At 40.4% G+C, this 288358-nt stretch overlaps 5 protein-coding genes across 8 annotated transcripts; 3 read left to right on the top strand and 2 right to left on the bottom strand.

Annotated features, from left to right (window-relative positions):
• Positions 1–255: 255 nt before the first annotated feature.
• Positions 256–40697, top strand: necab3 (N-terminal EF-hand calcium binding protein 3). Its single transcript, XM_056364639.1, has 13 exons — positions 256–586; positions 10376–10400; positions 19943–20051; positions 21727–21752; positions 23220–23317; positions 24941–25077; positions 28192–28313; positions 30112–30191; positions 33149–33202; positions 35669–35781; positions 36272–36349; positions 37003–37094; positions 39545–40697. Exons 1-13 carry the CDS (start codon positions 431–433, stop codon positions 39571–39573), a joined length of 1119 nt encoding a protein of 372 aa, XP_056220614.1. The 5' UTR covers positions 256–430; the 3' UTR covers positions 39574–40697.
• Positions 40698–48456: 7759 nt separating this feature from the next.
• Positions 48457–85307, bottom strand: cbfa2t2 (CBFA2/RUNX1 partner transcriptional co-repressor 2). 2 transcript variants are annotated; one of them, XM_056396848.1, is made up of 11 exons: positions 84965–85307; positions 58610–58768; positions 58124–58365; positions 57846–57935; positions 55548–55732; positions 55215–55468; positions 53397–53482; positions 52886–53078; positions 51495–51563; positions 51072–51262; positions 48457–50352 (listed from the first exon to the last, which is right to left on the bottom strand). In XM_056396848.1, the coding sequence occupies exons 1-11, from the start codon at positions 84990–84992 to the stop codon at positions 49996–49998; spliced, it is 1854 nt and encodes a 617-aa protein (XP_056252823.1). In that variant the 5' UTR covers positions 84993–85307; the 3' UTR covers positions 48457–49995. The 2 variants fall into 2 exon arrangements, with proteins under 2 accessions (XP_056252823.1, XP_056252832.1); XM_056396857.1 differs by lacking the exon at positions 84965–85307 and adding an exon at positions 70964–71419.
• An 11123-nt stretch (positions 85308–96430) lies between these two features.
• Positions 96431–126454, top strand: snta1 (syntrophin, alpha 1). Its single transcript, XM_056403781.1, has 8 exons — positions 96431–96887; positions 103260–103445; positions 120702–120894; positions 121210–121399; positions 121717–121847; positions 122353–122549; positions 124197–124384; positions 124831–126454. The coding sequence occupies exons 1-8, from the start codon at positions 96611–96613 to the stop codon at positions 124921–124923; spliced, it is 1455 nt and encodes a 484-aa protein (XP_056259756.1). The 5' UTR covers positions 96431–96610; the 3' UTR covers positions 124924–126454.
• Positions 126455–142255: 15801 nt separating this feature from the next.
• On the bottom strand, positions 142256–254422 carry tox2 (TOX high mobility group box family member 2). 3 transcript variants are annotated; one of them, XM_056387157.1, is made up of 10 exons: positions 254163–254422; positions 203188–203280; positions 186553–186612; positions 171401–171688; positions 154349–154615; positions 152698–152928; positions 147905–147985; positions 145433–145843; positions 145200–145348; positions 142256–144427 (listed from the first exon to the last, which is right to left on the bottom strand). In XM_056387157.1, exons 2-10 carry the CDS (start codon positions 203227–203229, stop codon positions 144385–144387), a joined length of 1572 nt encoding a protein of 523 aa, XP_056243132.1. In that variant the 5' UTR covers positions 203230–203280; positions 254163–254422; the 3' UTR covers positions 142256–144384. The 3 variants fall into 3 exon arrangements, with proteins under 3 accessions (XP_056243132.1, XP_056243124.1, XP_056243139.1); XM_056387149.1 differs by lacking the exon at positions 254163–254422 and adding an exon at positions 236259–236877; XM_056387164.1 differs by lacking the exons at positions 154349–154615; positions 254163–254422 and adding an exon at positions 236259–236875.
• A 15959-nt stretch (positions 254423–270381) lies between these two features.
• On the top strand, positions 270382–285905 carry st7l (suppression of tumorigenicity 7 like). The gene is made up of 15 exons (XM_056363164.1): positions 270382–270553; positions 270988–271070; positions 271635–271794; positions 271879–271933; positions 272113–272228; positions 272446–272524; positions 272848–272936; positions 273303–273403; positions 273502–273616; positions 273711–273783; positions 273940–274042; positions 280868–281018; positions 281509–281601; positions 281766–281905; positions 283750–285905. Exons 1-15 carry the CDS (start codon positions 270385–270387, stop codon positions 283843–283845), a joined length of 1623 nt encoding a protein of 540 aa, XP_056219139.1. The 5' UTR covers positions 270382–270384; the 3' UTR covers positions 283846–285905.
• The last annotated feature ends 2453 nt before the right edge of the window (positions 285906–288358 follow it).

The following is a 288358-nucleotide window of genomic DNA, read 5'->3' as shown; positions in this document are numbered from 1 at the left end:
ATAGATAATATTTTCAATAGTGAAAATTACTCACTCATGCTTTTGCGTAACAAAGTATTATAGTAGTATATTATTTGGATATAAGATTTCTGTGATTCATGTATAAACAAAAGTATATGATAAATAATAGAGGCTATAGGGAGCGTTTGTTACTGATCTAACCAACACTTTGATCCAGATGCACGGCGCAGATAAACGAGCCAATCACAGCGACTCCAGCAGGAGGGGCTGGCATCTCTGCTCGGCAGCAGGATTCGCACCACAAAGTTGCAGAGCGTCTCCGAGTCTCCGCCTGCTCCGCTATAGCTTTCACACCTGCCACCTGCCTGTCCTCCACCACACCTCAACCTCCACTTCACTTCACTTCACTTCAGCCGTCAACAGTTTGAGCGATCTGCACCAATCAAGGTGTGTCTCGACGCATTCAAAGATGCTGGCTTGTACGGAGATGATCACTATGTGCCTGCAGTCGGCCAAACAGAAGCATCTTCGGGCTCAGCAGCATCATCAGCAGCAGCATCAGCAGCAGCAGCAGCAGCAGCAGCCGCTCCACAGCACCGGGCAAGGGCTTACTATCTTTCATGATGTGAGTGGATCGACTCTCTTACTCATGCATCACCGTGAAAAAAGTGTTATTTGTCCACTGAATATTTTGTGTTTTTTGCAATTTATGTTAGTAGTCTTAAAAGCATCTTCAATGTCGTGTGATATTAACAGTTAAAGTCAGAATACATTAAAACTGCAAGATGAAAAAAAACATTTTAGTGTAATTTTGACACTTGTGCTTGTTTCTCTGTTGAAATTTCTATGAAAGTGTTGTTTTATCTAATTTTATTCATTACACATCTAAAGATGATAGGCTACTGTGTGTGTGTGTGTGTGTGTGTGTGTGTGTGTGTGTGTGTGTGTGTGTGTGTGTGTGTATGTGTGTGTGTGTCAGAGCAAAGTAGGAGGCACTGCAGCTGCTTCCTCTGCATGATAAATTAAGCTCTCACAGTCAGACAGTTTTAGGGGCTGCTGGGGGGGTCTCCTCTTTTTGTTGGGCACACACGCGCGCGCGCACACACACACAAACACACACAAGAGCACTTGAAACAAATACACATAAAAATCTTTTATCAAAATATTATCAAATCAATTGAAGGATATTTAGTTGCTTTAGGGTTGTGACATGTTTTAGTTTTTTTTTATTACAATGAATTTTGATTTTTTTAGTGCTGTGTTCGAGTGCTTGACTTCTCTCTTTATCTCTCAGACACACACACACATACATATAATTACACACAAACATGCATCTACCCCAATTGGATTAAACCACTAACACCCGCTGACTTATTAACCTACAACACTGCAGCAGAGCCCATCCATCAACAGGGTAATTATCCATCCATCACATACTGTCTTGTCTTGGGTTAGTAGGCCAATGATGTGTCCAAATCTGAGCTCTCACTAACTGACAGCTTTCCATCTACTGTGACACTAATGTAGTGCACAGACAGCCTCGTCTAAATAAGGACACATTACTCGCATTTTGCAGAAATGTCACTTTATTGGTGCACACGCTGTCCCTGAGCGGATTACAGCACCAGAGTGCCTCTGCAATTAGTCCTCAACCTTGAATTTTTGTGTTGTCAGAGCGGAGGCAGACTAACAGGAACACTCTGCTTGATGGTTCCCTGCTCAGAAACATGATCATGTTTGAATTGTCTAAAGCAGCCTGCGTAGGAGATAATGGTGTTGAGAAATAATAAATGCTCTTAGGCCAGTCAAGGGCATGCTGTCTTAGTTTTGATTACCACACTTGTCTGATCATTGTCTCATTTTACCACATTCATTCTCCTTTTTGTCTTTCCACTCGGGTTCGGTGATGACCAGACATTTTTCAGACATTGGAAATCACATTCTTGCCTGTAGGTTGCCCAATTATTCCACTGGGACCGCTGACAGATTTTGACTTGAGAAATCTAGTTCTGCATTTTAAGGCAGGTATAGAGAACTGTCTTGTGCTGCTATGGCATTTCCCACAGTGCTAAGTTGGCTGTATAAAGTCAGCTGGTCAGATGCTAAACCTAAAAACAAGCATGAATATTTTGTGTGCCTGGAGACAATGTTGTAAAGTAGATCAATGGTGATTGATTTTTCAGAGATAATGCCAGTGAATGAACTTTATTATTGCAGGGGTACACATTGATTTTCAATAGTGTTCTGGTGATAAAACACACACACACACACACACACACACACACACACACACACACACACACACACAACTAAGTAGAATGGAGATGTTAACTAATGTAAAAGCGTTTATTTGAAAGAATAAGACCAATTACCAGCTGTACATCGACACACAGATGTCCACTGTGACAGGAATATCAGTACATCAGTAGCAGGTCTATACTGAATCATTCTACATGGTGATGATTGAGTAAGATGTAGAGATTGTACATCTTACAACCCAGATTCCAAGGGTAAGAGACAAAGCCGTGCCTGAAAAAATGTCCTGTTCAAAGGCCAGGGACAATCAATGATGCCGGTGATGATTGTAAGAGGCGGTTTTATCATCCGCATTGTTGGCTGCTTTTTTATTGTCTTTGTTTTGTGTATCCAGTGGTTGGTTTCTGAGGCTTACTTGATCTTCAACACTTTCTGTTTTTTGTCCTTTCTCTCTCTCTCTCTCATCCCTGTCCTCCCTCTCCTGATCTTCATCTTTTGCTGATCTTGAACTGGAGAAAAAAAAGACATGTATGGAAACAAAGAAAAAAGATACATTAAGAAAAACAGGAAAAATTTCAGTCAATATCCAAGAAAACAAATGAAAAATATGACACGTAGAATATGCTCAACAAAATATGATCAGTAGCTCTGGTTTCCTCTTTGTTGGAAATCTAAAAAGCAAAACAAAACAGTGTGTCAGCAGAGCCTGAGAGAACCCACCGTCTTAACACCTGCCACCATGACATCAGAACAGCAGCGCTCTGGGAAGCAGGTATGACCTTTTCTGGGCTTGCTGTAAATGATGCATTATCGTCTACTGACACTGGTGAGCCCAAAGACAGAGCCAAACAAACAGGTTTAACAGTATTGTACCTGGATTCAACACTGCTTAGATGGGTAATGGTTCCAAAGGAGGGATAAGAAAAGACTACTGACTGAGAAGGAATTAAGGAGATTTACTGTACAATAAGCAGGCACTTAAAGTAGACAGAAAATTATTTTCAGATTCATGTATAAAACAATAAGGAGGGTTCATGATGTCCTGCCATCATGCTATTATTAAAAAAAATATTTTTTAATTTAACTGAATCACGCAGAGAGCAATTTGCAGCTTTACAGTCACCTCCAAGTCTAGACCGGTGAATCAGAAAAGCAGCAACGAGTGTGTTGTGAAGTGGTTTGAAATGACCTGGCTCTTGTTATTAGTCAGGATTGAAGTTGTAGAGAGACAGGGGTTGACAGGCAAAGGGTAGAAGTGCAGACTTTGAGCTTGTTGACCTAAGGAAAATGAAAGTGAGGGGCAGGTTTGGCTGCTATTATTAACCTGTAGGTCAAAAATGACGAGCATGTCAGTCCTGACCGCTGCCTGACAATGGAAACAACAGACTGGGGGGTGGGGGGGGGTGGGGTGGGGGGGGGGGGTAGAATCGATAAAAGATATCACATTTTTGTTTAAATTTTATTTTCATAGCACAGCATCTTTGTAAAAAAAAAAAAAAAAAAAAAAAAAGGTAGATTTATTCCTGTGGCACTGGTTGATAACTGTGCTGCATGCAGGAGATGTTTAAAACAAATTATAGTGTCACATGTGAACTGTTGAAAATTTGAATTTGTCGTGGTCCTATGAAACTGAAAATGCTGATTTAAGAAATACGGTGTTAAATTTGTAACTTCTGAAATTTAAATTGTAGGGCATAGGTTAAACCAAGTGATATATGCAGTTATTCTTGTTTCAGATTCAGTTTTCACCTTGCAAGTGTTAACTTCTTGGAACACCTTTGTGCATGGTGGTTTCCCCATTCTCTTATTTTGACAGTGATTTATAATGGAGCATACTTTCCCCAGTTTAGTCCAATTATCTGAACCACATGAGAACAAAGGTGATCATTAAAACTGTCACCCAAACTGTCCATTGTAAACACCTATTTGATTTACAAGAGCCACTTCAAACTACTTCAGCTTTGTCCACTGTACTTAAGTTGTGTGTGCATTAACAATTCAGTAGATGTTTACAGTGTAATAAGCATTGTGGGAGCTCTGATCTTTATTTTCACTGCAGATAAGTGTCATTATGGTTACACTGGGAACTATTTAAAACTTGTCAGATCATTTGTGCAGTTACCCTGTGTAGTCTGTTGTCCTCAGATCCTGCCTCATCCTTAGATCTCAGAATTTATGCAGTATGAAGCCAAGAACCGTTTCCATTTTGTGGACAATAAAGTTCCTTATAAACCGAGTAAAACCCAGGCTATGACAGACTGGAATTTTCCTCTGTTGACCAGAAGGCAGCTCCTGTTCTCATAGCTGCCAGCGCCTGACTCACACTCTGTACTATGGTCAACCATAAGCCATATTGTGGCCTTGTGTCTTATTCACATCAGGCAACAAATGGCTTTCCCAGGGATAGTCACTCATTTGCACAGTTGTCATTCTTTTACTGATTTCAGCTGATTCGTGTCAGACAAGTTTATTACCTTCTGCTTTGAAGCACCACCCTTTCATACAGTGACTGTCATTGGTAGCATAGGTGGAGTGGGGGGTGGGGGTTAGGGTGTCGTGGCTTATGGCAATTATGCTCATCGACACACATGACAAATCTATTGATAGAAACGTGCTATTGGATCAGTCAAGGTAACTTTCAGTGTGACAACCATCAGATTTGTCATGTGTGTCGATGGGCACAACTGCAGTATTACAGTCCTACACACCAGAAGAGATGGACAGAGGAAAGTCAGACTTCAGCAGAAAGGTCCAGCATGTTTCCTTATTTTTTCCTCACAGGAACAAATGCAGATGACTGGCAGTTAGCATTAGGAGAAATATGTGATATTTCAGTATGACAAGCATCAGTATAAGGCCAGTATATTGTTGTTCTACAGGTAACATTCATTTTTAATCTATCATTTTTGTCAGATGTAGGAGCGTTTTGTCAATATGCACCTTTAAGAAAAAGTTTGTAATTTGTGTAATTGCATTTCCACACAGATAGTTAAATGTTTAAAATTCAGATTCTGTTTATTAGATTTATTTTCTAAACTCCAGACTCCAGACGCTGTGGGACTCACATTCAGTACCAGGCAGTTGATTTCTGCAAGCAAAGAAGACATAACAGCCCGGGAAATTTTACTCACCGAGTATTTCACTTACTGATCGTGGACTGCTCACAGAGCCAGGTTTCAGTTGCTGCCACGTTGGTTTCTATATACAAAGAAATCATGGTGTATTGTCCACCCAGTCAGCATATGTTGGCAGTCTTTATGTTACGACACAGCTAGGGGAAAAGGGAAGCAACATAAAACCAGGTGTTATTCGTAAATCAAATTTATTGCATAACCCAGATGCTAAATAAGGAAACAAAAATACAAACAAGGTGAGAGGATAACTAAAGTAGGGGAACAGAAGCCAATAAAGAGCCCAACTGTGCGATTCTAACCAACCCCAAAACACAAGCAGCACCCCTGTTCCTAATGTGTCCAACAGTCTTTTTCTAAGGGTGTGATGCACAATCACAATTTTAAAACTAACCCAGTCCCCAACAATCACTACCAGCATCTCAAACCAAATCACAAATTACACACACGTTGACAAAGGCGATAAAGAGGCGCGCTGCCTATCATGTCAGCCGCCACTAATGATGTGCTGGCCGGGTTCTTAAGCTCTTTTCCTCTGAATGCTTGAATGACTACAGCTGTGGTGAGGACTCAGGATCATTGTCGGACCAATAGGAGAAACCGGCCGTGGAGTTGGAGGCTCTTCCTCTCTGCTTCGACCAATCCCGTCACGGAGTCCGCGCAGCCTGATCAGCATACAGACAAAACACACTGTAAGAAGCAGGTGACTGCGCTGCGCTCATTTGAACATATTTTTATGTCGTGCAGAAAGTTGAACAAGAAAGAGCTGAACTGATGACACAATTACGGACGATTGCCCCGGTAGAGCATAACATTAAAAGTATTGAAGTAATGGCTTGCAATGGCTTGTTACAGCAAGTAGCATCGCTGGAGTGTAGCTTCATCTTCCTCTTCTGTGTTATTACTGGAAGCTCATCAACCAGTGTTAAAGATGCAAGGCGCCACCTATTGGAGTGGGGTGTGTGTATCATGCTACAAATTGGTAAATAGAACATAGACTGTATATACAAATAAATAATTCATTAACAAGGAAATTCCTGTGCTTGGTGCGTGTACTTCACTCCTCACGTTTCACTCTGCACAAAGGACGTTACTTCCAGTTTCATTCATGCTGTTGAGACTCATCCTGACACTGACCTCAATCACTGCAGGTGTCCCTCAAAAAGCCTTTTGAAGCTGTCACAACTGGCCAAAATAACCTCACAGATTGTTTCAAACCCAGATTTCCCCACAACCATAGCAAGACATGTATGCACACATGTACATGTCCTAACAGAAGTTGATCTGCAATAAAGCTATACCACTATATCCCCATATAGACTAGAATAGCTTGTAAGAACCTTTATGATATACCTTACCTGTTACCTTTTTGAGACTTATTTTGAAAGCAATATGTGAGGCTACATGGGAAAGTGGTCTCAGACTTTTGGCCACCACTGTATATAAACTAACCCTATACTGAGAGGTGTTCCTAATTTTTTGTCCATCCCATTTATAGGAATTAGACTTGACAAACTATTAGGAACACTTCTCAGTACACTTAAACATTACCACAATTACAGCCTCTACACTGACCATTAAAATAAACCAACACTTTTCAAACACATTCAGGAAATACTGAACATTATAATTCTCATGAAGGAGGATTTACTGAAAGGCCTGTTCCATTATACTGCATTAGTTTCATCCAGGTTCACCTAATACATATATATGAATTCAAATTCAAGGAGACTTACAAATGCTAAAACAAATCAGCCCTTTATTTAAAGTTTACCCAATATACAGCAACGCTTAATAAAATGCATTCTTTTGAACAGAATGGTAATGGGGTTAATGGGGCAGAAATAAGTTACTGCAGATTGCCTTAAAAGGTCCACTGTGTAACTCAGGGGTGTCCAAACTTTTTGCAAAGAGGGCCAGATTTGGTAAGGTGAAAATGTGTGGGGGCCGACCATTCAGCCTGACATTCTTTGAACCATTAACATTTAATACAAATGAACTATTTTATGAAATTTGTTATTGCAAATGGCATACTTAATTTTTTTTTCATTTTCAAGTTTTTGCCAAAATCACTCTGCCTTTCATATTTGAAGACCACATAAAATGAAGAAAAGGTCTGTCTGGAAAAAAAACTTTTGGGAAGATGAAACATATCTAGGTTCATTTGAAACATTACGTATTATTCACTATTAAATGCTCACTGTAAACTTCTAAATTCAAAACAGTGGTCCGTGCATATTCAAAACTTTGGTTTTGATCATCACAAAAAAATCAATTCACTGAGATTTTACAATTTATTCACCTCAGAGGACTAAACACATATCTTGCCTGCACTAATGTGAAGGGTGATACTGAGATCTCGACTGCAGTATGTAGGCCTAGTCCAGGTCTGGCTCAAAAACAGTGGTTTTGATGCGCAAGACGTCACGCAGGTGAGAGTCACTTAGTCTCGTCCTCGCGCGGCTCTTGTTAATGTTCATAACCGAGAATGTCTTCTTGCACAAGTATGTCGAGCCAAACAAGCTCAGCATTTTCTTAGCAAATGTTCGAATCTCTTGGAACCTGCCTTCATCCAGCTGGCGGTAGAAGTTGACAAGAGGGAGCTGTTGGTGCCGACTGCTTCGTAATTCAGCGAAAAAATACTCCAATTTCCACTTGTCCTGGAAGCGGCGGCCCTCGCTGTCAACTTTTCTTTTTTTTAGTTACAGTCGCCATGTCAGAAATGGGCTGGGCTGAAAGGATCACACAAGGGTCACGGCGGCCACAGGTCTACTGCCATCTTCTGGTGAAATGTAAAATAGCTTTTTTTGTACGCGTGTATTTTATACTGTGGTCAACAGTGCTGGCGGGCCGCATATTATTGATTATATGACAGAGGCTGTAGGCCGGTGAAAATTTGAACACGGGCCGCAATTGGCCCCCGGGCCGGACTTTGAACATGCCTGCCATAAAGAAACGTTCAAAATTCATAAGCTACAGCGAAAACCCATGAACTGCAGCGGGAAGATAAGGTAAAAGTCCAACAGCAGCTGTGCATGAGGTCGAAGATACTAATGACAGCAGCAAATGCAGGTGCAGCAACAGGTCGGTGGCGACTTGTGGGGAAAAAATAACGCTATGACTAGTGTAAGGAGATATTTTGTGTTTGAGCGGATCAGAAGGGACAAGTTATAGACGAAAGGCCAATATGCAAATGGTGCCACAGGACGAAACGCCTCAAAATTATCTTACCAGCTTAAAGACAGACATCCGCTTCTGTACACAGAATTCAGCTCCACACAACGTTCACAAAGGCTAAGGTTAGCTTGTAGAGGCTAACGTAGCGATAGCTAATGAGGAGAGCTAGGTGCTCACAAAATTAGCAGGCTACAGTCATCACCGTTCAGTCTGTTAAAATATAACGCTGACTTTTAAAATGAATATTTTCAGACCATGGGTCTCTCACCTTGTTAGCCAGTTTAAACTACTGCTTCACATGTGCGTGTGTGGTAGCACACTGTGTGGGCAGTAGTCTCTGATGTCTGTCTTTTGCCATTTTATTGAATTTGGTATCGAAGAACTTCAGTATTATTGGTACCAAGTACCAAGATTCTGGTATGTCACATCTCTACACTATGCACAACTGCATATGTAAAATGTACCTGTTCCATGTGAAACAAGTTTGTGAGGCTATTTATTTGCATTTGTAGCAAGTGAGTGTTGTGATAGCTTTTGAGGTGATAGTTTTGTTTTTATTAAGTGACCATGTATCCCTCATTCATTCAGAAACATCCTCATCATAGTTGCTATTTTAACAAACAACTGACTTTGGCATCACAGTCTCTCATGCTAATCATAAACCAACATTGAGTAACAGAAATCCCAGTGGGAATAGAATGAAAGGAGCCAGAACGATATGATTGTTCAATGTTGCCTGTATACATGTGTCAAAGAACGACAGCAAAAGACTAAGTACATTAATATTATTATTATCTAACAGTTCATATATCAGCTTAAATCAAATACCATTTGGGTATTAAAGTAGCAATACAGCACTGTAGTTTGCAGCTGCTGAGATTTTGACTTGTCATAACAGTAAAAGCACATGTGTAATTAATAACACTAATGGTGTCTCTGTTTAATTTAAAATGTACCAATCAATTAGCTAGCACACATAAATGCATGACCCTAGAACTTTGATTCAATCATCCTTAATGTTATTAATTGCACCTGTGCTCATTCTTCTATGACACAATAAAATGTTTGCAGTGAAAATGGCCCACTAAATCACTTGTGGGTGAAACATGGACTAGATCTTTTTGTAGCCACTGGCCAGTCAATGCACTTAGCTGCATCAGATGCCGAGAGCAGCAGCAGCAGCATTAGTGACTGATGCTCGGAGCTGATCTTTTGAATACACCACCGCTCTGTTAGTGCCCTGGGAGATCTGCTGGCTCCACATTCCTTTGGGCACCACTGATGAGCCTCAGCTTGTGGCTATTGCTCTCCTGTTTGTTTGGATCCTCATTATTTGTTACCTGGGCAACAACTGCTCTTACGTATTAAACTATACAGTATAATCAACAAATGTTTAATTCATTTGCACATCCACGTCACACGCTGCACATTGTATTAGTGCAGTTTGTCTGTGCGAGCTGAATATGGTTTTAAAGACATTTTTCCACTTGAGCAGATATAGTGACTAAGGAACCTTTAAGATAATAACTGTTTGGCCTTAAACTGATTCTGAAATTACTATTTACCTCAGAAGGATAAACCTGTTTTCAAATTGACCTAACATGAGTCACACATTCAGAGTATAACAGCCTTTGTCAGTGTCCTTGTTCGTATGACTATTCTGTTCAGTGCAGCAGAACAAATGAACCTTGTAAAGCAGACGTCAAACATCCTATTGTATTTTTGACAAACTGCCATGATGCTTTATAATCTGCACCTGCTTATTGCAAGAATCCCTTTATTGATGCTTGGCTAGAGGTAATAACCATCTCCTCTGCCCTCTTTCTTTTGTTTTTGTTTTTTTTTTTCAGATTTTCCGCCGAGCAGACAAAAACGGTGAGTGAACAGTACATAACATGTCCTGTGATGAATAATTTGTCACAATGCATGCTTGTTGTTTCCCCACATTCTTTCACTTGTTATTATTCCTGAGACAATCTGGGCGGAGAAACGAGGGACTTGCATGAATGACTCTTAGAGTGAAGCTCCTTTCCTGTTCATGGTCCAACAAGTTTCTCCGCCCAATTAAAATGATGCTAAGATCCTGGCTTATAGCCATGAGTGGAAGAGCGTGTCACACAAAATGAAGCACCTCTCTGTCAGTGTCGAAACAGTTGACTGGGTGCTGTTTACAAATTAATGTGAGTCATATTGACACGGGCTGAGCCAAGTTATTTTTTTTTCTGGCAGTGGGTGGATTGGGGGGTGGGGTGTTACCTTAAAGTAGGTAAGTATTATAGGTAAGAGAGACCTCTATGGACTATGCAATTTTAGGCCGATGTAAGTTGTAATTTGTGAGAGACGGACAGTCCTACAGTCTCTTTCAAAGTTCTGACAGTAAAAATGAAATGTAGAAACAAATGCTGACAGTGTGACTACTGCATGTCTACAAACGAACCAATCAGAATACGGTATGCAATGACACAGAATACAGTGGCCAACAGCAACATGTAGTTTACCACTCTGCATACATTACATTGTGGATTGCATATACCTATGGTAGGTGCTACTTCTGAATAGAGCAGTTACGATATCCAGGCAATCCAGGCATTCATTGCAAAATCTAACGTCCTTCAAAAAGATTGAAAAAAAAGATTTTATTAAACTGTCTTGTGCAGTGAGCCTGTAAGATGACTGTTATTGCACAGTGTGTAAGGCCCTCATAGATACTACATGTTTGTAAGCTTTGGTGATCAAACCTTGGAAGCACATAGACTCAAACAGAATTTGTTGTAATTACCGTTTGTCTCAATAACCCCTTGATATCAGGCTTTTATATATCATAGTTCTGTAATATGAAATGCATTCTGGGAGTTGTACTGGGATGAAATTACTTTTTTTTTCTACCAACTTTCCTTCAAGCTGTCTCATCTAATTTTACTTAAGTGATTGTCTTGTCTTTTGCAACTTTGAACCAATCCCAGGAAATGCGGCAACACTTGTTCCACGCAGCTGTTGGTTTACAGTGTGTCCTGTTGGATTATGGTAAATCTGAAAACATTCTGAAAGTGAAGAGCCACCTCTTGTGTGTGTATGGATGTGTGATTTTGTTGCATCATGGACTAATACTATTCGTCCCTGATATACCTCCACACCTGCGACAGCCAGCGCCAGAGGCATTATGTTTTCCAGTTGTACGTCTGTCTGTCTCATTCATGGGCAAGGTATATCTCAGTAACACCTTGAGGGAATTTCTTCAAATTTGGCACTAACATTCACTTAAGACTAAGAAGAGAGGACTTAAGGATGAACTGATTAGAATTTTGGCAATAACTCACAAATTTATATGCTAACACAATTTAACACTACTGTCTAATAGGATAAAATAATGAAGTGATGACATCTTATATCCAAAAGGTCAATTTCACTATGACGACATAATGTTTTGCAAAACACTTCTGGCCGTTACACAACGTTGTAAATAAGGAAGGGGAGATTGTGATCATATTTCCTTCAACTTGGCTGGTTGGTGGAGGCATTCAACCGTGAGGCGGCAATTCTAGTTTCAGATGTTTTAGACTGTTTTTCTGCTTTTAAAATTATCATGCTGTAATGGCACAAAATAATCCCACGTTTGTCTGATTCATCTGTTGCATTACTTTTGTCAAAACAAACAAAAAATGAATGAAAATGAAATGAAGCGTGAAAACATGACACTGAAACTGGCTCACAGAAACGTTTATTTACCCCACAGAGATTTCCAGCTTTTATAACCTTTGGGGTCCAGACGAGCACAACTCCACCAACACAAACTAAACCAAGAGCAACCACGACAGCTGAGCAGAGAAAGAGGAAGTGGTCTCAGCAGACCAAGAGAAAAATCTCAAATCTCAAACAGATGCTTGTCAGTAAAGCAAACGTGAAAGCAAACACAGAACATTTGAATGGGGTTGGAGGAGAGAATTAATTTTACAACAATAATAACCGTCGGCTTAATTTTGTTGCTGGTTTGGTTTTAGTTTGTTGTTTATACCACAACAATTCACTTCAAAATACAACATATGTAGCCATCAGTATTGAATTGCACAGATTTTAAAAGTGGAAAAATAGTAATCTTGGGGGGGGGGGGGTAGTGTCTCACACAGACCCATTCCATTATCTTGTCATCGCCCTGTTGATTGTCCCATATGCAAAATCTGCCAGACTCATCACATATTTATGAAAGTAATATTTCTTTCCCACTACATATGAGATTTGAAAGATCTTTGCTGTAATAATACCCTCCTTTCTTCTGCTGGTACTATGACTAAGAATGTCCTGCCCAAAAAGATATTTATTTCTGTCTAATTAAGATGAAATAAGGTGCCAAAGCAAATCAGGAAAAATTACACATTACAGGGACATTGTCCCTTTTACAGGGGCTGTAATCAGTATATATCCATACAGCAATTACTTCTCAACAGCTCTTAACCTTCACTATGACAAGTCTTGTTTGTGATGAATAGTTCTACGGCTTCCAACCAAATATATTCACTGTTTTTATTATAATGAGCTCAGATGACTGTCATCACTGAACCAGCTGTGGAGAAGGAGGGGGTGCACACAAATAAAATATACTGTGCTCCATCCACTGCTCTTTAATTTTCAGTAATAAATGCCACAGGGATTAGATTGAATACATAATATCAACAAACTAAAGATGAGATCTTCCGCAGCAGAATGGGGTGAATAATAAACTAGTATTAAAATATATCTGAAACTAATAATAATAACTAATAATTTTCTAAGCATACGTTTCACTGAATAATGTAACATCTAGTATGAGTAGTGGGTTTGTTAACATGCAGACTAAGTAGCTTTTATTCATTTCCAGCAGCCATAGGACGTCTTACCTCTGCTGGCATAAGCTTCACTAATCAATATTTTTATATTAAAATGGGTCATATGACTACGTCTAAGTAGTGAGGAGCCTACAAATAACCATCACTCTACCCCATTCCCCTCTGCTCTGCCGAGCATTTCAGTGTCTTCCAGTGGACTACTCAGCAGCTATAGAGACAGATATTTTTGGGAGTTTGTAGAGGCCAGAGCAGAAAAGAAAGAGAATATTGGATTTACATTTGTCCACATTTGTTAGATGGCAAAAATACTGCTTCAAGCTGGATTTAAGTCCTACAGCAAAACAAGATTTATACACTAGCTTTTTCTATAGTTTTTAACTGTATTACATGGTCTTTGAGCTATTGTGTTTGCAAGTCAATGGACCCATCTCCATGAGAGCTGAGCAAACTTGCTCAAAAATATCATGTAATGTGTTGGAAAGCTTTGGAAAATGGTAGAAAAAAAGAACCTTGAGCTGATTAAAGAAAAGAAACAGCACATGTTCATGTCCCTGAAGTTTTTGTACTGCAAGCATATCCTTCTTTTAATGGTTTAAAACTCACTCTCACCAGTGTGCATGAAATCTTGCTGATAATTAGCCATCTTACAGAACCCCAACTGTGACACAACTTAATTGGCGGAATGGTCACAGATCAGCACTCTTGTTTGAAATTTCTATGTGCAGCAGCTTCAGGTTTAGGTACAAAACACAACTGCTGTCTTTATAAAAATCAATACGAGACAAAATTTCACATTTTGGTGGAAAGATGAAGTCTTCCTTATCCAAATGTTTTGATATAGATAATTTCCTCTTCGTCTCTTCAGCTTTTAATGAACCTTCTTGCCTGACATCCGCTCCAACATGCAGGAAAAGACCAGTCGGCTTCAGATCATTAGTGAGTTTGAAAATGGAGAAGCAGTAGTTGTATGTGGTCTAAATGCAGCATACAGGCTTAAATTGGGATGGAAGCAGAAAGACAGCTTATCTCACAGATGGTCTGGTGGAACACATCCCAAGTAGAGCATTGATACTAAGAATACCACAATCGGAAAAGGTTTGAGTATACAGTTTTGCATAGGAGTTTACTATGAAGAAACAAGACTCGACTCTCTTAGTATTGCGAGCTGTGATGCATTTATGGGAATTTATAAACCACTTAGGAGAGGCTGCAATGGGACTAACCTTTTGAGAGATAAGAATCCGGCCTACTTTGTGCCCTACTTTACAGGACTCCCCTCACTTGCTCATTTGGTTCTTGTTTACTCTGATACTCTCTTTGTTTAGGCTATTCTGACTTTTTACTGTAAAGGAGAAAAGGCTAGGTACAAGCTGTATTTTTCCTGGTGCGGGGGAGAATCGGCAACACTTCTCCAGCCTCACTCTTTCTTTGGAAACATTTTTCTCGCCTTGAAATTCCTGATTTTTCTGGCTCAGTATTAGAGAGCAATCTACGCATATTGCTTTTGACTCAACCTACAGTGTGATTTATAGCTTCTTTCTTGCTGTAATAATGGAAATATGCCATATGAATGGTTTAACTGTGTAGATTTTTGGTTCAATTTATGTTGGCAATATTAGACGGTTAGCTGGTCCCTTTTTACTCAGGTGTGCTGTGAATATTTTCTGCCACATCTGTTTTCAACATGCTGGTGATTTATTGTTTTCAAATGAAACAGCTGTACAGACAAATTGCAGTGATAAATGGGTCTAGTTTGGATATGTGTCTCATAATGTCCATACTTCTTATGACTTGTCACTAAAGTGTAATACTTTAGTTTTTTTTTTTCTTTTCTTGATCTTAGAAATCACCAGACATGTAGCATTTGAGCCTTTTGTAGCTTTGTGAACAGAAATATTTTCTTATAAAAACATCATTATAAAACGTGAAAAATATCAATGAAAAGTTATAAGAAAAGGAGAAGATTTTATGTCTAATTTTAAGTAATGTGGCAGGTATTTTGTTTGTTTCAAAGAGCTTCTGTTTCCTTTAAAACCAGGTCAACAACATTTTTTTTATGCAGAGTGTGATTCGTTTTTATGATCACGTTATTCACCAGGAAGCTTGTTGTTTTGTTGTCTGAAAATCTTCCAGAAAAAGCTGCTGTAAAATCACATTACATTGACATTAACTGGAAACATGAGAAGAGTGCCTCATAAGTCATGTTCATAATATAGGACTAAATGTGTATGTTATGTAAATGTGTTTTTGGAATGGATGATCTACTCAGAGACCTCAGTGTTCCTTATATGTCACTGGCCATGCATGAGTGATTTATTAATTTGAAGGCATCAGTTGGCGTTTGTGTTGGGAATCTGTTTAACAACTGGATACTGCAGCCAGTGGCATTTTAGTGCAACCAGTCTTTAATAAAACAACACAGAGGGACATGACAAGATAAGAAAATAAATGTAGTGACAAATTTTAGGGAAATGCAGTTGTAAGTAGTAACAGTATATCATGTTATTTGAGCATATGCAAACTGTAAGGGAAATAGGGAGTCTATGAACTGTTTAGATTATAACTCACAGCAAATTTGGGTCAGGAAATGCCAAAAGTTTTAGGTATAACAACACAGCAAAGTTGAGAAACTCTGCTGTAAGACGAGTTGTTGTCAGTGCAGAACAGTACAACCACTGTAATATATAAACGCAGTGATAAATAACACAGCTGTGTAACGCATCATAGATGATGAACGTCACTTCAGAATGACACTCGACTGAGCAGTGATGGCCCCTCAAGTCATAAAAACAGATCTAAATGATGGAAGTGAGGATGCATAAATTGGAGTTAAGAAGAAAACCAACAGGCACAAGTCTTAAGATAACAAACACATAATCCCCCTCATCTGACTTTGCATTTTCAATTTCCTGATGCCATCTGTCACCAACATCCCTGAAGGGCCTGTGGGAGATTAACAGCACGATTGATGTTTGGCATTTAAAGTGTGCATGACAAACATATACACTTGCAACTTTTGCCCTTTTTTCCACCAAATATAATGCTTAGTAGACGTGTTAGGTAAGTTTAAAAACTTCTACTGTAGTTAAAGTGATCTATTGTGGATTTGCATAAATGGAATCAGATATAAAATCACATGCAGTCACATATTTCCAAAGTTGTGTTAGGGCACATTCATATGTGGAAACAAACCCAATTCATATCTGCAAGGCTTTAATCTTAGTACATAGATCTGCATGTTCAAGATTTAGACTTTGGTGTCTCCTAACACAGGGCGAAAAGTGATAGTTCAGAGTAGTGCTGGACCATGGGACACAGGCATCTGTTCACCTCTACAACTCAACCCAAGCCGACCCTCCAACTTTTTTAACTTATGTCGTTTTTGCACTCACTGCAGATGGCAATTAAGCTGCTCCTAGACCGGGTTTGCATTTATTCATTCGTGAAAACAACTTGTTTTGTGTGTAAACAGTAATCAATCAAGGCTCACATTTGAAAGTGGATAAAAATGGGGAATCAGAAATTCAAAGGTCACTCAAAGTCAAAGAAAACGCAATCCTCAAAATGTACAGAGTAATAAAAACAACTTATTAGCCATCTAACAAGCAGCTTGAAATCTTTTGTCTTCATTATAAATCACTGTAATAATAGAAGAAGTAAATCAGGCCCAGGCTTGTGTGTGTTTGTTGCGGTCATCCCTCTTTCATGAAGAAGAAGACGTTTAACCCAGAACTGTCAAAGTGAATAGAAGAGACTGCCAGTGCTTATCATTAGTCCATCAAACACATTATCTAGAGTGTCACTTCTGAGTATAACTGCTGCTTGTCTGGTTTGGCACTCCAAATATAGGAAGATTTCCAAACACATTGATTCAACACAACACAGTGAGAAGGGACAAAGATGTGTGGAGGGATCTGAAGGCTTGGATGCACAACTACAGATGGCATCAAAATATAAGTAAAACTAATCATGAAAGGTTTAAAGATTATTGCTAAAGTGTGATAATGATGCATGAATGTGGTTTCCTGAAAAAGTCTTTCCCCGGGACAGATCAGTCTCGGCTCCAACATGCACATTTTTTGCTCTGAGGTATAGGAATAACACAGATTTGTCTCCTTTAACTATTTGTATGATGTTACAATTCTTTTGTATTTTAAAGAGAGGCAAAGACTGGAAACACATTTTTCTTTAATCAGAAAAGATGTTTTAAGTCTTGTTATCAGTTTGGTTTTGCTCTTTAAGCAGAGGAGGAAGAAGCATATAGAGAATGAGAAGAGGATTAGAAGACTGTCTGAGAAAGAAAGTAGGCCAAGGTAGTGAGGGCCAGGCATCGTCTCTGACCAGAATAGTCCTATTACACATTCTGGTCAGAGGTAACGACGAGCAGTGTCAAAGAGGCTCCAGCTGAACAGATGGTCTCCAAGCTCGCCCTTGAGTTTTCATGCTGAGTCAGCCAACTGGAACTCCATGGCATATATTAAACTGTTCTCATTTTTACCTTGTCATGTTGCAGACAGGGTCATTGTTTGGGCAGCTTGCTCGATGGGTTTATGAAGCCAAAAGTCATCCTGGACTCAAAAGGTTTAAAAGCCAGAGCCAAAAAAAAAAAAAAAAGAGGTGGTAGTTCCTGTATGGATGCAGTAATGACATGACTGGATTGTTTTTGTTCATTTCAGGAGCTGTCTGAGCCTCTATGACAAAACCAGTCTGTTGTTGTTTGCCTGATGCAACAAATACTGGACGGTCATTCTCATTTATCTCTAATCATTTGGTCTCTCCTTCGGTCACATAAACTGACTGAGTAACCAACTCCTTCCAATATACTGCTGACTGCCTGAGTGTCTGTTGTGGCTCAGAAAGGTTCTCCATAGATACCAATCTATCTGTTAGTCTGGATTCTGAGGAGGGTTAAAACATCTCACAGTTTCCCTCTGGCAGTCCCGCTGCTGACTGATCTGTGTGGTCTGTGCCAGTAGACGGACTGATGGTAGGCTCACGAAGGAGCACTTCTTCACAGATGACAACTGTGCTATTTATCTTCTTCTATTGATTTTTCTCTGTATTGTCTGTCACAACAAGCTGTGCTCGCAGTTAACCAGTCTGAGAAGTAGGAGAAAAATTTCTGAACTGCTGAAAGTATAGTTTTGTCCATTTTACAGTTGTATTTTGTAGACTATATTTGCTGCGGAGCTATTTTCTTCGAGGTTTTCATTGGCTTATACACACAGTAGCCTACAAATAACATTCAACATTAAAACATGACGTTTGTTTTTGAGTACCTGCCACCAATACTAAGTTTGTGCTGAAATAATTATTCAATTTGGCAGACAGTTAATTAGGAACAATGCTGATGATTAATTGTTTAAACTGATTCCAGTTCATCAAATTGAGAATTTGCTTCCTTTGCTATGTTTTATAGATCCCATATTTTACACTTTTCCAGTGTTTTATTTGAGGTGTTTATCTATAAGAAGATATATTTGTGGTTTTCAAATACCAAAAGCCATCTCAATGTAGTTTTACATCTCGTCTCTCAGGCTTCTCTCTGGGGCTCTAGTAAAAATAGGTCTGTGAGCCAATAAGAAGAGAGGCTCTGAGGTGGTTGCGGGTGGGCTTGGGTCATGGCTGAGAGCCGTGACTGCTTTGTTGTGACATCACAAAGTTACAGAAGTCCCGATGGCTCGTTTTAAGGCTCAGTTTCTGAATACGGGCTGTGTGCATTTCTCTGTGGACTGAGCGCTTAGATAGGTTCACAGTATTAGTACAGAAACTACACCTCCTTTATAATCGAAAATGACATGAAAATCTCACTATGTACAATATGGGACCTTGAAACCATTGTTAATTGGAAATATTTGGGTTTTGTACTGTTGGGTGGACAAAACAACTAATATAAATGTGTCGCCTGTTCTCCAGAGCAAGAGTAGAATGGAAAGAAGAACAAGGTAGAGAGGAAACAGATGAAACCAAAGAACTAATTTGCACCAAGATGGTTCCCATCGGCTTGTAAGATTAGTGTGCTGTCACACCAGAGATAGAAAAAAGGGGGTATAGACACAAGAAACTAATGATATGGTGGATTCAGATTACAGGGAATGGAGTTTCTAGAGTATCATTAGCTGAAGCATGTTGTTGATGGCTACATGTGTTGTGTAAGATGCTATTAAGCGGATAAATGGAATCTCAGATATTTTAGTCATTTGTATTTTTAGTCATTTAGTCATTTTCAAATTAATGTGCTTAAATTATGGCTAATACAATAATAATATAAAGATGTTAATTTGCTTAGCATGAAGCACATACAAGCGTCAGCAATATTCTGTATCCATAAGACTCAATTTGAGCCTGGTCTGGGACTTGTGCCATCAAAATAATGACCAATGAGGTTTAGGCAAAGAAGTGTGTCTGAAGATATTATTCATTAATACATGTTGTAATCTCATACAAGGGAATTCCTGAAAACAATCCTCATGAGATGCTTTCATTGTGCTCCTGGGATGATTATTGGGACTTTATGATCTCATAATTGGTGACACACACTAGGTTGTTATTGTTCCTCTGTAATAATGTAGGCCAAACACTTCCTCTGTGTTTCAGATGATGGCAAGCTGTCATTTGAAGAGTTCAATGCTTACTTTGCGGATGGGATCCTGACTACAGAGGAGCTACAGGAGCTTTTCTACTCCATAGATGGCCGACAAAATAAGTGAGTTTTATTATTTGAAATGAGCTCTTTAATCCATCAGGCTGCACAATGACTAATGGTTTGTTTGTTTTTGTTTTTCCACAAGTGCTTCACACCAGTGTTCAACCTGTGCTTTTTACACTCAGAAAGGCACACAAAAGAATCTGAACAAGTGTTTTGAGCTTAAAGGTCCAGTTAATGTGTTCCTCTCAACCAGGCTGAATTAATGTTTACCCCCTTCCTTTGGACATAAAGTACTGTGAATTACACACCAGACACTTCAGAATCTACTCCTCTAAAATTTCAGTCGAAGAAATCAGCCTCAGGGCAGCTGCTGAAATCACTGGTCTGCAGAGAAGGTTTAACTCACTGCAGCCACGCAGGAAAAGACTATTTCTTCACTGTTGCGTTTTTTAAAAATGGTTGTAATGGTTTCATCCTTTTTCTAAAGCCAGCTTACTTTATTGCCTTTGTAAGATTAGGGATTTGTATTCATAAGACAATTTGTATCCTTTTACCACACTTGTTTATGTTGTACCAACACTGGAGGCCAGACTTTATAATTTGGCATTCAAACCATATGTATCAGCTAAGATAATATAGTGAATACACTGTGATTCACCGTGACTGGTGGACCATACCAAAACCCATGTACACACACACACACACACGCACAGAGATGTACTGAAGTTTTTAAATTGACTTTGTACGTTGTTGCACCTAACCAATTAGAGTGAGAGTAGTGTTTGGCTGCAGGAACAACTCTGCATTTATTTTCTGATGTGTTGCCAGTTCTTCCATCACCGTGTGATAAATTGCTTTTGGACAGGCTGTTAGGCTTGGACTGGCACTCACGTGACACAGTAGCCCTCACAGACCTCTCTGACCACACTCCAAACCTTGAGGCAGTTGGCATGAACTGAGCTCTGATGTCTAATTAAAGGCCTTTATTGTTCTGTTAATTGTATGATAGCAGTGGTGGAAGAAAAGTATTTCCCAAACCTGCACGGGCTTTGTGGAATATGTTACATAGCACAGAGAATTTTCTCTCTCAACTGATAGTAAGAGGGAAAAGAATCATCTCTTTGGTCATTGTTGTGGTAAATGTCTCAACATATTGTCGCTATCAAAATGAACATTTACAACAGCAACTGAAAAAAGGACATTATTTGTTGTTGCCCACAGATGCTGTTTCTTCTCAACACAAGCCATTAACCAGCTTCGCATATGATCTGCACCTGACAGTGAAAATTATCTGTAAATGCCATTAGAGCAACAGGGAAACTTTTAATTTACTAATGGTTCTGCTTTCATCAAACTGTGGTACTCAGAACAGTTTAGCCTTCACTGTTATCATTTTTGCCATGACTTTTAAACAAAGAAGTATTGATTTCAATTTTTAGAGTAACTACATTAACATTCATGTTTTGCCAGAAATTTTCTTCAAGCAAGTGCACGAAAACACATTTTCTATGCAGAGAAAATGTGTCAGCTTTTTTTTTATTTGTAAGATTTAAACACTTGAATCTGTGTTTATGTTTGTTTCTTCCTTGGGCTAATGCTATAATATACACAGCTCAGAGTCACTACCAGCCTATCTCTCAAGCAGAAATTAGGAGCAGCACAACTTTGAATTTCTTTAATTAACTTTCTCAACATTTTGCCAATTAATCTCCTCTTGTGCTCTGCCCTGCAGTAATCTGGACACTGACAAGCTATCAGGTTGGTGGGAGAGTGCTTCCTCTGATTTAATGTGTCACGGTGCATTAATTTATATAAAATTCCTGTCTTAGAAATTCACCAACATCAGTGTTTGTTGTCTTTATCTGTGGGTCCATATTTTGTGTGATAAGTAGCATGGATAACATTAAAGCAATACACGTTTGCTTTCTTGCTGAGAGGTAGATGAGAAGATTGATATCACTCCCTTATCTGTCTGTCAAAGATGAAGTTATAGCCAGGTGGTGGTTATCTTAGCTCAGCATAAAGACTGGAAACAGTCTTTGTTTTGAGTAAATAAACAATGGACCAATATGATATCTTAGTGAGATTTAGAGGCACTGGTTGTCACCTTTGGACAGAGCTACGCAGCTGTTTCCTCATCTTTGTGCTAAGCTAAGCTAACCAGCTGCTGGTGGTAGCTTGATATTTTCTGCACAGGCATGAGAGTGGTATCAGTCTACTCATTAAACTCTCCATAGAAAGCAAGTGCTCCAACTATTCCATTCAATCATCTCTATTTTTTAGAATTTATTTGGCAAAAAAAGTGTTTACACTGTAACCTACACCATCACCCTCCACCTGCAGCACTGATTTTAATCTGTAAATATGAAAAGAAAAGAATCTGGCAGGATCTATTGACCCATATTTTTTTTTTATCATCTTAGAAATGCATGTGTGTGTCAGATGGCCTGAATAAAGTGAAGAGAAATAGGGCAGAGACCTGTAAATACCAGTAGTACCCAGAATGTAACTTCTACATAATTTATTGAATGGGAATGGCATCTTTTTCCATCTGACGTCAAGAGAAGTTGACTGTTCTCCACCACAGAATGTTGCTCTCATTTCAAACTTAGTTCATTGCTTTGTGATAGTGAGAGATTCACTCTGGTAACTTCAGTCTAATTTGAATAGAAGTAAGTATAGAAGGTGCTGCAGGTCCATTAACCTTGGATCATTGTTTCCCTACACAGTCTCTTCCTGTGATTTATTTAAAAAGTTACCTAAATCATTTTTCATGTTCCCAGGTTTGTGGATGCCATCATTTGCAACATAAAATATTAGTGTGTGGGAGTTCCTTTGTGTCATTTGGCTTTATCTGGTATCAAATTAATCTTTATGGTTACAGGTATGAATGGGCTAATGTTATAACACGAAGTGATTAAAACACTGTCAGTTTCATGACATGGTAAGCAGTGAGTGTTATTGATGCACAACCATGTGAAGATCCAACGCTTCCAACTCGACTTGTTTACAAAACTAAACATGGATATTTTTACCCATTGCTAAGATATCCTCACTGTCCTTGCTGTGGTCGTCTTTTAATTGGTATCTGTCATGGCAACATGTAAGAGTTTGTCTCCGGCTTTAAGGAGTCAAAATACACTAATGATGTGGCTGATCGGTGTAAACTTTTGATTGTTATGACATTGCAACGGTACTGACAGCTTGTTTCTTATTTCCTGTTAGATTACTTTTCTCAGCACCTGGGGGAGTATATCAATGTCCTTTCAGCTCTGGAGAGCCTGAATATTGCCATTTTAAAGGCAATGGATAAAACTAAAGAGGTACGATTTCAACAATATTCATAACAACTTCTATTTTTGCCTCTGAAAGTTCTGTTACGAACAGTTTATTTTTATGTGAATTTGCCTTCATTCAGTATTTTATGTTACAAAAACTCAAAAACGCTGATTGAAAACAACTAAGTGTTAAAATGCACCGACGCGTGAACACACACACACACACACACACACACACACACACACACACACACACACACACACAATGTCAGTGCTACAAATATGCTTTGTTTAGTGCTGATTCATGCCTATGAGAGGAAATACTGGCATGCACAGATGGAGCCAATGCTGCACCAAGTCTCCTGGAAGTGATGAGTAAACAAAAGAGGAATAAAAAACACTTCATCCACAGCCTTTTAAATGACTGACCCTTAGACTCGATTTTGAAGGAATAATCCAACATTGTGAGAAAATATGCTTAGTCACTTCCTAGCTGAGAGTTACATGAGGTTGATGCAACTCTCATCTGCACAGTCTATATGAAGCTGCAACCAGAACAGTTAGCCTAGTTTAGCACAAAGGCTGGGACAGGGTGGAACAGCAATCCTTGCTCTGTCCAAAGGTACCAAAATCTGTCTACCAACACCTCTAAAGCATATATCCATACAGATGTTTATCATACAGATATGACAGTCCTTTCGTCTTCTGTCACAGAGTAAGAGATATTTATTAAGATGTTTTTCTCTTTCATTTTTGCTAATGTAGCAATGTAACTTTGGATAAACTTGTCCATTCTCTAGTCTTGTCCATTTGTGAATTTGAGTAATGTAACTACTGCAGGAAACTACCCATGATTAAGATGCAAACATTTTGCACAGCCCAGCGTTCCTCTCCCAAGTCAATACATTATTTATTTGCAGTTGAAAAAATATTTTAAAATCACCTCAGGAGTTTTTGAGATAAGAACCTTCAGGCTATATGTAATATTGTTTAGAAAATTTTGATAGAGAATAAAGCAGCAACATTTGTTAAACGAAAAGAGGAGGGGAGATGTGTCCTGAATAATTATGCATCCTGTCTTAATTAGCTCACCTTGCTCCACTGTTCTGGGACTTTAGAGCCGTCAGTGTGATGAAATCCATAGAGGATTGTACAGTCGGTAGTTAGCAGCTGTGGTCTGTCACATAGTACTGTGGACTGCTAATCCCATGATGCATTTTCAGTAGAGGCTACTCGTCATTATAAGTTTTGACAAAGAGCCACTGCACTGTTACTTCATTAGCACATTGCGTGAACAAGACTCCTCGGAGAATGTGTAATCATGTTCGTGTTTGGGGACTCGAGCAGCAATTATGTCTCCTATTAAAGTTCTTCCACCTTGGAATTTGCGTTACTGAATAATGCATGTGTGCAGAGAATTAATTAGCCAATTTAACTGCTGCTGTCACACGTTTCTCAAGTGCCTGTAGTTGTTTTTGAGAAGTTATCAAATCATCTGGCTCTCCATCTCTTCGGGGCCTTGTCTTGTCTCTGAGATGCTTTTACTTTGTTGTTGCTTCTGTTTGGTCAGTATGTGCTTTGACCTTTGCTTCTCTCTCTCTCTCTCTCTCTCTCTCTCTCTCCCTCTCCATCTCCCTCCCCCTCCCCCTCCCCCTCCCCCTCCTCCAGGAGTACCATGGTTCCAGTGTGTTGGGCCAGTTTGTCACCAGGTTCATGCTAAGAGAGACATCCAGTCAGCTGCTGTCTCTACAGAGGTCACTGCAGTGTGCCATGGAGGCTGTGGAAGAGCAGAGCAGCCCTGCCCCGTGAGTACTGCAATATGACACTGTCTGTATTGTGTGTTACTTGTACAGATTGCTTTCACACCTTTTACACTACACTATGCTATTGCCTTGGGTAGTGCTCAGGCATGGGCCCACTGGCTGACAGGTCTCTGTTGCAATCATTTATCAGCACAAAATAGGACCTCTGTTCACATTCAGTGGTGTGATGGAAAAAAAAACAGTGAACTGTGGTTAACGATCTTAACGATCTCTCCACCTATTTAACATAACCAAGTGTTTAGCTGTTTCAATTAAAACACACCTCAACAATCATGACCACAAATTCTCTGTAATAATAAACCCAAACCTAACCTTACCTTAACCGTAGGGTCAGGTTAGGAAAACCACAAAAAGTGGTCATAGTGTTGTCATACTTGTTTTCTTTATACTCTGAAGAAGGAACAGTGTCAGCTCATGGAATAAAGACTGCACGTGCATAATTTTACTTAAATTTTATACTATTTTATTTTTTTTAGTTTTCTGCCTAAAGCTTATTAAAGGAGCTATTAGTAAGTTTTGCTTTTGCTACATAGCTAGCATTAGCATTAACATCTGTTTACTTACATTGCAAGTTCAACATCAAATTTCATTCCTTTACTCACGTCTTTTCTTCTACTGAAGTTAGCACATTAATTTTCGACAGCGACTCACTAGCCTTCAGTTTGCCCTGAAGACGTAGCGCTGCTCAGATGGCTTATTATAACCTCTTGTCTTGTAAACACAATGATGGCCAAAGCTCTTGTCAAGCGACACCACCACTACCTGCTCCTGGCAAGAAACCTCATTCAACAGAACAGAAAACCTACAAATAGCCCCTTTAAGCCTACTCGAGAAGTAGAGCACAGCTTGTCTGCAGTATTGACCTTGTAAGCTACACAATGAAACTACCCATTTTGTTTAGGCATGAGGACTTGTTGTACTCTGCAGGTTGAAGGTTGAAATTTTTGAGGCATAGATCAACGAACGCCAGGAAGTGGCATTGTTAAATCAGCTTTTGGGAAGATATGGTACCCTCAAAATTGCTAGAACAAAGCATTCCCATAATGCATTATTTAGTTATCAGGTAGGATTGGTCTAAGCAGAAAGGAAATTCAGCTAATCAGTGCTACTTCAGATGCCTTTCTTTCAAGGTATGCTGGTTGCTTCACCAATAGGCACACTGCTTTAAATTCAGTGTTTCTGTCAAAGATCCTGATACTTTTGTTAAATGTAAATGGATCTCATAGGATGAAAGATCTAAATTGCTGTTACCAATTTGGGATATGTTGAGCCACTGGGTATGAGTCACTCCATGAAATGGTACAACTGACTGCAAATTTTTGATATTCAAAACCGACACTTAATACATTTCTGTATACATTATGGTTCATCCGAGATCTCAGCACGGGGTCACACATTTCTTTCACTTACTAAAGGAATTCAGTGCGGAAGATGCTCTGAGAAGAAATCCATTAAAAGGCATTCAATGAGTAGAAATCCATCTCACCACAGGTCCATATCATGACAAGTGGCTTTCAAAACACAGATTGTTAGCATTTAAGGAGACTTTCCCCACTTTTCGTGGTTAAGTAATTCGGCAGCACGACTGGCTGCTGGGTCGTCTGTTGCACTGCATGTGTCATGGCTCAGCAGAGCTCTCTTCTCTCCCCTGTGGGTGCCACACTGGTATTATCGAAAATAATGGAGCGATTATAGCCAAGGTGAATTATTGAGAGGGGACTGGGGGAGGCAGGAGGGGGAGCAGAAGGAGCAAGGATGATAACGATGGCACTGAAAAACAGAGCAAGTGAGTCACAGGGAAAGAGGAAGATGAACACAAAAAGCAAGTGAGTGACAGAGTGGTGTAGAAAGTCTGAGATACTGTAGATGGAAAAACTGAGAGAGGGGCATACAAAGGGACTTGATGATGAGCTTTTTGGCCACAAATAACTCTTTTGAGACTGTTCAAACAGGTATAGATTTTGGAAAGAGAACGAGTGAGTGTTGGGCGGGGCTGAATTAGAGACATATTGAGTTGGCAACAAACAGCTATTTCTCCCTTCTTTGCTTCCCTGAAGTGGATTTATGGCTGTTGCAGTGGCCTTTGGGTTCCAGGCTGTTCTCAGCATGAGAACCTCCTAGCAATGCACTCCCTCTGTGCTGTCAGCGTGATGCTGCGCACACACACACACACACACACATACACAAAATAGCGTGCACACACAAAGACACGACAAAAGGAGAGAGAAAGAGGCACACACTAACAAGAACAAACAAATGTACAGGGGCATTTAGACACACAGAAACACACACGCACGCACACACACACACACACACACACACACACACACACACACACACACAGCGAAATCAAAGTATGCACTCACATATACACACACCTACTGTGTGTGTGTCTCAAGTGTCACACTCTCATAACTTGACGTCCTGGCCTTGACACTCTGCATTTACACATGGTAAACAGTTTTCCATCTACGACAGAGCTGTGTGCGTTTGTCTGTGTGTGTGTGTGTGTGTGTGTGTGTGTGTGTGTGTGTGTGTGTGTGTGTGTGTGTGTGTGTGTGTGTGTGTGTGTGTGTGTGTGTGTGTGTGTGTGTGTGTGTGTGTGTGTGTGTGTGTGTGTGTGTGTGTGCATATTCGAGTGTGTAAGTGGAGGGATTAGTCCTCTTTAACTTCCAGCCTGTGGGTTAATAAGCACTCGTGTGTATCCGGCCCTTCACTTCACAGTGTTTTCACCTCTATTCTGGACACTTGCTGTTTATCTATGGCTCCTGTGTCTCTGCACCATCGACTGCACTCTGCCTCTTGCATCAGACATTAACCTATCTCAGTTTCTGATTTAAATCAATTATTAATGCATCCTTCTTTTACCTCTTTTCCCGGTTTCTCTCCGTCTTTATCTTGCACCTTTTCCTCCAGTCCTAACTCATTCCTCCCTACTTTCATTCCATATCCTCTTCCTCATTCCCCATGTGACCACCTCTCTCTGCCATATCTTCAATTTCTGTTTTATTTTTTTTTTCTCCCCTGACTCCTTTGACAGTTGCTGTCTTTCTCTCTTATGTTTGTCTCCCTGGGTCTCCACTGCTGTCATGGCAGGAGAGAGGTAAAGGCACCTGAGCTGACAGCAGTACAGAGGAATGGCAGACGGTGTGGTCGGAGGGTCCATAATAACCTGTGCATGTCCCCATCAGATCCCTGCTCTGGCATCCTGACCACAGGTAACAGGAATATTGATTTATCGATATACTGTATCATCAACAAGTCAACCAATAAAACCAGCAGTTATTCCTCTGCACTATACAACTCCATTATATTGTATGTTAAAAGTGAGGGTTTGGAGGGTACTCCTGTAAAACATGACCCCACAGGTTGTCTGTGCAAGCAGCATAGTTAGAGAAGTTAGGTAATGTGGTAGAAAGAGCAAAAAAGTCAACATCAGGAGAAGCTCAGGATGGATGGATTGACAAAACACAAGACTTTCATACAGGAACTGTTCATGCTAAACCAATAGTCAACATTATTATTTTTATCCATGATTTAACTGTGTGTTTACTATTGTTACCATGATGACAAATGTCTGGTATGTCTGCTGCTGGTATGCTCCTACAGGTCATATGTGATCGTGGGGACAAACAATGATATGGCTGGTGATAATCTATATTTTTGTTATTGTCATGGAAAGACCAAAACTAACAATGTGTTCATCCATTGCGGTTTCTTTCCACTTTCTGATCAACCTGTCTGTGGCACACTGGTTCCTACTGAAGACATATCTTTAAAAAATATATACTTTTATTAACAAAAAAAAAGTTTTCTAAAAGAGCAGACATGCTGGTTTTAGGTGCAAGAGGAAATAGTAGTTGTAGATTTGTATATTTGTTTGTATTTACAGCTGGAGGACAGTGTATGTGGGATTGACTCAAAGTTAAACTACGTTATTTTCATCATAATGAAGGAACCCAGTGCAACAATGTGGCTCACTGATGTGTTTTTAATAGTTTTTGACAGAACTGAGGTCTATGGCACAGATGAATAGGATGTATCAGGCTGTGGCTACACAGTAGCATGTATTTATTGTCAGTTTTGGTATTTTCAAAGGATTTATTGACAATGAGAAAAATATCACCTTATCCTTTGATTAGCAGTTATATTGCTATATAATATCCTTTGATATGTAAATACGTGCAGAATCATGTCAAAGTCACACTATAAAGTAATATTTCTTATATTATGATCATTTGATTCATTTTACATTCCCACCAAAGCATATCAGTGATGAGAAGTATGTCTAATCATCAGACATTCAAGGGAATCGTGTTCAGTGATGTACACATGGATGCCTCCCATCACTGTCATTAGTACTGTGCATAATTTGAACAGGCAATAAGCTCTCCCTGAAGGTCTTTTTCATCTATACAGGTCCTATTGACATTTACTGGAGAAAATTATTTTATTATTGAGCCTCATTTATTTTCTTCTTCACTAGTATTGGTGGACTGAACAGCAGATATTGAGCCCACAATGAAGAAATTAACTGTGGCTTTAAAAAAAACTTTAAAAGAAATTCAGTCAATCAGGTGTTGAATTTCCTTTTATATACATAATAATAAGTCTGAACCTGATTTTCATTATAGAGTAACTGTATAGGTGCATTATTCTTTGACATTTTTTCCCTGAATCCCTCAAACTTTTTCAAAGTGAGATATTGATATATATAGATATTTATCAAATATTTTGTTTGCGATTTCGAAAAGGGAGCATTTTCACTTATGGTATAAAACATTTCTGTCGTCTCTATTTTTTGCCCTTGTCAGCTGATGGAAACCATATATATATATATATATATATATATATATATATAAATAAAAATGTATATCAGTACTCTAAAATGTACACCACAGTATGGATGCACTTCTACACTCAAATCCAGTTAGAATTATTAGTATGCACAATGAAGGTGGATCACACATTTACATTTTTTGGTCATTCCACTGATTTAGAATTGTGTTATCTCAGGTGTGAACATGGAAGATGGAGAGAACTGGTGCTCCCAAATCAACAGGCTGCAGCAACTACTGGATAAACTGGAGTGTCAGGTATGAAAAGTCTCTTTATGTACATCTTGAAGTGGACAACAGTGTATTTCTTGGACAGCCTTTTCTAGTAAAAACTCATTTCTATAATCTCACATTTCTGTATTATGTGGTTTTTCTGTGCCCTGCCTCTTTTTACTTTTGTAATGATCCTCTGCCCTCACTGTGTGTGTAGGTGCACAGCGATGCAGCAAGTTAAACACACTTCCAATTAAAGTTGAAGACAGGAGTTGGGTCTTTGAGGTTTTTACTGGAAACTTTGCACAACAAAATCAGTGAAGCGATTACAACACACAATGAGATCGCATAAGATACTGAGACAATAAGATACTGTCTACATTGATCATGAGAAACCTATTTATTCATATTTCTGTATACATGATCATAACAGTATCCATGTTTCTGATCAAAGAAAGGATAGATTAGCTGTCAAATTAGTGCTTCAAGTTAGGAAGAAACAAAGGCAAAACACAAGACGAAATCAGGTTTCAAAGATCAAAGTCTTCACTGAGGGAGATGGTTCAGTACATAGGCAGTCAAAAAATATCAAAAAGCTCAAGGCTGAGGCAAGGTCAGAAAACTAAGACATTGGTCAAAGACGAGAGGTAAAGACAAGGAAATGGCTGGTACGCTTGTTGCAGGGAACAAAGACAAACTGATACAGAAGAAAGGAGCACAGAGAATAAATAGCAATAGTGTGCCTAAGTATTCAGACTAATAAACTAGTAGAGGGGAGATAACGAGACACAGGTGCAACAAATTAGGGCTGAGCAGCTAATCACAGGAGCGGAAGACGCACAAGGGCAGGAAGTGAGGATCTGAAACGAGAGAAAACTCAGTAACACCAAAATAAAACAGGAAGTACTGCAACAAAGAGGAAGGAACAGAAAACAATAAAATCAATAATCACAAAACAGCTCTAATAAAATGACCACTTACAGATAATGCTCAGACAAGGGCATTTGGGCATTAGATTAAAGATCCCTGTCAATAGCTACTATAGATTGGCTAAAATTTCTGTTATTTTACTGTTTTGTCTTTTCTCCTGTGAACTGGCTTTAACCTTGTTTGGAAAGGTGCCATTGAAATAAAGCATTGTTTTTATTATTCATGAAAAAAAAGGTTAGGCAAACGTGAGCACAGAGCTATAATATTTTATATAATATAGATTTTTGAACAGGTTGAACTGAATCAGTCAGATGGGAAATAACAAAATAACTAAGGCAGTGTGAGGCCTGTTTGCCGGCCACCTCACTTTTAAATACATTTAGAATGTTTTTATTGCTTATGATAAATTATGCAGTGAATATATAAAACAGAAATAATGCATTATTTTTTTATTAATATTTTGTTTTGGGGCACAGTATTTTAACATATTAAGAATAATGAGAAGTACATATATGGATTTCACTGGGACTGGTTTCGTGTTGTGTTTTCATGATTATGTCTGTAACAAGGTGTCAGCTCAGGGCTTGAACAGTTTCAGCCATGATGAGAAAAATGACAGACTTCTTGAACAGGCCTATTGTGTATTTTCAGTCCTTAATGCAGCAGTTTATGTTATGTATTTAAAATTTTTACTCAGCTTTGTGCTGATTTGAAATTTTTGTGTTGTGATGATCAAAAAGAACAGTACGTGCACTCACATCATGTATAAAACACTGCTTCGAAGAGTGCTGAAGATCTGTGCTGCTGTCAAACACAAAGCATAGTCACCTCTCAGCGCTCATTCTGTATCCTATGACCCATTCTCGCTACCACATCTCGAAACCTCTTCTACACCCTCCTCCCCCATCTTCTGCTCCATCTCATTCTCTCTGTCTGTTCTTTTCTTTATTAACTCCTGTTATTCCCATTTTTTGATGTTCATTTTCCCCTCCTTTCAGTCTCTCTCTCAAAGCATATTTCTCTCTCCAGTCCTCGGTTTTGTCAACCCAGGGGGACTCAAGAGTGGAATATCAAAGCAATTCATAACCTGTAGGATATTCTGAGTGCAATATCCATCCCCACACCTCAATGCCACCACCGTCACACACACACTCACACACACACAGCTTGTGTGCATCTTGCTCCCTTTCTCAGCTCTCTCAAATGCAACAGAATGAGTTTTCTGCCTCAAAGGTTATGTTCACTATCTATACACACACACACACACACACACACACACACACACACACACACACACACACACACACACACACACATACTTACACATGAACCATAACCTTTAAGAATGAAAACTCTTTCTATGTTATTACATTTGCTATATTTAATTATTCCTAACATGATATTTATAGGCTACATACAGCCCCAGGATAAGAGGATAGATTACATGTTTTCTACTTGTTTCTCTGTAGTCCTACGTGACTCATCTCATCGTTCCGTAACACTTTTAGCTTTCAGAAACACAATGGCTTCTTTGAATGAATGGATGTAACTTTTATTCCCCGGTGAGGAATTTGTCTTGCACAATGGCGTTTGAAAAACATTAAATCAAGCACATAAAAACAGATATCATATTGGCAGGCCACACACACTGGTGCCATCTTACTACTATTACTACCTTTAAAAGGTAACTATAGGTGGTAATAAGCTGCTTGCACACATCTTATGGGGAGGATGGTCTTGTATCTACAAATGAAACTTCAGTTTAATGTGTTTCTAAAATGCTATTTAAAAACTAAATGTTCTATAGAATATATATATATATATATATATATATATATATATATATATAGAATATAGTGATTAATTCAAAATATATGAAATGCATTTTGCACACAAACTATATTTCAAACATCAGCAAATTGCGATTAACAACTGGCAGAATAAATAAAGTTTTCAGACATTGGTTCAGTCGTTTAATTACAGTAATTTATGTTCATATCTCTAGCAACACAAATTATTCTTAACCAAATGATCAGAAGCCTCTTCTCATGTGTGTTACCATCTCGTTTTAGAGTCCCAAGCTGGAGCCACTGAAAGAGGACACGCTGGCCAGCACGTACAAGTCTGTAAGTCACCGCTAATAGCAGGTTTTCACCTGTGAATACTGACCTGAGTGAATTACTGACTAAACATCTTGTTTTCGGGCAGTTAGCTTTAATTGAACAGGTACTGGGTCACCATTAGAGTGGTAGTAGAGTTTTTGCGTTTTGACAATCACTGTAAACAGCTTTACTTTAGTGATGCATGAAATGGATCATACCACAGGCTGCCACACACACAAGGTATTACTAAGCAAACTTTAAAGCTTGCTCTCTACAACAGACACTACGCACATACACACACACACACACACACACACACAACACACACACACACACACACACACACACACACACACACACACACACACAAACACACCAATCAGTTAAGGCTCATGTCAGGTTTTAAAGACAGCATTTCACAGCAATTAAACTATGGAGAGACCTTTGCTCTAATGTTGAAATGTGACAGTTCTCTGCCTGAGGCTACTGCTCAGCATAATTATTATATAGAATAACCTTCCCCTTGGCCAATCATACACTAGCTTGATTGCAGTAACTGCACTTTACTGTGCGAATCAAGTTAAAAATAACTTTAGTGGATAATTGCTGATTAAAACAGTATTTTCACACTTTGTTTTGCTTTCGTTCTTCTGTGTCCAAACGCAGCTCAGATCATTTAACTCTTATTGTGCATAAAATAAGTCATGGGCAAATATAGTTCAGGCAAAACAATATTCGAAATCGAAATCACAACAATTCTTAGTTTCAGGTGATAATAAACTATTGAAACCATAGTTAGGAAACCCCGGAAGTCGATTTAAAACTCCTTTTAGGATACTATGACCTGGACAAATGAGAATATGCACAGGCTCATAGTTAGGAAGATGATATAAGACTGCCCCCCCTATATCCTACACACTGGTCCTTGAACTTCTACTCCAGCACCATTCCCGGTTACTCCTCCTCCTGACTCTGTACACCTCCAGCAGATACAGTATGTTCCCAAAAGCTGACAAGATGTTACTTAAACTCTTTTTCGGCTGCACTCAGTAATCATGCTCTCATGAAATTGCATTTTAGTCATCCAATTTGTTCACTGTCCTCATTCAAAATGTCAAGCAGCAAGCAACGGAGGTTAGTTCATGCTCACTAGCCTTGCTTCAAAACAAGAGAAAATCGTGTCTGAATTGTCTGAGTTTGGGTCGGATTATATTTGACATGTCCATATACAGACAAAATAGATTACTGACAGGACTCAAAGTATTTATAGCAGTAATAGTAAAGTTAATGTCTGTTTTTACATGTTTCCAAACGGGTTGGTGAAAAAAGGTAAAATTATATAAAGAGTAATGTGCCTCTATTTTTGTGTTTCTTTTAAGCCCTTCAAAATAAAACCCAGTAAAAAGCAAATAATATTAAAAGAAATGTAGATCATCCTTGTGACAAAGGGCTGATACAAAAATACACACAATTTTAATAGTTAAATCTGATAAAGTACATACTTAATTACTCACCTTTTAATGCGGTTTGCTCAAGCCGATTGTTTTGAGGCAAACCTGTAAAACCACCACTGCAATACAACTGAGGAAAATGTAATTAGATTTTCTCCTATTTTCATAGCTACTATTTTTGGTTTGATGATGATTCTTCTAAGGTAGGTCTGTGGATTGTTCAGTTCTTAACTGGTATTTTTAAATGCTTTGAGCATCATGAATTAAATCCCATTTGCTTCCATCATATTGATGTGGAAACAAAAGTTTTTGTCATGTGAGTGAACTGACCCTTCAAGGAAGATTCAAGTCTGTGAAACAGGGTTTTAAGAAGAACACATAAGAGAGGTTGCAATAGTAACTCACTCTAGCACTGACTTGTTGTTAATGTGATGTGGGCAGGGGGTTGGTGTGGCACACTGGGAGACCACATGCCAGGTAGAGTTCAGTTCAGATCCATTTTGAAATATGAATTGCGACACGTGATAAATAACTTGCAACAACTGACTTACTGTGCGTTCACATTAAGTTGAGATGGAGAAAACCAGCATCCTGCTGTTGTCAGTATATTATATGAAGAAAGTGACAAGCTATTCTAAACGACAGTGATGAGGTATTATGGCAACACCGTTATTATAATGCAGGTCTAGCGTCAGTATGTAATCAGTTTGCTGTGTTTTTGATTCATTAGAGTTTAGAAAAAGCGCCTGATTTTCACTCTCCATCTTTCTTTGTGCAGCTGTTTCCACTCAGGCCTTGGATGACAAACAAAACTGAAAGTGCCTTAAGTGAGAGCATACAGTACAACATAAATACAAAGAGGCATCACATTTATTTATTTATATCTCATCTGTTGTCAGTGATGATGAGATATGTACCCTGAGGAAGGTACAACAAGTCCTCCATCAAACGGTTTCACAAGTATCCATCTTGACAATAGTTGTTTAATGTGTCATCTCATTTCATTCCTCTTCTCTGTCTCTCGTCTCGTCGTCAACAGAATATCTTGCTGGTTCAGAGGCAGATGACTGTGACCGATGAAGATCTGGACAACTTCCAGAAAGTTCTGAAAAGCTACATCGATTCCACCTCAGCCCACTCTGACAACCTGCAGTGAGTGTCTTGTTTGTTTTCAGGCAAAGTAATATATCTTTTAAACATTGTGCTGGCTCTGCTGCTGATACACCTTCATGAGCACTGAGGCAATGTTGAATCAGGGGTTTGGATTGTAAAAACTGATGTCTACGAGTAAAAAGGATTGAAAAAAAACATACTGTTGATGAAGAATTCCCATCAGCATGCTCTCATCAATTATCATGGGATATTATAACAGCAGCTTTAGCAGCCAAACTGTTAAAGTTTTTACGGTAATAAAAGCTTAGCATTTTCACATCTTCGAACTTAATGAAAATGAGTTCCTGTTTTATACTAATGCTTTGTTGTTGCCTTGCTTTTCTCCCTGGCTACTTCTAACAGACATCTCTTTATCTTTCTAAAGAGTCAAACTTTTTTTCATTTGATTTATCCTTGCAAAGTGAAAACTCTCTTAGACTTTGTATCCTCTTCTTGCCCCATTCTACTTTTGCTCTCTATCCGCTGTCAGTGTGTCCGTTCACAAGCTCCCGGGAAAGTCGTGTTACATAATGTATGAGTTCTGGCAAGACCGCATCTCCTGGATGAGGTCAGTATGGTGTGTGTGTCTGTGTGTCTGTGTCTGTGTCTGTGTGTGTGTGTGTGTGTGTGTGTGTGTGTGTGTGTGTGTGTGTGTGTGTGTGTGTCTGTGTGTTTGTGTGTGTTTGTCTGTCAGTGTGTGTGTCAGATATTGGCAGACTAGTTTGGCACTCTTAACTTTTTGATGGAAATGTTCCCCTCCAGTGAATATGAGCAGATGGCCTATCTCTCAGTTCGCGCACACACACACACACACACACACACAGGGACACACAAGGATGGTTTGAAATGGAATCTATGCCATATACATATCAATGAATACATTAATCTGTCATTCAGAACATTGTGCCCAGCATGTCTGCTAAAAATTTGATTAAAAACAACAGGAAAACATTCAGTACGAAGTAATGAGCATATAGCTTTTTGAAATACACTTTGTTTGGTAAAACAAAATTGTGTAACTCCCTGACACGCAAGTATCTACAGACAAAAATTCATTTTAAAATGCAGAATATCTCCAGTTACAAACTCTTTATTTCAACAGTGATTTATTATGCAACAGGTGATGGTCAAGTTAGTTTATTCTAACCTTTTCTTTATTTGTTTTTTGCTTTTTGCTGCATTTTTCTTCCCGTTTTGCTTCTTCGTTGTCCGTCTCCGTAGCTATCTGCAGTCCAACAGCAGTAAAGATTTCCAGCGCTGCATCATTGACATGTTGGAGGATGCTGAAGTAGTATCTACTATGTTGCTCCCAGGTTTGTGTACTGTATGTGTTTCAGCGAGTGCATTCATATGTGTATATAGTCATATAAAACCAAGTGCCTGCATACCCTGCTTAGTGTGAGATCAACACATGTAAGATACGACCTAATGTCTGTCGAGATTTTTTGATTTGGTGTTCATATAGTGTTGGTATGACTCATGAGTCCAGTTCTGGCACCTACGGCTCTCCAAACAGTCACTTCACACTGGGCCCAAACTTCTGCATGTGGAGCAGGTGCTAGCGATTATTACCTGTCTGCCTGCTCGTCTGACATTTTGTGAGGTCACACAAACAGAGCCCTGCTTCTCCTCCGTCAACAGAAATTCCTAGTCTTTTGAAGAACATCTTTAGAAAAATAGCCTGGGTAGAAAGCAGACTTGAAAATGACACACTGAGTTTGTTGCATCCATGTCAGCGATACGCACACATTCGCCACACTTTGAATAGCTCTGAAAAAGCATCGTTGACCTGCTATCCAGCTTTTCCCTGGGCATCTTAGGCCATGCAAAATGTTTATATCAGTGACCTACCTTTCACCCAGTGAAGCCCTGATAACAAATGCTCCATATTGATATGTCAGTTGTGTACAGACAGACATTTACTGTGGATGTGCAAATATTAGATGTTTCTGAAGAAATAAATATCCACTTGGAAGATGTTCTCCCGAAAACACTTGGGGGCTATTTTTACACTGCTTGTTGAAAGTTTCCAATTCTGCTGTTTCATTCACATGCACAGATCAGATGTTATACACGAGGCAAAAACACAGAATATAAAATATTTTCTTGCCTTGTTTCACATTTTCATATGGAGATAAGCACCGTATACTTGGCAACATGACTTACATCTGACGCACATAACTTGTTTTCTCGTCACCCCCGTCATTGACTCAGCGGGATCGATACATGGTGGCATGAATCACTGCCACTCCAGCCCAGGTTACAATCATGACTCTTCTTTCTCATCTTGACATTTGATTAAGTCGTTGCAAGCCTATAAAATGTGATGCAGAAAGCAGTAGCGTTAATTATTACTTGTGTCTGTTTACGTCCATTGCAGATGGTGCTTTGGCTGTGTGTGTGTAGGTTACTGTACACGGTTGTTTATTTCCACATCTGTGACTGTGTCAGACATAAACTGAAGAATTTTGGTGTAAACACAGGAATCTGATATGGGTCACTCTTGAAAGCAGATACAAACAGACGGTACAGAAAAATCAGATGTTTGAAAACAGTCAGAGTTGGGCATCAAGAAAAACAACCTCAACCTAATCTGTGTAAGTGTGAAGTACTTCACAAGGATAATTACAGGAAATCAGCTTGTAAGTGCATTTTAAAGATTTCTTTTTTACTCATCATTAGATGCAAACAGACTCTCGCCATTAGTGAAGGTCCTGGCTTGTGGGCGCTTCGTCTGCCTGCACGTTGATGAGTTTTGAGCTTTTTTCTTAGTCTAGTAAAACAGCTATTAAGTTGCTTCTCATGGAAACAACTACTTATCCGTCTGTCTTGAGATATTGCCTGTCTCAGTACAGACATTATTAGTGGGTAGCTTTGCCCTGAGCATCAGAGACGTTTGGCCGTTGAGAATACGAGTGCAGGCACAATGCACTGAGGAAGAAGGAGGATAGTTTATGAGGTATACGTCAAGCACAGGAAGGAGTCGACTCTGGAATCAATAATAGAAAAATAAATAAATCACAGCGTTCTGCTGCTCCTACCTGCGGCTGTTATTGTCTGTACCGCTGACTGTCACTGAACACTAGCTTCATTTTTTTCCTCAGTAGGAGCTTTGCACCAAACAGCCTTGTGTTTAATGACATGGTTGTCCTGTCCAACTTTGTTTGATTACCAACCAAGAAACTGTAGCACAGCTAAAGCGAGCGGTACTCTCTGAGTGAAAAGGTCAGGTTAAAAATAAGCACCAGGTTAAATACACTGTAACATCGTTTGCTTTGTATTTGCCCTGTGTTTGTGACGTTCGTGTAAAAAAACAAAAACAATACGCACACAGCCATATAACCTTAATGTATCTATAAAGGCTTATTTTCTCCAGTTACATTGTTTTAATTGCTGCCTTCCCTAAATTATGTAAATCATATTTGTTCTTTGGCTGATGTAAATGTTACGCTGATAAACTGGAAAAATTGGCGCTTAATAAAATGTAAATTAGATTAATGATTTTAAATTTACCCTGAGGTCCCCCTAAGGAGTCATGAATTTCCCTGAGTAAAACAGTAGGTTGTCGTGAGGTGACTTAACTTTCTCTCTCTCTGTGTGTGTGTGTGTGTGTGTGTGTGTGTGTGTGTGTGTGTGTGTGTGTGTGTGTGTGTGTGTGTGTGTGTGTGTGTGTGTGTGTGTGTGTGTGTGTGTGTGTGTGTGTGTGTGTGTGTGTGTGTGTGTGTGTGTGTGTGTGTGTGTGTGTGTGTGTGTCCGTCCTCAGCTTCCTGGTGGATTATGACTAACAACTAATGAGTGAATCCAGAATGTCACATCTACTGCCTACACTGTCACACGGACAAAGACACACTGGCGGAGCAACCCACCCACTCGCATGCACGCACGCACTCACTCACTCACACACACATGCATTCAAATACGCACGCATACACACATACAGAAGAATTCAAAAGGCATCCATGTGTTTGAAAGCAACAGGAGACAGAGACAATGGCGTCACCCAGCATTCTCCAGCAGCATCTTTTAATGTTCCTCTGTCTTTGACTGCTCATTATTGTGCCGCTTATATCAAAAGGGATAGTTGACACCCTATAGCCAATTTATAGACTTGAAAGTGACTGATTCTCTGCAATGCAAAAGCCAATTCTTTTTTTTCATTTATATTTTTATTCATAACCCTGCAGTGCTCGTTTGATATTATTCCAGTGGAGAAAAGCCAAGAAGACACTAGTATAGGTTACTACAGCGATCCTAAATTGGAATGAAAATTACAATGCCTGTAGTGTTTTTGGGCTTTTGATGAGTTGTTTACTGATGAATACAATTAAACTGGATGAAAAAGCAGACTGGATGAGGAGATGGAGAGTTCCTGCGGCCTAAACATGCATGCTGATGACTGTGGCCAAGAGCTTTCAGGAATAGTTCCTTTAAATCCTGGCTTGTATAATGTTGTATGATATTGTAGAACTGTATTTCCTTCATTTAGCTACCTTACTGTAATGTGCACAGAACGCCAAAAAAGAAGAAGCTATTATTATAAAAGCTACACCTGCCCTGACATCTATCTGCAGTACTGCTAGATATAGTGGTCAGTTATTTCTCTTAGTTTCCTCCCCTCATTCTTCAGCCTGAGACACCTTCTTTGTCTCAAATGTAAAAGTATCTCTAAAAATGTGCGTTAACACTCTGTGAGGAGATTTTATTGTATCACTACATTATAAAGAGAAAATATATTTAAAGTATCTTGTATTTATTTTGATCATGGTAGAGCTCATTCCGTCTGTACATTTGGACCTCGGATATATTCATATTTCTGTTGTGCTTTGATTTGGTAACGAACACCAATACCTGTAAACAAACTGAAAAGCAACTTTAATAAATCATTAAAGCTAATTGTTTGTTTTGACAAGTGAAAATGCCTCTGAATCTTCACTTTTGACACATAAATTCTTTTTTATCTTTTAATTTTATTATTTTAACAACACCAAAGACAGGATCGTGACGGGGAAAATAAAACTGAACGAACAAGACGGCAACAAAACAACAAAGGGCAACAGATTGTCTCGTGACGAGTGTCAGCTTGGTGTTGGTTTTTGCATGTGCAAGTGTGGGTGTGTGTTTATTTGTAGGTGCCTTCTTCAGTATATATAACTACTTCTACTACCACTACGACCAATACTACCGATAATAATAATAAAAACCCATGTCGTTCGCGCTGATGACCACGGCTCTGCAGCCTTCAGCTGAATGGAGGAAGTTTCAGTTCATTGTTTAGCTTGAAGTCTAAAGTCTCACTCACTAATACGGAACATAGAAACTTTTTCACTGCATCTGTATCAATAATTTTATTCGTCAGTGTTGTGTGAGCTATAAATCCCCCACAGTGCTGTGAAATAAAGGCAGCCCTTGAAATTTATTTGCAGTTTCTGTGAATCGAACAAGACACTTGTCTGACCAAGATTATCCAGCTATGTGAGTAGGATACACCAGTGGTTCCTCACCATGTGTGCTTACTGACAGGCTGCATATCTACAGGTTGTGAGCCTTTCGATCAAAATAGTGATTTTCGAGGCCAGAGGAGGTAAAACTAAAAAATATATATCTGTATTGGAGAATTGTGTCTTGCATTATTTCTGCTTGCCAGTACTCACCTTGCAATCCCAGATTCATCTCGCCTTTGAATCCCAGGTTGGAAGCCACCGCATGACACTACATTAGATTTCATCTCTCCAATGCCGTAACAGGGGGATTGCAACGCAAATGTAACAGGTGCACTGCAGAATACAAACTGGACTTGAGACGCTGCATGCATTTAATTTATTGTTATTTGACCTAAGGCTACACATAAAGCTCAACAGAAATCTATGTGTATGACAAGCTCTGAATAGAAATAAAAAAAGTTAAAAAAGAGCCAGTATCTTGTTATGACAGGAACGCATAATTGCTGGAATTGCTGAAATTCTTTGTGCCGGATTTGCGACTGCACACACAGGCGTGCACGGGCACAGGGGCTGGCACATCATTTCACTGATTGCTGGGCCTGTAATATTTGATTGCATGATTGATGCTGGCGAAATGAAACCCTCTCATCTTTAGCCTCCTGTCAGGCAGGCTGCTGGTAAGGCTGAATGAATATGTAGTGGCCATCGGGGCAGCCATGTAGATGAGGCTGTGGGGACGTGTACCCACACATCCTGTTCCACATCTGTTCTTCCAAACCTTGAGGGGCATGTGTCACCACTACATCTGTTACCAAGAGGAGAGTCTAATTCATGGTAAATCATAGGAAGCAAAAAAAAAAAAAAAAGCCTGTTGGTGTTTGAAGTAGCAGAAGTAGAAATACTTCCAGCACGCGGGACGCCACAGGCAGACGAGCAATGAAATGTAATTTTCTAAACATAAACAGATCATTGGAACATTTCACTTTTACAGAACATAGACTTTGTATCAACTGTTCCTCCAAAAAAAAAAAAAAAAAAAACTGATGAATGTAGCTTCTATGAAACTAATTGAAAGCCTGGTGTTTAAAATACAATTCATTCATATCAGTTCCTCTGATGTTGAGATAATAGTTTGATATTTTGATGAGGGCAGTGCCCTTATTTGCTTCCTGGTGGAGTGTTAGATGAGAGAATTGATTCCACGCTCACACCTGTCAGTTACAGCTCAGTGAGGCTTCCAGTGAAATCCCCTGTGCATAGGTAGGTAATTGAATCCAGTGCAGGGATGGCATACCCCGACGCTAATAATGAAAACCATAATATATAGAGGTATTGAATAAATGTATAAATACATTTAATGGCTATTGCTGGGGGGAAAATGATGACCAGTAGTATTAACCCAAAAATAGGGTTTGATTTCAGTTTATAACAAAATGAATCCAGCTCCTCTGAAACTCCTGCAACACACAAAAAATGAATTCATCTCCTGCTATAGCTGATGCTTTGTATACAGTATTATTATTATATACCTTGGAGATACAGCAGGGATTAATTCGCACAGCCTTTGTTACATTTTTGCACACACTGTAGGGTTCCTGTGCTGCTGCTGCTGCTGGATGAGAAATGTTTATATTGAACCCACTGTGGAATGCGTTTTTCTCTCAAAGTCTCAGGAGATTTCGTCATGTAGTTATACAATATATTCCAACGTGATACTGAAACAACATGCAGTGAGCACAAACCAGCTTCTTTGACTCTATTGGATTTTTACTGCATAAATGTGAGCCATTGTTCAATACTAAGTTAACAGCACTGGCCAATATCCATACCCTATTCAGTCTAACTATGTGATATTTTCCTATTATGTATTTCCTGATTGTGAAACAGGCTTTTCTGTGTTGTGAAGTATGTGGGATACCGATGAATAGCCAAAGTCAAGGTTCAGACCTTGTGCAGTTATTTCAAATCATACAGTTCTCTGAATAACACTGCCGCCTCTCTGTGCAACCCCTCCTTTAGCAGTGAAAAAAATATATATACAGGCCTTTTTATTCCCTTTCAGGCAGGTGCCCTTGGTTCTGATGAGTGAAAACACACCTCATCACTTCATAGTGCCAAGGGCCTGCGCTAAGGTGACCAAATGACATTTGTTGTCCTGTTTCATTCCTCTCTACTGCCATTTTCTCTGTCTTGGTTACCTTATTGTGCAGAAGGCAACACACAGAAGGCATTTAAAGTAAAATCTTGTGTTACCTCTCTGTAGGGGACAGCAGAAAAACCTTGGAAGAATGCCAACACGACAGTACAAGATGTCCGTATCAGACATTTTAAAACACAATATGTAAGCTCACACACAATTTTTGAAGCCTGTATGACGTCAGAGAAGCGCTTTACCATATGTGATATACGTAAAACCAATTATAACTTCAGAGTTAGTATTTAGCTCATGGGGAAGGTAAGTCACTATACAACAAATAAAAAGATAAGATACATGGAAATTAAAGAGGACACCAAATCATTTTTTTTTTTTTGTCGATGTTCATGAGCAACTCATCTCCACAGAGATCCAAAGACTGGAGGCCAAAGGTGACAAAGCAGTAGCTGTTGTCCTATTTCATACCTCACTTTCTCTGTTTCTTTTCACCCTGGAAACTTTATTGTGTAGGAGGTAACATGCTCACAGACTTGTCTCTGAAAGACAGGGTCACTCATTCTTGTTGACTGAGAGACTCGTCACACTGACTCGAGATTTGCTAAACAGCAGTTTATTATCCCAAGCTAATAGTGTTCATAAGAACTAACGGTTTAAACAAAAAAATAGTTTTTGCAAGTGCAGTTTCTTTGTGTGTGTGTGTTTTTTTTTTTTTTTATGCAGAAGATTGGAAAGCTACATTTTATGCTTGTCTTGTGTTGTGTTTTGATGTAGGTCCCTCGCAGCAGAAGTAGTGTCTCAAAATCAATTACTGTAAATCACTCCTGACCTTGAAGAACATTAAGTGTTCATAATAGCATGCTGTCAAAAAAGCTTTTGCAAATGTTACGGAGGGGCAGACAGAGTGAGAGGGGGTTGGGGGGGGGTGGAAAAGACGGATTAGGATGGAGAGATATATCATCAGAATGGGATTTCAGTGTCATGTGTTGTCCAGACTCCAGCATGGGACTAAGATATCACTCTAACGTCCTCATGTCTCTGTGATGATGATCTATTGCAGATCCTCCAACGCGATCGTATAATTTAAACATCACGTTGAGCGGAGGTGAAAGACACAATGAAAGCTCCCTATGCACAGCTAAATTCTGCTGAGTTTGTTTGCTCAGTGCACTGGATTTATGACTTTGTAATGTTGTGAACTTCTTGCTTTACCCTGCTCTCATCTCATGTCTGTGTGTGTGATCGACTCGCCATTTTATACGGTTTTATACTGCAAAACATATGTTAGCATGCCAGTATGCTATATTAAGATAGAGAGTATGGTATAGCTGCTTCACCATCATTGTCATTGAGAGCATTGTAGCATGATAATGTTAGCATTTAGGTCAAAGAACAATTATGCCTAAGTGTGTCCTCACAGAGCTAAAGTGGCTGCATTCTCTCAGTCTTGTTGCTACTGTTTATAGTTCTCATCTTATCTCCTCATGATACATAAAACCATCTCAGTTTTATATCTGTCTGTGAAACCCTTTGAACACTCAGCTATAGGACAAGTGCTGTACAGTAGGGGCCTACATTAGATGTATTATTAAGTAATCCACTGGGTACTACTCTTTACTGTGCAGCTACCATCTAGTTCACATTGGAGTACTGCAACCTATTTGTCATTAAGTAGCTCTCCAAATAATGTTGTTTTCTGAGAAATGTATTCAGATTACATCAGGACAATGGTTGCACATTTGATCACACTAGAGTGGTAGAGTGGTTCGACATTTTGGGGAATGTGCTTTTTTTCAATAAGTATGAAAGAGTTAACTTGTCAAAGGTTCAGTGTAATTGTGTTGTGACAAAACCTGCTATGTCTTTAAAGGTCATTGTAGTTAAATTGTTGGATGTAATTTCTTTACTGTGTGGGATATTTATGACTCATGAAATAAAACCAATTAAATGCTGTTACATAACATACAGATGCACATGTCAGGAAATATATCATCTTCGGTGTTTGTAACTGGAATGATTCTATCTTTGTGAGTTGTTATCAAAGCAGATGATATTAAAAACTACAGCCGTCAGAACAGTGGGAAAATCGGAGATGAAGGATGAAAAGAGGGGACGGGTAGGGAGTGAAAGGAGAAAAATATGTTTTCTGTATCTCCGCTTTGCTTTCTGTGGCTTGTATTTTAGGCATCATGAGAGGAGCTTTGGAAACGAGAATCTAAAGTGACATCCATTACTCCGCCTCCAGCTAGACGTTGGGACAGAAACCAGGCACATAATTAAACCAGTCTCTCCCACAATCATTACAACATTGTGTAGTAGCATTTTTTTTGCCAAGAAACCAGCGGAGGGAACTCGGCACACACTGCCCCTCTGTCCCCAATGAACACAGACCGACACATACACACAAACACAACTGTGTACGTTTGCTGACTCCACTTTTTCCTCTTTCCTCTGGGCAGATGCAATTAACTGCCAACTCATAAAAATAATAACCAACAGAACGTCTTTGATGCAGAACAGAACAAGATGACAAGATGGAACATACTGACAAAAGTCACTTGTAAACAGCACCGTGCCTAAACAGAAGAAGCTCTTGCATAGGCCTACGGTGTGCACTGTGTATACGGTATTCATATAGCGTGGAAGGGAATTGCATGTACAGGTCCATAATTATCAAATAGAAAACCAGCATCTGAGCCACAGCACGAAACCACTCAGTGTATTATCTTCAGCATAAAGTAAACGTCACGATCCTGTTACTAGACAGGCACAGAAATAAACAACAACAGTGATTCTGGCACACACGCTGACTCACAAAATTACATCTAGATAAAAGATGAGTCATATTCATTTTTAGATTAACTAATGATTAGTAAATGCACTTTGTAAGCATGGTCCTTGGTATATCTGTGCTTACAAAGACAACACTACATGGAAAGACAAACTACAGTAGCTGCTTTTGTTCAGATTTATTATCCACAACTGAGAGCTGAGAACTATGCCTTAGCTAACTGTACCTAGACATTTAGTCACACACTGTACTTTAGTACAAATGTGAGGTTTTCATTCTTTATTTGTTGTTTATCACTTTATGCAATACATACTTTTATTCCCCTATATTTCAGAGGGAAATATATTATCCACTACATGTAACTGGCAGCTGCAGTTACTTTGCAGATTTTATGATGATCTATGATGAGTTTATTAAATATGATGAATAGTTATAGATTAAACAAACCAACTATATATTGAATGGTTAAAATGAGTTCCAGCCTGATCAACTACAACAGCAAAATGCTGCATAGACAATAATGCATCACTTGTGGTAACCCAGTAATATGATAAGTAAAACACTCACAGGGGGAATTTAATTTTACTTTCAATACTTACATACTTTTACTTGAGTAATAGTTTCAGTGCAGGACTAAGTATTGCTTTTACTGGTACTTTAACATTTACATTTGGTATGAGTAGAATTTTAGTTTTTGGTCTGCTACATTAGTTTTTCAGCTTTAGATACTTTACTTAAGCTATAAATAGTTTAGATACAAAACATAATACTGAATTATGAACACATAAGGTGTACTGCATTGGTATAGATCAACAAACAATATTGTTATTATTGTTATCATTATTATTATTACTTTTATTTTTAGAAGAAGAAGAAGTAGGAGGAGGAGTAGTAGTAGTAGTATTAGTAGTAGTGGTGTCAGGGTGTTCAGCATTACTGGATGACTTTGTTTGGGTCCGGCTCAAGTTCTGTTGAAGAGACAGAAAACTCTGAAGACTACAAAAGTCATGTTTTTTGGTAGCGGTGTGGAATGAAGTATTTCCTATATCTGCAATCATGGACTGTGATCCAATATTCACTGGGCATCTCCTCCTCATTGCAGACTGGTGCAACAAGTCAGCAGCATGTAGACATCTTCTAACTTTGCAGTCACACTTCTCAAATTGTATCATCTACTGCCACCTCGTGGTTGCACGTGATGTTACACCTTTCCACTGCGTGTTGGCTTTTGAATTGAATTAATTTTTTGCTTCTTTGATGTAAAAAAAATGATGACTGATGACTAATGTAACTGTTGAAGTCAGTCATCTTCTACATCCACCGTTCTCTTGAATAATGATCTTCAATGTGAACTGACTTGAATATTAATTAACTGCAGAGATGGAAAAACATTATGCATTATACATGACAGAACTTCCACCCACTTTAGAATAATTCAATCCTGGCAAGAACCTCCTCATTACCTCATACCTGAATTCAAAGATGACTCTTGCATATTTCATCAGGAGTCACTGAATCATTCACAACATCAAGGAGACAAACAAGAGACGCAAAAATAAGACACACTCGTGGCTTTTGAGAAGAACCCCAACAACAAGTTTGTTGAAGAGGCATTTTTTTGTCTCGAGTTGATTTTTCTCAGAAAATCTTGAACACATTTAATGAAATTACATAGAGACAATCAATTAACTTGATATCTCCATATCTCCATATACTGCTGGTTTGTGATGGCAATTACTTTAATATCACAAATGGATATTTCTTCTTCTATACCCTCATTAAATTCAGCAGACCTTTAGAGACAAGCTGGACACCAATGACCCAAAACCAAATATCTGAAATACGAAGAGTCCTGGAGATATTACCACAAAGTACTGGTGCTTTTTATACTTTTATACTGTTCTCAGCTCAGAAATGATATAAGGCTAAAGCCAATTAATGCAGAATTAAGTACATAACCTAAAACAATAGAGTCAATGTTTTGGATTCAATATTTAATTTAACTGGATTAATACCATTTTGTGTCAAGGACTTAAGAAACAAGTTATGTAGCAGATTAATATTTGTTCATAGTGATCATGTAACCTTGAAATCTACTGGTTTGGTCATTTGTAGCTCCTCAATTACTCTTAACTTTTTTTACTTTTAATTCAATGAAAAAGATGAGGAAATGTAATTCTATATAAACGGACAGGTGTCGTATTTAACACTCAGCTCACACTGATGTATGATTTGATATGATCGGGTTCACCTTCATCTCAGCACATATTCAATCGCAGAACAGACATAAATAATGTTCTGAAGTAATTCTATTTCTTTATTTCATACTTCATGTCAAGATATCTTTTTTCATATGAAGTTGTTATGCCTCATAACAAAAGAACGTGTTTAAAGAAGGAAGGGAAAATCGTGGCTCACAAAATAAAGGCATTATCTCATAATATTCTTTACAAAGTCATCTTACAACCAACAAAAACAACAACAATGTCTCAGTTGTAACAGCAGAGTACGATATATCAAAGTTTAGCACTAAACGTTTGACTTAAATCTAACTGTGACAAAAGAAAAAAAAAAAAAAAAGAAAAATAGAGAATGAACTGTACATACAAATACAGTTTAACTCCTGAGATTCTCTGTGGGAGAGAGAGTCGCTGCTCTAAACCTGCGCCACAGCAACGTAACATCAAATGAGCATTTTAATGCTTAAAAAGCTGTACTACAAATTGGTCTTCTTCTCTGATGAAACCATTGCAGGGACGCAACATTCGGAGCAACATCTGACCCTGCCATATACACAACTGGTGATGTGAACAAGTGCCAGAATGAAACTGCAACCGGAATAAAAGTCATAACTGAATCTTGAATCCTGCGCTTACTCAATCCAGCCGCCATTCCCTTTACCTCTGTTCGTTCAAGATATCTGATGATCGCAAATGAAAAATAGAGACCAGAGTTCCTCGCTAAACTCATTATACAAGTAGATATGACGTGTGGGGGTTAGTGTATGAGTATCTCTTGTTCACAAGGACATTTACAGGCAATGACGACGACTCTCTCTTTAGTGACTGGAAACTTTGGTAATGCAAGAAACGGCTTGAGATACCTGACCACTTCATTTTAATATTGCTTTGACAAAAGTAATCATATGCTTTACAATAATCACTGACGGCACGACCATTTGACACACGCATTCACACATAAGAAAACCTGACAAAAAGTTGGCGAGCAAATATTTATGTATACAGGAGAGCTGCAGAGACGATCTTATGTGGTCTACTGTCAGATTTTTCCTACAGGGACGACGACAGATGCTTTATGGCTGGTACTATTACACTGTTTACATTTAACACCACCACCACCTCCTTATCTTAAATTTATACACAACAAAGTGAGAATTTCAGTTGAGGGGAGGCGTCTCTCATACCTCGCTGTCTTCTAATCTCCTCTGCCTTTTCTCATATGCCTTCCTTTCATAACTTCCTCCCCGCAGCCAGAGATAAACTGAGATCAATCGGCAGTTTTTTCCCCTCCCTTCCCCAGATCCAAGATTTGGGGTTTTTGGACGAAGACAAACACGTTTCCATCTGTTAGGGAGATCTGTTTTCCAATGGATGCATTTGAGACGAGTCCTTCTGTCCTTTGCCAAAGCCAAAGTCCCAGTTGACATATCACTCACACAGTCATCCATAATCTGTCCTTTTTTATCTGCCAAAGATTATGATGAAAAATCTGTTATCCTAACTTAACCCACAAACAGTTCCCTCATGGTGCTGATTCAATTCTTTCCCCGTTTAGGAAGAGGATGGGTGACCACTGAAGTCCTTCACTTTCTAGTGTCCGTTGGCCTCGGGGGCCGAGGCGGGGGTGGAGGGAGTGGAGGAGCGAGAAGCAACCGAAGCCTTCTCTCCACCAGGACTGGAGACTGAAGGCACGCTGTCGGAGGCCTTAACCCCGGCCAGGCCGACAGGGGACACCCCGGCCGCCGCTGCTGCGGCCGCCGCCGTGGCCATGGCGGCTACCCTGCTTGCGGTGATGGCAGAAACTGATTTGGGTTGCGCCTGAAGTCCTGGGCTGCAGATAAGGTGATGCCTCTCCCAGTCTTTGTGCTGGCAGAAAGAGCCACAGTAGCGAGCGGCGTTGCAGCCGCTGCACGTCTCGCTAGCTTTGCGGCCGCAATTCCAGCAACACTGAGGAGGGAAGGAGGAAGAACTGTGAGCTTTCACAAAAATGGAAGGTTTCACAGGCAGATATTTGTGTCATCATGAATTTGAGTGAGCCTCCTCTAAAATAAAATTCTTTCTGGCCACTTTGAAGCAGAGAAAACAAGCTCTAAACACAACAGCTTTTAAGTTGTTATGGCAAACAGCTGCCTATTTACCCACCCAGCAGATATGTAGTAAAATTAGCATTCATTTGGAGCCATGTCTCCATCCATCTAATGAATCTAAGTCCAATATTCACTCTCATATTAGTGAACTAACTCCTGGGGGAAATATCTGACTCTGAATGATCCTTTGTGCTCACCAGCTAGTCGCTTGCTACCCATATAGTTTGCTGCTTAGTGCCGGATAAATAGCATACAGAGGGTTTTAGTTTTTTAGTTTTTTTTTAATTGAAAACACCTCCTACATCTGGAAACGAGGTGAACAAACGGAGTGACAAAAGTGAGCCAAACATGTAAGGGTTGCAGGCCAGAAAAACCAAAGCAACGAGCTAAAAGACAGTGAAACACTTGGTAGTGATGGTGATAATTATCTGTGGGTTTATCACGACCACTGACCCTCTGCACTTAGAGTCATCACATGTAATTGTAAGATCCCTTTGCTCCTGCTTTAAAGTAGCATCCCTCATTCATGCAGGACTACAAACTTATTGCACTAGCTCCATAACCTCTATCTGTGCTCACCTCACTGGAATCCTCCTGTTCATTGATGACCATGATGGCATCCTCTTGAGCCTTCCTCTTTGCCTCAGCCAGAGTCTTTTCCATCTTTGCCCTCTCGGCAGCAATCATCTCAAAAGCCTTCTGCTCGGCCTCCGCTACTGCTTTCTGAACCTCGTCCATGGCCTGACGCTTCACCTCATTCACCGCCTCTTCTAAACATCGGGGAAGACAAGCGTTGAATGTTTAGCTCACCTAGTTTAAACTCTATCAGCAGCAGTAAAAAAACAGACCACAGATCAGCACACAGTCGTATTATATGTGTTCTACCTCAAAAGTGTAATTGTTCTCTGTAATCTCAATTATTGCTTCAGTCAAATTAATTGTGATTATCTTTCTTTGTCTAACAATTCGATAATTAAAATTCAGATTTTATGGTGTTCCTACCAGCTTTCCTCCAGATCTCATCTGTAACGTATGCTGAGCCTGGCCGCGGAGCAAAGTCTCGCTGGGAGTCTGTGGGAAAGCAGAGACAGAAGGGATTAGCACCTGCCAGGGCTTATAGAGATATTAAGATGATTAATTGTTGAAATAATGGTTCAGTTTGTGACTGACAGCTCAATCAAGGTAACAGGTGTTTACAAAGAAAGGCCACACAGGCAGGCAGTGATAATATCTTTGTAATGTCGATGCAAACAAGTCTGCATATCTAGGCCACAGAACCAATGTAATTGTTGTTTATCAGAGTCTTGGACTGATCTGAGATCTGACAACTTCAGAAAGGAATGTGTTTGGCTTGGAGGGAATATGCGAACCAACAAGCTGTGTCAACATTCTGTCTGTTCCCTCAAATCTCTCTCTCCCTGCATCTCAATTCATTTCTGTGTCCCTGGCTCTCACCCCTCCCCACCCCCCCCCATCCCCCACTCCCCCACCCCCCATCTCTTACATCCTCACCCCTGCTTTCCTCTCTTTTTCCTTCATTTACATCCTCTCACTTCAACCAAGCCTGCATGCACCCTCCCCACCGTCCTTCCCACCCCCACTTCAGTCTTTCTCCGCCCGAGCCCAGGCAGGCAGGCGGGCTTCCCGGCTGGGGGCCCAGATGGTGCTCTGGCGAGTCAGCCAGCTCTGGGTCTCTGAGCCTGCAGGACGGCAGGACGGCCCTTCTGTGGCCGATATGGCCGAGGCCAGTCCTGGCACTTGTCTGTGACTATGGACCAGCAGGGGGACGGCAAGGCTGGCAGTCAGAGAGAACACTGCCAGTACACAGCAGACTGGGGGACTAACTGTGGAGGGATGCACTAACACACTGACATGTGACTTGGGTGCAATTCTATTAATAACCACTAGATGGAGCATGAAATAGAAGTGAGGCTGTGCTGGTTTGTGCTCTGAGCTTGTAGAATCATGTATTTCAAAATCATTATATCTCATCATTGAGAGTAGACAAGACATTTGGATCTGGTTTCTTACGGACTTGAGTGTTAACAGGTCGCCTATCTCTAATATTTAACTACAATCAGTATCCCTGTGTGAATTTCTAATTGTTACACTTTCCTGCCAAAGTCATATCTGTTTTTCAGGACTTGGACTGATGCTCATCTATGATCATTAAAGATCGGTCCACCCTGTTAATACTATCAGGGTAAATACGTTCTTTTGGATTTTAGGTGAACTGAGCCTTCGGGTATTAACAGCTGACTAATTTCCAACGATTTGGCTTGAAGCAATTTTCTCAAGTGAAAAACACCAGGCCACACCACCAAAAAAACAAAAAAAACAAATCACTGGGTTCTGCATACCAACATAATTCATTTTAAATTAACTGTACCCACCTGACTCTGCAGAGTGAGGGCTGTGTGTCTTGGAGAAGGGAGCGGAGCCTGAGCCTCCTTTGCGTGGGTCCTCCTGCTCGCTTGAACGTCGTCTCCAGTAGTTGAGCTCCTCGCGATCCGACTCCTGGCATCGTCTGAGCACGCTCACTGACCTCCGTGTCTTTTCCACCATGTCCACAATGCAGTTCAACACCTGAGGAGCCCCCCCCCCAAAAAAAAAAATGATTGTCTGAGTTTGCTTTTTGCATTTAGCAAAGAATCGCAAACTAATCTTAATTTTGAAAGAAATACAGGATTGGCCGTAATTATGCTATTTAACAACTAGCATCATGTATTGATTCAATAACCGAGATTAGTAGCAAAACACTAATGTCCAAATGAGGTATAGATGTGAAGACTGTGAGAGAGTAAAGCACTGTTTTGCTGAGGATCACACTAAAACAAATTACATTTTACATTCTTGCTATATCACAACCCATTAGCAGCGCTGGTACTTGTCTGGGAGACTTACATGGTCCAGATGCCTCCATTCATCAGCCCACTCTCTGTCTGTCAGTCTGTGGTCCACCGGCTCCTCGCGGTAGCCCCCGTTAGTGCCTGATTAAAACACACACAAGACAGACCACAGGCCAATGAGATTAACATTCTTCCTAATATTAGAGAAGCCACAAGTGACAGTCAGTGAGTGAAAAGTGTGTGCTTGTGTTTAGGTGCGTGTATCATTGCCACATAGCTTTGTTGAGATGGCCAAAACACTGATTAACTTTACTTTAAAATTTGAGATTGCGTCATCATTTCACCACAAGATGAATTGTGACAGAAGAGACGTGACTTCAAAGTCAAAGTCAGCATCTTACATCCAATATTAAGAATGACAGGGATCGGGGAATGTTAAACGGGGGGGGGGGGGTCAAAAAATAAGACAGAAAGACGCAAGATGGACTGAGGGATTGTGAGCGAGAAAGGTGGGTGAAAGAGAAAAAGAGAAGCCTGTGATGCAAAACAGACTCCCAGCTCTCAGAGCCTGAACACATCTGGAAGTCAGCTGTCAACCACACACACATACACACATACACACGCTCCCCAAACTTCTCCCTTAGCACCTCCCCTCCTGGAGCTCACAGCATTCCAGTAGGGAGACACTCAGGCTGAGTGGAGTGGCTCCACTTCTAAACACAACCAGCCGGTCTGACACTCAGTGTGGACCATTACAACCACACACACACGCACGCACGCACACACACACACACACACGAAGCATAACTATCTGATTCCAATTCAGTTATTACACAAGGCTGTGACTTAAGCAATATTTAATTGTACATTTAAAAGTAATAATACAAGCTTGTGCTAATGCAGAGCCCCAAAACATTGATACATAGCCACACACACACACTGGTTACAAAGATGCAAACCACAACCTCTTAAAATTGAGAAAAAAACGGCCAACAAGAGGCCACATGCACACTAGGCCCTGTTGAAGAGACTAATGATTCCCTCAAACACACACACACACACACACACACACACACACACACACACACACACACACACACACGCACACACGCTAGCCTTCCCCTCAACCTCTTCTCCACTCCTGGTTCTCATCAGTGTTCATCAGTTCAAAGCCATGAGTGTGTGGACTGATGTGTTTATATGTGTGTGTGTGTGTGTGTGTGTGTGTGTGTGTGTGTGCCTATGAGTTAAGTGGCGGCAGGCGGGCGGGAGGCTGTCAGACAAGGGACTAAGGCCTCGTAAACACAGCACCTCTACCATGAACATATCAAGGTGTGCGTCTGTACGTACGTGTGTGTGTGTGTGCGCCTGAGTCTGTGAGCTACTGCTGTTTCCACTGTGTGCTGACAAGCCTCAAATGGAGGGCAGATATACACCAGAGTAGATCCAACCCTCCCTGCCTGGACAGTATGGCTCTGTTTATACACACATGTAGACTCCAGAGACGTACGGGAGCGGCTACACAAACACAGAGACCACCCGTTATCACACACAGAATATCATGTGTGTGTGTGTGTGTGTGTGTTTTTAAGCAACTTTTTAATTTCTAAATGTGTGTATCAGCCACTTGCATTCACACTATTGCGCAGAACCAGACTGAGGTAAAAGGTCTTAGTGTTCATGCGGTTTGCAGTATCATGATTCCTCCAATAATGAGCTTAAATGATTTAATGACTTGAAGGATGTATTGTAGTCGAGCAACTACTGAACCGAAGACTGAACTTCTCAACTTTTTATCATCACCAATAATGTGAAAGCATTAACATGAAAAGTCACTGACCATAAACCTGGACAGTAAATTTGCATCACGTACCAGGGAGTCTGGGCCTGTCCTTGAGCTCGCGTATCTCCAGCATACGCTGGCTGTGCTCACGGTGTAGGATGTGCGGCGCTGCGATGTCATCCAGGGCGTAGTGCTGCAAGGGTGGAGGAGTTGGGTGAAGCTGGGTGCTGAGGGGCACCGGGTGGGCAGGGCTGTGTCGAGGAGCGGGGCTGATGGTGCAAATTCGTTTCGCGGCGGGCTCCATGGCCACGGGAGGGCGTTCGTGGAAGCCGTTCTCTTTGGCCCTGAAAAGCAAACGCTGTTTACGCTTGTGTCTACCAGCATCACATCTTAATAGAAGCAGTTTCTGTGTTCTGATCTAACCTGCTGGGGCTGTGTCTCTTGGTCGCAGCATCAGGAGGCTCCATCAGCAGCTCAGAGGAGTCTGGAGAGGAGGCCAGAGTGGTGCTTAGCAGGAGGTGCTCATGCTGGGACAGGTACTGGGCTGGGGTCTGCTTGGCTGCCCGTGCACAGTGGAGCAGCTCCCTCTGCAGCAGGGGTAGGTTTGCCTAGCAAGAGAGAAAGAGATTTGTCAGGTTTTGTTCTAATTTGAGAAAATAGTTTAATGAGTAGGAAGAAGACCATTTTAAAAGACTTCCTGTTTTTGACAGAGCATTATTGTACCAGTCTAAATGCACTTAGCTGATCCCATAATGCTTTTTAGTCAGTCACATCAGCCACACATTCAGAGGCTGATAGAGACAGAAAAAGAGAAGCAACAGCCCGTTGTGAAAGAAGAGGATGGGAGATCTGGAGAAAACAGACCAGAACCATCCTGTAACAGAACTAAGAGACCTCCTGGGGAAGATGCCTGGCTGGGAGAGAGGGGGGGCTTTAAGGGGGGTGGGAGGTGGGGGGTGCTGACTCCTTGAGGTCTGGCTGTAGGGCTCAATATGGGTCTGGGTGTTGTTCTGTGGCTGCCTCCATGGTGGCTGTGGTTTCTGCTCTCTCAAATGAAAAAGGCTGATTTTTCTAAGCTGCTGCTGAAGCTCAGTTACTAACCTCCTGCACCCAGCGTGAGCGCAACACATTGGTCACAGCAAAGATATGCAGGAAGATACAGAGGCTTAAAAACATAGAAACATTTCAAAACAAATGATACACAGGCTCCACGTCTGCCTCATTCCTTGCCCTCTCTTGCTCTCTCTCTCTCTTTTTTTTTTTTTAATATTTATCTGTGGCTGTCTCCGTCGTATCTTTCCATCTCGCTTTTGTTCCCTGCATTTCCCTAATTAGGAACAGACTCCGGTGTGTTTGCAATTACACCACTTCCTCACTCCCTCTTCTCCGTTTCTTGAGAAACCAGCTAAATAACCATACCGTTCTAGTTTTGTGACTCTGACCTCCCCTTCTCACGTAGCGCTTTCGACCATCATCGAGCAGATTCTGTAAACTTTGACTTCTTTCTCCATCTAATCCGACCTTTTTTCTCTTGACTGATACTTGCAGCATCTCTCGTACTTCACCCTAAAGATGCTGATATTTCTAATTTGCGGTCGACCCTCTGTAACACCCCTGTGCTCTCTTTTGCCCGTCTCCCATGCTCCTCTGCCTCCCTTCTTTCCCTGGGGCCCCCAGCTAGCAGACACATGTGCTGTGTGTCAGTTCAGCAGAGGGCTCTTGAGGGGTTCAGCGGGGCGGATGCTAGATTGGCGGCGCCTTGGCAGCTGAATGCTCTTTTAACGGGACAGCGGCTCCATATGGCGCACTGGAACCCATAAAAAAGGGAAGGGAACACTTTATAGGCATGTTTCACACTTCCGAGTCCCCACTTCTCCCTCTCTCCTCCTCACCCACCTCTCTCTCCCTCTCTCTTTTCCACTTCCTCACCCCCTGACTTCTGTCCCATCTGTCCACTTCTCCCCCCTCACCCCTTTTCTCTCTCTTTCTTAAGAGAGACTACTCTCAAGGAGTTGGAATTAAGTTGTGGGGACCCCACCCCCTTGTAATAAATTAGTAGAAGGAGGGAAACAGAGGTTTCTTGTCTCAGCACCCTCAGACAGACAGCTGGAGGGGCTCCAAAGGTGAGTAAGAGGTAAGCGTGGAAAAAGAGCAGATTTTCAACTGCTTGAAGTTACAGCGGTGCAACTGACTGAAGATTTATGGGCTGCTTTACTGAGAGGAGCTCCTAAAAAGTATACTCTTGCAGACTCCCCTGGTTACAAAAGGACTCAAAAGGCTGTTTAACACACACATACACACACACTCATCTGTTGCTTGTCAAGTCAACATCAAGTCAATCTTGATAGCTACTTTGAACCACTGAGAAGCAGTTTATTCAATTAGAAACCCTAAACAGAGGCCTATTTATAGACCAGTGCATTGTATCCTGGAAACATTGTAATGAAGTGTAATGAATCTACTGCTTTTCTGTCACAAGCTGTGATGTGACTGCCCATAGATTATTCACATCTTCCTTAATGAGGGGTATATTAATGTCAAAGACCTTCTGTTCAACACTTGTTAGTCTGTGGTTAATAATGAATCAGAGTTGACACAGGCAAGACGCGAGGCTGATGGGAAGGTGATGGAAAATATTGCTGCAAAGAAAAAGGAAGTGATCCAACGGAATAATGCAAAGCAAATATAGGAAGATGGGAAGGAGGATGAAGATGTGTTTACCTTGAGAAACGGAATAACAAAAGGCCGTAAAGGGAAGTTGGTGGCCTCCTGAAGCCGTGAGTGAAACTCCTCAATGGTAACTGTTGAATTCTAGGAGACAGGAAAAAGTGATGTTTAAGTAAGACATCAAATCAGTTCTTAAAGCCAAATTCTGTGCAACAGCACCATGTGAAACCCACCGGAAGTCATGAGGGGAAGATGAAATGCTTTTTTTTTTTTTCTTTTACAAAGATACATCTTCATTTCTTCATCTTCAACAAGATAAGAAAAGGACTTACCACAAGGGCCAGAACTAGGCTTCGGACGCTGTCTCCAATCTCAGGAGAAATGTCGTTGCCAAACTGCTGCAGCGTGGTCAGGAAACGTTTCAGCTTGCTCAGCTGGCGAGCCCCACAGGTGGCCGGCAGCTGCTGGTTAGCTAGCGATGAGGAAGAGGAAGAGGACGGTCCGTTACTGTAACGCTGCGGTGGAGATGGCACTGCATTCAAGGTTGGTGGGGAATGATGATTCCCATTGGTCACTGGGGATCGAAGGTGAGAAAAAGAGGAGTGAAATTAAGTTTAGGATACTTTTTGTTTTTGTTTCCCTTATTATTACCAACAATTCCAATTCAAGATACATTAAGACTAGGATTTATTTTATCAAAATACATTTAAAAACAGCCATCCATAAGTAGTAAGTAACATCGGAGGCTTATTCAAGGAAGAATAGGGGAAGGAATCAGACAAACTGTAGACAAGAAAGAATTGAAGAATGACCCTCACATGCTGTGGTGGAAAAAGAGGCCGGTCGAGGGCCGCTGGGGTTGACAGAAGGCAGGGGTGGCATAGTGGAGCTGGTGCTGCTGCTGGGGGCTGATCTAGAATGAGTCTTAGCATCCACAGGCGAACCGGGCATGGCAGGGCTCTTCTTCTCTCTACTGTCTGCAGAAAACAAGAGGAAAGAGGTCAGCTGCAGGTCAGAAACCAGAAGGCCTTTAAAAATGTTGTTGTCCTGTGGACACAGCAGTGAATGAAAATCACAACCACATTTTTGTGACTCAAATCTCACCGTACATGTCTAAAAATGACTTGAAATGTGTTACTTGTGTGTTATTTAGCTAGTAAAGTAAAGTAAAGTGTTGTTTTGATACAGCTCTGCTTTTTTACATTGTACTATTCTCTGTGTGTCTCTGTTAAACAAACAGCCCACACACAAATGTACGAAATAAGTTCAACCGTTTTCTTGAAAACCATAAAAAGAAATGGAGGAATGTAACTCACTAAAGCGTCATCTTGACAAATAAATAAGTCAATAAATACCACCACTTTAACTTTCCCTATAAACTCAATGGTTAAAAGCTTCAGCTCTATAGTAACAAAAGAAAATGCCACCCCCCTCCTCCCAAAACCCACTTCACATCATACAACACCTACTGCCAGGGCACCAACCACCCTGCCCCCCCACCCCCACCCCCATCAATGAACCAGATGTCTAAAGTTTAGCCCCTCACTCCCAACCATTCAGATCAATAACAGAAGAAATGCTGAAGAAGCCTATTGTGAGGGAGAAGAATGCCCCCTCATTGAGCTCCCCAGAAAATCTGGGCGGGGACAGGGACAGAAAGGGACGGCGCTATTTCACGCTTTGCTAACAAGATCGGCAAAGCTTTTGAATGTTAAACGCAACTTTTCAATATGCTATTTGCCGCTGAATGAGACCACCAGATAAGAGGTTTTTGGAGAAAGTGTGGTGGAGGGGGTGTGTGTGGTGGTGGTGGTGGGGAGATGTGGGATCACAAGCCGTCTTTGTCTCCTGGAGACCCATGAAGGCTGGGTCCCGTCTCCATTTAGAGTGGATCAGACTTTTCTAAGAATCGACGATTAATAGACAAGCATGGTCTCACAGGTCATGGGTCAGCAGAGAGCAGCTTTTTAAATGTGGTTTCATGGTTTTAAGGCTTTGGCTTCAATGGCACCCTGTATATCTCTTTCACAGCTATGAACTCTGCGTGGCCTTGAGACACAGGGTCCCACTTTATAAAGGCTTAAGTTGGAAGGTTTAAGCCATTAGCACGTAACTCAGGATAACTCAAAAGAAGGAATCACGCCTATTAAATGAATAAAAAGCATTTTTAGATTTTGTTAGGGCAAAAATATGTAAAAACATGCAGAAATCAACACATTACGGAAGAGAAAAAATCAATTACAAAATAAATCACAAAAATATGTGAATATGCCTGCATGCACACATAAAAACAATAAACTTAGCTGAACTTTCACTTTGCTGCCGTCTTGACAACAAACCTCTTTCCTTTCCTAGAATCTGTCTATGCAACTCATCTGTCATGTCTGCAACTCATTATACAGCTTTGACTGTTCTTCCTTCTGTTTTGCAGTCCTCCTCTCCCTCTCTCTCCCTCTCTCTCTCTCTCTCTTTCCCCCTCTCTCTTTCTCAGCCCTGTGGCCTGCCTGCCATCGCTCCACCTGTTCACCAACATAGGGGGCAGGAAGGAGGGATCTATGCAGACATTTGGACTGTCATACCCACCACACACGCGGTCTGCCAGTGCACCGCAGGAAGCAGCCTGCAGCACGCACACACACCGGTTCCAAAGCTCTGCACACTCTGTCCATATGGCCAGGAAATTAGACTGACATCTCAATAACAGAATCAACGGGGCATATGGCCTTAGTGTCAACACTGTTACCATGTAAACAACTTTATATAGACACAAGACCCCGGATTTGGGCATTTAACTCGTGCTATATAGTAGTGTTATAGTAGTGTAAATGTATTCATAAGTTATTTGTTGACACATCATCAACAGTTTTCCACTGGCAGCAAAGAGGAGTTTTGTGTCCAAATAGCCTGTCATTCTCATAAAGCTTAAGAGGCCACGCTTGTAGGCCTATTGTGTTTGACAGACAGGCCATAGACTACAAACAAGCAAAAAAGACAGAAACATATGTCTGATAAAGCTTTCACACATGCACTGCAACCCTGAACATATCTGCGCTTTACCCGGAGGAGCTATATGAGAGAACGCAAATGTCTGAATCGGTTGGACCAGACATTAAACAGACTTTACCCTGCCAGCTCCCTGGTACAAAGTCTGTGTAATGTCCGATTGAGCCCATGTGTGAACAGAGCAGGAGATTGTCTGCAGAATTCACAGCAAGCAAGTGGACATATTTATGATGTTTCTGTCATGTGACTGGTGCAAAATGTTGTGCTGCAAACAAAAACACTATGATTTCTTCGGCTTACTTTTTGTGTGATATTCTGCCTCCTGCACTCTCTCACCCAGGTGCCCAACCTCACCTATTTCCAGTAGGTGAGAACACATCCGACAAGGACTGCTCTGTGCCACATGTGTGTCCAACTCTGGAAGACGTCCAGACCTGATTCTCCAAATGAGAAAATGGCTTTATTGTGCATCCATTTCAGCATGGGGCTGAGAAATGAGGTTGCAGCTGCTTTCACACAATCTTAAGATGTGGACTGGTCTGTCATTAGCCATGCCAGATGTATGACGGCCAAAACAGGAGACATCAGGTGTGTGTGCATGTAGTGCTGACAGCCCATAGAGAATTGCCTCTGCTTGTCAATTAGACAGCACACATAGCCGGATGACTTCATCTGGCTTGCGAGCACCTGAGTCCACTGTATGTAGTCACAGGGCTGTCAGGGGAGGCAGCTGTCACAGCAGCCACAGAACGAACACACACACACACACACACACACACACACACACACACACACACACACACACACACACACACACACACACACACACGGAGTGCACAAAGTGGTCTAATGTTAACTCAGGTGAATATTGGCTTAGAGGAGGATGTGGAGTGTTTGCCTGGTCTAAATGCCACCTGTCATCTTGGCTCTAATGGAACAAAGGGAAGGCACACAAAGCTCCTCACTACACATCAACAGGATTACATGGAAATGCCATAATGCATAGAGAACACTAACACTGTAAGCAGACCAGTGCATACTGAAGATAACACAGGCAAGCCAGGCTTCATCTACACTCTTGTAAAATACCTCTGACATTTTTGACTGATAAAGACAAAAATATTTACAAAGTCTGCTCATACGATTCTGGGCTGCTGCTCTTCCTTCTCAAACAGATGATATAGATATAAAGTTTTACAGTCTCGTACGTTACCTGGACTGACTTATTTGCTTTCTACAACAGTTGTTATTGCAGGGATGGAAAAGTAATGTGCATCTGTGGCGAGGCTGTTGTTGCTAGCCAGGTGTTCCTTGTTTGTTCAGCTTCAGGTGACGCTCGTCTGCATTAAAACATTCAATCGGCTTTAATTGCCTCTGCCTCGGCAGGTGAAGCAGAATGAGGCAGAGACAGACAGAGAGGAACAGAACAGGGGTATTCCCACTGAGCCGCCACTGAGACTGAAAGCAATTCATTAAATAATCAGAAACGACAAGGCAAATAAAGCGCAGAGGACGTTCATTTAGCTCCTTATGTAAAGTGTGGATGGATAACCTACTTTGACTTAGCTCAAATAAATTACACTTGATGTGATGTATAAATAAATATGTTCAGTGTTAGGGTTTATTAAGCTCATGGTTTAACTCTGAAGTTTAAACTCTGTGTGAAAGGTTGGCAGCTGTGAGTCATGAGGCATGTGTGTGCAAGTGTGTGCGGTGTTGTGAGATTGTGTGTGTACTCGTGCCGTGCCGCTATCGCTGCCCTGTCACTGCAGATGAGGTGAGAGAAGATGTAACACAGGCTTGACTAATTTATCAGTGAGCAAAAAAAGACAATGCACAGCATGTGCAATGCTACAACTATGCGGGTTCCTAACACAGACATGTTAGTGCACGCACACACACAAACAGGCGACACAGCTGACTGAATCAACTCTTGAAACAGCTTGACTGCAAAATTTTGTAGAGAAGAAGATAAAGATATTGAATGTTAAGCTGAGGAATTAGCCTAGCTGAGCATACTGGAAGAACAGGGAAACTAAGACAGTTAGCTAAAATGTCTTACAACAACTTCAAAGCTGTCAAGAATACGTGTTTTATCTTGTGTGTAATGACTTAAACAAAAAAAAAAAGGAATAGTTAGCTTTCTGCCCAACAACAGTGCAAATGTAGTAAGAGGCAAGAAGCCATGTCGTCACTTGACTGACACTGGATGAAACCTTGGGTGTTTTGGTGGCTAGCTTAGCAACTTATCATACACCTGACCGTGCGTGCACAGAAATGAAACCTAATTGACTTTCTAATGCTCGGTAAAACAGCAAAGAAGCATATTCCCGAACACGCTGGTGTAAAATCATTATCCTGTCTCCAATCACATCCAGCCATAAACACATCTGAAACAAATAGGCAATTTCTCAGTTTGAACAACTAACAGAGCTCCCAAATGATAAAATAAACACAAAACAGAGACCACAGCAATTTGACTTGAAAATTGACCGAGTGAGATAACATGACAGTGCAGGAAGTGAAAAAGTAATAGATGAAGAGAAAATGTGTAAAAACAGAGGACTTGTCGTGAAGCTCAGGGGAAAAAAGGGACAAGCTAACAGCCCTCTTAGCACCCATGCAACTGATGGGCACTTCTCTCTCCTCCTCCTCCTCCTCCTCCTCCTGTACCATATGGATCTAATCGGCCAAGAGCTGGCCAGCTGGGACCTCCAACAGTCACCTGTGAGGGAGGAGGAGGAGGAGGGAGGGGGGGTGTGCAGAAGGGACTGCTGGAGTCTCCTCCACTAAGCCAAGGCTGCCCCCTCCTCCACACATACACACACACACACACACATCTCTGTCTCCCCTCCAAGGAGAGGAGGAGGAAGGATGGGGGGAGGTGTGGAGGGGAAGGGAGGGGAGGGGAGGGGAGGCACGAGGCGGCTGAATGCAAGCGAGTGGACTTAAATGCCAGGGAGACAAAGGCTGCACCTGGTCCCCGTCCGTCCACGCACACCGCCACAATACAGCACACATCTGTTCCTCTGTCCTGCGCTCCCTCCTGACCTCCACCCACCCACACACACGCACACACACACACACACACACACACACATATAATACACTCTGCAAAGACAAGGGTGCATGCACCGACACTCACACAACCACGTCCACTTATAAAACAGATAATTCAACAGTGTATGGTCTCTCTCAGTGTCAGGTTGCTGTTATAACCTTACAGCTAGACAACAGGTTCAAGGACTTGAGTGTGCTTAGTGTCAAATTTCTGAAAATGAGGGAACACGTGTCCTCTCTGCTTATTTCAATCAACTTAATTAATATTATTGCTCTCCTGGGGGCTGACACCTCCTCAACTGCTGCCACGACACAGTGGCCTCACTTCCACTCAAAGCAGTCATCAAACACGTTTTACAGCACAGTTATTCTGGTTTATACTGGTTTACAGTATAACCACAAGCTTCATTTTACAAACCTGTTTTACACGGGTCATTTAAAATACATCCATATATGCATTACTTTCAAATTTAGTACATTTTGGGTCTAATTTTTGTCGTTCTCTTTTTATTTATTCCGCATTCCTACTCAGGCCCAAAAGTTGCCTATGTGTTATCATAGTAGCACCTTTACAGACACTATTAAACAAACACCCATAAGAATAAGATATTAGTCTTCAAATTAGAGGCGCCAGAGGTGGAGAAGGAGGGATGCAGAGAAGGATGGAGAATGGGAGGGAGGGAATAACAAGGATAGAAAATACTGTTTTCACTTGGTTTCATCAGGAAGACAAGGCGGGTTGTCAGACTCAGAGGCAGGCTGTTTTTCTTGGCTCTCATTACCACCTTCCAGCCCCGTAGACTACATATTTGGACAAAACCCAATGTCAACACTCTGCTCCTCACTCTGCGAGGGAGGGGAAGGACGGGGAGGTGGCAAGGTTGACAGTAAAGGAGGAAAGTGGGAGGAAGATGTAGAGAAAGGTAGGGAGAGAGGGAGACGAGCGTGGAAGAGGAGAAATTGGAAAAAGCAGAACTGTATATGACTTCCATGCACATGAAGAAGCACAGATGTGTTCGAGGAGTGAACTCGTCACATTTCCCCGAGACGGAGTGATGATGAGAGAAGCCCTCACATAACCTCGTCACTCAGTGAGATAATTACAAAAACACTGCTGTAATCCAGCATGCCACATAGTGAAAAAAAAAAGAAATCCAGGGATGGAAATGTACTTAGTGGCAACGGGAGAGAAAAAACGAAAGAGGGGACGGCAAGGCAGACAGACGTCGTCCATAAAAACTAAGAATGAGCAGTAAAAAGAGGCACAGTGATGTTATTGTGGAGGCGGAGGAGGGAGAGGAGGTTTGGCAGAGGTTGGACAGCGAGAACGAACAGTGTCCACGTGTACATGAGGTCAGACTGAAGGGAGAATAAAGAGATTGATGAGATTTGAAGTTTGCGACCTTACAAACATTTAAAAACACAACAGTCGGAGATAATTCATCCAGACAAGTTTAATTTCTGCTATGATTTTCAAGTTGGGATCTTCTTTAAACCTTATCGCTGTATCAGCTAGGACTACAACTTAAAGCGACACCAATGCCTATTATGGAGTAGCAAAGTGGGAAGAAAAGTTCTGTTAATTTTCCTGAATAAACAACTTTAAGTGTGAAGCATCTGAAGCACTTCCAAGACTTGGATGGGAATGAAACTTTCATGGTTGAATCAGTACGAAACATGAGCAACTGCACTGAAAAACATCTGGTTCTTTGATAAAGAACCATAACCATAAACCTAAATTATCCAACATACTCCCATGTTCCTGTGCTCCTGTGCTGAAGATATTATTAAAAGAAGACAACTTTCAAACAGAGCATGAACCATGAATATATGTCCCAGACATTTATAAGCAAACAAGAAGGCCCATGTCCGAGGACTCAACACATGCAGTGGTAAAATAGTAGGTGTTTGACATTGACTCACACACACATGCGTAGTTACATTCAGCCTCCGTTACAGGCTCTGTCACTGGGTCAGATGAATGTGTGTTATTCAGAGTTGCACAAATTTTAAACACAGAAACACTCCAGCGTCACACACAGCTGGGCCACGGGTGATAGAGGGGAAGTGGATGTGTGTCATCCTGTGTGTGTGTGTGTGTGTGTGTGTGTGTGTGTGTGTGTGTGTGTGTGTGTGTGTGTGTGTGTGTGTGTGTGTGTGTGTGTTGGCCCCATTTACCAGGTGGTGGGGCTGTCATCGGCTGAGCGGAGAGAGGACAGTTATCCCTGAAGTAACACACACACACACACACCTGTGAAATGGCCTGCCCAAGGCACATGTACACACACCCACACAAATAACAACTGTGACATAACCGGGACAATTCGAATCTGTCAATCATGACCTCCAGCCACAAAAGCTTTGACACTCACACACATATACACAGACACACAGACACACACAGACACACACAGAGTAGATTATCTGCCTATCTGGTTACAACCCTTCTCACCTCTCCGTAGCTAATTGGTTAGCCTGCCCATCAATCACCATAAGCCTCATAACTCTTTAAAGCCGAAACCACCAAGTGAGAAACAATCAGCTGGAGAATTTAAGGATTCATGACCATTAAAAAGTAATTTGTGTTGTCCGTATTTCATTTTTTCTATGTACATTTCATCTGAAAAAAAAAAAATGATGTCAGAACAGACTTATAGAGCTCCCCTGACAAACACTGAGGATGTATATCATTGTGTCAGTCTGGAGGATTAAGACTGGGTGGCTCCTACACATCATAAACCCAGACAATCAACTTAAACTGCAGCCAGACAAAATACTGTTTTTCCTCAACTCCGTACTTCGGGTGACATCCATATGCAGACACGTACTCTTAACTAGTGAGTTACAGTATTCCATAAAACAAAATACAAGCTTTAGACATGAGAAAACAAAGTAAAACGTTAAGACTGTCCTGTTTCAGACCAAGTGTCAATGGCCTTAACAGCCAAATGGCCTGGGCTCCGGTCCAACCAGATGTTGTTATCACCACGGGCCATGCAGGAGACATTTACATGGCCTTTCTTGACCCAGACTGGGAGAGTTGGACTCTCGTTATGTTTAGGTTCATCTCGAGACTTGCACGTTAGACATTTTACTGACATTTAGTAGAGTAATTAACAATGAATAGGCAGGTGGAAGAGAGTTTACTTGACAGTAAACACGACAGTTGATGGATGTACACAAGTTGTTTTAGATAACGTCCCTTTTCTTCAGTTTGTTTTTCGCTTATCCCGTCTGTCATACACAACTCTCAAAAACATACTGTCAGTCAAATCTGTTGTGAAGCACACTGAAAGAGACTCACATCACTGAGCCTGCCAGGAAAAAAACTAACATTTTTAATTCTAAGCACTGTATTGTAGTTAAATAAACACATTATCCACTCTTCAAGCATGCTATACAGAAGACTAATCTGTTACCCTGAGGTTTTCGGGGGATACAGTGAATTAAAGCAGAGCACTAGGATTGGTCCACAGAGTCCACAAACAGAGCTGTGGGCAAGCTTAGCCCAGCTGTATGAAAGACCAGAGCTCAACAGCCTTTGAGAGAGACAGATAAGTAAAACAAAGAGGCCAGCTGTGCTCAAAACAAAGAGGAGAATGAGACAGAGATAGCCGTGGAGGATGAGTGTATGGTTGTGAATGTGTGGGCAGAGGTGTGTTTTGATTAGAGCGTTATCATCGTGTATGTGCACTGCGTGGGTTTGATTGCACGTATGTTTAAGAACACAGTGTATTTATTTTATTTTTTTTGTATATGTACAAGGCTTTTTGATGGTGAGGTAACATTTTCTACTACAAACAATGTGCTGATGTGTGTGTGTGTGTGTGTGTGTAGCAAATGATAACAGGCAAGAAGATTTTTTTTCTCTTTTCTTTTCTTAGTGAGATATTTTTTGCCAGCACTTTCTCAGGAGGCGACAGGGGGAAAGGCAATGGAGAGGAAAGAGAAAATAATGACTAAGACAGACAATTCAGCGAGAGAGGCAGCACCACCCATTTCTTGTCCACCCACACACCTAACAACACAAGCACATACAATTTTTTTTTTCTCTTGCAACCTCACTTGGGTATCAACTCTTGTCTTTTGGGTTTTGTGTAGAACACTTCATTTCCAGGAAAGTTACACAAGCTTAATTGCATCCTGTTGCTTAGTGTTTTCACGTGGTCTCACAAAATCTCAATGTTCCTCCTTCCTTTCTGAGCATCCTCTATTAAGTAAAAAAATTTTGCTTAAAGGCTCCTATCTCAGAATAGTAGCGCTGAACGCACTGAGAATCAACACTGCAGCTCTGCACAGACTTTGTTGTTTTTTCTTTTTAATTGATTTTATTCTACATATGCTACATATACACTGTAGGTTATAATGTGTAGGTTATAATGTGTTGATAATGTGGATCTGTCTCTACTGGATAAGTACATAGCTGCTAACATGTTAACATGCTGTGTTTCTGTGTCTCACTTTAAACTTTTTAATTTTCCCATATGCCTCTCATTACTATCTAACGAATACCAATTAGATTTGATTGATCATTTCTCTAGTTAGATGGCCTATTAATATCAAGTCAGAACTTGTATTGATTCGTTTGAGGAATTAAGCTGTGGTCATTTTATAGCCTTTTAAGCATGTGCTGATACTGTTCCCTCTCAGACCTCACCAGCCCAGTAAATAAAGGTCTTGTCTTGGGTCACTGCACGGATCTCTCAGGCAAGCAAAGGGTCAGCAGACCCTGAAAGAGACCTCTGACTCATGCACTTAGCACAAGGAGAGGGGCTCCCATACAATGTCAATGAGGTTGCAATAGCGTGAGGGGGGCAGGTGGCTAGATGCTCATTGACACAGATCTGTGTCTGCACACTCACCAACACACACACACACACACAGAGCTATTTACACAGTCAGGAGACGTTCCCCGTGATGAAACAATCTTTCAGAGTGCTACTTGTAGTGACTGAACGGTTTTTGTTGAGTAAGTGACCTAACCCTTTCATGTCCAACACACACAAACACATAAGCGCACACATTCAAACACACAACCACTCGCTGAACCCCTGGGGCCAGATATCACAGTCCTCGCCACTGGAACTAATAGAGCACTTCCTGCATCAAACTCTTGAAGCAGCTGCTCTATTCTGTGTGTATGTGTGTTGAGAAAAAAAAAGGAGGAGGGGGGGGGGGGGGGTCCTCTGTGGATGAATTCTTCAGATAATAGCATGGTGAGCATGGGTCATGGTGGTCTGTTCCTCCATTTATTACTACACTTTCAGTAGAGAAACATGCAGCTGGGATTGAGGTCAGGAAGAAAAAAAAAGCTACAGAAAGCTATAAGACAAGTAACCTTGTACTTCAGCAGACACAATGTCTACAAGACACCTGGTGCACACATGCACATTCACACACACACATCCACACACACACACACTCACACATCCCCAGACACAACCACACACTTATCAAATGTGTGATTGAAAACCTCAAAGCGACATAAATGCAAATCAAAAGCAGCAACCGCCCATCGGGAATGAATGGAGGATAAATTTCTGAATAGAATGATCTGAAACATCACATCCTTGATCTCTGCACAAACACATACAAACACACAGACTCATACACACACAGATACAGAGCAGTGCCTGCTGTCAGTAGGATGACAGTGTCCAGCAGAGCAGACAGGGGTCTCTTGTTTGAGACTGTGCAGCCGACAGTTAGTTGCTCCTATCTCCCTGATGGACTGGGGCTGGCCTGGTGTGACATTAGCCAGGTCTCTCTGCCTTTTCTCTGTCTGATTCTCCTGCAGACCCCCACCCCATGTCCTCCCCATGCACAAAAACACAAACACGTTTTCACCTTCGACGCAGATGGGCAACTAAGAAAAAAAGCAACGAGTAACGGAAAAAGGTGTTCCAACATTGTAGCTCGAGCTTCGGTCCTTGTACGCAATATCCATAGTACAACAATGTGACATTTGCACTCTGCTGGGATCCAGATTCCCACTGATGTCAGTGTTGTGTAACATGTAGGCACAGCATGAAAGACAGACGCAGCAGTTTCCCTCCTCTTCCCATATGTCTGCGATACTGTACAACAGATGCATGCGTCTTCTTTACCTAGTTTCTTCTGCTCTGCTTGCCAAGTGGAAAAACTGATTACTATCTGAGTAAATGACAGCTGAGAGAGATAAGCACCTTTCACACATGGAGCCAATCACATTGCTGGGTTTATTTATCCGGTTATGGTAGCCAGGGTTTTTGATGTTTACATGTAGGTCTCACTTATGTGGGGGAAAAAAAGAAAGTCTGTTCCAACATATCATCACCATTCCAGGTAGATTAGACATTTTCTCCTACTTGTCATAAGTGCAAGCGAATGGGGGATCAGCTGCAAGCTGAAAAATAAAGAAGAGCAGAAGGCTCCATGTTTTGGATGCTGGACATGTTACCACTTTTGTTCTCACTGAAATTTTTGGATAAAGTGTTTTTGAAATCCAATTACACCCTGAGATGTTAAAGTGCCAAGCAGCATAAACAGAAAGTCAACTCTTGCTACTGATGTTCCCACATGAGACCAAACATGAAAAGTTTAAAAGGTTGTGGTGCATTTGGAAAAGAGACTATGGAGAGCGAGAGAGAAGGAAATAGAGAGATTTTGGAATACAGCTGACCTGAGAAATTCTTCCTCAAAACCAATCAACTTTTTAATAACACCCAAGAAATTTGCTATATACTTCTAAACTTCAACGACACACACACACACACACACACGCGCATACTGAACTTTCTATAACAATCAGCATTTTGTCCATATGGCAATTAAAGTTTTCAGTGCACAAATTCATCCCTCCTACCTCAGTAGACAAGGATGAAAAGATGAAGAGATGAAGAGGAAAGGATGAGGCACCATCTGTACAGTACAGAGCAGGTCCGGGAATTAGGATGGAACACGCACACACACGCGCGCACACACACACACCCACACACAGAAAATGCACTGTTTGCAGAAGTAGACTCACTCACTCACGAATAGAGATAAATAAATACTGGTCACTAAAAACACACTGAGAAAGACACAAACACAAAATCCAGACTGAAATCCTCACTCCTCTGTCCTACCTCCACTCTAGTAGAGTCCACTCTTGAGTCCGTTGAGAAAGTCAGCTGCAGTGCCGTGGTTTTGCTTTCTTATCCTTTCCTTTGTGTCTCTTTCTGTGAATCCACGCCTTCATATGTCAGGCATGTGTTTGCATTCCCACATATGTGAGCTCCAGTGTGGCGAAGGCCGGAGCCAGAGACACAGATGGCACCCAGATGGAGACAGATAACCGAGCAGACCAGCACAACGCTGCACTACACACACACACACTCTCTCTCTGTCTCTCTCTTACTTTCTTCCCGTCTTTGTCGTTTCTCTGCCTCTCGTGTGAAAGCTCTCTCTCTCTCGCAATAATAATCTCCTTCACTGAATCTGCCTCTGCTGCGCTGCTGTACTTATTTTATTTACCTCTCTCTCTTTCTCTCACTGAATTCACGTCCTCTCTCGCGCTCACTCTCTCGAGCTCTGAGCCTCCCACCCTCTCGATAGCTCTCTTTCGGCTTTAACTCCTCCCCTATTTTCCCACACACTGTCCTCTCCTCTGTTTGCATGGGCAACGTCACAACCCCCACACCTCCACCCCCACTCCTGAGCCCCCTCCACCCTCCCCTCCCCCTCCCTCTCCCCACCCATTCCCCCATGGATCCTGGCCAATCATCCACTGCTGACTTGCTCCATTCAACCTGCATTCACCGGCAATGGACCCTGCAATTAACATAACTAATTGCTTTGGCACCTAAAGGCTAAACAAGAGACTGTGCCAAAGGAGACAAAAGTGTGTGTGTGTGCATCTGCATGTGTGTGTGAAGTGAGGGGTTGGGGGGTTGGGGGGGGTCTTCTGCAACCCCGCTCCATACCACTCTCCCCACTGCCCCTTCAAGAGAAGTAGGGATCGCCCTTTAAAATGTTTTTATACTAACCCCCCCCCCCCACCCCCCACCCCTCCCAGGCTCTTTCATTGATGCCCTCTTTTGTCTCAGCTCCTTAATGCGGCCGGCTCAGCCCTGCCTCGCCAGCCAACCCATTGGGGGACACTTGAGGAGCATGAATGAGTTATTCTTCTCTCCTCTTCTACTCTCTTATCCTCTGCGCTCCATCTTCACTGAGTTAAACTTAAATCACTGTCTGATTTATGCCCGGCCTCGAGTAAACGGTGCTGTAGAGACACAATGCAGGTTAAGATAATGGAGCCTGGCTGGGACTGGGCAGCCTGCATGCTTTCATTCACTCCTGCCTATTATCCCCTTCACCGGTTTACTTCTAGAAAATACACAGGACTGCGCTATGTTCATTCTAAGTCTGCAGTAAATAAGACATTAATCTGGTTTTAATTAGACGACTGACAATTGAGAGAACATGATTAACGTGTGAGACTTGCCTGTGTACACAAACAAGCGAACGCTGTCAGATAAACACAAACAGTTGATTACCGTCAGCTCAATTCAGCTCTGCCTTTTTGAAACACAGGTGAAATCCGCACTAATGCGATAACGTAATCACAAAAAAGGTTGACAGTGGGTTGTTAGATTGCCATGGGTTGTCCAAAACTACATTTGACTGAATAATCACCCATAATAACCTCTATCTCCCCTCCTCTCTCCTTGTAGGCCTGCTCTATTCAGGGTGCATCTGGTCAGCCAGCAGGCTCAGAGGCAGGGCCAGGTGGCTGTGAGAGAGGGAGAGTGGGAGGGGGTGGAAAGATGGAGAAACGAGGAAGGCCTTGCATCTGAAGCCACATACTGTAATCCACATGCTATTGTAGCACATAGTAGGTGGCGGGTTGCAACTGACACGACTGATGGACAAAGGCTGGTAGTAAAACAGATTTAAACCCAGGTGTAATCACTGGCAGGTGGCCGATGAGTCAGCATGCTGCCGTGTTTCATCATAGGCTGAAAATGGATTTCACTCTGCCCCGACAGGCTAAATCATGTCGAATTTCACCTCTCCTTTCATTTCCAATAAAAGCTCTGAAAACTTTCAGGAAATAAAAGATTTCTCGACAACGGGGGGAATATATATATATATAATATGTACACATGGCATTACATTTCTTATTCAATATTTCTGTATGGTAGGCCATATAATTCTAGCAAACCAAGAAAGCAATTAATTGGTCAATGCAGGAACTAATGAATGAATACATCCATTTCCAGTAATTTTGTGTCATCATCTTAGAAGTAGTCGGCTGCAACTAATAATTACTTGCATTATCAATTAATCTACATCAAACAATCTTCTGAATAATTAGTTCATATTTAGTCTAAATAATGGCAAAAATGATGGCCCATCAAAAGCTTCCAACACTAAAACACCACACCCACAAGTGACAGTCAAAACAGAAGAGCAAGAAAATATTCACATTTGAGATGATGTAACAAATAGCTGGTTAATTTTCTGTTGAATGAGTCAGCCATTAATCAACGTGATTAATTGTTTCAGCACTCACTGTTTTTCTTACAAAGAAAACATCATTCCCATGAACAAAGCTGCACAATGCATCATCCAACATGTCAAAGCGCCAAATATGTGCCAGCTTTTTACAGAAGTTACCCTTGAAGAAAAGACATAAAAGTGCCCCTCATATTTCTGGGGGGATTATAAAGCAGAAGAGAGAGAGAGACAGAAAATAGAATATTGTACTGTAGCCACATTTCTTTTCCAATGTATGATCATGAAAGGTGCTTGTGGCTGCTTTCACAGGCTGCAAACAACCCATGAAGTGCTTTGAAGAACATATCAGCCTTAGGTCTATGCACTTTCAAAATGGTCCCCAAACAAGGAGAGGAATTCATGAAACTACACATATGATTTTTTGTCATGGAAAGTCAGCATGTACTGTATGTCTGCATACTGTATGGCTTCCTTGTAGCCGCTTAGGCCTCATGCAGCTGTTTGCCATTGTGTGCATGTGTGTGAGATAAAGAGTGAGAGAGAGCGACGGAACAAGAGAGTATGCAGCATCTGTTTCTGTTCACACGCTCCCTCACTAAACTTCCACTTTTAGAAAAAGTAAACAGCATTTTTTTTTAGAGAAGACAGAAAAAAAGAAAACGAGAGGAGGGAATAGGGGATCTTAAGACTTGATGACTGAATAAGCGAGATAGGAATCAGTAAAGTAAGAACATTGGTTTTCTATGTTTCTTTGCACATTTAAAATCACAGAAAGCTTTAAAAGAAGCAATAAGGCTTTAGGATATTGTGTGTATATGCCTCCACTTATATACCGTACGTTTGCATTGCTCTAGATCTAACTTAAAGAAAAAAAGTACTTCAGAACGAGCTCTGAATGGAGCTGAAGTTCAAATATCAACAGCAATATCTGTCTCTTGCATTGTTTATACCCTGCCTTTAACTCTTGATAACTGGGCTATCCCACCAACAATAGCAATACAGCAATCACAGCAGCAAGTTTGTCCTCTATCTTTAAGTGGCAACAAATTAGTACAATACAAAGTACACTCTTCAGGGATTCTGTTGTTGACAGCTTGCTAACATTTTAATGGTATAGCGCAATCCTGGATTACCCCAGAACTGTAGAATCGTGCGGTACACCCATTTGTCAATGGGTAAGTGAAAAAGGAAGGGTCGAGGACTTCCAATACGGACATCCAATCAGAGCTTGATATTTTCATCAACAGGCTTTTACTGTAGCTAGCGCCAAGAGGGAAATTGGGAAATGTGAAATATCCTCTCATGAAACCAGGTCCCTTGGGTGTTGAAGAAAACAAAGACTCTGCCTTCAACACACACTGTGCAACTGGAATCATTTTCATTTACGACAATACAAGACAATACAACTCATACACGGAGAGAGCGTTTTGTTCTCAGCACTCACAGAGGAGTTTTGTAGGGTAATCTGAGTGATGGGATTTCATTGGGAGAGTTGCTGCCAAATCAGCGTGAAACGATGACAGAGATTTTCATAAGCTGGAAAAAAAAATACTACGGCGCAGCTTTTCCCAGCCTTTTCCCTTCCTACAGTCAAAAGCTTTCCCACTTCACACTGCGTTAAGTCAATGTTTGTGGCTGTGTCGGTGACGTGAATGCGGCCTTATCAGTTATCAAGCTTCTCTATCGTCATGCAGTGTGGAAAATGAGCCAGAACAGCTCATTCTTTGGCCTGACTGCACAGACCTCGACATCACTGGCCAGGAGACCTCTGTAGGGCAAATAAATATAAAAACGTGCTTTGTATTGCCTCACGACAACTCGCATACATTTTGTTATATTTGAACACACCACAAAACCAAGCGACAGCAAGATGACTGCCGCTGTGTACATACGCTCTGCGCTCAGAAGTGAGGAATAAACTCTGAAAAAACAAAAGATAAACAAAACGAACAGACTATAATTTCCACGCCTCTGCGCATCTGTTGAAACAGTGCTGGTCTATGATCAAAATACAAAATGAGAATATGTATGACTAAAAGTTGAAACCTGGCACTGTAAAAATGATGCTTTGCATCACTCTTGGCACTGTCAGCCCATCATTTTTTGCGGAAGATTAAAAGAAAATGCAGAGAGAGACCACACCAATTGGGTTAAATCACTGGTTTGCTCGGCTAAACAACCTATCGCACTGCCAAAGGGGCTGCATGGCTGCCAATAAGAGCTGACTACAGTCACACAGCAAAAACTGCCACTACCGAAGACAATAAATGCTCAACAATGGCTGAAAAACATTGGTTTAATGTGTCTATAAATGTGTTAGTAAAAAAATGTTACATATCCAGATGTCTGTCTTTCGATCAGTCTCCCCTCCCTCCCTCTCTCCTTCTGATAAGTGCGTCTAAAAATGTGGAGTTATTCATGTTGTTGCTGTTTTTCCCACCAAACCTCATCATTGCTGCCCCCCCCCCTTCTAACCATCTTACCAGCATGCTTCCCCTCCTTCTCCTTCCCCTGTTTCCCCCCATCTCATCACTGTTCAGACTCCTGATGTTGGCTAATCTGATGCAGCCATAGATTTCCCTGTCTGATCTTGCATGGCCACATTTTCCATTACATCTTCTGCAGCACATTTATCTAATAGGGACACGTCATTTTCCAGGTCCATGTCTGTCTGGAGGACCGCTTACTGTAAGAAAAAAACAAAAAAAAAAAACAGCTAGAGATCACATAAGATGCTTCTCTCTAGTAATCAAGGCTAAAGTGAAGGCCATTTTCTCTCTGTCTGCAGGGTCAGATAAATGATAGGTCATATGCACACAAAAAAAAAAAAGATAGTGTGTAAAGCTCTGTTTTACTGTATGTGCTGGTTCTGGACAGTGAAATTACGAGAATATTGATAGGTGGCGAGAGGAAGGAAGAGGTTCCCAGAACATCACCATCCCGTGCACACACACACATACACTTGCAAACACACTTTAGCTTCTACTTCAATGTCCTCAAATACCAAAGAAAGACAAAAAAAAAACAAAAAACAGTTTGATCTATTCTTCTTCCTCCACTTTTAGTTAAATAGCAGTTGGCAAACCACAAAAATGGTCCTGGTAAGCAATGTGGCTGACTGGATAAACCATTTCACAAACATGTTCGATGACATTGGCTTAGTTTTCAGGGCTCTCAAAGCTCTGTCGTATTCTGAGCCTCTTTCTCTTGTGTTTCAAAACAGCCAAGCATAGGTGGTGTATTGAGATATCTGCCTCTGTGGTCAGATGCTTGCATAACTTTAAAAAGGTCTGCTCTTCCTTGGATAGAAAACAGTATTTATGGCACTGAATTAAACCACTTTTTACAGTCTTGTAATAATCTGATGTTAAAATTAACACAGATATGGCTGGAGACAGCAGAAAGCAAGCTTCTTAAGGGGCATTCACACCATGAGCATTTTTAAGGGTTTTGATTTGACATCCGTCTCAAGGGACAAGTATGCTTCCTACAGATGTATCCGTCTCCATTGACTCACACAAATGTGTCAAAGACAGATTTATTTTTCACTGGAGCACTTAGTGAAGTTTAATCACCATAAAAGGCCATTCACATCACATAGATCTCTTGTCTGTTTATTTGCTACTCTACAACAGCTGATCAATGATCGGTGGAGAATAAATCAAATATGTATACTTCCCATGGAGCTTATTCCAAAATTATTTTGGTCATTTGAATTTCTGTTAGGTCAGCTGAGGAAGTCAGTGAATTGAACAATGGACGCTTTAGTAGAGGTTACGTGCCGCCGAGGCCTCACATTATGTATATATCTTCTCTGCCTTTCTCTTGTACAGTGTGCGAGAGATAACATGTTCATCAAAGTGTTTCTCTGCAGCCAAAAACTTCACAAGGTTAAATGTACCATGTGAGGTAAACATACAAGTTGGGTCACACTCACACTTAATACAAAAATGACGTGTTGGTATTGTCAACTGTTTTGACTATGGAGTACATATTTGTCAAAAATGCTGATGTAGTTTTTAAAATTTATTTGTAGTAGTTTGGCCTCAGTTATAAAAAAAAACGGCACAGATTCTCTGAAGGCTCATTCACAAGTCATCCCGAAGACATTAAAAACAAATGTGTGGTTGGTCAGAGGAGTCCCATGGTGCTCTGACACAAAACAACCACTGACTGGTACTTTACCCCCTCCTGACATCCCACTAGCCCAAACACGCCTCCCCCCTCCCCTCTCTCCCCACAGTCCACCGTCCCACTCTTGCCCCCCTCTGTCCTTCCATTCCATGACTATTGTGCCTTCCTTTTCAGGCATCCTCATATCACCCATAACAAATGGGTCCCGTATTTTCCCCTCTCTTTCTCTCTCTCTCTCTCCTCCTCCCCCTCCTTTCTCTTATTTTCTCTCTCTCTCTCTCTCTCTCTGAGTCTCCCTCTTTCTCTCCTTCACTCGGTGCCGATGAAAGGCAGGCATTGAGCCGGCAGTGGCATTCCAAAACCTCAGGCCTCGGCTCCAGTGTGTCTGGCTATTCAACACTGCTGGGAGCCATTAGTTTAAGTAAGGCCTGACCCGCCTACTCACCCACGGAAAACCCTCAGATCTCCTATTACACTCGGCATACAGAGGGGAGACACACCGCTGCTCTTCGGGTGCAACGAGTGTGTGTATGTGTGTAAATACAAGACAGAGACAAAAAGAGATGAGTAAATATGCGAAGTGCGGGTAGGAGGGGAGGCAGAGAAATGTATGTATGAGTGTGTGTTTATGAGCGAGAGGGAAAGTGAGTGGGAAAGTGTCTGCGTTGGTATGAGACAGAATGAGAGAGTGGCTGCATGTGTGCTTAAAATTTATGAGCAGTGGGTCACACGCTCACTTGGCTGCATCTTCCTGAAGTTTCCACACAGGGAAGCCAAGTGCGTAGCCAGACGCCAAACCCTTCTCACCAATAACTCCCCTTAAACGATATTCAACAACCACGCACTTTTTCGAAGTCTCTCCAGCCGCTCTCTTGTCTAACTTATGTAGCAGATAGACTGTCAGGGATATCCATCTATGGCACTTACAATTAAATCCTTAAATGCACCAATTTTGCTAATTGGAAAATGATACCACAGATCACAACTCACTCCCTTTTTGCCAGCCTCACCCAATTGTCGGCACATAAACATGAATGGTTCTCATAAACAACCCCATGTTAGGGAGAAACTGCGTGTTAAAAGTGTGTGCGTTCGCATTGACAAGCCCACACACAGACAGTAACACATACAGTTAGGAACAGCGCAGTGGACATTCCTCTCAGTACAACAGGCTTTATCTTAGTGACAATACTGTGCATTGTTCACAGCTGTCCAGCGTTTTTATTTTTTCTAAATCAATTACATCATTTAAAGTTTAACACTCCGGTTGTCAACTAATTCAATTATATAAATGAATTATATATATAAAGAAAAAATCCTCCTGGAACCTCCACATGAAGTTGTATGAAAGCTATAAGCTACAGTTAGCCTAGCCTACCATTCCAGCACTAGCAACCTCAGGGCACATCTCGAAAATATGCACCCAAATGAGCATCTACTGTATACATGGAGTTATGTCTCCTGTTGTATTAGTTTGCCCTGTTAAAGACATAATGCACAAAAATAGGTATTAGAATGGTTCGAACCTATGTTTTGTTTTTCATTTTTCGAAGGACTATTCGAATGCCATTTTCAGCCAGTTTTGACTCACTATAACACAAGACTTTATAAAAAGTGTCACTTCAAGAAGACAAATTTATACCTTCGTAACTTGTTTCCACTACACACTAATACAAGATGTTTTAGAGGTTTTAATTATAAAAAGCATGACTACATTTTTATATAATATATATGTATATTTCCTTGGAGGCTTAATAAACCATTTTAAGTGTGAAAATAACTTAAATACCAAAGAAAGGACGACTTTAGTGGTGAAAAAGTTGGGAAATTGCTCAAAATGATTTGTTCTTCTTAAACATGTCTTACACTTGTGGACAGTAAGGTGTAAAGGAAACCAACCTAAACTGACAGACCTGAACATCTCCCTATTTATTTCATCTAAAAACAAAGAGAAAATGTGTAGTATCAGTAAAGTATTACTGGGAGCAATAAATTAAGCCTTGAAAGAGAGGAGCCACAAGAATAATAGAACAGAAAAGCACAAATATTGCTCTCTATTTTCAGTGCTGTTACAATAACTGGAGTCATAACAATTCCCACTCTCGTCAAAGCCATCACTTCTTCAATTAAAAGCACATCGCCAGAAGGCTGAGGGAGGAAAGGCAGGTGATGAAAACACCACATACAATATAATGTTACTTTACACTCTCTGTGTTCTTGCCTGATGTGTGTGAAGCCTCCTGCTACCAGCAGTTGATCTATATAAACCTTCCATCTCCCCTTTTCTCTCCCTGAGGCTGCAGGAGCAGCTGTGTTGTTCTCTTCCTTGGTGATGACCACACCTGTGATCTGCAGGTGGTTCATCTGGCAGCAGAGCCGGGAACACCTGGCCAGGCAGAGATAGAGCCTCCAGGCTTTCCTCTGTGTGTGTGTTTGTGTGTGCGTGTAATAGTTTTTGGGATTTCTGAAGGGCTCAATTAAAGCTGAGGGAAGATAACGGCTGGCTTTGCTCAGACACACACACACACACTCCCCCACCCACACACACACACATGTGCGTGCTCACACACGCACTCACTCACACAAACACACACACACGTGCACACACACACACACACACACACACACACACACACACATATTCAGAGGCATGTGTTGGCATTTCCCAAGGTTGAGCCTCAGGGATGTTTGGACTTGTCAATGTTGCAATACAGTTCTCAATATGTGTGTGTGCATGTCATGGAGGGGGGGTTGTATTTATAATTTAACTTGTTCTGTTTTTTTTTTTCTTCATTTCAAGACATAACAAACCAAACCAAACCTCCTCCTGCCTTCAAAGTTGTTCCTGCTTAGTTTTGCAGGGCGAAAAAAAATCATATAAATATCTCCCAACAGAACAACCGTGGACTGTGGCAGCACCTGCTTTGTTGCTGCTTTGCAGATCCACCGCGGGCATAACATCTCGCTACAGTGCTCTGCTAGGACAAACACGCAAAGACAACAAGCAGAGACACCGGCTGAGGACAAGACACATAAACAACAGCAGCCAGAACACATTCCACCCTGGGAGCAAGAGCAGACAGAGAGCAATACAAGTTTATGTGTGTGTAGCAGAAGTGCAGGCCCTGTTTTCTGACAGCATAAGGCCCAGCAGGAGTGAAATCAGAGATGGGACAGATGAGGTGAACTTGACAAAAGTCATAAAACTCACAACTGACACGTGGGCAGAAGAGAGCTCGCAAGTGATATTGGTTGAGGCTAAGATCCTGTGTCACATTCACTGCATGTGTGTGTGTATGTTTATCTGTAAGATAAAGTGAGACGAGGCCAAGGCCACACATCACTCTCATCATTATCTGTCAGGATGTGAAGCAGTGATTATCTGGGTCAGAGACTGCTAAATATACTTCTTTCAGCTCATAATTGATGATAAAACATATCTATTCCCTCAATAAACAGAAATGTTACTGACAAAAGAAGAGAGATAACTTATGAAACTTTCTATTAAAATGGGGGCAAAGGTGACAAATGGAAAGAGGATATAAAAGAAGAGGAGGCTTTAAAAAAAGTGTGATATTGCCTACATCTTGTCAAACCACGGCCTGAGATTTCTCATAGAGTCTTCAATGAGAACTCATACGCAGCTGGATGTCAGTTTTTCTCTGGGCGATGACAAGCCAGCTGCAGTTGGACTCTGCATGGTGGCCAAGACCGATGAGCGGGGCTGGAGAGAGGGATAAAGACAGATAAATGCAGACGGAAAAAGAGGGAATGTGCACAGAAAGACGGGGAGGGAAGGAAGAGGAGAGAACAAAGGGAGATGGAGGGAGGCCGAACGTGAGACAGAAACGGGAGGTGAGAAAGAAGTGCCGGAGTAACCCTGGAAGGCATGGAGAAAAGGGGGAACCAATGCTAACTCCTCTTTGTCTGAGCCAAGAGGGAAATGATGGAAGGGGGGTGGGAGGTGAAAGGCATGAGGAGTGGGAACGGAGAAACAGGGGCATTAAAAAAAGTATAATGTGGCGAGAAGTTCCCTTCACTCTGAAGTGACTGTGTCCTTTTGTTCCCATCCAATGTCCCTCCACTTAAAGCGGAATAAATGCCTGCACACAATCATGAAACCTACATCCCGCCATCCCGATGAAGGATACATGTTTTTTTTTTTTTTTCCATGATGATTTAAATGAAACACTTTAAACAGAAGAACACACAAAAGAAGCGTTAATCCCTTTTGGTTGAGTGTTTCTAAAGCCATATGACAAATATGCAAAACCACTCTCAAACCCTGTTAGCCACCATTTTGGAATGGTCAAATGTGTCAAAGCAATGTTTACGCTGCCTGGTGACACCTGAATACAGAGGTCATGGCGGTGGCTGGCGGTGTAACAAAATAACAGTGTTAACAACGCTCGGGAGCCGAGCTGAGACCTGCAATCAAAAGTGAAAAGCACAGAGCTGGGTTATCTTTCAGAGGCGGAGAAGTGATGTTTTGTCAGGGTGCGAGGCAAGCACGGACACTCTAATAGCTCTCGTCTCCTGTACGGCTGGTATTTTCTGAGGACTGTTGTTGGCGGGTGATCCTCGGCGCAAGATCACATCTGGATCCTGTCCTCCCAGCCGCTCCGTGCAGTGCTGCACAGCAACAAGAAACAGCTGTGCAAAACTGGCTTCAATTAGCTTCACATTCTCCCTGACAGTTAATCCCTTTCTACTCTCCTTCTCTCACTGCTTTCCCCCCCCCTTTAACTGTTCGGTCACTCCGCTCTTTCTCTCTCTCTTTTTCTTTTTTAAAGCTTTGCTTCAGGTTGCCACACTGTCTGAAATAATAGACAGGGGAACACAGTGTGCTGAATTGGAAACAGACAACGGGACAGAAAAGCTCAGAGGTCTCACGAAACACGGAACATGACAAATCCTATCTGTTTGAAAAGACTGATGATGCTGTTTGCAGTGGTTTGGGATTCAACACAAGAGGAATTGATAATAGGCTGCAAAGATGATATATTTTCATTTCCTGTCATTTGCTAGTAAACGCTTCATTACAATTACGGTTCATTTACATCTTAAGACTTCAATTGTCCCAGCATGTGGTCCTTAACAGTAGATATATGACACTTGCAATTAAAGTCTGTTTAAATTGTAATTTGGTCACATATTATTACTCAAACAGAAGATGCCAGATTCTTTGTTGTGGTTCTCACATGTGGAGCACTGGGCAACAAAAATGACCCCATAAATCCAGTGTTTAAACATCTCTTTACCCACTAAAACCACACTCAGCAAACACTTAAGTGTGATCCAGCAGTGCAGCACACTGAATAAAATGTTGTCGCTCATGAGTCATTAATCAAACTCAGCTCAACTCGAACCAGTTCAACTGCACACCATCTTGACTCAGCTAAACTGCACCGGGGAATCCAGCTCAGATTGGTCCTCTGATAGGAAATGGGAGCCAGATTTGAGGCAAGGGAGTCGATCTGATGGGCCTGATGAGCAAATCTGGAAGATTCTGCAGTCATTGTAGCCCTGAGGCCCGAGTAAAACACTAACAGGTGGTAGTGCTGGTGGAAAAGACCCACGCAGAGACCAGAGGGAGTGAGAAGGATACTGGGCTCACAGCCTGACACACACAAACACACACCATTTTTTTTTTTTTTTTTTACAAAAACACAGCCAAACGCATGCATGACACATAGCAACCGAAAGACACAAGCAGTTGCAGCACACAGAAAAATAACATCAATGCATTTGAAGCACCATTGTATGCAATTTCAACATGCATACCTACAAAGACACATCACGTGCATGCAAACACATTCTCAGAAACACACACACACACACACATGCACACACGTGCACACACTAACAGCCCACAAAGACAAGAAACTGTGTAGGGGTGACTCACAGAGAAGATCTGCAGGCACCCCTCTCTACCTCCAGCACAGGCAAATTCTCCCACATGGCAAAACACAAAGGGCCCACGTCTGGCAACGCTAACGGCCCACTCAAGCCAAAACCAATTAGGTCTCTAATGCAAACCTGCAGGGCCCCTTTGTCGTTTATTTCCCCTTTTAATGTCAGAGGATTGGAATCTGACTCCATAACCCACCCCAACGAAAAGGCAAAAGGGAAAATTATCAGGAGTTCCAAATGATCCACATGTTTTTGAGTAGAGCTAATTGAATCAAGGGAGAATGGAAATGATTGACTAGTGCGAGCGATGTTGAGGCTACATGATCTTTAACACATTTACTCCCAGTGTACACACAGCATCCCAGCTTCCCAGAGGGCTATTCAGCTTTCTGCATAACATCAAATTATTCCAGCTAAACAGCAATTATGGTAAGACAGAAAAATACACATATTTTATCTTTTTTTTTTTGTTGGAACCGAATTTTCCAAAATAGGAGTTGCTTTCAAACCAGAGCACCCATCATGTTTATAGTTTCATATTACAGTACACACTCTACTGCTCTCTGGTGGCCACTGTAGCACCACCACCATCATCATCATCATCATCATCATCATCATTATAATCATCAGCACAACATCACCATCAGAGTTTACAGTCATCTCTCTATCATGCGATCATTTGTCACTCTGTGGTGAAAAGGGGGTCAAGTGGAGACCTTGGGGGGGGAGTCACAGTGACACATGGGAGCATAGAGTCGAGCCCTCGGACGCCACTGACCCCACTTGCATTGCAGGACTGTACTATTGACCTCTGATGTAAAGCAGGAAGAAACCACAGGCAAAGGGGGGGGGGGGGGGGGGGGACCTCCTCCTGGCATCAAGCAGTAGCTCCAGCCTGGTTTCACACCGCCTGGTGTTTTTGTCTTGAAAAGCGGCAAACTCCAGATGGTGGAAAGACAGAAAAAAAAAAAAAAAACTTTGCCTGGTGGATTAAGGGCTCCAAATCCTCCACTGAAAAGACACATAGACCGAAAGCTGCTATTCAATCAAATAGAAGCATAATAGCTGTCTTGTGGGGGCTATATAAGGGATAATGCATTCAATAGAGTATGTGTTATGCATAGTTTATTCTCACTCTTTAATGGCCCCTAATGAGCGTAAGATCTCAGCAGACAAAGGGATGACTGAGTTTTTGTTTGGTCATTATGATGATTTCATATGATCTGAAGCAAAACAGTCTAAGGTCTTTTCTGAAGACTTAGCCCTCTCTGTGGGAGAAGACTCTGAAGATAATAGAGTGGAGAAGTTTTTTTGTTTGTTTGTTTTTCACATTATGGAGATACAGCCTAGATCTCCTATATTTTCATTAGCAAGCAAAGACAACCATTTTATATGACACCCTGGTCCTTTAATAGCTAAACATAAACATGAGGACATATGAGTCTTTTGAGTTGGTTTTTTGTTTTGTTTTGTTTGCAGGTGCAGCTAAACATACACCACACATTTGGATAAATCTGTCAGGTAAAGGTAATCCAGGTGTGATGATTCATTTTACACAGAATAATTTAAAGTCTACTTACAGTTGAAGACACTCGGCATTCCGACCATGCTCCTTGTATTTTGGGTTTTTCTCTCTCTCTCTCTCTCTCTCTCTTGACAGAATGATTAATACGACCAGTCTGTTAAAGTCCTTCAGTTTCTCCGCTGGATTAAAACACTTTTAAAACATATTTGAATCAAAGAAAAAATAGTGGAAACACAGGAGACGATATCGATCCAGTTCACCAGCAGGCATCAGGTATTTAGTCTCCGGCGTGGCACAGAGTACGTGCGTGGGCGGTACTAATTGTGAGCGTTTAATCAGAAAGACAATAACGGTCCGTTACACCAGGGAGACGGTGTTCTTCGGTAATGATTAACTCCGAGCGGCAGCGACAAGAAGACACCAGAGCTCAGCTCACATAATCCTCACGGCTGACTCACTCCATTGCCTTGAAGCAAAGCCGTGTCAAAAATCGACTTAGTGATGTGTTGAGTTTTATTTTTAATCTGGAATGCCACCACAGGCGGGAATTGAGACAAACAAGCCAGATTGTACTCGGTGATACCTGCAGAAAAAAAAAAAAAAAAAAATGTGGAACTACATAAACGTGCATGAGGTGTAAAACAAAAGTTGAACAATTCAGTATTCATTCAGTGTCATTTTGCTGAGCATCGTCACAGTGAGGGAGAGCTCTCCACATACAAAAAACCCCACACAGTCAGACTGGATCTGGACTCCATCCAGGGTCTCACGTGTTATTCTTCTTTACAAGCATAATATTTGGATGCTGGCTGAGAAGGCTGTGAGCTATACCACCTCCAACACACACACACACACACACACACACACACACACACACACACACACACACACCATTATCTTTCCATCCTCCCCCCCTACAGCCACCCACATATGCCACACGCTCCTGTCCTCCCCCCTCCCTCCCCATCACCTCCCCTCCAGCCCCCCATTCCCCACTCCTGCCAGGCTGCCACCTGCTCTCTGCAGCATGCTGCACAGCTGCTTTGCTACAATAACAAATTAAGGTCCACCATGGCAGACAGGAGTCATTACCTACTGCTCCTGCTATGGAAGAGGCTGAGGAGGCATCAGCTACCACCTCTGTGTGTGGGGAACACAGGTCCCCCCAACCCCACACACACACACATACACACACACACACACCCTTCATGTGTAAAGTGAGGGGGGCCAAGGGCCACTAATTGCTCTGATGTGGAGCAGAGGATCAGGGGGTGCTGCTGCAGTTTGAGGGGACCACAGAAGCCAAGAGTCACCACTTGCTGTTTCAGTGTCAGAAGCAAGTCACAAGCTGCCAACTGTGCTGTTTTCATAAACAATGAAAGGAGAAAAGACTTGATACTGACTTGATATCGACAACACATGATCACATCCCTGTTTATTAATATAATATTAATAATATTTTATTGATTTATTTTGATTTTGTATGGCTATTTAAGGTTTTTCAGTTTTTTCTTTTACATGAGTGCAAACATTATATAGTTTTCCAATAGAGAAGTTATTTTGTCATTCACAGAGGGTGACATTCTTACCATCTTCGTTAAAATAAATAATGCAGTTATCAACTGGGAAGCGGAAAGAATGAGCATCAAATCGTTGTGGTTGTATATGACCGGACAGTGTACGGAATATGTGACTTTTAAATGACTTCTGTCGTGCATGAACTACCAGAAATCTCCATTGTAGACACAATTTGTATTTCAAACAGTCGATGTATTTATTTGTTTTTTATCACAGCTTTTATTTCTTCATGTAAATCCATCAGTGTAATCTAAATCTAGTATGTATTCAATGACTTGCCCATTCAGTGATCAATCCAGACTAAACCTTTGATTGTGACAACAATGTCCTATCTAACTCAGCTTGTCAACCAGCTCTGTGACAGGTTAACAAAAAGCTGACTAGTCAGTTAGCAGGAGGCTGAAGTCAAAGAAGAAACAGGCTCAGACGGTGGCGGGATTTGCCGTGGCCATTATGGTCCCTGCGAGTGACAGCTGGCCATTGCCCCCCTCCCTTCATCGCCTTTCAGCGTCTTTGTCAGAGCGCCTTTAATCACACCAGCAGGACTGTTACTCAGCAAATCAGCTGACCTGACCTACTGACAAACAGAGTGATTGTCTGATCGAATGTATAACCTGCTGAGCAGTAGCAAAGTTTTTATAACACATAACCCTTTCTAATTAACCCATTAACATTAACTCAGGAAGATTTCTCACCATGCAAACTAATGTGTGAACTACACACTCAGATTAGTGCTGTTGACCACTTGCAAACTGTCTTGAGAGTGCTATCCTTTAATGAAACAAATGGCACTGGAGAGTCCATATTGGAGGTAGCTATAATATTATGCAATTAGTCTATATTGCCAATCTTCAAGCAGCACCTATTTTGAGAAGATGTACAAATTAATTTTGTTGCGCCATTTCCTGGTATGAGCGGACACAAAAAGACATTGTTTGGGAATATGATTAGTGCATACGAAAAAAAGAAAATTGTGCTTCAAAATCATCAGTGTGAAACCTTCCTGTGATTGTCTTCTTCATTTAGAATCACTGTGTTTCTCTTAAGCCCTGCTGCCCTGTGGAGAACCTTGCAGGTGGAGAACCATTCAGACGTCACACTTAGTCCTTAGCCTCAACAGTAACCCGGCTGCCCCTCCTCTTCGCTCAGTCTGCTCAGATAAGTGATCACTGCCTTGGAGTGATCTGACAGATCCAACAGCTCTATGAAAAAGATGCCACAAATTTAATCCCACACATTTACCCTCTGCAGGCACGCTCACTTACCCTCTCCACTGTACAGTGGTTGACCTGACAGATTCTTAATCCCCATGAGAGAATGTTTTTCTCCGGTTTGCTCTTTGGCTTCACTGTACTGAGTCATGAAGGGGCAAGGCACTAGCTGGGACCGTTTACCCTACTTTCTCAGCAGCTGTGCCATCTGCGTGAGCTCTGTAGGTTGCATAAGGCCTGGCAGATATGACACCTCCACAAAACCTGTTCCCGTTTATCCATTGTTTCAGTCTGCTCCTTCCTCTCTTGTGCGCCTTCCTTCTAATCCCCTCTGCTATCTTTATCACCATTTCTCTCTCCTCACCAATTGGCTTTTCATGATTTATTTCTCTTCACCTTTTGTACATCTCCCTCCTCCTCTTTCACCTACATCTCTCCTCTCCTCCTCTTCTCCTCTTTCCTCTCCTCCTGTCATAAGCCAACAGCTGACAGACCAGACCCTGCCTGGTGGTGACACTTCACCCACGCTGACCCACGCCAACCCGAGCCAGATCACTCGTCCATGTGGGAGCCAGAGCCAGGGCCAAGGCCAGGGTTTCTGCTGGGGTGGGGGAGGGGGTGGGGGGGCTGAAGCCAGCAAGATGGCCCTAGTCATCATAATCATTCATTGCCTGCTGGTCCTTCTGTCCTCAGCCTCCTCCCACTCCTCCTGCTTTTTTGTCTTCCTCATGTCAGGGCTGCACGGCACGTGTATCAGCTGAGCCCAGGATGGTCGGAGTCAACGGGGTCAGGTGGCAGACGCCTGGTTAATTCTCCTGAGGCTGCAAAGTGCTTGCGTCAGTTCCTACAAACAGAAATGCACAGAGAGAGATAAGCACGCTTGAATTCACTCTACATATGTGCAGTAATAGTTATTCCGTTTTATTCACAAACTTAGACAGTGCAGACTATAGTTAGAGAATGATACTATTAGAGAGAGCGTAAATGTTGATGGTCTGTCAGACACACAGATAGATTGGCATTAAAAAGGAGGAGGGGAAGATTATAAACACATGACCAGATGGAGCGAGAGATAGCCCTATTATGTAGATCCTTCCATCCCTCTGCCCTGTCTCCTCTCCTCCGCTTGGATCCCTCATGCATATATACCTTTACATTATTCAGTAGGTTATAATGAGAGTAACTGAATGTTGTGGGGGTTTAAAAAAAAAAAAAGGTCACTGGGTGGTTTAGATGGCAGAAGGTGGGCCACAGGTGTAGAAGCCTGAGACTTATTCTTCTGTTTGACCTCTCATTATCACCCCCAAGTTCTCATTCATTATTATCCCGTGTCCTCGGGTGTTTGGGGAGCAGTGTGGTGTGTCTGTCTACAGTCTGTTCACTGCAGTCTGTCATTTATATTTTGAGAATAAATTATTCCATATTTTTTAATCTATTATTGTCTGTTCATCCATTTGTCTGTCTTGTGGTCTGTCCATCTGTGTTTGTGTCCCCATTACCAATGTCTCTCTCTTCTCTCTGCTCATTTTGACCATTTGTCCAATGACTTTTTAAATGGCTTGGCAGGTGCTTGCTAATTACATGATTTACAGTTGCTCCAAAGGGTAAAACTCCACAATCATTACTTGCTACTCGCTGTCTGACTGTTGATTGGAATCTTTTCAAAGCCCAACTGTCACATCTGTACAGCTCTCCTCATCTTCCTCTTAATCCATTCATCTATTTGTCTGTGATCGGTTCATCTGTCTATCCACCAGCCTGTCCTGGACGGCCTGTAGAGGAGAGGTCTGGTCTGTTGTTACAGAGGAACAGGTGGGGCAGGCTAACAGTCAGCAGAGGCTTGAACCACACACACACACACACACACACACACACACACACACACACACACACACACACACACACACTCCTATCTTACCAACTGTGGACTGTTGAACTATGCCGTGCAGCATGATGTTGTGATGTCTCCACAAATCCCTTTCAGCAATAATTCCAAAATAATATGGGCAAAGCAAATGAGCCCTTTTTCAAGGTTGCTAGTTGTCTTCTTCCTTCTTCCAGGACATTGGTATTGAGTTTGAAAATCGCCTCCATTTCGTAAGTGTTTTCAAAGAACATCTTTCTTTCTTTCAATCCTAAAGGAAAGATGAAGGTATATAGCCTTGGCTGCCATGTGTTTTCTGTGCACATGCCTCGCCATCTTTAAGTTTGATTGAACGCAGTAGAGGCAATAACACCTTTAGTTACATGTTCCTTGGTTGTTTTTCACTTTTTGAACAAATTTTTACAGTCACAGATAAAATTCACTTCATATTTTTTGTTCCTCTTTAGTTCATAATTTTGTCTTTTGTTCTTGGATTCTTTTTGCATGGTGTGTACTTGCCTCTTTGCTGGCTCTTCATCTTCACTCAAATCTGTGTCTGGACCTTTGAGATCTTCACTGGACAATTTCTTGCATGATAAATCTTTGTCAGGGCTTTTCATATTTTCCTCATCACTGGATGATGATGTATTCAGAAGTGAATTGTACTCTGGGTCCAAACCTGTATGGCTGTATACTTCAGAACCAGAAGAATCACTCTCTGACTCCTGGCATAGTCCAACCGTAAGTAAAAATCATAATTATCATGAAAAAGTAATCAAATCCACTTATCAAGTCCAGTGAAACAGAGCCATTTTACCGTCATTACCTTGAAAATGAAGTTCCAAGTAGAATTTTGACCCTGTTTTGATTGGACAATGACAGTCCAATCAGAGGACGGATGGTTCCAATGCCTTTATCTCCACCGCAAATCCTGAAAGGTATAGCAGATTTTCAAGACAATGGCAAATCTACTAACCTTTCAGGATCTGCAACAGAGATGAAGGTAACTGCCACATGCCCTCTAATTGGACCCTGCTTTGTGATTGGACTATCATTGTCCATTCAGATTCAGGTGTAAAAACAAGGTCAAAATTCATACTTGTAACTTCAACGTCAAACACAGTGTGGGAACTTTGAGCCCTGAGTTCTACATGATGTTTTCTGTTCTGTGTGTGTATGTGAATATTCAGAAAAGCACTTCTTCTTTCACAGTGCCTTTGTGTAGCCTCATCACAGACCGGCCTAATTGTCCACTTTGTAAAAAAGAAGTCCTCACTGACATAGGTCCTCACAAAGATAGACATGCAAACACACACACACACACACACACACACACACACACACACACACACACACACACACACACACACGCACACACACACACACACACACATCATGCAAGCTGCATGGAGGCAGGCAGTCAGCCACTCAGACACTGGCCCATATGGTAGACCTCTGGAGCTGCTGCCCTTAGCAGAGTAGGGGAGGGATGGATGGAGGGACGGAGGATGGCGGGAGCAGGAGGGAGCAGAGGGAAGAGGGAATGGGGGGGGGGGGCTGAAATTAATCAGAAGGCCACCCCAACTGTCCAATGTCTTTGGGGAGTTGAGACATGCATATATGTGGCTGATTGAGCTGGGGTGTGGGGATGACAAGTGGGGGGGTTGTAGTGTGTTTAGTTGTGCGATTGTGTGTGTACATTACTGTTTGTAACCGAAATTCATAAACATTTTAAACTGGCACCCCGCGTTAAACCCATTGCATTTATGTGAGCCCATACTCTGTAACCTATGCATCTGCACAAATATATAAAAAGGTAATCATTTTTAAAATTGTAAAATAAAAATTAATTATTTATAAAAATGATTAATACAAATATTTTTTTCTGAGTCTCTGCTTATCCATTATTATTATATTCTGCTACATTTCATTTTAATTTTCATTGAATTCAATCTTGGTTTTTGTTACCATTGATTTTAACACACAATGAATACTACACTATGATTAAATTTAGCACCAAGTGGCAGATTTATATATGTGCAAATACCCTATGTTAGAATATACACTGCAAATTATAAACATTTGGACAGTGAAACATTCTTTTGTTGTTTTGGTTCTGTATGCCACAGCGCAAATGGATCTGATGTGACATAATGACTATGATGTTAAAATTTTGTATGGCAGTTTGATGTTGTCTACACCCACACGGACATTCGGGGACAATGAGTACTCAGGCCACGGTGTAAATACATTCAAACACATGTGAAGTCAAATGTGCTGGACTAGAGCCAGAACAATAGGAAATGTGTCACTGTCCCAATACTCTTTGACACCAATGTACATATGTTTCCATATGACGTGCAACTTTTCAGGAGTACACATGACTCAAAAATACAAATGTATTGTCAATGAGAAGACATCTATTCTTTTGTGTGTCAGAGATCCTGACAAACTCTATTGTTCTATTCTCTGAAGCTGTAAAAAAATATTAAGGCCGGGTACTGTGAAAGATAGGCTGGCCACCTGCCACTCACATCACAAAGAAATAGGCTGACAGATGTATACACAGGCGGTCAGATGGTCAAGTACTTTGTCATAATGCTAAACACGCACTGCATGCACTGCTTAAGCAGGGTTTTTCCTGGCCGAAATTTAGGCGGGGGTGGTACTAAGCCGTACGACCGGGGGGAGGGGGACTAGGCCTACTTTCAGTCCTGACAAATTAACCGTATCTCGTCAGTAACATGAATTAACTCTTTTTCCCATATTAGAAGAACTAATGATGTCTGCACTCAAGTAAGGTGGCTGCCTCCTTCCGCAGGCAGAAAATCTAGGGCGTTTGTATTCTTCTTCTTTTGGCAATTTCAGATGGCTCTGCCTGATGCACGGATTACGATACAGCGCCACTAGATTGCCGTAGTGGCATACAGCTGCAGTTGCAGTTACAAACGTCAAATCAAAGATCCTCTATAGAGATAGGTGGCACGAAATTTGACACAGGCGGCCGCCTCCCAATTCTGAGCCCTGTTAAGCCAAACACTGTATCTGCAGCCCCCTAGTCATTATTGCTGAGCTGTTTATATGTGTTGTTCAATACATGTGCTAAACAGGACATCCAAGTGTTTTTGTGGACAAAGAGTTGTACAACTCTGCTGTGAAAGAAGTTTATTGAGACAGGAACATTTGTAAATAAACACCATACAAAGTAATTGTTTCTTCAATTAACTGTAGTGAGTGTTGACTGCAATCATCTCAAACATTTAAGAGACATAAAGATCTTAAATTTGTATTTATGGCCACTAGGGGCACAAAACTCTACAAGATGGCCGGCATAGACCTGATTATCACCTCTTTAAGCTTTATTGTTAGTGAACAATTACCTACATACACATTCAGCAGACACATAGCATTTGAGGTTGAGGGTCATGTTTGTAGCCACCAAACAAAGGTAAGTCTAGTATTTATTCTTCATTTAGATTTTCTTTTGTTTTAGTTTTCTGCCAGCTCCTAAGATGTAGGTTCAGCAGACACATAGCAACATAGTTTGTTAGCTTGTCAAATGTCAGTCAGGTAAATGTTCCACTGTGATCAGTCACTGGTCACTAGGTTTGTCTGTTTGGTGCTACGGAGTTAAAGTAAAATGGGTTTATCAAAGTTGTTTCTTGTTGAAAACAGTTACCCGCAGGAGCAGAGAGAGTTTGCACAGAGTTGTAAAACTGATCCATTCTGAACCAAAATGAGCTAAAAGAGACTAAAAAGCTCTGTAGAGAAAAAAGAGTTAGGTAATTCTGTGGGTTTGTCGCGTTGGGTGACACATTTGGTTCTTTGTTAATATAAAAGAATATTGTAAAGCATTAAGGATATTGTCTCCTGTGTAAAAATGATTTCACATTACATTGTGTTTTAACTACTAGATTATGTTCATCACCACATGTATGTCCAAAGCAATTATGAATATTTATTTATTCATGGAATTATACCTTTTCAATAACTTAAACCAGCTATTAACCAATCTCATAAGCATGAGTGACCAAAAGGTTACATAGACTGTGTGATATATTACACATGTGAATAATATCCATTTATAAACATGCGGCTCATAATGGTAAACACAATTATTGTAGTGGCTTTAGCAGTTCCCAGCAGTTGTCTTCTTTTAATTTTAAATGAAAATTTGATCCTCATTTACAACTGGGATCTATCTTTGACTGCAAATAAATACAAGGCCTCTTATGTCACTGTCAAAAAGCTTTCAGCAGCAGAGTAAAAATGTTGAAAATCAATATTTCTTTAAAACCTACATGGCTTAACTACTATGCCACGTTGTGTGCTTAAACAATGCATGCATTTTGTTGAACATATGGTTGGATATGAACTTAATAACTGTGGATAATCCTGGGACAGATTGTGGTGATATGACATTAGCTGATGACACAGTAATAGTATCTTTAATCTTATGCTCAAGAGATTAATATATATATATATATATATATATATATAGACATAAAGACATAAATGTATGGAAAATATATGTGTGCCTTCACAAGGCCAGAAAGACAATATTCAGTTAGTCTGGTCTTATTTTATAGGAAAAGAAACAAATGATGCTGATAGATAGATAGATAGATAGATAGATAGATAGATAGATAGATAGACAGACAGATAGATAGATAGATAGATAGATAGATAGATAGATAGATAGATAGATAGATAGATAGATAGATAGATAGATAGATAGATAGATAGATAGATAGATAGATAGATAGATAGATATTGGTAATAATAATAATAATAATAATAATGATAATAACAGTTCATAATAAATAATAACAATAACATATAACATTAGTCCACTTAATCACTTTAAAAACAAATAAAGGTAGAATATATTGAATATCCATCAGCTCTCTGTGTCATAATCAAAAAGGTGCCTTGGCCTGTGGCACCAAGGTATTTAAATTTCTCTCTGTCTTGATGTAATGGAGCCATTTAATCACTAGGGGGAGACAGAAGATTAAGAACCAGCTTTAACAGAGTCTGTGTTGAGCAGAATATTCAGTTTGTAGTCTGTGCATTATGTACAATCGTTGAATGAAACTTGGTTAGAGGAAATAAAGATAGAGCTCACCCAGGAAACGTTAACCATATAAGTGAACGCAGCCATTTAGGTAGGGATAATGTATCTGCTTAGCTGCTTTAATTTTACAAGGTTTTATTAACAGATGAGCATCTTCAAAGCATCTGTATGGGTTGAGAGAAATTTTCAGTCAATGTTTCAAACTTGTTTTCATTAAGGGAGCAATTGCCCCTCACCAGCCCACCCAGAAGAGTGTTTTCTAAAATTGGGTGCTGTAACTTATTTGCTATTTCACCTGCTGTGAAGCAGATGCAACACAGGCTGCCACACACATTGCTGAAGGGCTGGCAGATTACTTGCAGATGCGCATAGAGTATAGGAAATGTGGAGTGCTTCATCAGCTTGTTTCAGTGACTCACGCGTGTTCTTAATGTCTACTCTGCGCAATTAAGCGCAGTTCTGCTGAGTCACCAAGACAGCGCCATGCTTATCCATGTTGAGTTGGAGTCAAGACAAAGACCAAATGGCTTAGTCATGGCTTACAACTGCTGAAATCATAGCTCATCATTGCAAATCACATGCAATTGCTTGACTGACCAGACTGATGAAAGGTAGAGGAAAATAAAGGAAACACATCAGAGATACAATAGAGTTGGTTCAGAGAGGAAGTTATTCAAAATGTTGTCTTGTTGCGTGAAAATAATGGGGAAAATAATTCAAATTGAGGCAGATAGAAACTACCAAACTGAGATCCTGCTGGTTGGCACAGATCCTTATCAAACTTTACATGTGGAGGACATTTTTTCTCCAAAGCACCATACCATTAGTGGTATAGAATGGGTAGGCCTGTTGTGAATCGGACTACTGACCTAAACAGTGATGCTGTTCAAATTGTTACAGAGAATTAACAGATAACGTCTTAGCCAATATTTATATGTTCTTTCTCTTAAAGTCTTTCTTTTATGAAACTCCCAGTATGGTGCATCAAGTATTTTGGTTTTGCTGTCTATGGCCAATAATGATTTAGCTTTATCAGAGCCTACTGTGCTGCCACCTCATTTAGTGCCTGCTGGAGGGAAACTTTGGGCTAGCCACTTCTTCAGAGAACATCATGCATCATGCCACAACCCAGAACTGTCATGGAGTTGGAATCATTTTCATCTGCGCAAAACCAGCCTCAATGTTTTTTTTTATTTTTTATTGTGCGTTTAATTTTCTTTGATGATAATATTTTGGCTAGAACTAAGAGTCTAAATAATTCTCTTTGTTTTAAGGTGAGATGTTCCACAGAAACTTGTTAAGAACATTAGGTTTCTTTACTCTGTTAACATCACATCTATTGTAAAGCATGTTTTCTGTCAGCAGAGTGCACCCTGAAGACGATTTGTGGATTTCACGCCTGATATGAACTCTATCCACTGGAAAGGCAGCTCAGTATTACCAGCCTTGGAAGCATTATTGATTCTATTTTCTTCATGCCATAACGTCTGTATATCAGTGCAGTGATTTTGTGTCTGTTGGGCACCCTGCAAATTAGATCTGTGATCTGAGGCCGGGCGGTTCAATGCACTTGAAATAAATAAATAAATAAATGTATCAAAACTTAATTATGTGTGACTCAACCGCACACAGTTCATTAATGGAGGGACTTAACAAGAAGCTCTTTGAACTTTAAGTGTGTGTGTCAACACCGTTGCTAATCGTATCACCCTCAATTAACTTTACTTCTACTGGATAAACCTCTTTGGAGGGGGACAAAGTAGAGGGAGAGGGAGAGAGCGAGAGCGCGTGTGTGTGTGTGAGTGTGTGAGTGTGTGTGTGAGTGAGTGTGTGTGTGTGTGTGTGAGTGAGTGAGTGAGTGAGTTGAGTGAGTGAGTGAGTGTGAGTGTGAGTCCCCTACTCAGCCCTCCACCCCCTATCTCTCTACAGGACTGCCAGCCCGTCTAGAGTTATTCCAGGAATGCGTTGAACATGGCTGCCGCGATGAAGGAGCAGAAAACGGGACTGCTAGAACTTCGTGTGACCGTGGACCGCTGGATCCGGGTGTTGGCCACGCTTACCGAGGACACGCTCACGGTTAATCCTGGCGAGGTTCCCGAGGAGCCCACGAAGCCCAGTCCTGCCGGTGCTATCAACGGAGACCCCCCGAACCTCAGCTCGTCCCCGGTCCCGGAAACCATCACCAACGTGAAACGCACTGTGCGAGTTACCAAGCAAGATGTTGGAGGACTCGGAATCAGTATCAAAGGTAAGGCAGAATTAAAGAAGTAATATCATCAATGGCGAGTTACTGTCAGTTAACATAAGTTTCGGCGAGGAGTATGAGTGCACTCTCTGTCAAGGACGCTGAAAAAACAATCGTCGACTTGTCAGTTAACTTAGCTAACTTATAACTGACCGTTAGTCAAAACCTTACAAACACGAGGCAACTTAAACTTTTCTAGTACGTTTTGTCAATACAAGTCATTCGTCGTATTTTAACTCATATTTAATACATTTAGGAGTCTTGTTTGTACGGGGAAAAAATGACAGCTCAAGCTGTGCTTTATCTCAGTGGGGAGCCATTTCGGTGTCCCAGAGTCACAGGAGATGGTTATTAGCTACTGTCGTGTAACTTCAGGCTAGGTGTTTGACAGTGTAGCCTCGCGCACACGATCCTAATAAAAGGTGACACACAATCTAACGTAGTTAAGTTAATGACAGGGGTAAAATACTTGCTACTTTATAATACAAAGTACTTGTTTTAGGGGAGAACATTTTCTACAATATCCTTGATAGGTTACTTATAGCTTATTTTATAAACACCTGTTTTAACAAATGGAGGTCTCTATAGAACTTCTAATAATTGTCAATAATGGGCTAAACTACGATATACCTCATTTTGATTTCTTCCCTTAGATCTATTTATGAGTCATACTGACACTTAAAAACAGAAGTTAACATGTTAAATTGATAACACCTCAAATTTAATTTTATTTTGAGTCATATATGTGAAGGGTGCTCATACTTGCAGTAAAAGCAGAATTGATGTGTGAGGTGTGAGGTTTGATTAAGTGCTACATAGCTGAAAAGAGAGGCAAAGAAGAAAAGTAAATCCATCACTGTTTCTTCATACAATAAGCTAGATTGGCTGACTATAAAATCCTTTTTGCTGATTCACTTTGTCTCTCTGAGCAAAAACAAGCAGCTCAAATGCATATGCAGCTGCACATCAAGGTTACACCAGCATTGCTCTTATAACCTCTCAATAGGAAAAAGGTTGTAACCTCACCATATCTTACAAGCCAGGCTTACATACCTGTGTTGTGTACTGTGCAGCTGATAAAAGCATTTTCCTTGTCCTGTTTCCTCGACCTGCAGCAACAGGCTTTTATCTCATTTGCGATCTCAGTGTGAAGAGGACTAGGAGGTTTGAGCATTGGGAAACTACATAAATACAAAGGATAGTGATATGCAGGGATAATGCAGTCTAAACAAAGTTTTGATTTTATTTTCTTTGAGACCAACATTGTTCACAATTTTTTTTTTTCTCAGATTTGCTTGAACCAAATATATTGAAGACCGCAGATATTACACATCAATTTTTACACTGCTTGCTATCTTTATGATGTCTTTTGCATCTTTATATATCACGAATGATTCATGGTCATTTTAATCTTCCAGTGTCCCATATTAGGGTTTCATCTCCTTGTCTTAAACTAGACTTGTTTAGGATTATTATGATGGTGAAGTTGTGATTTGTCTGCAACACTCACTTTGGGTTGTGATTTGTGCACCATCACAACGAACATCAAGGCAGTTAATGGTGCGGTGAATCGCAGACCATGTATTCTGATGTGTCTGTTGCGTTGTGTTTGAACTAACATTCTCTGTGAATTAAATCCTCCACCTCCTGACAGGTTTGCAGTGTACATGTATTGACAGGTTATCACTTGGCCGCTCAGCAATGCACAGGCTCAACTTGATGGACAGCTGTAGACTTGCTCCGTTGTCATGTTGCAAAGATGGTTCATCATTATAACCACCGGTGACATGTTAATTTTAGTTCCTCCATAGTTGCCATCACCAACAACAACAAAGCCAGCCCCTAATGACATAAATGTAATGCCCATCTCTGTGGAAATGGGTGGCTTTGAAAATCAGACAGCATGTTATTAAAACAAAATCATAGCTGGCACCCCAGTGGCTTGACACTGTTGTGATGCTGGTTGTTCAAAGGCTGCGACGAAGCGAGGGAGGAAGAAGGGTGTAGCAGAGGGATAGAAAGAGCAAGGCAAAAGCACAATGAGTAAGCCATAAATGAAGCGGGACACAGCACAAGCCAAAGGGGTCAATAAGAAATAAGAAAAAAAGAAAGAAAGAAAGAAAGAAGGACAGAAGAAAGGAAAAAGTGTAATGCAAATGAAAGAACATGGCAAAAGTTGTTGTGGGCTAGCTGACACCACATTATGAACAGCTGAGAGGAGCAGTCCACAGCAGGCAGTTGTCATTGGCCAAAGATGAAAGCTATGTGGCTGGGAGTGGAGTACTCCACTAGTGTTAATTTTAGGGAGCCCACCCTGGCCTGCAGAAAAGCATGGAGGCAGTCAACCTTTACTCTCACATGTCTAAATTTAAGAGGAGAGCCTAGGAAATGAGGCTCCAGGTCTGTAGACAGGCCCACTGGTCAGAGGAGAGAGGAGCAATATGCTTATGCAGGACAGGATTTTTTTCCTGAGCCACTTGGGTGTGAGCTTGCTGGGTTTTGCCACAATGATTTTGAGTTTGCAGCTGTTGAAAAGGATCACAGAGACTTTTTTTTTTAATTTAAAAGCTTCACTAACACTATTTTAAGTGTCTCAGTGTGTTTTGTCTCACTTCTGTAACACTTGATGCAAGTTGGAAATCAATGCTCTAAGTTTTAGGACATATATTATGAAACCATTCTTCGGTGCCTCAAGCTCTTTTGTCACAGACCAGCTCAGATGCTCACCTAGACAATATTTTTCTCAGTTAACAAAGCTCAGGTGCAGTGTTATGTAACAAACCCATTATTAAAAACATATTCTCTCCTTACATGGCTCTGCACATTCATCAGGAATGTGTTACCACATTATTTTGTTTTGTGTTAAATCATTTTTTTTTTGTGTTGTTTGTTGCAGTGTTCATTAGCAGTGCATGCAACTCAGCTGAGGAAGTTTGATGAAGTCAAGTGCTGATCATGCTGAAACCTTTGAAAGGAGCATTATCACCACAAACACATTGTTGGCACAAAACTACCTAATTAGGTACATGTCAGTGTTGTATAACCCAGTACCATTCATTTACCTGTCATCGGTAGCTCCAGTGGTTCCACCCCACCTCCGCCACCACCACCCTCCTGTCAAATGAGTGACAGGCTGCCAGCTGGAGGGTGTTGAATTGTGTTTGACAGGAAAAGTTGGAGGAAGAAAGGCAGGGATGGGAAGGGAATATGGGAGGATTAAGGGTTGTGTAAGAGTGGCAGACATATTGACGGTGTTTCTCCTACAATATGCCAACGATGTTTGCTCAGCAGACATGTGAATAAGAGGTATTTGAGATTAGAAGTGAACCTAAAAGTATGGGAAGAAAGGAGGAGAAATTGAAAGGAGATATAAAGGTTAATGTATGTGTAGAAGTAGACAATGAAAAAAATCTTCTTCATTTACATCAAGTCTTCAACTTTGTCTCCTTATCGATTCAACATCTGCTATCTCAACGTACCTACATACTTTTGGTGCTGATGCCATGTCATTTTGACACATGTGTCACTATCAGTCTCTGGCTAACTAAAAAGAAACAAGGCTGTCCTTTTCCTTCTTGTCCAACCATTTACTTTTAATAGTCTGGACATTCTTCGCATAGATTACCACCATTCATCAAGTAAAAGGACATAGAACTGCAGTTGGTGAAGTGGGGAGTGCTGTGGTGATCACTCCGGTGATCACTCCATTAGCACGGGTTTGGTACATGATGATGTCAGTTTTAATGTGGCTGAGAGGTCTCTGACCATATCATGCTCTGGCATGTCATTGTTGAAGTCTGCAAGATTCTACATCTACTCTGCTTATGAGTTTTCATTCCAGCAATTTTGTTTTGGCCATTTTTAAATGTTCAGTCTTCAATTTAGTGCAAATCATTTACTTATTTTACAGTAAATTCTAAAAAATACTTGAATTCAGCTGAAGCTGTCCTGCCCAATAGACCCAGTAGTGAATAATTGCTGTTGGCGATACAGTTAATAAGTCTGAGGTTTGTGTATTGGTAGTAGTACAGTGAATAGAGGTCACAGTAATTCACTGCAGTTTCTATGGTGGTGCAAATTGGGGGCAAAGGTAACCTAAAGGATAGAGTGGCAACTTGTGACTGCCTGGAAGGTATTCAAATTTAATCCTCAGCTGGGAAAGTTTGGATGGGGGTGAGTCAGCAGGACACAGACTATTTGAATTGACATTCAGAAACACATATTAATATGTTTCCATGTTAATTGTGTTAGATACTGAACAATTATTTGTCAACAAATACAACATCTATCAGCTATGGTTGTAAGCCTAATCTGTGACATGATTTTTGTGGCAGCTCTTCTTTGGCAATGTGGTGGGCTGTGTTGAGTTTTAATGTTTTTCTGTTTCTTATACTGGTAGATGAATGGCTACAAAAAGCTGCCAGAATTGGCGTGGCATGTAATCACTGCATATGTCCTTGAATTATCTTTTTTTTTATCCTTGATACTGTTATTGTTCCCGAGGGTGCTTCATGTGTACAGTGTGTGGCCAGAGCAGCAAACCTAGTTTTCCACACAGCTATCTAGAATAACCTTCATGTATATGCATGGCATTCCTGTCACTGAATGTCATCCATGTAAAATGTGTGATTTATCTATGTTGGTGAACAAAAACATTTAGACTTTACTTTTGCACAAATGATACCAACAAGTCCTCCAACCCAAACACCCATATACTATACTATACTACTCTCCTGAAATAGTGCCTACATCACAGATATACCGGATCTTTGTCATCATGGTTACTATGATAAACACATGGTTAAGGTTATAGAATGGTCACGGTTTGGTTACATTTAGGCATAAAAACTACTTGGTTAGGTTTAGGAAAGAATTGTGGTTTGGGCTAAAGTGATCGCTTTATTAAAGTTAGAGAGACCTTCGTTGTCATGGTTATAATAATAAACACACAGTTACGTTAGGGGAAAAGTCATGGTTAAAAGAAACAGTGATGAGAATTGGTTTCCAATGGGAAATGAACACTAAAAACTGAAACTATTGGCAGTCCACTGTGACTGAATGAATGTAACAAATAGCAGAAATGCTGACATTTGTAATTACACTGACAAAGAAAGTGTATTTAATGTGTATTATATAGAACTTTGCTGTTTTTGTTAATTCACCTCATCTGACAGTCATAGTATCTACAGCTGTATGCACACTATAGACGCTTTATTCGGTCCAGTATTAGTGCACTTCGATTGCATGAGGCGTGCTTTTTCAGTTCTTTTTATGGGTGTCCACAATCATTATCAATCATGGGAAAATATGCAAATTTTGTTTATGTCCCTGTGCCTATTTCCAGTGCAATTATTAAAGATTCAAAGAAGTGATTCAAGTTCATGATTTTGACAGATATTCGGAGTAATTAAAATTTTGATGCCATATATTGATGACATCACCACCAGCATTTATGAAGGTTTCTCTTCATCTCATCTCCACTTTGAATATTTTATCAGCACATCATGATCCAGAGACTTAGTGCGGTGCAGTAAACAACTATCTGATGCCATGGAGCGGTCAAGTAGCTGCTAAATCCCTCTATCTAAAATGTGATCAACATGCATAATATGAGCATGTAAGCTCAAACCTGGTGTTTTTTTATTAAGAGCACTACACTGTTGCCTCCAAAGTAAGATACATGAGTTAAATCCCAAGGAATCACCCAGAGGAAGCAACCTGTGGAAGATGTATTTAGAATTAATTAAATGCAATCCTCTTTTGGATAATTTCTCACAAGCCTGAAGGCCAGAGTCCAAGTGCCAGCTGATATTAATGACGATATTTCTCATGAAGAGTGGAAGCCCACAGCAAGAGGCAGATCCATCAGCTTTTGAGCTGACCTTCACTTAACGAGCGAGAAAGGGAGGGAGAGGAAGAGATGGGAAACTGCAGAAGTTAGTACATGAGGGTAATCGCTGCTGTTTGCGTCTGTCCTCGTATGCTCTTTTAACTTCGCTAAGCAGTTTAAGTGACTAAAGTTTAGTTAAATGCTGAAATATGAGGAGTGCAGTGGTTGGTATCAAAATAGGTTTAACATCAAGGCTGTTTTACTAGTACCCAGCCTCTCAGTTTCCCAACTGTGTTGCTAAATTATGTACATGTGGTATTTTCTTAGCATAGCTACTTGCACCTTGTATATATGCAGTAAGTAGTTAAGAACTTAATTCCAAGCTGTTTGTAAAGCTGATCAGGGGTCAAAAGTTTGAGTGTCATGTTTGCACTGTGTAAGTGTGAATGTATATTGTTGCCAGACACATGCAACAATATGAAACAGCAGGTTCCTAAGACAATTATAAGATGAAACAACATCATTTGTTCCTCTTTGTAATGCAGGAGGGAGGGAGAACAAGATGCCAATCCTCATCTCCAAGATTTTTAAGGGTCTGGCTGCTGACCAGACTGAGGCGCTTTATGTTGGTGACGCCATACTGTCTGTCAATGGCTATGACTTACGGGAGGCCACACACGATGAAGCTGTGCAAGCGCTGAAGAAAACTGGCAAAGAAGTCATCCTTGAAGGTAAGATATTTTTCATTCAGAAAAAAAAGGAATCCAGAGTAAATGTTTCTACTTTGTAAGGTGCAGTGTTTCTTTCTATTTTGTCTCTGCTTTGCTGACAAGATTTTCTGCAGAGTGACAGGAGACTGGGAGTTAACTACAAGATGCGCTTTTAAAATATGCCCCATCCATCTCTGTTGCATGATAAAGAACCACTTCATACACGTCTTTTTAACAATATAATACTTATCTGTCATGAAAAAGATAAAACTCTTCATCTACTCTGTCTACACTCCACAGCTCCGAATAGACACATAGATGGAAACAATGGGAACTTTTGATACCTTGATATGTTTTGATACATTTCTCAAACACTTTGGTTGATATTTTTCCTTAAGGGGTCACGTGTGATGAGCTGAGAGAGACAATCCATTAAATCATACTTTGATCAGACTTCCATGGAAACATCCAAATAATGAGTTGAACTGAAAGAGCAAAAGAAATCCAGAGACTCAAGAATTCAAGAATATTGTTGTGGCTCACACCTCTGAGCACCCCAGCATGCTAATAAGCAGTCTTCCTGAACATCAAACACTCATAGACAGTACTTTAAGTTCACGTTGGAACTGAGAACAATGGAGAATATATGGGGTAAGACCTGCTGTGCATAGGAAGGTTTGCAGGGGAGTCAGCAGGTGTTTGCAGGTGTTTTTCTTCCCTCAGAGCTAATGTACTGTGTATCTCTGTGTGCTTTTCTGTCTCAGCCGTACAGTTTAGTCAGTTGCTGGGTGTGTTTGTGCGTGCATATCAGTGATTGTGTGCACACATTTGCCTAAAAGTATCAGTCTGTGTGCATGTGTGAAACAGCATGGCGATTCTGAGATTTGATCTTCAGTTATAAAGACGGGGAAAAGGGATTAAAAACGGTCTTTCCTCTTGCCAACTGATTGCATCACAAAAATTCTGCTTCTATCTTCAAGCTGACTTTGAGTCACTGGGTGTAAATCTACTTGTTACTAAAAAGACAAAGGCTGAGTGATGATTTATACAGGATGTTACCACTCAAAGAGAATATGTTTTATATTATCAGGAACCATAAAGCTTGACACATTTTATGTTTTACTTTTATCATTCCTTCTGTTGCTCTATATGTTCTCTGTGAGTCGAAGAGAGTGTGTTTTGAGAAAGAGAGATTCCGCTCATAGTCTAACAGTCGGGTTCAGTGATATGTGTCGAACGGAGGCTTCAAATTATAGATGCTATCAACGCTTGCTTCCAGATGAAAACCTAGTATGTCCAAAACTTTCCTCAGAAACTAGGATAAAGAGACACTGGCAGTTATTTATTTTAAAAACTAATAATTATTTGGCTTTAAACAGGTTCAATAAGTTGTATGAAATAATAATTGCTCAGTGCATGAAAAATTACATGAACTTTCCATTTGAGAAAATTAATGTAAAAAATAGGGAACACTAAAACCAGAGTTACCAGTTTTCCGTGTGGCAGCATTTTTGTGGGAGAGCTAGCACAGTGGGCTAGCGTCAGTAACTTCAGTCAGCGGAGCAGATACAGCTGGAGCTACAGCTAGGGGAAATCATTGCAAATCCCCCTGCCTTACTTGTCCACAGTCAGGCAGAAAAGTGTTGATATCAGACGGCTCAACCAGCGCGGCTCTGTGATCCGTCATGTCAGGAATCATTTCATGGGTTTCCTTCCTCCCACCCCTGAGGACCTGATAGAGGAGTGAAGAGAGGAAAGAGGCTTGAAGGCTCGCTGATGGGAGAGCGTTGGATGTGTGTGTGTGCACGTGCATGCGTGTGTGTGCATTTTTTGATGCTCTGTGATTCCTGTGCTTGTGTTTGTGTGCGAATCTCTGTCTGACCTGGAGATGGGAGGACCACGGGACGCACTTGTGCTGCGAGACGCTTTAGAGTATTTTTAGGGAACAGAGGAAATAAAGAATGAAAGTTTTTGGTCAACACTTCAGGGCTATGAGCTTTCCAGCTGCAGTTTTTAAGATTCAAATTTTATTTCAAGGCTGTTTGTACATCGTAAAAAATCATGTGAATACATATGACATGAAGTTCAAGTGCAATGCTTATTTTCGTTTTGGCATTTTATCAAGAGCCTGAGAAACACAGTCAGAAACAAACTCCTTCTTGGCATCACTACAGTGTTAAAGGTCAGAGTAACAGTCTTTTCTTACATGTGCACAGCAACAAATAAGCCACCACTGCTGTGCTCAAGGCAGTTTTCACCGCTCTGTGAAATTCATAACAAAGACAGAGATCAAGGGGAAACTGCCTCCATCACATTAAAACATCTTGAATATATGAACAGTATACTTGAATCTGTCAGATAAGTACTTTCACAATATTTTAAGGGAGTTACAATAGAACCCTGGTTGTGCTAGTGGCAGATTTTTTTCCTTTTTGACTTTATTGGAAGTCAAGTGAATAGATTTTTGCTCACCTTAGATTAATGCAATTTTTATTGTTGCAGCGGCACATGCAAGGTATTAATGTCGAGCTCTGCAGTGTAATCAAAGTGAATAATGCTTTCCAGGATACGACAGATTTCTTTCAGTGTGTGTTTGCACTGGCTAAAAGGTCAAAATTATCTTCATACATAAGATGAAAACATTAGAAATCGCTTATTAGATGGTTTTCATAAGGGTCAAGAGTTTCCAGCCTTGCGTATAAGGCACCAAATTGTTTTTCCATTGTTCACTTTATAGATTATTAATAAATCATATGAATTTAATGTCCCACACAGTTGCTTAGCAGCCAACAGCAGAAGAAAAGGGGCAGCAATGGTCATCTCCTAGGTGTGAGTGTGGATGTGTGTAAAACCTTCATTCTCCTGCAAACCTCAAACCATAAATAAGAATTTAAACAAAGTCAATCTGTCTGCTTAAAAAAAAAAAAAAAAATTAGGGCCATTGTGTATGCTCCCAATAGGATACTCTTCCTCTGTTCTTCTTCCTCTGTTGTACCGTACATGAAAATGGTGATGGAATAATCAATGTGTGTGTATGTGTGAGAGGAACAGTAAACACATGAGAGGGTCAGATAAATATAAGAGACCAGATGAAACCATAAAACCCCTGCCTTCATTTCCTCCCAGCGACATTTACAGCCTCACTGTGTGTGTGTGTGTGTGTGTGTGTGTGCATGTGTGGGTGTGTGTATGTGTTGATAGAGTGAAATCTACTCCACCTATATGTGTGTGTGAGGATAAAGGGAGAAGGATGGAGAAGAGAGGTTCATACACACCTTATTATCACTCCTGAATGTGCCTTTATTATAGAGTCATGGAGTTTCTGCCACAATAAATGGGAGATTTATGTATCAATTTTGTAAAATGTTGAGTGTGAGAACATCATGAAATACTTAGACAGGGCTTTATGGGGCAAAAATGAACGAATGTGAAATGAGGACAGAATTAAAAGACTGCAGTCATGTATGAAGCAGCTCTAAAGAGACTGGATGAGGAACGTAGCGCTGGTCTCTGAACTGTCCCACTGCCTTCTACCCTATTTTAATTTGGATTCTACTCTCACTGAAAACACATCCATCATTGCCACCTGCTTGCCTGCCAAGACAGGGCTCATTCCACTACTGTATGAAGAAACCATGGAGCTAAGAAACTGTGTGTGTAAGTTTGTGTGTGTGTCTGTGCACGCATGCGTGCATGCTTGAAAGAAAATGGTGGGGGGTAGGGATAGTTCAGTGGTAAAGCTGTTCCCTGGGCAACCAAGGTCTGACAGAAAAGCACACACACAAAGTAAGTATACAACCACATACTACACATACTTACATCCATGAAAACGTACACACACGCACAACATGTGACGCAGGGAGGAAGGATAAATGGGCTGCAGAGTACAGGTCAAGACACTGAGTTAAGTGTGAATGTGGGGGCAGTTAGAGTGTGTCTGCATGTGAACTCACTCATAATGAGCAGCTGGATGTCAGTGTGCGTATGTGTGAGTGCTGTCCATGTATCTCAGGAGTAGAAGTGTTGGTACACCATGTTTCGTAGTGCAGCAGAAGAATGTAATGCTCTCTCATCAAAAGTGATGGACAAGGAAAAGGGCACTTACTGACTGAACAGATGCTGCTGCAATAAATGGTGAACTCCTGAAAACAAAGAGCAAAAAAATCCCCAAAGTTATTTCTGACTTTCTGTAGTAGTTCATCCATACCAACTCCCAGCCATGTCCATGTTTCATGTGGCCCTTATATAGGACAGTCACTGATGGACAGGACAATTTAACCAGCACAAACGAATAAATAATCATGACAATCCAGGGGATTGAGCCGGTGAAGCTGATTTTGAGATCCATGATCTTGATGAGATGCAATGCTGTGTTTCATAATTGAATACCAGAGTGAGAAAAATAATGTGATCACCCAGATGTGCATTAATGAAGGCACAAGCAATTGATCTGCAATTAGCATGAATAAGATTCTATAGTACTGATTCTGTAATCTTAAAAGACTGAAATTGTTTAAGAATATTTCATATTAGCCCATGTGAGGAGGTTTTCCCACTTGGCTCCTAAAAACACCATTTAAAAAGTACATTTTGACCCAGGTCTCACAAGAAAGTTTGACGGTCTTGTTCCATGAGTTTAGGTCAATTTTTATACTTGATGAGGGTATTAGCTTAATGTCAGCCTAAAGTTAATCAGAATTTACTTGCATATCCACAGGCACACAATTTTCTGTGCCTCTGTACGAATGTGTGTTTGCACAAGAGAGAATGAGGGGACAGAGTGAAGCTAGTTCACTCTGCCAAGACATTTCTGGACACTGCTGGTTCTTTCTACCCTGTCCCTTTCATTAAGGTAGTTGTGCTCAGGCTCAGCGCACACACACACGGATTAAGTAGGCTTAGTTATGGAAGCTGTACGGTTGCATGCTTTCCCTTGTCTAGAGCTTCCTTTAGGAGGGAGAAGTGTTTTGGACATATGTTGTTAGCTGTATCAAGTCTCCTGATTTGTGTCATCCCTGTTGGCTGTAGTCCAGTGTGTAAGCATGAACTATTGATTGACTTTGTACAAAGTCTAGTGCGCTTGGAAAGAGCCTGTCATGTTTGAAGCCAAAATAGAATTAAAAAGACTGTTAAAGTGTTATTCTCTCTGGCAGTTTAGTTTAAGACAAAACTTATAGACATGTATTTAACTGCGGCTGACGAGTACATGTATTTTAGTAACAGAAGTAGAATTTCACAGGAATGTATAGCAGTTTGAACAACAGTGAAGTAGGTCTTCAACATTCAGTCTGTGAGCATATTCAATGTTTTAATCACTCTTACTGTCCCATATGTTTAGAATTTGCTGCTTGAGCAAAACCTTTGTTTCAAGGTGTGTCTTAAGTAAATTTATTTTCAGTTTATCTTTAACCGCTGCACTAATGGCCAGTGATAGTGGAAGGATATGGGCTCAAATTAGGGTCAATAAGATTTTGATTTAAAGTAATGTCCACAAATATGTCCAAAGTTTGTAGCTGTAAATCAACCTTTGTAAACCTGTGAAATAAATCTGCATGAGAAATTCAAGTTTGTGTATGTGTAGAAAAGATTTGTATTTGAAAAAAAAAAAAAAAAAGAGAGATGAGAGAGACCAGTCCCAAAGCAGCATCAGGTGGTTCTGTTACCTTCATCTGCACTGCAGATCCTGAAAGGTGTAGTACATTTTCAAGATGGACGACAGCACCACCTAATTGGACTGTGCTTTGTGATTGGACACCTGTCTTCAACATTATGAAAGACTTGCACATGTACATCACGGGAGAATTTCATGTTAATCGGAGTGTGAACGACTGCATGTAAAGAGGAATATTAATGCAATATTAATTTTAGCCATGGAAACAGCTAAGTGGGAATATTGTCTTTTTTGGAACAAGATGAAAAACTGTAATATTTTGTGCATTTAAACATACTGCTTGATGCACAAACACCAACACCTTGTAGAAATAAGTGTTCACTGCGGTTCTTTATTTGTTGTCACATTGGCTTCATAGTATCACATGTTCCAATGACCAAAACATAACCATTAGAGACAGGCTTTGTTGAGCCATGTGTTGCCACGCTGTTCAGATCATGGCTGTTATGCAGGCTATTCTTTGAATGAGTTTCATTTCATCTTGTAATATGAAATCCCAGTGGCCACTGACACAATGGTTGCACTTTTGATTGTATTTAATAAATGTGACTACATTGACTATATCATCTCCTCTAGACCTAAGTGCATTAATACGTACTTTAAAACTGTCAGAATGTGAAAATTCAATATGAACAAGCAGGAATGTCTTTCAGGAGTGCCTGAGGTGAGATTGAATTTGAAGAGGTTCATTTGTGTCTGTGATGAGTGGAAGGATGCTTTGTCAGCGTTCTCTACAAGAGCTCACTCCAAACCTAATCTCTCTCTCTGTCTCTTTCTCTCTGACACACACACATGCACACGGCTCATGCTCCTCCCTGCATCACGTCCGTTTACTGACTGCATTTGTATTACTTACATGCAACAGATACAAGTTGCGTGTTGATTTGCAACTACATCATGGCGCCGCATGTTAAACAGTATCACCCACTTGTAGTTTTGGTTATGTAGGAAGTCACTGAAGATGATGATCATAATATTAAAGTTGTATTGTGTGGGCTATTAATACAAGGATGAACACTGCATCAGAAGGCTGAAGACTGCAGGCTAGCAGTTAGTGACATTTTGCTTTGAAGGCTGAAATCGCATTTCCTATCTACAAATGAAGCTCTTCAAGGACACGTGTGGATATAGCCCCTCATAAGAAGATACATACCAAATTGTGTCTTTAAGCAAGGCCAGCACAGATGTATACTCCTGCCCTATCTTCCTGTACCGTTTCAAGTCTGATTAAATGAGTGAATTATGGAATATAATGACTTTGGGGTGTAAGGTTTAAAGCTCCTTATTTTGACACAGCAGTCCTGCTGGCTATTGACACATAATGTAATTTGAAAATAGACTGAGCTCATGTATACATATTATACATACTTCTTACTTCTGTTGATCCATAGGATGGCCTGTGTCCCCTGCCTGACAAGTAGTCAGGGAGGCAAGTGACATTTTCATAATCCACAGTTGGCAACTGCAAATTCTCAGGTGGGTGTATTTTGCCCAAAGCTGCATCAGCCCAGTCAGAGATGTGAGAGTTGATGTTTCAATGTTTTAGTTAACATGTATTCATCTGGTGGGTGGAGGCGGCAGCAGCAGCAGCAGAATGGCCCTCTGGTTTGGAGTGTTCTTTCCAGTAGCCCTTTTGTTTGTCCATCCTGTGTCCCTTGCTTCTCAAGGAATGCCTGTACCAGTCTGAGAATTTTAGGAAAAAAATGTCTTTTGCTGAGAGACAGGAGGGGTCTGATTTTTCAAACATCCTAAGATCTGCTGTTATTCTTGTTTCTTCTCAATCAGTTGCTCTGTTGTAGGATGCTGTTGTCTGCAGCATGAGAATCCTCTCTTTTTGTTCCTCTCCTCTGAGTCAGGATTAATGAATTTCTCATACTGTTGGTGTCCCAAACAATGGCTGGATAGCTTGTCATACTGGACTGGTACAATCAGTGCTGCGTCCTCTGCCACACAGCCTCAGTCTGCTGTCTTTGCCACATTTCTTGCTGTGCTGACACCATTCACTGCCACCTCTCTTAACACGTGCAAAAGTAGAGTCAATTAAACAATGTTGCAGTGTTATCTGTTGTAAATAAAACTACTTTTATCATAACTATAAGACCAATTTACAGTCCTTGGTTGGACATAGCCTTTTATTATTTTTCATCTTTTTCTCAATTTGACTTGCCTGTCAAATTTAATAGCCAGTTGAAAAGCACGTGTCAATGCTCCAGTGTGGACCATGTGAAATCAAACAGGGTTGGTTCACTCATGAGCCTGAGCAGAATTAATACACACATGTTTGACTATGTGATCTGATTCTCAACTAGATTTTTCTGTCTGCTCAAAATTCATGGTTTTCAGATCGAAGTCAGTGAGACCCAGTGGTCTCAGACTTTTGAACCTCACTGTATGTCTATGAAGGTCTAAAAACATGAACCCACCCAATGTTGATACTGGAACTGCATGTATGATTTGAGATATGTTTCAGTAGTGTGGTGATATTTTAGCTCTGCTTTATGGAAGCTGAGTGATGTCATAACTGCCTAAACTTCCGAACAGTTACATGCATGTACTAATTAAAACTTTCTGGCTCTTGCTCCTGTGACAGAATAATTATAACTTTGAAAATAAACCTTTCCCGTGTAGCCTGACTGAATCCCTCAGCCACATCTCTCCGGTTTCTTACTACCTATTGGATCTTTGTTCTCAATGCTCTCTTCTCCTCTGCTCTGATAGGCTTTATTAAAAAAATCTTTTCAAGTGACTTGTTTAACAGTAAAGCGATAAAGGTCTCTCTCAATTTCAGATGTACCATTATCTAGATGTGGAATTGTTTTGTAGAGTGGTGTAGTGCAAAGTCCATGTAGTCTGAGTTAATTGGTAACAAAATGAAATTCAGTTCAGTTTGGTGTTTTAGTTAACCTTCACTGATCCAGGGTAACCTCATTTGGAGATAAAATTTCTTTTAGCTGTTATTTATTTATGCCACTTACATTTCACCACTGCACATTTGATGTGCCTTTATATTATAAGATATTGAGTATATTTGTTTCATTTAAGAATAATACTGACTTGGAGAAAGAATACATTTCTGATGAGACCACCATTGGAGCATGTGGTCCCTTGTACTTTTCTTTACACTGTCATAGATAAGTTGATGTTGCCTCCTCATTTTGCCTGCACTGGAAAATTTTCACTTTAAGATTCCTACATATACCCCAGATCTGGGCAAAGTCATACTTGGAAGTACTTTTTTGTTTTAGCTCATTTAGGTGTAAGTTTTCCCAGGACACAGGAAGGTATGTGTCGTTACTGACAAAGTATCTGGCACTTTCTGAGGAATATATCCCACCCATCTGGTGCTCCAGTTCTTTAAGATAAACACTCAAAAATGCAGCTATCTCTCAGAAAAGCCTAACTTTTTTATTTTTTGCTGCAGACTTAATGTGCTCCTTTCTAACCCAAGTTATTTGGAATAATCCACAGTAATGGAACATATATTAAATAGTGTGGTATCATGTCAGCATAGTCTTGCTCCCCTCTACACAGTGCACAGTGCTGTTTATGTATGGAAAAAATAACTAAGAGTATTTGCACATTAATAGCAATGCTGAATTGCAGGCTTAATTTTCATGAAAAGTAAATAAACATAAATATTTTTTGCAATGTTGCAAAATCACTGCCACTATGCAGTACTTATAGAAAAAGATAAGAATGAGAAACAAAGTCAATTTACAGTGTGTATTTTTAAATCAAAGCTTGTTATTGGATGTAATCAGAGAATAATTACTGTCCACACCATTCATCTCCTGCTTTAGTCCGGTGTACTGTAGCTGTTTCTGTGCTGAGTCTCTGAGTGTAACCCTGCTCTAGAACCTCTAACCCTCTGCACACAAAGTTTGGTTCCTTCTCCTTCAGAGCTGCTGGCCCGTAAGGACATTGTGCTTAGACTCAGTGAGGGAATGGATTAACCCGCAAAATAACATAGCTTTATTAAATCACAACTCTGCCTCAGACCTTTCTCCCTCTGTGGCGTCAAGTTTGCTTAACAGGCCCCCTCTGAACCCCACTGCCCTGATCTGGGGCCCATGATAAATTGGTGGCCCAGTCTTTGTGCCACTCTTTCACTTCATTACAGGCTTAGACTCCACTGAACCATCTCACAGTATTGTGCAGAATGTGCATATTGAGGATGGAGGGAGTAGGGTAATGGCATCGGACAGTATGCAGCCTTTATTCAGAATGAATTACTTAATATGTAGCATACACATAAATACATATATGCACAAAACCACAACTAAATAAAAAATGAATGACTCTTCTATAAAAACTGATGATGCACCACCTTACCTAAATGTGTTATTTGCTGTTAATGTTTACCACTGAATTTTTGACATGTCTACTAAGGATTCCATAGATACATTTGCACACAGTACTGGTGAGTTGTTTTCTTTGAAAGCCCATTGCCGTTTGAAATTGAGAAGCAGATGTTTACATCACTTCCATTTGTCTCATTACGAATGAAAATGAATTGCAAATTAGGCTTATAAGTCACACAGCAAGCGACTGCTTTGAATCACACTGTGTGTATATACTTGTACCTATAAATAGGAAATTAAGTTTCTTTGCATTTCAGGCAGGAAACTGATCTCCAGACAGAAGATAGAAAAAAAAAAAATTGGAAAGTAAAGTGATAATGTCTGTAGCCGAACCTCCCTTTCACTCTGTTCTTGTTCTCTGCCAGATCCTGTTCAAGTTTCCTTCACTTTCACTTTGTTGAATTAGGATAATTAACTCTCCTGACACACTATGCAGAGTAATCAAATCTGTGCTTTGGCAGTATGTGAATTAGTTTAAAAGTTTGATTTAGTAAGCTCTGCCCTCTCTCTCTCGGCCTCTCTCATACCACACATTACACCCCACGATGTTGGCATGTATCCATGATTTTAATGAGATGGGCTATAGGAACGATGAACCTATCTAAATCATTCAGTACAGGCGAAATCTTCTCTGGCTGACTGACGCTGCCAGAAAGAGACAAACATTAATCAGCAAAACACTGGGGCAAACATGAACCCAACATTTATTAATAAACTTGCAGAGGTAGCTAAAATGAGGCAAGGGCATGCACTTCTTTTTTTTAAATTTGTTTTCACACAATTTTGGTACTACATTTTTGAGGATTAATAGTGATATTAATCAATCTGAATTTTTATAAGAATCCCTGCTGTAATCAGTAGATTAAAAATCGATAAAATTACTTATGTGTAATGTGTAAGGTAATTGAATTACCACCTGACTCGATGAAGCTTTTTAGCTTCTTACAGCTCAGTGTTTTGGTTTTACAGCCCACAACGTTACTGTTTTGGTTCATAAGTGTCATTTCCACACATAGAAAAGAAAAAGCTCTAATGAACCAAATCTACACCACCTGCTAAATATCAGACAGAAAAAAGACAAAGCTAGCAACTAGCTGGCTAAACATTTTCTCACCGTTTGGTGGAGACCAAAAGCAGAGCTACATGGAGCGTGGATATTGGACTGCCCCAAAGTGGCCAAAAAATGTGGTCATATCTATTGAGCGGGACATTTTATGCAAAGTAAACTTGTCCATGTTCTCTGGTGGTGATCATTTCTAAATTAGTCTGAACATCAAGTATATGGTGGATGACACTGCCCATGCTTGTACTTTCCATGTGTTCCTGTTTGAATGCTTAATTTTGTTGCTAAATCTGTAAAATATAAGCAACATCTTATGTTTATTATATGTTTTTGCATCCTCTTTTGCACAATCCACATCCTAACTGCTCGAAAACATAAAATTCCCTTTTCCTACATCATCTGATTTGATTGGCAGGCTTATTAAGTGGGCTCAGTAATGACATTTTTTTCCCCTTTTACCTCGATTGACCTAATGCATTGAATGGAAACAGCAAGTGTTCCTCGTATTTTGCAGTTATTTATGACACTGTTTTGCCCTAAGATATCTTTCCTCGTTGGTGGTGTAACATTGGGACATTGTTTGCCTGACATGGTTTACAGAGCCAACAGCATGCTTCTGAGGTCGCTGACTGGCCAATGACATTCCAGCTGCTCCCACGGTAACCAGTGCCGGGGTGGGGGGTTTAGTCTCTGACAAGCCAATGCCACTTTTTTACCACCCAAGTCAAGAGGCATGTTAATGACTGCCAAACTTGTCAATCTGCTGTTTTTCTGATTGGATACCTGATGGTTTGAGGATTTTGAGAATTGTTTCTACAGTGTGTGTGTGTGAGAGAGAGAGAAGCAGAGGGGATAGATTAATATTGCATAGGTAATCAGTGAGTATTGACTGAGCACAGTTTGAAAATTTAAAGTTGTGCTTTAGAAATTTGGACTTTCCAGGGAACTGGAAGAGAAAAAGCTTTTCAAACAACCAGTTAAGTGAATTGTGTCAAAACTGAATTGGCTGAAAATGTCTGGTCAGGATTTGTGAGGTTCAATGTAAAGACTTTAGCAGGAAAAGCTTAGCGGCGGATTCTGCAGAAGAAGCAAAGAAACTCCTCATACACACACACACACACACACACACACACACGCACACACACAGTACAAAAGTAGTTTCACTGGCTGCCAGATAAGCTAAAGTAATAACAGTGCCATCTCAGCTAATTTTAGCTCTGTATTGAATGTGCCGCCACTGGTACTCATGGCAACATTTCTGGCTTAGCTCAGCTGCATGTTCGGTATCTCTGTGTTGCCTGCCTGTCTCACTCTCTTATTCTTTTTTCTTACTCTCAATCTTCTTTTTCTTCCACTCTCTCTTTTCCATGTTGTTCATTCTTTTCCTCCTCCCTCTTCAATTCCCAGTTCCTCTCCCCCTTCTCCTTTTCATTCATCACCCTGTTTGAAAGCTATCTCGTCTGATTTGTTATGTGGGGCTACAGCCAATGCCTGACATTTCTAATCTGGGAAACACTAATACGATCATTTCCACATTGCTTTTTCGAAAATAGTAAAGCCTCTTTACCAAAATATACATCTCCTTATACCTGCTATAATTAGTGTTTTCTCCCAGCCTGTTCTGTTCTGCAGTTTGTGCAGTATGAAACACAGACATAAACTCAGGCTTACATAATAAAGATTAATGACCACTGAGAATAGAACTGTTTATGTGCCAGATTTTAGCACCTACAGCCATGCTTGCGCTCTGACTTTCTTCAACAAAGTTTGAGAAGCTTTTATTATAAGAAGTGTAGTGCTAGTTGCATGATTGAGACATCCTTAACACATACAGATAACTTTTCACTGAAGGGGCAGTCTTTACCTGTCTGGCTGACCTACGCTGCCGCCCACAAGTGGACGTGTTTGAGAAATCCTGCAGCTCCTTCATCTTCAGTATAGTTGCAGGGTTTGGGAGATCTTTTATGATGGCTTCCACTTGAAACAATAATTTAGGCAATCCCATTTCCGTTCCCGGTCTTGCGGCCTAGCCTGCCATGTTGACATTGACCACATCAATTTTGAATGGCCTTGGTCCAGCAACAAGGAAGCAGTTGGCTACCCCATGGTACAAACATCAATGGGTTGGCACATGAACAAATGGACAGAAGCTCATTTCCATGAAACATTACGTATGCAAGTTGACAGCTACTTCAAAGCTGTAGCTGGTATACATTAGTTTCTCACTGCTTGATACGTGTTCCCAGTCTACACATACCCAGTATGTCTGGTTTTGTCTACAGATGCACATTTTTCTTGGTTCATTGAGGTGATTTGCATAGTGCAAATGAGGCGAGGTATACAAGTGAAAGTCTCTACAACAAATATGAGAAATAAACTTTTATACTTCAGTTGCATTAGTGAGTCGGTTGTGAGTTTGTATGCTGACAACCTCACAGAGACACACAAAACATAACATGATGAGCATAGATCCAAAAAACTGGTAACTCTGATTTTACACTCAGGTCTAATACCCTACAGGGATGCCTGTAGGGCAGCTTAAAATGTTGGAAACTGGTGCAAATATGAAACAGTTTTGCTCGAGTACGAAACAAACTTTATTTTCCCTGGCTCTTAAAAATATAGAAATATAAACATGCCATTCTATACAACCCTTGTCTTTGTCCAAACTTTCCAAATTCACAAATGTTGAATGTTGTTGAAACACAAGCAGCCATCATAGAATTTTACCTAATTAAATTGGCAGAACTAAAAAGTAAACTAAAAGGAGAGTACAAATCTGAGCCAGCTTTCAGTACTCTGTGCTGCAAACACAAAGTCAGTACCATACCATTGCCCACTCGTTTCGATATGCATTACCCTGTGTGCTCGTGTGTGTACTTGCATGTGTACTTAATCATGCGAGTGTTTGAGCAAGCATTTGCATTAAACCCGTACTGTTTGTGTGTCGTAAATGTGTGTCCCAGGAAACAATGCTGGTAGACCAGACATGAAAAGGATGCAGTTAAACCAGCAATGAGTGTATGTGAGTGAATGTCTGTGTGTGAGAGAGAGAGAGAGAGAGAGAGAGAGAGAGAGAGAGAGAGAGAGAGAGAGAGAGAGAGAGAGAGAGAGAGAGAGAGAGAGAGAGAGAGAGAGAGAGAGAGAGAGAGAGAGAGAGAGAGAGAGAGAGAGAGAGAGAGAGAGAGAGAGAGAGAGAGAGACTATGTGAGGCAGACATTATCAATGCCTTTAATCCAAAGTGGGGAAAAAAGTCAATCTCTTTTGTGATTTTTTTTTTTTTTTTAATATAGATCTGAGAGAAGAACCTTAAATGGTGAGAGAGTTGTAGCTTTGACCTAATATGTGAGGGGAAAAAAGAGGGGGGGGGATTATAGACGGACAGATTAGAGATCCTGGACAATATTATTGAGAAAGAATAAGAGTTTTGAAAAGACAAATAGATGCAGAGAGGAAGACAACGAAGATTGCGCTGACTCAGAGAGTCGCTGTATGTTTATAGTTTTCAGCATTTAGGTCATGCCCTTTTCCACAGCAACTTAAGCCCCCTTCAGACATGTACTGTAATCCCTAAATGCTCTGCCAGTTTTAAATGTCGGAATCATGTTTGGAAAAAGAACCTGAGTCATTTTCTCCATAAACATTTCTCTCTGGCATCTTTCTCTGGCAATTTGCTCACTTAAGACCCACGTAACATTTCTTCAACATTTTGAACATTTCTCTCTTAAATGCAGTTTGCCATTAAAAGCACACAGTTCTATGATGTTCTCACATTTTACATTTCTGCATATTGCCTTGGAACCAATCGTTCCAAATTAGTGGGAAAAGTCACACTAACTTTGTGTTTTTGACAACAGAAAGGATTCTGAAGTGGGACACTTTTGCTTCCAAATGTGATGCATTACCTTTATAAGAATGGCTGGAGATGGTGTGGTATGGCAATGAAATTTGACAGCTGTTGTCCCCCCCGTGTCAATAATGAGATAACAAGTGAACAATCTCTCGCCTTGCTCATAATACATAACTTCCTGGGATGCCTCTTTCCAGTTGTGTGAACATTGCATCTGTAGCGGTCAGGGCCTTTTTAACAGGGTCAACATGAACTTTTTCAGCAACAGAGACGTATGTATGAGTGAAAGCTAAAAGCCATCACTTAAACTGGCAAATGACTCAAGCAGCCTTACAGATTAAATGTCTGAAAGCAGCTTTACAGTGAGTGAGGAGCTGTATTAGAGTTGCTCAGTATTCCTGCTAAAAAAACGGACCCTTCCATAACTTTTGACCCCCTCTCAGTGAGTCACTCTGCCACTTCCCGATAGAAGAGAAGAATTAAAATCTGAATTACAGGGGACGCCATTTGTGGTGAAATAAAATATGAGGACTGACCACATCAATGTCCTGCTTGATGTTTAACAAAATTACTGGCTGACTTGCTGGAGCAATATTTTGGGAATGGTGGAAGCCCCCCCCTTGCTCCTGTTGTCCCTCTGGCTACATGCCTCTTGTACTGTGCAAGAAGAGCACTTCACACTTCCCCAGTGAAACCAGAGCTCTACCTTCAGCCTTCAGCCTTCAGCCTCATGCCTCATGCCTCGCCATGTCCTCTGGGTTATTTTTACTTCAGCAGTGGCTACTTCTGCCAAACCCATACCACAGCCTACTGGACTAGAGCTGAGGCCATGGGGTTTTTGTGTGTGTGTGTGTGTGTGTGTGTGTGTGTGTGTGTGTGTGTGTGTGTGTGTGTGTGTGTGTGTGTGTGTGTGTGTGTGTGTGTGTGTGTGTGTGTGTGAGGGGGGGTCGGTCGGTCGGTCGGTCTGTCTGTCTGTCTGTCTGTCTGTCTGTCTGTCTGTCGGTCGGTCTGTCTGTCGGTCGGTCTGTCTGTCGGTCGGTATGTCGGTATGTATGTATGTATGTATGTATGTATGTATGTTCGTAGGTGTGACTGGAAAGAACTGTGCATTTAAAAAACAAATGTACAGAGATTAGACTATAATCATAATTAATTTTGAAACACTTCAATTACAATAGATTATTGCCCACAAAAAAATGTGTAATTATGGGAGGCCCATGGCTGAGGGGTTGGAATACCAACCATGGGCCACAGCTTCGGTTTGAATCTGCCTCCCTCCCATATTTCCTATCATCTCTGTCTAATGTTGCTATCTAATAAAAATCGTCTATTTTTTAAATTATGGGAAACTTGGATACTGGATATGGTACAATAATGTCATTTTGATGGAACAAAATATTATGTATACATTTCTTTTTTCTTTTATAAAAAGTTATTGGGTAATGTTACACACAAGTCATGAAATAGTATAGGTCCATTGTATTTATGTGGAAAGAAAATAAGAACAGAAATAATCTGTTGACGATTATTTTTTATAAATTACAAGGACTTTATATAATAAATATTGAATACAATAATATAACCATGGGGTACAGAAAGTATTACATAGGAAAATGGTGTAATGGATGTACAGACACCTCTTTTTCAGTCATACACTACAGAACAGTCAATACTGAGTTGTATCACCGAATTGACTCATAGTGGATAGATGGTTGTTATTGGAGGAAAAACAGATTCAATCAAGAGTACACAAGTCAAAACAATTTGAAAACTATTTAGTTAGATTATAAATAAGACTATGAAATCTTCAGTTTGTGAATTCTCACAGCTGGAGGAAATCACATCCACTCTGTGCTTCCAGCTGCTGCTCAAGATATGCTCACTCATTCCAGAATCACCCACATGCAACAAATATAAAATCATCAAGAAAGAAAAAACTCTTTTGTGTTCACCAAATCACAATAAATTAGCTACAGATGTGTAAATCATACAATCATATCCATTCTATCTTTTTGATAGGAATATAATACAAAATACACCTGGTTATATATGCTATGTAAGGAAATGTTTTTTTTGTTTATAAAAGAGTATGATGTGCTTTGTATAACTGCTGAGAAATCACCTAAGTGACAGAAAATTCATCACAGATGAATTTCTGCTCCTTTTTGAAGCTGTTCTAAAGTGCTGCTGCAGTTTTCAACTCATTTCTGAAGCCTGAGGCTCCATATTCATATCCCATAATTCCTTTCCTCTCCCTCCTCTGTCCTCTTGTCTGCCTTTCCTCCTTATCTAATTCTTTCTCTCACACGCTCTCACTCTGCCTCTGCTTCAGTGAAGTACATCAAGGAGATGTCGGCCTTCTTTAAAAGCTCGGGGTCCTCTGGGGCCACCCTCCCATGGGACTCTCCCCCCTCCACACCTCAGAGGGGCACTGAGCTCTCCCCTGAGGTGAAGGAGCCTCGCAGCATCCCGCTGAAGATGTGTCAGGTGTCACGAAAACAGTGCCCTCCGGACACAGAAAACAGGTACTACATGTGAGAAGTCAGCTGCTTTACATAATACTTGGTTCAGTTCATACATTTATGAAAAAAAAAAATCTGATAGACCTCAACCTGAAAATGACATAATGGTTTAGAGAGAATATTGTAAAAGGGACCTCTACTTCTTGAGGGACATCTTGCTCACAAGTTCTCTTTAATATCTGAAACTTCCTCTTCACCCTCAAGCTTTTCTCTGTTTGCCATGTGTCTTTTACCTCTCTAACTTGCCCCTTTTTTTCCACCTCCTTTTTGTCTCCCCCGTTTCTCTGCTCTCTTTCTTTCTCTCATCTCATGTGCCAGGTATTTCGAGGTAATTTCATCCAACAGAAAGAACTCTGTGTTCCTGCGGGCAAGAGACCCGGCCATGGCCCAGTCCTGGTACAACGGAATCCAGGCTGGCGCTGCCAACCTTTTACCACGAGTGAAGGAGGAGATGAAGAGTATGCAGCCTGGCATGGAGGTGAAACATCTGGGCTGGATTACAGAGCAGGTATGCGAGAATACTGCCATACAGCTTGTATACAGCAAGACTTTGTACAGTATTTTATGTTTTGAGTTTTTAAATCTTATTTTTAGTGTTTTGATGGTGCTCTGCCTGTTTTAGGTCTTGCTGAGCTATAGACAGTTTTTCTTGAGTGCATACACAGAAATACAAAAAGCACATGTCCATATATGGTCATGTCAACTGCCTGATTTTAGATTCTTGACTGGGACCAGCTGATATCCAGTAGCACTTATTGACTGCCATGTGCCATGTATGAAAATCATGAATGAATTTTCATTTGCTCCAAATATCCATGTGTGCAGGTGGCTCATGGTCCAGAAAGACCAGTACTGGCTATGTTGACCGACAAAGACCTGCTCCTGTATCCCTCCTTGCCTGAAAGCAAAGAGAGCCTCAGCAGCCCCACCAAGAGTCACCCGCTCATCACTACCAGGTTCACATGCATACGTGTCTTTATATACGCACATACACCATATAGAGTAGCAGATACTAACACAGTTGTGCTCTCTCTGCTTGTCTCTGTTTTGGAAAAACACATTCACATTACAACATTGGTATTTCAGAAGCTCCGTAGATCTGTCCTCCACCCTGAACAGCCCAGTTTTGATTTAATAGTCCTCCCAATCCCCATGGCTTATTTTGGCCCAATGAAAAAACACATGCTTCCTCTTTCCATAACCAGACTATTGGAGATTTTGCCATATATCGTCATATCCAGTTGGAAGACATTGGTGGAAACAGAACCTATGAGTCATGGGTTTTTCCTCTCTTCTTTCTCTCTTATGAACTCCACATCTCACTTTTCACCTCTGCAACACTTTTTTTGTAACACACCAACATACATACTCTTTCATTCGCTCTTCTGGCCCCATTCTTTTCTATAAATTTGAATTACCTGCCGTCATCCATGTTTTTCTCATACTTCCTCTCTCCTTTAGACTGGTCCACTCTGGCCCTGGAAAAAGTTCTCCTCTCTTGGACTCAGAGCTGTCATTTGGCCTGCGTTCAGGCACCAAGCAAGGTGTGGAGACCCACGTGTTCAGAGTGGATTCTGCCAAGGAGCTGTCCACCTGGACTCATCTGCTGGTGGAGGGCTGCCACAATGCTGCTGAGCTCATTAAAGAGGTCACCACAGGTACAGATATAGATTCTTTGACTTCCAGTTCTCTCTCTATGCCTGTGGCCCAGTCCCTCCACGTACAATTCAAATTTTGTTCGGAACTGTCGTAGGGCTAGAAATAATGCCAAACCAAATAATTGGTTGCCTTTGAGTGTTGCAGATGTCGAAGATGGCACAACCAGGATTCAGGGTTTCACTAGCATCCAGGGTCAGCCCTGGAAAATATGTATCCGCTCTTGGTACTGCAAGATGCTTTTGATGAATGTTTTATGCGACATAATGACCATTCACTCGTTATCGTACACAAGAGAGGATTCTGTTGAGATGACAGCAATGCAGTTGCAGTAGCTATCTCTAATTGGAGGTCAGAGTAAGGTCCTGTGAATTTATGATGAGAATATGAAAAAAAGCACATAATGTTCTAAACATTATTAATCTGTAATAACTATAAAAAAAAATACAATACCTGCAACAGCAGCACATTTTAACTAAGTAAATGTTATGTAAGGAGAATATTATTTCTTTATATTTCTTTACACAACTCCTCCAAAAGAGAATGGTTAGAATAATCACTTTTAATCACCAAAGATTGCTCTGTTAAGATAAAAGCCATGATCTAAATATGGATAGTGTAGTCCCAAAAGGCTGACTTGTGTCTGCTGCCACTCTCAAATTGATTGACAGGTCTTTTAAAGTGACTAATCCTGTTTTATTGCACTGATAAATGTTTTTCTTTTTTTCAAAGGTCATGTAATACAAAGTGCCTGATGAGAATTACAAGACCCTGATTTCTCCATCTATAATGCTAACTCTCTAACTCTCAGTTATATATATATAAATAATATATAATAAAAGTGTTCTCATCTGAACAATTACAGCTTGTGCTCTTGGTTTCTATTCAGCAGACACATACAAACACTTCAATACATAATAGGGGCCTGTCTCACAACGCAGATTTAGAAGTTATGATTTATTGTTCTTTACACAATGATTTTGTAACTGTACTGTTTTGCAAAATGTTTCTTCTGGCTGTGTGTTTATAAAAGATTTCAAGTGGGTTTTAGAAGCTTTTTGAATTAGATTTTTATGAAGAGCTTGAGAGAAAACAACATTTTTTTCTTTCAAGCACAGCCATATCATGTCTTATAAGCCAATGTCTGCACTGAGTAAAACACACAACAGCTCTTTTTACTTCCATGTTCTGCATTTTATTCTGTAAGGTTAGTTCTAGAAATGTAATAATCTTGCTGTGTGAGACAGGCACCAGTTCACATGCAGTAGAGTGTAGTAATACAATGCCCTCTGCTGGTAGCATGAGTTGGTGCAGAAACTTTTTTCAATAATATGAAATGGTTTCATTTCAGTATCAGGATTAACTAAGATTTAGATCTATTCTGTTTTCTTGACAGTATTATTGTTTGATTCATTATTTAAATCAAACTTTTTTTCCCTCTCAGTGCATTAATATCCCACATTCACAGAATACAGCCAAGAAGTCTGGGCTCTGTATCAGTACTGTAACACAGAGCTCACACAAGAAATATGCAGTGTAAATCTGGATTCATTTGTGAACGACCTCAGCTGGGCACTGTCGATTCATGACAGTGCCCTTCTTTGTGCTGCCTCTATGTAACCCCTGTGTTTTTTTTTTTACGCTGGCAGCCTGTAGTTGGAATGGAAAGGAGTGTACCCTGGGAGTGCACATCGATGATGGCTTCACGTTATTCACAGAAGAGATGGGTGTCAGGAAAAGTATTCTCCTCCAGCAGCCCTTCGAGCGCCTAAGAATGTCCTCAGATGATGGAGTTCGCATGATGTTCCTTGACTTTGGAGGCCCTGAGGCTGAGATTGTAAGTAACTTTTTTTCCCATTGGACTTTCTCATTATCTAGAGTTTTTAATATTGTTAAGTTATCACCACCATAAATTTGAGCTGTTACACTGAATATGTTAAAATGAGCTTAAAACCAGAAAATTGAGTTTGCTCAGTTGTCATGAAAATGGGCAACTCTGAGTAATCTCCACCTGAGGCAACAACTGAGCCATCTTTGTGACAAATGAGCAAATTCCATTTGCTGATAAAGTCCATAAGATGCAGTTGAATTTACTACAAACATGCAGTAAGTGGACCTTGTGTTAAGATTATTTTCTCAAACTATATTCCTAAAGTCATAAAACAAACTTTCTGCTTACATACAGATTTGAGCAGTTTTAATTTGTCATCCGTCTGTATATGTATTCATATTTGGAAATTATAATCAGTATTATATCTGCTCCCTATGTCTCTCTTCTTTCAGCAACTGGACCTCCACTGTTGCCCTAAGACCATAGTCTTCATCATCCACTCTTTCCTATCTGCAAAAGTCAAGCGACTTGGCCTCCTGGCATGATAATGGCCAACCTTTCGTAACATCAACAATAGGAATATTCAATAAAACACACAGCCCAGAGGACTGAAACACACCAGACGATGGGGCCCAGGAAAAGATTCTAACTAACCACTTCTTTACAGATTTCCTGGGCCTCTAAATGTATCATCTCTGGTCAGGCGTCTCCTGGTTTAGTGGAATGAAGAGAAAACTGCAGCATTGATGGACCTTTGTTGACCTTGTAGTTGTATGGTAAGAGAGGCTTTACAGATGGCATAAATCAGCAGCCACTTAAGGGATCTGACATCTGTTGAATCTGTCATGGTAGGTCATGACACTTTGTGATGGCAAACTGTATGATTATGACAGCTTGCATCTTAATGTTTTTTCAACCATTTGATTTTATTTTTTGTCCCATTGTTCAGTTTTGTTTTGTTAGATGAGTCACAGTGGGCCTTTGTCATGAGCATTCTTTCATCTTTCAATCTTTGCTTTATGTGCCATGAACAGTCATAAAAAAGTTATTACACAAATGTCCTGATTGATGTTGGACAAGCATTTCTTTCTGAAGGCAGCTTCAGCGGAGTGACAGGATGACATGACTGATCACTACATGATCAACAGTCTGTACTGAACAATGTACAGAATACGACTGCAACAATATGCTGTTTATGTGGATGCTTGAGTTGCCTTTACCCTGAATGTTCATGAAAGAAGCTTCATGCTTTTTATTAAGACAATTTGCAAATATAAAATATATTTTTCATTGTAGCTGAACAACTCCTTATTTTATATTCCTCTCTGTTTCTCTCCTTCCCCTGTTTTAAGCATGCTTATAATCCATGGCCTAACAAAGAAAAAGGACTAACAGATTTGATATTATAAGTCTTTTTTTTTTATTGTGTTTTAGCTTAACCAATAAATTAGATAAAACCTTGTATCTGGATGGCCTTAGTCAGACAGTGTGACTCTGCAGTTTAATTCGATTTCAGCCAATGTAAAGTAGAAAACAAGAGCTCTTGAGTTTATGGATTCTTATCAACAAAGGTTGTCACATCATCATTTATTGATTGATGGCAAACAGTTGGCTGAAAGAGTGCCAGTCCAGCTAAGCATCTTCTGTATGGATAAGCTTTCAAGTAAAATACTGAGTTTAGCTCCTAAATAAACCTATTTTATGGTGCTATGTGTTTTTCTTTGTAACTTAGTCACCAGAGAGGACAAACACGCTTCATCCTAGACCACTGAGGGTGCATTTTACACAATGTGTCCAACATTTAATTAAGTTAATATAAATACCATATGAAAGATGTTAAGCTGTTTACATCATGAAGTGTTTGATCTTTTTTCTTTATTATTTGTGTCAGCTGAATATCCACAACTTGGGGCCTTCTCTCTCTGTCCAACACTAAACAGACTTGTATTAATATATATTTCAAAACTAAAACATGTTTGCTTTCAAGAATAAAATGTATTGTATATTCTTATTTAAACAAAGGTGTGCCTTGCAGGGTTGTTTGTATATAAACGTAATAAACTTTGTTAACTTTTATTGTTTATGTTGAATGTGTTTTATTGCATAAATATCACCTTAGTTTGCGTTACTGAAGATTGAGGCTTGACTGAAAATACAGATCATATTTACACTTTGGTTGCAAACTTAGTTTAGATATTAAATTATATATCATACATATTAAAGAATTGAATTAACACATTGAATTTCAAATTGTTTTATGTCCTCTTTACTGGTACCTTAAAGAGGACATATTATGGCCATTTTTAGCGTTAATAATTTTATTCTTGGTGTCTACAAAAATACATTTACATGCTTACAGAAAGACATTATAGTTTACATCTTGTACTGTATTTTATTCAACTTCTGTCTGAAAGGCTTTGTTAGACCTCAGGGCTCTTCAAGGCCTCTCTCCCTGACCAATCAGAGCCCAGTGTGCTCTGATTGGTCAGCTTCCCGGAAACTACATGTTGCGCCCATGTCTTGCTCCCTCATGCAGGTGTAAATAAGCGGTTGTAGCTAATGGCATCGGCTCTGCCTCATTAGTTTGAGTCCGATCTTGAACACGAAGATGATAGATTCGAGCCACCTTCGCAAGCTGTTCGCTGTACCGGAGCAGGAAAACAAGCATAGCTGTCAGGCAGTCGGAAGGAGGGAAATGGCTGAAGATGGAAATAAACGCAATTAATCTTAACAATAATCCGCAGGGGACTTCACATTACACAATTCATAACTTGGAATACTTTTATGAAAAAACTTTTATTTACATTTTTTTTTAAATCTGTGGACACATACGGACAAAAGAGATATGAATGATCGTGGAATGGACAGAATCGGACTTCATGAACAAGGTAGGGAGTCACCATGCTTTGCCATCTTGGTGGTTTATGATGCTGTTAAATCCGAATTAATTTTTACTTTTGTGCTCATAGTTAGTGAAACATGAACAGAATGGTAAAATTGTGGCTAATTTATCCGAGCTAACTAGGTATAACTTGTCCATATTGACAAGGGCATTTAAATCTTTGTGCATGTCCCTAAGCTGCTTTGCACTAACATCAGGTCAGTGGCGACCCGGTTAAACATCACAAATCCACAAATAAAAATGCAGACGTAAAGGTTGTGAGTCCCCCTTTCCGCGACAAAAAGTGGGCACTTCACGGTCCTTCGGAAATAGCCACCGCGTGTGTCCGCGCCGAACTGTGCACGGTTTTTGAAGCAGTCCTCCTTGGCACAGTGAAATGTTGGAAAACAGTGGAGGGAACCTGGTAAAAAATGAATTCCAGCCTCTGAGTTCTTTGTGGTACAGAGTAGATTTTTACAGGCAATTGAAAACACTGTCTTTCTGAGGGCTATACTGATGTTAATCCGTATAGGAAGTAAGGCTGTGACCCCAACAAGGGGTGCCATAGGAATGAGAAAAGTGGTTTTTGCCCTGACACCCCTTTGGCATTTACTTTGAGCCTTGCGACTTTGTAGACCATTGACACATACAAAAATCTATATAACACACTATAGCAAAGGGAAAACATAGAAAAGCATGATAAGTCCTCTTAAATGTTTAAAGCTGTAATAATATGCTTTGTATATTTATATATTATGTAAAGGTATATATGAATGAATTAATGGTAATAATCTGTATTTGCTGGGTGTAAATAGCCTACTGTTTGCTACCATGTTTGATGAGTGTTGCGTTTTGAGGTTGGATCACTGCCCCAAGTGGCCAAGGAAAATCAATTCATGCTGTTTTTAGGGTCCTTGGTGTGAAACTATGTACTGTAGAGAAACATGGACATATAGTGTTGGTGACTTCGTGCACTGGCTCCTGAAGTATTGTTTTGAAGCTTGATTTGGATTTACGGAGCGACAGCATCTCTTTCATCTGGAGAGAGAAAATCAAAACTGGGTCAAGGGAAGAGGAGGTCTAGGTGGAGATGACAACTGTCAATCAAACACACTTTCAAATCAAATTTGATTTCTGCTGGAATATTCTCAAAATGGAAACCAAGACATGCATTAGAAGGAGTAGAATTGGCTATTGTGTATCTATCTATCTATCTGTCTGTCTGTCTGTCTGTCTGTCTGTCTATCTATCTATCTATCTATCTATCTATCTATCTATCTATCTATCTGCTGTAATAGGTCTTAAACCCCAACAGCCTTGTAAAGTCCTTTTTCAGTCAGTCCTAATGCACTTCACATCCAGCTGCAAGTTTTAATGTCATATCTTATGGTCTTTAACGAGCCGTTCCACTGAGCTGCCTCAGACGGCAGATCTAGCCCTCATGCAGTCTTTATTTAACAGTCCCAGTTGGTGGTCTGACAGTTTTATTAAGTCCAGACAGATCTGTAGAATGGGCAGAGCAAAGATGATGATGAGATGCTTAAGTCAGTGGGGTGTGTGATGGAGACAGTTAGGCTTGCTGCTAGCCATTGTAAAAGGAGCAAGCAAACATTCCCTCTTATATGCTCTTACAGCTATGAGGCAGTGTTATCAGCGAGGCACAGATGCTGTTTGTTACTGTGCAAAGTGTGAGTCTGTGTGTTTACATATGCTTTTTGCGCACACACGCGCGTTTGCATGTGTGCGCCTGGACAACAAATAGAAGTGGGAGAGTTGAGTAATAACAAACTGAGAGTTGTATATCAGCCTTTCAAATCAGAATAGAGTGTTCACATTTGATCATATCTTCCTCCCTCAGTCTCCCCTCCCTCCACTTTCAGCTCTCGGTCCTCTTGTTGAGATGTTGCCATGGCAACGGCAGCGAGCTCTCAGATTGGCTGTGTCCATCTCTTCCTCTGAACTATGGTTTTGCTGCTGAAATTGCCAATCAGCCTCTCAGATCCGCTGGAGAGGAGGAGGAGATTGTGTGAATATATTTTGATTAACAAAAATGGAAGGGCACTTAGGAGGGGGAGAAAATATGATGCTAGTAAGGAAAGGGGCCAAGAGAAAATGTTGCACTGGGTAGAATACACTCTGCAATTCCTCTCTTCTGTGTTGAAGGCAGGAAAACAAACATTATGACAGACAAAGAGAAGGAACATTGACTCTAAATAAGATCGGATAGGCACTGTTAGATTTTACCAATCGGGCATTACTGTCTCTGTTTGAATTTCCATTACCAGGAATATTGTGTGAATGACATGAGAGAGTGAAAAGAACAGAGACTAGAGATCATGTCCAGCCTGTTCAAAAAGGACCATACTGCTCTTTTCACATGTTTCAGCACATATACAAAGGGTATTTCACTTGACAAGCAACGTTTTTTTTCAAAGTAGTAGTCAAGAATATTAGGCTTTTCATTTGTTTTTCCCCGTCCACACAGCTATCAGTTTCCATAAAATTTTTCCATTCCATTTTTTTTTGTCTATTTCTGTTACTTGCAGTGCAGATGTTTCATATCATTTTGCAGCTACATTATGAAACACCCATAAGGCAAATTTGACAAAAATTGGCTATGTTTAGTGTTGACAAAATTCATTTTTATACCACTATGAAAACCAGAGCTTATTGTTCTTGGAAGATAGCAAAAACACCAACAAATGACCAACACCAAACAACATGCTTTGGGAGATGGTTGGCATAACAGGGCTTTAAATACGGCGTATAAATGTTCGAAATGCACCAAAACAGTGATATGGTCCAAGAAATTTCTGGAGTTTTGTCCATTAGGTAAACAAAACATAAATAGATAGAATAAATGAATTAATGGTGTTGTGCACTTTGCTGCACTACTAGCAAATAAACCTGATTATTGTTTGAAAGGTCAGTAACCATGAACTCCAGCTCCTGCATGTAGTCAACAAAATGTTTCCACAACTGTGGCTTTACTCTGTTTCTCTCTCTCTGTCTCCCATCCTGTGGACTTTCCCAACTCCAGTCTTATGACAGGTTTTATGTCCTAAATACTTTATTGCCCCAGTAAAAACATAAAGTCCTATATGTGGTTCTACACTCGGTATTTAAAAGTTTAGCTGATTATAATCAACATGTTCCGCTTTCTTTTATGATAATTTATACCGTGTCAAATTCTTTGTTAAACTAATAAATCACACAATGATGAATAGTTTTATTTTAGTGAAGCACCATTACAGTGTATATGTAATTTTTAAATGACAAAATTAAAATATCTTCTTAAAGAACTGCTCAGAAAAACACCCTGGGATGGCGTAGGTCCAGCATGTCCATTAGGCTTCATTTTCACACTTGGTTGCTCCATTAGAGCTTCAAGTGAGCATCACATTTGTAAATTGGCCAACAACTACTGGTAAAGGTGATGATCAAAGCCACTAGCACAACTTACTTGTTGTGTTTAGTGTCTCTATCAATTCCTGTGTAAAGCAGTCAGTATAATCACTATTGCCATTTTCATTATGAAAGCAGGGAATCTTGTCCTCAGCTCTGACTGAATCCCGCTGTTTACAGATCAGCAGGCTTTCTTCAAAATGATGTGCATGATCAAGGGATCGGGTACTGTATTGTTGTGAATGCAAATGATCTCATAAAACTGAAATATCTACAATACCTTTCGCTAGACTGCTGTGTGTGCACCTGCGATCAGTGGTGGAAAGTAATTAGGTACATTTACTCAAGTACACATTTGAAATAGTTGTATTTTTTAAACATTTCCATCACATTTATCTGGCAGCTATAACTACTTAGCTGTTACAGATTTTACAACACTTATGAATATATTAATTTTTATTGATTGAACTGACCGACAGCTACTCTGTAAACTGTCCAGCAGTATAAAATGTGATATCATGACACTGACAGGGGATGTCCTGTCCAATACATGTTGCTGATAATACTTCGGTAAACCTTTTAGTAAAGTTTTGGATGCAGGACTTTGACTTGTAATAGAGTATTTTTTTCCAGTGCTGCTTTTATTCTTAAACAATAGTGTTACTTTACATCAACAGTCACAGTCAGATTAGGGCTGCACAATTAATCGAAATATAATCCAAATCGCAATATGGCCAAGTGCAATATCCAAATCGCGGGAGCTGCAATTTTTTTTTTGATAAAGGTAAAATGTGTCACAACATTGTTGTGCATTGTTAGCACCATAAATAAGCATTGTGGTGCTACAGAGATGCCCCGGCCTACAAATCATATTCTCCAGACATACAAAGCATGTAATCATGTTTTTTTGGTAAAGACCAACAAAAATCCCATGATCCTCATTCTTACATTTTGTTTCAGTGAAAATGAAAAGCAAAAACAACCATTCCAACTGAAATCGCAATATCTGCCAAAATAATCGCAGTATCATTTCTTTTGCATATCGTGCAGCCCTAATTCAGATACATTTTACATATAGGGTTTAACTACATCAGTGTACATATGGGATTTAATTAGATCAGCAGATGTCAGACGCAGTCAGCTTTTCTAAAATGAAAAGATTGTAATAAGAGGAGAACGGATCTGCTTTTGATGACTTGGCAGATTACCTGCAAGTGTCTCATTTTCACACACAAGGAATTACTGCAGAAAGATGTGCAGCCTGGGCTATATATCACACGTACATGCATCATTACCAGTTCTTTCAGTCCTTGTTTGCATCATCTCCTGCTGAGTGTTTCACAGCAGACAGATGGCAGTAGAGTACTGAGGGAGGAGAGAAAGGTTGAGGTCTGGCAGGTTTTAATGTACCGTCAGAGACAGTAGGGGTCTCTGTCTCTCCATACAGAAAAATCACAAAGAGTGCATGAGTGCTCAGTGGGGGAAAGAGAGAGAGAGGGAGAGAGAGAGAGAGAGAGAGAGAGAGAGAGCATTTAAGCTTTGATCGGTTCTGACCTAATTCAGAACAGGACATCCCACAATATTCAGTACTCTATTTCTTGTTTTCTCTCTCTCCCCCTATCTTTTTCTCCCTCTTAACACAAAAGGACTAGAGAGAGGAAAGGGGCCAAGAGATTAATACTAAGGCTCAAGCAGAGCAATTCATATTCCAATTGGAAGAGCATGTTATCTATTTTCTCACACTCATTCATTGTGCTCTTCTTCATGACGCATTCGAATCAAAGGAGGATTCAACAGGAATCAAACAGGACTTTCAAGGAACTGAACAATGGCGACAACGTTTAGTCTAGGTAGAACATTTCAACAGAATCCAAAGGAAACTGCGCAATCACTTTTCACATCAACTCCTCAATAACCACGTCAAATATGTACAGAGGGAAGGGGTGAGGCTAAAGCTGAATCCTGTGTCATTGGAAAGTCATTCATCCGAGCTTAATCAATGTAGGTTGTTTGATTCAATTCAAACTGCCTCCCAGGCAGAAGAAGAGAGGAAAAAGAAAAGCAGAAAATGAGAGTTGAGCTGAGCTGACTCTTTCTAACTTTGACAAGGCTCCTCTCCATCTCTTGTGTCCTTCATTCCCCCCCTTTTTTCCCTGTCTTTCTCTCTATCATTCTCTCATCCTCTTCCTAGAGGCACGAATTATAGGTACTCATTTCATGCTATGGCATAGCTTGGATTTTTTTTTTTTTTCAGTCCCCAGTATTTTTTTAATATTGTTATTACTACTGTATGTCTTAAAGACCAGGTTAGGGTTATTAAATATGCCAAAGCGAATTGTATTTTCGCTCAAGTAAGCTCCTTGGAAATATTCCATCAGGGCACCCTTTTATTCTTTCCAAATGTAGTTATGAATTTTAAAGTAGACTTGTATTACTAGAGGAGAGGGGAGTGTGATCAGAATATTGAGCAAAGCCCAGATTGGAATTCCTTGTTCGGACCACTGAAAGGGAGACCATAGCTGTCAACAGCATAGGGAATAAATAAATAAATAAACAAATAAACAAATAAATAAATATGGGGAAATGGGGGCTAATATTGGCTGCTGGTGATGACAAGCATGCTTAAGTTTTTTTTTCTGTATTTGAGGCAATGGGAATTGGCCAAATTGCTTTCAGAAAGGTGTAAAAACATGACAATACTATAGCTGATAAGGAAATTACTATAAAATATGTTTGATTTGTCAAAGCAAAGCTGAATATTTTCATTGTTAATCATGCTTTTTAGGGTAAAAACAACACCATTATATAGACATTCTGATCCAACACCTCCAACCACCCCACCCCATCCTGTCTTCATTTTTTGGTATTCATGAGCATATGCTCCTGTGTGAAGTCCCCTGTCAATAAATATGCACAGTCTTAATTGTTCCCATCGTAATTAGACTACAGTTCTGTTCTTTTTGGCTCAGGTGTATGTTAAAGCTCTTTCTTTTGTCTGTGGTTTGGCGCCTCTGATGATTTCCATGACAATGATTTGAGTGAGCGAGGAAGTGAGAAAATGGGAGAGAGAGAGAGAGGGAGAGAGAGAGAGGAGGTGAGAAACAGTTGCTGGAATAAAGCCCCATCTCAATCTGAATAGCTTATTAATAGAGCTGGTCCCAGGCAAACAGATGGCAGCTGCCAAAAACAAACACAGAAATCACAGAAATGAAAACCCTAATTCAATTAGGTGGGAAGCATTCCTCACTGCAGCAGTTATTGAGCAGTTTCCATTAATTTGATAATCCATTTTTTAAAAGAAATGTATTAAAAAGTGCCTTTTCCAGAATGTTCTCATGTGTTCATTATCTGAGGCTGACAAGCACAGAAAGAAGAGGCCTGGAGCTGCATGTATGTGGGTGTGAGAAGAAAACAGGATTTAAGTCAATGCAAATTAAAGTTACTAATGAAATTATTCAATTGCAATGTTTCTAATATGAATTTATGGCTCAAATTAAAGTGGCCCACTAGATTAGTCAGTCGGGTTGTGATCTGTTCACATATTGGCATCTTACCTTATTCATTTCTTTGAGATAATGCAGGGCTGTCCACATTAGGGTTTTAGTTGTGGGACTAAACCGTGTAGAAAACTGTAGACTGTCTACTTTTTAGCCAAGCTGGCGGCATGGCTTGGCAAATAGGCGTGGCAATGTTGGCCTGTTGGTCAGTCAGTCCACCACTTTAGATGGAGCGGCGCCAATGTTAACCGTTGTTGTTTTGCTTCTGTTTCTATCACTTCTTTTCTTCTACTGAAGTTAGCATGCTAACCAGTTAGCCCCGGCCCGTTCCGTCACGTAATAACACTTTTTTGACTGTGAGCCATTGTAGCGTCCAGTCTGCGCTCAGTGCAGCATGAGAATTAGCCAGCGCAAGGGTGTGTTCTAATGTCTGGTCTTGTAAATGCAACTATGGTTGACGCGCTCTGTGCCACCACTGCAAACCACCTTCTCCTGGCAAGAAACCACGTTCGGCAGCAGAGAAAACGTACATATAACACCTTTAAAGGCCTCCAGAGGCTGAATCCTTATGAATTGTTGATCCCTTGCTTATTAGAATTTCTTTTTATCCAATACCTTGTTTTATGAGAACAACTATTGACATTCCCAACAACCTAATTTATGTTTGATGATGATTAGCAAATGTTTGCATGCTTAAATGCTAAACATGCCAAAGATATTATATTTGCTTAACCTCACCATTGACAGTTAGCATTGACATTGTGAGCAATCTAGCGTACAAACGTTAACGTTAACTCTGCGTCAAAGAGACGCTAGCATGTGTGATACTGATCCATCTGGTACTGATACATCACACAGTTTAGGACAAACATTGTTTCGTATTGAGTTTTCAAATTTAATTCTTGACCTTTGGAAACAGCAGTTGAAGCAACAATCATTCTCTTAAGATCATGCAACATAGAACTCTAATAAAGAGACCTTGAGCAGATGTTATGACAAGTGTTTTTTCCAATGTCAAGAATAAACTTTGAAACTCAATTTTCAAGCCAAAATGAAAAATAAGCACTTATTTATTTATGCTCAGGAAAAATATTTTCAAGGCTACTGGAAAACTGATGTTGATGAAAATCATGTGATGTGATTGAAAGATCCAGAACGGCTATAGTGAGACTGGCAATTGTTAAACTTTAATCAGGGATCCTCACCTGGCACGAAGATGAAAGTATCATATCAATAATACTGATGATGTTTTGCTCAATAGTTTTGCATGTAACTGCTGCCTGGATTACATTTACTGGCAGTGTTTTTTTACAGTGAAGGAAGCTTTATATTCCTTTACTGCACTGATGTCATAGGATGGTGGTCGGGGTGGATGGTGGGCCAATTAAAACACTTAGATAAGGTCAGAGGAAGATGGAGGTTTCGGTTAAATATTAACAAAGTAAACACACACTGTTTTGTGTTATCGCAATCTTTCCCCAGCCTTAACCTGAAGTCAAGTGGATATTGTATTGCATGAGCAGATGTTGTTTTCTATTTGTGTGAAACACACGAACATTTTATGGCTTGGCAGATAAGTTCATTCACAAGTTTCCTCATTATGTTGATAAAGAGGAAACGATTCAAGTGCCATTACGTCTCTCTCAAAATGTTTTTGCTGTTTCAGATGAGTCATATACAGTATAAACGTCATTTCTGGGACACAGGGACGCATTCTAGGTATTATTAAAAATTCTCAAAAATAAGTTCAAACTATCAGTGGCCAAGCTCAAAAAGTCAGTAGAAAATCAGCTCCAGTGTTTCTCTTGCATACTTGAAAACTTGTGAAAACTTCTCCAATCGGAGCCACACTGCACACGAACTCCTTACCTGTCTCACACTCAGGTTGAGCACTGCAGCCTCAACAGCTGCTGCCCATCGCCATGGCAAGTCAGCTCATCACTGAAAAAAGATATTCTGGTACAACTTTTACCTACTTTACTGACAATTTCAGGAATGGATTGGGAACAGTGAGAAAACAAGTGAAATGCTTTTAACTGAGAACAAATATTTATTTGTAAAAACACACACGTTGTCACCATGTGGCCTTCATCAGGATTTTTTGTGGCAGCACCTGGAGCTCTCTGTGGAATGATTTAGCCCAGGATGTTCCTTTTGAATTGAATCCCAAGTTAAAATTCAATCCACATTTTTCACCTGCTCCAAGTCTTTTAAGTCTATTTCTTTAAAACTAGGGAGACTGATTGAAAACACTTTAGAGTGATAGAAAGTATGATTACTTGGAAGAGAGGCAGAAAGGGAGAAAAAAGGAGGAAATTCTTGTGTATTTGATTCTAATGAAATGCAGATGCACCTGACAAAAAATAAATGTCCCTTGGGAAGAAATAAAAAAGTTTGTCAGGCAGACATAAATAGAGAGGGTTTACAGTAAATTAGATTTGAAATAACAATAAAAATGGCAATCATGCATTCTGGATTCTACAGGTACATACAGGAGAAAACTCAAACCTCCTTCGACTTAATATTGACAGGATTCCCTTTTTGTTATGTTTAAAAATTTTTCAATGTCAAGTTTATCTTGGAGTAGCGAATATAAATGAAACAGTTGTGTTGGTCAGGTATTTGTAGCTACTAACCAGAGCTAGCATTTTTCTGTTTTATAAAATTCCCCGATTTAGAGGAAGAATAGAAATGAATGATATCTTGCTAACAGCCTGTACGCAGCCCTCATGTCTCCCTGTATACATGGCAAAATGCTGTTTCATTTTCAGAGCTGGCATATCTCAGCCTGAATGTTTGTGGAAAGAAGGATGTTCTCTACCAAGGGACCAACATGCATCATTGCTTTACCATATACGGCACACTGCATGGGAGAAACTGATTGTTTTCCCTGCACAAATAAGCTAGCTGCACAAGCTCATTGTTTTATACACTAGAAGTCATTGTAGTTGTCTGTTGCTATCTGTGAATCTCACAATGCAATTTCAAATAACCATTTAATGAATATTTTGTGTTTGCATGAGTAAACGTCAGTAAAATGTATTGTGAAGTTACATTTACTGTACATTGGCAAAGTATGCGCCACAGCTTGGTTGCTATGGTGCTGCTTTTAAGAACACTGACCTTTTTTTTCATCAACCAAATGCTAGGACTATGTATTATACAACATGCCAACATGTTGCACTATTGAATCCCTTCCCAATCTCATCCTCAAGCCTGCTTAAATAGTGTTACATGCCATGTGCATGACGGAGCTGAATAACTAACTTCCTGAGTAACTATATTGTATTTTCATAACAAGCCTTTAATCCTGAACATCTGGACCAGAACCTTATTACACTAACACAACCATTTCTCTCTAACACTCTCTCCAACATGCAATTATTGGGGGATCTAAGGTGCAGCATGTGTGGGCGATATTGCACAAATAGAGCAGCTGCTGTGTTTAACAAACATCTGAAATGACTGTGTATGGCTGGTCCCGTTTTTTTTTTTTTTTTTTTTTTTGTGGTTCCAGTGTGAGGTGATCCAGGCCATAAAGAGACCTGACTTTCACAGACGACTGCACGGGTGATGAGAAAATAGTTACGTGTGCGGCTCTCAATCTGACTCATCTCCACTTCAAGTCAAGACTTAAGAACTGCTGAGATGGAGAAATGTGAGGTACTATTATTTTACCTCTTAGTCAGTGAGCACCACAGTTTCTCTACAGGGATGTAGGCTCCTGCCCCGTACAGCCCACAGCCAATTGAGAGAGAGAGACAGAGAGAGAGAGAGACAGAGAGAGAGAGGGAGACTTCACTTCCTATCAAACAAGTCTCTCTTCTGGCCACCATTTGCTTCAGGCTCTCAACCACAGTTTCCATGTATCCATAAAGATCAGAAGTGCAGTATCAGCCTGTTCACATCGCTTTCCTTTCCTGTGCAAAGAATCTGCTGCGGCTATACTACAACCCCTGAAATATCACATTCATCTAACACAATTGGCTATAAAGAAAACCCTAAAATGTACAGTATGTATGCCATCACTAATTATTATCAAATTCTCTTAGAGACAGCTCAGGAAAAAAAAATTAATTTGTAATTAGCTTTTTATGTGACATAGCTTTCCTTTATGTTCCTCTGAAGGTACTAAGACTATGGTATCAAACCTACAGCTGTCCCATTCAACAATGATTATCATTATGATTGATAATATGACGGGGATATGACGACCATCATTTGATAATTATGGGATGGACTGGTGATTTATAGTTTGAATATTAGGCTAATCATTTCAACATTTTGTGACTTATTTATTTTGGGACTCATCTGTGACTTATCTTTAAATGGTGATAGCTTTTGTTTACAAGTACTCCATCAATTGTATTATTTTTTTTATAATTACAGTATTATTGTATCTAAACCTGCAATATATATAACCAGGCCTGTGTATTTTTTTGGCCACTCTGGAGCAGAGGAAGAGAACACAAGTCTGTCATGTTATCACCTTTCTAAGCTAACTTAACAGTTGCCTACTTACAAATCTAGCACATCACATATGGCAACATTGTCGTTTTATCCAACGTCAGGTTTCTCTCAATTTAATCAATACTCGCTCTCTTTTAGCTCTGTTTTTGGTCTCCCAACTCCTGAGAGAAATATCCGTCTCTATAGCAGCACCATGTTCACCAGCTCGTCATTAACGTTGTCCGTCTGCTGTTTGAGGCAAGGTGCAAGATGGTTTTTAGACACTTCTCAGTGAAAACAGATGCATGCTGAAAACAACAGCAGAGTGAGATTGGTGAGAGTGTGATACAGGTGATAATTCTCTGTAATTCCTTTCACATACAAGTGTTTGTGTGACCCACTTACTAAAATAGTTATATCGATTATAGACGCTTTAAGGTTTGGTAACTAATATTATTCTGTGAGGAAAATACCATGGTGTTGAGTAAATTTTAAAATTCGTTCAGAAAGTGAATAACGGGTCGTCATATTTCTGATTTTGTGCAGACATGCATAGAGAGTGAGAGAAGCACAAATGTTTTAAAAAAAAAAGGTATTAGAAATAGAAAAAGAATCACTGGGCAAAGGGGATTCTCTTGAACTGCGAAACCACTCAAGCAAATCTAAAACCAAGAGAGCTGTACAGAAGATGATCGAGGTGTCTCATCCTGCAGCGCTCCTCAGATTGTTTAGTTGCCATCCAAAAACTTGTATGCAAGTTTTTAAAAAGATGTTGTGTAATTATAAACAAAAGATGTCATGAGTGATGCTATTTTTCTTATGACACTGCAGTTTGTGAGGAAATGTAACCAACCTGATATTGGGATATTCAAATTTGGTATAACCTAGTCATAGAGAGAAATTCTTCATCACCTGATGTTTCACAATGAGTCCAAGGGAAATTTTACATGTAAAAAAAAATTGCTCCCCTGATTCCTTCAAAGAAAATGCCGACACTAAACATGAAATAATTTGTTGTGTCAGAAAAACAGGAAATGGACTTAATTTGGACTGCAGACTGGTTGGCCACAGTATGATAGTTTTCAAAGGTGACAAAACTTGTATATGCTGGATTATATAAATATGCGCTGGTGTGAAACCACAAGTGTGCTTTGTGTCTCACCTGTTAGGTCCTATCTGTTACACTGTCTCACCCTTTGTTTGCTCATGAGTATGTAAGCTGCAACTGCCATGTCAAAGTTTTGTGGCCGAAAAGACGTATCACCCTAAACTTTGTGATAAAATGATGAATAACTCACAACTTTTGCTAAATTGCTCAATACGTTAAATCAAAAGTATTGCAGAATAAAATCTGTAAAATAATATAAAATATTCACTGCTGGCTTATTTTTCATATTCTGCAGGGCAATATTGTCTTTTGTTACTGTATTATTTTGTGCAGTACAGTCAGCATAAAAAAGAAACCTTAACTGATTCTGAACACAAAGCGAAACCCATTTCTTGTCAAAACCACCCACATTTCCTGCTGTTTGTTGCTCCACCGCAGCACCAAAGTTGCAACTGAAACGCTTTGCCTGTATGCTAGAGTACCTCTGTGTGTTTGGTGTGTGTCAGTGAGTGCACAAACCTTTAGTTCAACCATAGCACTGACCTTCTCGCGAGCATCAGTTTAAATTCAAAAGACAGAGAGGCCCCAGCTCCCTAGTTGTGTCATGTGGCCAGATTAATCATATTTATATTCACGCTCACACGAGCGTTGGTGATGGTGCGCTGTTCCACCACAACAACGAACAAATAAAGTTTTTTTTTTTTTAAGAAAATAAAAAGCTTTTGACAGGTTGAATCTTTCAAGCTTGTTGCTGATAGAAATTTTCCACTCTTGGTTGAGCGAGTCCACAAATAAACATTCACACACACTGATGTTGACCTCATATTCATCATCTACACACATGCTCCACCTGTTGTACATGAAAGCTTGTAATTTTAATAATCACTTGCATTCACAAATAAATAACTAAATAACCAACAACCTACATAAATAAGCTATAAACTGTTTAGCAGAGCAGTGATGTTTTGTCATTGGGTCCAACAAAGTCTTTCAAAGTATTTAATTCTAAAGGGCACTGGACAAGTTTTGATTGTTAATTAAATTTAAATTAAATAATTTGGTTATAACCTCTAAACCTCAGTTAAAGATCCAAATGAAAAAAAGGAAAATTTAGGGTTTTACTTGTTAAATGTAAAACCTAATGTCCATATAAAAAATAGGACCGAGGTGAATTTGAATTGTTAACTTCCATTTAGATTTGGTAAAGATATAATGAACTAACTAGCTGAACAAATTAATAAAACTGGAACTAATGTAAAAACTCATTAAATATAAGCTAAAATAAATCTTTAATTAAATGATTACACTTTTGATTCTGTATTAAACAGTGAGTTTATTGCAGGTTTGCGTCACTCTTATTTCGCTGTCTCTTAGATGGACACCACATTGACCTCGTCTTTGTCAGCCAGCCTGCTGTTATTGATGTCATCCATTTTGTTGCTGCAGTGGTCTTTTTCAAATCTATGGAAACCAACAAGACCAATGCATTCACCTCTCCTCCACCATAAATTGTAGCTTTTCATTCTCCATTGAACTCATGACTTTGACTCTGAGACGAGGGATGGGATTAAAGGCGCTGACAGAAGGTGTCAAATTGATACTGTCTCCTTGCAGTATTTACTATACTATCACTATAGACAATGACTGCCACACTACGGTGGATGACAGAGAGAATGTGTAGGAAAGGAGAAGCTCTTTTGTCTAAAATAAGAAAAGAAGTGAAGGTATTGTCCCCATGTATGCACAAATAAGGAGGACTGGCAACACCCAAACACAGAAAAGAAGAAAACGCATAATATTCATATAAACACATGACTGTATGTACACAAAAGGCACAGAGACCGAGCTGTGTGACTGCACCCAAAACCTCTTTTATCTGGCACTGCATTAAGAATGTATGACTGTGATTTTCATATAATGTGTGTCATATCACAAAGTGGCAGGTTTTCCAATTGTCCAATAATGATCTATTTGCCAATTCAATACTATTGAAGAAGAGACAGCAGGCAGACGTAAAATGAATAAAACATTGAATGGAGGGATCGTGACAGTTCCATTTCAATCTCTCTCTCTCTCTCTCAGAAAAGTCTCTAAGAAGACTTGTGTGCAATTGGGGTAAAATCAGTACTTGGACGGTTGCCTGAGTTTGTGTGCACATTGCATTCCTCTGTTCTCTTTATCTCACACTAGACGCCTACGATGCACCACTTTCACAAGCAAAGCAAACGTCTTCTCGCATCTGCTCTCTTGTTTGTTAAGATAGTTTACTGGCAATATCCACGCTGGCTGATGTAGACTGTATCCATGGCTAATTAGCTAATGCCATTGGAGCCCTGAGCTAAATATAAATACAGGATACAAATGCAACCCTCTTAAGTGCAAATACACTGTAAGGTACAGAAAGTTGAGGGTGTTAGTGGATCTTTAAAACAACGATTACCATGTCTTTTTTTTTTTTTTTTTTTTTAAGTATGATCGTCTCATTAGAGAAGAGGACAAAAAGAAAAATCTGCAGGGGAATTGAAAGACATCAGGCGTTTTCACTTTTTAACTTTTTTTTTTATTATGCAGGTTTGAAATAAAAGAAGCATTGTGACACAAACCGATGCTGCTGGCAAGGAAAGAAAGGAGCAGCATCCAAAATGTATAAAATAAAGAAATAATCATTGCTGTGGTCATCATCATTTTTATCAAACCAAAGGAAAAAAAAAACAAACAATAAAATAAGAATAAAAATACACCTCCATTGTAAGAAGCAAAACGTGATCTAATTTCTTTCATAAATAAGAAAACCGGTCAAATGACTTATGGGCAACTAGCGAAAACAATATATTGATAACCATTTAAAATATTTATTATTACTGGCTTTACAAATAAAATAACTACAATTGGCAGGGTTTTTTTCTTTTTTTTTTTTACACAACTTAAAATTTTATAGTTCTGTAACAACTAAAACTGAAATGATGCTACAGTAAAGAGATAAAAACAGATGTCTTCGTCAGCAAAATGCATTGTTAATCACACGAAAGTTAAAAAGATGAGATCAATACAACCAAACACCGACTAGAAACTTATAAAAATCACTGTAATGTGGATGTGATGGCTCCATTCACATATTTCATTACTTCATTTCTGCATGTCGAGGAGACAAAATTGACATTATGGTCAGACAAAGTAAGAACAGGGGGGGAGGGGAAGGGGGGGCATTTTGAGGCAATATCTTTTTCTTCTTTTTTTTTTTCACCTGCAACATTATATCTCATTTTTATCTCCCAGCGTTTCTTTCTTTCTCTCTTTCTATGTCCTTCCTCTCCATCTCTCACCTGGCTCTTTCCATTTAATGATCTGCAGGACACATATTGTGTATTCAGTTTTAGATTGAACTTTATTGGAAAAAACACACCAGTGAGCACAGATTTAATGCAAGAACGAGAGTGTGAAATACTCCTCTGAAATCCAGCTGCACAAGGCTGTTAAAATTCACGAGAAAGACTCGACACTCGAATACTGAGACACTCTTGCACGCGAAGTGTGTGTCCGTGCACATACACACATACACACTCAGCTGCACACCGTTATGAATGGGGTACATTCTAACGTCCAGACATACGCACACACACACACACACACACACATACACACACACACACACACACACACCCAAACACACGCACAAACACACAAAATGACTTACATGTAATATTAAAGAAGAAACAAATCTATCTGGACTTCCAATTCCCAATTTGATCCCATAAAAGTGATATTTACAATCACACTGTGACAGCTCAGTAGACCTAAACAGGTCTTTAATATTAAAAAAAGATTCTTTTTGTTTTGTTTCTCTTCCCCACCCAAGCTTTTTGTATTAATTTGCAGGCCCTTAAGCAAAGCTACCATAACATCAAGGCCTGTGCTGAACCTACTAGAAGTTAATATTTCTCTACAGTACAGGGCCCAACGCTTATTGGCAAAAAAAAAAAAAAAAAAGAAAAGAAAAAAAAGAACAATTTTGCAAGCCAGAAATAAATAAAACAGCAACAACAACAACAACAACAACAAAAAGAAAAAAAAACACAAAAGTAAAATTAAAATGATTAAAGAAGAGGAAGAGTAGTTTTTTTTTTCTTCTCATTCTAATTAAAGCTGGATGGGGTCCCTGAGGGGACTTCGATGGTGACATAGAAGAGGAGTGCTCAACGGCCCAGCCTGTATCGGAGAGGGCACAGACACACAACTCAAGAGAGAGGAGGGAAGGGTGGGGGGGGATTGGGTGGGCAGCAGTAGGGAAGAGCAGAAGGGGGGGGGGCTTTATAAGTGCTTGGCAAATTTAAACAGCAAGAGGACTGCTAATACATTAAGTGGTACAGACAGTAGTCATCTAGTCAAAAAACTCTGGTCACAAATTCTTCTAGAAACTGAGAGAAATGATAGTTACATTGACAAAAAAAGGTGGTGGTAATGGTGTTTGGGAGGCAGAATAAGTGTGTGTGTGTGTGGGTGTGTGGGTGTGTGCATGTATGTAATAGTATGTAATTGTATGTTGAGTGTGCACTGTATGTATGTGTGTGCATCAGAAGAGGGTTGGGGTGGGAGAGGGGGAAGGGGAAGGGGTGGTGAGAGTAGACTCCTCGGTGTCGTATTTGTCGACAGAGTATGATCTTCAGTTTCAGGTGAGGTAGAGTGGCTTGTCCCTGCCTATCATGCTGCCACTGGAGGAAAAAAAAGAAAAAAAGAAGAGGCACAGGTTAGATTACAAACAGAAATACACCAGTAAAGAAAAAAGATTCAATTACAAAAGAACAGCAAAATAGCAGGTATATTTTCCTCTGAATGCAAAAACAATTTAAAGCAAAAACACCATTATTTTAGCTTCAACCTTGCTCTAAACCAAAGCCTGTTAATAAATGAAACATTTCATATAGTGCTTAAGCATGCCGAGCACCGTCGACTTCGAATATCCTCCAGTGCTGCAGGACTGCACAGACTGCCAAACCATTTAGTACAATAACAGTGAAAACTTGTGTTAGGAACATCTGTTTTTTACTGCTGTCTGACAAACACATGACAAGCTCTATTATCTCACCATTACCTCTCCAGCTGTCTCCCCTGTCTCACTGGAGCAGAGCTGACAATTTTCAACACTTATATTGTGAAAGCAGTGGGAGAGCCGTCCGCCACAACAATATATGCTTATTTCTAATGGAGTCCTGGTTTAAGGTTCAGATCTGTAGTAAAATTCAAAAGGTGACATTGTAGTCCCATGATCTTTACGTAATTTATGTTTGGTTTTTTTGGGGGTTTTTTTACGATGTATTTAGCCTTTTACTGAGAGTAAATGAGCCACGGTTGTGCTCAGTTCATTTGTCTCCTTTCCAAGTGTTATTCAAGCCCATGTGATTTGATGAGGTGCAGTAACAAAGGTTATTGTGGAAAAACAGACTGTGGGAAGCAAATAAAACCGTCTCCTCTGTTTCCACTGACCTGCAGTGGTTGCCACACTCCCGATTGCAGTATTCACTGTCCCAGTCATGGCTCTGAGCCACTCCAGGGCCTGGACCAGGGCCAGGGGCTCCTGGAGACTGGGAACCCCCAATGCTCTTCTGATACTCTGACTGGAGGTGAGAAAAACCCTGGAGAAAGAAAGAAAATTAAGCTAACGTTTTAACGCACAAACTGTTCCACAGCAGCAGGTGTGTCTCTGTTTGTTACTTTACCTGCTGCCCAGGAGGTGGGGAGTGAAGAGAGGCCTGCAGCCCCATCTGGTGAGGGATGATTGGCTGGGACTGGACCTGCTGCATGCGGATAGGCTGGTTGAGGAGCGAGCTCTGGTGCAGGGAGAGCTGCTGGTGGGGGTGAAGGGGAGGGCTGATCTGGAAGGAGGAAGGGGGAGAGGCACTAATGCTGGGCAGCATCTGCGATTGGCTGAGCGTCTGCGACAGGGTGTGGCGAGGGGCGTGTCCTGCGTAGCTCTGCAGGTCGGTGAGAGGGAAGGCCCCGGGCCCCAGGTAGGGCGACGACGGCTGGGGAGGAGGTGGCACACTGTACAGGGGTGGGTTGGCTGGCATCATATGTGGAGAAGCCTGGCTTGTTTGGGCACTTTTTGTCTCCACTGGGTCATTATATGTCTAGACAGGAGAGAGGAGAAGGAAAGTGCTCATGCTGATTGTAACAATACCTTCAGCCTTACACTGCACTGTATATGCTGAACAGCATGCACTCTATACTATTCATTACCTTAACACATTAACTCATTCATTAACTATAACTCATGTTTAGCCATTGCGGCTAATGCTTCCCTTGGTCACTACTCTGTTCTTCTCTTTCTATTCCACACAAAGCCCTGTTGACGCTGTGAGACTTAACACACACCCACACACTTATTCTGCAGGTCTTTTTGTCTAGCTTTTTTTTTTTTTTTTTTTTTCTTTCATGAGGTGGTGTATGTATGAAATACATCCAGCGTTTCTCATTAACTGTCAGACTGGCTGGAGTGATGTGTGGTGGTCTGCTATTTAGTAATGGCTCACATCCATCCCTCCGTACCCCAGAAATAATCAATGGAACGGGATGGAGGGATGGATAAAGCAGAGGGACAGACACGTTTGCAGGGTCAAGTGGGAAATAAAAACTAAAGAAATGGGGGGCAAAGGGAGAAGGAAAGGGTGAAGACGATGGGTGTGATTTGTTGCACCTTATTTAATTTCAATGCATTGTAATAAAAGGGTATTATATGAACTATATGAGCAGTATGTATGTTAAAAGACAGTTCATGAGGACTGACTTTTTTCATTTAAGACTTTAAAAAAAAAAAAAAAAAATCACATTCTGTACTTTTGGATTCAGATGAAGGCAAGAGAAGTGCCATGACTTACAGAAGGGAGCAATCAAACTTTTTTTCTTCCTCTTCTTCGTCTTCTTCTCCCAAACAAACCGACATGCGTCACAAAACAAAAAGGCAACAGGTGCACGCTGAAGATGTGAATCCTTCAAATGAGGCTCCAATTACCTCTAATTCCACCCACCCCAATTCACTTTGAAAAGACTCCTTCATTGGTAATTAAAAAAAAAAAAAAAAAAAGAGAGAGAGAGAGTCGGGTTGAATCATGAGATTCAGGCCTGTATTCGGATTGGCTGGTACTGAATGAGTGGGGGGGGGGGGGTTTGCAGGTTCATTTTTGTCAGTCAGTTTTTTGACTGGCAATCTACCAACATATAGTATCAATCAAACCTCTGTATAGGAGCTCTGACATGAATGTCTAATTGCACCAAAGACAAGAGATGAGAATGGTCTTTTTAGTTGAAAGTATGCCACAGTGAAGAGGCTGATGAATTAACTATTCATGCTTTAATCAAGGTGCTTGTTTTCGGCCCATGAGCATGAGAGGAAGTGTGGCGCTGTGCGGAGGGGGAGGAAGGAGGACGGGGTGAGGGAAGGAGGGAGGGGGGAAAGAGGAGGAGCTTGGCATATGCTAATGCAATTTAGAGTTGTGTTTCGAAAACAATGCAGACACTGAGGAATTAAATGCTGCGCACCAAGTGAACAGAAACACCCCTATACTGTGATAATGTTGGTAGAAGCCTTGCAGATGTAAGAATAAGTGTGTGTGTGTGTGTGTGTGTGTGTGTGTGTGTGTGTGTGTGTGTGTGTGTGTGGGCGGGTGGGGGGTGGGGTGGATTGGGGCTTTTATAATGTGGATATGGTTTTCACACAAGCTGATAGAAATGTATTAATGTTCGGGGCTAAACTGGAGTAACCCTGCAGCAAAGAGAGAGCAGTAGGTGTGAGTAAACCTCAGCCAACACATTAGCGGCCCATCAGGGAGGACAGCAAATGATAGGTAATGTCCACTTCTGCTCTTACATGTGTGTGTGCGCGCACACACACACACACACACACACACACACACATTTATTGCTACTTTTTATTTCTCCCCAGGTTGCAAATCGGGTTGTGTTTGAGGCCTAATTTTCACTGTTCGCCTCTGAGCACACACACACACACACACACACACACACACACACACACACACACACACACACACACACACACACACACATACTAACCCTTTAGTGCAGCAAGTGGACCCTTTCCTTGGAATAAAAGTGAGAGGAATTCTCTGTCTAATTTATCATCCCTTATATCGCTGCTGACCCATGTATATCAAAGACGTGACCCCCGCGGTTACCTTGGAAACCAGGCTGGCTCTGTAGGCGGCCAGGGCTTTCAGGTACTCCTTCTTAGCAGCCTCTGTTTTCCTCTTGTAGCTCTGCAGGAGCAAACACAACAACAACAACAACGATTGATTACAAGGTGATGCCAAAGGCTAAAATGACCCTGTGATCCACACTGACTGATGTGGAAGAGGTTTTGGGAGCCATGGTGTGATTGTTGTGACCCGGCAGCGCACTCTGCGATGAAAAACATATCAGATGCATTCACTGCACAGTTATCAAGTCAAGGAGCTTTGACCGTCTGCGTGATGCTGCTGCATTTGAATCATTTATTTCTCCAAAATGTCCAGAACGAGAAGCTTGTGCGCAATAATGTCAGGAATGGAGTTTGAAATATTACGGAGCTAAATGGGGAGTGAGAAGCTGTTTGTCATTTTGTGTACTGCTTTTCAGTCTTCTCCTCTGTCAAGGCTGTTGCTCATCTCTTAATCAGAGCTGATGTTCCAGCAAATCATTCAGACGAGGGAGGAAAAAAAAAAGAAGAATTCAAAACAGCATTAGCAAAGAGGCAATCTCAAGCCTTCTGAATGAACCTCAAATGATGCGTGTAGACAGGGAATTCGAGTTAATGTCATCACATGTCACTCACGGCCTCTTTATAGCTGCCATTGCCTTTCTGATGCAGGGAAAACAAGTTGCAAAAAGTCCACCCTTAAATCGATGAGGAAGACTCAGATCTCAGTTCCTCTCTGGAGCATTTTAATATGAAGGAGAGTGTGTGTGTGTGTGTGTGTCTGTGTGTGTGTGTGTGTGTGTGTGTGTGTGTGCGTGTGCGTGCATGTATGTGTGAATGCAGTGGGTAATTACTGATCCTCAGTGAGAGACTGTCTGTGGATCCATGGATGGGGTCATTTCTTTCAAAGAGGTGGGGTAGAATAACCATTAAGCATTCATGTGCTGCTGAATGCACATAGGCAGAGGCAGCCGCTAACACATACAGTCAATAAACAAACAGACATACGCATAGAACAGCAAACAAACCGGGATGAAGACGGATACAATCTCTTGCTCAAACAGCTGATGTTTATCCCCTCACTCATCCCTATTTACATTATTATTATTATTATTATTATTAGCTCCCCTTCCATGATATACATTCAGATATTTTGGAAGAAGAGTGGCTTGAATTAGGAACTCTAAGCTACAGATTTCAGACATACAGATCATAACAAAAACAGATAATATCTATTAAGAAATGAATTAGAGTTGTTGTGGAAAAAAAAACGTACACAAAAAGTGACAACCTTAGCCCTCACCCCTTAAATATTGATAGAGCCATGGCTGCCTCTTTAATGAACCCCAAACTACTCCCAGCAGCTTTAATTTCAAATTAATTTAACACAGCTAATGATTCGCGCAACGACGGATACTTTTAAATAAATTACCATGCCTAAGGATGTCTAATTATTCCAAAGTGAGTGGATTCATTAGCAATTGAAGCCGTCAGAGGCTGCAGGTCAGTATGAATTAAAAATAACAAAGCTGCAAGGAGAGAGCATATGCCTCCATCGTAATCCTGACACAGAGGTGTCCCGCCTGAATTAGCCCCTAATTGTACCTTAATGAAATGTTCTTGTTTGATAACCAGTTAATTACAGGAGACAATAACTCCGCACCCTGCTGACACTGAAGGGAGTGATTACCCCTACGACCGATAGACCGAGCAACCGGTGAGAGGAGGAGGAGGAGGAGGAGGAGGAGGAGGAGGAGGAGTAGGAGGAGGAGAGGAAACAAACGGGAAGTATAGAGATAGAGGAGAGTGGAGAGAGGTGAAAAGGAAGGGAGGAGAGGGGAGGAAAGGAAAGGAGAGGATAGGAGGTTTGTAAGAGGAACAGGGGACAATTACAAATTAAAAAGAAGGAAAAAAAACAAAGAAGTGTATGTTTAAGGAAGATAAAGAAGCTGAGAGAAGATACAGATGGATACTGTTGAACAGCTACTAAAGCTTAGCCTGGATGAAGAGTTTACACCGGTTAAACAAAGTGACAGTATTTGTTTTCTTCTATCTCCGACCTTTCACCAAAACACAACTCCAACACAGCAGACACATCAGTTTAATACAGCTAAGGTCTCTCCTCCCTCCTCCCCAACTGCATTATCATTGTTCCTCCCTTCTCCTGGTAAAAACTGAAAATTGATCTTAATCTTAAATAACACAAAACAAGAAAAATGTTCTTTTGTGTTTCTGGGGCAGCTTTAACATGTAGTCACCTTGAGGAATAACACAGCCCAAATAATACATTGATCTTGCACAGTAAAGCAAAGGCCTTTGGGGATTTAAAAAAAAAAAAACGTTGTATAGCGTGTGTAAGCTACGAAAACATCTTAATAAAAAAGAAAATATGAACATAAACATGAATAATAAAAAAAAACTTTGTTCTCTGAAACTCAAGGACGGCACTGGAGAATACACAACAACACAGGCAGAGGAGGGGGGGAAATGCATGACAAAAAGAATCACAAAAAAGAACAGAATTCACAGCAATGAAACTTCTGATCATTATTTAAATAAAATACAGCAATAACACACATCGCCTTCGCTGCGTTTTTATTTTTTTTTGTGAGTTCGGCTGCGCGGTGTGTTTGAGGGGCGCTACAGGTAATTGGAAACAGGGGCCACGTTCTAGTTATAACAAAGATGTGTGTTGGGGGAAGGGTTATGTTTACATTCTGGTGCTCCTGCGTGGCTCCACAGGGTCTGACTGTGACATTATAGAACACACCTCATTGGTCCTGTGGAGATGACGTGACAGTCAGTGTTGGGGAAAAAAAAATAGAAAAGACATAACAGCACATTCATCAACTGATCAAGGGAAGGGGGCGATAGAAGCACGTGAGCTATGAGACCTCACCATGGACAGTTTTTACATATATACTATACATATATAAATGCATTTCACCTGAACTTTACTGGTCAGCAGTTGGGTATACAGTATGGTATAATAAAATACGTTCTTATATTAAACCAAGGACGTTAGATTTATCATTTAATGTGCATCATATCATATTAACACGCAATTGCTAAATTGGTTACACTCTCCAAATACACGGTTATCAAGTTTATCCATTTGTTGTGCTGGAATAAGTGACAGTGTTAGTCACTGAGAATAATTAGAGCAATCGCAGTGTTATTGCCCAGAGAGGGTACTACATTTCAGTCCATAATGACATCATTACCTCCAGTTAATTATGTGTCTTGCGAGGTGACACGTTTGATTAAACACATGAATGCACAAACAAATCAAAAAATTAGCTGTGGAATGGCACAACAAATGGATGGATTTTTAATGGTGGAATTGCCCTTTTGTTAGTTTCGTCTCTGTTCCCAGGTAAAACTGTGAAGGACAAATGCATTTAGGGGAAGAGAGAGAGAGAGAGGCAGAGAGAGAGAGCGAGAGAGAGAGAGAGAGAGAGAGAGAGAGATAGAGAGAGAGAGCATTGCATCTACAGTGCAAAATCTAAGGTGAAAAAGGAGCCAGGACACACAGGGTTAAGAAGCACAAACAATAACATTTCAGGAGCAGATGTCCTTGAGGCGAAACCAAGGACAAGGCAATTGCTAATCTTGTATTCCCAGCATGATCAAATCACCAGGCAACAGATATAAATAAAAGGACAGGAAATGAGGAATTCACATTCAAGGGTGTCAGCGGCGAAATGAAGATTCATGGTGAAGAGCCCCGGTGAAGGCGGCAAAAATTAACTGCAAATAAAAGGGACAGACGGCCTCCAAAGTCCAGCGTATAAAGTAGGTTTGGTGGGAGAAAAACACACACATGCTAGATAGGGTCTAGTCGACAGTGGCTGGGGCTGAGGAGAATGGGCTGCACTTTGTCATCGAGACAGGTGCTTTTATTTGACACCCAATAGGCTGCACCCTGACTGGATATTCTAAAAATATGAGTCTGCGCATGATCATCAGACTGTCTCGTTTTCCATTCATTTCACACCATCATTTGTTACCACAAACACATAGAAACCTCTTTGACTTTGTCTGTTGGTCTGGAATGCTAAAATGAAATAGAAAATGTGCCGATGGAAATGCTTTCCACAAATGTTGCTGCAGTTCCTTATGCACAGTTGAGGCTTTAACAAAATGAAATTGACTCCTGGAAATATGCTGTCAAATATATCTGCAGCTGATTAAACCAAACTTTTCACTTCTGTCAGTACTATATGATTTTTTTATGGCATTCACACAGGAGAGTGACACAATTTTATTGTGTACTGGTAGCGCATGTGTAATTCATTAATAAATGCTTTTACAGCTGAGACAATAAGTGGATTAATTGGTTAGTCAATCAGCAGTCAATGAATCAGTAACTATTTTGATAATTGAATCATTAATTTAGAAATTTTTGAAGCAAAATTTCTAAACATTCACTGATTTTAGCTTCTCAAATGTGATGATTTGATCCCGTTCATTGTCATACATGAAAATAAACTTGAGCTTTTGTCTGTAGTTCGGATAAAACAAAACCTTTTAAGATACTACAGGGCTCTGCGAATATATAATGGGCAATTTTTACTGTTTTCTGACATTTTATAGACCAAATGATTAATCAACTAATCGAGAAAAGAATCTGCAAATCCATTGATAATGAAAATAGTATAGTAGCGGCTGTAAATGCATCACAACATGATTTCAAGGCAGTTTTTACCCCTGTAATACACCCAATAAATCAATCTGACGTCATCAATCAGTGGCAATTAGAGGATGATGTAAAATGCTAAAACGTGAATCTACCTGTTTCTGCTCCTCTCCGAGTCCGTCCCACATGGAGGCTACTATCTTGGATACGTCACCAAAGGTGGCATTGGGGTTCTGTCCCTTAATGGCTGCCTGGGTGTCTCTGAAGAACAAGGCGTAGGCTGACACGGGCTTTGTAGGCTCATTGGGATCCTTCTTCTTCTTCTTTTTTTGGGGTTTGGGCTTGGGCTTCATCATCTCTGAAGACGGCCGCTTCTCGCCTGTGATCTGGAAGACCATCAGAGGGACACACAAAAAACAAAACAACTTATTGATGCTGCAGAAAGAAGGTCTAACAATTCTATCTAACTGCCTTTGGAGGGAATAATTGCATCTCTGATAAATGCTTATAACATTAGGTCCAGGTGAAGCATGTAAACTTCATTAAATCCATAATTCAATCTCTCCGTTCGACACCCGTGTCGTCAGCGTTTGAATATTGCGGCGATGTTTCACTGACAGTCACACTCTGACACAGGCGCTGGTTGACAGCAGTTTTTCTTTTCTGCCTTACTTTGTCAAAAATAACATCTGTTAGTTGAATTTATCAAACCTTTTCAAATCTTTATTTTTGAGTTGTTCAGCAAGTCATAAATTCTGACTTTTCATGCTAGGGGTGAAAGGAATTTTAAATCGCCTGCTGTATCTGCTCTGGCTTTGATGTGGTCTCAGAATGAATTGGAGAGAGCAAATGGAATTACTTACTGATAGGAGAGATGGTAATCATTTTTATTCACACACACAGTGAGAAGCACAGCAGAGATGTATAGGCCTGGAAATATATTTTTTAAACTACAGGATCCCCCTTCTTGTTATACTGTATCACTGCGACCTAGCATTTAAATACACAGATGAATCTGAAACACTGGTGGACCAGGCAGATTAAATTATACACTCATTCACATTTCCCTGATAGAAACGAAGCAAATCCGTGGAGACATTGGTTGGTGGGCAATTTCGTGAAAGCAGTTTTTATAGATTTACATAAACCAAATGAATCTAAACAAGTATCCTTCTCGTTTAAATGAATGAGTGATTTAAATGGAGGAGAGGTTGGTTTCAAATAGGGCTGTATATAACAAAATTAAATGGGACTGCCAAAACCTTGTATCTGTGTTGATGATCAACCCATTAAAATATCCCTCACATCTGTAAATAACATTCCAACAACTACATATTTAAACAACTGCATCATGTGAAGATTTCACGTCATGTCACGTGTGTGTGAGGCATGCCAAATGTCGCAAATGTGTCGTTGGAAACGAAATTTGTCTGAAGATGAATTATTTTTACACAAAGAGAAGATTGTGTCTGAATCATATTTTTTCACTCAGAATATAGAAAAAGACATAAAACGGTTAAATTCAATCAGGAACTAAATATCTCAAAGCAATTTTCTTTTCAAATGTGAGACCACACTACACCACACCATTATAAATACAAAAGAAAACAAAAAAATCATAGCTATAAATCCGACTCCAGCAAAACTGTTCGACCAAGTCTGAATCTTCCAGGCGACCAAATAAAAGAAGCACAAGCATATCTATGCCTGTGTTCCTGCAGCTAGCATGCAAAAACTCTCAGAGAAGCGCTGCCAAGCCCGCGCCTGCTACTCCACAACTACAAGCCAGACAAGCCACATCAGTACCTTCGAATGAGGATCAGTCTCCTCTTCCTGATTGGAGCTTGAGGGGGAGGGTGTGGCCGATTTACTTCCGGGAGGTGAGGGGGAGCCATGAGGCAGTGCACTCCGGCTGACCTGAGAGTTTAGCTGGGACAGTGCACTCATGGGGTTGGGCAGTATCGGAGGTGAGCTGTTTATCAGGGGGTGGTTACGGGCGGGATCATAATGAGTGCCGTCTGGGTGCTGGTGATGGTGTTGCTGTTGGTGGTGGTGCAAAGCCATCTCCTGCATCTGGGGTGAGAGAAGAACACCAGCTTTACTATCTTCTCCTACTCAAAGGGATAAAAGGTTGCCAATCAGCCAAATATGCAATTACTTAAAAGTGGAGATGACATTATCAAATTTGAGAAAATGTGTCAAGAGCTAAAAAAACAAAACAAAAAAAAAAGACAAAAAAACTTACAAAAATTTAGATGTAAAGAGGGACATACGTCTGTTGAAAACTAAACAGACAAAAAACAACCCTCTTACAGGTCTCACAGTTGAACTTAGGCTGGTGGTTGGAAAGCTTCTCTTTCCTTTTCTGTCTTTTCTTAGGGCGGTAACATACACTATACGGCAGCTTTGTGGCCAAGTTTATCTGCTGCTTGTTTGGTACCTGCCTTCAGCACTGACCTGACTGCTATGAAAATCCAAGGTTATTAGTGAGCTAAACCAACTAAATATCTCACAAAAATAAGACGATATCATCTCTCCAGCTCAAGCCAAAAAAAAAAAAACTCACTGCAACTTCACTTTAGACACTAAACAAGACACCGAACAGTATTCGCTCCCTGAGGACTCATACCATCTAGAAAAACATGAATGTAGCACCTGTGACATCCCACTTAGTCTCATTTTGAAACCTGGAAGCATTCAGGCTTGTTGCCTGCCACAAAATTTGTCAGTCAGAAGACACAGAAAAACTACATTTTCCATGAGGTGGAGCTGGGTGGAGCAATCACTATGACTCACTGTGATAGGGTGGCTGTCAATCAAGCAGATGTGACCCTCATATAATGTTATTAAATAATCGATTTTATAAATGAGAAATAATCTTTGAAATCGCTGTCGCGTCATATGTCACACATCACATGACTACATGCATGAAAAAGCTGTCGCTCATGGTAATGAGCCCGCAGGGACAGGTCACGTGACTCTGCGGTTCCCCTCAGCTCTACAGGGAGAATTTTACCGTCTTTCAGCTCATTGTTTTGGTTTTCCAGGTCACTCACACTGATTTGTTATTTAAGACAAAAGCAAAACACAGCTTCACAACTTCCTGTTCAGCACCAAGTGACAGATAGAAGCACTTAATAACTAGGACATAGTGGAGCAGTTAAAGAGCCAGATATTTGTCTTTGTGGTTAGTGGACGCCAAAAACAGAGGTAAAATGAGAGTGAATATAATTCATCAGGTGGCCAGAGACACAACTCTGAATCAATGCTAATGTTGCTGTATCTGGTAGATGTGAAAAACGAGCAACCGTTTGCTAACAGGTTCGCCACATTAATTTAAAGGGTGATAATATGTCAGTGTTGCGCTCCGTTGCTCAAGTGGCTAAAAAAAAGAAAATCAATTATTGCAAGTTTATCTAAGAAAATAAAACTACTTTGCATTTTAATGAAGATGTTTTTTACTGTACAATTCAAGTTTTCCACCGCTATGAGACTTTAGGGGAGCTGTGTCTCAAGGCAGTTTTGCATTTGCTTCAACATTCACCCACGTAACACACAGGCCCATTACCACTTAGCTCAAAATGATTTAATTTTTCAAGGGAGCTCTCTATTACAGTTAAAAGTACAATCCACAATTTCTGTTGACTTCTGATGACCTCCATAGTCAGTCACTATGCAGTGTAACAACTGCAGCACCCTCCATGGTCCTTGAGGCACAGCGGCCTGGTTGGTCTCTTCAGTTCCTGCTTCTGAAAGTTGAAGTTTTGAAAAGCCAGAGATCTCAGCAGCTGTTAAAGCGATCGTTGAGTCAATGGCATTGATCAAAATCCCCTATCAACCCCCTGCAGATATATTATTGCAACCATCTTCCATGAAGGAGAAAAAATATTATTTACTGCCATGTTAAAGAACACCTTTTGCAACACTTGGGTCCACGAATAGAAACAAAAATGGGCGCTCACAGCTGGAGAATGACCCTCACACAGAGAACACCCTTCAGAGAGATTAAAGAATCAGACTCTCACAAAGTTCTGCTCTTAGCAGTCTTAAAAGATCTTCAATAATAACTACATCAAAAGCTTTTCTTCAAGATTCATCAGGATACAACACGAGCACAGACCAAAGGATGCTTTTAATGCGGGCATAAATGGGAATGTTTGGCAATTTACAGATCAGAAAGTGATGAACTAGCATTTGTTAGCTCTTTTAAACATTTATGAGTTAAATAATACATTACACATTAGTGCAGCGCAAAAAAGATCAAATTGAAAGGGCCCGAGCATATGAGGTCTTGATAAACACAAGTTAGAGGTTCAGAGATGAAGGCTCAGCTCTCTAATCATAATTGGTCCCAGTAGATTGCCAGAATAAAAATGCACAACAAAGTAATGTTGTACGAGGCCCTGGCCTGCTTTGAAAACTCATAATATTCACACGACATTAGATTCTGTGTTTGCCTCAGCAGCTGCTCACAAAAGGCAGCCATGAACAAAGACATTCCTTTTGCATTTCAAATAACCAAGCTCTAACCTCCCCCCATCCACAGCAATCTCCAACTTCCAATCATAATTCAAAACACCATCACTATACTTCTTAAAACATGAGGAAATAGCTTCAGCAAAATAAGTAAGACAGAAAAAATAGTGGAGGAAAAGAAGAGGAAAGAGAAGGAAATAGAAATCCATTAATTTTCCATTTTCCATGGACTTGCTCTTTAAGGGTCCTCTCCTCACAAACCAAGAAGCATTGAAAAACCAATTAATCAAACATGAATGGCCTATCATAGATATAGCAGACGCATTTCCATAGCAACAGCCTCCAGGCAAAATTGTCACCTTTTAATCTGAGCCACACCATGTTTAATATAAACAAGAGGGAGACATGCAGAAAAGCGGGAGTTCATCGGGGGGGGGGGGTCACCATGGCATCGTGGGTGCTGGGTGTCACCCTCATGAGAGTATGACCAGCAAAACCCTGGGATCACAAAGGCTTTAAATCATTTAGGTTCCCGTTTGAAGTAACTGATTTCAGACATGTATTGTAAATTGTGACAATATGTTCTGTACCATCTCATCTTAGTCTTTGGTTAGTCAGCAGTTAGACATTACAAAATATAGAAACATAAAAACTGTTGTATTCTAGTGGAAGTCTGAAGTCAATAGTGTAAGTTGCATTATATAACCACTATAAAAAGTAGATATGTAAGTGTGCATTACCTTATTACAGTTACTAAAAGCAGCAAAGTGCAGTATAAAACCTAAAGGACTAGTACTCATTACTCAAAACGCTCCTACTGTTATAATTTACTTCTAACAGTAATTCCTATGTCCCTATTAAAAAAAAAAAAAAAAAAACCCATCTCAGAGTGCTTTTAGTTGTTGCTTTCACCTGTGCGAGACAGAAAGAGCAAAAAGTTATCACATAGTGCCATCAACCCCGAGCTAAATAAAGCGAGCGGCAGACGGCTGTACAAATATTATGAAAGAATCTGACAAAGGTTGCTGGTTGCCATAGGTACTGTATGCTAATTCCTAATGGTATCATCCAAATGGCTGGCCAAAAGAGAGAGGGGGGGGGGCATTGTGAGTAACAGGATTTAGTTGGTCAGTGCTCTCTGCCTTTAGCATGTAACACATACTGACTTTTCCAGGACTCTCAACATGGACAATGTGCTTTTGCTGTGTTTTCATAGTACAACTACCAACTTGAGCAATGTAGTGGCCTAAATTTATATATTTAGATTATTTATAAAGTTGAATTCTGAGTTCTCTTGGGTATTGTCTTGGCTATGCTCAACCTCCAGGCAATTTAGCTGTTTGCTGTAAAGCCCAGGAGATTAAAGTCCCTCATAAACAGAGGAGGAAGAGGAAAGGAAAGAGGACACAGGAACCGAGCGAGAGACAGGGAGAAAAAGAGAAAACGGAGGGAAAAGTACAGAAACTACAAAAGAAAAAGAAGCAAAAAAGAGACCCCACATGACCTAAAGACTAAAATTCATCTCCAAAGTTAGCAAGGGGACAGTTAGATATTGCTTTTTGGCGATGAGCAGCCAGGCGGACCTAAACTGTGATGTAAAGCCAGGAAACTCGGTGTGAACGTGTTCTCCTGCCATCGTTACGCCTGTCGTGTTTGTATTCACATCTTGTACATCATAGTCAAATGGGAGTCAAATAACAAAGGCTTTCCAATTATGTGTAGCACATTGTGTGCGAGATGGAATATCACAAAGCCATTGTTCCCCTGCTCCTGCTGACCTTACCTTTGAAATGGTTTCACGGCCGCTCCAATTGCCTGCACCATTTGATTTAGCTAAGGGGATTTGACCACCAGCACAGAGATGAGAGAAGGGGAGAGGAGAGCTCTGTGCAGCCACAAGGAGAAAGAGGAGAGATTCACACCAGAGGAGAGTAAAGCAGCTAACCTTGCTTCATCCTTATGATGATTATACCAGAGTGGCATCTGTTTCATCAGTTAAATAAGCGGGCTGATTGCTATGCAAGGTTTTATTGCGCTGGCTTCATAATAAAGCAGCCTCTCCATGCTAAAGAATCAATAAATGTTGTGGTCATGTTTCAGCTTATTAGCACCGTCTAAAATAAATCTGTCAGTTTTTCATTATGAGCCGTCTGTGGAGCTGGAGTCCATTCACTTCTAGTTTACTTGCTTCAAAAATATAAATGCAAACTGAAATTTACTTGACAGTGAGCATTATTTCCCCCAGATGCAGCATGGTATCATCCAGTATTTAACATCACCTGCTGATGCCTTTTAATCTGACATTCAGACCCTGTCTCTATCCCGTCCTGCCCTCTTTCAGTAGGCAGTGATCAATGCTCCTGTGAGTCCTGAGACTTTTCTCTCCTCACTCCCTGCTTGACTGGAACCATCTTGTTTAGAGTGATGGCTCACTCACACAGGTTCACGGCTGCTATTGTAAAATCACCCAGCGTTTAATTGAAACAAATGACTATAATAATAGAACATTATCCCTGCAGGCACCCAGCCATGACAGCTTTAATTAGAGGCGCGTTCAAGACTGATCCTTCAAAAGCACAGCCGCCGCGCAACACGGTGGTAAACACGCCTTTAGGTGGGGAGCCAACCCTGGGCCTCACAGCCCTCAAAGCTACTTCTCATTCACCCTGAGGGCAAAGCGCTAACAACTCTGTTCCTCAAAGAGCCTCCGAGCCTTCACCCCTCCCTCACCCTCTCTGTCTCTCTCTCTTCTCTGTCCCTTCATCCATGTCTTTGGTTTATCAAGCTTATATATACCCAGGAGGGTCATTTACACAAGCTGAGGAGAATTAATAAGAGTGTGGATTTATGAGTCACATGCTACTTAAGTATGAAAGCAAAGGCGAAACGCTGCTTCTGCCTACTTGTGACATCAGACAGATACCAAGTAAGGAGATATGATGGGCAGTGGATGTTTAAGAAAAAGGAAGGAAACACAAGTGTTTTAAGAATTTGTTAAAGCTTAATTGGATGCGTTTTAAAGGTAATCACGATGATTTATTAAATATTATTTAATGCTGCAGGGAGATTTTGATTAAAATGTAAGATGATGCTATGATCCAGGTGTAGCAGCAGCCAACTCCATTTAGCAACACACTATTAAAACCTCATTTTGCTTATTAGCTCGGCAGTCGCTCCGCATTGCCAAAACAAGGCACTATCAGGTCACTTTCAATCGTTCCAATTACATGCTAGGCAAAAGGAAAAAATGTAAAATACTCGCTCCTGTGCTGAACTGTGATCAACTAATTAATCTGGCAGAAAAACGGCAATACCTCACAAAGCAGCAGCATAAGGAAATAATTACGAGTTTTCAACACAAACTTTAAAAGAGAGAAAAAGCAATTTATTCCAAGAACGTCTTAAGTAGCCACACTGTTGAAATGAACTTTGCCATCATATTTCTCAAAGCCAAACAGACTCCGTGCCAACACACCTGATATTTTCATATAAATGTAGAAAACAACTTTTAAGTTGTGCCATACAGATAAACTTTAGAATAAACAAACACACTGAAACAGAAACAGAACTCATAACAAGAGTTCATGGTAAAAGGGTCAAATTTTATCTTAGACACCCTTTTATTGTATTTTCTTTTGTGTAAAAACGACTTTATGCTTGTGGCTTGACGTGTTGGTTATTATTATCCTCACTATTATTATTATTATCATCATCATCATTATTATTGGTTATTATTATTATTACAGCTAAAGTATAGCTAGAAGCGTTTGCACAAAGAAGCTGATGTTCTTGGGTGTGATTGACTGTCGGTTTGAAAAGTACAGTACCACCCTGAACGCCTCTCACAGTGAATCTGTGGCAGCAACAAGGCAGTGGTTGATTTGCAGATAGTAATGTCATGATGTCCCCCTTGGCACCATCCTCCATGTTCCTCATTACTGCTAATGTCAGAACCTACTTTGCTTTTATTTTCTCTCTCTCTCTCTCTCTCTTCCCCTCTATACCCCCCTTCTCCCGGTTCTCTCTCTTGTTCCTCACTCTTTTTTATTCTCTCTCTCTCTCTCTCTCACTCTCTCTCTTGTTCTCTCTTACTGTCTCCCCCCCACCCCTCGCTCGCTCTCAGCCCGGGCGTGTCTCCGTGCTCACCTCACAAAGCACAGCGTCAGAGAATCAGAGCCTTGGCTGACATGACATGTAGGAGACGGTTGTGAGGAGCGGTAGGGACACACACTCTTGACAGCAGAAGGCAAGGCTCCTCTGCTCCCACTAATGAGACTCCTGACTGCCGTGTCAAACGCACTTTGTGTATACGTGTGCGTGCGCGCGTGTGTGTGTGTGTGTGTGGGCGAGCCCGCGCTCACACAACAAAAAAATGAATGTAGATGCAGAAATAATGAACACAAAAACAAGAAAGAGCACACAAATGAAAAAAGAAAGAAAGAAGCTGCATACAGTACTGTATATGTGCCATGCAAGCCGAGGTCATGACAAGGTGATTTGCATGTGTGTCCAAAACCTGTCGGATAAAAATGTCAAACATTTCTGACAGAAACCACCTTCACCTTATTCTCCAGCTTTGAACAATAATAAATGTTACTGACAGCGTATTACCAAACAAATGAACCTTTTGTCATTACAGTACATGGTAGAAATCATCATACAGTCTACTGCGTTACACTGGGAGGTGGGGTAAGACTTTTCATTATAGTATTTTGCTGATTTTCACCCCCCCAAAAAAAAAAAAAATACCCAGACTTTTTTAAAAGGAGCAATTAACAAGTCAGCAGGCTTTGACCCACATTTAATGTCCCCACACATCCAAATGTTGTCTCCTACTGCAAGATAACAAAGATCATCTAAGTTTATGATCAATAAAGTCTTTTTGCTACAAGGATAGCTCAGGAAATACTTCTGGTAACAACAAATCAAGAGAAAAATGGTAAGAAAACACAAATGAGCCACTGATTTGCTATTAAGACCCTCTTTGTTCATAAAGCTGTATATATAGTGCATTCAGAAAGTGTTCAGATCCCTTCCATTTTTTCACATTGTATTATGTTGCAGCCTTTATGCTAAAATCGCAAAAAAAAAAAAAAAAAAATCCCTCATCAGTCTACACTCAAGAGATTTTTAGAATTTCTTTTCCAGATTTTTAAAAAAGGAAAAGCTGAAATATCGAATTGACATACTGTAGGTATTCAGAGCCTTTGCTATGACACTTGAAATTTGGCTCAGGTGCATTTGGAAAGGAACACACCTGTCTGTATAAGGTCTCACAGCTGACAATGCATATCAGAGCAAAAACCAAGCCATGAGGTTGAAGGAACTGCCTGCAGAGCTCAGAGACTAGGAGGCACAGATCTGGGGAGGGCTACAAAAAAAAAAAAAACTATTCTGCTGCACTGAAGGTCCCCAAGAGCACCTCCATGATTCTTAAATGGAAGAAGTGTGGAACAACCAGGACTCTTCCCTGAGCTGGCCCGCTGGCTAAACTGAGCAATCGAGGGAGAAGGGCCACTCTTGGTAAGAGTGGTGACCAAGAACACGAGGGTCACTCTGGCTGAGCTCCAGAAGAAAACCAGACGTGGTTGTTGAGAATTGGTTGTCCTTCTGGAAGTTTCTCCCGTCTCCACACAGGATGTCTGGAGCTCAGCCAGAGCGACCATCGGCTTCTTGCTCGCCTCTCTTAACAAGGCGTCTCTCCCCTGATTGCAAAGTTTGGTCAGGTAGCCAGCCCTAGGAAGATTCAAACTTCTCCACTGTGCACTTGGAAACCTTCAGTACAGAAGAGTTTATATATTATATAACATATTTATGTACAGTATATGTTTATATTTATATAGAGAGATATATATGTAAGTATATAATATATGTATATATTTCAAAATCTGGTTTCTGCCTGATTTTTTTAAACAATGATCCCTGTTTACTGTAAGTGCTATGAAAACTGCGATACAGCAAAAATACACTCAAGCTTACTTTGTGTCCTTGCTGAGATTTTTGAGCCAGGATTCTTTTCTATTGTGATATCAAATGCAAACTGTGAGGATCATCTTTAAACATGTAGCTTTACTTAAGCAGAATCGAGGACGAACGCTGCCTGCGAATTCTGCCTGCAGCTTACGTCTCTTGGTCCTGGATGGTCGCAGCCCCGCTATGAACTGTGCTACATGAATACACAAAGTGTTTTAATCACCCTGGCTCAAGCCGCTCTTGTGCACATTAGCAGACAGAGTGGCAGTGTTATGCTGAACTGGTGGCTGGCGGCACTGCAGGGGAGACGTCCCTGAGTGAGATGACATGGGACGGCTCTCCACCGCCACCAGGGCCAAATATTCCTGGTGGTGAAAGCAGAATGAGATGATGGATGGTTGAGATAGGGCACAGTGCAATATGGACATGATTTCATGGCATGATAAATCTCAGCAGGGGCCCCTGGCTAAGTGTAATATGAAATCCCTTATCTATGTATCTGCTTCATAACACCAGCTATCTGCTGCAGCTGAATCTGCCTTTGTTTCTTTAGCCTCTGTTCTTTGCCTGAATGCCACTGTTGATCACATCTACAGTATGGAGGAGGACGGTGACAACAACATGTGTGTGATAACACATCTTTTACTCAGTTGTTTTTGAAATATGATGTGATAAATTATCTAAATTGAAAATTGTCACTGTAGAGATCCTCTTCTATTACCAGTGATCACAGTGATAAGCAGCGTTATTAGAAGAGGTTTTGCACAGCACTCCATACTGTAGAAGCTGGCCTGTGTTTGTACAAAACAAGTTTAAATTACACTTGCAATATAAATGAAATGCAATTTGTCTCACAGAAGTGATCTCTTTAAAGTTCAGTGCGTGTGTTATTTAATACCATCTCTTTAGAATTTCTGATTAAAAAGAAAGAAATTAAGCCGCCACCGTATCCTCTGATTAGCTTAATCTGATAGGTTAATTGACTTTATCAAGGTGGAGAAAAAAGATGAGCTGCCAGTCCAGCCTGCAATAAAAATCCCCCTAAAATGAAGAAATTGGAAAATAACCTATATTTCTTTTAAGATATTTCTTAATATACAACTACAGTTTCATATCACATTGCCAGAGAAATAAGGCACTTTCTCCCAGGAGATGAGAAAAGAATTGAATTTTTCCTTATCGGTCATCTATTTTTCCACAGAATGCTATTACTTGCTGCCTGCCGTTGCTAAGCAACAGGAAATATTAATAGGACCTTTTATTAGCTAGGCTTTACCAGTGGAGTACTAAAATGAGGAAGTGGAAAACATGAATGTGTTACATAAATCTCTGAACCTTTCAGGGTTTGCACAAGTCTCTGTTTGTCCAGTGATTTATGGCTGTGATGGTTCATTTATGGGAGAGGGAGGTGTGAAATGCCAAAATGGAACATTAGCCCAAGGGACAATTTGAAAATAAATAATCAAAAAAAAAAAAAAAAAAAGAGAGAACGGGAAGCAGTTTTAAGAACAGCCCTCCCCTTTCTCTCAGATTTCAAGAGGCCATCAAACAAGCAAGTGATTTTTGTTCTGCTGGAAGCATTGATCATTCAAAATCATCTATGCCTGGATCAACATTGGAATAACTAATACAAGTCCCATTCTATCACTAAGCTTGTTGAACTGTGGTAAAAAAGCGACAGACATTCCATCATTTTCCGCAGACGCTCTAATCCCTTTAAAAAATGACTGAAAATGAAGGTCTTTCAAAGGAGAAATAGGTTTTCTTCATCTGAATGAAAAGTATAGAAGAAGGCAAAGCCTCAAAGAGCAGAAAGTCTTTAAAGGCAAAGGTAAGACAAATTTAAAGTCCATATTGGAAAAGTCTAAACACATTTAATTACAATATTTCTGAAAAGTCACTTGATAACAGTGTAGGTGATATAATATTCAGTCTTTAGACTTAAAATTCGGTTCAAGATTTTCCCTACAAATGCACCACCTTATCTCCTGATCCACCTTTTTTTTTTTTTTTCTGTTCCATGTTTATACAAAAACCAGCAGGTGTACAGTATGCGATAATACGTTCGCTGAGACCCTCCATCAGAGAGAGAACACATTAAAACACACCTCTGCTCTCTTATCATTAATTCATCCAAGCTTGTCTGTGACAAGTTCAGTTGACATTGCAGCTCATATTTCATTCACACAGGCTTGAGGAGCGAGCACCTGCCAGGAGCACTTAATACCTCGTGAGGAAAAATACAGAAAGAAAAGAAAACGCAGGAATCCGCCCAACTTAACATGGCAATCAGGGTGGGATTAATACTTGATAATTAACCTCAACAACTGCAGATAAAGAGCTTGTGAACAAATTCTTACATTTAAATGTTGTAACAAAAGAAATAGGAGTATGAATTTGAATATGAATACAGTCGGCAGATCTTTAGGGGTGCCACAACCTTCTTTATAAATGAACTGACCCTCATTCAGGCAGATTCTCCTCTTGTCTTCTGGAAAATAACAAATTAGATAATACCTGTGAGTTTGATGGAGCTAAGGCTGCGTCCGCATATAGCTCTCTCTGCTAATACATAGCCATTATGCATAACATCCCCCAGCTGATAATACATTCATCATCTGTTACATATTCACAGCATCACACTCGAGCCGGTTTGATGATGGCTAATATTGCATGCATCATTGAGGAACATGAAAAAAACTTAATCAAAGATAATTTATTCCAGTTGCAGACACAGGTCATATGAATTTGAGGAGCGTTTTAAATATACCATAATTGAATATGGAGCCATTTCTGTTCAAATAGATTGCAGATGTAGTTGTCACAGCACAGGTGTGAGGCTCTTATAAATATATCTATACGGCCGTTAATAAAATAGTTTAGCTTTAGGCGAGTTTCTGGTGTAAGTGAAGATGCAACAGACAACAACGAGGCCACTTCGCTTGTGAGTCCAAAAATGATTCACTCGAAGCAGCAGAGATGTGCATCTTTCTGGGCTGTATTGATAAGATCAATGCAACCTGAGCATGGCTATTAAATGTCTAATGTGTTTTGGAACTTGTAGATGCTATGACAGTGGGGGCATTAACAGAGAGAGAGAGAGAGAGAGAGAGAGAGAGAGAGAGTGGGAGAGGCCCTGCCAAGTGCATCAGAGCATCAGAGAAAAGAGCTCTCTGAAAGATATCAGGTTTGGCAAGGAGGGGCTTCACTCCACAACACAATAAAAAAAAAAAAAAAGAAAAGAAAACACGTATGAATTGAAAATGGCCTCTTTACAAAATTAGAAGAGTACAGTCAATGATGTCTTTCAGGTTTTGAGAGTCAGCAGAGGAGAGAAAAACACCAAAAATGCTGTCGTTACCTGGTTGGCAAGTAACTTCCATCAGCTCCTGTTGATGAGTTACACTTCCTTTAAAGATGAGGCTGGTGATAGTCTATATTTTTCTAGTTCATCCCACTAACAAGTAGGCCTACTTATGTTAATTTTCATTACTGATGAATCTGCTTATTAGTTTCAAACCCAAGTTGATATCTTCAAAGACCTTGATTACATAGATAATCCATTTACCATCATAGTGGCATCAGAAAACTAGCAAAATGTTCACATTTGAGAAGTTAGAACCAGTGACTTTTTTGGCATTTTGCTTAAAAACATAAACCAATAGCAGGAGATTTTTTTCTGTTGATCGACTAATTGATTCAGTTCAAACAAGTATTGCCTGTGCAGCCAAAGCCTAATACAGCTTTTCCCTCTGTGGCACAGACCTCCATTGTTGTCCAAAAACTATGAAAAACAATGAGCCACATTGATGCTCTGGCTAATGTGCTCCTTCATTACCATGAACATGTACACTGTCATTTCCACGTACACCATCCTGCTGCTGTAAATACCAAATAGAAAGCCAAACTTTACTTCCAAAAAATGTTTTCTCCTGTTTGAGTTTTGTCACATGCAGCTTTTCTAAAATGAAACTATGTGTTTGTGACAAGTTTGCAGTGACGAGGGAAGAACTCAGAAATACTCACTAGTAAAAGAAAAAGTCATGCATTCAGAATTTTACGACAAAAGCATTTGGCATCTAAAAATATATTTAATGTACCGAAAGTAAAAGTGCTTATTATGCAGAACTGCCCATTTCAGGATCATGTACTGTACTTTATATACTGCTGGGTAGCTTGTAAATTTAATAAAGCATCATAATTTAGTTGTCGATTTATATTTTGAATTATTAATCTGAAACTGCAAAGTAACAAAAGTTATCTAATAAATGTGGTGCAATGAAAAGTATAATAGTTGCCTCTCAGTTGTAGTGGAGTATAAAGCAGCATGAAATGGTGACCAGCCATAACAAAGAACACTATTTGAGTAAATGTACTTAATTACTTTCCACCACTGTAATAGAACTTGTTGATAATAACAAGAAAAAAAATAAAATAAAAATCCATTCTTAATATCTGTTCTTTAATTTGCATCTAAGTGAGAGTCTTGCTGGTCAGGAGGTTCCACACCCACAACTCAGTCTTAACACCATTTAGTCCTACAGTTCACCTCACCACCACAAACCAAACACACACTATCTATTCTTACAGCTCACTGAGAATGATCAACTGCCGCTGTAACACTGCTCTACTCTAAATCCTTTCTGTTATATAATCGCCCTATTTATTTTATGTTTATATTGTTGCACCTGCAGTGGAGTACTTTCAAATGTCCTCGAGCTTGAATCACGTAGGCACACATTTAAAAACCAGAGGCTCTCAGGCTTTTGTTGAGACAGAATAACCTTATTTCACTCAACTGAATTATCTCTTAGATATCTAATAATGAAATCCAGGAGGTACAGAAAACTGGAGGTATATGCTCATTTTGAATAAGAGTTACCTCTTTCCTCTTTGCAATTTCTTCTTGCTTTCCTCCCCACAATACCCTCCTCTCTCTCTCTCTCTCTCTCTCTCTCTCTGTCCCTCTCTCTCTCTCTCTCTCTCTCCATCCTCACCCCTCCTCTCTTCATCCAACTCTATTGCACTCTTTTCATTGCCCAGCTCACGTATTGAATCTGCCTGATGAAAACAGATCTCACTGCAGCACCACAATAGAATGGCTGATGCAGGAAAGATGAACCCTAATGGATTTTTTTTTCAATGTGCTCAAGATTGAATATAAGGCCTGACCTCCAGATGTAGTGGATCCATTTCAACAGCAGAGATATTGTTTATAGTGAAGACACAGAAACACATAGACACACTTGGACACATACACATTCAGCACAACGTCAACAGCAGCAGCAAAAAAAAAAAAAAAAAAACAACAAAAAAAACCCCTTTCTATCTACGTAAAGCACTCAAGTATTTTTTAGCTGCTGAAACAGTCTAAAATTAGAATTAACCCTTGTTATTTATCTAGCCATGTCAAGTGAGGTATTCATAATGATAGCATCTCATGTTTGAACTGCAGAGTTTGCCTAATTACTCTGCTCAACAGACTGTGTCAAGGTGAGGCACCGATTTAATAGACACTCCGCTCTCAGCACAAATGAACCTCTGCTACGGTTTGGTAGTTTCGCCAGGCAGACTATTTGATTTAGAAATTTCTGAGTTTGCTTTATATGCTGCTTTCCGCGGCGAAGTTGAAGCAGTGCCCTGAAAAAAAAAAAAAAAAAAGGACCTGCTGCATTGCCGAGGAGCTTCTCTCAGGGCCTGTTTGAAATATTGAAATAGCTTCAAACATAAAGATTTGGGAGGTTTACTTGCAAAATATAATCACTGATCACCTGCTTCAAAGCAGTTTTTGATTCAGTGGTGTCATTTCTTTTAGCTTTTTCTTAATATATTTGCTTTTTGTCTCCACAAAAAAAAAAAAAAAACCACCCTTTAAACCACCGAGGACTAGTTGTCAGAACAGCAATCACCAGCATTTGTAGTATATCTTTTAAATATATTTCCATTGTATGCCAGCTGAGCATTTCACATCTCATGCATTTTTATCACACAACCTGCAGTATTCAATCTATTAAAACCACCGAGTGTGGCCCTCTGTAGCAGTAACAAATATCCTGACTGCTGAGCGAAAGACTGGCCAATCAACCACTGTCTCTACAGTAAAGGTCATGACCAAAATGTGAAATGGATATCAAGATAAATGACACATGAATCCAATATGTAGGGGGAATATTCCAACATTATATATAATACATGGTATGTTTATATTTCAGATCTTTATCAAGCCATATTTTGGCAATTTGCTGACTGTTGTTTATCCTTACTTCTTCTGTTTATGGTGAACATGAGAATACACTCTGCTTGACCTCGATATCTATCTATAAGTGTTTAATGTATACTGAATATAACAGATTCTCAGTTCTTTTCATTAAAGTACACAAAACACGCTGCTGACACTTGTCATTGCTGCTCATGCCTCCGACACAAAACAGCACAATATATAAAACATGTCTACTGTATTATCAACTGCACATTGGTAATTTATTTAATTACTTGAAAGGCACAGTGCAGCTATGTCTGTGTCTGTTTATGATATCACAGTCAATATTGAGTAAGGTATGAAGAAACTCTGACCTTCAAAACCTGAACACAAAAATCTTTGTATATGTTAATATAGTTGACCATATGTGCTTTTTCTTCACCCTAGTGATTTTCACTGCTGCAGCCCATAAAAAAGCATCCACATCTGTCCATATTTCAAATGCAATAGGAGCACTACTCAGTGCACATCTAACACAATATTTACATTTTACTGAGTAAGTTAGAAAAAAATATATAGCAATACCACTTTAATACTAAACTACACTTTTAGGGCTACATGTGTTCCATAAAGAAGATAGCTAACTAGAGAGCCTTTGGTTATTGCAAACTATGCATTATGTTTCACGCATAAGCTTTACATATATCATTTGTTGTAATAGAAACCTGCTCTATTTCCTGCAGTTCTCATGAATGCAATTATGGTTTGGAGATGCTAATTTGCGGTGGAGCAGGTCTGTGTGGAGCTGAGGGAGTAATCAGTGCGTATTCATGTTTGAAGGCTTGACAGATTGACTGATGCTTGCTGTCGAGGTAGATATGATGCTGATGGATTTACCCACAATCCTTTTCTCCATGCATCAGAGCTGACATGGCGACCACTGAGCAATCATTCAGTTCCCCACTTTGCCCCCCGTCTTCATGTTTTGAAAATTACATGTACCTTATAAGGTGTTTCATATTAGAAATCAGTGGTTACTGTTGGTTGGAGATCCTTCAAATAGCTGTTCTTGGATGATTTGCAATGTCCAAAAAGCTTTGGAAATCATTTTAAAAGTCAAATTTGTCCAATGCCTCATGTGCACCATTATGTATTTTTTTCCTCTAAATTAAAACCTAGCTTGTGCTTCAGCATTTGTGGGTGTGTACATGCAAGGCCAATGTCATGCGGGGTATCTCTCATACAAGAAATTACAATTTAAGGCCATATTCTAACGTTCTAAGTGAATGGTCTAAAGCTCATGGAGCAAGAGCATTTATGACGTGTCCAAAGCTGCTTTTGCTAGTTTAAAGGTGCAAAAGACAGTCGCAGCGCCAGGCGCATGGTCACAAAGGGTTGTACTTAGTTTCTTAATTAATCATGGGCGTGTTTTGGGCAATAACCCAATCAGAGTGCCATCTCCCATTCCCTTTAAAAGGCAAGTATGCCTGCTCCTTGGTGGATTGGTATTGTGATGGTGGATTTGCCAGTAAGTAAGAAAGAATGTTTCGGATCTGCTTGTGCACAAAGTGAAAGCTCGCTAGCAGATTATATACAGCAACAGCAGGATTCCACAAAACAAACACGGGTGCAAAATATTAAACTGGGGGTGTAGTGCATGCTCTTGCACCCTCGGTCTGATACTTTTCACCCTCAGTTGAAATTTGAATAATAAATGCTCGGACTGTGTGGGCGTCTCTGTGTAGTTACTTCAAGTTATGATCAACCAGTCTGATGTATGTAGAGGTGTGTGTGGTTACAGTGTAGCCTGGTGGTGTTTTCAGGGGATTTAATGAAGGCAAACACAAGTGAATTGTCATGTCTAGTGACACTTTGCTCTTCCTCAAGATAGCAATACGCCAACAATGCGCTTAACCACACCTTATTTTATGGGTGCAAGTGAATTTACTATTTAAACAGTGTGGGAAAATACACAACTGCGTTGGTCTGAAACTAGCAAAGACACGCGCCACTTTGCACCGCGTGTAAGATAGAGGCTTCAGAGTTTTGGTATAAGCCTGTGCAGCTGACCAAATTATACCACCAAACTAAAAGGGTTGAGTTTACATTTGTGACCATAACTGAAAAAAATATTCCTTAACGCCAGCTTTCTGGGCTCTCAGGGCTCACAGGGCCCCCATGGAACGGTTGAGTCTGCGAACGCTACTCACCGAGGGCATTTGGCTGGAAACGAGGTGGCTGTCCTGCGCCAGCATGTTAGACATCATGAGTGTGGGCAGCTCTGGGTAGGAGTACGGGTTGATGAGCCCATTGTGTGGCAGCGAGTGGCAGAGGTAGCCTGTAGAGTCGTGCTCCATCAGGTGAAGAAGAGGAGGCTCGGGGTGGTTAGGTGGAGTGATGGGAGGGATCTCGTAGTCCTCATCCCCGGCTCCATTTCCGCTGGCAGTGCCGCCACCGCCGCCTCCTCCCCCGCCGCCACCAGTCTGACCTGTGTAGCTCTGAGTGGAGGGAGAGACAGCAAAAAAATGAAAAGTAGGAAAGATTAGGCTTGATGAAGCAATGTATATAAGCCGATCAAAGCGTTCAGTTTACTGGAGCAGAGTTGCAAAGTGAGCTCCAAATTCTGCTCATTTCATACATAGACCATATTGGGTAACTGGAGCACTTCCAAGGCTTGGACGGGCATAAATCTCTCCCAGTTGAATCATCAGTATCACAGAAGACAAGAAAAGACATAACAAAATGTCTAGTTCTTTGATAAAAAATGTGAAAGGTACAAAAACATAGGACAAGGAAGAATGCATTTTTGGAAAAAAAACATCCAACCACTAAACTTAAAATTCAGCTGTATTCTCCTGTAATAGTGAAGAAAAACTAAAGTAGAAATCCAAAATTACAGTCAGCCGTTTAAATCACTTTACTTTTGGATTCTGGGTCAATTTTTGGATATTGAATTTGCAATTATGGCAGGGAACATGGAGGATATTGTTTAAACAAATGAAATGGTCATTTTAAGTGGTAAAAAATACTTGGGAACCAGCAGCTCCAGCTTTGAGAACCTGCAGATATTTTACCAACAAGAAAAAATTGCTTGTTTCTGATTGACAGGGTCTATTAACGATGCAGAACAGGAAACCTCCAAGCTCGTCCATTTATGACTTACAACAACTGTTTCAGATCAAGTGCAACTGTCACTCTGAAATGCACCTAGGGAAGGAAATGTTCTCCACCTTCTCCATGTTCATTATATCTGTATATCTGGACAGCTTGATGTTTATCATTGCTCAGCTTACTGTAGCGCGGTAACTAAAAGTACTTGTTCTCTGGCTGACTCAAAATCAAACCGTTCCAGTCAACAGTTAAATCAGCGACAGTAACCAAGCAAACTGCACCTCTGCATCACCTCCTGTGGTTGAAACAGACCAGCAATGAGTGAAACTGACGACAAACAAACTTTTAAAACTGGATAGCTGTTAAAGCCACGATATGAGTGCAGTAATACGCTTTGACTATTTTGTGTCATGGTGTTTGCCTCCGCATCATCCATTATTTTCATGTATCACGACACCTTGTTGCTTACAGTGTTCTATAGGAAAAGATAATGATACATCAGAACTGTAGTGATGTGATTCTGATTTTCTTGCTGAGGATTCCAGGAAAAAACGTTTGGCCCAAAATAACACAGAGCTAACATTTGCTTCATCTGTCAAAAATAAATGAATTATGCAAAATTCAGTTATCGTCAGATATACTGACCACTGCATACACACTCACACTACCTCCACTGCTTTGGTCTATCAAAGAGATGAATCATGAAAAGCTTCTGTGCAAAGGAACTACAGTTTACAGTTGATGTCAATATAACATTACAAATCCATTGAAAGAATTAATTCTACAACAATATAACTGTAAGAAGAATTTATTTACTGTGTTGACATCTTGTCAACTGAGGTTTTCAGTTTCCTGCAATTCTTCATAAAGCTTTGTGAACTATTTAAATTCTGATCTGTCATTTTGTCAAAGCTGCTGTAATTTTGTTTCAAACGTTGAACATCTCATTTTGGAACAAAAAACTCAATGCTCAGCGATCGGTAATAAAGAAGACCAACAGCCTCTATATTTGTGCGCTGTCGCGCTAACACAGTAAGTCCAATCAGATCAGAGTTCTGCACAGAGCAAGAAGAAAAGAAAAATAGCAGGGAAATTCAACGGGGAATGAAAAGCAATTTTGTCTGAGACGATCCAACTTGACTCCCATTGTAATGACTGAGTCAAATTAATCATCACAAATAATATTCTGGTGTCAGCCATTCAAGGGTTTTTTAATAGAATTTTTATGATTCATGTCTAGCAGTATACATCAAACAGTCAGTTCTGCAACATTTCTGAAATCAATTCAATATCATCTTTGTGTAGGCTGTCATCCTCAGCAGCAGAGTGGTCATTTATCTCTCAAACAGATACTTTGAGAAAATAAGGGGCACGGGGAGATGGAAGAAAGGAATAAGGATACGGGGCACATTTTTTTCTTGTTTCTCTCAAACCTGTTTTAGTCTAAAGGTTAGTGTAAAGGTCTGTTGTGTAAGTTTTATATATTTTTTTATTCATATAAATTACAATTTGTTAAGATATTTAACAGAAGAGGTTGATTTCTACATGATAAAAAAAAGCCTGTTTTAGTGGAAGAAAAAACCTCAGTTGGCATAAAAAATATTAACAATGTAGATTTAGTCGTGGTGTAATGTTGGTGTTTGTTCATTTTGAAGTGATAGCAGCTTTAAATCCTTGAGGTTTTGTGACTTAGCAGTGGGGTAAGCCTTTTGTTTCCGCTTGGATCGCAGATCCTAGCGCCTTTTATATATATATAGTAAAGGACAACTTGTTTTCTTCTGCAATAGCTTTCAGCAGGATTAAAATATATCTAATGTCTTTTAAATGAATACCAATCTGATGCTGCATGTGCAATACCTAGAGCACTAAAACACCCATTTTTAATTTGACCACAAAAACGACGTTGGCAGTGTTTCATTGTGAAGAAAGAATGTAGACACATACTCAGCATTAACAGCACACTTTCATCTTCCTACACGTTACACCAAATGGAAAAAAGAGCGAGAGAAAAAGACGTGTGATTGCTTCAATTTGATTTACTTTGTCCTGATATAGCCTTCAAGCCAGTTGATATTAATTTTCTGGACTGTCCTTTGAAGACAGATGTTTTTGTAAACCTTTGGGGATAGTGTTATTGTTTGGTCTAATGGACAAGAAAACGAACATTTCCTGAGATTCAATTTCCCTCATAATTGTTGGAAGGAAACTAAATTGTCTGCTGTAAACATTGGAGCCATTGTGTGAAGTGAGTCCCTGTGCGTGTCCCTCGGAGCCCTGTCATCTTTCACTGTGCTTCAGTACGACTGTGGGTGACCACTGTGTAATCTAAAGACCGCCACGCTTAGTCATCATCCAGCATGTTCATCAACCTTTTGTTTTGTCAGTGTATAAATATATATCCAAGCTACAGAAACATTTTCCTGGTCCCATCCGTTGCTTTTGATCGTGCAAAGGGACGAGGACTGAGTGTGTGTCATGTGTTAGATTGCTGTGAAGGCTCATCCAGTGCCCTTGATGATAAAATGTAAATACCAAGGACGTTCCCAGTTGGATTGTGGCAAGATAAATTATTCATATGCCTCTATTCAAAATGAGATTGCATGTACAGAACCACATGTACACTCTGGCTAATGTATACTCTTTTCTCCTTTAAAAGTAAAATCCAAACAAAGGCAATGTATTTGATGGATTGTATAGACCAGCTTGTGTCCTAGTATGGAATTGGCTTTTCAAACAAAAGCGTCCTCTTCTTTTTTTTTTTTTTCTTTCCCCCCCCCCATGAGGTACTCGTCATTGGTTTACTCGCAATAGTCAAAGCAACACCCCTACCAAAAGCTGCATTACACAGATTCTTTTTTTTTCTCACTGAAACATTCTTTATTTTCCTCCTCTGATCAATACCACACACTATAGGGAACATTATTTCCAATACACAGTATGCTCAGTCTGCGCAGTGGGCGAAACACAATCTGTAACATTTTAATTAAGAGACAGATCTCTCGACTGTAAGTGTTACATACCAGCACACCTTTCATTTGAAAGAAACAGATGAATAGACAGTTGGTCTGGGACTGAGAGAGAAAATAACATTGATTGGGGAGCTTTCCAGCTTGTCTTTTATTTGGCACAGATCTCTCCCTCCCTCTGTAACACTGCCTGAGTATTCAAGGCCTTCTGGAGATGATATTGACTGCAGCTAATGGCTCATTATCTGTACATTCTTCCTCTCATTAGAATACTGTTGTGATGCCTGTAGAAATCCGGATTTAGGACATAACCCAATTAATATGAAATTATATTCATTCTATAAAAATGTTCCGCTGTCAAATATAATTCACACCAAAAAAAAAAAAAAAAAAGGAAAAGCTGCATGGCTTTTAATATTTGTAAAACACTACATGATCTCGGCCTAATGTTGCATTTATAGCTGAATTAATTAGTCGAGTAATCACTTAGTCAATTAATTAAAGTTAATTAGAATGATTTTGCAACTATATAGATAATTGATGAACCTTTTAAGGCATTATTCAACAAAAAAACTCACATTTTCTGCTTTCAGCTTCTCGAATGAGAGGATTTTCTGTGTTTTATGTCACTCTAAATTCAATATTGTGTTGTTGCTTGGACTAAAAAAAGCAATTTTAAGACGTCACCTTGGGCTCTGGGAAATTTTTCCTGCTATTTTTGGACATTTCACAGACTGAACGGTTAATTGATTAGTTGCAGCCCTGTTTGTATTATTTGCTGGTTTCATAGTATATTACCTTAAAAGGAATGGCATTATATAAAACATTATTTTGACAGGTGGCCCACACACTGTGAAAAATTTCCTCTTACAAACTTAGGCATCACGTCACACTCGCCCCGTTACTTGAGTGCCACACAGACGCACAGAGTTTGGAGTCCTCCCAAGTCAGCGTTTGTTTCAGGGGGAGGGCGGGACCGGCAGCTCGGAGACAGACGATGACAGATCTGCCTTACCACTAATGTGCACTTATCTGCCTATTGGAGAGCTTTGTCACAGTGGTGATTTATGCTTAAAATCCCCCACACACACACTACCACTTCCATCACCTCCGACACTCTCCGTTCCAACACCTTCCCCGTATCCGCCGCGCAGCACTCCAAACACAGAGACAGAGTCAGGCCCCGTTATCTCTCCTTTCCACGCAGTCCGGTTTGCAAAGAAGATGCTGGATTTATCTTCTGGAAGAATTTGAGAGCATCATCTATTTTCATTCACTCTGCCATCGCTCTCCCAAAGGAAGATTATACTGTATATTTATGAATGATCCTGTTTACTAGTGTACACAGAGCTCTTGTTTTAGTGTAACAGCAGAGGCAAATAGTGCCTGTCAGACTACAAAGATCACTTATTAATCTGAACGGCATAAACAGTTCTGCTATTTCTGTTTATTGGGCTGTTTGTTTTTGATACTCCTCTTTCTCTCCCTCTCCCTCTCTCTCTCTCTCTCTCTCCTCTTCCCCTCTCGTTACCCATCCATCTCTTTCCGTCAACTCAGGCTTAATTAAAGCCATAGCTGTTCTTCTGCTACAATATCATGTCAGGGGGTATCAACACACCACAAACCCTTCACTAGCAGAGGCCAAAGAGAGAGGGGGGGGGGGGCCTGAAGATCCAGTTACAGCCACCCTACACCTCCACTCTCCTCTTCCTCCCTTGCCTGGCCCAACCCCAGCCACGTCCTGTGCCTTGCAGAGCCCTAAACAGTTCTGGTCCCTGCTACACAAACCCCCGGATCACCCCCCCACCCCCTCACCCCCACCCTCCCATTCCCCTGTCATCTCATCTCTCCCTAAAACAGCCCGGCTGCATTATTTATCTGTCACTATGTTACTGTTTGGAAATCATGAAAGGGTGCGGTGGGGATGGGGATGCTAAACTACTGTGTACTAGGTTTCTGTCCGGTGAATGAATGGGATGGGAGGGTGGGAAGAGTAGAAGGTGGGGGAGAGAGAGAGAGAGAGAGAGAGATGGGGAGGCAGCTTGGGTGGTGAGACTGGAAAAAAGTATTGTCAAAGGCGCACTTTTTCTAGGAAATAAAATCCAGCTACTATCTCCTCAGCACCAGCCACAGCTATGTGACAGAAATGATGCTGCTCTGTGACAAAAATGCTTTTTTATTTATCATTATAGGAGGGAAATATTGGGGGAATGGGGAGAATAATTAAGGCGAGCACCAACCATCCGAAGTCCAAAGATACAGATGGCCCCATTCACCCAAGATACTGAGCTGATTACTAACTAACCTCCCATTGACTAAAACCAGCCTTTCTAAATGCATATATATCCCCCCTTTTCTTTTATGTTTCCTTCCCCTCTTCTCCCTCGTGTATCCTGTTCCCTGTGCTCGTCTCACTTCTCAGTCAAGGTCAGGAGGTCATCCTCATCTGATCGCGTGTCAGAGCAGATTAAAATCAGAGCTTTTGTGCCATGTCATATTTCATTATGCATTTGACTCATCTCGCAGGTCAATGGGTCAGTGTGATTTGATTGGATGACAGAAATGATATAATTTGTGTTTAACCCTAGGCTGTATGAAGCTCTGAGTGGCGTACTAATGCATTTTGCAAAGACGGGGCAGGCCCTCTCCACAAGCGACTAATTTGAAGTGGCACACCACAGAGTTGAAGGAGAGCCAGAGCTATTGCACAACATGCTGAGGTTATAAGGGAGGCTTTATCAAATAATAAACACAACCTCCCTTGTGCCTCCATTTCTGTCTGTCTCTCGCACGCTTTCTTTTTTACTCTGCAAACTGATGCAAGTGCCCAGACGTTAACTGCTTTCTGCGTCTAATATCTTACTTTTACCCTCCATTTTTCTTTCTTTATCAGTTTGATTCACCGAAAATGTGTCACTGACCCTCTTCTCTCTTGTTTTTCTACTTCTCTCTCTTTTCTCTCTCTGTCTCTGTTTCTTCCTCACAGTCTAATAGCACTTGATTTTGGCAAGAGAGGAGACTAATGGAGAAGTGCTGTCAGCAACAACAACCACATCATTATTGCTGTACATTCAAGTGGAACACAAACAACATTTAAATAGCTCCCAAATGGAAATGGAATGGAACAGAATAGATATGTAACAGTGGCAAAAAAAATCAGCTAAGTTATTATTTTAAAGCGGGATTAATAACAACAGGTTTTATTGTTTAATAAATAATCATGTATTTATGTTTTCTTCTTGCGTCATATGCACAGAGAGGAGCTCAGGACCTTGTGGTAGTAATGATATGCAGATGCTGCCCACTGTCAGTGAAAACTCAACTGTGATCTCCACTAATGCGGTCGGAAAACAAACCATGGGTGCACAAGATAGCTCAGGTTTCCCAATAGTCATCTAGAGTGATTGTGATGCCGATGTTGATACTGCTGTGGGTGACGGTGGTGGGGGTGCGAGTGCGAGAGTGGAGGGAGGGGTGGAGGGAGCAGAGAAGGAAAGAGGAGGTGGTGGTGGTGGGGGGGACAGAGAGAGAGAGAGAGAGAGAGAGATGACTCCAACATTTCAAATGAGGACCATAATCAAACTTATTGCCTGACAGGGTGAATCTAGGATTACGATGTTACATTGGCAGACATACAGTATTATTTCCAGTCTCCTCTGTCTCTTCTGTTCAGAGCAGCCATGTCTCCTGGAGAGGGAGGCCTTTTTTAACTTTGCTCATTGGCGTACCACTAACTGTTCTGCAAGGCTTAACAACAGCCACTGCTACTGCTGACCACACAGAAGCTGCCCGGAGATTTGACAAGGCCAAAAAAAAAAAAAAAAAAACACAAAAAAACAAGAAAACACAGCAGCCGGTCAACTGTCTTTAAATTTTTAATGACTCTTTAGTTATCTACTTTTCTTTGCTCACTGTCAAAATCATTATTAGCATGTAGACAATGGTACGTCTGTGTCTGAATGACAAAACTAATTATTGTTATAAGAACAAGTAAATGGACAAAAAAAAACAAAAAAACACAGCACAATAAAGGGTTGGTGGATCTGTACTGACTGACTCTAACAATGTTGAAAATAACAAAGGGAGCGCTGATGGCGCAGTCATCCAAACAAATGTGCATTATTCTGAGAATTGTTAGGATCCTGTCACCCACAAATAACTCTGCTTTACACCAGGAGAAGGAGGGTGTAAAGTGCATGTGGTTGGGGTGTGTGTGTGTGTGTATGGAATGTGTATCTACATTCATTTCTGCCTGAACAAAACTGAGAGTAATAGCTTTTGAAATCTTTTGTGCACATTTTGTAGGTATCCCTGATTTTTTTTTTTTTTTTTTTTGGTTTTGTTTTTGTTTTTAAACAAAAACCTACTGTCTGCTCTCTCTCTCTATCTCTTTCTTTCTGTGTGTGTGTGTGTGTGTGTGTGTGTGTGTGTGTGGTGTCAGTGTGTTCTTAAGTGTCTCCCCTCCCTGGTTCAGAGTCAATGAGGCTGTGTATCGGAGGCTGGCACAGCTGGTGGGAGCAGGAGACTAACATCTGGACCCTCGTACTCTTGGTGCCATTGTTAATAAGAGGCTGGTGGGGAATGGAATGGAGGGGAGTGGAGGAGACAGCTCTCCAGTGTCAATGAACCTCCCTGTCTCTCACTAGAGCTCTGCACCGCAACTCATACTTGATGCATCACAAAAGTGTCCACGAAGGGGCCTCCACCATCGCAGCATATCCGCAACTCAGATGTCAGAGTTAAATCCCAAACAAGTACAGTTAAACGGGCCTGACTGTTGTCGTTTTTAGCAACGTTAGCAGTGCGCCTCCGGGCATGGCAGTGTCTGGCTTTTTCTCTGGCACCACCATGAGGTTGACATTTTTGTCTTTTTATGAACTGGCTCCACCACTATTGGATGGATTGCCATGAAATTTGGTACAGACAGTAGCACAAAGTGTCCGCACCAACATCATGTCTGCTTTTTAAATTGCTCAATACTTTACTTTATGACCGAATACCTTCAAAATGATGTTCCCATTGGTCTCAGCTGAACTTTGTGTTTATTGCTAGTCAGCAAATGTGAGCACGCTAAAATGCTATGCTAAAATCCTATGTCTGTCAGCATGTTAGCCATGCTAGCAGCTCTGTGAGGCTGCTAGCATAGACGCTTACTCTTGTTAATTCAACTACTAATAGCTGCTGGGTGGCATCAGGACTGGTCGGGCACAGAAAAGTGAATACTGTATTGTCTTACATGTTTAACTCCACCTGTGTTGCACTAAGAAAGGTTTTAATCCTTTCTTAGTGCAACACAAATATATAAATATAATCTAAAAATACACTGCTGTTGGGCTGTTTGCCCAAGGCTTTGTACTAATATCTTTGCTGTGTGTTGCTTAATAAGAAAAATGATATTACCTCGTTTCAACTTCCTGCAAACAGAGGAAATAGCCTCAGCCAACATGGATTGATGTCAGCTCAGGGCTTTCCTCATATCTTGAAGATACTATATCAATAATTAACCAAGTATTTTTTGCTAACAAATCTTGGTTCAATGGAACATTTTCCTCTCTAATAACCCATAGTTTTTTTTTCACGGCTATGAGGGAAAAGTAGTTAAAGGCAACCTCTCTTAAGTTTTATTTTTTAAAGAGATAGAAAATCTCTGTGGTTATGAAAACAGACATTCACCATTTCATGTCTTTTATAATAGTTCGGCATGTGAGCTAGAACAAGAGTGAGTGTTTGGTCGCTCATCATTCTATCCAGTGGGCTGAGAGGCCTAGACAAACACATTAAGGTTGCCATTAGTTTCATCTGATCACCTGGGGCAACAGGGGGATGGACAGCTTGGCAGAGCGAGGGCCTTACACAAATATACAGCTGTGCATTTATACATGGTGCCATGTCAGATGAGTATTTCAAACAGAGGGCTTTTGAACGGGCCAAGAGCGTGAGAGGAGGGTGAGGTGGTGGTGGTGGTGGTGGTGGTGGTGGGGGTGGTGGGGGTGGGGGGGGGTGTCCAAATGACTGTAAAAAGGCCATGGGGAGAGAGCTTTCCATCTTTCTGCTGCCGCGACAAATATGCCTGCACATCTTTTTGCTTTGTCTCCGCTCCCTGCTTCGTCAGCGAACAGCTATAGAAATATTTTGGCAGGCTGCTCTTTGTTTTCATTTTCACAAAAGATGTAGGGAGGGAATGAGAGAGAGAGAAAGAGAGACAGAGAGAGAGAGAGAGGGAGAGAGAGAGGTTGGCAGAGAGAGGGGAGGGGGCAGGTGGGAGAGGTGCTGGGTAGGAAAGGTGAAGGGATGTTGTCAGAGGTGCGGGGAAACATTTGAGAAAAGGAGGATGAAGAGGGAACAGTGGAGGGGGAGAGTGGGGAGATGGGTTATAGGGAGGTGGAAGGAAGGCAGAAAAGGCAGAAGGACATACAAAAAGGGGGAGTTGGGTAGAGAGGGGAATGGGGAGGTAGAAGAGCAGAAGGACTGGTGGAAAGAAGGAAGGGGGGGCGTGTAAATGAGATAAACAAGGTGAGGTGGCATAAAAAGGGGAAGAGGCGGGGGATTGGAAAGATTGGGGTGACGAGTAGAGGGTGAGGCACAAAGTGGGAGAATCAATAGGAAGAGGAGGGGGCAGGTGGAAGCATGGGGAAGGAGGAGCTTGCCACTCTGGTCCCCAGCTCCAATCTAAACAGCAGGAGGAAGCTGTAAATCAGACTAATGCGGCCGAGCTGTAATTCAGACCAGCAGGGCCAGGGCGCTGGTGCAGGGACCCCAAACGGCCGGAGTTTACAAAACGCCGCCGCAAGGCTTTAATCAGCGCAACGATCCGAAGATACCGTCTCCCCCAATCAGAGGGCTTCCTGTCAGTCACACACGGCTGAACCCGACCAATCACGCTCCGCCAAGGATCCAGACATGCTGGCTGGGCTTTGGGCTGCAGCCAAACAAGAGAATTACTCATCTAAACTGGAAAGGTGGAATGGGCCTTTAATTCAGAGCATAGAGGGACGAGGTGATAGATTTGTCAAAGGTTGGACATAAAAGACTGTGGGATCATGTTCTACAATGGTTCATCAGAAACATATGGGGGAAAGATGAGAGACACATGGGAGCCGTAGAGGATGACTTAATCGTATTTATCAGACTGGAGTTTCTAGAAGTTTAGGCACTAAAACTCAACAGACATATCTCTTCAAATCTGTTAACAACAGCTCTTACACCACTAAATCTTTCACTGAAAGCATTTTCGAAGAATAAAAAATAAGATGGAGACCTCATTATGAGTTCAGTCTGTCACTGTGTTGTACAAACTTAATAATAATCACATCTGTTTGCTGCCATATATATATATATATATATAAAAGACTTTCTATCAAACTGCGATCTGTCTCTGCTTCTGTGTGTCTCACAGATCTGCTGCTGGCACTTGAACACCTCCCTAATTACGATTACAACACCCGAGGGGCCAGCACAATCCTTGCCAGCATGGACTTACAACATAATATCCGAGATGAGAAATAGCATCAAAACTTACCGTTAAATCATGATTTGTGTCCCAACATGTAAAACAGGCAGACAAACTTTCAAATCAGTCGTTACCAGGAGCTGCCTTTTCATACCTGCATTTTTACTAAAAGGGGAAGGAGGGCAATGCATTAACTTAAAAGTGAGCGGAAAATGCAAATGTAGTCCACTTTATCATCGGGCATTCAAACAGACCCTTTCAACTCGGCAATCCATAATATTTCAGCTTTGATGCTCAGGAAATGGCCACAGCTCGGAGGTAAACGCTGAGCTGGATTCTGCTCCACTTGTAGTGGGACTAGTGTGACTGGCTGGGCTACACACACACACTGTGCATGTTAAAACCACATGCAGCGTCTTGGCAGCAAAGACGCTACAGCGGCAGCCAATCAATAAAACCTTGTTACGCTAATTGCAAGATCATAATCTCCGTTCCTACTTCTGCTGAATATCCAAACAGTCACTCCATTAGCCGAATTATTCCCCTGCGCAGTTTCTCCATCTCTCTTTCTACCACCACCACCACCACCCCCACCACCCCTTTTCCATTTCTTCCTCGTGTTCTTTTTTCTGTGACATATTTCTCTCAAACAGCAGTTCTGCTAAATGAATTCATAAGTCAGGGAGAAACACATCAAAGCAAAGCATTGTCAAGGTAAAGTGCTGATGAAGTATACTGTTTCTTTCACTTTGCTGCGGAGCTATGAGAAGGCATCTCCACAGTGCATTATCTTTGATCGCATCGCTTCTCCACTGTTCTGTTAAGTGTTAGCAAGAGAAATCCCACTTCAGGTGAAGGTCTACTAAGACCTTTATAATAATAATAAAAAAGCCTCTCTACTTAGGAGGAGCTCTTCCACTTCCCACTGTGGAGATTTGCTGTGTCTAGTGTGTCTCTTTTTGTGCTTGAGATTCAGATCAAACCTCTTGTGAAGACACTGGAACAAGCTCCTCGTCGTTGGTTACTCTTTTCTACATTGTTGCCACGGCAATGGTCAGTGGCCAGAGGGGCAGACAAAGAGCTTGTTGATGCCAAGACCAGGGTCCGTGACCTTGTCATTGAATCACTAACACTTTGTCACTCCGCTGGGGGAGAGGAGAAAGACAGGAAGAACCACTGCAGAGAACTAAGCAGGGTCAGACTACGATGTTCACGGGAACATCGATATGACAATGGCACTGACCCTGTTTCCTTGTGACTCATCACGAGAACATACCCATCTAAGCATCTCACTATCTGATGCGGTGAGTTGGCCTGAGTTACTCACCAGGTCCGTGCTTACTTCCTCTATGAATGTACCTTATGTGTAAGAAAAGTATCGATACAGGTGAGACGGATTATATAGAGCAATTACATGGAAGCAGGAGACAGCCGAGCACTGAGAAACACACTTTCACACAGTTTGGAGGTGGAACCGCTGACCCAAATGCATTTAAATGCAATTGAAGGAGGTGGGGGGGGGCTGAGAGAGAAAAAGCAAAAGAGGGGGAGTCACAGAGAGAGTGGGAGAAAGAAGGATGAAGAAGAAAAGTCAGATAATAAAGCAGCGAGCAGAGAAATGTAAGCTTTAGGCTGTATGATTTGTTTTCTTCAAGATGGAATATATTATGGATAATGCAGCTAATGTATACACCGTACAACAACGTGTTTCTTCAAGAATAAAACTAGTTAATAAACAATGATCCCTTCAGCTATCTTATCCCGGAGTTTCTTTCACCAAGTCCACTTGCAAACAACACAAGCATAAACACATTTACTGTTTCTTAATGTACTTTAAGCTCAACTTTAACCAATCAATCAAACACCCAATCCAATGAAACATGCTTACCTAAACCAAAAAAAACAAAAACATTTTACAGTCTCTTTGTAAAGTTTAATTGTCTGTTGGCACAAGCACCATTTCCTGTATAAAATGGATAAGTATGTTAATTTCATGTACATATGTACTGTGTGTACATGTATGTATGCATGCATTAATAAGTATGTTAATTCAATGTATTTTAAAGGTAAAAACAGTATTTACTTTCTACAATCTTTTTGTATTATTGATTGCAGATCTTACTCAATCAAGTAGTACTGGCTTTGTGAAGTATGCGTTTCCAGTGTGGACACGCTACATACTTAAAATCAGCTTAAAAGAGTGTGGAATTAGCTAAGGAGGTGTGCATGTCAGTGATTTTTTTGCTATTTCTCCCATCTCTATGTTTTGTTGTCGGCATGTGTGTCCACCCCTAAGGCCCTCCCTGGTTCGAGCTGTCAGAGGGAAGGAGAGGCTAAACTTGGTGAAGCGGAGAATAGAGCAAGGCACATGTCAAATATGAGGGGATCTTGAGTAAACAAAGTCTAACACAGAGCAAAGCAAAATCGTCTCTCATCCCATCACCGTCTTTCATGCTATTTCCCACTCTCTGTCTCTCTTGCTTCCTTGATCCCTACCTTTCTCTCCCCCCTACCACCACTCTCTGTGTCTATCTTCCATGCAACATTTGCGATATTTTATCTGTCCCCGAGTAATTCAGCAAAAACACATTGTGCGCATCAGCATGACTTGTAATCAGTCAATCAGCACTGCAGTAAAACTTCATGTGCTGAATCAAAAATGGGTGATGAACGCAGTTGTTCTTGAGACTTTTTTTAGACAGCCAAGGATCTGCATGGGGAATCTGTCAGATAACAGCACTATCCTACTGAAACTCACTTTGTGACAGACATATTTGTTGTCAGAGATATCTAAATAAACTTTAGGAATCATGTACAAGAAGCAGCAATAGCAGCTCTGTCTCACTCTGGGCCCCGAGCCACACGTTAACAAACCACAGCATTAAGAAATTAAGCAAAACAGCAAATGCAACACAAACTCAGAACTACTGTAGCCTATGGGTCGGTTCTAATAATTGCAATTGACAGGGACAAATTCGCTGCTCCCCTGTGTATGTCAGATGGGCTTATTCCCAAACTCCACAAATCCCTCTGTCCAAACACAACCATATGGTCTCCCAGTTGTTCACAACCAGCTGTGCTACAGTGTATCTGGCATGGTTGCCATGTTCTGTAGAAGAGCACGGACTCCCCCTCCATTCTAACTTAATAAATCCTTTGTAATGAGGCCAAAACTCACTCAGAATGAAGCAGCGTTTTCTGCTTGGCTTTTACCAGTGAAAAGCCAGCAGTGAAAATAGAGTGTGCAGAGTATGATTGCATAATTGGAATATAGTGAATTTGAATTTTATGATGGCAGAGTTAGCTTAATGGTTGATACTGTCAGCTCAAGAGAAAGAAGGGCCCAGCTCTCCCTGTGTGGAATTTGGATATATTTACTTGCTGGTTCAGATACTCTGCTTTTCTCATACTTATTACTGTAGAAGAAATGTAATTATGACTGTTTGAAGTAGACTGTGATGGATTAGCAAACCTGTCCAGAGTGGTTCCATGCCCTCTGCCCAGTGCATGCTGGGATAGACTCCAGCTTCAGTGTATAAAAGACACTAAACACAGTGTATATTCTATTTTTATAGAGGATAACATTTCAAAACAACTATATCATCTGTATACTTCATATTTAAGGAAACTCTAAAAAAGAAAAAGTGATTATTTTTAAGTCAGGCTGTCGACATATAAAAGAAAAAAAAATAAAGCAAAATATTCCACTGTATTTAATCTCCAGGTTCTAGGACTATAAGAAATGTTTTTTCTGTTTGTTCAAAAAATGGCTGCACAACAATCACAGGGAACAGATGAAATAGCAGGTATTCCATTAGGGGCAATTTGAACTCACCTGGTTTGGCGGGAGGAACTCATGGTTATTTTCATTCATGTACATGTTGTCACCATCAAACTGCAGAGAGAGAGAAATGAGAAAACAGTTAGGCAGAAACTGACACATCACAACAAGAACAGAAAACAGAGATTTTTCAGTCAGTCAGTAGAGATAGAGAAACAGTGTAACACAGCAGCCTAATGACTGCAAGTCCTCAGCTTATAGACCTCGATGCTCTGGTGGATGTCAGTAATTACAGTTCATTAGAGACAAGTATAATTAGGCCCTGTCAAAGCTTGTGTAACTCACACTCTTCGCCTCAGCTTGCCTACAGCCTGAGATTGTGTGTGCCTAAGTGTGCACACACCTAACTACTGTGATTCCACGGGTGTCACAAGGCGACAAAGGGACAACCAAGAGATAATCACAACACTGAGAGAGCTCAACGTTCACATTTTAGTTAGTCAGCTAGCAAGTTGTCCAGTCACTCTGTGGCAGAGCAGATCCAATTCCACTGATCAAAAGTGTCTGTCTGTCGGTTGGTCGGACCAACACTTTGGTCCAGAATGATATATCATAGCGACTTTTGGACAGCTTACCATGACATTTCGTGCAGATATACTTGCTTCCAAGGTGATGATAAATCTAGGTGACTTTAGTGAGATCCCTTGACTTTCCCTCTAATGCCACCATGAGGTTTCCTTTTGTGGTTATGAGTGAAATGTCTCAACAAGTATTAGATGAATTGGAATGAAATTAGCCACATATATTCATGTTCCCCCTCTGGATGAATTATAATCCATTTGGTGATCCCCAGACTTTTGATCTACCATGAGTTCAGCATTTTATTTTATGATCAGCTACCTGCACAAATAATGACGTTTCCATCAGTGCCGGTTTCACTTTGTCTCTAGTGCGAATTAGCAATTGTTAGAACGCTGACACACAAAACTGTCACTGCATTTAGGTCACGGTACCACTGTGCCTACACGGCTTAAAAGAGTTGCTTGCATGTCTTGGTCTTGTTGTAATTTGGGTACATGCTCCGTGCTTTTGTATTTGCTACTAGACAACTCAAAACACGCACAAAAACTAAATCAAAGGCAACTTTTATGTGATCAAATGATGTAGGACAAGTAAGTCAGCCAGAAAGTTGACCCAGAAATTGATTTGCTGTACCATGCAGTTCACCAAAACAGGAATTTCCAACGACCTACCTTCTGTGTTTGCTTTCTGTCAAACTCAAAGACAAGTGTTCAAGCTGATTTCTGTTGAATTGACTTTTCTTGAAAAGCTGTAGGAGGTTCATGCCCCTTGCTGTGATCGACATTGTTTGTGCTGTAGTGTGGTTTCTCCCAAAACTCCGGGGAGGTGGTGAGTCAAATGATGTCATGACCAATAGTCTTAACAGACTAAATTTGAGAATAAGATCCAGACTGACAAATAGTGACATTTCAGCCAGCCAGACACTAAGGCTGTTCCCTCTACAGCAATCGCCCGGTAACATGACTGACTAGTCACACATCAACACTTTTACCAACCCCAGCTAGGGAGTGAGAGACCACATGGACGCCAAGAGGTGAGAACTGCCTGTAGTGCTTCTGGACTTTGCCAGAGAAGGGAGGACAGGGCAACCCCACTAATTCAGAGCTCAGAAACACTGACCTCAAGAAGCCCGGAGGGGAGGTCTAGGCTAGAGGAGAGGTGATGGTTGGAGGTCATGGGGAGATGATGACAAAAACGAGGGAGACTGTATCCCCGAGCTAATGGCAAAAGGAGTGGGTAAAGATCATGTGTAAGTGGGAAATACAGTAGGGAAGATACTGTAGGTATGGTGTTATAGAGAGAGAGAGAAAGGACAGAGAAGGAAACAGATAGAGAAGAGGAGGGTTGTAAGCAGCAGTAGTCGCAATAGAGCCTGTGGTTGTTCTGGCTGTGGTGTGATTAACACTGGGGTCACAGCCAGAGGCCTCAGCTTGAAACACAAATGCATACAAACATGCGCGCACACACACACACACACACACACACACACACACACACACACACACACACACACACACACACACACACACGCTCCCAGAGGCCTTCCCTGCCTTTCAGTCTGACACTATTTGGCACCAGCCATTTATGAGGAAACAAAACACACCTCAAGACAGCTAGTAGCGGCTGAGATAAATTACCACTGCTACTGTAAGGTCAAATAACGGGATGGACGTGCCTACAGTAAGCTGTGGGCGGGGACCAAAAATGGGCCACATCTTTTTTTTATAGCCATATTTCACCATATGTAATGAGCCAGAGGTTCTGTTGACTAAATCTGTGTATTGCACGCTCTTCAGTATGGCAATTTCTTTCAGCATTTGAATATTTTCCATTTAATTTATAGTCTGATTCAACATCAATACCGTTTTCTCGCATTTGTGTTTTCTATCTTTATACATGACACAGTCAGAGCACCAAACAAACTACAATACAAATGCAGTTCCTTGCAACATTATTCAATTTGAAGCCCCAATTCCATCTCTGCGTTATCATTCAGCCTCTAATGGAACTGTTACTTCTAGTGCAATGATTTCTGTCTGATAGCACTATTAGTTTGCTGGAGGAACAATCATTGTATTCTGCAGTGAAAATGAAATCACTTTCTTTATTGCGCTTGGAAAATGATTTTACATGCTGTCCTAATCACATCGTGCTAGATGGTGTCGGTGTCTTGGAATAGTTTATTTTCAAACCTGCAAACCAGATCTCGAGCAAAACAGGGTAAGTAGAAAACAATTATACAGAAAGTCAAAGAGCAAAGTAAAGTCTGTGATGGTGCTTCTGCTGCACGGCAGGAAGGAGTCACTGAGGCCAGAGTTGTTAGAATAATAAACAATATATAAATCAAGGGGAAAGGTAAAAATATATTTTTTTTTTTTGCCTCTTTGTGGTCAGCAACTGGTCACTTAAGCTAAGTGTACAATAATCATGCTGAAGTACAATAACAGGATAAGACCTTAGCTAAGAAATCTCTACACAAGCTGTCTAGTCCTTAGTTTGCACTTACCCCACAAGGGTCTGACTCAAATCCAGTGTACGTTGAAAGAAACTGTTTAACATTTTCCGAGATACACGTATCCACTTTCTTGCTGAGAGTTGGGTGACAACATTGATACCACTCTCATGTCTGTACGCTAGAAATGTGGACAATTAGCTTAACTTAGCAGAAAGTCTAGACATACCAAACCCTGTAAAACTCCCTCATTATTTTGTAATTCATTTGTTTTATAATAAACATAAACATAAATGTAAAAACAATAGGTTAGGTTCTATGTTACAAGCTGGAGCACAGTGACTCTCTGGCTGCCTAACTGTTTGCTGTTTACCCACTGCTTCTAGTCTGCATGTTAAGCTACGCTAACTGGTGGCTACATACAAAGCATATGACAACCTTCTCATTTAATTGTCAATAAGAAAGCCATTAAGCATACTTCTCTAAATGTGAAACTGTTTCTTTAAAGCACACAAATGGAAGTGCAGCAACTATTCTATCCCTAGTAAGTAATACCTGTTTGTTGTTTGTCTGCATTTCATCTGTGGTCACTGTTCTGATGTTCATTAAACATTTGGAACACACTGCAGACGACAAAAGCTTTGAAATGCTGGGAAACAACATCAAAAACTGGACATGTACTGCACTAATATAGAGATTCATGATACCAAAATTTGTATTATTATTTAACTAACCACATACACTACAGTAAAAATGCAATAAGAATAAATGAATAATTAACGGGGGCTTTACAGCAATGGTCAGGGAAAGCTGTTTCTGTCTGCCAGGTGGTGGTTTGTCGTCTGTAGAAATCAGACATAATTTTGTGTATATAAAGTCTTTCTCTCAGGTAATCTGACTCATATTATTTATGTAGATCTTTTTTTCCAGAAGTTGTAATGTGCTCAGCGAGAACATACGAGCAGTTGACATATGAGAAAAAGGGGAGGTTTGTAAGGGAAGGGCAAGCTCGTAGTGTCTCTCTCTGTTTGCTTTCCTCAGGCTTTGAGGTCATTAATCATAACGGTCAAATCTACAGCAAAACAATTGAGCAAAGGAAAACACAGACAGAGAGGGGGGGGCTGGGCTGGGGGGGGGGGGTGAAGGTGAGAGAGAGGTGGAAAGCTACAGTGAGATGGAGGAGAGGGGAGTCATGGAGCGAGGGAATGAAGGGGCGAAAAAAATTTTTTTTGAGATATATTGAGGCTTGAGAAAGAAAAGGGACAAGCAACTGACGCACTCGACACCAGACTCCTGTTTGCATAGCAGAAATGCAAATACATGAAAGGGAGAGAGATAGAGAGGGAGAGAAAGGGAGGGAGGAAATAAAGTGGGAGAGATGCTATAAATAGCTTTCTGTTTGCGTAAAGCCAAACCAATGTCAGTTTGATGCAGGAAGTGCACCACAGTCATAGAGGTTATAGAACAACTGTTGACTGGAACACGGCGTATCAGAAATGCAGAGCTTTCCAAAGGCTTCAAACAAGAACTCGCATCTACAGTGGCATCTTAAAATTGTCAGTTTTCTCCATCCATTACGGTGCAAGTTTATCTTAGTAAACTATATCTTAAAACTTATTTAAATGCAGTAAAAAATTAGGATTTGGAAACCATTGACTGGTGTAGGGCCAAAATACATTTATGATCTGCTGCTGTGTTTTGAACCATCCAAGCCTCACGCATCATCTGGGACAGGTCTGCTTACTGTCCCCAGAGTCGAAACTAAACATGGAGAAGCAGCGCTCAGTTTTTATCCATCCACATATCTGAAACAAACCCCCAGAAAGCTTGAGGTCTGCTCCAACTCTCAGCTTGTTTAAATCAACGCTTCAAACTTTTCTGTTTGCCACCAACTTATATTAAATCAAATTTGGGAATATATATTCATATCACTCACTGCAGTGTAGCTGCACTGTAACTTTTATTCTCCTGTTCACTTTCTCATTCTATTTTAGCTTATTTTTAGCTTCTAGTTTATTGTATTCTTTTAAAATCCTACCTAAGCTGTCTTTTTATATTGTCTCATGTGCCTTTTATATTTCGTCTTGATGCCTTTTATCTCATAAAATATAAAACACTTTGAATTGTTGGTAGATTTTATGCAAACAAACTTACCCTTTTTCTTGCCCTTTTAGGATCAGGTTTTCATGCTTTATCTCTTTTAATGTCTTTGCAGTTCTAAATATCTGTGTTTTCGGTTTTATGTCCAGTTTAGTTTGTTCTTCTGCGAGTATGTTATTTGTTGGTTGTGTATTGAATTGGTAAGATGGAATCGTACTCTAAAAAAACCACCTGTGTTTATGTGGTGTTCACATAGAGAGTGGATGCCATGTACTGTTCGAATTGTATTGTTTTTGCACATTTGTAAATGTTGTATTTCTATATTTAAGTCACTTAACTACATATTGTTTGATGATCAAATAAAACCCAATCAAACCAATAACTAGACCTTACAAATGACACTGTGCCAATCTATTTTTTTTCTCTCTTGGTACCAATGCAAACACCTAAACTCTGGGTGACCGCCAATAAGTAACTGATTGGATATCTTTGCTCCCATTTAACTTCTGTTAAATCTCACTGTGTGGAACTCATTGGGAAATATAAGACATGCATTAAACGTGGATGGGAAATCTGATCAATACACAATCCACTTACTAAGGTCAGTAACGGGGGTAAAACACCCCTACTTATGAAAAAAGCATTTTCCGATCAGTTCGGTATGAATTCCATATTCCTGCTACGGCGGCTATTTTGCATTCTGTGCTACGGCGCTGCTAACCTGCAGTGATCTACACGAGAGGCTTTTCTCATAAGGTCGCTGCGAGCCCAGCTGTGCTTTACTGTACGTACTGAATACCAAATCGTGCAACCAGTAACTGCAGCCAGGGATGTTTTAGATTTAAAGCAAGATGAGGCAGGAGAGAGGAGAACTTAACCCTCCTCCTAGTCTCTTTTCATGGCTACAGCGTGCGCCTCCCTAGTTTTTCACCCCAGCGTAACTAATCGCATGTCAGTCAATGTGCCGATGGAAAGAGGCAGCAGTCAAAATACCTGTGTCAGGACTGTGGTCATTAGAGCATTCAATGACTCGATGTCAGGCACACACACACACACACATACACACATACACACACACATGAATGCACACACACATACATACAGATATAACCAAAGCAGAGGGAGTGTGTGGGGGATGGTGTGCTGTAAAGGACATATGGAATGCCTGTGTGTATGTGTGGATATCTGCTGCTGCATGTGTATTTCACTTTTATGTGTTCCTTATGTACGTGCGCGCATATACAACTCGTGCATGCATTATGTTCTTGGCTCTGAATGTGTGCACATTGCATGCATGCCTACATGCTTGTGTAATGTATCCTATCCAATAATACACACATTGATCCCAGTGAGATAAAGATAACTAAGTTAGACCTTCCATAATATTTATTTTCCCATAACAGACTCGCTCAGCCACGCCCAGTCATATAACTCCTTGCAGATGAAATATGGTCTTCATTACATTTAAACCTCAACACACAGAAACTAGTGAGGAGAAACAGGATTGCCCTTCTTTCTCGACTGAAAGAGCACGAAATGAATTGGAGCAGCTGAGATTTTTTACATTACCATGACAAATACGGCGAAATGGGGAGGACAGAGAGAAAGGGAGAGATAGAGAGAGAGAGAGAGAGAGAGAGAGAGAGAGAAAGGGGGGGGGGCACATGACGACAGACAGAAAAGGGCAGATCAGACAGAAAAGACCAAATTGTGTGAAAAAAAAAAAACACATCAGCTCAATTTGTGCTTGACTGTAAGCTGTGAGCTGAGAGGAGAAATAAAATAAGGCATTTAGCTGGGGATCATGTTAAACCATGCAAGTGAATGAGTCCCCAGAGAAGAGTGTTCCCTCTCTCGCTTATGATGGACTTAATTGCCTCTATCAGTGTTAAGATATAACATTCATCTCAGGTTTATTGCTTGGCTTTATGGTCTTGTCCATCACACTGAGGGGTTTCAAGAGGCAGGCCACACCTCAAATGGCACCTTAAAATAATGAGACAGATTACAAAGTAAAAGGGGGAAGGGGAGAAAAAAAAAAGAAAAATAGAAAAAAAAAAGAAGCATCATTTATATTTGGAAAATGAGAGGATTTTACAAGAACTCTGGATGAGCAGATCTGGTATGTGAGCGAGCTGCTGAGGCAGAAGGGTTTGGATGGTATGCTGGGTGGATTACTCTTCGGTTTCTGGGTCTTTCAAAATGCATGGTTCGTCGGGCTAAAGGCACACACATCTCCCCCACCTCTGACCCCCGAAAGCTCTGGGTAGGTGTAGGGTTTCAGATGGCCACACAATCGTACCATTGTGCTCCTGTTAACACAATGAAAACAAAGCTAACACATCGCTGACATTCAACTCCCCCCACTCTGTCTAACCTTGACTTCCAAACACAACTCAGGTGGAACAGAGGAACGGATAATCAAGCCATACACAAATCTGGAAAATAACATACCAAAACGCACTGATTGTGATGTAAAGATAAATGCAATGGGTTTTCCACTGGAGCAAATCAATATTATCTAACGTATAATAAAAGCTTAACATGCTTCTGGAGTAACGTGACATTGACATATCATTTCATTTCTTTAAAATGCGGTTCTGACGTCCTAAAACAGGCTGCTTCCCATCACATGAGGGCTTGAGAACCATTCCTGTGTGTTCCATTAAATCTATTAAATCCACTTGCATTATATCATAGTGCTTACCACACAATAGGGGCCTTTCAAGGGCAGTCCCAGAGGAAGCCAACAAAGGGCCCTCTCATTCAGGGACTAGTCAAGTAATTCAGAAAGAGCCAAACACGATTTTTGTGTGTGTGGATCTTCTTCTCCACCAGACCCACAATTGGCAATTTCACCAAGTCAAGAAAAAGACTGTCAGAAAAGAGGAAGAGAGCAGAATAAGAGAGCAGCAAGATACCTTTTTTTTCCCTCACAAGTGGCTTATTTAAAAAGACACAGGGCCTGAAGTGTTCTTCCCTGAAATAGTCAGTCTGTGGGACAGAAAAAGCACAGACCTGGAAAGAAATGCAAGGCAGTGATCTGAGAGCAAACGAGGGATGAGTGAGTTCAATAAATGCACTTATTTGCATCCATCACTACCGCAGAGTTTGTACTTTCCGTTGTATTTGTCAGTCTGTCGAACTCTCATCACCACACAACAACATCCATATTGGACAGTTCTGCAAAAACCCACAATTATGTCCAATCTCAAGGTTTGTAAAATTCTGCTTTCGACAATAGGCTATCTGCACATGGCAACTATGGTATGGTTAAGTTTAAGAACAGATTATGGTTACTTAAAATAAACTATGATTAAAGGAGCTAGTTGTCAGTTTGGCTATTGCTACATAGCAAACGTTAGCATTAACAGCTGTTTACTTACCACTCTCGAGGAAACGTTACGAATAACCTCAACTCAACGCCATTGTTAACTCTTGTCTCTTATCACGTCTCTCAGCTAGCTAGCCGAACCGGATCAGTTCCTTTTGTCACTTTCCAGTAGCGACTCACTGTAGCCTCCAACGTGTTCTGAAGATGTAGTGCTGCTCAGAGGGAGCAGAGGGTGAATTATAACCTCTTGTATTAGCCTATAAAGACAATGATGGCCGATGATGGTCTTGTAAAGCCACAATCACCACCATCCGCTCCCGGCAAGAAACCACGTTCAGCGGCAGAGAAAATGTACAAATAGCCCTTTCAATGTGCAGTTAGGCAAACAAAACAGGAGCAAGTTCATAGCTATGGTTGATGAAGGGTGTACGTAAACTGAGATGAGACCTGACCTCTGAACTGCTACATCCACCACCTTCAATGCCTTTTCTTACATCAACAGCCCATCTCCAACATCAGCACCAAACATTAGTAGTGGACATGAATCACGAGGAGCAAAATCGTCCAGTGTGGATGTAATTCATGGCGATATCAGTCTGGTCTGTCTGTACCAGATTTCCACATTTGGTCAAAAGCCCAGAGAGAACCTGCAAACTTTGATGACATCTTAGGGCTGAAATTGTTATTTGGTCAACGGAAAATTTATCATGCACCAATTTTATCGTTGATTAATTGTTTCTGTCAGTTTACAAGCAAAAATGCCAAAGATTCGCTGATTCCATCTTTTTAAATGTGAGGATTTGCAGCTTTTCTTTGACATGTACGACGATGATAAACTGAATATATTTGGGCTTTTGACATTTAGACATTTACAGCCATTGCTCTGGGTTATGGCACAATAAAATGGACATTTTTCACAATTTTCTTACATTTTGTAGAAAAAATGAGTAATTGATGAAGATCGAGAAAATAATCATCAGATTGGTCAAACATACTCATTAGTTGCAGCCCTAATTGCACCTGTAGATGGTGCTACAGCAACATGATCACCTTACATGGCCAAACCTCAGTGGTCATGAGTCTGGCACATTTGAAACTTTGAAAAACCACCCCTGTACAGAGCCAGGATTCAGGTATTCTCCAAAAACCATGCCTGCCATTCCCTCATCAACATGATTGTCTTTCACTGTGATACTTGATGCAGATTCGTGCCATTATGGAAATTTTACAAAAATGCTAAACATTTTCTATTAAAAGGACAAATTCAGTGGATTTTAGATTGCGCAGCCTTGGCAGAGGCGCTTGAATACTTCCTACTTATGAACAATAAAACAGGCTTCCCTTTTATATTTCTGCAATAATGATATTTATGACCTCCTCCGTTCAAATCACAATTTCTGTCTCTTGCTCCATTCTGCAGCAGGAAAGCGTACAGTAACTTCAGCTGTTTAAGAACTGCTCTCCCAAGAAACCAACCTGGTGTGCACAAGTACAGTAATTTAAAAACAAACAATACAGCACCACCAGGAAAAAAAAAACTGTCTTTCTGTATTTGGGACTTCCCCGTGTATTTAAATCTAAATGCAGCATCCAGCACCATCTACTTCTGTCAATAGGGCTCAAAATAATTCACTGTTGTTTCATTCACTGCCATGCTGACTCCACATCCAGCCTCTGCCACTAGCATTCAGGCAGAATTTTCTATTACCAATCTAATTGCACATTCCACCCTGACAAGAGCTCATTAAACCTTAATTATACACATGTTGTTTTCTACAAACATCTCCATTTGGGTCTCTCTGCCTTGTAATTGTTCAGCAGGGACAACCAGTTGAGATTTTGCAGATTGAGAATGAATAAGAGAGAGCAAGAAAAAGAGAGGAGGAGCAGAAAGAGAGGTAAAGGGAAAGAGAGAGAGCGCAGGAGCGAGAGAGAGAGAGTGGGGAGAGAAAGAGAAAAAAAATACCAGAGAGAGAGAGAGGAGTGTCTGGAAGTAGGTCATGCCTCTCCATAAACAAGGCATGGTTTCTAAAATAATATACCCATCCAGTGGAAGTAATGCCAAACAACTGAGTGAATGTGGAGCTCATGTAATATTTACAGAGCACTAATACATAGATGGCAGGTCTTTTTCTCAGCACCCCCCTCCTCACCCCCCCTTCCAAAGCCAGAGGTTTCTTTTTTTTTCTTTTTTTTTTTTTGTTCCTCTTTCCATTTGAATTTCAAAGAAAGCCAACTACATTGATATATCTGGCAGGGTGGGGGGATTGGGGGGTGTTAAGATGTTGAGTTTCCCTTACTTTCTTTCTCCCTTTTTTCCGCTTCTCCTGTCTCTTCCTAGCCCTCTCTCTCTCTCTCTCTCTCTCTCTCTCTCTCCCTCCCTCTCTCTCTCTTTCCCTCCCCCTCTTCCTCTCGCCATCGCTCTCTCCACATTGGCTTTGGCTGTGATGTTTTTTCACACATTTGTTACATTTTCGCGAGGGAAAGCGGGCCTTAATCCAGACTCTTTGAGGCATGGACGATGATATTACTGTGGAGAATCGGCCTTTTAAAGACTTCTTTAAACTCCAGCTGGTGCTGTAAGGTCACCAAGCACTTGTTCGACGTCTGGCCCAGCATGATGCTTCTGGGCTCGGGACTAACTGGCTGTGTCGACTCTAGGCCAGGCTTTCTGGGCTTTAGACAGTGCCTGGCAAAGCTGCTACAAGAGGGAAAAGGCTGTAAAGGAAAACCTCTTCAGCATGTTTGCAGGTCCGAGTCCTCTGAGAAAAACTGTGTCTGCTGATTATTATGTTTGATATGCAGGAGATTTGCAGTAGCCTGCCTGGTTTAACAACTAAAGGGGGATGAGTGGGAATAGATGCATATTTAGAAACAAGATGGACAGTGCACTTACAGTAGGTGCAGTTTAACTTATCCAGAGCAAAGCTGAGAGTATTTGAGGCTTATAAAAATATAAGAATCCTAATTGTAGATAAACAAAGCCAATTGTGGTTTTCAGCGTGTCCATTTCATCCAGTTTTGAAACATACCCTTCGAGAGGGAAATGATATCAAACAAATTGTCATAAAAAAATGAACTACATAAAGTTAGCGACTGGAGCTGAAACAATTTACTGATTAATCAGTGTTGCGAATGAATCTGTATCTGTGTGAATCTATTTTGAGAATCAGTTCAAAAGTCATTTTTCAAGCAAAAATCTTTTCTTTCTCCATCTTTTGGTTTTGGACTGTTGGTCGTACAAAACAAGAAATCTGAAGATGTCACCTTGGGCTGTGATGAATTATAATAGGCAGGTGGCACTATCTTATATGTTACATCTATCTTATATGACACTCTGTATATATGTTACAAATTTAACTCATGTAATGCATAAGAGTTCAACACATTTTATACACATAAATACAGTATAATATAATCATACACAGTATAATAACATTGGAAAAATATCCTTATTAACATTCTCCTATTGATTTCAGCCCTGTTACTCTGTCACTGAACCCTTCTGTAATCATTGCTGAGGTTTACAAAAAAAAAGCCTATTTAACAAATTGTAAGTGTTATTATGCATTCATACTGTATTAATGTGGGTTATGTTCATGACACCTTAATATCAGATGTTGATGAAAATCTGTGGTGGCATGAAGTGAGATGTCTATTACAGACCATGCAGTGTCACCACCACTTAGCACCCAAAAGTGTCCATGCCAAGCCTCTCTGTCATCGCCGGGAACCTCTCAGCCTGTTGACACTTCCTGTATGCTTCACTGATACCCACCCAGCAGCAGAAGAAAATCAAATAAATAAATAGGCTGATATTAAATCACTCCTGTTTTGCAATATTACAATCATCTTGGCAATTTCTTTTTTTCTTTTTTTCTTTTTTTACAGTACGCATTTGTGTTGTGTCTCTGTTTTGTTTGTTTATTCAGTGGGTTAGTTAAAATATTCCATTCTTAGCACAATTACAGTGGAACATCCCTCAGTTCTCGCCAACATCAAACACACTCACTGTGCGGTGTGATGTGAGCCATGTCAAGATAAACAAACATGACATATTAAACAGGAAAATGAGTCACTCTTATTATCCCACCAAAATAAATCTGGAAAACACTAATTATAACAACCTGTGCCTGATCCTGACTGATTCACCCCTGCACTCTGGCTGTCTGTGTATGTATGTATCTACAGTATATGTGTGTGTGGTTGTGTTTGTGTTTGTGCGTGTGTGTGTGTGTGTGTGTGTGTGTGTGTGTATCAGTGTGTGCTTGTGTGTGTGTGTGTGTGTGTGTGCGTGTGTGTGTCAGTCACATTCTTCTCCTGCTGCTGCCTTAATAGGCAGTCTCTTAGATATTCGCTACAGAATAGCGCTCATGCAATATTAATATCACACCAAAATATGGAAGCTGGAGCCCCCACTCCATCTCTCACTCCCTCCATAATTGACTATGCAAGGCTCCAAATCAGCTTGGAAAAAGAGAGAAAGACACAGAGAGAGAGAAAGAGAGAGAAAGCAGGGGAGAAAGAGAGAGGGAGAAACCAAGGAGAAAGAGGCAGAGAGAAAGAAAAAGAGAAGGAGGAGGAGTCCTGAAACAATCCTGTCATCTCTGCGCTACAGCAGATTCTGAACCTTCACCCTATGTATCACTGTCAAGGCGGTGGAGCTAAAACAACAACAACAGCTACAATGTTAGCTCAAACAGTTTGACTCCCTGCAAAGAACACACTGATGCTCATCCAACCTGAGCTAAAACAAACCTCCAATCCCGCAGCTCTGAGAGTCACAGCGCATCACCTTAAACACTCGACGTATTTCATTATTTCGACTCGTTGTGTAGACGCCTGTAGTCACATTGCAGATGACGATACTGACTGATGACAAAGCTGAGTTTACGTATTAAACATCGAAAAAGTTTGCAAAGAGAGGCAGAGCCTTTGTAGCGCAGAGTTTTGGGGAAATGTGTATAAAATGGTGCATAACACATCTACAATATTTCCATTTTATGAAATGCAGCAATAAAAGAAGGAGTGTTGGGTTTGAATATCTGAATATCTAAATTTAACATTTTGTTACACATCAGTGCATGTACCGTCTTGGTTCACTTCTGAGATGTTTGTCCAGTTCAATTACAGAATATGACCAGTTACATACTGGGTTGTCGGATCATTGTTTGGTTAAGCCTCTGCTTAGACGTCATTGGCTGCTGTTGGTTCTGGTCAGTTTACAGACATTTCTCTCTGGGAGTGACATTATACCACTCCCATGTTTGTGTGTTCAGTGTGGAGCTCGAGTCAGGGGACGGTTAGCTTAGCATAAAGCATAAAAACAACGGGGGACACAGCTGGCCTGGTTCTGCCAAAGATTCCCCTTATGACACCTGATTTACATGTTGTCTCGCACTAGTCTAATCCATACACAACATTCATGTTTAATGACAATTAGTGCTTTTTGAGGGAGTTGCTGTATGTATTGGAAGCCGCGACTTCTACAGTATGTGTCTCTGTGCGCAGATTAAACAACAAGCTAGAATGTGTTAATGAGTGAGCGCTGGAGGTGCTGATTGGTGGACTTTTTTTTTCTTTTTTTTTTTTTTTAATTTGGACAAACCCAGGCTAGCTGTATCAACATACTCTTCATGCTAAGCTAGGCTAACTACCTTGTGTCTCCAGCTTCAAACCTAGCTTTCCTTCCAGTTAAATCAGTAAGAGGTTCATATCTTAATCTATTGAACACATTCATGACTAATGGCCATTATTCATTGTGCACTTAAAGTTTGAGATAGATTCATCCAAATTCCCATTAATAGGACCAATCCATATACAGCTCCCAAACACATACACACACACACACACACACACACAAACATTTGTATATATGCAGGGGTGAGAAGATCACTACAGAGTGCTGGGAGGGTCACGCCCTCTGCACTGAGCATTTTAAAAAATGAACTGTAGGCATTTAGAGCCATAATAGATGTTGAAAGAAAGAAAAGGAAAAGGTTGCGGGGGCAGAGCCGGTGGCTGGGAGGAGGGGGGAGGTGGGCAGTGCACCTTGACAGGAAACATAGAGGTGAAGAGCAGGAGTCGGAGGTTAGTTTGACAGAGAGAAAAGAAGTGGTGGTATGGGGGTGAAGGTGGGGGGGTTGCTGCGGAAGTGCCAAGCCCACTTTTAACTGAACCGAGGGTGGTGAGTGGTGGTGGGGGGTGAGGGAAAGGGAGGGGGGAGGGACAGAGATAGAGATCAGGGGAAAATAAAAGGGGTGTGCAGGGGAAGGAAGAGGGGAGGAAGGAGAGGATGGGTGAGAGGAGCTGGGGGTTGAGAGGGAAGGAGGGGGGGGGCAGGGACCTACTGCACCTTGACACTTGCTCTCACCGCAGCACCTGATAAGTGCAATGGAAAAACGTCTGGTTTCCTCCTGCATGTTAAGTGGTTTATATTCTCCTCCTCTCCATGCAGCCTGTAGCTAAAGTCTGCTACTGTACTGATGCTGCACCCAGGTAATAACAGACAAAAGGAAATGACACAAAACCAAAGATTGGAGCAGAAAATAGCACATATTGTCTCCTTTTGATAAACTCCAATCTGTGCAAGAGATGCAAGCTTTAAGTTTTTGCAGAACGAAGCAACTAGTAGATTAAGAAATGTTCTTTTCCTTACATTAATGTTCATCTGTCACTTTTAACGCAGCCCTCGTCAACTTCTGCACAGAGATTTAGACGCAGAGTTGAATTTGCACAACATAGGATCAGATGCAAGTGGATATATATCTTTAACTAGCTCATGCATGTCCTGACAAGGAACTCATTCCCATGATTTGTAAGTGGGTCTCTCCACAGAACAGCATTAACTATATTCACTTTAGATAACGTATGATTCCAGGCCCTGGGAGAGGATGGGTTTCTCAGAAATGCTTTGTTAGCACTCTCCCCCTTGATAAATGATTTAGGACATGTGGCCTGAGACATCAATACAATCTCTGTTGTAATTAAAAAAGGTGCGCACCAACAATATTATGCAGCTTTCGCTTTGTCTGTCTCTCTTACTCTGTCTCTCCCTCACTCACCCACTCTTCCTCTCATTGAGCCCCGGAGCAGTGAAGAGATAATTCAAAAAGCACTTGCATGAAGTGAAACATGAAAAAGGGAGACATATGAAATTAAATTCTCTCTTTTCGCTCTATTGTTCTTTCATTTTCTCTCCTTTGTTACATAAATGCATAAATGCATAAAAGCAAGGCAAAGCCAGATTCTAATTATGATTTTCACAATACTGAAAGATTTCATTTTTTATTTTTAAAAAATGAAAGAAAGGTTTCACAAACAAATTAGAGCGACTGTTCCAGCACTTTGTCAAAGTCAAAGTGCTGCAAGTGCTGCATCACTAAACTTCAGTAAACTTTCTTTTTCCAAGCGTCTTCATGAACAATTACATATAAAACTTAAAAAATTAGACTATGTTGTCCGAATACAGCTGCTTCACAATATCATAAAAAAGAGAAAATTACCAAAATATAAACTTTTTTTTTTTTTACACTTAATCAACCTTTTCTTTTCTTTTTCAACTAAAATAGGTCAGAAGCAGAAGAATCCAAAAAGCCACAACAAAAAAAAAACAGTAGCAGGCAGTTAGTTGGCCTATCAGCTGCAGCAGCAGCAGCAGCAGCACGCTTCTCTGAAAAGCTACCAGGCAGATACCACACAAACCACCAAGTCAGATGGGTGCTTGTGGTGGCCAATGATGGTTTTGGGGATGAGGACGGAGCAGGTCTGTCAGAGTGAGCGTGGGAAGAGCCCATAGGGCGAGTAGCAGTATAGCAGTCGTAGTAGTAGTAGTAGTAGTGGTGATGGTGGAATGTGGCATGTGGGCTTAAAGAATGAAGAAAGAAGTCATGGTAGCTGAAGGTGGTGTCATGATTTAAGTCTAGATATTGGCAATCACATTCATCAGCTGTTTCTACCCATTAGCTTTCTATCATAGGAATTCCCAGCGACTACTGGGCAGCTAAAATTTAGTGAGTAAATAAAAAAAACTACACTGCCTCTGATATGTCCCTCTAATCCTGTGCGTGGACTGTCTTGCTGTGCAGATGGGACTGGGGTTAAAATATGGTATGGAGGTACATGGAGGTATGGATGATGAGACCAAGGGGTGAGGGAGGAGGGGTGAGGATGGCGGGGGGGGGGCGGGGGTTGGGGGGAGGCTGGGAGAGGTGAGTCTTACCCCAGTAGAGGGCAGTCTCTTGCCGTCAGGGTTTGGGCGCATGGGCAGGGAGCTGTAGAGCCTCACACCTCGATCTGCAGCACCGTATCTGCTCTGGAGGGGGGAAAGAGAGAGAGAGAGAGAGAGAGAGAGAGAGAGAGAGAGAAAGAGAGGGGGGGTTTTAAATCTATTTTCTTGACTTTTGCAGAGAATTCACATGGATGATAAAATCACAATGAAAAGATAGAGATTTGAAGTACATTTGTTCTCAGCTAATTCAGTTTTAAAGTGACTTAAGTTTTGCTTTCCTACAGAGCAGAGGTCATGCAGTAAAGACATGTACTGTACATACTCCAGTTTGTTTACCAGTGTTCATTTCATAAATTTCCACCACGTCACAAAGCCTGCACATTGGCTGCCATGTTAAATCGCATCACCTCATGGTGATGTACCACACATAATAACTGGATCAGGTTGGCTCATCAGCGGCACTAATGGAACTAAGCTCTTGTGTTTGGTGGCCAGGGCTCCTGAGCTACCGCTATAGTCTACTGACTCCGGTTTTCTATACGTTACACAGCTGATAATTACAGTGCGGCGTGCTCTCTAAGCCTGCCAGCTCCTCCTTGCACTTCCCCATGTGGGTTTCAGCTGTGTAACACAACCCGAAGGAGTGGTGGCGAAGCCCTCGGTGGTTGGGAAGCTAATGATTCGCAACAAGTGGTCCCTGCCAGGGAAAGACGGTGCAACTCGGTGGGGTTCGCACCGTGGCCCACAGTCGCAGCAGGGACACATCCCGGGATTCTCCTCAAATCTCACTTTTCTATGTCTCGCTGCTCGTCTTTATCACTCTCAGCTCTGCTCATCTCACTTCACCTCTGTGATTCCGGTGCCGTCGTCACGTGAACACATCTCTTCAGGAACAGCTGGCCCACATTTTCCACGTCATTTCTGTCACCAGATTTATGCAACAGGGAACACCTATTGTGTATTTGTGTTAACTGATAGAATGAGCTACATCCTTTTGTCCCTGGTGTTGGAGAGTCTATTTTAGCTTTTGAATGCTGCCTGCTGTTGAAATAAATGCTGCAGCTGGTGATGAAGAAACTGCTAATAAGAGTGAGGAAAAAAACAAAAAAACATGAATTTATATTTGGAGATGACTATGGCTGCTGCCTACTATGCATAGTTCTTAATGGTTTTGCCACACTTGATCCATGCAGTCTGCTAATGAGGACAAATACCACATTATCTTTCTCTCACACTTCTTCTACTTGCTTTGCTCTGTCCCACCTTCTTATTTTTAACATTCATTCTGTCAGGTCACCAGACACACAAACTGAGAAATCACACTCGCACACACACACACACACACACGCACATACACACACATGCACACACAAACACACACAAATACATTCAAGGGCAGGGCTTCATATTGCTACGCAGTGAAACATGCATTGTTTAACTATATTTAACAGTTAGGTGAGAAAAATAATCCCTGAACCAACCAAAACTGCCTTCCATTTCTAGCCCGTCACATGGTTCGCATGCATCAGATTTTACAGTGGAGCCGCCATAAACACACCTTTGCAGATTGTGTTTATGGGCCTAAATGCACAGCGATTGCAGTGCAATGAAAGCCACAAATCAATTTATGCAGAAGCTTATGTAACATACCATGCATGAAAGACATTCAAGAAACAGCAGGCTCAAAGAGCATGATTTATACCTTATAAGCAGCATCCTATGCAGAGCAGTGCACCGTGTTTATTAACAGTATGCCGATCTCTAATGGCGTAGGCCTGTCACTGACTGTATACAGTGTAGGTTGTCCCCTGAGGCAGGGTGAGCGTACTTTGCTGTGTAAGGTTTTGATTTCCTGTGCTCATTATGAAAGGTGAAAACAGATGAGTAGACAGCAATGGCCATCTTGTCGATATGGTTCGCATGATGATTGCAGGCGCCGTTATCAAAAAGATCTTTCATTTACAACTTTCCACAGCACTGCAACGGCCTGATAACCAACAACTTATAAAAGCAGCAAAGCAAATTCAAAAATTCATATAGATTTTTCTCTTTGAATTTTAAGAATAAATATATGCAATATATGCAACAGTATTTAGTATTAGTAACATAACCTGGTATGTTGCGTCTTGTACATCCTCCAGTCAAACATTTCTTTTTCTTCCTACCCAGCACAGGAGCTACTGTACACTAACTGCATCTCTCACTGGAGACTTTTTCTTTCGTGGCTTGTTAGGTAGCTTGCCAGCATCGCAGCTAAATGAATGCCTCGCAGAATAGCTGCTTTAGCCAGCAAAGGAGCCACAGTAAGTGAATGTTTGATATTTCTCCAGTGTGCCAGGCTAATCTGGCCCTGTGGCATGCCATTACGGGGCTAATAACAGCTGTCTGCGGCCTGGAGGGGACACAAGAAGGCCTGGCTGCGCTAACTGGCCCTGACAGACTCATTAGGAGTGCTGGCACCCAGAACAGCAACAGCCAAACTCCTCACATTTCCTTGCTGGCTCACAACAGTTTGCAAGTGCAAGAAGCATTGTTCTCCTCACTTGTTCTCTGACACCTTTCTTTTGTTTTCTAGTCCTCACTTCAGACACTATCACCCCCGTCACCTCTCTTTCACTTTCTGGCTGGCTTTAGGTTTCTGTGATATTTCTACCAAAACCAGATGCTGCCAGCCGTTTTCCATCTCTACTTGACACCATGTTGAGTCTAACCTCTTTTTTTTTTTTTTTAATCTCGCACACCCACACTCTCGTTCTGACCGAAATAGAGCAGTAGCAGGAGAGTTGACTTGTTTGCTCATGTTACTGTAATCCTGGATGAGAACAGTGAAGGTAAAATAAATGCGCACATAAACAAATCGCTCACTCAGTTTCTAACTAACTTTGGTGTGCAGCCACAGGAAGATGCTGCACCACACCAGGAAGAGACTGGCATCCTCTGAACTTTGTATCAGTTACTGCGGCTGGGCCTGTTTGAGAACAAGAGGGACTTCCCCAGGCAGACAGCAAAAGCAAACATTGTCCTGTCGCTCGGTCGGATCGAGCCAATCAGCACAAGCACATCAGGCAGACAATAAACACAAAGACCCAATGATGGTCGTCTGGATCTAGAACCTTTAACAATAGGGGGAGGGGTGGGGATAGGAAGTCGGGCACTTATATGGTCTCTCGCACGGCTCCTGCCATGTGACAAACATTTATGCTCCTGTACAGATTTATGTGATACTCATTATACTGATGCATGTGGCAGGTTCACATTGTGCCTGACGAATCATGTTGAAAAAGCACATTCAGTGGGACAAGTGCGACGCGGCACGTTTTAAACTACAATGAGTAACTGAAAGGTCTCCCAACACATTATTTGATCGAGGCTGAACTGATACATTGATGATATTATCGGATCTATAAGTATATGGAGTACCGTATATTTTTGACTGATGTGTCATTAAATATATACCCAGTCTATAGCTCAACTGTAAAATATTTTTATACGCACATATTAATCACATCACACGTGTTTTTATTTGAAAGGAGAAGAAAAAAAGAATATGGCCTCAATATCCAATCAGTAAAAATCAGCAGCCTCTTAAACCACCGTCTGCACTGGGATACATCTACTCATTAGATATGAGTGTTGGCTTTGCCTTTTTATAGGCTGAGCTGGTGGGGCACTGCAAAGCCAAAGGCACAGCTGTGGGGGTATAGTTACCTGTAACGTTAGCTGTTGCATGTTATATTATTTACGCAGATCTGGACTTAATGGAACACATGTGTGTGTCTGTAGACGACATTCTTCCCAGATTAGCTGAAAGGCCTGCACACATCAAACTCCACCAATGAGAGGAATGCGAGGCCTAGAGCGGCTTATGGGGAAACCCTATCACTCATCTATGGTATACAGTACTTACAACCTTTACACACACACACACACACACACACACACACACACACACACACACACACACACACAGTCATGCTTGTGCACACATACTGTATTTATACATTACAGAGACAGTGTCCCACACTGTATGTACAGTATGCACTCAACAATGCATGCACATTGACATCAGAGGATCAATAATACAAAATAACTTTCATTTCCAATAGCCACTCAGCCTCACACAGTTCCGTTCTGCTCCCTTTAGTGCTGTTGCTGCTGATATTTTAACTCATAAAACACATTGTCCTGTCAATTCCGTTGCATAAACATATTACATAATATCAGTTTGATATCTAGCGGTGGTGGTCTAACAGTCAATAACAGAGTATGATTCACTTCTTCTGTGGTTTTTTTTAGAGACAAACCTAGCTGCAGCGTGCAACATTGGTTTGCATATTGCATTGCTATGAATCATTTTACTTCATGAATGTGTGATATTTTTTCATTTGACATTAGATGATACAGGTATGATCTCCATGGTGTTTGACACCTCTTATTTTCATGCTTTTTAGCTTTTACACAGATGTTGAATTTAGATTTTAATTTGAAAGGCTGTGTGTACTACAGTAATGCTTAGTATATAATAATAAAACTGTCAGTCAGTTTTATTAAAACTTTGTTTACTTTGCAGGGACTTTGGGAAGGATTCAGTGATATCTACAGTATTCCAGTTCTAGCATATAAACCTTGAAGACACTGACATTTAAGTGTTGTTTATTTCAAAGCAAAGGACAGACTGAAACTATAACCTACAATATACCAGAAACTATAATACAGGAAGAGAAAGGAGCATGCATTAATATATGGCTCAAGGTCCAGGAAGAAAAATGTGTTTAAAGCCCATTGTGAACCCAGTACTTGTGTAATATAATAAATCAATACAACGCATTGATTACTATAGGCCGCAAGCAACAGACCTGAATTGTAAAAACATATTGATGCGTATTGTACATGTCCATTTATTTGTTATTGTTTAGATATTTCTGGTTAGTTTCACCTACATCAATAGCTATTTCATATTCCATTTGGCTGTATTTCTATGAATGTAATTTTTATTTCAGTGTAGCTACCTGAAGAGAGAGAGGCAAACAGATAAGTTGCGTGTGTGTGCGCGCATGTTTGTGTGTCAGTTAAGGCCTAAGCAGCTCGACCATAACCAGGACATGTACCCAGGGGCTACCTGCCTCAGGCCACTACTGACACTCAAACTACTGATCACACCATTGGGAACATCCAGCCAACACTAGCATTTGAGCCGAGGCTATTTATAGCTGACCGCAGGTTGACTCTCCATCCATTCCTGGTGTAAACACATGTGAGTTTTTATGTATCGACACACTCGTGCTGGTGCTTCTATGGTGGGAACAACTCATTATATAATGATAATAATCACTAAAAATTCAAAGTAACTAAATAAAGATGAGACAGAAATTCTATTAGTTGGCCCCAAAACCAAAAGTTATGAGCTGCTTAAAACAAGTCTGGGTGTTATTTTAGACTTAAGTTTTACGTCACATATAAACAAAGTGACCGATGTGGCAGAAACATCGCCGAGGTACACCATTCCTGACCCAAGAAGATGCTGAAAAATTCATCCATGCTTTCATCTCAAATAGACCAGACTACTGCTATGCACTGATGCATTCAGAGGTCACAACTTATCCGGAATTCTGCTGCTAGACCGCGACCAAAAACAAAGAGGAGAGAACACATCACTGGAGTCTTAGCCACACTGCCCTGGCTCCCTGTATCTTCTACAATTGATTTTAAAGTCCTTCTACTTGTATACAAAGCTCTCAAGGGCTTAGGACAGGCCTACATCACAGATTCCCTGTTGCTTTATGTTCCTCCACGAGCCCTTAGATCCTCTGCTGCTGGCTTTCGAGCAACCCGAAACCCCACCAATGCACCTTTTTTTTTTTTAGCTCTGCTCCCAAACTGTGGAACAGCCTCCCCAAAAAGGTACAAGAGAGGGAGGCTCTGCTGAAATCCTTAAATGACACCTATTGTGATGTGCGTGCTTCACATGGTTTCCCACATGTTGTTTTTATTATGACCTTTTATGCATCCTAATGTCTATTTTTTGAATAGTGGATTATTATTTTAAAAATCTCAAATGGCTTGCTTTCTCTGCAACACTGAGCACTTTTATTTTTACCTGCTTTTCAAATTATTTTGTGTTTCCTGTTTTTACTCTGTTTTCAAAGTTAAAGCACTTTGATTTTTGTATGAAAGGTTTTATAAAAATTAAGTATTACTATTGTTATTATTATTAAATTAAATTTACCGCAGGTTTGCCTTCATATTCCATCTCCTATCTTCACTTGTCCTCTTCTGTCGGCTTGTCCCTCCTTGTTTTCTATGACTCGACGCTGCGCCTCCACCCTTCCTCTCGCTGCCCTATCTTGTGTTTATATTTCTCCAATAGCTTTTGTTGTTCCACTAGTCAACACAGATCATGATTTACACTGGAGCACAATACATCAACTGGAAATTCTCAAGCTGAACCTCTAACATCGGCTTCTCTCTTTCCCTCCCCCTCTTGCTACCTATCAATCTGTATATGTATTTATCTTTACTTGTGACGGTATCACACTTCTTTTTTTTTTCAATTAATCTCCATTCTCACCTCGGTCTACTGGCATTTAAAGAAATGTGTTAAAATGCAAATGCACCCTGATGTCGTTTAACACTTAAATCGTACAATGGAAAGTAAAGGTGAGAAGGTCACATTTGCCTTTCGATTGTGGCACCATATAATGGTGATGATGGAGGTTATGTAAACCAGTTATCGCAGTTTGAGTTTCTGACTTCTGTGACAGAGTGCTGCTTTCCTTTCTCTTCCCTGACTCTTTCTTGTTCTTCCTAACTTGACTTGTGTGTGTCTGGTGGCAGCGACAGGCGCCTCTCGCAGATTCTGTATCTACTGGAACAACAATGTAGAGCTTGGCTGCATGTTTTCAGGAAATTCAACAGCACCATCTAAAATTGCACCAAAGCTAAGATGCTAAGTACAGCCGAGTACAAGTGCAGATTATTGAGTGGATTGAATGCTGCATTTTTTAACTCTCGACACAGGAAAGTGAAAGTTATAGATGTAATTAAAGATTTTTTTTTTTTTTTTTGCTCCAGTCAAGTACAGTTTGTTGTAGGATTCATCACAGTGCTAAATTAAAGACTGAAGTGCTTCAGTTCAAATGAAAGGAAAAGTAATCAAGCTTCATCTACAGTGAAGTTGAATGTAGGAGACAAGCAATCAGTTGATGAATTATGTCTCATATTTACATGAAAGGCAATTTTAAAGATGCAACAAAGACCTGTATAACACTAACACCTCTTACCGAGGATAACATGCACTGGAATAACTCCTGATGATAGAAATTTGCTCACTCTCTTTTCTGTCGCCTCCTCTCTCGCACAGACACACACCTGCCCTTTGTATTACACTTGACACAAAAGCGAAGGAGATGGAGCACATTAATAAAGTGCAGTCGGTGCCCTTGCTCTCTCTGATACAGAGGGGAGAAAAGAAACTTTTCATTTTCATTTATCTTTTTTTTTTTTTTTTCTGAGCCCCTCATCTTTTTTTATGAGGCGGTTTCCTGAAGCCAAAACAACATGGTGTTACAACAATACAACTTACAACCAACAACTGACAAGCCAGAGCCAGCACCTCTGCTGTGTGCTAGCCACAACCAGTGTGTTAAAGGCAGAAAACAGATGGTTAGAAGAAGATTTAGCTAATATAAAAACGGGAGATTTTCTCTTTCTCTGTCTGTTTTTTCCAGTAGAGGTACAGGCAAAAGATAGATTATTTTAATACAGGCAGAAGCTGAAGAGAATAATTCCTTAACAAATTGGGGATTGCTGAGGAGTGCAGAGACGCCCGAATGTCAGGCTGCATCTGTTATTTGATTTAATGAGAAATTCTGTGACTGTGATATAAATGTTCTGATGTTTCCTTTAACAAAACCTAGCAAATATAATAAAAATGCCGGTATACAGATTTTAAGTAACATAGTAACACTGATAAAAAGACATAATGATGAGCAGTATTGAAAAGAAATTTAACTGAATAAAAATTGAATGGGCAAAAATTTTGATAATCCATTTATTAAAAAATAAAAGCCAAATATTTTGTGGTACCAGCTTGTCAAATCTGCCTCTTCTCTCTGTTTTATATCCCTGTAAATGGAATATTTTTGGAATTCAGAGTGTTAATTGGACAAAACAGTACGTCAACAGGGGCTGTAGGAAATCGTGATGGGAATATTTTTACTGTTTACTCACACTTTACAGACCAACGTTTAATTCAGTAATCAGAAAAATAATGAACAGATCACAGAATAACAGAAATAATGATTAGCTGCAGCCAACAGCTTCAAAACATCTTGTTTTGTAATGAGACATGTGACATCTGCTATCTGCATTACTCTGTGTCCTTATGAAGAAAACTAACTGAATGTGGCCTTGTCCATTTAAAAGTAAAAGCAAGCAAAGCTAAACATTTAATTTCTCTGTACTATGTTTTCAATTATAGTAATATGGTCAAGTACTGTTTGAAATTTGACTGAATTTAAAAATCAGATTAGTACTGGAATGTTTGGCTCATTTTTTTTTTAGTTTAGATGCATTTACCTCAAATAACAGTGTTACTTTTACAAGATCTGAACTGTAGAGGAAGCTGCTTTCTATATTGGGCAGTCTTGTACAGTAAGTCAGCTTTAGCAACACATTTAGAAGTTCAATCACACATTTGAGAGAGAGAGAGTGAGAGAGAGAGAGAGAGAGAGGCAGTGAGGATAGGAAAAGACAAGGCAGCAAAGACAGAGAGCGAGAGAGGAGGCAAGGAGAGAGAGAGAGAGAGAGGCAGAGATGGAGATAGGAGCGATAGAGGGAGAGAGTTAGTTGAGAGTTGATATGCTGACTACAGGCAGTTGATTTGGTTTCAGAGAGCATTGTTACGGTGCTTTGAATTAATGCCTCCCAAAGAGTCCAATTGTGATTCTTGGGCTGTGCTGACAGAATATTTGACAGCCTAGGGTGAGCTGCTGATCTCAGCTGAATCCTCTGTTCTGTGTGTGTGTCTGTGTGTGTGTGTGTGTGTGTGTGTGTGTGTGTATGTGTCAGTGCTTGTGTGAATGTATGGTTGATACCGAACACATTGGTACACCTACACATGTTCAGATACAGTAAGTGTGGATGTGCGAAAACAGTCAAAATGCTTGCATGAGTATGGTATGTGCACTGACTCCCACACCCACACAAAGACATATTGGATGGTGTGTGATAAAGACAGACCAACACATTTCAAATCATAACTGACTGTTAACTAAGCGCTAACACGCACAGACACAAACTACCTGAGTATGCAAACAACCCTCAGCTAAATTGAGCATATTCACTCAATCAAGATGAAACGGTTTGACCAAGTGTTGTTTTTTTTTTCTTTTTTTTTTTTCTTTTCTTTTGTTCTCCCTGCAGGAAACATGTTGTCCCTCTGGGCTGCTGAATAAATAAAAAACACAGACAAGCCCAATGTTTCATTACAGTGATGGGAAGAAAAAAAAGAGACGCTCCATCAAAATAAACCTACTGCACAGGACTGGTCCCGTCTGACAGCAGCACAACAACATGAAAAATCATTTGTAAAAATGTAATTCACAAACCTGCAGATACTGCTGATATAATAATTGTGTTCATCATGTTAAGTCCTTTGATACCGAAGCAAATTTTATCAATTATGCGAAAGGTTTTTGCTATAAAGGTGCTGTAAAGAGACTGAGTGACACATTGAAACTAATGTGTGTTTAAAATGTAATTACCGGTGATTAATACTCAATATTAATTCCACACCCAGAGAAAGACAAGTCTGCTTACTGCATATGATACCAAACTGTACCTGTGTACACTCTAAACCAATATGTACATGTACATGTAGCCTATAGTGTAGTTCATTTACTTGACATCTCATTATTCACCCTCACTCTGCAGAGCTTGTTAACGACGCCTCTGAATATAAAGAGATTTCAAATTTGTAGATGTATAAAACTGCCCATGTTTTTCAGCGTCCCTGTTCAGTATGTGTCCACATGCACCAAACTAAACTAAAACCTGAAACTAAAAGTTGTGAAATAGCCATTGCACCATAGCCCTAAAGCTTGGACTCAAACTGTACGTCACAAAAATGAGACTTGACGTTTAGCAGATCCAAGAAATCCAGAAAAAAATCTGTGAATTTTTTTATTATTAGACTTGAAATATTCCCATTGTAGTTTAAACAGCTTGTTGAATAATTAATTTGTCAATCAGCAGAAGATTAATCAGCAACTGTTTTGATCACCGATTAATCATTTGGGCCATTTTTCTAGTAAACATGGCCGACATTGGCACATTTGTACATTCAGCATAGACGTTTTATAGACAAAACAAACAATAGATTAATTTAGAAAATAATCAATACTGACAATGATCATTAGTTGTGGCCCAAGTTCAGATGTTGTTTCATTTTAATGGTCTGATGCTTAACGTGAGACCTTGACAAGACCTCAAAGTCGACTTTGACTCGCCTCAGAAGAGGTTCTGACAACCAAGAGTAAATTCCTATAAAACAATACAAAATGATTCGCATTTAGATTCAGTACATGACACGCACCCCACACCTCCCCCTTCATGTATGACTTGCCACAAGTTATGAGACAGCTGTAATGACCTACTGAAAGTAGCAGATGAGTCAGAGGTATATATTTATAGTTTACACTAAGTAGCCTCTCTTTCTCCCCATGTGAAACTGTCATTTTGCTAATTTGAGAACTGTCCTAACCACGATGTCGTGAAAAGTTTAGTATCAATGTGATTAGACTTTTTTTGTTTTCATCTTTCTTGAATTTTGAGACACCAACATGTTTTCACAAATCTGGCCTTAAGCGTGAGAAACCTTTTCATGTGTGTCATTTTCTAGTTTCTCAGAACGAGTGCCTTATTAAAATTAACTGGATAAAGAAGAAGAAAAACAATGGGCAGAGCAGGAGGAAGGGACTCCAGTGTAATTGTAATGCAGGTGTTGACTTCGGTGGATGGATACTTCTCCTCTTCCACCCCCCGCTCTCCTGCCTTCCTCTTCTCTTCTACCCCTTTACCTCCTCTATCCATTCACAGCACCTCTCTGCCTTCCTCTCTCTCTGCCTTTACATCTTTCTCTCCATCTTGAGAGCTGTGCCTCACCCTAATTAGAAATTCCCCCTCCGACCAACTGAAATTGAATTGCCCATCATTTGCATAATGATAGCTCACCGGGTTGACGGCCGATTTACCATGAGATGAAATGTAGCAATCACTTAAGAGAGTGACCATGAGGGAGTGTGGGTGAGGGAGGGATGGAGAGAGAGAGAGAGAGAGAGAGAGAGAATGTGAGGATGAAATGGGATCACAAAGAAACAGAGAAATTCGACAGGTATTTAGGTTATTGTCTCATACAGCGATATTGCTGGAAGGAAGGCTATGTCCTCAATATGACAGCAACTGGACACGACAAGGACACGTAAGGACACTTATGCAACGCTGTTCTTCTTGTCAATGCAGGCACCACTGTCTTTGAACTCTAATTATCATGTAGCATATTTCACACAGAGCTACTATGCTGTCAGAGGGCAGCAGGAGTTCCTGAAATCTTAAATGATCTTTACCTTCCAACTCGTGTATTACTCCAGATTTCAAGTTATATTTTCTCTAGGGGAGTAAAAAAAAAAGAAAAGAAAAAATAAAGCAGCAGACTATTCATTACAATAAGAAGAAGCAGTAAAACTAGGACATGAATGAGACTTTTGTTGTTGATGTCAAGAGGTTACTCTTGTTTTATAGAAGCTTATATGCAGATCAACAGTTGTCGAGAACAACTCAACCTAAAGTCTTGTTTGGTAGCAATTTGAGTCACAGTAAGATAAAATACATATGTATGAGCCTTTTCTTTTTCCAACTAATTAAAAGTCAGCCAGTGAGCATCCTCGATTAGTGAATGAGTGATGACAAACTCATTATTGTTACCCAGGGTTATGTGTTTGGCTCTCAAATAATGTTTCAAAACAGTTGTTGTAACGTCTGTGAGCTCCATTGTTGGTGTAAATGTTAAGCTGCCGTGCTCTATTTTTAGTTTCTAATGTAGACGCTTGGGCAGGTTCTGACTTTGTTTCCCCCACTGAGATCAGCATCGGGAACTCCTGCCACCACCCACACTTTATAAGAAGTGGTCAGATTGTCAACTGTGTAGTTGTCAGTGAACGCCCTGTCACTTCAGCAGCTGCCACGCCGTGCACAAATTACTGTAATCAATGATATGATAATCATCTCGTTGTCTCGCCTCTTCTGGGGCATCAATAACCACATTCCACCAGGCCTGTAAATTTGATTTGTAAGAAAAAAAAAAAAAAAAGGAGAAAAAGAAAATCCTGATAAATCCTGTGTCGGTGATGTCACGTATAGCTACGGGCAAATCGAAGAACGCTGCGTGATCAGTGAAATGTGGTAAAATGGCAGTGACGAAGCACAGGGTCAAGGCTAATGTCTGAAATCTTAACACAGAGACAAACTCGCCACTCGGGCTCCTTTCTATTAAAACTGCTTATTCACAGGAGTGAGTGGCAGAGGCAAGTGGTGTGGAGGTCACATTTGTTTCTAATATTCAGAGTTATATGTTGGGCTATCAGGTTGGAAACTCTGCCCAGAGTCTGATAAGGCCACTGTTTATTGTCTGACTTCCACTCTCTAACCTGAGCAACCTCAGACTCTCACACACGGTACTTTCCACTACTTAGCAATTACCTCAGAGTGTGTGTGTGTGTGTGTGTGTGTGTGTGTGTGTGTGTGTGTGTTGTATGTGTGTATGGTTTACACGGTATGTGTGTGAGTATGAGTATGTGTGTTTGCATGCGAGATCCCTCATGTGTGTGTGTGATCTTTGGTTTCGATCACAAGTCTTGACCTAATTAAAAAGTCCTGTCAAAGTCGATGCTTAATAACTGACAAATCATCAGAAAGCACACACATACACGCACGCACACACACACACACACACACACACACAGTAGAGCACACAGACACACACGTACATCACTCAGTGCACAAATCATTTATTCAATTTTTCAATCTCCTCTTCCTCTGTCCATCTCTACATAAGTGATCAGTGATCACATGTCGCATGTTAAAGTCAGCCGGCCCAGACAGGAGGGAGTTAAGTCCCTTATCTCTCCTCCCCAGAAGAAATTCCTACTAGAGGCCTCGCTCTGCTGGTTTCCTGCCTTCTTGCCCAATGCCCTATTTTTACTCATCGGGGCTCTAGAATACCAGGGGCAGCTTTTTCCTTGTCACTAACATATTTCCTGCCATTCTCACTCTGACATTTCTCCCCCCTACACGCTTCGCTCAAATCGTTCCCCCTCTTTATGGGTCATAACCTTTCAGTCGGGGCCGTTCATATTCAAATGTACCTGACGATGCCGGAACCGCTGCGAGCTCATCCATCTTTTTTCAGTTGGCCTTTTTTTTCTTTTTTTTTTCTGGTGTTCACTGGTTTTTTAACATAAGCTTTTACTGGGTGTTAATTTGAGATCTTTTTCTGAGCGCCGCCAGAAACAATCAGGTCCACTCTGTGCTTTGCTGTCAGGCTGACTGACTATAGTGTGTGACGGCTCATCCACAAAACCAGAAGTGTCTCAGTCTCTAAAGAACTAAAATAAAGTAGAGATGGGGATCAGTCATATTTTTTTTTTTTTAAAAAGGCAAACTTAAACATTCAGTTTCTATTGGTGGAAGTATTTTCTGACCCGGCTTCTTTGCAAGAACTATGGTGATCAGCTGGAACCCTAAATTCTAGGCATTGGAGACTGATTTTCATCTTTTGTTCAAGTCATAAAGTCCAATCACTTTTTTGTGTGAGGAAATATAAACTGTTTTGATACTGAAGCTATTGTGCATAGTTTTCCATTTTACACAACAGGATATCAGCGTCAATCCTCTGAGTGGGTATTTCCACATCAGCTGTTGACTGACATTTGAGTGCTGACTCCTGATTGGAGCACATCACGGCCCTGTTCAGCATACAGGCGTTAACACAAGATGGTTCTTTTTTCCCATTTTCCCAAAGACTTCTGTCCCTTTACAACATGAAACATTCAGAGTGGCCTGTTGTGCTACTAAGTTTGTGTTTCACTCTGAAAGTGGAAGCTAGCAACCTAGTCTACTGTGATGTGATTCCCACTAGACGTTACATTTTGTTCATATTATTTCAACACCTGCTGAGTCAACAGCAGCTCCTGCACACTCTGTATTGAATTTGTTCTGCACTATAACAAAGGAGAGGCATGTAGCTAATGGCTCCAGTTGTGGTGATAGAAAAAGATGTTCTGTCAAATCTAAGCAAAGGCAGTCCTGTAGCCTTAGTGCTCTGTACATTACCTGCTGATCCAAATGATGACGTGGCATAACTTACACACAGTGCCAGAAAGTAGCATTTCCTAAATCACAGATTTGAGCACCCTAAGCTAATAAAACCACTCCCCAACTGCTTAACTAGAAATAATAGATATTACAAACAAACATTTTTTTGTGCGCATCTTCATAGAAACCGCCTTAAACACATTACCGCAAACCAACAGTGTCAGACTGAACCTAAAATCCCTACTGAGCAATGTAGGGGGCGCTGTCGACGCAGAAAAAACAAATAGAATTTAAATTTCATCAAATAAGTCAAACACCAAGGATATACAGTATAACAATTTCTTAGCAATAATTAATGTTTGACTTAAGATATGGACAAAAAGCCAAATGGCAAGCCAACAAACTGTCGACTACAGTTGAAACATCATTTGGCAGGTCAATGTCAAAACAATTTTCTGTAATTATGAGAAGCATCTTTTGAACCAATGAGGCCAACCTTTATATGTTCTCAGACCTACAGTGCTGTATTCATTTTGACAGCTGGAACCCTCCCGCCAAAGTCACAAATCACGACCCAGCTTTTCTCCCGGTTCTTGACTTTAAAGAAGTCCCCGGTGCAGAATGTGCATTTAGAGAATTTAAAATAAGGGGGCCTAAGGAGGTCCTGAGGGGAAGAATGAATGGCAGTTTAATGAATGCCTGGGGAGATATGATATCAATGACCGGCTCCTTCAGCGCAGCTTTCATCCTATTCATACACCCAGCATGGTCTAAATGCAGGTGGATCGATGCTGGTTAAAAACACTAATGGCACATAAAGGGAGCGCACTCCACTACTGTGTTTCTTTCTCGCCAAGGTCCGATCACTCCCAGACTATTAATGGAATGCAGCTCTCAGTAGAGAATATCCAGCCTGCTACAGGTGAAAGAAAGAAAGTTCATTGTCTGAATTTTCAAGGCTACCTTTCTTACAAAATGGTGGCAATGACATTCTAGATGAAGAGAGTTTGGCTTCTCATAACAGTAATAAACGTGGTGATATTCATTCTGATGAGTGCGATGTCATGAACCCAAGACAGTGCACACCTGTACTCGAATCAGATTGTCTATTATATTGCTTTTTTTTCCTTCTTTTTTTTTTTTTGTACTTTTACCGGGTACATTTATGAATATCAATATTATTTCCCAGTAGGAGGTAAATGGTATTGAATGGTTGCCAGGCTGCTGGAGGGGAGACTGCTCAGCTGACTAAAAGAGCCATTCTCCATTTTATCTCTCAATCAGTGTGTATTTGTGCGCATGCCATCCTACTGGTTTGTGTGTGCGTGCGTGTGTGTGCGCGTGTGTGCGTGCGTGTTTACGTGCAAATGTGTGCGTTTCATTTTGACAAGGAGCAGAACGAGCCGGAGCTTGCTTGCTGCACCACTAGGCCATGTGAGAAAAAGTTCACGTGATGCAGGCAAATACAGCCGCTCTTCGGCAGGATGGAAAGTCTGTAATCAAACCATAAATCAGAAATCACTGAACTGCCATCCACCCACCCCCTCTTTTCCTCTCTCCCTCTCTTTTTTTTTTTTTTTTGTTACTACCCTCCTACTCCTCTCTGCAAAGCTCCCTGTATAGCATGTTATGTTGCATACAGCCATGCATACACTGCTCTGGAAGAGGTGTGTAGCAGATCAATGCAGAATGCATTTTCCACATATCAAGGTTTAAATCAGGAGATACATGAAATCACATAGTGACAGAAAAAAAAATCCAATACTTTCTTTTAACACATCAGTGAGCTTTTTCTATAAGCTCTTTCAGAAAGCTGCAGTTTGCTGAATTTGACTGGTGCTGTGTATTAAAATATCCGCTTTGAGCAATAAAACCATTTCCACACCTTAAACAAACAACTCCGCAGTCGGCAGTCACACGTGTGCATGTTCATGTGTTTTTTTTTGTTTTTTTTTCTTTCTGACTACTCACAAACACATGCACTCCATATTTGTCTGGCCATGACTTTCACAGTGAGCCACCTGGTGTGCTGTAATATCAGGAGAACAGTGGGGTCATTGTGAAGGAGCTGTGTGATATCAAGGAGAGTGACCCATTTAGAGCCCAGCCACAGAGCTGACAAGCCTCTGTTATGTCTAGGACATCTGGAAGGCCGGAGCCGCTCCCTCCGCCGTACTCGTACACACGAGTCAATCCTTTCCAGAGAGGGAAAGACATCTGACATGGTCACGGATATTTCACACGCTCACCTATAGGTCCTGTTCAGAGGGTAGTGCTATAAAGTGGCGCTGATACTGGCGAGGATCTGTTACAGTACGCAGAGAAACTATGGATGGGATCCAGACAGAATGTGGAAGCCGTTCTGGTCATCTTGCAGTGATTTTAGGGAGCTGGAATAAGAGTGCAGCGCGGTGCTATCTGCAGCTCAGCAGAAGTGCTCTGCAAAAAGATCAAGTGATCAAGGGAAAAAAAAAAAAAAGTTCTATCTCATTATTTAAATGAGAATTACTTTTTCAGTAGCTGATTCAATCCGGTGATGTTCAAAAGGGGCCCTTGCATATTCTGCAAAATAACTGCAGCAGGAGAAACTGACAGCTTTAAGTAAGAAGTAAGAACTCAAAGAAAAGAAATGTTACCATTCATGTATCACACACAATGCTGCCTAAAACGACTGAGATTTGTCCAATGAAGCTGCAGTGTTGCACATTATATAAACGAATACATGAATGCAATGCATAATGAGAGGCCAAAATGAGCCAAGGAAAGCACACTGAACAAAGCCCCCAGGGGAAAGGAAATTATTCAGAATAGACGAGGACACAATTCATAATAATATTGGGAAGGGAAACTTTTCTCTCTCGTTATTTAAAACCCATGCTTTAAATGTAAAACCAGAACTAACCTACATGTATTGAGTGGCTTACTTTAGCAGCAAGATAAGGATTTTAAAGAATCTTTTTTACACTCAGTTCAAAGGCTCCCTTTCAGATTACAGCCTGGGGTGAGATTGCTGAGATGATATATAAACAAAATACAAGTTAAGCTAATATATATAATAGCTCAAACGTAAGCATTTGTGCACGATGCATTTAGTACAAATGCAACAGAAAAAGCTCTGATTGTTCAATCTAAAACAATCCCGCTATCATTTCACTTTTTGTACCCCAAACAATAATTCTGTATCATGAGGTAATTCATTTTTGTATGGAGAGGCAATTGGCTGCAAAGATTGAATCATTGGGTCTTGTTTCATTTTCCATGTAATTAAATCAGCTTCTGAAAAAAAAAAAAAACTGTGTAAGCTGGCATACGATTTAGGGGAAATTAGCATTTTTAATCATAGTACATTACTTTAATAACTCAATAAATCTGTGGCAGCTGGAGCATCTGAGAATGTTGTCACAGCCACTTAGTTCTGCATCTGCAACTAATACAGGCTGATGAGAATCAGCCAGAGAGAGAGAGAGAGAGAAAGAAAGAGAGAGAGAATAAAAAGTGTTAGCGGAAAGGAGAGAAAAGAAAGGCAGCAGAGTGAGACAGGGAGAGTGAGACAGGGAGGATGAGGATCCGGGGAGGCAGAGACAAAAGCATGGCAGGTGAGACGTGAGGATGAGCAGGACCAGAAATAAAGAAATATCACAGAGAGGGGGCTCGGCACTTGTCTCACCTCTTTCAGTTATTAACTGTTAATCCCCAATTAGCTCATCTGTCACCTCGATGTTGTACATGAGACCTGCTTATACTCCTTGTGTTGCTTTGTTGCTTGGGTTTGTTTGTGCAGCTTAGCGATAGTAGTTGCCAAATACAATAAACAAGTCTGAGCAACCACAGAAAATCTCATTTCATTTTAAGGGATGTCAAGAAGCAGGAATCCTCTGAATGCATATACCATACCGACGAATCCTCCAACCTAATGATCATATATGTCCCTACCCCTTGTATAGAGCGCCTGCAGCAGTAGGAGGGCGTATACCGGACCTTCGTTGTCATGGCTACAATAATAAACACGTGGTTAAGCTTATGGAACGGTCACGGTTTGGTTAGGTTTTGGCATGAAAACAACTTGGTTTAGGGAAAGGTCGTAGTTTGGGTTAAAAATGAGTACTTTGTCAAGGTTGGAGGACCTCCATCGTCATGGTTACGATAATAAACATATACTTCAGGTTGTGGAACGCTCATAGATATAAGAAGAAGAAAAAAAAAAACATTTCTGTGAAAACCGGTTTCACACAGGAAACTAACAACAGTCTCCTCTGTGAAAGTCCCATATTTTGTCGACTCATCCTTTCACCTCCTCCTAATGTGGACTCACTATACATACTACGTCACCTGACTTCCTGCTTCCTGTCATAATTACAATGGCGACTAAAAGTCGCCTTACAATAAAACGTAACTATGTATGTAAGAAGCTGCTTGGATAGATGATGGGCTCGTTTTTTGTTTTTTAAATGAACTGCAATAGTAAATACAAATTAAAACGGATGTACCAAGTCCTCACCCCACAGCAGAGAGAGTGTGGTTTCATCAAAGTCAAGAGGAAAGCAAAACTGTTAGAGTGTAATGTGAGAAAACGTGAAAGTATTGCTCTCTAAATGTTTTGGCATATCTTTCCCAACACTGCGTTATCTTCCTGGAGACACCTTTTTGGCCCAAACCACAAAACTTCATCGGACTGTCTTCTGTTGAAACCGGACAGCACTGATCAGTTGTTCACAAAGCTTAAACCTACCCATGCTCGTACTTAGTGCTAATCCAAACATAGTTGGTCGTTCACATGGAAAGCGAGGAAAAGGGAGATGGAAGGTTTTCATCTCACCTCCTCACAACAGTCCATCGGCTTCCTGTCGGTCTGCAAATAACAACATTTTTGTTATCGATTAAGCTGTCAAAAACTACTTTCAATTGCTTGTATTGTCCTTGGAACAGGCCAGAACCCAAAGATTTAAAATGAACAAAGATAAAGCAAACAGAAAATCAGCATATGCTAACGTTTGAGAGGCTGGAACCAGAAAATGTTTGCCGTTTTCAATTGATAAATGACTTCAAAATTGTAGTCATCAATCAAAAATAGTTGGCAATAAGTTTTCAGCATTATTTTCCTTTACCCGAAAATATATTAACTCGCTAAACCTTACTGTTACCTAATAATATCTTAACCAGACAGCTAATCATCAAACACTCATACTGTCCTGCATTGACGTTGTTATTTAGTTGTGGAAACTTGTTGAAAACTACTCTGTGATCACAGTGTGGTGGGAGCGCTGGTGTCTGATGTAGGACGATGTTCACTGTTCGCTGTAATGAAAATAACAGTGAGTGTGAGCAGGTGCATGAGCACAAATGAAAGTGAGAGCAGGTGTCATGTCAGCACGTGCATGCCTGGGAAAGAGGACTCGTCTTGGTCTGGGTTTGTGTGAACCCATGTGTGTGTGTATCCATGTTAATGTGCGGTGTATATTCTACTGATTCTTTTCTTTTCTCGTCTTTTCTTTTTTTTTTTCCTCTAAGTTTGCAGAATTGCTCGACCTGCCTCTTTCTCTCCGTGTGCCAGATAAAGCTCTATCTCTCCATCTCTTCTTCCTCTCTGTCAGTTTGTTTGGTTGCTAGTTTCTTGCACAAGTTACAGAGCTGCAATAGTAGAAAACTTACATCTTTAAAGAGCTTAACAGTGTATATCCTTAAGTCTGGTCTGGTTCGCGCATACACGTTTACTCACATCTTTTCTCATCAACGTACAGCATCTGGCGACGCGTGCATGGAGGACAACATTAAAGAAAATCCTACGCCTTATTGAGATGTGAGTTTACATTCGACATAGGCAGGAGAGCCACATGAAAGCATTATGGCACACAATCAATGCCCTGAAGGTGTGCTGGCATGCGTCTGTGCCCATTCGCTCTATCTTCCCAACTCCATTGAGGAGACTGAGGAGCCTTGTTTCCACTGATACACAGCTTTTTGATTCACTTAGCAAGCTTTGTCATGTGCATGTTGGATTAAGCCTCTGACTGAAAATCAACCGTGCAGCATGAGCACACAGACACGCACGCTATACAGCACCCACAAATCTGCAAACAGATATTAGCACTGGTAGACCCCCACTAATTAGCTCATCATCTCAGCGGCCTCTCTGCCTCGCTTCATGGGTCTGGTTTCAAAGTAAAGTGCACTAAAAAAAAAAAAAAGTGTCACGGGGGTTACGAAGGCATTACGGCGTTGGACATACGACGATATTTCCGTGTGCTCTCTGGGGACAAGCGGCGACACACACACAGGACTTGTAGTTTCCTCTATCGACTGTTTGACTAACACTAAAATAGCACCCGAAGAGGCTAAGTTGACTTGACAGGACACGTACAAGAAAAAGCTATTATAACGCCATGCCAGGCTGATTTTGTAAGAACAGCTCGGGTGGGCAGCTCGATCCATTTGCAGATCAGGCGACATGTGGATCAGAAGCGGCTAGATTTTTATAGTCCTCCACAACAAACACACAACAACCTAACGGCTCGCATTTATGCTTCTGAATTTATCTGCTGGTTCCTCTTTCTCTAGCTCTCTCTCTCTCTCTCTCTTTCTCTCTCCCCCTCACCCCCTCTCTCTCATAATACAACTGTTAGGGCATTTTCACGCTGTTGTGACTGGTCAGAAATTGCTATTATTATTCAGCCAAAACAAATGCCTGAAGAGAAACCATGAAAGTTCCCTTGAATGTAAACAGTACAATTTTCCAAAAGGATGTCTCACAAAAGAAAAATCTGCCAACATTTGTTTTCTTTATTGTGGTTCATGTTGCTCTGAGGTCATTCGAAGAAGAGGAAGATCACTTTGTACTTTTTACTTGATGAGTGCCAAAACAACCTCAAACGTCAATCGCTTGTTGGTCTTCGCGCAGTTGAAAGGAAGGAAGTGGTAACACAGTCGACTTCATATGCTATCTATTTATCTATCCATTAGGTGTTATGGACTATGATACATTTCTTTGTTGAAATGTTCACTTTTTTGAGCAGTTTTATCAATCTAAGAACAGAACCGTCTTATGTAAACTAGGGCTATAATTTGAGTGCTGTAGACTGGCTGCCTCTTAAAATTCTCCCAGTGTCTGTGAGAGCATTTGCAGGCTTTGAGCTACCACCACAGATTTATACCTTTGCCATACATTGCAATTCCTCAGTGTGTATACTTTCTTCAGCAGCCTCTATACTTTCACCCTCTAATTTTTTTTTTCTTTGTCATGTGTGTCCTTGCATAGAATTCAGTTGGTCATTATTTTCAAATTAGAGCAGTAAAGTCTGTTACATGTCTCAGTATGGTTTGGTTACTTTGTGGTTGAGCAGAGGAGCCGGTGAACGATCCAAACACACTCTATATGGTCTTGTGCTGTTTCATATGTAGACTGGGACCAACAACTGGGGTTTACATGGGACTATATATAAACATCATCACAAGGTCTGTGTCTGCGCTCGTGGCGTAGTGGTTTCTGATATGGCACAGTCAGTGTAATGGCAGGGAAGCCAATTTACAGTTTATAACTCAACCACACATCAATAATAGAAAAAAATAGATTACAGTAAATCCATGGTTCAAAAGCTGCATACCTTTGAAATGTCAAAGGGGAAACCACAACGGATAACTCATCTCAAAACTCATTTCAACTGCACAATGCAAGCTGTATTGCAAATATTCAACAGCCTACTGTTCCCTCCAGGTATTTTTCAGCAAAACACTCTATACATTTTCATTTGAGATGAGAAGAAAGGAATGTTTTTTTTTTTTTTTTTTTTTTTTTTTTTTTTTTTTACTGGCTAGCAGCCAAACCAATTTAATTACATTCCAAATGGGCGCAATCTCCACATAGCAACCAGCCCGTGTTTTATTTCTCAAACTTCAACAACCTCCTTGACTTTCTCTGAGTAATTGAAATCTTCCACTCTTCCACCCTCGTCATTATGCGGAGCAGCAGAAAGCACAACAAACCAAACCAAAGGGAACAAGGAGATCTGGCTCTCAGAATGAGCTGCTTTAGCCAATTTGTAACTTCATCAGCACGTCTTGATACAATTTCTCTGAAGTCAATTAAAAGAATATTAGGTGGTGTACACCTAGTAAAGCACTGACGCCTTTCTGCTGCCAAAAAGCTGGTGATTACCTACGGCTGGTGTCAGCAAAATCCTGTCAAAGTCTGATGAGAGGTCACCACTTTTCATTTTGGATTCATTCTTCCAGCCTCGAGCCATGTACAAAAAAAAAATACAGAAACGAAAAACACACAGAAACAATTCTTTTGATGTGAAAATATTCATTCCATACTTATAACACTGTGAAAACACTTTTGCATCTGAACGCTATCAAACTTTGCAAACAACTGTCTGCAGTGCCAAGAGGTAACATTTCAGTTTTAACAAGCAGAATTGCAGTAATTAAGAACACAACTCCTGATAACACCACAATTTTGGATAAAAAATAAATAAGATGTTTTCCATTTTGAAATGTTTCTAATAGTTTGCTTAACCATTCCCATCATTACACGGATAGCAAATATTTCCAATTAATGTTTCAGTCCTTGATAAAACATCAAAAGACCTTTAAAAGAGCTTACTGGCAAATCCTTTAAAGTCTCGCAGGCTTTTTTTTTTTTTTCTTTTACTGCAAAGACAAACTATAATCTCAGAGAGGTCCTCCCATATACCCGGTGGGTAATTATGGGATGGCAGGCAAATAAATCACCATCCAGACTGGCAGGAGTGTGGACGTCTCTATACAGCCAGGAGTAAGGTCTTGAGGTGACCAAAGTACCAGGCATGGTATCAGTCACATGTGTGAGTGTTTGCTGTGATGTTCAAGGGCTGCAGAAATCCACCAAAAGGTGATCTTCCTATGTAGATAGAATAAAAATAAATAAATAAATGAATAAATACACATTAAAATATGAGAACGGTTACCTTTTGAGAAATTATCCCATATTTTTGGAAACATATCCATCTCTCTCTCTCTCTCTCTCTCTCTCTCTCTGTCTCTCTTTCTCTCTCTCTCTCTCTCTCTCTCTCTCTCTCTCCCTTGCTGTCACTGAACCTGTCTGAGAGCCCAGCCACATGCCAGTGCCTTTGTGTCAAAGATTAAGTGAAACCAGGAGAGCCAGCAATGCTGTGTTTGCACAGCGAACACACTCGGTTTCAGCTGCACCAACACATCACATACCAATCAACATACTGAGGGCTGAAACAGACCTAAAACAGCTAATGGAGAGTCATAAAATTTGAGTTGAAATTGTTGAAAAAAAATGTTTAAATTTAAGTGCAATATCCAGCACCTATACACATTAGTGAAGCATTATTCTGTGTGTGTGTGTGTGTGTGTGTGTGTGTGTGTGTGTGTGTGTGTGTGTGTGTGTGTGTAGCGTTTAAAAAACAAACAGGTAAAAGCAACGCCAAATCACATTCAGCACCGATATGCAAAGAAGAAGACATTTAAGTACAGGGTGCAGCTCTTCTATAAGATTAAGTGTTCTCATTTGACTGAGTAACAAAGACCGACTATCAACACACAGAGAGAATGGAATTCCTGGAAAGTGAGGCAAAGCTACAATGAAAATATTATGAACAAAGCCCAAAAGTGCCAGAGGTGGTTTACTAGACTGAGGCAAAAAGGGGCCTGGGGGCACTGTGGGTTTGTAGTGATAGGGAGGGGAGTCACACACATACTTGGCTCAGAGAGGCACCGAGACAAACAGCACATGGCAGAGGACCAATCCTTGGTGGCCTAACCAGCTAACTAACTTCCTGAAGTGACTCTAACGTAATCTATTGACATAAAACGCTACGTAGATCACAGGCGGCACGTGTTTAGGTGTGTTTTCAATGTCAGTGATTTATCTGACATCAGTGATGTCACCCTGCAATGAAGCTACTCCCATCATACTGTTTGAGTGAGATTTTTTTTCTAGCTGTAAAGTCGCGTGGCAATTATAGAAGGAAGCGACAACATGTGAAACTAAAAAACTAAAAAAATAAAGCTTACTTATCTTCCTAATCACACATCTTGCTAATACGCACGTCTCAACCATAAATCTTTCCAAAAATAAAGACTGTAATCACACTCACAGTTTATTGAGTGTGTTGAATGTGATCACCAGGTTAACTGTTCATATTAAAACATTAATTTTCTATCCATGCAGTAATCACCACAGTGGTGGGTTCAGGCTGCTGCTGCTGCTGCTGCTGCTGCACAACAACAACAACAACAACAACAACAACAACAACAACAACAACAACAACAACGCAACAGCATTTTTTGTGGTCTGTGTGTTCACATGTGTGCTTGTGTTTATTTTTGTTACAAGCAAGTGTGAACATCTTTGCATCTGCATGTACAGCACGAGTGTGCGCGTCTACCTGCGAAAGAGTGTATGTATCGTAGTGTGTGTACTTAGTGGGTCCGTGGTCTGTGAGCGTGGACCTGAACCAGTCATCTCCAGTTTTATTTGCACAGGACATGCCTCAGGAAGCTAAGACAACTGTTCATGTTTGCCCAGGCTTGCGAACCCTCTCTTAATACACCCAACAGCTGCATTTTTCGACAGCACAGGCACTATGTTTATCAGTGTTTTTATACATTCATCCTATGGAATCTGTTGGATCACGCCATCCTCGCAGACCTTTAGTGAGGAAACACCCATTAGGAGCAGAGCCAGGGGATTGAAATGCCAACAAATAAACCAAACGCCATGTTGCTACTCTGACAGGCAAATTTCCCTGCGCCTCTTATATAATCTAAGACTTTATAACCTGCACCTGGATCTGCTGTCAGCCTACTAATTCAAACACAATTCTTCCAACGGGGAGAGTGAACACAAAAAAACCTGATGATGAATTTCCAATCATTCATTTCGATGGGTAGTTTGGTGCCTGGAAACGCTGTCCCTCACGATTCTGCCGTACCCACAACAGATACGTCAAGTCCACAGCCTGTCGAAACTCTCACACTCTGACCTGTCAAGGTGCCTCAAAGTCGCCCTATACCCCCCCAGACCCCCCCTCCCCTTCACTCCTTCCTCTCCTTAGTGTTTCATTTCCTGTGCAGAGACTAAACGGCAGCCTCACACCATTTCACGTAGAGCCTTTACTGAAAAGAAAAATCATGATAGTACCAAAAACATAGGCTGTAATACACCGTTCCCAGAGAGCTGAAATGAAAAACAAATTGTTGGACGCACTGTGAGATCTTTGCAGAGTGGCGAGTGTGAAAGTGAGAGATGATGAGCTCCGTCTGTGCTTATTTGAAATGTTGATATGGTTTTCTCATACAATGATTACGCTAATTTATGTACCAAAGCCTGCTATACACAAATCTGCCAAGGCCAATAACTGTACTCATAATCTCCTGCATCTAGAAGAATCACTTTGCGGTCTCTTTGTTTATGAATAAAATGAAGCAATTATCCTAATGAAGATCAGCTTTCTTGCGCTTGCTGCAGGAATTGTAGCATTTAAACACTACGAAAAATGTTTTGTCTGTGTTGCATGCACGTTGGCATGCGGATGGAGAAATCGTATAACAACAGGAACAGCAAAGATGTTACTGTATTATGATTAAGGACATGTAGCTCACAGTAGGGATACCGAAACTGTTGCAAAAAAACATTAAAAAAAAAAGAAAACTGAGCTACGCACTTCCTGACCTACAGTCTAAACCACATGCATGAGGATGATGCTAAATGTCAGCAACAACAATAAGTTTGGTGAACCAAAGATATAAAGTTGCATAACAGAAGGTCCCAGCAGTTGCAATCTTAATATTGATTTGATTGATTTGATTGAAAAAACAGAACATACTACGCAGCAACTTTGTGAGTATGTTTCCCATATTTTTCTGTATTGAAGCATGTCGTACTGTACTTCTTTTGTGACTATATACTTTATAGAAACATCACAGCCCCGTTCTTCATATTTTTGTGCTGATAAAAAGAAAATGAATGTGCTTGGATATTACTGTAGCACATTGAAATACAGTTTCCCCTTCTCATCAGCGGGCAGAGCGAAGAATAGAGCACAGAAATGGTTAAATAAATCACATGAAGCAGATGCCCCCACCCCACCCCCCTACCCCCTCTCTCTCTCTCTTCTCTCTCTCTCTCTCTCTCTCTCTAACACACACACACATTCTTTAGTGAAATCCATCAATCAGCATTTCATGCAGTTTGGGCTTGAACCACACCAAATGCACTAAAACAATAAACGTCTGTCTTTCAAGTCGCTATCTGGACTGGAACACATCTGGTGGCAAGGCTCATTTTGGTTTCCACATCGTTGAATGACATTACAGACTCAATGGCGAACTGAAAAATAAAGTACCCCTAAAAATTTCTCTCCATTTTCCCTCCATCTACAGCCCCTCTCTCTCTCTCTCTCTTTCTTTCTCTCTCTCTCCCTCTTTACACACACCCCAAATCTACTTCCCCCACCCTGAACTAACCAGCTAACCTCTCAAATGCTATTCCACCGTCCCATCCCCCAACCAATCAAGAACTGAATATAAAACAGCACAAGGAAACTGGGCTGAGGAAGGAGGCGGTAGAAAGGGGGGGGGGGGGGGGGGGGGGGGCAGACAGACAGCGAGAGAGACAGACAGGCAGTCAAGGCTATTGCTACTGAGGAACCAGTGGCCTCTTGAGGTGAAGACAGTCTAAAACGCTTTGGCACATTGAACTCCTTTACACAAATTGAGGGGATGAAACACACACCCAGCATCCAGCTGAGGAGCCAGGAGTCAAGCCTGACTGTAGTATTTGGGTTTCAAGGGGCAGTGACGATAATTAGGGTTAATGTGATTTAATGAGGGGCACGAGCTGGGCCAGAGCCGTGCTGCTTCGATTCCCAATCAACGTCAAAATTGGAATTACTCTGACATCTCTGTGATACGCCGGGTTTTCACATTACGTTACAGTTTGCCGTGCGTGTCACCACGCGTGAAAAAAAACGTGCTATCAGTCTCATCGTAAAAGCAGTCCGGTGATTTCTTTTAATAAACCGACTTATTTGGCTGATAGATTACAGTGTGATAGCAGCATAGAAATGATTTGGATAGGGGCAGTATATCACAAAAGTATATTGGGAAGAGTTTTAAAAAATGCACTGTCATGACTGAATTCTTTGCAGTTAATACAATCAATCATCGACATAAATAGCCTGTTTCTATGGACCGAGGTGATTAAGTAGCTAACCAGGCAGGATAAACTATACTATCTATTTTCAGCCATACATGACTTATGACCCTCTTAACACCTCTAGTAGCTCTGAGTCATGTCTGGTCTAGATTATAAAGTGCAGAGCGGAGCAACGGGAGTGCTGCAGAGTCTGGTTGAGGCTTTGTCACCTTCACTATCCTGTAGGTTAAACTGAAGTCCATGGTGGTAAATCCCTGTTATGGACAGTGCTGTATCCATTCGCCTGTTCTCTAAACAGCCAATTGCTGTCCTTAAAATACCCCATGACATCTCATGTAGGTGAAGTTGCAGAATAGAAACTACAGTATCATTGATGTGGTGGTAGGGCTTCTTTTCCCCCCTATGTTGTAACTATGCTGTAACACAGGAGAATAAACATAAACACTTCTAAATGTAACTCACTTATAAATCTGATTCAGTTGAAAAGTGCACTCAACATATTTCTCTTTCTTCTGTTTCAGACCAGCGATCAAAACTGAAAAATCTTCATAAATAGTGCAGTTTTCTCCCACTGTAACGGTCTATGCACAGAACACAATCTAAGCCCCGCTGCTCCGGAGAATAACACTGTAGCTACTTATCATTAACTCAAAGACACAATCAGCCCCAGGCGATCCGGCTTCCCTCCATAACCTTTTGACATTGCTGCTGGGAAGGTAAATGAGAGAAGAAGTTAGACGCGGAGAGAGTGGGGGGGGGGGGACAGAAAGACTTGATTATGAATACTGCCAGGAAGTGGTTAGACCTAAAAAAAAAAAAAAGAAAAGAAGAAGAAGATATATAACTTCATAAAGTACACTGTTTTAATAATTCCTTTTTTAAATACAGAAAATAATGTTCATTCCATGACTGACCATGTTATCTATTATTTGCTCTATGTTAACTGACCGGAACGGCCTTAGAACAATAAACTCGCCACTTTTGAGTATTCCCAGTTCCACCAGCTTTACACTGTGTTTTTCCCCCTCTGGTGTGTGCATTTGAGTCATGCATGGGTTAACATTTTCCCAGTGAGAACGGTTGGGATATTGCAACTCGGACTGGCCAGTCAGCAGAATGTTATGAATGGGCACAATGAAAAACCCCAAGTCCACGCTGTCGACCCAAGAATGCTTGCCTCCATGTAATTAACTTCTCTGTGTGTACAGAATGAGGTACTGCTGGAATAACTCGTCTTTTTCTGTTTCTATTACCGTCATGTTTTGAAGAGAGAGGGAGAGAGAGAGAGAGAGAAAAAAAACATTCTGAGAATTCAACATGGAAAATATTTTCGCCTGTCCATACTTTGAAGTATCCCATGACTAATACAGTGATTTGGATAGTGGTGGAAATGGAATGGACCACTTGGGGAGGGGGTGCTCTTCAAAAAAAACTGGCCTCATTGCTCATTACATGTACTCATATAGTAAACGCACAATAAGTCAAAGTGTAACACATGTGGGAAAGCCTGAATCAATGTATAAATGAGGGTTATCCTGTGAACACATGTTTCATACATCTTGCCTCAAGGTATATTAGAAATTAGGTATGCGCTGCACACACATACACGCACATACACGCATACAATCCTCAAACACAGTAATGCTTTGATTGAGATATCACTTCTGTAAGTACTTGCACTGCATAAACTCTGTATCAGTAAAATGTTTGCTGCGCACTGCGGTGAAAACAGCTTCAGCATATATAAATAACGTACAGTAAGTTGGAACAGACGGCAACTATGTAAAGAATAACATCTGCAAACCATTGGATTATAAACCTACAGTATAACTACAGTATAATTACACGAGAGCCTCTCTCTTGGGCACTGTGCTGTTAGAGGGAAGAGGGATGAGGAGAAAGTGGAACAGCTACAGTAATCTATCCAACTTCATTTCACCGGAGTGATTCTGCCTGGGGGTATGCACAAGTCATAATGCATTTGACAAATAGTCTCCCGCTAAAACAGGCATTTGCGAAGAAGTGGCCTTCAGCGCTGGTATACACAGCTGAGTGTACGCTGAACAAACAAGCCTCCCACTCAGCCAGGAAAGATACAGAGAGGCTTCAAAAAGATTAGGAGAAATCTTGGGCGAAAAGTAAAGATGACTCACGGTGATTGTGCAAGTGCAGGACAATGCAAGTTGGCTGGAGTTGAGAAGAGCAACAGAGCCGTGGGGTTCATACCAAAATACAAATCAATGCTTTTCTCATGTGTTGTTCTTTGCATTGTTCTGAGATGTGGATGCCCAGGTTGTTTTATCAAGGAATTTACAATGAAATGTAGAAAAGCACAATGGCATTATTTTTTTGTCTTCCATTATCGTCGTATCATTTTTGTTTTGAACATGAATCAGACGTCGGTTTGAAAAAGGAAATCAAAGCATAAAGTCATTAGATTAGATTAAAACATTTAATGATTGTTTGGTATTATGTTGATGTTTCATGTCTAATTGCAGGGAAGCCAGTGCCTAAACTCAAAGGTCAAGTGCATTCATAGATCTGTGCCATTGACTTATTCTGTCAGTGGGATCCATATTCCTGGCATGCATCAATCAATCATCAGTCTCAATGTGGCCGATCAGCTCCAACCAACTTCCGCTTACACATTCTTTATGTTCCTCAATTATTAACCCATTCAGGTAGAGAACAGAATGAATACAGATCTGCGTGTATGCACACACATACATACACACACACACACACACACACACACACACACACACATACATATGCAGTCATTCTCGCAAACCCAACAGTCACTCTCAGAAATAGATGTGTTTTGAGTTTACACCACTAGAACAGGAAGTGTTGGGCTTTTATATATGGACTGTCCCACTTAGAATTATGCTCACTTCCTGGTTGGTGTGTTTAGTAATGTACAGTAATGCATAATCACACGAGTGAGTTTCACACAAGCCCTATACATAGATATACTGTGTATGGAAGGGTTCAACTGTGGAGTCTCTTTATGTGCACAGTGCACTTATATTAGAGAAATATCTAATACTGTAATTTGTGCTTGTGAAAATATGCTTCTTAATGCAAAATCCAGCTTTAACTAACCACTTACCGAGTGTGAAATAAAAAAAAAAAAAAACTTGTTCTGTATCATCTTTACAAGCCTCCCAGTTAACATCTGCAGGTGAAGTAGCATCAGACCACTGCAGCGCCGTTAGCACAGTGCTATTCCAAGGGGTCAACTCCATCCTGCTCTTGAAATGCGCCTGCCATAAAGATGAACTATTGCCAAAATGTCATATATAGCCCCTGTATCACTATTCAACAGTTATGTGTAGCAGCAGCAGCACAGTACAGATAATGTGTCACTTTACGTCTTAGTCACAGCTGTTACTTTAGTAAGGACAATGTTATACGATTCTGTCCTTGAAACCTAAACCAGCTTCTTACCAGGCCAACAACCTCTACGCTCGCTGAATCATGATAACTAGTACAGTTCATTGTGCTAACACTGCAAAGACCTGGGACGTGGTCTCACTCAGAGAGACCCAGGTCCCATTGTGATCTTAAATATACATCTGCAGCTGCTGTGTGTGTGTGTTTGTGTGTGTGTGTGCGTGTTTGTGTGTGTGTGTGTGTGTATGTGTGTGTGTTACACTTACCCAGACACACACTGAAAAAAACAAGTGTATGTGTGATTATGAGTGTGGGAGAGTTTGTGCATGTGCAGTTGACTGTGTGTGTGTGTGTGTGTGTGTGTGTGTGTGTGTGTGGTGTGTGTGTGTGTGTGTGTGTGTGTGTGTGTGTGTGTGTGTGTGTGTGTGTGTGTGTGTGTGTGTTTGTGTGCGTGTATATACATACAGGTGACTGTGTGTATGAACAGGGGCGATTAACAATTCAAATATTGTACTGCGTTATAATGTTTCACTTTGTCATCAGCAAATGGTAACTGCCTGCTGGCCTCCCTCCAGGTGCTAAGGCAAGCAAACCTATTTGAATGGCTGTGGGTATAATGCCTCCTTCTCGCTCTGCCCAGTAGTTACTGACAAATGTTTACACAATGTTTTACTTTGACCACAGAGAAAGAAACTGTAGCTCCTGACTTGGAACTATTGGCACTATTTAGCACGTTTTCTACATGTATCATTTGTCTCAAACCTTTTATCAGTGAAGCAAAGAGACGGCGTGAAAAGTGTGTAACAGTGGGGAGTTTACAGTTGGCCCCCTTTACAGTTGGCCCCATAAAATTCGACAGAAATATCAATAAGCGAGTAGGTCAGGAAACTTGACATTTTTTAAACTGCTCCTTAAAACAGAAGCTTGTCTGTTACAATCAAGTCACTTATTCCCACTTCAGTTTACCAATCAAAGTGTCTGAGGTTACTTTAATATTTCGTGCATAAAACGTGTTGATATGAACACAAAAGATGAATAAACTTCAATATTTCATTCTTTCTCATTTTAAGCCATGGCGGATGGTTTCTTTTTTTTTTGGTTGCTAATGAATAATTGATTTATTCATATATATATACACACACACACCCACACACATATATATATATATATATATGTATGTATGTATGTATGTATGTATGTATGTATGTATATATGTATATATAAAGTTATTATTATGAGTTTACTGATGAGATTAGATGTGTGCGCAAAAAGGTGTTGATAACCAAGCCTTTAAGAATATGCCTCTGTACGGTCTTCATGGAAAGACTTTTGTCGAGCAATGAGACAAGATAAGACAAATGAAAATGCAGACTGGTCAGTCTCAGGATGCACTTAATGTACCAACTTAAAGCATCACAAATAGCCCCGACACATAACGTCACATTTAGACGTAATCTTGATAATTGTTTATTCGACAAATTGTGCATTTACCCATGTGGGAACCTGTGTGAGGCAGATAAGAGCCATGTGTTTCCGCAGTTTGGTCAGAAAGATTTAAACTACCATAGAACAATCTGCTGGTCCACATATTATCATAAAAAAAAAGAAAGAAAAGAAAATAGACACATTCAACGTGAGTCCAGTTTGTTGAAAGCCGGGAGCTTTCGCCAGTGTACGCTGGAGGGAATGGTGCGCTCCAACTCTGAGTACAGGACAGCCACAGCACAACGTAGCTAGAATTTATCCAGGTGAACGCACTAATTAACACAAAACAAAAAAAAAAAAAACGCGTGCACGAGCTCAGAGCAGGTGTCTCGTGTGCTTTTCTGCAGAGTTTGTGACCATCAGCGCATCAGAAAAGCAACAAAGTTGAGCGATAAATCAGCCTGTCCACTCCTGTCACACTCCTCTATCCCCGAGGGAGCGGGAAAAAAGTGCAGGACATCGCCGCTAATGGTCTTAACACACTAACACGTTGGGTATAGGGGGCACCATGTGTAACCAATGTACTTGTGCGCGCGTGCATCATCATCATCATCATCATCATCATCATCATCATCACCATCATCATCATCACACTGAGGGCTGCACATCTGACCGACCGTAAGCTCGTGAAGTAGAGATAATTGTTTACCTTGTTGGAGTGGTAATAGTCCAAACCGGAGTCAGTCGGTAACGTACATGAACCCACGCTTGAAGGGGGAGCTGGATAAAATCTGACGTCCATCTCAGAGTCCGCAAGACTGACGGCATGAAAGCGTAGCTCCAAAAAACCTGTGCGACTTTCTCTCTCTCTCTCTCTCTCTCTCTCTCTCTCTCTTTCTCTCTCTCTCGCTCGCTCGCTCGCTCCTGCACACACACTCTGTCTATCCGTATCTTTTTTTCTTGTGTATCAACCCGAACAAAAAAAAGTAGAAGTAGAAGAGGAGCAAGTCTCTCCAGTCGTTCACTCTTCACGTCCGTTTACTTTAACAGTGTCTGGACGTTCAGCACGGGGATGCTCTGATATAACATCCCTATAAAGTTCACTTGGAGAAAGAGAGGAAGGGAAAGGGGGGGAGCTGGCCGCCTCAGACAATAAAAGGCAAACAAAAAAAATGGTTGCTGAAGTTCTTTGTCAGTCAGTGGTGCGGGTAAAAGACGCACAGTTGATCTTGTCGACGGTTTCTCCACCAAAACGCCCCGTGCTCCGTTCCTGGTTTCCAGACGCGCTGTAGCTTTGTCAAGTGGGAGCGCTCAGATCCATCCATGTGTTCCCGTCCACACGGTGACTGTTGGGCTGCGACCTCTACTGGCCAGAGGAGGAACAGGCGGAGAGGGTCAGTGGGGTTGGGGGTGGATTGACAGGGAGTGTGTAGTGGAGAATGAATCCTCGCAAACCGAGTTCAAGTTACCTCTTCACTGGCGGGAATAGGGGCAGTCTCTGCGTGGACGTGACAACATTACACACCTAATTCTACCTCGAGTTAATTTAGCTCCGGATCTAATCAGTCTGAGTTAAACTCCTGTAAACAAATAGTTTGTGTCAAACAACTCTTAACTTACTATTGGCTCTAGTCCTCCATTGACACTAAACTAGTATAAAAACAAAGGGGATGAATAAAATTACCTAGTCCCTGTAGAAGAGTGCATCTACCACAGCCATGGAGGAAGTATTCAGCTTCTTTACTTCCCTGTAAAAACACTTCATTACAAATAAAATGCCTGAATTTATTTGTTACGCAAGTAACAATTTTCCTTAATTGTCACTTCAGTAAAAGTTTATAAGTATTCACAAAATGCATGAAAGTGAAACATGGCCGCTGTGTGTGTCTGGATATAATATGATGATCCAGTTTACAGTTGTAATTGGTTCAGGCGGAGCTAAATTTGACTATTTAATATGTTGAGTAGTGTAATCTATAACATTGCATTACAGTTTATGAGCTGATATGTTTTGTATGTCAAATCTTCATTTGCAAAAACACTACAAAATAAAGCTGTCAGATTTCCTTTAGAAATAGCAGAGTAAAGTGGCCTAAAATGAAAATACTCCAGACTGTACTACAGTATTCGAGTAAAAGTACTCAATTACATACCACCACATGGTGTTTTATGTCAAATAGCCTGAAATAAATCTTGCTAGTCGAGATTTGAATGTTTCCAAATATAACCACTGCTGTGTGTCAGGATGAGTCTCATGGAAATGTGAATAAATGCAAAAAACATTTCCATTTGATGCAATGCAGGGTTTGAATATTCGGTTTGAATGTTCAACTCAATGTAAGTATCATATATCTTCAGCTCAGGAAAAACCTGATAAATAATATATTTTGTTATGTTGTTATATAATGTGGGGAAAATATTTTTGTAACTCTACAGCTGCAAAATGAAAACATACGAGGGTGAAAATCTGATCCTGAAAACCTCCGAGCTTCATGAGGTTCTCATTGTCATATTTTTTCCTTTTGTTTCTTTATGCGGTCACTGACTGGACTGTCATGGATGTCCCTTGAAACAGTGTCTTTTTTTTCATACAGTAACAGGAAAGCCAGTAAAACATGAACCCTTGTTGGTGAGCATCATAAAGCAGCACAATTGGGTTTAATAGCAAAAGAAGAAATTTAAATTATATTTTCATGAATGCACAAATTTGTGTTTTGCTATCTCTTTTAACATCCTATATGTTATGACTTATAATACTTCATGCTAAGCTCCTGTGTTTCACCTATTCCACTACATTAGTTTCCTCAGCTATATTTCAGACATTTTCTTTATCTACTTTATTTTATTTTGATGCCTGTCTGCAAAGCCAGTACCAAACCAATATCACATTGCTACCGTGCTCCAGTTTTGACCCTTGCACACAGACATACACACACACACACACACACACACACACACACACACACACACAATCACGTCCACACATACCTGGACAAACGCAAAACATACTCACACAGCGGTGGACACAACAGGATGTAAACACAGAACAATGTCCAACCCAGAGCTTCAAATAAGTTCAGAGAGGAAAAATAACCTCGCTCCCAGCCAAACGTGTATCACACTGTTTTTAAGAATGAGGTCTAGTGGTGTTATGTTTCCACTCATAAGTGTCAGAAAGTGTCATTAATGTGATTTTGCAAGGCAGAGCAGCATGTAGCCTGAGTTATACATTCCTAATGTGTGTATTTATATTTTCTTTCTTTTGTTGTATGTGTGGGAGTTTTATTTTTTTATTTTTTCCCGTACAAGTGTAAGTGTGTGTTTGTGTTAACCAAGCTGCCATTGTCATCCCAGTGGGTGACTTGTTGGCCCCCTCAGGACTGTGCCTATGTCTGTGTAGCTATTGCGCAGCATGGTGGCTTTGGCCCTGGGGTGTGAGCCTGCTTTAATACCAGGCACAGATGGGTCGCACTGTGGGCTTGCTGTGGCGGTCTGCCATCAGCTGCCAGCTCAGGCTGTCCTGACTCCAAGCTCATAAGGTTAACTGTCACAAGGATACGGATTTCTTCTCATTCTGTACCTCTGCGTCGCTGTCTGTCTGATTCCTCTCTGCCCGTCTCTCACTGTCTCTCTCACTGTCACTTGCTCACTCAGTCTCTGTTACAGCAGAGGATACAGTGCACAGGGGTATCTGGCATGAGTCGACCCATGGCTTCATGGGAAAGGAATGTGTGTAGTTTTTGTGTTGCAGCCGTGCGTTAACACCAAGTAGCAGCCAGACAGAGAGGGAATTATGCCATGGAGAAGGAAAAATGGGTGATTTAAAAGAAAAAAAAAAAGATGAGGTGGAAGAAATTGGGTAAATGGAAAAAAAAAGAAAGAAAGAAGGGTGTTGGTAAAGACTGAGACAGAGGGTGGAATTAGTTGTGGGGTGGAGGGGTGAACAAAGCAGGGACACAGACTAGGTGTAACATGTAAATAAAGGGGGAGATGACACACAGGACAGAAGTTGAGGTAAAGTCATACAAACTTTAACGCTCAAGAACAACTTCTTTCCGCCGTAGGATGCAAATCACATCGAGCATCTTGAAAAACATTCATCCACTCAGAGCAATTAGCGGAACAAACAGGTTTTATTGCCTTGGTAAGAGCTCCGGCTCAAACCAGGAAATGAAAGGAAAATATAAAACAATATTTTCCATTAAGGGTTACAACCCAGCCAGTACTTAGAAGATGTCAGCAGTGCTGGTCTCATAACTATGGCTGATCTTAAGTGATCTCACTGTTTCGAAAACCCATAGCTAGTTTATCATGTGTAGGAAGATAACTTCAAGACGTAAACAACTCTCAGCCCTTAACAATGTTAGTTTTTGTTTAAATAAAGGAACTCAGTGATGTTCAGTAACGCTTTGGGTAATCAGCTTTGGAGAGAAAATGTCAGTTTTTTTTTAACTGATGCACAATTTCACTTGAAAACAAAACATTTACTGATAAATGGTACAAGACAAAGACAGAAACGTTTTCTTGCCTTTCTACTCCGCCCCTTAGATCTCGCCTCTTTCATTTAGTGATTTTTTTTTTTTTTTTTTACTTCTCTTCCACATGGAAATGTGCACTGATTTTCACCAGTGAACAATAAACAACACCAAAGAAATAATTCTTCCTTTTATCTCAAGACACAGTGTGACTGAGGTTTTTGCTCATTCTCTGCCTTTACATCACCGTATATCATTAACTTGTTCTCTTGATTTAAAAAAAAAAAAAAAAGATGGAAACATTTTTATGCTGTAATTGTCATGTTGGCTGAAAATTGGTTGTGACTGTTATAGTTATTTCCACAGAAAATATTGGATAAACCTTTTATTTACGTTTAGTAAAATTATATTTTATTATTATATTTATTATCATTTATTTATTTATTTTTTTTTTTTATATAACATTTAATGGTTAACAATTGGATTTTTAATGACACTTTACTTGGTAATGGGGTTGTTAGTCCAACTATTTTAAGCTTCCTCTCTCAACACTAGTTTTCATACTGAGGTGTTGTTTTGGGTCATTGGTCGAAATAGTCGCTCTGATGTTTTCTAGAACAGATGAATTGCAGATGAATAGTCTATTCAGAATTATGAGGTTCGATCTCCATGACAGAAAACAAAGATTTGCTTGTGGACAGTTGAGTCTTACTGACTGCATAACTTGACTTGTCCTCCTTTTTCGAACTTAAAGAACTAAGTTCGAAAATCACTTATGAGATTTTATGAGAATTATATTTAGCCACACCAGTGGCTCGGCTCTAGGGATGGCAGTGATGATCAGCCAACCACTTTGGTCCAGACTGAAATAACCACGGAACAGACTTAGATAACATTTTGTGCAAACAGTCATGGTCCCCAGAGGAAGAACTCTGGTGATGTTGATGATCCCCTGACCTTTCCCCTGACTTAAAGCGCAACAGAAATAGAGTCCATACAAAATCTTAAGAGCTTGTCAGATAGTTGCATCATATAAATAACACATTTCTAACAAAAAGAACCATTTTAATGAGACAAATTAAATGTCTCTGATGAAGTGAACGGGAGGATGGGAGCTTGATGAGTGTGTTCCTTTCATGTAAAAAATACTAAAAATTATTATTAAAAGATTAAGATGCCTTGGATGACCTTAGATGCTGTTTATCGTAGCAGCACAATACACCAATTTCTTAAGTCACTTTTTGTGTTATCACTACGCATCTTTTGATTTTCACAGGCCATGTCATTTCTCTACTGACTAACCCCTACCCCTAACCCCAACCTTAACCCTAACTAAAACAGTATTAACTCAAAAAGCTTGAAATGCATAGACATGAAATGCAAAATGTCCTTAAAAGTGACGTTACCTTCCTCCTCCTCCTCCACATGAGAGAACACACATTAGCCTATTCTCTCATCTGTGACAAATAAGCAGAGTTATGCAAGTGTTATTTAATGTCACTATAATAAGACCTTCAGTTCCCCACTAGTTATGGGAAGTGAAGCTGTCAAGGTGCAGTTTCATCAACACCACAGGACTTTCATTGTTGGTCATTTTGTGTAAAATATTAATGCTTATTCTTCTGTAAAACAGGTCAAAGCTTTCAGGTTTAGAAATTACTGCCAGAAGTTTTCTAGGTGAAGTACTTTCTTTTCTGACATCTGAGAAGCACAAGGTTATTTTTCACAGGATGTTTTTTTCCTGTTTAACCCAAATTTGAAGTCCTAAATGTTGCTACCTTTCTCTCTGATTGAATTTAACACTAATGTAAATGTTGTAAAAACATTGCCTTGGTCCACAGCTAACGATTCCATATAAGGTTGTCCTGAGAAAAGCAAACAGAAAAGCAATGGTAAACAGGAAATAGTTCAATAGGTCCATTAAGCGGAGGGATGACTCATTAATGACCACAAAGCACTCTTTTCACAGTCTTACACAGAAGCAGCAAATTTGTGGAAAAAAATCAAACCCATGGAAACTGATTACGCTGAAAAGACTCACCGCTGCTTTGATTTGGGTCATTTGTGTTCTGTGAATCATTTTTGATGGAGCACCTCATAAAAATGCTTTGTAAATACCTTTATGAATGACTTTGACTTCGGTTCTCACACAATGAACTTCACTTTATGCCAATTTGAGCTAAATCAGAGTGCTACTCAGGTGCTTAACTTTTCACTTTCACAATTATTACCTTCTACATCTCTGCCCATCTCCAGCTATTAGAATATGTGAAATAAAAAAGCATTCAGCTCAGTAAGTTTGGTTGTTTCTCCTCAACCACGCACGTCAGCTGTTTTCTATTATTCTGCTCAGAACTACTGTGATCACAAAGGGAAGACAAGAAAATGAATTTACATGGGACTCCGGGAAAGTCAAAAACAGTGTAAATGATGATATGACAGGGTTTGGTGGGACACAGTTCTGTGTTGGCAAGGCTTATAATGGGTCCAGATGCAACCTCCAGACTTTCTAGACACAGTAACTAACTTCATATCGCTTAAATCTGACACACTGACCACAGCCTTACAAGGGACACCATTGTTGTCTATGGATATTTTAGTGCAGAGTGCTTCTGACCCCTAGTAAATTTTATTCGCTCCCCTATGAGATCATGTATCTGTATGTTCTGTCAGAGAGAGGGGCTTGTCTATGTCAAGTAAAGATGTACTATATGGAAACCTGCAACTAACTTCAGAGAACTGAAGACATTTCAAAAGACAAAATTCAAGACTAAGAAACATTCCCCTGGCATAGCATCAACTAAATTAAAATCTGCAAATAAACTGAAATGTACAACAGTTCCAGAATAACAACAATTACGCGCCAAAGAGCGCTTTGCAGAATTTGCACTTCTCTTTACCAAAGCACAGTTGAGTTTTGTATCAAAGCTTATGTGAATCAATTCTGTGTGAGGCCGTGGCAGGCGGACCACAAAGGGCTGTTCAATGGTGAACCTTTGCTAACCTTTTCTAGCCACTGACCTTCAATAATGAGACTATGTTGTCTCTTGTTCCTTTGGACAATCGGCCATTGAAACAACTGCCATTCATAGAGTACGCTCCACCCTCTGTGTGACCCTTCCATACTAGTAATTAGCTGCTGTTGCATTTCCCCCCAGATGCAAACCAACGACATACAATATTTACCATTCATATACAGATGTATGATATTTTATTAGATCACATGTTATTTGTTGCACCATTCCCATGTCATGTATAATTGACAACTGTGTGTTCTGACTTGCCTGAGCATCAGAAATGAAACGAATCCAAATAAATCTAATTATCTTATATCTAATAATCTTTTTTTTTTTCAATTTTTGACCTGCACATGAAATTAGATGGGAGGTAACAATGTAAATCTACTGCTTTCCGTCTGATGCAAAACAAAGACAAAATTAGTAGTTTTAACCCCTTAGATTTGCTCTCTGAAAATATTATTTCAACTCATGTTTTCACAGCCTCATCCTCCCATTCCACTCCAGAATAAACCCTCCTCTTCACCATCCTCTCATTCCCCCCGACTTTCTACTTGTGTTGCACATGAGAAATGAGGGGGGGATGGGAGGGAAGATGAATGAAACAGGGAGTGGGGAATGAAAGGGAGGGGTGGGGGTGGGGGTGGGGGGGTAAAAAAAAAGAGAGCAAGATTGGGAAAAATGCCCTTTGACTGGATTTAAAAGTCTGTGGCATTTCATTTTCAGAGAGAGGGGAGCTTCATCTCCTTCAGATCCTTTAAGGGCCAACCTAATTGATTAATGTTTCCATCTCATTGGGAAGAGGAGGAGGGCCATTTGAAGCTTAACTGGAGCCTTTCACATTCCCAAGTCTTAAGACAGAACCACCACAGAGAGAGATGATGACAGAATGAAAGACAGAGTGATGAAACAAAAGTCTGAAATTCCAGTTGATGAGTAAAATTTGTTGAAGGTCGAAACCGTTTCAACAGTATACTGAACATAGAGGAGTGGAGGCATGTCTTACCCGCCACCATAAGAGCCCCCTGTAATGAAATAATGTGCATGGTTTTAGCAATGAGGTATTCAGTTTTCAAAGAGGCTGTTTAAGTTTCTGCACCTGTCACAGGGAGCCGGCAGCAGGCACTTTATATGATTAGGAAATCTAATGTAAGAAAATCCATTGCAATTGCATTGAAAGTAAACGTCTGAGAAAAAAAAAGACATGCCAGTGACATTAAATCTGAAAAGAGAAAAATATATATTCATATCTGGGTAATTTAGTGCTTTGAACAGGTGATGCTTTCCCTGATAACAAAGTATCTTATTTTTCAATTCATGACATATGATACATAAGGTCTTACACTGATTTCAAGCTTTTTCCTGCATAAGACTTCAGGTCTTGAGAACACAAAGCTGATCATGGCTGAAAAGAAGTAATGGAAATTAATGAGAGGAGAGACTCATAACATTATAGCTCTGCATGCTCCGGCGTAAGCTAATCAGCCTGACGTGATTAGAAATCTCAAAAATCACTACAGAAAATGTACCATGGTTACTTGCCCTTTGCATGTTTTTGACAGCAACACGGAAATATTTATATATCGGAGACTCTGTGGGCATTTCCAATCACACAACAAAACCAGTGGAGAGAAGCCAAAACAGTAGTGACCTTTAGCCAACATGGTATATTAAATATGAAAGGTCATCTTGCATGGTGGGGGAGGGTTGCCACTGAAGTCATGCACATAGCAGGCACAGACAAAATACTGTAATATCTATCAGACAGGTCCCCGTGCTGCCTTCAGAGGTCATTTGAATGTGAAGGGTGTCGAGGCAAGAGGGAAGAAAAGATACATGGTTCAATCTCTCACTGATATCCTTCTGCTGCTCTTGAATTTGAGACGCACTGCTCTGCAGCATATTGGCCATTTTTATAAACCGTATTAATCTTGCACTATTTAAAGCTGGCGTTACCATCTGTTCTCCTTCCTGACTCAAAAAATACTGTAATTTAATGTAATGTTTGGTTATTTGTTAACTAAATAAAGGGAAGTCTTGAATAGCAGCCATGCAAATGATGTCTATTCACTGTAATTAAAGCTCTGTTTTATCATTCAAATGTCTTTTGAAAGTGGAGAAAACTATTTAGCCGCCAATCACTCTGCCCATTGCTGAAAGCATTCAGCAACAAAACAAAATTATTGCCTTATATACATTTAGCTGTTTTGCAGTTTTCTTAATATTTGACATTAATGTTAATACATTCTAATGTACTATCTTCTAAGTGAAAATCATCACATATTCAGAATTTCTTTTTTTTATACCACGTACAAAGGACAGAAAACTGTGTGCATTTCTGTCAGTGGGGAAAAAAGATGACCTACCAGCTTAGATTGAGTTAAACATTGGTAGTTTTTGATTAGATTGCTTTCAAATTAGGTTTGATCTTAAAAATGGCATGGTCTTTAATTTTATTTGGGCTTGGTATTATCTGTAAAAAACATTGCTTTCAAACCCATATCCCGGAGCACGAATCTATTCCAAATCCATTAAGTTTATTAAAACATTTACATGTTTGAAAAGAGAGAAATGGTTTTGAAAAATGGCTTGTTTGTACCAATACTGACACACTGCATCACAGTCCTGCTATTTGAATTACAAAGTCATATTTTGTACACATCTGCCTGCACCACGCTCTGAAGTATAATGGCTTTCTTCAGTCATTTCATATTAGTATTCTGTTGACAAACCTATGTTCTTACCAATTAATGTCAATCGTATAACTGTAAAAATACCCAGTGGTGTTCATCATTCACATAACATTAATATCCTATTAACAATCCGTTAAATATACTAATGAAATTGGAAAGAAACATCCTCAGTGTGACTGATATCCAAGTATGTGTTTCCAATCTGTGGTGTTTTTACTTCAATTATATGTGCACAGGGAAGCCTAAACATGTGCACTGATCACAAAGTACCACCACATGGCACTAAACATCTATAGCCATTCCTGAGCTGTGTCCCATTTCAGGGTCTGGATCCACCTCAGAACACCTGAAGGTCAGGTTAAACCTGCCGCTCCTCCCCCAAATAAGATGGTTAACATCCCATTTGACCAAAAACGAATGATGTGTTTCTTGTCATATTGTAAAGTCCAATATTTCTATGTTTATGGCGGGGAAGTTACCTTCAAAAAAGTTGTAAATGTAACATGTAAGATATAATTAAATGTACTGTATGTATATAATGGCCTGCTATAATGTGGTCATGCGATGTGCAGGCTTCCTTTAAGAACAATGGTGTTTATGCTCAGTTGCCTTTACTTCCATCCTGCAGGGGTGTTTTTCCTGGTTCAGTTCATGTGATGTATGATAGCCATCTGAACCAAATACCTCGTAAATGCAACATAGTCACATGGCAAGGATCATCTGAACAAGCCATCAAATAACTAACTGGTCCACGATGGATTATATGGGATAATGCGGGCAGCAAATCTTATACCAGTTGTTGGTCCAAATTTGAGCAAAAGAAAGTTGCATATCTTTTTAGTTCATGTGTGGAGACAGACTTGGAAACAGGGCAGGCCTTATTGCCTGTTATGACATATTCAGCCTAGAAATGCTGACAGTAGAGGATCCAACTCCTGCATTGGTACTTAGATAGTACTTTGATGATTGTTTCATAGTTCCTACCACTACAGGAAGCAAAGAACTCATAACTTCCTGCCTTACGGTATCTCTTGCCCATATTTATGATGATATGCAGGACTTTGCTAAATGTGGGATTTTACAGTGATTTGGAAATGATTATTAATAGACAACTGTAGAAGGAGTTGTGCATTTGTGGCCAACTAATCTTAAATTAAACACTCTAAAACTCACTTCTCACTGCATTGTGCAACATAGATTTGATTTACCAATAATACTGAATGCCAAACAACTGAGATATCATTTGAAATTTAGCCTGCGCTGATGTTCAAAAGGGCTCGGTAACGTGCTTTCAGAAGCGGACTGGCCATCTGGAGAGCCTGGAGTTCTCCCGGTGGCTAGTCGACCTGCGGGGCAAGCAGAGAACCAAACAAGGCTGATACAAAAAGATTTTGAAAACATCCCCGACTGCAGCCTGTCTGACAGTTAGAGGGGCAGGCTGGGAGGCTGAAATATGAGGAGGAAAAACATGAGACATACAGTGTGAAGAAAGAGCTAATTAAATGCCACAAAATGATTTATTTATAGGTTACCCCAGCACAAGAACTACCATTAGTGCAACAAGTGTTGGTTGTGCTAAAATCAACTTCCTGTATATCACATTCATGTTCACAGTTACAGCTATATATTGCAGAGTTCACCACACATGACCCACCCTGCAAACCAGTAACTCTGACCAGAATACTGGAAACTATTTGAATTGTAGAAATAAATTCATGACAATACTAAATATATCCTACACTCTAAATATACAGTGTATTTATTGTAAATTTGAGTTAATAGTCTATATGGAAATTCTAAGTGGCACTATCACTGATACGGTTTCGTGTTTGAACATACTGTGAGGGTGTGGTGGAGTGTTTGTATGTATAGCTGCTTGTGGTTGTGAAAATAACAAGTATTACCAACACTGTGTGTTTTAATTTTATATTTCAAGAACTGGGTTGATTCAATGTCAGTATAAAAATATTGATTGATGGAGCTTTAAAGTTGCATGAATTGCTTTTTTGTGGCAACTTCAAGCTATGACATATTATTGCTTGATAAAGTTGTTATCGGTAATGCACTGACAAACTGTTGCTTTAACTTAGGTTCATTTTCATTCAGTTCTTCTCAAAGTGGATTTTGGCATTTTGGCTCCAAAACAAACTGACGGCAACAATTTTCCTGACACTAACTTTTTCCTATTTTACCAATGACCTGAGTGAGTTTTGGCCTTCTATGTTATTTAGGCAGAATGGGAAGAACAGGAAAACCTCCCCTTATTCTGACGACTCACAGTCATGTTTACTGCTAGCCTTGTAGTCACAGCATTTCATTAACCTAGATAAGCTACTTTTGCATTATTATGTATTTGAAAGGGCTTGTTTCATGTGAAACCACGTACAAATAAACAGTGTATAGCTCCTTTTGAATAAGCTGAATTGACTGTATTAGGGTTAATATTGAATTTTATTTAGGTGTAACTGCCTGTGATAGCTTTACAGCCACATTGACTCAGGTTGGTTGATATTTCTGTAGGTCCTTTTAACCAATTAGAAGATATCCTCACTGTAAGAATATCACAACAACTCAGCATTAGGACGTTGATGCAAGAAATTTTTCCAGTGCGGTTGCTAACTGTTGGTGGTGTGACGTCAGTGTTATGTTCTCTTTATCACACCTCGTAGTTCTTCCCCTTTCACATATGTCTCCTTTCTCTATTACCCGATGGCATTAACCTCTAAACAGAAGAATCAAACCTACCACTAATCTCAAGTACCCACATGGCATTTATTAATTACCATCTTCTTTACAAGTTCAATATTCCTGAATATCAACACCAAACTCTGTCTAGAACCAGTTTTGTTTCTGGGTCACGGGCTCATGTTCATATCCGACCACTGGACAAAACAAAAATTGAATCTTAAGTTTAAAATCTAAATTTAATAATCACTGCTTTATATCTGTAAACTTGTCCCACCCTGAGAAATGATTTTAGTCCATAAATCACAATGGAGAGGTAAACAGTCATCTGAGTGAATTCCTCTGGGTTATGTAACACCGGAGCAACATTCCAACCACTCATCCAGAAGCACTCACAACGACAGGTTTATCTTGACTGTATCATAGTTTACTCCTTGGGAACATTTTCACAAATTATTAGGCCAAATTCTACAGACACTTAATCTCTCCCTGTAGTTCTGTGAATGACAAATGAACAAGCAGCCATCAAGCTCGACTTTCATCAAAGGACTTTTCATTCCTTTTGTGGCGACTTGGAAAACATTAATTATGAATATCTGAAATATCTTCATGTCTTTTCACCATGAATCGCGCTTGTGACAGGCAACATTTACAGCTACATACTGCAGTGGATCACATTAATTGTGGTTAAAAAGAACTAGCCACTTTAGAGAAACTAATCCCAAGCATGATAATCAAGGATACTTTCTCCCGGATTCTCCGTGAGCAATTTCCATCAGCACAAAAAGATGTATCTTGGATTTTAGATAAGTGAAAAGAGGAGAGGATCTACAGATTTATACCATCTTGTAAAGTTACATAAGCCACTCTAAGCTCATGACATACTTAAATAAGCAAAGGTTATGCAACAGCTCTATAACTGCACTTTACCATTGAGTAGCAAAGCAAATTAAGTAGGTGCGCAGGAATTTACAAGTGAAGCAAAACATTGTACCAGATTCCTGCTTTTGTTCTCTGTGTGCATTAAGCCATGTTTTCACATAAAAATAAAGGTACAGCTGTAAAGTATTTCCTCCACTGCTGGTGACTCACAGGAAGTTGAAGGGAAAAGTGAAAAATAAGTCAGAGCTGCACAAACACTGAGCACGCACATGCACAGTCGCACGCACACACCGTTGTTCTGTTCAGTGTGTGTGTGTGTGTGTGTCTGTGAGAGAGAGAGAGAGATAGAGAGAGAGAGAGACATAGACGGATGCGACTGCCTGTGTTGTGCACCCATCTATTAAAAGAGAGAGGGGTGTGGCTGTGAGAGTTATTTATCAGTATTCTGTGTAACTGTGCCCCCTTATAAATTCAGAATAGCTGCTGTTATAAGTAAAGCCTTTCATGGTGTCATTAATATTTGATAGAAAACATGGCTTTTTTATCAGATGAACATTTTTACCATTTCTTTTCTCTGCTCCTGATGTGAGCCCCGTGTCACAGTGCATTACAGGGTTTTGCTTTTATCTTGCTTGGTTCTGTTACTGCATCAGCCACACACCTCCATGTATCCCATTGTCCCCCCTCTGAGATCATGAATTAAAATTTCCGCTTGTGTTAAAAGACAAAGCATTTAGTCCTCCTCTTTGATCTTATATTCCATCTGCCTCGGCCACCCTCCTCCTTCTCACTCATAAATGTTTCCTTTTCCTCTATTATCACATTTACCAGCACACCTCAGCAGTACATCTGCATCATATTATTGATCAGTCGATCGAGAAAATCCTAATGGTAAATGACAACTAATTTGATGACTGATTAATCTGTCTTCAAATTAGATTCATTGCTTGGTGTTAGCTTCTCATATGTGAGGATTTACTGCTTTTTGTCATGTATGATTATAGACATAACATCTTTTGGGTCTGGACTGATGGTCAGATAAAACAAGAAATATGAAGATGCCATCTTGGCCTCTGGAAATTACAATAGGCAATGATTGTGAAAATAATTGCAAGGTGCAGCCCTACTATATGTATGGTAAATTTCATATATAAAGGAAGTCCCCTGTCCTGCTGCTTTCCACTTAACCGGCAACAGACACAGCATGGGACATTTGCAACAGGTTCATGGTAACATTTTGGACATAGTCTGCTTAAGATTCCCTCTGAATCATATGAATATATTCTTGTTATTTTTGCTACAGTACAGCCTGTATTATGATGAATAAATAGGCCTTAACGTATGATGGATATGTCTTCATCACTACCTTAATTTCACATCTGGTGTTATGGTTTAGTCCACATTAACAGTAGTGTATATGTCTTGTCTTTTATGTTTTCAATTTTGAAATAATAATGTTTGTATGTTCATTCAAAAGTGCACAAGGCACTGGTTTGGAATGCACATTGATGTAAGATTATATCTATGTGTACAGTACATACATACATGAGTCTGTGTAAGTATTATATAAAATTCTTGAACTTGGATTGTAAGAGACCTCTGACACCAAAATCTGTGTCGGAAATGATCATAACTGCAGTGAGTAATGAATTCATAAAGCTGTGATATTTTAATCATAGTTAGGATGTTCAATTAAGCAGTCACAGATGCAAGTACAGGAACAGTAAACATGTTTTTTGACTTTACAAGAAGAAATTTCTATGTAGTACAGAAACAAGTGTTATGAGAAACCTAATTATATTAATGCCAGAGAATGTCCTCCCATAAAAAACAACCCCATAGGTTGTGTTAGTGCAAGCAGCTCATTATTTTTTATTGTTACATGACATCTAGCAGTCGTCTTTTCAGCAAATACTCCAAAACAGCAAGTTTACGTTCAAGTGAGAAAGCCCTCTAGTGGCCGTAGTAATTATGGGTCAAGTGACGGAGCGACCTATGTTGCGTCATAGGGGGTAGATGGATACGTTGACAAAACACTGGATTTAAATATTGTCTATTTCCTGTTTCAAACTGAAAGTCAACATTGATTTTTTTTTTAAAATCATTGCCACAATCATTCTATAACCTAATCACATGTTTATCATCATACCATGACAACTAAGAACTTATTTTAATCCAAACCATGATCTTTCCCTAAAATTAAGCAAGTTGTTTTTGTGCCTAACCCTAACCAAAACCTTTACCAAAGCATTGTCACATCATTAAAGGGTTAGTTAAGTGATTTTTAATAGTTTTTGTCACAGAGACACTAACTTCCATCAGCTGCTGGTTTCACTTGCTGAGCAACCACACTATTGGCACAGTAACAGTTCAACTTTGTAACATCCACCAATTTTGTCAGAACGGCGTCCTGGCAAATATTGATGAGCATCTTGTTGGAGCATAAAATTTAAACTTTCTTTTTGTAATTGAATTTGTTTTGTAATTGAATTTGTGATTTGTTCATTTAGTTTTCCTGCAATCAGTTAACTGCTAATTAAGCTAGCAACTATACCAGCTGTCAGAGGCTAATGTGTAGCTAATACAACTTTCTAACAGCTGAATTACAGTTGGGCTAACTGTTTTGCATTTTCCTATTTCGACTTTCGTGTGTTTGTGTGTGTGTGTGTGTGTGTGTGTGTGTGTTTAATAGATTATTTACTGTGTTGTACTACCTTCATGAGCTTAATGTTAATCTTTCACTGGTGCAGCTCTTTCTCCTAGAAATTCTCGGGGTGGTTCCAAACTCGTATCGGTCAGCTGAATCTCTTTCTGACTTCAAAAATCACTTCAGAACGTAACGCTTCTGAGAGTACTTACTCACCTTCTATGCCCTTTCTCTATCTCCTCATCCTACTCTTGCTCTTTTTTCATCAAGTACGTTCCTTCATGCATCTGCACATGTAGCATAGGGCCTTTGTGTTGAGGCACTTTTTCTTAATGACTTTTTTGTCATCTACTGAAGCTTGATTGTGCATCATTTGTACATCATCTGCATCTGCCAAATGATTGAATGCAAATGTAATGTTATGTTTATATAATTCAAAACTTGAATTGTTTCAATTCTTCAGCTATTACAGCAAAACTTCAGCTGCAAATAAACCTGCATTACTTCTGAAAAAAATAGAAAAATGTATTTTATAATTTTTACAATGCTGGAAAATTTTTATACTAACCTTTTAATGTTATTTCATCTTTTTCAGATTTGCAACCTGCTTCATTAAATTTGTTATCAAACAATGTTTTCGCAGTTTCACATTTGCTTCTACTTAAAATCAGAATGACTAACTCCTGTCTGTCTTTCACTTTTATTCAAGAGCAGTTGGTGGCACTCAGTCATGAACAGCAAATATCCTAACCCTAAAACACCCAGTTTTTGACTATCATGACTCACTACAGGACACTTTGATTATACCTGTGTTACAGCCCTATATGTGACACATGATACAATAAATGTTTAAATGAATGCCTAAAATTGTTAGTTGGACTTGATGCATTACTAAATGAACAAATTTAAGTTCTGTAAAAAATCAGACTGCCGATTCTCTTTTGAACTCATATTTCTATATCACCAACTTGGTGAATGAAGTAACATCAAATATTTATTACAAATAGCTGTATTAATCATAAATATTCATTGGCACAGGACTTTATATCCCTGGAGTAAATGTATTGACAGAGCTGGCATAACATTCTCCAATTATTCCACAGAGCAGCCAGTGCACCAGAAAGAAGCCTGTCCTTACCACATCTTTAGTGTTACCAGCGGTTCTGATCTAATATTCTCTGTATCCATCTCAGCTCCGGTGCCCTTTCCACAACTCCGGTGTTTAGTTTATATCCCAGTGGTAAACAAAATGGGAAAAAAGCTCACAATAGGGCTGTTTATTTGAATGTCTGCTTTTTCCATTTGCATCATATATCCAGCTGAGTTCCTGTTATTGCTGTTTCTCGTACAGGTTTAAGAGTGTCTTTTTTTATTTCTTTTTTTTTTTCATGTCCGTAATGGTGCATCAGGAAAAAAAAACAAGCTGAAGCTTTTACTGTCATCAACATGACAAATGGATTGTACAAGATAACTAATTGAAGGTCGGGGCTTTATTGTAAATGTAAAAACATGGTACTACAAGAGATGTAGCAGTTGTTATCTGGCCATCACTTCTGTTTATCAGCTAATTAATCATGCACTGATATAATGAATCACTTCAGACATCTGTGAGAAGAAATGTGCACTCGGTGCTGTGAAAACAACACAAAAATCAAACAATCTCATGCTCATATCGGGTGAGCAACAGGATCACTGTAACAGTTGCTTTCGCTCCATTATTTCCATCCATAATGTGCACAGGTGCAGCTTAATTCGATTGGAAGACGTTGCTGTGGTTATACACAAATACGTCTCCATGTTACCAGTAGAGCCGTTGTCATGGAGATGATAAGGCTTATATAAGCTCGGATGTATTTTTGTTTCTAAATGAGTGCATTGTCTTCACTGTGCTCATTTAATTATGATTTGTTTATACCCACACGTATAAACACAATTGATTAAACTGTCTTTCTCTGCCTGTCTGAAAAAGACAGGCAGAGAATAAGGACTTTTTGTTTTTTGGATGGCTAGTAAGGCATGAAGGATCTGCTCTCAAGCACAGACACTTTATGCCATCTGCAAAAGTTGATAACGGGCATTTTGCATTTCCTCAGTATCACTTTCATCAGTATGTGACTGTCACAAGCAGAGCTACAGCTTTGATATTAAAAACTCAGATGTCTGGTTTCACAAAAAAAAAGCAAAAAAAAACAATGAGATGATTACAATCCTTACCTTTCAGCCAACCATACACCGTCAGTGGAAAATGGTCTTGGTGTTGAGAGGGGGGGAGTTGTCATTCATATAACCTTTAACCTCCTGTCTGGGTGTGGATCCAGCACCTACCAGCTTTCAGCAGAGGATTAAACAGCTATTGACAGAGGAGTGACGTGATTGACAGGTTAAGATTTCCTTCCTTGTCAGAAGAGCCTCTGTGTCTGTCTAGCCCATGTCTTCCCAGAACTCACATTTCACATTCCAGCGTGACTTGTACAACTTTTGAATTTCTCTGCTGTGAAATACGAAGAAAATTTCTGCAGCCCTGCCTTTCACACCGTATGTCTAAAATGACTCCTGTGCACCAACAGGGGGATAAAGTTCTTGAATAAACTAGCGTTTGAGTGTTATGTAAAGTTCCTACTTTGCTGTTTGTGTGCCTTAAACAGGGTTCTCTCACGGTGCCTTTGTCCAGTGTTCATCATTGCAGCAACACCTACGGTCTGCAGCAGATGAGGGAATTTTCAGCCTCAGTGGAACATGTGGGAGTAGGTAGTTACTGTATATTCATTTTAAGCCTTTGACTGTATCTCAACTGAAAGAAGGGCAGTTGGCGGTGGGTACCACAGCTTGTGCTAAAAACTACTTCAAACAAAAAGTTCTGAATAACCCGTGTTTGGTTATGATTTCGTTTGGAGAGCCCCTACATTCACAGGTACAGCACTCATACTTCATGGGTGTACTTACACAGCAACTCTTACAAGATGATAAGCTTTGTGTTTCTCAACACTTTGACAGCTAAGTAGAAAGAAAACAGAATGCTGCTAGTGGTAGGTCAAAGATGAAGTGACGTTCCTCCTAATGCTCCTGTCAGATGATACAATATGTATGGCAGGTAAGTTAGCTCTATATCAATAGGAAAGGACAGAGAATAATAGCATAAGGCATAAAGCTGGAAGGACTTGTCTCTCAGTCATCTGGACCCACCTGTCCACAGTCAGAGCCTCTCCGAAGATTTGCTGCTGGTTGGGGAATTTGAAGCTGAGCGATGCATCAGGGGTTGTCATATAAAATGTGAGTGCTTTCCCCTGAGTAATTTAATCACAGACTTTTATGGAGGCATCAGCCGGCACATTGAGAGACAGAGTAAAAGGATTGTAATTGGCATTCTTTCAGTCAAAGTAATATATGGAATATGTGGTATAATTACAGTGCTGGGTAATGGTCTGTGGACGAGTGAAATGCTAACGCACAGTGATTGGTTAATGCATGTTCATCAGGGGAAATTTGCACCATATTGACTTGAGACTTTTTCTTTGGCGGTATTCCGTTTGGGCTAGTGAGACATTAGTGTGTGGCTTTCACAACCTCCCAACTACTCATTACAACCGTCCAGAATGATCGCTAACTTTGTCTTCTCAATAAATGAAACTTAGCAGAAATGGTCTATTATGTGCCAAATGAGTAATTTGTGTGGGCGATGTCTAAGGTCAACCCTACCATCATTAAAAAACTCTTGAATAGTCTGGAAATCTTCTTATGCAACTGAATAGAAATTGCTGTCTACTTCATAAGCTGTTAGCTACTTTCATTTCACCATCTGCTTGACATGAAATTTCGGTGACAGCAAATTGTTTTTGCACCTCATATTGTGCTTCCGCTAGGAACGAGGATTTAATAATTCAATTTAAAGAGGTGTAATTAAAGTCATTAATGTGCAGTTCATTTTATTATGAGAGTTGATAATTATTTTTATTTTTTCATAAGGTAATTTGTAGAAATCTCACAAATAATTAAACAGGTTGTTTTCTTCCCACAACATAATAATAATATTATATATGTATCTGTCTTGTTTGTGATTATGAGTCGACTTTATCATCATGTGTACTGAGAAGACAGGATGCAACCCATAAACAATCAATACTTTACTGAACTTTATCTGTGGTTACTTTAACCCAAGACACTGTGGTAACTCCCGACACATCAAATGCTAACTGCATTTGCGGCGACACAGAAATACTTCGTTACTGGAAACCAGGCAGTTCCTGGATGGCTTGGGAGTTGTCACGCTGCGTTGCAACATGTTTACGGTACCTTGGGCTTTTCCATTCACATCAGCCAACTCATTTTTCTGTTTCTCAGCTAAACCGATCAGGTGAATCGCCCGTTCCACCCAGCCTCTGTGCAGCGTGTGTGTTTAGGTGTGTGTGTGTGTGTGTGTGTGTGTGTGTGTGTGTGCGTGCCAGTGCCTGTGCCAGCACATTCTTAAGTATGTAGTATATTCTATCAAAATGTCAGGTATTGTCCTCCACATGAACTTATGTAAGAGATTTTTATTTGTGTCATGTGACCTCATCCAGCTGAGCTCCAGACCTCTGCTCCGTACATACAAGTGCGAGAAATGTGCATTTTGCCTTACAATTAGCAGTGTAATGTAACCTGATGACGGCGCCACCCAAACGCTCAAAACATTAGGTCTAGTCACACTTTCCATCATCTCGCTCATCATGAAACATTACTGAAATGAGATCCAGGTTGGGAGAGTGTGTGCATTTGTGTCACGGGGGAGAGAGGGAGGCATAGGGAGAGAGGCAGAGAGCGAGAGAGAGAGGGGGAAACAGAACAGGACAGTGCTCCACAGTCCTCAGATAAACTCAATGTGACAAGATGGTTACTTTCTCCCTCTGCTGTGACAGTTAATTCTGGACTAGGAAAAAAGTCAAAAATGTTTAGCTGCGCTTGAGCGGAGTTAATTACAGAGCCCAAGGCAACTCAGACTAGGGCTGCTAATGGCCTTGACTTACAGATAAAGCTCCATTTACCAAGACTGTTTTTTTAGCCACTGATCTAATTTACTTAAAATCAAATATTTGGCAGTAGCAATAACAGTAGATTGTCACTGTTTAGCTTAGAATTTAAATTACATAGCAGCCTGGTTTTGTTTCACCTGCCATTAACCTGATTAATGTTTTATTCCAATGTTTATCATTTTTTCGAAACGCTGAATGTGGTGCATCGTGCCATGCGTTGGACAGATGCATGAGAAACGAAACTACATGCATGCAAAAATGTCCTCAACACTAGTTTGACATTCATACTCCAAACTGTCACCACCTGACATTTAAACCTTCTGACCACCTTTAAAACAGTCACTCTCTCTCTTCCTCTCTCTCCCTCTCTGTGTGTGTGTGTGTGTGTCTCTCCCTCTCTCTCTCTCTCTCTCTCTCTCTCTCTCTTTGTCTCTTTCCTTCCTTTGAGGTCAGCGAACCACAGTGTTAGTGTTTTCAAGCCGCTCTTACATGTCTTTGTGGTTGCATCACTTCCTCTCCTCGCAGGTCTCTTCAACGTTGCTGCTGCACTGACACGTGAAAGTCTATGAAACAGAAATCAAGACATTAGTAGCACAGGGGCCAGAGCCAAGTGAACCCAGCTCCAGAGATCGGGACCCAGAGATGGCCCGTGAAATGAGTTGGAGTTGGAAAATCACCGGGGGGATATTCCACGCTCCGCTGCCAATTTCACTATCATAATCAACCTCAGCTTGTAGAAGGATATTATAGGGCCAACTATTTTCGCTGACACTCTAACTGTGCATAGATTTTTCTGTGGAGCAGAAGATAAGAGGGATGATAAGAAATATGCTGAGGCTGAATTGTAGATTGGGCAAAAAAAAGAGAAAACTGCTGAATTTTTGTTTTTCCTTTTTATTTCTGATCTTAAATGTTCTTGTTTAAATTTGTAAATTAGTTTTATGTCTTTGATGCCTGGTTTTATTTGATTAAATAAATAAATTAGTAATTAATTTGATTACAGAAGGGGCTGTAATGCTGCAAAACACTTCAAGCAAACGAATGACAAGACAAATGTTTTGCCTGTGTTACCGTCAGCAGCGTCTTACTAAAATCTAAGAGGCCATATTGATTATCAGCTGTCATCGATCAGGTTATCACTTTGTATAAAAGGCTATTGCAACATTAACTATACTCTTACCCACACTACTGCAAAATGATACCATAGATCTTATTATAGCAATATTATCTTCAGACAATTCATCAAAAATGCGTTATCACATACAGTATGTCTGTGCAACCACAAACAGGCAAATAGCACTCAATGTATTGAATCAATAAATATACATGGAGGTTTACATAGATGTCCGGGACTAGCAAAAGCATATCAAATGCCCCTGGCACATCCAAGACCACCTCATATCTATATATTCAGGTTACTACATGACATAATAAATACTTTTCATTAGATGTGGTTGCATTGTAAAATGAAAAAGTTCCTCACTGAGAAAATGAATGCTAGATCTCAAACGTGGATGTTAATTTGTCAAAAAGCACCTTGAAAGTAGAGAGCTGACTTTTATTTTTCTATAATACTCATTTTCACAGGTCTTGAGGTTTATTATAAACCACAGCTTCATGTGAATAAGTAAATCACAGTAGGTAAAGTACAAGTAATGATTTCTCACGTTTTATATTGCTTTTGATTCACTTCACTGATGAATAGTTTTCTTAGAATCGCAACAAACCACACAGCTGACACATGAGGGGAAAACCTATAACATCGTCAAGCAGCCCCTAAGATTTCTGGCCCTGATATGAAGCGCTAAATTAATGTGAATGTGATATAAGGTGATATGAATCTTTCAGCAGTCTTTGTCATTGTGACATTTGTGGTCTGATGGTGTAAAACCTCTGTTTGCACTACTTTATTTGACAGGACACAAAAAAAATGTCCAGTAAAGTGATCATGAAGTTATTCTATTATTAGCAGTTACTAATTAGTAGCTGTTCATGTGCCAATAGCACCTTATGCAGATTAGGCAGAAACAATTTATTTAGAAATTGCTCAGAATGCAGATTCACAGATAATATGAGGTAAACATTAGACACTGGTTCATTAACATAGAATCCAGCACTTTGTTCTGAAGTAACTTATCACTGGATTTCTATGACTCATTTGGGTTGAGTTATTAGCAATAGTTTTTTCCTATATTTGTTCCTTACTCATCCCCTGAACTCTGCTGTACTTTTATGTAAAATACTTTTGAAATATCTTGCTTATTTGAAATGTATAAGCACATTCCAGTTAGTTCAAATTGTTTTGATCACATATTATACATATGCAATAGTGCTTTCTTGACTGAAGAGATTGGCCTGTAGGCTTTGTGTTCTTCAGCTGACCATTATTTAAAACATGGGTTTATGCTTTCTGCTTTTTACAGACAATACTGACGTGAACAAACTTTTAACAGCATCCAAAAACAAACTTAATTTGTTTACATCCAGATTACACTGTAAACCTTTAAGAATCAAACTTTCAGTCTTTCCGTTTTGAGGAGTATGTTGCAGTATTGTCCCAGAATTCCTCCCACCATAAATAAAAATAGTATCTGCTTCCCACACAATTAGAATGAGAAAAACTTTATTGATCCCCGCAGGGATAAAAAAACTCTTTACCAAAAAGTCATTTACCTCTGTGTTTTACTTAAAACATCTCCGTCCCTATCGTCCCTATGATTTGCCTCATAATTATTTAACTGCTGAGCCATTAATCGGAGGACATTCACTGTAAAGGAATTTAAACAGTTAAGGTTTACGCTTAAATAGACAAACAGGAGGAAGAGGAACACATAACAAACCTTTGTTGAGCAGAATTTGTTCAGTAGTGAAGTGGTGAGTATGTAATAGATCGTAGATCAATCCCTCCTGAATTGTTGTTTGAGATACTTAGCTCTTAGCTTGGTTTTAGCTGAAAATTGATTATTATTGACTGTCCCTAAATCAGAACTTCTTCATGTGTTTCAACCAGAGTTGTTGAGTGTGAAAGATTAATATTTTTTTTCCTAAATAACCCTTTTAGACGTACATGTATACACACTGGCAGAAGTGTGCAGATCTTTTGTTCTTTCTTTTGTACTAATTCAAAGTTGTATACACCAGAGAAAACAACTCAGTGCAGATTCAAACTTGTTAATTGATAAAAATAAAAAAAAGAATTTCTGAAATTCTTTTCTCTTTTCTTTTTGCTGTTAATATCAGCTCTAAAACTGCTTCCAGAAATTCCTGAGAAGTTTTCAGAATGGATTTGAAAAGGAGAGAGACCTGCATGCACAGAGAAAGAAAACTGGATCGATAGCCTATATGTCTATTATATCCTACAGCAGGAGACCTTTGAAAACCTTTGTGTACAGGAGAATAAGCTCGTCCCGCCTCATAGTGTATTTGTGTGTTAGAGAACGGCCTTCCTTACTGTAAACCTCCAGGACATTGCACAGATCTCTTAGGCAGCCAAAGCCAGTCATCAATCATTCACTTGCAACATACATCTGCCTTTGGTATGAATATGGCTGTCAGTCCTGTAAAGACCATCACAATAGAGCACACTCATTAGTATTGTGTTGCACTGTGCTTCAGCATCAAGCGCCTACCACCCTTGACTAATTTTCTGTTTGTATCGAGAAACAAAAGCTCTCCAAATCCCCCTGTGGGCTCCGGAGTGGCTTTACTGCACATCAAACTATGCTAATTACCTTTTGCATGATTAATTGGACCAATTAGAATTAGTAGAGGAAGAAAATGATTCTTGGCAAGGTGCGAAACATTAATTAGTCATAAAAAACGTTTATTAGTGTTCAAATTTAATCTCACAGAACACAATGGGATTAAGAGGAAAAGACAGTTAATATGTGGCGTGTTCAATCACTCTCGGCTGCAGATGGAATAATGAGTGTCACCGCTTACATTGCGCTCCGTCACACACGCGCGCACGTACACACGCACGCATGCACGCACACACCCCGTCCCGTATACCACGGTTACTGTACTGTTAGAAAACACCCATCTTCATCCATCATACAAAGTGGCAGTTGTAACACAAACATCCCAGCTCTGATTGATGAGTTAAGACCATACAAACGACTTATACACAGTAATCCCGTATAAGATTTATGGCCTGAAGGCGATGCATTACAAATTTGCAATAACAAAATCAACAGCAGCAGCAGCAGCAGCAGCAGCAGCAGCATCACCAACAAGCTAATGGTGATTTAGCTGTGGCAGCATTTTTAATAGTATGGTATGGCAACTGTAATAACAACGTTGCATTACACCAGTTCACTCACTGTATGTGTAGCATGGGAAAATGACAGCCTCACAGCAGTTGTTTATGATGGCTGGGGGAAAAACAAGCAGGTATGGTATAGTATGGGCAGTGAAGAGCGTGTGGGTGTTTTCTCACATTTTGCACATATCATGAAATAAAAAAGACGGGGAGTGGCTTCGAAAAAACTCGGCTTATCAAATTTAACTGTAAGCCGCATGTGCACGTACGCACATACGCTCACACACGTTGGTTGGTCTATGGAGATCAGTGCGCCATGTAACACCGTTGCAGATTAAGTGTGTGAATGACAGCAGAGAGTTTTTCTCTTCCAAGTTGTTTATAACAAAGTCTGTTCACAATGTCTCTCTTTCTCTCCCTCTCCCTCTCTGTCTCTCTCTCTCTCTCTCTCTCTCTCTCTCTCTCTCTCTCTCTGTCTCGAGAGAAGCAGCAAACAAGTAACGAATAACTGAAACTTAGAGGTGAAATATGAAACTTCAAAAAAAAATCACACTTCAATATCTATTCTCGTTCCAAACACAATCTCACAAGGCAACCTCGTTCAGTATTGTGAATGTTTTCTGGTTTAAAATTATAATAAGTTTATGAGTAGAATTTCAGTGTGGCTTTGTTACTTTTTTTTTTACAGTATTGCATGAGATTACAGTGTTTTGATAAAACTTAGTTTTTAGTTCTGTATGTACTGTACACGTGCAACCAACAACATTGTACCATGAAATATGTTTAAACCTAATGCATTCTGATCTATGCATTTAGAGTAATAAACAAACCAAAAATTAAAGCACTGAAAGATTTGACAAGTTTTAACTTTGAGTGCACACGACTTTGCTTTTAGTTGGACATTGCTGACTTTGCTGGTTTGGATGCATCAGTTAAACCATGGGGAGTATACACTGTAAAATACTATACATCTTTAACCACTAGGTTTCAGTAATTTCTACTTCGCTTAAAAAAAAAACGAATTTTCATTTTTAGACCCATTTGGGAACAAGATATGAAACTTGATTTCATCTTCCTTAAAGTCCTGTGACATGAAATGACTAAACGTGCCGTTGAGCGGTCACTAAACTCATTAAATTAAGCTTCCAAAGAAACATGATTAGCATGCATGCTTTGAGGTTTATAGATTCCCAGAGACCCTGTGATGGAAGAAATGATTGTTTCCTCTGATGCTAACCATGATGGAGGTTGTAAATGTAACAAGGTCACTTCAACAACCTCACATGTATCAGCTCTAGTGCAAAAGTGCTAAGTAAGTCCAAAGTAAACTGCTGTTTCCGTACATGAATTACCTGGTTTTGAATCAGTATGACGGACTCGATAGTGGCATGATTGAACACAGGTCCAATTCAGAGGTTTCAGCAGAATGGACCTGAGTGGTCAAAATATTATTCTAAATGAAGAAATCACAGGTGTAGCTTGCTAAATCAGTTTTAAAATCTCATTCCTTTTTCTGTTTTATGTGACTTATATGAAAATCTTTTGAGCAGAAGTGATATAGAAGAGCAATAATGTCCAGCACTAATTTAATACCTTATTACCATAAGCCTGGTGCAATGCATGCATAATAAATTGTTGTATCTTTTACACGGCTCAGGCATATGGTTGGGAGACCGGATTCTCTTCAAACTGCACCAAATTTGCATGATAGGATGTGAGAGTTGGATGGATTTGGGGATTATATGAAACACAGCTTCCATTTCCAGTTCATTGTACTAAGGAGAGGTATCACATTTACACAGATGGCAAGGAATGTGGAAATGCACAGCTTGTGTGAATCACAAAATGTGTACAGGAGAAGAAAAATCACTTCAAAGACACAATCTATACAGTTTTTTTTAAAACTCCAAAAGAAAATGTGTTTTTTTTTTGCATTCTGTCTCTTCTAAATGGGCTGCAGCTTTCAGCAGCTCAGAGGGAGCTGATCAATGTTGTTAGTAGTCTTTAAGCCACATGGTCACAGTCTCACAATGTGTTTCATGGGAGGTTCGAGAGACCCTGCCAGGACAATCATTATGTCTGTTGTATGGTTAGATCATTCTAGAGGTCAGTCCAGGGAACATATTACTGCACGGTTGAGTGGCACCACCCTGACAGCCCACAACCATCTAACTGTATTCTGATACTGCAGTGGGCACTTGCAGTTTATGCATTGTATAAGAACTGATACAGGAGCAAATAAATCTTTTCTTTCAGGAAGTCAGATGTTACAGTTCTGTGGTTGTTTGTGTTAAAACATTTGACTGCAATTTAACTTTCTACTTTATGTTCTTCAATCACTTTTTCAAATTATATAACTGTATTATTTATTGCAGACAGGCTAGATTAGGCTTGATTGCATTATGTGTTTTGCTTTCATGCTGTCAATCATCTGATTTGAAAAGGAGTCCAGCTTCTAAAGCACTGATTACCTTCTTATTGTATAATAAGACGTTTATTGTTTGTATGACTGTTTGTTTGCCAGTCATCATGGTCCATGCTTTCAAATTACAATGTGATATATTTTTCATTACACCAAGCAGTAGGGGGGAAAAAAAGCAGACTCAATTAACTCACACACACTTCACATAGATATCATCGTTGTCCTTGAAGAGCATGATCTTTACTTTGCCCCAGTTTTTAGTTTTCATGTAAGATAAAAAAAAAAGACTCCCACGAATATCAGAGGTTACCTCGCTCTCTCCCGCTGTCAGTTTGAATCTGGTGCTTTCTGATGTCTGATTCAGTATTCAACCACAAATACCAGTGGCCAGGTAACATTGATCTGTAGTGACGTCAGGGACAGCGGAGTAGCCGTGTTAATCAGCAGTGTTTTCTCCAGGTGACACTAACATGTCTCGTTTCGCTGTAAAAGGTCAGGCACACAGCAGTGGAACTAGCTGTGGTTCAATTTGGTGTTTTGTTTTCCATCAGTGTCCTACAGTCCTCTCTTAAGCTGCCTGCTGTGCTGACGATGGGGTGCCGGACAGGGCTGTGTCTTAATGAAACTACAGCGACTAACCTAAAGCTCATATATGTGCAGGATTTATCTCAGGGTATCACTGTCGGTGCAAAAGTCTAAGGTTTGTTATTGCCTGTGTTTATTTTTTATTTTTACACATGAAATTTAAATGAACTATTAATTGGCACATTAATAAAGGTCAGTCCAACATAAAACAGCAATTTATTTTAACGACATCTTCACTATTTTTATTAGAGTTGAAAAAAAACAAGTTTAATGGAAATAATTTCATCAGTTTAAGCCAATTCATTTGGGTTATAAATGATTTATTTGAATTATTTGATTTAATTCATTTATTTATTTCAAAAAGACACGTTGTGTTTTCTTCCAAACTTGTGTCCGCTCATCACAATGGGTAAAAAGTGTCTGGGATTTTTCTTTTTTTCTTTTTTTACAATAACTGATCAATAGAATTTGACAGTATTTGGTTGTAGCAGTCAATAATATTGTTTGCAACTCATAGCTGAACTATTAAAGCAGTTAAACATGCATTATTCTAAAGAAATGTATTGAGCCAGAATCACTGAGGTACAACATGAGTCAACACTAAGTATCAGAAAAGACCAGTTAAGACCCAAAAAAAAAAAAAAATGCTTTTCTAGCTTAGGCTGACTCCTAATGATCTCATCTTGTTCCGTGGGAAAAAAGTCTTTATTTCACTTCAATTATTCAGTTATAGCAGTTTCATTTCACGTCTCTTTGCTTGCCATATGCAGTGGGGGTGGGGGGATGGGTTCTTTACATCTGTCTTAAATTACTGTCAGTGAAGGCTGTGCACACCCACCAAAATCATCAAATTTCAAATTCTGCATAGGGTGTTGGGTTTACATAAAAATGTAGCAGAGCCACTGAGCAGTAGCGTAAATCATGTCAAGCACATCTAAATATTCAAAACTCACCTCTAAATTCAAGGTTGTTTTCTCCTGCTTTTTTCCACTGAGGCCGAACATGTGACTATCGTGCACAGCAGCCGAGTGTGTCTCACTCTTTCTCTGTGTCACTCTGTTTCATGTTTTATAATTGTATACTTGAAGGTACAAAGGCACAAAGCCCTCTAAAATTAGCCTGCCTATGAGTCATCTTTGAAAGCGTCCCATAAAGGTTACATGATTCTCAACAGCAGTAACTGCAATCAAGGCCTGTTGACTGTGATGGGGGACTCAGACCACAGAGACCTGTCGTGTTCTTTCACATGCTTCCAGTCCGACATCATCAGGTCCTGTGAATGGACTGGGACGACACTTTTACTTTACGTGAAATGGTGATGGTGTAAAATTCAGGTTTGTGAGTCAGTGAACTATAATATCCATCATCTGGTGTTATCGTTGTGATGCGGATCACAAGATCACAGGGGTCATTTTGTTGTAATGCCTGCCTTTAACCACGACTAGGCTCTATATGATCCATCCACTAGTTTAATAATTCAACTACAGTTTAGCGGATTGCTATGAAATTTTATACAGACGTTCATGATCCTTAGAGGATGAATCCTAATGACTTCATTCATTTATCTGTCACATATGTAGACTCTCACCAAGAGAGAGAGGCAAGTAAGGACTGAGCGAATCATTGCGCTGCATCATAGTAAAATATAGTAAAATAGCATAATATGTTCAGTTCATATTTAAACGGTGGTGGGACTAACTGTGGTACAGGATGTCAGTTGAGTCGGCGGTCCTTCAGTGTGACTTATAATGTATTTGCGTTCACACTGCTAAAAGAATGTGGCTCAGACCTCCTCTGAATGTGGTCTGAGTGATCAGATCTCAAATGCGTCTTCAGTGCGTCTTGGGTGCGTTCTCACCTTTACTTAGAGCTGTCCACTTATTTTGACACGATGTTGATGATGATTGAGACGGATGTTAATACCAGGGCTGAACAAAGCCTTAGTCTTGTTACTGTTTTAAGTATTTAGCTGAGGCCTTTGTTCAGGATGGTTGAGCACTGCAGTTGCAATAGGTAGAAGATTAACAATGTTACAACAACCCCTAATTAAAGAAGTAGATAGGTCAAAGAATATATTAACAATAACAGCAGGAACTGACAGGGAAAGGTTGTGATTCGTATTCAAAAGAGATGGTCATTTCAAGGCAGTGGTGTCGTTACAGATGTGTGTAACATCTGTACAGTCATATACAGTCATTCAAAAAATACCTGTCTTTTTATTTCACTATTAACACAGTGACAGTGTCAAGGTGAATGAAGAGCACATTTCAGGATAAAAATAAGTCTCCGCATCATGTTTTGCTGTTTGGGCTAAACTTTTGTTTATGCTTGGATTATGGATTAGGACTTTCATTATGTGCCCATATCTGCTTCCTCAACACTGACAAGCAAAACAGCTATCCTACTGAGTTCAGCTAATAGGACAGTCTAGGGGGGGAAAAAGACACTGGGAAAGAAAAGACAGACTGTGAACAAAGTACCTCAACTTGTGATGACGTCAGACTCCTCTCGCAGTACAAACACAAGCAGCCTTATTAACATTAAAAAGGCAGGATTTGCTCTATCTGAGCCGCTCTAATTTCTTTCTGCACAAAGACTTTCATTACTCTTGTGTTTTGCAGTTACACGTTATTTAACACCTTTCTAAAGGTGCTGTGACACCTCTCAAGCTCCTGCAACTACTGATGCGCAACTGTTCATACCTGTGGTTTTTGTCAGTGCACCTTACATTACCTTTATTGTTACTTAAAAATGACGTTCTTGCAGCAAAGGGGAGTGGGGGAAAAAAAGACCCTGACTGCATGAAGGTAATTCATATGTATTATTCATCTCTACCTCTTCCATTTATACTTACAGCTGGCTAGAGTTGTATACAATGAAAAAGCCAGTGTACATACTGGATGAGAGGATCCTATGCTGTTATTCCATGCTTTGTGTTTTCACTCACTACCGCTCATACTGATAACAATGATTACGTTTATGTTTCGCAGATTTTGTTTTACATTTTTAGGGGATTACATTAAGTTCCTTTCTGTTACAGTGATACGTTGGCAGGAGTCATAATAAAGGGTGATTAAAAGGGTAGAAAGTGTAATGTTGTAACAAGTGAACACAGCCATCAACAGATACATGATATGTATCTTCCTCGCTGCTGTTTGAATGGTGGATATCCTCTCTCACCGGAGCATAGTGTGCTGTGAATAAGTCATTATGGTAGTTATGAAACAGCAGCACAACATGTCCATTTGTCCTCACGGATTTACAGAGAAATAGGTTGAAATGCTGGTCTCTGTGTCTGCCTGCGTGGAGGAAGTCATTTTTCTGTGGCAACATTGTTTTCAGATGTGGTCAAACGGCCCGGTCTCCCCTGATTTAAAAAAAAAGAAAAAAAAAAAAAAGAACACACATTTTCAGAAAATGAAGTGTTTTGAGAGAAATGAGAGGAGGGAGAGTCCCTTCATGCAGACAAGTAATATAAACTCACAGAGAGAAAGCAGTGTGGGAGACAAGAACCAGTTTCATAAAGTTTTCCATCAGGGCAGCGACCACCAAATGCAGAGCTGAGCTAACTAACGACCAGTCAAATAGTATGTACATTTTTAGTGCACTATAGTACTCAAAGCACACTTTATCACTCATTAAAATTACATGATATCCAAATCTCTGCTCAGATTACACTAAAATGTTTCCCTGACACCAAAGAGACACAATTAAAATTTTAATGTGACATGATGAAATTGTCATTAGCCTTTAAAATATAATCTAAAATATTAATACATGTTTTTGTATATTTTTGCTCTTGTAAATCCTCATTTGTTTAAACAGCTGGCTTTGTGAACAATACGATCAACAGAACGCCGGGTATTTTCTATCCTTGAAGTGCAGCCTCTTAAGTAATAATGAGAGTGAGAAATGCAGTGCATTTAAGTGAAAACCCTGATTAATTATGTATGATTAGAGGACTCTTAAAAGCTTTGGGGAGAGAAAAAGAAAGAAACTACATAAACAGAACATGAAGTCCAGAATGGCTGGATGGATACCAGACATGAAATTGTAAATGAACCTTAAGTATACAGGTGACTGCAGAATGATGAGCGATATTGCTTCTGCATGGCTGGACGCTGGCTGACCGTTTGTGCACAGGTCATGTCACACTTTGTGCTAAGGTACAGTCTGTTGTTCGCAATTTTTTTTTATATCAGTGGTACGTTTTATATTTGCAATCTACTTCAAAAGTCAGCTTTTTATTATTTAAAAAAAAATGAAGATATGTGATTATGTGAATGTGGACGTCCTTGCATCTTCATCTAAATACATTATCTTATGTATGTGTTATCTACATATCTCATTTTACTTCTGTTGATATTTAATCAATATACAGTGTAAACACAATAGATGATAACACTGTTATCTCTGTGTATTCTCAGAAGGAACATGTATGTTTTATCAAAGAATGAGTCACTGAGCAGAGGTCATTTGGAAATATCATTTCAGCTGGAAACACACTCAGACATGCAGGTCATACACTCCACATCACTTCTATACAAACCTGTCTTGTGTCCTCCTTCCTCTCTTCTTTTATTCTTCTTTTCCCCCACTCTTCCTCCCTGTCAGTGGCATCATGCATGTTTTCACCTCTAAAGTGATTGTACCTGATTTATATGACAGGCCTTTAACCCTGCGTGTGCTTGTCCAACAGCATCAGGAAGAAAACACCCAAGGGCATGTGTGAGCAGGACCGAATCTGGCTCTCTGTCATTCAGTGGCTGTAACCTCCAACTAGAATACACTCAAACAAATCACATTTATTCCTGACACTGTTAAGAGATACGAGTCAGTCACACAATGTGAGAAGTTCTGTTAGGTTGTGTGCATTGAGAAATATACTTCTTCCCTATCTTGCAAAAATCCTTTTGAATTGTTTATTTTGAGCAAATCATATCATATGCATATATGGTTATGGAAATCATCGGAATAGAAAACTCTGACGATACAATGATTGGCAGTTTGAACAAAGGCAAAGACTTATATCCAACTCTCTTGAATAAGGCTTGATAAAATTGTTTGGTAATAAATTTGTAGAAAACATCATCTCAAATTTTAGTGCATTTGCAAGCCTGGAAGGATGAATTTCTAAAATATTGTGATGAATTCAGAGACTAGAAGGAAGTTAACAAGTCTGAATGTTGTCTCCACCTGCAGTCAGTAGGTGGCAAAAAAAGCGAATGGTTTTATGATTTAATGGCACCACCTAATGGCCACAAATAGTACTACACACTGCAGTGGGCAGAGAAATGAAGGATCCGATGAAGGCTTTTAATTGCAGTTTTCCCACATTTATACCTGTGATGATGAATGTCAGCAAATATATAATGGTTAATGTAGTGGAGTAAAAAGTACAATATTTTCCATGTAAATGTAGTGCATCAGAATTATAAAGTAGGCTTGCATAAAATTGTATTCCTTATTCCTCAACACTGTACTCAAGTACAGATCATCATAAAGTAATTGTTATTTCATGATGATCTGTCAGAGATGCAGCTAGTAATTATTTTCATAGTTAACAATGGAAATATTTAGTTTACAGTGATACAATCAGAGAATATTTGCCATTGTTTCACTGTTTTTAGTTGAAAAATTACTGAAATGGTTAAATCGATTATGAAAATAGTCCCTGATTATTTTTCTGTCAATTGACTCTCTATAGGCAACTAATCGTTTCAGCTCTATTCATGTTGCTATGCTGATTAAGAGTTAGATTTAAAAAAACAAAAAAAACAACAACAAAAAAACTATCTTATTGAATCGTCTATAATGGGTCCCTATGGAACTGTCTATCGTATGTTTATTTATTTATTTATTTATTTATTCATTTATTCATATCGCATATTTTGTCATTTACTCAGTCAACTGTAATGCTATATATATGCTTTAATTTTACTCAACTGCAACATTTATATGAAACCGATTATTTGTAATTTTTATATTTTGTTTGATTTAGATTAGGAGTCAACAACATTATGCGTGCAGCAAAATATAATAATAATTGTTATCATCACTATTTTTATAGCCTCCGGAAATTGATTTTTTTGGTAGCGATTTCAAAATAGAGGTCTGCTTCGTAGTCACGTGACTCCTCTGTTTACAGACATCCGGAGTAACATGGAGGACACTACTGGCAGTAATCCCCAATCTCTTGGATTTACAGAGAAATTAAAGTCTTGGCTCTCTTGGTCATGGACTTACGTGTGCTTCATTTGGTTCGGCATGGTGCTGATCATGATATACGTCCTGTGGAGCCCGCTGAAACTGCAGGAAACTCTTACCTCAGGTGAATTAATGCAACTGCTAGCTAGCTATTGTTAGCCTCCGGGTGTCTGGCTTTAGCTGGCAGCAAGCGGGAGCTGATACTGGTTTGACAGTTCGTGGTCTGAGTGCTTGAGACACAAATAGAAGCGACTTTCTGGTTACGTTTAAGTCGAGTTTTTAGATGCATATCGCCAGGCACTAGTTGCACCATTTTCTAACAGTAGCGTGCATTGTTTGCTGTCAAGATTCAGTATTTTATTGCTGTATGTTTAAGTTGGCTGATGTGGATAACATATACAAGATAGTCTGCTCTACACAACCTTAGACCAATGTTATATTCTGTTGGTATTACAGCTGTTGTTTACCATTTTCTGTTGCAGTGTCACAATAGAGGACACTAACTTTGCACAGCTCTGATGGCACTAAACTGATTGTCTCCTCTTTTTCTCCTTTCAGCCTCAGTGTTTTTAAATACACTGACCCCTAAATTCTATGTGGCTCTCACTGGAACCTCCTCTCTCATCTCTGGACTCATCCTTGTGAGTTATCACCTCAATTTCTCACCCTATAGATACAATTATAAGCTGTCACTTTTTTGTATTTTTGCTTTAGGCCACTGAAAGGATAGGTTCCCAATTGTTAGGTGCCCACATGTACATTCCAATGGGGTTTTCTATCTTAATCATCCCCCCTCTTCACACTGGACATTAAAATATCCCTTACTTTCAGTGTAAATGATGGGACACAAAGTCCAAAATCCTTGTTCTGTGCAAAAACATATTCAGCAGTTTATCTGAAGTTATTATGTAGCTCTAGCAGTATGAATTAATGAACCCCAGTGAATATCTTCCAGAGTTTCAGTCCTTTCTAGTACACGTCTTGCAGTACACACAGTACATTGTCCTAAATTTTGATTCACGCTCAGTAATCCAAGATTAAGCACATGGAAGAAGCCTAGTTTTAGAGGAGCATCACTATTAAATGTAAAGCCTTGATGGAAATTTATTGTAGTGTACCCAGGGACATCAGTAGCAGCCCATAACTGTTGCCTTATCATATACTTTCTGTAAAGTATGTTGTCACCATATGTGTTCTCACCACAGATATTTGAGTGGTGGTATTTCCGTAAATATGGGACATCGTTCATTGAACAAGTGTCAGTGAGCCACCTGCGTCCTCTTCTGGGAGGAGTGGAGAGCAGCTCCACGACTGGTCTGTTTTCATCAGTTAATGGAGAGGCAGAGCCTAGACCCAGTGTTTCAGGTAAATATGTGTACAATTCAATCCATAACAGCAGTGCTACTCAAAATGCTACTAGTACTAATAACAATATCTTCTTTTTACTAGAGTGTAAGGTCTGGAGGAACCCTTTGAATCTGTTCAGGGGAGCAGAATATAACAGGTATGTGTGGGTTGTAGAGATATAATTCAGATATAATGGACAGTTATCAAGGATGGTTCGTAATATGAAACTATTTATAAAGGTCCATACTGTGTGTTTGGTGCAAGACCATTAATCCAGTTTAAATTGAATCACTGTGAATCATAAAACAGTTTTGTATTTTACTTTGTGCACAACAGGTACACCTGGGTAACCGGGAAGGAACCCTTAACGTACTATGATATGAACCTGTCTGCTCAAGACCATCAGACCTTCTTCACAGGAGACACTCAACAGTTAAGGCCAGAAGATGCTGGTGAGTTTAAACCATATGCAGGTTAAATCCCCACACTGATAGTGTATTTCCTTGGAAGATGTTTCTCTGGTTCTTTGCAAATGTTCACACAAAACTGCTTTTTCTTTTTTCTTTTTCTTTTTTGTTTTGCAAATTTTGACTTGGATGCATACATTTGAACATATTAGGAGCGTAAGGTCACATCTATAATAAGCCTGAGTTGATCATCTCATTACAGTGATGCAGAAAGCCTGGAGGGAGAGAAATCCTCAAGCCAGGATCAGAGCAGCTTACCAGGCCATAGAAATGAACCATGAGTAAGTCCTTCTCTTACACAGATACATATTATCACCTTAAATACTGCATCTATAAACATAATACAGTATGTTCTAAATAGCATCTGTTGTAAAAAAGTAAGTAAGTAAGTAAGTAAGTTTCTGTAGTTAAGAACATAAATGCATTAATATAATCATATTTCTTTATGGGTGCTTTCATACTCAAGTTCTTGCCTTGATTGCTTTAAGTTTTTGATGTGCATGTAAGCACAACTGTTATCTCCTACAACAAAAGAAAATATAATTAAGGTCGGGTTGTTGAATGTCTGTCCCTTTGTCCCACATTTGTGCCTCCATGTTTACAGATGTGCTGCGGCCTATGTGCTTCTAGCAGAGGAAGAAGCCACAACTATCACAGAAGCTGAACGCCTCTTCAAAAAAGCATTAAGTATTGGTGAGGATGGATTTGAATGTACTATAAGCGCAATTAGTGTTAGCAGAAAGATCGCAAACTAGGTTAAAGGTAATTGCACCCAGTTTAAACACTCCACATCACAAGTAAGTGTGCTTATAAGTAGAATAGGCCACTTACCATCTGTGGTGATGTATGTAGTCAAAAATACAATATTACATAAATGCGTCAGTTTGTTTCCTGTACTCAAGATCACAAGATGTAGTGAGAAGTCTGAGGTCTATTTCTGATTTTATGAGTTACTCACATTTATACATAAATTTGTATAGACTGATGAGGTTTTTTTTTTTTTTTTTTTTTTTTTTTTTTTTTATTAAATAGCTTATATTTTCTGTTTGCTGTCCACAGCTGGAAAAGATATCAACTTACTGGTGTACATTAAACGCAGACTGGCAATGTGTGCACGCAAGCTGGGACGGATTAAAGAAGCAGTGAAAATGATGAGAGATGTAAGTTTGTATCTTAGGTAGCAACATATACTGTATTTCAAATAATTGCAGCACAGTAGTATTAACACAGTGTATATTAACGTATGATGTTTTTACAGTTAATGAAGGAGTTCCCACTGTTGGGAATGTTAAATATACACGAAAACCTCTTGGAGGCACTTCTAGAGCTTCAGGCATATGCTGATGTCCAAGCAGTCCTTGCCAAATACGATGGTAAGACTGAACATTTGATTTATCCAGCATCACAGCTCTGAAAATGCACTGTATGGGTTATGTCACACGACCCAATTTTCTTCTGCCATTGCAGACATCAGTTTGCCAAAATCAGCCACTATATGCTACACATCTGCACTGTTGAAAGCACGGGCTGTGTCAGATAAGTACGTGTCCTTGCGCCTTTGATTCATTATGTTTAAAATATCTATTAGCACTGAATCTTTGCATACGGTCATACATCTGTATCTCCGGCTGCAGTAACAGTAGAATATAACTTTGTGAGCAGCAGCAGTGTCTCATATGAAGTGTTTTTTCCACAGGTTCTCTCCAGAGGCAGCGTCCAGGCGGGGACTAAGCACAGCAGAGATGAATGCTGTGGAGGCCATACACAGAGCTGTTGAGTTCAATCCACATGTGCCAAAGGTCAGTCAGTGGATTAATGAGTGTCACATGGAGTTTGTGGGACGACATCGCATTGTGATGTGATGTCAGGTTATAAACGTGAATAAACATGACTTGTCGGTGAGTCAGTCAACCTGAAAGGCTTCTTTTACATCTGGCATTAAAATGATTATCAGTATTGAATCTCCACATTAATTATTAGTGGAGTAATAACAACAACAGAATAACACCTATAAAAGACACCTGTCCTTCCACCTCCACAAACACCTCTTGGTTATTGGACAAAACTGACATTGAACAATTCACATCATCATCATCCACTCATCTGTACCTGGACAACACAAACTTAATGGAATTTATGCATTAAAGTATATTGTCATCTACGCAACTGCTATGGTGAAAGGGGTTTATAGTAGATTTTTTTTTCTGTATTTAACCTGATCACACCAGGCTCACATGACTGTCATGTGTCACAGTCACACACAGAACACAGACAAAGCAGGCAGACAGGTTCTGTCCGCAGTTACAGGTGGTGCAACTTTCAAAGAGCCCAGCCTTCATTCCAGACGTGCTACATACTGGCTCACCTGCAGGTGTCAGTGTAGGTCATCGTACGCGAGCTCTCAACCAATTGCATCATACCTGTAGTGTCAGTTGTTGATCACATGTGCGCTTGCTAATTCTTTTTCCATATGAGTGTTTTTGATTGATTTATATTGTTGTAGTCATTTTTAAACGAATCAAACGATTTTTGGATTGTGCAGATAGTTAGGTTTGAATTTTGCCTTTAGATCTTAAGAAAAAGCGTAAATATAAAACATAACAGCTACATTGGTCACAATTATGCGTAGAAAGGTGTTGATCCATAAACAGCTGAACCAGGGCACACAAGGGACTACACTTCATATCTCTCATATCTCTCTCTTTCACATCAGTTCCCACAGGATTAGATGTCACACACTCACATGCACACACACAGTCATACACAAGTAGCTGCAGCACAGTTTTGTCTTAGCTTAGCCTTTGTAGTGTGGTGTTGTTTCATCTCGTGGACTCCTTTTCTGAGAGAGAGAAAGAGAATCAGTGTGTTTGTGTGTGTGTGGAGGGGAGGGGGGTGTAGACGTCAGCCAACACTTTGATCCAGCCTTTGATTTTAAAGTGAGGGCCCTCATCTTCAATGTCCTTCCAACTGCTCCCTCCCTATCCTGCCCAGAGGCAGCCTCTCATCACGTACCCTCATCCTGTTTCTTATCCTCTCATGTTCCCTCATCCTCTCTCATCCCCTCTGTTTGAGCCAAACAGAGACTGAATACGACCACCACTGCCAACTTAATCAAAATTGACATCTGTCGAGTGGAGGTGAAGAGTGAAACGACATTGAAATTGAAATTTGTAATACACCTTTCACATATGACCGGTGCTAAATACCTCTTTTTGTGACTCGGACATCTGATAACTACTCAGGCTTCATAGCAGAGTTGTGTAGAATTTTCGGATATGAAAATGTGCTTGTGCGGGGAAAGAGGAGCGTTGTTACTTTGTGTTGTCTGACATGTCTGAATGATGAGAGCACCTGCGACTCTGGCCTGAATAGGCACAGGCCGGCCTGTTGTCCTCTTGTGTAGATTTGATCCTAATTTCCAAAATAGTGTAGAGACTTGCTCATGCTTTGGTAGAGTTAGTGATTTAGTGATAGATTCATTGGTGATTAATCTTTTAGGATTATTTGATTCATTTAGTGATTATGTAATATATAAAATTTCAGTCGCAATTGGTTTGACCTGAAAGTGATGTGTAGTTTGGTTGTGATAGTTTTGGACATAAACAGCTGTAGACATAGTAAAAGGTGGAAGTAATGGATTGAGAAGGTTGGGCTAAACATACTGTTACTTCAGCTCCTACATACAGCTCCTGCATTGTAAAGTGGGGAAACACTGGGTCCGGTATATTTTTAAGTATGAAGAAACGTCCCTCCTCCATGTACCAAGGTATTTTCCCTGTAGATGAGAAATACTAATTACACAAGGCATTGATTAAGTTACATGGCAGGAGATGTGTCCAAGGTGACGTTAAAGCAAAGCTTGCGTATATGTTTTCATTGCGATAGCGAAGCTATGTCAGATAGCATGAAGAGCAGACCAGCTTTGTCTATTCTGAGTCTTTGTGTATTCTTCTTAACCATTATCAAAGTACCAGTCGGCAATCATGGACCAGACTTTATTAGAAAAGGCTTGTAAATGGAAGGTCACCAGTTGGATCTCTATATCTGGATCTGGAGGATGGGGAAAAGTAAAAGAGTAATACTCGCCCCTCCCTTATTAACCTCCCCCATGAGGCGCCCTTGACAAAGAGTCTTAGCCCCCCACTGCTCTAGTAGGTGCTGCTCAGTGACAAACAGATTAGTCTGTGGTCGTACTGCGCAGCTTCCGGGTGTGAATGTGTGTAACTCAGTGTGAATGGGGCTTTAAAAACACAAGTAAAGGTCTATAGCCATGATAGAGCTAGCGATTCAGTGAGGCACAGCAGTGCTTTGAGCTAGATTTTAACATTCTCACAACAGCGATGTTGGCATGCAATGAGTACATTATCTGCACAAAACTTAAAGGGCAGCTGAGGCTGATGGGAATGTCATTCATTTTTCAGAAACCAAAGTATTGGGAAAAATGTAATTTTGACCTGATGATGGCGCTAAAAGAAAAGTCAAGGGACCACCAAAGTTATTGCAATTCTTCCTGAGGGGGACATGAATGTCTGTACTAACTTTCGTGGCAATGCAGTCTATAGTTGTAGAGGTTCCACACTTTACTCTGAACCACAAATGTGAACCTACAAGTAACGCTAGAGTCAGTAGGATTCGTCCTCTTGGTACCATGACTATCTCTCTAGTAGTTGTTGAGATATTTCAGTGGTGGACTGATCTACTAACAGATCTCCTGGCATGCTTATTAAAAACTACCCAGTTGCCTCTGCCCCCCTTGAACAGGTGGATTAATGAAAGACCATTGTTAGGTCAAGCATTAAGTGCGTGGGTGTGCTATCAAGCATGCCAAGGAGCTTATATATGAATATCATGCAAGGCTACATCACATGAGCTCATTCAAACTGCTCAAAAGGCTACACACACACACTAAACCCAGATCCACACAAACACGCTTCAACCCCACAGCTGTTTCAGTGCACACCATCCTCCTCCCTCATGACCCCTTTCCCTTTTCCCCTCAGCAGCTCTCCGTCTTGCTCCTATTTTTCCTCCTTTTCCCCTTTGCTCCTTTCATTTTTCCTCTTCTCCTCATCTTCTTGTCCTTCTCTATTTATCTTCCTCTCCTCAACCTCCACCCTTTTTTCCATCTGTCTGTCCATTCCAATCAGCTTCCCCACCAGCCAGTGGTTAAGAATCTGACAGTTTGCCGGATGCTTGGATAGCTGATCAAGTGTTCCTGCTACCTGAATCTGCTTTACATTTACATTTACAACCACATTGGTCCATACTCATTCATTTTTGGAGCAGTCGGGGCGACCCGATCCCATCTACCTCGCTAGTTTACTCCACTTTGGAGCGCAGTTTCTCATCTCACCCCATTCTGGTTGACATGCTCTCATCTAGATCGCCTGTCAAGACTCAGAAATGCAGACCTTTTCTTAGCTTCCCTCTGAAATTGGCTATTTGGTTTGTGAATTGCCGTCCTGGGTTTGTTGTGAATTAAGATGGATGAGGTTTGATTCAGAGAAGAAAACGGGGTAGTTACAATTTGCCTCATCCTAGCTCACTTTAGGACAAATGTTGTGAGTTTTCTGCCACTTTCCACCCTCTCAGTAGAAGCTGGCGTAGCTAGTAGCAGCGTTTACTGACTATGAAATTCTTAATCTTTGTTTGTGTTCCTAAAGCCAACACCTGTTTATGTTCTTTCACTGCAAACGTGTGTTTGACTGACCCTTATGGAGCAACTACAAGGCTGATGTCATTGTTGCCTTGTGTGTCCCATTGTGAGAGGCAAAGTGCCGCAGATTAGAATCAGAAGGCAGTTTATGAGTTATGCTCTGGGCTTATGACTGCCCAGGGATAAAAGGAGAACACATGAAACTCAATCCCTTCATCAAAGAGGCGACAGGGAGTGGAGAAGCAGACCCAAGAACGGGGTGGGGGGGGCGGCACAGCACAGAGGACTGAGGTGTCACCATTTCTAATGCCGTGGCATGCGAGGAAGGACAGCTGAGCGGCGAGTCGCTCTAAATGGTTAATCTTAAAACACAGAGGACCCAGACCTACATGGGGGCCATACACTGTCCTCTCATTATCAGCAACAGACTAAAGTAGAGGTAGAACTATGTGTAAAACTGTAAAAAAAAATATTTACACGTATCTGTAAAATTTCCAGCTTTACTAGAAGAACAAATTTCCTCGCTTAGCAAAGTTGGGCCACAAATAAAACTCACTTTCCCGCCTGTCATTCAGCTCTTCATGCATATCCTGCCATGTTGACATGCGATAAAAAATGAATGTGTGTTATTTTAGCAGTTACAGTAGTTGTTTTGTGCTCTACAACTGAGAAAGTGATGGTTTCTTATTTTGAGCTGGCTGCCTGCCTCAACACTGGTGCCGGGGGAGCGGATGATGGTGAAAGATTTGTGCAGAGAATAAAGGAGACCGAAATGGTGATGAAGATGGAGGCAGACAGTCAAGTGTCTTGGCTGGAGCAGAGAGAGCTGATTTAAGTAAGTCAGACAGGATAAGTGAGGAGGGCAAACAAGCAGCTTCTGGTTGTCTCTAGCAGCCGATCCTTGCAGTAAGTACAAAGGGTGTTCGGATGGAAAGAGATGAGGCTGGAAGACTGGATGGGTCTACTGGCATGGTTGAGTGAAGAGGAGAAAGATAAATGGAGTTTCTCACCTGTGGTTGGCAGCTTTATTGAGCCTTTACCCAAGAGGGTGAGAGAATCAGGAGGTGGGGAGGGAGAATGGTTTGAGCCTCTGATGCTGAGGAGATGGAGGCAGGGTGGAGGAAAAATACTGACTAATGAATGGGCTTAAAAGTTTTTTTCTGACATTATATGTTGTATTTTTAAGTTTTATGTGAGTGAATGAATTGTTTGAGTGTGTTTTTGTTTGCAAACTCGCCTGCCTCAAAATTCCCCTTTGAGGGACGAATGAAGGGCCAGGGTACCTGTGCAAGGTTGTTGACCATTATTCACTAAGGATGAGCGTACACCAGTGTGAGGCAGTGATAAGAGAGTAGAGGCTGCAGAGTAATTGCAGACTGGTGGTGAAGCAGCTTTGTTCAGGCACTAGAGATAAGGAGTGTGAGAGATATAGGTAAGGTAGATTACCAGTCTAGGTACCGGGACACTGAATGCAGGGTCGTTGTCTAGAAAGCTGCGGACAGCTGGAAAAAGGGATGAGCAAGGTTGAAGATCCTGGGCAGGCTGTGATCATGGGGGCGAGACTGGAGACAGAGGGTAAGGCAGGGGGAGATGGGTGAAGCAGCATGGTCTGGCTGGCTGGATAGATGGATGGATGGCTGGCTAGCTGAGCCTGTGACCATGGAAGGGATTAGACAGGATTAGCTGTGGGGTAACCTTCCCAAAGTGTCAGTCTGAGATCCAGAGCGCTGTGAAGCTGGCCGCCTGGGAATCCAGCCCAGGGGGCCCCAGCCCTGCACATGGGTTTTGTTTAACACAGACTGCTGCCACACTGGGCACCACAGACATAAATCACACAGAGTGGCAGGTTAATCAAAGTCATTATACATCCATTAATGACTTATCCATTGACAAAGCTAGGCCTTATTCAAAAATGTATGATGCGTAAAAGCAGTGCTTAATATTCTGTCTTTGTTATTTCTGGATCCTTACTCCGTATGATGTCAGACAGCAGACCTGTTCTATAGGTTGTAACTCTGGGATGTGGGCCTTTGTCAGCACAGTGAACCGACTGACTCACTGGGACAAACTTACACAGTAGGGGAAGAGAGGAGGAGTGAGTGGGGGATGTTACACATTCATGGAATGAATGTACTGTACTGTAACAATAACACACACAGAGCTTTGGAGAGCTTTTCCCTCCCACCTTGAACAATTGCAAAATAAGACTCTCAACAAATACCTCACATGAAAAAAGAAATAATTTCAGTCTGCAGGGAGTTAGCCAGGGGGAATTGCTCAATTTGATGAGAGTAAGTAAAGTGCTGACTGTGAAACAAGTAGAAAACGTGAATGAAACCATTAAAGCAGCATGAAGTCAACTGCGACTACGAAGGGGCAGCCTTTTTTTTTTTTTTTTTTTTTTAAACCAAACTTACATTGACACAATTTAGGTTCATGTCTAAAGTTCAAAGAGCTGCTTACATGGAATTGATCACAAATAAAATCAATATCCCATTTGAGTCCTCTTTCCAACAAAGATATACATGTAAATATTCGCAGGGGGTTTAGTTGTGAATTTTGCATTGTGCGATAAAAGAGTGTGTAGAGCGACAGAATGAGAGAGAGCAAAAAGTGTCCCCGAATGTATTCAAACCATCGGTATGCAATTACATGGCACAGACCATAGCTGACAAGGTCTCTCAGCCAGCCGTGGTGCTCAGATTTTACACCATCATCTTTATTTCCACTTGCCACCATTGACTGTGCTGATTTTACATATCATGAAAGCAGAGTTAAAACAAACATGCATATAAAACAGACTTTGGTCTGTGGTTTGAACCGTTTTCACAGTTCTGGATAACAGTATTAAGCGCAGCTATACCAGTCACTTCTGCTATGCTTTGCCAAGTTGACAAGCCCAATGACTTCTACACACTGGGTGTATACTGAAGAGAACTCTTGTATTTCTTCCTCTTCTGTCCTTTAGTACTTATTAGAGATGAAGAGTCTGATCCTGCCTCCAGAGCACATCTTGAAGAGAGGTGACAGTGAGGCAGTGGCATACGCCTTCTTTCACCTGCAGCACTGGAAGAGGGCAGAGGGAGCCTTAAACCTACTACACTGTACCTGGGAGGGCAGTATGTATCACTTCTACTGCTTCTATTGTACACCACTACCTTGGATATTGAGGCATTTTTGCTTTATTTATTGTAGGCATTATCTTTTTGCTTAGGCTTTGAGAAACCTGCTTTGTGCTCAGGTTCTTTTCATAGTGAATACAACCCTTGTGTAAGTTCACAGTCACTACTGTACAGTACTTTAATGTAGCCAGTCCAAATTATTGTGTCATACGTTTTGTATGCACAACACACCCACAAATACTCTATTTCTCATTGTACAGGAATGAGATCATTCCTCACAGGAAGACTTTTATTGTTATATTTTATTAGGATGTTAGCATCTTGTCACTCTGTATACTATTTTGCTACTTGGGTCGATGTACTGAAAATTGTGTCAGCTGTTCAACACTTAAAATATCACTTATGTTGTTTAAAATGGTTTCTCTTATTGTACTGTAAAGTCATACTTAAAGCAATTTCCTATTTGCTCCTTTGTCTGTGTTTCCAGCCTTCCGGATAATTCCTTACCCACTGGAGAAGGGTCACCTGTTTTACCCTTACCCAGGATGCACAGAAACAGCAGATAGAGAACTACTGCCCTGTAAGTACAATAGTATTCACTTACTTGCAGTTCATGACTATGGCTGTGTCCCTATTTGATTATTTAAATAATCACCCTCTTACTATTTGAACCCTGTCTCTCTCTTCGAAATGCTTCAGACCTGTTTGTCTGACTTTGTCTTGCTCTCTTTCTTTCTCATCTAGCTTTTCACGAGGTGTCTGTGTACCCAAAGAAAGAGCTTCCCTTCTTCATCCTCTTCACAGCAGGCCTTTGCTCCTTCACTGCCATACTGGCCATGCTCACACATCAGTTCCCTGAGCTCATGGGTGTCTTTGCCAAAGCAGTAAGTACTGTAACCAAACCAGTTTAAGTCAGACCTGTGTTGGCTAACCAGTTACATCTTCAGTGTATCTCTGATTTACTCTTTTTTCCTATCTGTGTTTTAAATTGTTGTTTGTAACCTGAACCTTTTAACCCCTGTTGTAATCGCTGCCTTCCATCACTGTCAGTAACACTGGAGACTCATGGGAGTCATAGGCCGGTAAAGTCAGCGTTTCCCGCCAAAACAAGCTGTAGTCCGACTTGCACTGTAAGTGTACGTGTAATAGTAAGCACAGCTGAACGATGCAGCCTTATCAGCATAGCAAACATATCAGTGTAACTTACAGCCATAAAGATTTAGAAAACTTAAAATGCATGACCTCCTTTTGCTGTTTATTTATTATGGAAGTGCTGCGTTAACTGTTTTAGCCAGTTTGGCAAACTCTTTACTTTGGCTAATCCTTTGTTTATGGCCATCCTGTTTGTTAGGGCCAGCCTTTACAGAGACTCAAAGACGCAAAAACAAGAACACAGAGAACATCTAGTGCTCTTCCTTTTTGTTATGGGAAATTGGGCGTAGATAGGATTTTTACAGCAGGGCAGAGCCTGGTTTGTGTAATGTTCAGATAGAGTACATGAAAACCATTGAGGGAGGAACACAGAGGTCCTCACTGTCTTCTGAGGGAAAACACATTTCTCTGTATCTACTGCTCTTGAAAAGAAAATCCAAACAAGACAAGACAGCGGTGGTGGTTTTGGAAAGTCTGCCTTCCCTTTATTTATGGATGGCAGACATGTATAGTAGTTGAATATGTTTCATATATTAAATGGGATTAGAGAGCACTTAATTTGTACCCGTCTGGCAAGGATGATATGTCCACTTATGAGACTATTAAAGTGTCAAGTGTATCAAGCACACCTCAAGTAGTTTCAGTGAGAAACCATATTGTAATATGTTAGAGGACATCTTACTGTTACTCACTAACCTAAATCGCTAACATGTGCATTTTAAATGTTCCATTATACACATACTTTATGTAATATACTGTATATCCTAGATCTTAATCTTAGATCTAAGTTGATGTAATTTCTGCTGATAATTATAAAAACATGAGTGATTAAGTTGTTTCCCAGGTTCTAAATATAATGAGTATGTGTCACTGTTTTTATACTATTTTACAGCTGACAGCAAGAAAAAAAGGCAAATTCTAGCATGTCAACATAAATAGTGTCATAATATTTTTAAATACACCTGCTGTTGCCACAGATGATCATGTGCTCAGGGGAAGACGTGTAATAATAGCAAAAAATATAAGCAATTCATCTTTTTTGAATTATAGTTTCCCTTCCGCCAGAACAATAGTTGTTTAACATTCACTTATCTATTTACTTTTAGGTTCAAACTACTGTTTCCAAGGTCAAAAATGAACTACTTTTTGTCACTATTTATAAACCGAAAGAGAAAGAGTGAACATAATTGAGTTGATGTGTTTTGACATGTAAATCATAGATGATATAAAGTTGATCCCCAAAGTTGGATAAATCCACCGTCATGCTCCCACTCAGATAGATACCGTGAATCATGCTTTGCATTTAAACTGCATCCTGTCACCTGCAAAAACCCCTGCATCTCATCTCCTCAGTCAAAACTGAAAATAATCAAAATGTTTAATTTTCCGTTGGATCATATTTTTTTTGGTCAATAAGGAAATGATTTACCTCAGGCTTTGAGAAAAAATATATAACACTGTGTTAGTGAAATCGTGTGCTTGTTAACTTAAGTGTTTTACTTAAACATTATTAAGAGTGGGAAAAGGTTTTCCTGGCATTGAACTGAAGGCTCATTCTGCTTTTTCTCCCTCTCAGTTCTTCAGCACACTCTTTGCACCCCTGGGTTTCTTCGCAGACAAGATGGAAAGCTTCATGCCGTCCAGTTTTTGGCACCAGCTGACTCGGATCTGACCCCATCTCACACACACGCACACAGCGCACACAAAGACACACACATACACACCAATACCACTCCAAACCCTCAGACAAAAAGTGTTTGCTCTCCTGTCTTCAGCATTACTGTCCACTTGCTGCACTGTTACTGATTATGTTGGCTGAGGTTGTATCAACACAGCAATACCACTCTTAAGATGCTCTCCCACACTGTTCCAGCAGCCAGAGTTTTTCCAAGAACACATTTAGAGGGTACTATTTGCAGTGATTTCACAGCGCCATTTATTTGTCACAATGTTAACAAAGAACAGTTCAAAAATTTTTAGTATCTCGAAAAAGCCTGGCTTTGAATTTGGTACAAAAATCTAACTTGGAATTTGTCAGAGGATTTGTCTATTTATTCACAATTATAAATTAAATCATGAATGTACTAAAACTGCATGTTTTATGGTCCATACCCCAAATGGGGTATTTGGGAGGGGAACTTACAGTATGTGTCCTATACCAACCCTCTGTGCCCCACAGATATCCACTCGGGCTGATTTAAAAGTCTGTGAGACCTCCTAAAAACAGATCTGTGATTTACAGCCTCGGAGTGGCTGCAGTGTATACAACACCTCTGCAGTTCAACAGTTGTTACCATGGCATGACACCTCAGCACTATATCACTGGGGCACCCGCCGCCCCCGCAACATCGAAATGTAAATGGGATCATCACTCTGTCACAGTACGGCCTCTCATGGCATCACTCATTTCTTCTGATTGCACTATGGACTGTTATAGGTCAGTGTGTTGGTCAACTGGCAAGCAGAACTTGCAGAGTTATCCATTACAGCAGACAAACGGAGAATCACACAGCACAGTCAATGTAACAAATAGCTGCAATACACAGGGCTGCAGTAGACGATACACTGAGCATATTCAGTTAGCCTTCCTTACAGGTATATTGAGTCGCATTTAGAGATGGTAAGTAAAATGAAAGACATGTACAAAGTAAGAGGCATTTTACTTAATGTGTACGAAATCGTAACAGAATGGTTCATGGTTTGATTCTGTTGTAACTGGGTTGGTCAGTTCCAACATTTCTTCCTCTGTGAAAGTTCTGTCAAACTAAATAGGCTGAGATACCAGAACCACCTTGTAATGTATAATGTAAAAACTATCTGATAATATAACCACTTCATAGAGACAAATGTGCCTGGAATGAAATTGTAATAAAACCTGTAAATGTAATATACTGTATATCCATGTTCTCCACCACAGAGATACAGTAAGACTGTAAAGAATGTAATATTTGAAAAAAAAATACATCTACATTGATGTATAGTAATATTGTGATGTCACATCATCCCAACAATGTATTAGCCATATTAACAGGTTTTATTACATTTTAAACCATTTAATGTGGACATGTTTGTTTTACTTTGTCGAGTTATGTTACTTGATTGTAATTACATTATCGGCAGCTATAATGATGTACAGCTCATGCCTCAGGATGAACTGAGAGTAACATCGTTCTGACAGTGTGATAATAAAGTGCCTTTTTAGTACATCTCACTACCTAAACACACCAATTTGGCATTTACTCTACTGACTATTGATTTCAAGTTCAGAGGCAACTCTGTTCAGTTTTGGAGGGATTAAATTTGATAAATAGATGCCTTCAAAAACTGTAATTATCTAACCCAGGTATTAAGTGTGTCCAATGAGAAGCATTCATAGATTTACCAGCCATGTGACAATGGCAAACATGCTGTACATGCACATGATATACAGTAAAGGCACATACAGAACATGTGTGTTGTAAGTACAGTACAGTACAGTACATTATGTTGCAAAAATTGGAGTATATTGATAAATACACTGATGTAATCTAAACTACAAAGATTCACTTTAGCACTTCAGTCTGGCCTGTAATATTTGTCTGTTTAAATTCTTGACACTGTATTATATAGTGTTTTTGTGAAGGTGAAATGTACGAGTACATGCTGAAGACAGGAGAATGTTTGAACAACTGTTAACTACCCTTGGGGTGAGTTTGAAAGTAAAACTCTCAATAAATTACTCTTTCAGTGCAATTTTCTTGTCTGTGTGTCATTTGCGTTTGTTTTGTTCCGGAGAATTTTATTGTTTTAGAAATTAAAAATTAAATGTTAAATCTTCAATTAAAATGCTACAGGCTAGCTTTACCTGGGCGCAGACAGGACTGTAAGGACATGCTTTGTCTGATTAAAAATTCTGTCCAGACAGGTGATCACTTAGGCAAACTATTTTCAACATAAAGTGAGAGATATAAATATGGTACTTTATAAGGTGAATGTCATTTCCCCTCATCTTTTAAAATCACCTCTGTATTCATAGGGAGTCAGTATCTAGTTCAAGGACAAACTACTCTCCGTTCATGCTCCTGCTGCTCCTGGACTATATAAAGCTGAGAGCCATCATGCCCATCATTATGATTATACCACTCTGCCACCATCAGCAGATGGTTTACTCGGCATGTTCCCAGTGAACCACTGGTGCCATAATCATACTCCATACACTCATGCTTAAGTGGCGAGCTGTAGTAATGAAAATCGCTGTCGAGTACTGTTGACAGGTGCTCAAGTGTTTGCTCTCAGTGTCAGAGCGCATTTCATGCAGCATGTTGAAACTTGTACATGCTCACTGACCTCCATGGCACAGTGCTTCAAAGTCAGAGTGAAGAATACAGAAAAAACAGTCTAAACTTGACAACAACAACTATCTGAAGTAGGGAGATAGTATATACAAGTTTTATTTTCTCTGGAGATGTTAGAGACATTCACACTATAACCCTCGCCCGTATGGTAAGTAAGAAAAATAAAATACATAAATGATGATTCGAGGTATATGCTTGTGTGGGAAAGGCGCCAAGATGGCAGGTGATGTCCATTGTTCCACAAACACTTCAAATCTCCAGTGGAAAGATGCAGGCCTGAGAGTTGACCCACTAAATAAGAGTTTTTTTATGTGCTAATGCCCTGCTACCAGCCCAGTAAGCTCACCAGCATAAATGAACTCTTGTGGTCTGGGATCTGTGCCAAATGTGTCCCTGAAGGTCACACATACAGCATGTGTTGAACTGAAGTCTCCTGAAAACCTGGCCCTGGGACTAAGTGAACATAGTGCTCATATGGTAAGGTGTTATGTCTATCCATGGGTCTGTTTCAGTATGTCCTCTCCAAGACAGAGCTGTATGACCTGGTTTTGTGGACATGATAATTGTGTCTAATGTAAGATTTGTTGGGTTTTGTCTATTCATGACCACCTAGTGAATTAATAAGCTAAACCTTTTCTCTTCCTCCAACATATTAACTACCTTACTGAGACACAAAAAGGAGCTTATAAAACCTGTGGTGGTGTGACATTATTTGGCTGAAACACATATCTAACGCACCCTCTGTGAAAAGGCGGGGTATTTAAACCGGCAGTGCCCTGCTCACCGATTTGCTCATTTAGCCTGTTGCTACGTTTGCTAATTTCTGTAACACAAACCATTTGCTTCTACGACAACAACCGCAGCCGGCTAATGTAGCATTTAATGACGAAGCTAACAAGCCAAAACCTGCTGACGGGAGAGTTTTGTCACGTTTCTCCTGCCCTGTGTGATGATGCTGCTGCTGGAAGTGAACTACTCCATTAATCAACTGTGTGGGCCTTAAACAGCCGAAAGCTGTCCTCCTGTCTCGGCGTCAGCTTTGGGGACCAGGTGACTCCGAGAGATTTCATCCTCCATTGAGACCGCTTCACTCTGCCAAGGTTAGTGCTTTGCGGCCTGTGATGTCTTGTTTGGCTAATGTTTGTGTGCTTGCTGATGCTGCTTGCTTCCCTGCAGACTGGCTTATGAACATTGTTCTGTTGCTAATTTCTGCTGTAATGATGATTTCATCTAACTTTTGGCCTACTTTTTGGTTGTTGTTTGGCACAGTCGGTTGCTAGGTTGGTTCCTAGGCTGCTGTTTATCATGGCTGTTTCCTGTTGTCTGCTGTTTTCCAGGGGTTTATGAAAGAGTGCTGCTTATCAGTGTGTATGATATTTAATGAGAACACATTGTCTGCTCCAGCCATTAATTTTTTGTCAGTGTGATTATATGTAGGTTCGTAATTATCATATGATTATTATTATCATTATGATGATGATGGTGATGATTATCATATAGCTTGTCTTCATCTGTTGCTGCACATGAAGTGGATTTCCTCATCTTAGATTCAATCATGGTCTTGCAGGAAAGTAGCCACACAGCAGCTGGTGCTTGTGGCCTATATAAAGCAGATTTTAAATCATGGCAGGCGTTAGGCTCTATATCTACTGTAGCTTTCAGTGGGAAGTTTTTAATCATCTCTCCCCAATCTCTGCTGGGCTGATCATTGCCGTATGTTTGTGGGGAGTGATAAAGCTAGTGCCTAGATGCCAAATATTTCCTCTGTACAGACTTTTTACACATAATAAATTGTTGCATGTGACAAGTATCCTTGAGGAACACATTGAATCTGAATATGCTCATTTATTG

The sequence above is a fragment of the Seriola aureovittata genome, chromosome 2, assembly GCF_021018895.1.
Source record: "Seriola aureovittata isolate HTS-2021-v1 ecotype China chromosome 2, ASM2101889v1, whole genome shotgun sequence".
In the NCBI taxonomy this organism is placed as follows: Eukaryota; Metazoa; Chordata; class Actinopteri; order Carangiformes; family Carangidae; genus Seriola; species Seriola aureovittata.
The sequence above is the reverse complement of the archived record's forward strand: the minus strand, read 5'-3'. Positions and strand labels throughout refer to the sequence as shown.

Excerpts from the sequence above, each read along its gene's own strand:
- necab3 (XM_056364639.1), top strand. The coding sequence starts at position 431 with ATGCTGGCTTGTACGGAGATGATCACTATGTGCCTGCAGTCGGCCAAA. Across the intron at positions 587-10,375 it reads GGCTTACTATCTTTCATGAT|ATTTTCCGCCGAGCAGACAA; the intron begins GTGAGTGGATCG and ends TTTTTTTTTCAG. Across the intron at positions 28,314-30,111 it reads CTCTGGCATCCTGACCACAG|GTGTGAACATGGAAGATGGA; the intron begins GTAACAGGAATA and ends GTGTTATCTCAG.
- tox2 (XM_056387149.1), bottom strand. The coding sequence starts at position 236,351 with ATGGACGTCAGATTTTATCCAGCTCCCCCTTCAAGCGTGGGTTCATGT. Across the intron at positions 203,281-236,258 it reads ACTATTACCACTCCAACAAG|AGCAGATACGGTGCTGCAGA; the intron begins GTAAACAATTAT and ends TCCCCCCTCCAG. Across the intron at positions 144,428-145,199 it reads GAGTGTGGCAACCACTGCAG|TGGCAGCATGATAGGCAGGG; the intron begins GTCAGTGGAAAC and ends TTTTTCCTCCAG.
- st7l (XM_056363164.1), top strand. The coding sequence starts at position 270,385 with ATGGAGGACACTACTGGCAGTAATCCCCAATCTCTTGGATTTACAGAG. Across the intron at positions 270,554-270,987 it reads GCAGGAAACTCTTACCTCAG|CCTCAGTGTTTTTAAATACA; the intron begins GTGAATTAATGC and ends TTCTCCTTTCAG. Across the intron at positions 271,934-272,112 it reads AGGGGAGCAGAATATAACAG|GTACACCTGGGTAACCGGGA; the intron begins GTATGTGTGGGT and ends TGTGCACAACAG.
- snta1 (XM_056403781.1), top strand. The coding sequence starts at position 96,611 with ATGGCTGCCGCGATGAAGGAGCAGAAAACGGGACTGCTAGAACTTCGT. Across the intron at positions 96,888-103,259 it reads ACTCGGAATCAGTATCAAAG|GAGGGAGGGAGAACAAGATG; the intron begins GTAAGGCAGAAT and ends TTTGTAATGCAG. Across the intron at positions 121,400-121,716 it reads TGGGCTGGATTACAGAGCAG|GTGGCTCATGGTCCAGAAAG; the intron begins GTATGCGAGAAT and ends CCATGTGTGCAG.
- cbfa2t2 (XM_056396848.1), bottom strand. The coding sequence starts at position 84,992 with ATGGTCGGAATGCCGAGTGTCTTCAACT. Across the intron at positions 58,769-84,964 it reads AATGCCGAGTGTCTTCAACT|ACAGTAGAGAGAAGAAGAGC; the intron begins GTAAGTAGACTT and ends TGTTTTCTGCAG. Across the intron at positions 51,564-52,885 it reads CCCTCACTCTGCAGAGTCAG|ACTCCCAGCGAGACTTTGCT; the intron begins GTGGGTACAGTT and ends GCTTTCCCACAG.